Source organism: Ursus arctos, unplaced genomic scaffold (assembly GCF_023065955.2).
Source record: "Ursus arctos isolate Adak ecotype North America unplaced genomic scaffold, UrsArc2.0 scaffold_17, whole genome shotgun sequence".
Classification (NCBI taxonomy): Eukaryota; Metazoa; Chordata; class Mammalia; order Carnivora; family Ursidae; genus Ursus; species Ursus arctos.
The window spans coordinates 44,607,613-44,895,970 of record NW_026622841.1 but is presented as its reverse complement, the minus strand read 5'-3'; the positions used below and the strand labels follow the sequence as shown (position 1 = coordinate 44,895,970).

At 43.2% G+C, this 288,358-nt stretch overlaps 1 long non-coding RNA gene and 1 pseudogene across 3 annotated transcripts; one reads left to right on the top strand and one right to left on the bottom strand.

The window, feature by feature from the left end:
- Positions 1–64,893: 64,893 nt before the first annotated feature.
- On the top strand, positions 64,894–111,618 carry LOC130543934 (uncharacterized). 3 transcript variants are annotated; one of them, XR_008959714.1, is made up of 3 exons: positions 64,894–65,464; positions 66,652–66,720; positions 110,810–111,618. It is a non-coding gene; the product is annotated as an uncharacterized LOC130543934 (long non-coding RNA). The 3 variants fall into 3 exon arrangements; XR_008959713.1 differs by lacking the exon at positions 110,810–111,618 and adding an exon at positions 68,616–69,850; XR_008959715.1 differs by lacking the exon at positions 110,810–111,618 and adding an exon at positions 68,519–69,850.
- Positions 111,619–141,138: 29,520 nt separating this feature from the next.
- On the bottom strand, positions 141,139–268,360 carry LOC113253187 (ras-related C3 botulinum toxin substrate 1-like; annotated as a pseudogene).
- Positions 268,361–288,358: the final 19,998 nt, after the last annotated feature.

The following is a 288,358-nucleotide window of genomic DNA, read 5'->3' as shown; positions in this document are numbered from 1 at the left end:
TATTAAGACCCTTGAGAGAAGACTAACGCCTTTCAAAGCAGAGGAAATAAAGATGCTCATTTAGGACTATAACACGTCTCCCCTGAATATTTTTAAATGTTATTTTTGACACACTATTTTGGCATTTTGACACGCCGCTGTTACAAATCTGGTCACAGCACAGTACTTCCATTAGACAAAAACAACAGCATTCTTTTCTCTAGGCAAAAAAGAGTTTGAATTGAGATATGAGTTGACTTTTCCGAACACTTCTGTGAAGGGAAAGAGTTGAGGAGATAAGATTAAGATGATATTCGCGTGATGAGAGGAGGCTAGGTCCCTACCTTCTTCTCATCTCCACCAGCTGAGCAGCCGTGTGGGACAAGATCCCAGTCGCTGCACATCCTTGACCTTGTCCTCAGGCAGTTTGGAAAGCAGAATACTTCACACAGGTACTGTGCATTTGCCAGAAAATGGAGGGAGTTTGGCTTTTTGCCAGAGAAGAAACTTTGAGTGTGACATCTCAAGGTTGCCGTCCAGACAACTGGAATCTGAAGTCTTTGACAATCGTTTAGACAGACCTTGGGAAAACTTGGGATGCAGAGAAGCCATTTTTGCAGTGTCTGAGGGCTGCCTAAGCTCTGTTGACTGCTCTCACCTCACTCCTCAATTTCTTCTCTTCCTGCCTTTCTCTTTCCCTTCGATTTCTCCCCATCTGTACGGATAATAAAATAAGAGGCACCGAGTTACACACACAAGGCATCCCCAGCAGGTGTCTGGTCCTGGTGAAGTGGAATCACAGAGGCCCTTGAGCCCACTTATACCTCTCACATAGTTAGACCAGGAGAAGTGTTCTTCACTTCTTTGAGCTCCATTTTTCAATTTATAAAATGAGGCTAGTTATATTTACCTCATGGAGTCACGGTGAGGCTTCATGCACTCGTTACTATGTTTAGAATGAAGTAGGTGTTCCATCAATATTGGTTTTTCTCTTCTCTTTTTCATTTATTTGGGGGAAATGAGGTGTAAACATATGAAAAAGTGATTAGTGTTAATGGAATATTTGCAGACACAAAAACTTCCAATCTAGACCTTATTCATCAAGACAAGCTATAACCACGAGAGATTAAAAAAATATTTTCTGTGGTGATGCACGTGCTGCTTTACTCAGTAGTGGCAGAGCAATAGTCCTTCAGAAATGCATACAAGCTAGCTAAAGAGACAGTATGAATTAGGATAAGTTGACTGAATTAAATGCATAAGAATGGGCTCATGGAGGAGGAGCGTAGCGGGGTCGTGAAGTTAGACCACCTGGGCTCAAATCCTGGCTTTGCTTCCCACACCTTGGTGAGAGTGTAATAACCTCATTGTGTTTAGCCTGCCTTAGCCTTCTCCTCCGTGTATGGGCATGATCACAGGGGATGACAAGATGAGGATGAACTGAGGTCATAAAGAATACAAAGGACGCAGACAGGGCTGCATGGCATACGGACACTTAATGTTAGCTCTTACTAATAATCCAAAATGCAAGGGTGAGCAAGGTTGGCTGTTGGCATGTTTGTGAGGGAATAAGGACGAGGAAACAGACTCCAACACAATTCAGGGTGTTTTTCCATACAAATACTGACCGTTCCAAAAGGTGTTAGGGCATTTGGGAGGTTGCTGTTTGGAAGGGATTTGACCAATGGCTAACAACCCTGCTCTCCCCGCCTCGAGTTGTAGATCAGTGCCAGCTCTGTGCACGAAGCATTACTCATACTGTCTCTTCACACAGCAGTTAACCTTACTTGTCACTGCTTCCGGTGGGAGATCAAGAGCATTGAAATTATGGAGGTGGCACAATAAATCATGGTCACTTCTTGACATGGCCAGACAAAGCAGCTGGAAAGAGTCTCCCCACAATGTCAGCTCAAAGTTGAAATGCAAAGTTTTAACATATCAATTTTCTCTCTTTCTTTAATTGTCATCTCGATTTTTTCCTTCTTCTCCCAAGACTCAAATGAATGAATTGGAGATTGATCTTGGCAGCTTGGTGGGTTAATTCACCACGCATGGTTTTGCTTTCTTTCTTTTTTTCTCCAAATGTGAACATTATGACTTGAGAATGAAATAATTGAGCAAACCTAACAAGAGGTTGTGAAAGAACTGTTTTCACCCATGAAATCTCAAGTTTCAGTCTCTCACTTTCTAAAGACAAATTCCTTCAGGCTATAGCCCCAGGACTTAGCAGTGCCCCTGGGACCTAACAGGCACTTATCAAATATTTGTGAAATGAATGGATGGCTGTTCGAGCCTTCCAGCTTTCTCTGGCTTGCTTTTGTTTCTCCTGTTCTCTATTGAAATCTCCTCAACTGACCCCTGAAGTGTCTCCCAGGTATCAAGTATAAACACTTCCGGAAGAGTTGCCTTCTGGGTTTTTTTCCTACTGCACGTGGACCCCAAGATGGAGGACTTGAACTACACACTTGCCCTTACAAGGGCGCAGAACCCTGACCCATCTCTGTTCAGTTATGTTTTCTTGGCTCCTAATACTGGGCCATTGGATTTTATGAAAGCTATAAATCTTGCTCTAGAAAAGTGCACAGACACACAAAGCATACAAGGTTTGGCACATGAGTTTTGGGGAGCTTTTGGGAGCACATTCATGGGTCCAAGATAAAGACTTTTGTAATTGCCTTTTTAATTATGGATAGCTGCTGCTGTAGGGCTCTCCACTCCTGGAGGGCAGAGAACAGGTCTTTCTCAACAGCTCTTCATTTCTCTACGCACTGCAGTAGGGTTTCTCACCACCAACTCCTCAAAACTACTCTGCGGAAGGGCAGAGGGGCCCCAAAGGTCACCACTGCCAAACCTCATACCTGATCCTGGGTCATGTGACAGCTCAATATTGACTGATATTATTGGCCACTCTTCTTCTGGCTCTCTTCCCTTGGCTTTTGCAACACCATTCTTGGATTCTTCCTCCTTCATTTCTTTCCTGGTTTCTCCTTGCTCTACCCTGCATCCTTTTTCCAAGGAATCTCATCCCTGTTCATGGTTTCAACCCCTACTGCACACTGATGGCATCCAGATGCATGTCCCAGCCCAGAACTCTCTCCTGAACATTCTGCATCTCTTTCTCTGTTTCTGCCAGTGGAATGGTCAGCTGATATCTATGGAAACTTGTGTTCAACATATCCATTAAAGGAAGAACCCTTTTTCACTTCTGATGCTTTCTTCCAAGGGCAGTCATAGCCATTAGCATAACACTCTAGCCACTCTCTAGTCTCCATTTTAGAGAGGAAAAACCTCCATGATTGGTGAGGTGCTCTCTGAGAGCATGTGCTCCCGATCGTTCTTGACAAGCTTAGTGCCAAATGTCTGACATCTATCACAGGAGCCGAAGGGCACCCAGTCCTCCCAGAGTGGGGAAGGTGGATCTAATTCAGGGGCTCCATATTAGAAAATCCATTTGCCTGAAGGTGTGCCTATGTTCTATAGTAGAAACGTTATTTGGACTAGAAGGGGCAATTTGATCTTCTACTTACTTTATTCTTTTGTTTTATTTACTAATGGTTCAGAACTTCAAGAACTTTTTCTTGGAAAAGGCATATATATATTTGGCTAGAGTAAATGGGATAGAGTGGGAATTTCAAGTGCTAATATTACCCTAAACTCAATTAATCATGTTCTCATACTTTTTCTCTGCAATTTGCCTTTCCTTTGGTTTCTTTTGTTTTGCTTAATGCCAGACCTGTTGTTATTGTTGTTGTTGTTGTTGTTGTTGTTTTTCCTCTCTGTGGTCTTTTTAGAAATTAGCTACCTGCAAGAAAAATTTTCTGAAAACACCCTTAACCTATATTCATCAAAAAACTGGAAGAGTTCATTCAGATTGCCCATTCTATCTCAAGCACAAAGGGACATATGGATTCTTTTTAATGCTTATGGATGGAGGGAAAGACAGACTTCTCAGTCATGACTGAGATTGATTAAATGAGTGAAATTTTCCTAGGTATTGTCCGGCAGTCCAAAGGAAAGAAAACACGGTTGTCGCGAAGTTTATCATTTAAATAGAAGGATTGAGTAAACAAAAGATACATAAAATCACAAGTATTGCTAAAATATTAAGATAGAGAAGAGATCTATATATAGGAGATCAGGAAGGATTTCAAATTGAAAGGGGGAGCTGACATGATTGGATGGGGTGGGAAGGCTGACCATGTGTTAGCTCTTAGCCCCTATTAGCTACTATTATTAGCATTCATGGAGGAACTCACTGTGTTGTTGGAGTAGGTCAGGAGACCTGACTTACTCTTGCCTCTCAAGTCCAAATAAATTGCTTTGTACCCAAAGACCTCTTAGTTTGAACTCTGCATCGCTTCTGGTATTATTTTGGATACCTTGGTTAGCTTACTGTATACATATGGACCTGGTTTCTGTTTTGTTTAATTCTTTCTCAGGCTTTAGAGTGTACATCCTGACCTAATTCCAGCAGCTATGAACTCAGTCCATAAACAACAACAAATATCACATTCTGTATTTCCTTTAAATCAACAGAAATCCATCGCTGAGCCTTTATTCCACAGGACTGTCTGGAAATGCAATATTGGTCATTACCAAGGCTCTCTGCAGGCTCCCAGCCCTGAATTTTGCAAGGGATTTGGGACTTGGAGCCTAGGCATCAGCGAAGACCATCTGGTCATTGGCCACCAATCTGTTCCTCCACAGAAACCCTTGATGTCTTGATCTTCAGCTCAGGGGGCTCTGTTCCCTGAGTATGGTGCTGATAGCGGAGCAATTCTGAAGGAAGGTGAGGGATCTCTGGGTTTAAGTCTCTCCTTCCTAGTTATCCCGCAGACAGATTCCTTATACGTTTTATCACCTTAATGCCTGCCAGACTCACACACATCTCTCTATTCCCCAAAATATACTTCTCTGTGTTTGGGCTGAGTTGTGTCCCCCGCCTAATTCCTATGTTGAAGTCCTAACCTGCAGTACCAATGAATGTGACTGCATTTGGAGGTAAGTTCTTTAAAGAGGTAATCAAGTTAAAATAAGGTCATCAGGGTGGGCCCTAATCCGCTATGACTGGTGTCCTTAGAAGAAGAGAATAGGACACAGACACACACAGAAGGAAGACCATGTGAAGACAGAGGGAGGAGAAAGCAGCCATCCTATAAGCCAAGGAGAGGGGCCTCAGAGGAAACCAGCCCTGCCTGCGTACACCTTAAATTTGAAGTTGAAGCCTCCAGCACCGTGAGAAAGCAAAGTTCTGTTATTTAGGGCCACCTGTCTGTGGTACCTTTTTAATAGCAGCTCTAGCTGACTAATGCACTTTGCCCTTAAACATTTTTTTTTTAAATTTATTTTTTTATTTCAGAGAGTGGGGGGGGGCAGAGGGAGAGGGAGAGAGAAAGTCAAGCAGAATTCTGTGCTAAGTAGGGAACCTGATGTGGGGCTCGATCTCATGACCCTCAGATCACAACCTCCTCAGAAACCAAGAGTCGGACGCTTAACTGACTGCACCACCTGGGCGTTCCCCGCCCCAGAGTTTTTTTTTTTTTAATTAGCTTGGGCTTTTTCGAAAGGCAGAAGAGCCATTGGTTTTACGTAGCTTCTGCTTTGTCTCTTACATTTCTGTGGCAAGAAAATAGTAAGGACATTGCTCCTTGGAGGGGGTAGTAGTGCAGAGGAGGTGAGGAAAATGCACCGAGAACCCGGGTGCTCAGTAGATTACCTGCCACGGTCTGCTATCTGTTTCCCCATCTTCGTGATTTCATGCCTGCCTGCTTTTCTCTTTGTGACAAAACAGGTTCCCCTGCCTTCTCCTCTTCTTCTTCCCTTCTTTATGAGGCATCTGTTTGCCTCGTGTAAAGTTCTTGGTGTATTATTCTCCTGGAACTGAACCATATACGAAGAACTGGAAGATTCGGGGGCAATGACATACTAGATGCCAGAATGACTTCTGACCACACTTGTGTCCAAGGAGGCAAGTGGGGTTTTCGACGACTTGTCCTCGATAGGATTCGTCAAAGGCTATTCTGTAGAAACATCCTCAATACTTATTGAGGCTCTGGCCAAGCTGTTCACCAAGAGAGCCAATTCATTGCCCAGCCCAGTTTCCACATTCATATTAAAAGTCAACTGGAAAAGACAGGATCTCTAAGCAGTTTGTAGCTCACTTTATTTCCCTCCCTTTTCTACCACCCTATGATTTCGGTAGCTCTAATACACTGATGGGAAAAAATTGTTGTCTAAGGATATTAAAATGTATGACCACTGATAAACTGTGAGCAGTTCTTGGCTTTTTGTAAGACTGGGAATATTAAGATGTCATTAAATATTTTATCTCCCTTCCTTCATGCTATGACTTTAATGCTGTGTTCAAAGATCATTACTCAGTTACGCTGCCAAGGCTCCTCTCCTTTGAAGACATTCTGTACGAGAACATGTAACATTCATTATCATTCTCTGCTGCCTGCTTTTTCCCATAATTTTCTCTCCCCCACCCCCCACATGCCCCCACCTCCAAAGAGGTTTTCCTGAGGGCAAATTATCTTAGGTGACACATAGGAATTACAGAAAGTTATAAATACACACAATCCAGATTTTCCACAATTTTCCATGGAAATTTGCAGGGTGTATTTTAGAGCAAAATGTGTTTTTACAGCACTGCGGGTTCTGATTAATATGAAGGCTTATTGACTTTGGGGGCTGGCGTGCCAAGATTATAGACACATACAACTTGCAGAAAGTGGGACTGTCGGGTGGTTCTGTCTTCATCTGTATGAAGGGAGGGTTAGGGAACCAGCGGCAGAAAGGAGACAAGGGTGCATGGAATATACCCGTGAGAAAGAAGGAGTAAGGAGGAAAAGTATTGCAGAGCTGTGAGTCACTGGACGGTGTGTCCAAGTTTCCCTCCCTAACGACTGTTTTTAACAATGGGAACCAAGCATGTCCTACTTGGAAAGGGCCGAGGCATTGCCTTGAGAAAGGTTAGGAAGGTGAAAAAAAATGAATCCAGGTGCCATCGAAGCCCCGGTCTGATAGAGCCTCCCTGGGAGGTGTCCCCAGAGGGATAATCTCAGGACTTGACTCCAGGAGAGCTGCTCATGAACAGTTTGCTTTCAATCCCACAACTCATCGTCTTGCTGGCATTGATATGGTCACTAGGAAGCTTGCAGTCAAGCTCTGTGCCCACCCCCTGCAACCAGACGGGTCCCAAGCTGTGCATGTCTATATTCTGATCTTATCTCTGGTGTTTTCTAACTTCCTGTCCTCACTTACCTTTGCCCTGATTCCTTCATCCATTTTTCTTCTTTCGTGATGTGTGTGCTTTTGTAAGTTGCCTGAAATCCTTTGTGGATTGAAGGGAGGATGAACATAGGCAAAGAAAGAGAATGCATTATGGAGTTTCTGTTGCCCCAGACAGGACAGTTCTGTGTGACCGAATGTTGGAAGTTTGGCCATGACGAGGGACTACTCTTTCCCCAGTATGTTATGTTTTGTGCTTATTAGATACTTGTAGCTATTTTTGGACACTACAATTAGACCACCCGATCCAAGGTAGGGTCTGACACAATGATAACGGGGTAGAATATTTGCAATCGTGCCTGCAAAAATATAGGATGAATGGTCATAATATTTATAGATTAAATAATACATAGAGAGGAAAGGAGAGGGCAGGGAAGCAAGAGAAACTGCTTTGTTTTATTTGACCAGTTACAGACAAAATATTTAAAAATTCATAACATTAAACTGCTACTTAGAATCTTTTTTTTTTTTAAACCAAGACTAAAATGTCTTTTGGATTGAAGGGATTTAATAATTTATTAAAAAAATAAAGCTTATAATATTTTCCTTTTTTCTAGGTCAATAAACAGTGCATTTGAAGATGCATTCTGCGTCTATCCTTACACTATCAGATCTGAAATCTGAAATCCCTCGAGTCTGCTCATTCTCCTTTAAGGAATGACAAATGCAGGGTCCGCTAGATGCTATCAGTGTGATTTTAACTCTTACCAGGACAAAGAGGTGGGTTTGGGCTAGCTGTTGGTGACTTGGCATTTCAGCTGTCATTCTGAATTTTACGGAGTATTAGTGTTTCTGTTTTTATTTTTAACATAGAGCAGAGGTAGGGAAGCGCCTTTCACTGCTCTCCCCTGCACCAGGGAGACTCAGTGCCGTCAGCCTGCGTTCCAATGCTCTGTCTCACTGCCTCTCCTGAGGTTTCTGGAGCTAATGAAGTAAATCAAACTCTCTGAGCAAAATGATTTCAGTCTCTGGAGGTAAAGTATGCCATGTGGGACGATGCCCAGATAAGAAACCATAATCACATGTCTCCACGGCAGAAATATTTGCTCCAGGTCTGAGCTAGGGCGGATAGGAAAACCTTAATCCTGAAGTGTACGAAGCTTTGTGTGTGCTTGGTGGGAATGCAGTCCTCCGTCGTAAGTGACGTTTTAGGCAGCGTATTGGCAATACAAAACATTTGAATAAAAGCAGTGATGGCATTAGTCCCAATCCACCCCTGTCCTTGAATCTCTAAGGATGTGCGTGCCTGAAGTGCATGCTAAAATACACTTAATCTAATCACCCCCGGAGACTGAGAGGCGTGTCTCATATAAATGTCAAGTTGGGACATAATTTAGCTGATCTCTGGGGTTTATCGCTGTTGCCAGACTCCCTCTTTATTTGATCTGGTGAAGCAAATGAAATGTGTCTCTTTGGTTTTAAACCAGGTAGGATCAGGAGATTAGAATCTGTGCATTTCTTACTCAGATACAATAATCACGCAGCCAGCCGTGATCTGAGGAGGCCGGCTGCAAGGTCTACTGTGTGTGCGCGTAGGAACAACGGGCAGGAACCAAGGTCACACAATCTTGGCCTAGCTGTTATCTGCTCCTTGGTGCCTGTCTCCTTGACAACATTACTAGATGTATTAAAGGGAGGGAAGCAGAGGTTAGTTAAAAAACAAAAACAAAAGCGGACTTAAATAACAGAGGGGGAGACTGTGCTTGTGCGCAGCTGGCCGTGGTCAGTTTTCTCAGCCTTGTGAGAGCAGAACCTCCAATTTATTGCATTTGAGATGCTTAGATAGGGAGAACTCATCCAGAGACACAACGGCCTCTGGTTAAAAACAAAAACAAAAACAAAAACAAAACAAAAAACAAAAAACAAAAAACAAAGATAGCTATTGACCGCATGTCAGGAAAAACAGAGCTCAATTATGCCTGCCCATTGGGCTTAGAGAAGAACAGTCTGGAACACCAACTGGGGTGACTTTGCCCTGTAGTTGCTATTTGGCAACGTCTGAAGACAGTTTCGGTTGTCCTGCATGGGGGGATGGGTGTTACTGGCATCTAGAGAGTCAAGGTCAGGGACTCTGGTAAACATCCGGCGGTGTGAACTTGCAGCCCCCATCACATGAATTATCTGGCCTAAAATGTCAATAGTGCTGAGGTTGAGAAATTGGTCTCGTGGAACATGTATATCCTTTTCCTTACTTATAGCATTTGCCGAACTAAATGAATGAATGAGGAAGAAAAACAGAGGGACTCGCCTCATCTTTCTAAATAAATGCAAGTTCTATGCTAACCGGGATATTAGTATTCTAGGTGCACTGCAGAGACAAATTTTCAGCTGTGCGCTCTTTCCCTTACATCACTAAGCAGCAAAGCAAAAACATTATCCTGAAATTGCGGAGCATACGTATCTTTCTAATGGCAAAAAAGAAATAAAAAACAAAGCTTACAGAGGTCCCATTCACCATATGAAATAGGCACATCCAAAATGTCAATTCGCAGCATCCTTAATGCTGCGCCCCTTAAAATACGTTTCCGGGTTTAGTTACAAATAGCTGTCCCAATCATGTTGATATTCATGAGACCGTATTTCAACTTCCTCTATCCGTAGACTCAGAAGGGAACATTTTAGTGTGATGGGATATCGCAGAAAGCAGTTGATGCCTTGAAAATGGGTCACCTCATAAAGCGGTGTGTACATATTTTTATTCAGTACACCAAGTTTCAGTTGGCAGGTCCCTAACGTTGGTGCCTCTGCGGAGACGTGCGCATTTCTTCTTCCGGCCCTGCCTCCGTGGGAACTGCTGGCCTCAGGGACAATCTCTAGGTAGCGTGGCAGAATTAAAGTAACCACCAACACCTTCTAGTGATAGTTACAGGTTAAGCAGCCCCTTCCACATGTAACCCCCTTGTATAACTCACTTCCAACATGGAATGACTTTTTCCTTTTTCATTAATTTTGATCCTGCATTTTGGCTTTAAGATAAATTATTTAGGTTTAGCGATGACTGTCCCATGGCATAGACCAGATATGCATTTATGTGACTATTGGGGTTGTTTTTGATTGGACAGTGTTGATGCTTTCTAGCTATTCTGTCCCCTTAGGACTCTGGCACTTGCTGGCTTCTTGTAATCGTAAAAGCAAGTTGGTGTGATGTCAACCTGGAAATCTCTGAGGTGACCAGCATTCCTTAATACCTTATGCGTAACTGCACTGCCTTTAATGTAGGGCCCCCATTCTCATGACACCTGGGCAAATAAATGACTTAGAGCGGCACCATAGCATCGGGATTAAGAGTACTGGTTTTGGAATTGTGGCTCTAACACACAGTCATTGGGTGGATATTGAGCAAGCTACTTAATTTCTCTGGGCCTCAAGTCTCTTCATTTATAGAATGGAGATTGTAATACTGCATAGGTGGTCATGAGGATTAATAAGGGCCCAGTTAATATCGTTTTGGGACACGACAGACACAGAGGCTATTCATTGGAGATCTCGCCTCCATTACCTTCCTTCCTCACGTTGATGAGAAAACTTGGTCAGAGGTGAAAGGTAGCTACCTAGTCTTTCACAGTCTGGTCTTCCCTTCCTTAGGTCCATCGGGGAGTTGGCCAACTTACTCTTGTTCTACTCTTGATCTAGATGTCCTCAGCCCTTCCAGGCTTCGGAAGTGCCGGTCTTTCCTCCCACCTCATAGCCTGAGCGGTCTCTGGGTGAACTTAAATCGACCCCGGTCTTCTGCCCAGCCTTCTGGGTCCCCAGGTTTTGTCTCTATCCCCTTTGCTCCTCCCAGGGCCTTCCTGGGGCCTGATCATTTTTCTCCTCATGGTCAGGTGGTGGGCCTTGTTTCTTTCATGGCCCGGTCAGCTATCTGGTGATCTGGAAAGACCTGGTGGACACCAGATGCTCCCTTGAGCTCCACTCTGCACTTCGAAGGCCAGTTCTCTCTCCTGTTTCTCATCTTTTTGGGGGTAACTGGTCTAGGTTGGCCCATGTTTGGATGTAATTGGTAATTTGAAGGGGCTGCCCTCATCAGAAGTTTGGCTACCAGCTTTACCCTATCCTGCCACTCAGGCCTAAGCCTCCTTCTTCTTGATGATTGGAGAGATGGTGTGAGTCTTATTCCCTTCAGAAGATTTAGAGGAACTCTGCAACATTTGATAGCAATCTATCCGATTATGAGCTTTTTGGATAGGAGCAATGTTTCGTTCATCATTTTATCCTGCGAGCCAACCATGTGGAAGGTGTGAAATAGATGCTTTCTTAATGAGTATAGGGAGCTGTAGATAAACGAGTTCTTTCTGTGATTTTCGTACTTGTTGAGATGTTGCGTATTCTCTGGGGAGGCATTGGGTAGGGAAGGCGCTTAATGCGGTAGCAGGAGGGAGGCACGGAGTGGTCAGAACACCAAGGCACTTACATGCTATTTCAGGCAGTTAGAGTGTGCGGGGCAGGTGATGGGAAGCCACTGCAGAGAGGTTTTTTTTTTTTTTTTTTTAAAGATTTTATTTATTTATTTGACAGAGAGAGAGAGAGACAGCCAGCGAGAGAGGGAACACAAGCAGGGGGAGTGGAAGAGGAAGAAGCAGGCTCCCAGCGGAAGAGCCTGATGTGGGGCTTGATCCCTGAACGCTGGGATCACGCCCTGAGCCGAAGGCAGACGCTTAACGACTGTGCCACCCAGGCGCCCTGACTACAGAGATTTTTAGCTGAGGGATGATGTCTAGTTATTGGAAGGTATTGCTGTGTCTAATTCTTTTAAAAGCTGCCTTGAAATCCTCAAAAATACTCAGAAAATTAATTTAAATGGACTTTCATTTTGAAAGTTATGTTTTTGTATAGTGTCTTTTATGTATTACGTAATGAATTGAGTGAAATTAATTGTAGCAGAGACCAGCTGACATCCATAACTAGGATGCAGAAGGACTCCTTTCTTTTCTCCGATGGTACCTTTCTCTTTTCTCTAATACTTGGGCTTTGGGACCTTGAGAGGATTTACTTGTGCACACGGAGGCCTAAATAGGCTCTAGGATGCTGAGTTGCTCTTGGGAAGTTGTGCAATTATGTTCTATGTTAGAGGGCGAATGACACTTTGCTGAGCACGAAGATTGCGTTGTATTTCTAATCATTCATTTCAGCAATTCGTGAATCTCACAAATCTTTCCTTTAATCTAGACTGCAGCCCATCTGCACGGAAGACGTAGTAAAATCGTTAAATGAATTCACATGCACACTCTTTAATTTATTATTGGTTGTAATGTTGATATTACCGTATTTCACGTGGGGAAAAGCGTATAATAATTGCACTAACAATTTATATACACGTGCCTTTTCACGAATTAACAATTTTGTAGCAATGGCCAAGAATTATCTTCTTAATACAAATGTGTGTTTGTTGTTCCAGGATTTGATGCTCTTTTGTACTAATTACAGTATAAGGAAGAAATCACCTTGGATTTCTCTGTATTTTATTATAATTAGAATCTCAGACATACTACTGTTACCGAGAATATCATGTTTTATTACATTTTTTGGCGAGGTTATAGGATGATGAATTATTACGTGAATCGGAAATCATCACTTTTGGCCATTTTTTACAGGCTATGCAAAAGTGCCATCTGATGTAGTTGAAGACTCTTTTACCCCCCCACCCTCCCAAAGATGGATCCAGAGGAGAATAGTGTAAGATTACTTGACTATATTTTAAAATATTTTGCTTTGTTTGCTAACCCTGTATCCTTGTGATCAACAGATTTCGTTGTAAAAGCTCTTAAACAATAAACACATTTTTCTTTGTAACTGGCCCTTAAAATGTTATTAAAATTATCTATAGTGAATGCTAGTTTGTTGTTGCAAATATTTTATTGAAAATGAGATAAGCAATCTGAGCTACAGTTTGTGCAAAACCATCCAGAGCACATCTGCCCAAAGCCTCTTTAGATTGGCCTCTGGTAAGTCTGGCTGGCAGGACCCAAGGGAATAAAGCGGGAGCTATCTGGTCCTTGACCTTGGGTGCTGCTGCCTGCCACAGGTTCCTGTTCTAGTCTCCTGGGCCACGACTTAGTAGTGGGGCGGCCGCTGAGTGCCTCGGTTAGCAAATCAGATAACGAAACATGTAGGTTTCCAGTGTAAGCCACACAGACATGGGATTTATGAGCACGGCTTTACTGTTCTGGCTTTTTACACTCAGACCAGTAAGATCACTCTGCGTCTTTATCTCTCCTGCTGGTCTTCAGATGCAACCACGAGGGCAAGGTGCAGATCAAAACTGGGCTGAGCAGACCCACCTAATCCCTAACCGGCAGGTCCTTTAGGACACAATGCCTGGAAAACCCTCCATTCACTCATTCAGTTATTCACGGAGTAAAAGACGATCAGAGCGCCTGCTCTATGCCAGATATTGTGCTAAGTGCTGGGGCTACGACGGCAAATAAGCCAAAGGGCTTACCCTCAATGCAGTTCTCTGCCTGAGCCCGTCAATCTGGCCTCATTCTTTCAGCTTTCCTGTCTTTGTTCTGTGTGTGACTTATGGAATACCTTCTCTCCTTTCTTCCTCTGGTGTGCATTTACGGCTGTCCTCACACACTGTGCTTCCCGTGGCAACTCATTGCTGGCTCCAATTTGGCAGGTAGTTTATGACCTGCTCCATTTTATAGATGAGGCTGTAGAGAGCTCTTTTTTTTTTTTTTCCTACATTTGAGCAAAGCCTGTCTGCCGACATTAAAGCTGCAAGCCGGGAGACAGACGGAAGTATTTTCCTGCATTTGAGAACACAAAATTCAGGCCTTTCTTGAAGTTCTGAAGAGCCTCAAGTTGAGTTGCTCAAAAAAGAATTTTCCTGCTTTCATTATTTCTGGGTTGGGGGCACATCGCAAACCTCATCCAGGTATAACTTCATTGACCACTGGATGTCACTATTGCTCTGTATACAGTAAACACTGTGGCCAGCCGTTAGGATCTAGGATTTGGGAGGTTTTGTAGGTCTGTCTCTGCATTTTTAATACCGTTGCTTTGTCCAATTTGCATTACAGTCACCTCAGAGCTTCTTCGAGACAAGGTTGGATAATAAATAAGCAACTCAACAAAGAAAGAAACATCTTATCCAGGAGTAACCGATCTGATCTGGTTGACAGAGGTGATGGGGCAATTGCAAGTCGTCTTCAGCGTAACCCGTTGGAAAGCCACCATTTCCCCTTTGTCTGAACTCCTGGGTTGTTGGGAGTCTGTGCCACACTCAAACTCGGCACTATACTCATGGAACCGAAGAGTCACATCCTAGGGGCCGCCTCTTCCAACATTCTGCCTAATGCAGCATCCCTCCTAGGATGTGGGCGAATGGCCTCCCACCTTTGTCTGACCACCCCCCAGAGACCTTGCTCACAGATTCACCAGGCAGCTCCATCTACCGTCGGAGTGCTAGACTCGAGCTGGGAGGGGTAGAAAGATCTTTCTTCAACTCACAGTTTTGCTGTTCTTTCACGTACGCTGTCTGATGTTAGAGACTTGTTTGCAAAGGCTGCTGTGGAAGAAGTTTGGAAGAAGGGGCTTGGCCCAGCCTCCAGACTGTGGGGAAGATCAATGGTGGAAGGTTCTGCTCCTGGAGCAGGCTAAGCGGGGCGTGGGAGCGAGGCCGTGGGCCTTTTGGCCTCCCTCCGATCATACACGTAGTAGCCGCTCACCCCGGCTGCTTGCAGAAACCCTGCTCTTTAGGGAGATGTCCCTGGTAATCGTGGGAGGAGCCAGGCGAACTCAACAGTGGTTCCATTTAATTAATACACTTCTCTCCCCCTAGAGCCATGTAAAGGTGAAATCCATAATTGAATCCCGCTTTTGTACTGGCTTCTGGTACAGAACAGCAGGACCACTGCTACAGAGGGGTTTTGTCTGTAAAGCCAAGAGAAAGCACCACCTGTTTCTACCCCCTCACCCACAGCCATCTTTCAGCAGAGACTCCCCCTGCTCACTTCTGGCAGGAGCATGTCCCCGCCCACTTCTTTCAGATAGAAACTCAAGCTCACGGCCTCCACCGAGGGCACCGAAGATGGGAAAGATGAAGATCTCCCTGAATTTTTACGAGCCCCCAGGTCCTCAGAGACAAGACGTTTTTATCCATTACTAATGGGCACTCAGCTTTTTCTTTGGCTCATTTCCAGTTCAGAATTTTAGTGAAATGCCTAAAATCACATGGAAGATTTGGAATCCAACAGATAACAGACTTAACTCTTGGCTGGTCTCTTTCTAGCTGTGTAACCTCAGGCAAACTATGTAACTTGGTGGCACTTCGGTTTTCTCTTTTGAGAAGGAAGACAATGATAATCTCAGGATCAACCCTCCAGGCTTGTGCTATGGATGCTACGAGAATGCGTTTCGGGGTGCGTGGCACAGGGCCTGGATGTGACACAGGCTCCAGCAATGTTAGCCACTAGCATGGAGTTGGGTACGAGGACTCAAGAAAGGACAGAGAGAGCTTGAGGTTGACTTTGTGACTATAAATCTCAGAGAGGCCCCAAAGAGCAAGTAATCAGATCAGTGGCGTTCGCTCATGGAATAAGCATTCTGGAAAGCCTTTTCTTTGTCAGGCGTGATCCATGGAGGAGGGGATCCAGTCTCTGTGTTCAAAGAGCTGACTAAGAGTGCCGGAGACATACCAACCGATAATTATAATACACACGGTGGACGGTAGGTAGCAGATAAATGGCCAGAGGTGAGACAATACTGAGCGTGTAGACTCAAATTTCCACGGACGCAAATTTAATTAATAGATGCATCTAATTAATTTTTTTTCTTGGCTGGATTCTGCTACTGCAAAATCCAGGAATTTGGACTGTTGGCCAAAAGGCATCCCTCAGAGTCTACAGTGCCCTTGGAGGATATGGAGCTAGTGATGTAAGCAACATACCTGGAAGTTGCTTTGGAAGAAAAAAATGAGACTTTTATGTGCCTTCACCATATAAATGTTTATGTTCCGAGCAATAAAATTAAGATTGCCAGAAAGACACCACAAGCACATTCATATTTCCAGTTGACAATACCTTTCCCACCTGAATATACTTCCTGTCGTACTAGCTGGGCTTCTAAATAAATCACCTCAATGTTTAAACCAGTTTAAGCTTTAAATGTGTACATACTGCATAGATTTAAAAAAATATGCAGAATCAATTTCCTTTTACTCAACTAATTATCATGGTGGTGCTATTTAAATCGCACACTGGTAACATTGCCCCTCAGGCTACATCCTTCTTGACAAATGTTGAAGTAGAGCTATCATTTTTATCTCCCCATCTAAAATGTTAATTGAAACCAAGACTTCAGACTTTATTTACCAGCAGCATATTTTGCAACTGTTCATTTAACCAGCATTATTGAGTACCTGCAATGTACAAAATACATCAAACATGGAACTGTAAATGGAGTCCCTTTTTTTCCCTTAGCAAAGGCCAACATCATATTGTTTCAGTTAACCTGTTGGCATAACATGATGTCGACACCTTCTGTATAGAGGCAAGGACTGAAAGTGCATGTTCCTCAGAACAGCTGTGGAAGCTTCTATGCGTTGGTGGCAAAAAAACATTACAGTGACTCAGGTTCATGTATGGGGGGGGTCCTGTCCAAAAAAATAATATCAGAACTTCCAACAAGTTTATGCAATGAAGAAGAAATATTGTTATTATAGCTCACAGGACTTTCGTTTTTATTTTTATGTATTTATTTCTGACAAATAAAAATTATTTATATTTAAGATATACAATGTGATATTTTGATATATGTATACATTGTGAAATGATCACCACAATCAACTAATTAGCATATCATCACCTCTCATAGTCACTATTTGTGTATGTGTGCTGAGAATCCTTGAAATCTACTCTCTTAGCAAATTTCAAGTATAGAATACAGTATCAGTAGCTATAGTCCCCATTGCTATGCATAAGGTCTCAAGAACTTATTCATCTGATAACTGAAAATTTGTACCCTTTGATCAATATGTCTCCTTTCTTCCATCCCTCAGTCTCTGGTAACTACCATTCTATTCTCTGTTGCTGTAAGTTCAGCTTTTTAAAAAATCCACATATAAGTGAGATCCTGTGATATGTGTCTTTCTGTGTCTGGCTTATTTTACTTAGCATAGTGTCCTTCAGTTTCATCCATGTTGTTTCAAATTGCATGATTTCCTTCTTTCTTAAGGCTGAATAACATTCCATTGCTTATACCACATTTCTTTTTCCATTCATCTGTTGACAAACTCTTAGATTCTTTCCACATTCTGGCTACGGTGAGTAGTGCTGCAATGAACGTAGCAGTGGAGATATCTCTTCAAGACAGTAACTTTATTTCTTTTAGATAGGTACCCAAAAGTGGGATTGCTGGAACAAATGGTGATTCTATTTTTAATTTATTGAGGAACCTCCATCTGATCCACTCTGAAGAATGCTCCATGTGCACTGGGGAAGAATGTGTATTCTGCTGCTGTTGGATGGAATGTTGTCAATATGTGTGTTAGATCCATTTGGTCTAAAGTGTTGTTCAGGTTCCATATTTCTTTACTGATTTTCTGTTTGGATGATCTACCAAGTGGGCTATTGAAATTCCTTACTATTATTGTACTGGTGCTTCTCTCTTCATAGCTGTTAATATTTAACTTAAATATTTAGGTGCTCCAATGTTTGGTGCATATGTATTTACTATTGTTATTTCCTCTCAATGAATTTATTCTCTTATTCTTACATAATGATCTTATGTCTCTATAATGAGGTGTGACTGAAAGTCTATTTTGTAGGATATAAGCATAAAAGAAACTTTTGGTTTCTACTTCCATGGAATATCTTTTTCCATCCCTTTACTTTTAGCCTATGTGTGTTCTTTTTTAAAAAAGATTTTATTTATTTATTTGACAGAAAGAGAGAGAGAGCACAAGCAGGGGGAGTGGTAGGCAGAGAGAGGAGGAGAAGCAGGCTCCCCCTGAGCAAAAAGCCTGATGTAGGACTCGATCCCAGGATAGATCATGACCTGAGCTGAAGGTAGATGCTTAACCTACTGAGCCATCCAGGCACCTGCCTATGTATGTTCTTGAAGTTGAAGTGAATCTCTTGTAGGCTGCATATAGTTGGGTCTTTTTTTTTTTTTTTTTTTTAATCCATGAAGCCACTCTATATCGTCTGATTGGAGAATTTAGTCCATTTACATTTAAAGTTATTATTGGTCAGTTGACAGGACTTTTTGAAGAGGGTTTCATATTGTAAAAAACCCTTCTGTGAGCAGCTAGGTGTGTCTAATATATGAAGGGAGGGCAAAAGCTGAATTTGGATATAGTCACTATGGAGAGAGAGTTGAACTTTCCACATAACAAAGAGATTAAGAGTGGTGGTTTCTAAAACAAATCTGCGATGGAGGAGCCATAGAATCACAGAAGGACGGGGAAAGTGGGGAGAGGAAACAGGAAGATGGCATTGTGCTTTGTAATCCTGTGCCCTGAGGGGACAAAGGAAAATCCTGTATGAGGGGAAATCAGATACTTATGAAAATGAGCATGTCCAAGGCTTGATATAGTGTAAGGATTCTTTTCTTCAGCTCTCAACCTTAACACCAGCTTTTTGCATAGGTAGTTTTTTTGCTTGTTTGTTTTTTTAAACGAAGGCAGACTTTTAGCACTAGAACAACATTACCATAGGTCTAAGGTGACATAAGCAAGACCTGGGGAGAACCATAGACTGAGCTATTTAAGGAGAGGCTCTGGATGACATATAAGTAAGTTTAATAGTTTTACTGAATATCTGAGGTTGGCTTTGGGCATCATCTTCTATAGAATGCAGGTCTGTCCCTAACCGAGAGCTTAGGGACAATACATAGTCACCTATCTAATATTTGGATTACCCAAAAATGACAAAGTAACTCTTTCTTGATGGCTGACCCATTTAGCCACACTGGATGATAGCAACTATTTATCACAACAGTATGGAGAAATCACATGTTGGTGCAGGAATGACTGATGAAACACTCCTGTTTATTAAATGGCTTCTACTTCTATGGTAGCTTGGAGAAACAGAAGTCATTGGATAAAAATTCACACAATGGGAGAGAATTAATTTTATGCTAAAGTATCCATTATAAAATATTTCTTCAAATTTCTATTATGAATCTTACAAAAACCAAAACTTTAAAAAATTAATATAATTATATTAATTTAAAAAGTCTTATTAAACTTTTGTCTATAAAATATCTCATCAAGGTCCACATTTATGTCAAGGTTAAAGGTGGGAAGTGAAGCAAGGCTTTATTACTAAAAAAAAAAAAAAAAATCAAAGCACCTAAGTTGTTTTACTTAATTGAAAATGGTCTGTGGTATAGTCTGGTAACACTGAGATACCCAATGAGGCTGACCTGATACCTTACAAGTATTAGGTTAGGCCACTGCACGGAATTTTAAAATTCATTTTTGAATGGATAGAAGATTTAAAAGAAAATTCACATCATCATCGGTAATAATAACTAATAAGTGAAGGGTAGCAGAAAATGCCACCCCCAAATATGCCAGTTTCACCCACGGATTATTTTGAGCTGAAGGCAATTGAGAAGAAGTAGATAGAAAAGCACTCTGCCTTCTTCCTATTTGCTGAAAAGCAAGACAAATTTATAAAGGTGTCCTTCTTCTCCTCTCTACCAGGAAGGACAAAAGTTAATCACTGGATCTTTATCAGCCTGGACAACTCACCAGAGGAATCTACATAACAAACTTTCCTAACTGGCCCTTATCTGTTACTAGTTTCCTTATATATTTGCCTTCCCACCATTTGCTCCTCCTGGAAGCTCCAAGTTCTTTTCCTTCGTCTTGTCAGTTCCCTACAAAATTATTTTTCTTTGCTAAGATACTGTGTAAGTTCAAGTTTTAATCACCCCTTGAGTAACTCATCTCCTAATACTCCCGTGGGCATGTGAGACCCACATGTTAATAACCTTAGACTTGTTTTCCTCTTGTTAATCTGGCTTTGGTCAGTCGAATTTGCAGAGTTCCAGCTGATGAGCCTAAGATGGGATTTTTTCCCTGTCTTCTATAAGAACAACGTTTAGGCTCTGTTTCCTATGAAAGGAAGTATATGTGATAAAAGTTACGCATTTTCTCTAAGAGTCTTGAAAAAGAAGCTAAACTGTCCAAGTAATATTTTAAGAAATCTACATTCAGCTGTTGTTATTTCCCAAGAAGAGAAATGTTTTCTATATTGTTTAGATTTTTTAAAAAATTTCCTTACACACACACTATTAAAATCAAAACATCTGGAATGCCTAATTTTCAAAAGCACCTATTCTTATTTTCCTACCTCCTGTGATAACAGGTGTCATTCTTATGTAAACAGGTGCTCTATGTCGTCCAGGGCAGACAGTAGGTGGTGACCAGAGGGCAGAGTGGGAATGCCCTCTTCCCGATGATTTTCCTTTTAGGGTTACAACTGTCCTACCAATTTCAGAGGCCCCAAATTGTGAGGAAGGTACTTTGGACCCTCTTCCCTTTCCTTTCGTTCTCTGGGTTTGGGAAAGTGGGTTGCAGAATTTGAGAGTTTGAGAAGTTCTACAAGGGCAAAGTAGGGGAAATTTTTGCTCAGTCGTTCACGGTTTCTTTTTCCTTCTTCTTTTAAAAAAATTCCTCAGCTAAAAGGAATGTCACGACAGTTATTTTTGTATTATGCTTAAACGTTACTGTATTCTAGATTCACATTTAACACAGAATCATCGCAGCAGATTTGAACGTCTCTTTAAAACTTGCTTTGCATCGTTTGAATAACAGCTTGAGTATGAAGACACTCACACCATTAATTTGGACATAACCTTGGGAATTTGCCAAAGTGTAGCACTTGAAAAAAAAGTTAAACATATGCACAAGAAAATTCTACGTAAAACTGACACCTTGACAGCCATCTGAACGACTCAACGCAATTTATTAAATGCTTTCTGATACATTAGTTATTGCGGCACGTTTGAATATACAGGGTTCGTCCCTTTGGATAGCGTCACCTCTTAAAGTGGACACTAAACAAGTTCATGGAAGAGGAATTTTCGTGACTATTACTGAATCGAACTAAGCGTAAAATGTAAATTATATGCCTATAAATGTGTATATGTGCATATGATTTACATATATGTATATATTTACTTGGTAACAAATCTATGTAAAATATAGATGTATAAAACGTGTATATGTGTCTATCTTTCTCTAATGAACACAGGCTGAAAACTCCTTGGGAATACAGGAGGATCCACTCGGTACCTCACGCCAGATTTAAGGAGAGCTGACTCTAGATAAAGCCCTGAGGGTAGAGCATGGTTCTGTCCATTTCCATCTCCGTTTTCTGAATCTCCTGCCCCTATTTAGTGCTCCCGGTGTGACAGAGGCTCAGGTCCTGAGCTATTGCCATGCAGGAAAGAAAGGATTTAATCCAGGGAATTTTTTTAAAGTATAGTGTGGAGTCTATGTGGGGCTTGAACTCATGACCCTGAGATCAAGACCTGAGCTGAGATCAAGAGTCAGACACTTAATCCACTGAGCCACCCAGGTGTCCCAGATCCAGGGAATGTTTAACTTCAGGTGCCTAAACCCCAAGATTCACAGGAGGGCTTTTGGGAGGTTCTGTATGCAGCTTCCAGGCCTGGCCTTTAACCAGAACCTGGCCTTCAACCAGAAAGGTTCTGCCCTTCCTTCGGATCAATGCCTAAGAGCACAGCCACCTCGGAGGCTCTATGTGGAAGATGGCAGGGCCGTAACAATGGGAAGCGGCCTGGGTTCCCGAGTCACCCCTTAGAAGAGAGCCACCGAAGAGCTGGAGCCGCTATGTGGGACTTGACATGAATGAAAAATAAACCTCATCGTGTTTGAGCCCCTGGACTTTTGGACTGGTTTCTTTTAGCAGCTGAAGTTACGTTAATAAGTCTCAGGCCTCATGGCTTTCCTTGGATAACCACAGAAGCCCATCCATGAAGACAGGAACCTTGGAATCACACTCTAGAAGCGTAGGAGTTGTGGAATAGTTTGGCTGGGAGTAAGCTCGTATTATTCAGTTGGGTCTGGGGTGTGACAGATTCGATGATTGCATTTTGAAAGAGATCTGAAGAAAAGAAAATTTCTTTATTTCAAATTCTGTTTTAAAAGAGCATATCTGTTCAGCGGTGATGTTTTGGGTGTTTTGGAACCTGGGTGCAGGAGACATTCTTAGATTTCAGGAGACCGCTGCAGACACCACCGCCTGATGGTACCTGCCTATTTTCATGAGGATGAAAATTCACCTAGTGGAAAACGAGTGCGTTCTCCATGTTGCCTGAAGCAAATCGAGATAGTCTGACATATTGGGGCTATTGTATCGGAACAAAAGGGCCAGATAGCTTTGTGAGCAAGAGAATTGTAAACTTGCCCCGGCAGCCTTTGAGGGGGCCTTAGCTGGTGGATCTCATTATTTTTCATTAGCTAAGACTAAAGTGATTTTGGTTACAGTATTTTTAGGCCATCATTTTAGTTAGCCATACCATGAGTTCATACTTTCTTTTGAGGACTTAATAATTAATCGTGCAACCGAATCTCTTGAAAATTGCATCAGCAGAATGTTTTCATATTCTGCTGTAGATTAAGCAGTGCAGAGGCACCTTTGTTTTCTTCCCTCTCCTTAACACACACGTTGGGTTGGGAGACGCCAGGATTTAGATGACTCATTACCTCATTTCCTGCCTAGGCCTTTCCTGCCTATGGCCTCCTTCAGTTTTCATAACTTCTTTTGATGCCTGGGAGCCACTGGATATTTTCAGGCTGTTTTTAAATCAGGATTTGAGCCGGTACCTGGAGTCCAATTGTTTTAGGTATTGCTCTGATTAACACCTTCCTCCCAGGGCTTTTCATCCTGAAAAAAGCTGCGGCAGTTTGGAAAATCAGGGTCCTGATGTTAACTAGCCGTAGGAGAGACGAAATGGTGTTCCCAGGCAGCATTATCTCCAGAAAATACCGAAGCTACAAGAAAATTCAGTTGGAGGGGTTCAATGAGTTAATGAGGGGTTAAATGGGCAAAGATTTAAACAGGAGGGGGGTGGGCGTTTGTCAGGGGAAAGGACGGCCGCCGCCATTTTTCCAGGCTGGGAGTTGAGGAGTTAAGCTTTTAGGAGCGCAAAGAACAACAGTTAAAACCATTGAGAGCCCCACCAGCAGTTTTGACCTTTATCTCCAGGGTCCAAATCCAGACAAGGGTCTTAATTAGCTGCAGAGAAATCTAGAGCTTTGGCAACACACCAGCACACATTAAAAACGAAAAACAAAAAAAACAAAACCAACCAGTAAATAAAAGAGCCATTTTTTTTAAATCGCGAAAGCTAAACAGGAGCAACATTTATATAACCTTCTGGTGTTCCTGTTTCCCAATTTCTCACTTTACTATTTTTTTTTTTCTGGTCCGATTCTTTTCCATGACCTTCATCTTATTCCCTCTTGTTTTTCTTATCTGTTTATAGTCCCTCCAGTCCTTTAAATGCCTTTTTTTGCATTTTCTGTATGTTTATTATTTTTTATTATAAAAGGAATGCAGGCTTATTGTATAAACAATTTCCAACAATGCAAAATGCATAACGTTATAAAGAGCGCCCCATACATCCAGGATTTTTTCTATGCATTTTATATAGATGTGTGGGTTTATGTGTGAGTTCAATCACATACATACACAATGGAAAAAAATTTTTTAACAAAGAAAGGATTATATGTACAATTCTGCAAGTAGCATTTTCTATTTATTCATCTATCTCGTTTATCTCTATATTGGATTTGTGTAGGTCGTGGAATTTTCTATATGGATTTTTTTTATTTACAAAATTCCAGCATGATTTTTAAATCCCTGATCAGAATATTTTAAGCTGCATGCCCAATCAGATGCTTGTAGGGGCTGTGATTTACAAAATATGATTTTATTTATAAGTATAGCTTGCATATTATATTGGCTTATTTATTTGTACATTATTTTGGACATACAATCGATATTTCTTTCTGCTCTTACCATTATTATGAATGTAATCTTCTGTTCATTCAAATAATTGGGTTTTTTTCCCTCCTCTTTAAGTCTTTCTTGTGGCTAGCTTTGTGTTTTATCTTTCTCATTCCATTTCTCCCCTTCCACTAGTTTGGAAGTTGTCTGCACTATTTCCATTCTTTCAGTGTTTACGGTGGAAATTTTAAAATGCATATATAAATTAACATAGTCTACATTTATTCTCTTTGCTGTCTTGTCAGACACTCAAAACCTAGGATGACTAAGTGTGGTTATTCTCTTCGGACTTTACTATTACTGTTCGGTGCTTTTGGCTCTATCTTGATTGCTTTTTAAGCCACAAATTAGACATTTCATTGTTTTATGCAGTTGAAGATTTTCTTCCCGTCACCGTTCTTTCTTGCCTTCTTGCATTCCAGACCCTACTCCGGTATACTTTTCTTTCTTCCTGAAATATGTGCTGTAGGATTGCATTTTGTGAGAGTCGGTAGGAAATGCCTTAGTTGTGTTTTTCTTTTGGAAAATGCATTTATTTGCTTTATTCTTGATAGTCTTTAACATTCTGGATTGAGAGTTATTTGCTCTCAATTTGTTGAAATACTCCATTGTCTTCTGACTTTCAAGGTTGCCTGCCATGACTTTCATTGTGGGTAAACTCTCCTTTCTCCCTGATTACTTTTAAGATCTTTGCTTTGTTTTTGGTGTCCTTCTCTATGATGTGATTAGTGAATTTTTAAAGTTTTTATTTTAATTCCAATTATTAACATACAGTGTTATATTAGCTTCAGGTGTACAATATAGTGATTCAGCACTTCCATACATCACCCGGTGTTCGTGATGACAAGTGCACTCCTTAATCCCCATCACCAATTTCACCCATCTCCCCACTTCCCTCCCCTCTGGTAACCATCAGTTTGTTCTCTATAGTTAAGAGCCTGTTTCTAGGTTTGTCTCTCTCTTTCTTTTTCTCTTTGTTTTGTCTCTTAAATTTCACGTATGAGTGAAATCATATGGTATTTGTCTTTCAGTGACTGACTTATTTAGCTTAGCATAATACTCTCCAGCTCCACCCATGTTGTTGCAAATGGCAAGATTTCATTCTTTTAGTAGCTGAGTAATATTCCATTATGTGTGTGTGTGTATATATATATATATATATATATATATATATATAATGTGTGTGTGTATATATATATATTATGTGTGTGTATATATATATATATTATGTGTGTGTATATATATATATATATATTATGTGTGTGTGTATATATATATATATACACACACTAAAATATTCCATATACACACACACACACACACACCACTTCTTCTTTATCCATTCATTAATCTATGGACACTTGGGTTGCTTCCATAGCTTGGCTATTGTAAATAATGGTGCTATAAACATCAGGGTGCATATATCCCTTTGAATTAGTGTTCTTGTATTCTTCGGGTAAATACCCAGCACTGCAACTGCTGGCTTGTAGGGTAGGTCTATTTTTAACTTTTTGAGGAAACTCCATGCTGTTTTCCACAGTGGCTGCTCTAGTGTGCATTCCCAGCAACAGTGCAAGAGCGTTCCTTTTCCTCCACAACCTCGCCAACACTTATTTCTTGTGATTTTGATTTTAGCCTGTCTGACAAGTGTGATGCAATATCTTATTGTGGTTTTGATTTACATTTCCTGGATGCTGAGTGATGTTGAGCATTTTTTCTTGTGTCTGTTGGCCACCTGGATGTCTTCTTTGGAGAAATGCCTGTTCCTGCCTTCTGCCCATTTTTAAATTGGATTATTTGGGTTTTTGTTTTGTTTTGTTTGTTTTTGGGGTTTTTTTTTTTTTTGGTATTGATTTGAGTTTTAGAAGTTCTTTATATATTTTGGATACTAGCCCTTTATCTGAGATGTCATTTGCAAATATCTTCTCCCATCCATAGGTTTCCTTTTAATTTGTTGATTATTTCCTTTACTGAGAAGCTTTTTTTTTTTTTTTTTGATGTAATCCCAATAGTTTATTTTTGCTTTTATTTCCTTCGCCTCAGGGGACCTATCTTGAGAAAAGTTGCTACACAGATGTCAGAGAAGTTACTGCCTGTGCTCTCTGCAAGGATTTTTTATGATCAGGTCTCACATTTAGGTTTTTAATCCATTAAAAAAAAAGATTTTATTTATTTATTTGTCAGAGAGAGAGAGAGCGAGCAAGCACAAGCAGGGGGAGCAGCAGGCAGAAGGAGAAGCAGGTTTCCTGCTGAGCAAGGAACCTGATGTGGGACTTGATCCCAGGACCCTGGGATCATGACCTGAGCTGAAGGCAGATACTAAACCAACTGAGCCAGCCAGGCATGCCCCTTAATCCTTTTTAAATTTACTTTTGTGTTTGGTGTAAGACAGTGGTCCAGTTTCATTCTTTTGCACATGGCTGTCCAGTTTTCCCAACACCATTTATTAAAGACACTGCCTTTTCCCCATTGGATATTCTTTTCTGCTTTGTCAAAGTAATTGACCATATAGTTGTGGGTCTGTTTCTGGGTTTTCTATTCTGTTTCATTCATCTGTGTGTCTATTTTTTGTGCAAGTACCATATTATTTTGATGAGTACAGCTTTGTAATATAATTTCAAGTCCAGAATTGTGGTACCTCCAGTTTTGCGTTTCTTCGTCAAAGTTGCTTTGGCTACTTAGGGTCTTTTGTGGTTCCATACAAAATTTAGGATTGTTCCAGCTCTGTGAAAAATGCTGGTGGTATTTTGATTGGCATTGCATTGAATCTGTAGATTGCTTTGGGTAGTACAGCCATTTTAAACATATTTGTTCTTCCAATTCATGAGCATGGAATGTGTTTCCATTTCTTTGTGTCATCTTTAATTTCTTTCATCAGTGTTTTATAGTTTTCAGAGTACAGAACTTTCACCTCTTTGGTTAGGTTTATTCCTAGGTATCTTACTATTTTGGGTGCAATTGCAAATGAGATTGTTTTCTTAATTTCTCTTTCTGCTGCTTCATTATTGGTGTAGAGAAATGGTGATGAGTGAATTTTATTTGTATTTGTTTTTCTTGAGATTCACTGGGTTTCTTGAATCTGAAGGGTGGTAGATATTTCCCAGTTCTGGATGCTTGCTTCTCCCTCATTTTCTCTAATTTCTTTCCCTGAAACTCTGATTGGATTTTAAATCTCATTCTAAAATGTCCTCTGACCCTTCTCATATTTTCTTTGTTGTTGCTTCTCTCTGTGCCACATTCTTGGAAATTTATTCATCTCACTCTGCAAGTTTCCATATGCTTTCTTCATTGGTCCTATCCATCTATGGACCTTTTCCCACCTCTGTTTCAGTTTTACATTTTAGAAGCTCTATTTAGTTCTTTCCTGAGCCTATTGGGGAACTTTGATACTATCTTAATCCTCATCATAATTTTGAAAACATTACAAATAGTTCTCTAGACAATGTAAACATATTTAGTTTCTAGTTGCTATATTACTATTTCAAAATCTTCAGGTTTGTGGTTCCAATATCAGTGCTTTGCCATTTCTGCTGATTTCTGCTTATGGTAGTTGGTTTTCTCAATTTTCCAGTGATGGAGAACTCATGTTCTTTGTAATTTTATTTGTTCTTTAAGGTCTAAACTGTGTTTTGCCAGAGTGGATTTGTGGATTCCTCAACCAAGACCACTTCAAAGTAAATTTTTGCCTTGAGTTTTCGTGGGTTCCAGCAGTAATGAATTCTGGCCCAGAACATGTATGAAAATGGGCTTATGGTTAGTGATTACTGGAGGAGAATCTTCTTTTTTATGCTCTAACCAGAGACAAGGCTGAGACATACAAGTACCCCTATCATCTCCCTCTCAGAAACCTTTTTAAAAAATACACCCCCTGATGGTGTCACTTTTGGGGAGTCTCAACTTTTTTTTTTTTTTTAAAGATTTATTTACCCATTTTAGAGAGACAGAGAGACACAGAAAGAGAGAGAGCATGAGCAGGCAGAGGGGCAGAGGGCAAGGGAGAGAATCCTCAAGCAGACCCCCTGCTGAGCACAGAGCTGGACATGGGGCTCAACCCCAGGACCCTGAGATCACGACATGAGCTGAAACCAAGAGCTGGGCACTTAACCAACTGAGCCACCCAAGCACCCCGGGGGGAGACTTAACTTTAAGATACATCTCCTGTTTTACTTGGCCCCAGGTGTTTTTTTTTTTTTTTTTTTTTTTTCCTTTCTTGCCACCTATAGGTGGGTAAGACTTAAGAGCTAAGCATCCAGGAATGTGCATATATCCCCTAGGCAAATGGTGGTCTCAAACTTGGTTATCTTCTGAGTCTGAGATTTCTTTCTTTCTTTTTTTTTAATTTTCCAGTTTTATTGAAATCTAATTGATATATAGCACTGTATAAGTTTAAACTGTACAGTATAATGATTTGACTTACATGTATCGTGCAATAATTGCCACAATAACATCCACATACGCATTTTTGAATGAATAAATAAAGATTGAATAAATACAGAGGGGAGGGGGGTGGGGGAATGGGATAGGCCGGTGATGGGTAGTAAGGAGGGCACATATTGCATGGTGCACTGGGTGTTACACACAGCTAATGAATCATCGAGCCTTACATCGGAAACCGGGGATGTACTGTATGGTGACTAACATAATATAATAAAAAATCATTATTAAAAAAAAAAAAGATTGAATAAATACAGGTTTCCTTGGTTTCTGTCAAAGTCTAAAATACTCTCTGTAATCATATAGAATGTCTTTTTTTTCAAATTTACTTATAAATTCAATGCATTTTTTTAAGAAAATTTTTTTAGATTTAAATTCAATTAATTAATACACAATGTTTTATTAGTTTTGGAGGTAGAGGTCAGTGATGCATCAGTCTTATATAACACCCAGTGCTCCTTACATTACATGCCCTCCGTAATGTCCATCACCCAGTTAGCCCAGACCCTCAGCCCCTCCATCTCCAGCAACCCTCAGTTTGTTTCCCATGATTAAGAGTCTTTTATGGTTTGTCTCCCTCTCTGATTTTGTCTTGTTTTATTTTTCCCTCCCTTCCCCTATGATCCTCTGTTTTGTTTCTTAAATTCCACATATGAGTGAGATCATATGATAATCATCTTTCTCTGATTGAGGCTGAGATTTTTCATTCTCTCTGACGTTAAGGACTTTCCCTTCTTCCTCATCAGCATACCCATACATTTTAAAAATGTTTTTTTGCTACATCAAAATTAAATCTTCTGTGCATCAAAGGACACTATCGACAAAGTGAAAAGGCAACACACAGAATAGGAGTGATGTTTGCAAATCATGTATCTGATAATTTATAAAGAATATATAATACATATTATAAATATATATGTGTATATATATGCATGTCTACAATATATTTACAAAAACATATAAAGAACTTGTACAATTCAACAAGAAAACAAACAACCTGACCAAAAATGGGCAAAGAATTTAAATATTCTCTCAAGAAGATCTACAAATGGCCAGAAAGCACATGAAAAGATGCCCATTCCTAATCATCAGGGAAATGCAAATCAAATTATGATGAGATACCGCCTTGCATCCATTAGGATGGCTATTATTACAAAGCAACAACCGGCAAATAGAAAGTGTTGAGTTTGTGGAGAAGTCGGGAAATTTGCACTGTTGGTGAGAAGGTAAAATGGGTCAAATGCTATGGAAAACTCTGAAGCAATTCCTCAGAAAATTACAAATATATTACCATATGACCTAGGTGCTTCTGGGTAAGTACTCAAAAGAATTAAAAGCAGACATTTGTACGCCCATGTTTATAGTGGCATAATCACAACAGCCAAAAGGCAGAACAGCCAAATGTCTACCAATAGTGAACAGATAAACAAAATGTGGTGCGTACATAGAATGGAATATTATTGAGCCTTAAAGCGGAGGGAGATTTTGACATGTGCTACAACATGGATGAACTTTGAAGACATTATACTAACTAAACTAAGATAGTCGTAAGGATAAATCGTGTATGGTTCCACTTGTACGGGGTACCTAGAGTAGTCAAATTCATGAGACAGAAGTAGAATAGCAGTTACTAGGGGCTGGGGGAGAGTGGGACAGAGAGTTTAATGGTACAAAATTTTAGTCTGGGATGAAGAAAATGTTCTGGAGTTGGATGGTGGTGATGGTTCTACAACAGTGTGAATGGACTTAATTCCACTGAAATGTACCCTTGAGAATGGTTAATGGTGTTATGTGTTGTGTATTTTACTACAATTAAAAAATGCTTTTATAATTTATTTGGCATTTTTCAGGGTTCTATTCTGAGATGGCTAGTCTTCTATAAGGCTGGAATTAGAAATCCCCATAGGGGGGCGCCTGGGTGGCACAGCGGTTAAGCGTCTGCCTTCGGCTCAGGGCGTGATCCCGGCGTTATGGGATCGAGCCCCACATCAGGCTCCTCTGCTGGGAGCCTGCTTCTTCCTCTCCCACTCCCCCTGCTTGTGTTCCCTCTCTCGCTGGCTGTCTCTATCTCTGTCGAATAAATAAATAAAATCTTTAAAAAAAAAAAAAAAGAAATCCCCATAGGACTGACTTACTGAATGTTCATGATGTCTACGGGCACTCAACTTTAGCTACATACGGATACCCAGCCAGACTGCAGCACTATGGAAACCGAGCTGGCAGCCTAGGAATTTACTGTTGTGCCTGAGTGGTCCATGTGGTTCCTTTTGTTCTTTGACTAAACTAGATATTATGTTACATCACGTTATTTACACATTTCCTGATGATATGTGATAGTACCTTCTTCCTTTGAGGAGTAGACCCATAATTCTTCCCTGGAGGAGTAGATCCAAATTCCACATCTGTAAAACATGGATAAATGTCGGTGTCAGAATAATTTGACCTGAATTTTTATCGCCTTTTGAGTGTGAGTGTGAGTGTGTGTGTGTGTGGGTGGGTGTGGGTACTTCATTCTTTCCTTCCTTCCTTCATTCACTTACCCTTGTGTATGAAGCACAAGCTAGGCATTGAGGATAGGGGTACAAAAGACAAATTTTCCTGCCCAAATTCTAATAGGGGAAGAGACCGTATCCATCAGCAAATAAATAAACAAGGTCGTTCCAGGTAATCAGTTCACAAAGAATATGAAGGAGGGTAATGGGACAAAGTATGACAGCAGGAAGGGGACAGCATGGGTCAGAGTGGTCAGGAAAGGCATCTCTGGGGATATCTGAGCTGAGACCTGATGTCCGTGATGAGGAGACTGTTCAAAGAGCTGGGGGAAACCTCAAATCCAAGTAGGCAAGGAAGCTCAACGTGCTGAATATATCCTTAATGTATACAACTTCTTCAGCAATGTATTTATGAAATGAAAACACTTACATCATCGGCAGCTAATTTTCAACACTAAAATCAGTTAGCATTTTCCTCCACTTCTTCGGTCACTTCAGGCATCTGGGGAATACTTCTTCCACTATTTGCTCTAGCATGCGTGCATTTAATGGGGACAGCAAGGGCCGTAATGGACTTCATCGTGACGACCAAAAATAAACTTATCTTTGTGTATGGATAGGACACTATACTCTCCTTGTGTATTTTAGGTGTCTTGAGTCATTGTAGGACTGGAACTTAACAGTTTGGGCTTATTAGTCAAATTTACCATATGACTGCAGAATATCACCTCCTTTTTATGTGTTATAGATAAAAACCACAGGGATAATCGCAGAGATAGCATATAGAGATATCAGTTGATTTGCCAGTTCAGCTTTTATTTCATTGGGAACAAAAACCCTAAAGTACATTCACATTCTGTGTTTCTGATTTATAAACTACCCAATTAGTGCCCCATTTAATCTGCTCACCTGTTGTCACTCTGTTCTGAATTTCATGGCTCTGTTGCTTTAAACTCTCTCTTGCATACATTTTCAGAGTGAGGCTGATTACCGCAACCCCTTGGTTTTTGGGAACTTGGAACACTGCCACAGTGTCTGAATTGAGTAAAGAAAAGTAGGTCCTGTAATTATTTTATTTCCTCCCCAGCATGTGATTTGTTATTGATGATACATGCGTAGGGTGTTGTCCCCACTAGGCTGGCTGATCCCTCTACTATGGCGTGAATGTCACCATCACTGTGCTCCAAGCTATGGTTTGTTAAGCAACTCTGGCATAGGGAAATGAGCATGTACTTTTTAATGTGTCTGAAATAGCTCCACACTGACAGATGTTCCCACATGCTTGCTGATGTCATGACTGGGGCTCATATAAAACCCGGGAAATTAAAAGAAAGGAGAAAATGCTAGTCGAGGCTCCAGAAGGAGAGATTACAGAGGCAGACAACAGGAAATGTGGAAAAAAGAAAGCTTACCAATATATTAACTTTCAGGTCTGACCTTCTCCCAAACTCACCTCCAAATAGGGATGCATCGAAGTCTCCACGTATTAAATGAGAGAAAATTCAATATTAAAATAACTATTTTTTATGTGCTCATTTGCAAAGTAAAACAAACATACGAACAAACAAACAAGAAACCCAAATAAATTTAGGTGGTCTTTCCTCCACGCCATCAAAAAATGCATATCACACTGTTTACTTGGTAGACCAATTATTTTAAAAACTGGGTTTCAAGGAAAAAGTCACTATGGCAGAGACCTTACATGACAAGTTCCGTTCCACAGTGGATTAAAATGGTTGAGAGGAGATGCTAACACAACTTCAACGACAGCCGTGTGAACACACCACTGTAATAATTCATTTAGAATGATGACACCTGAGACCTAATTTAAAAGTCCTAGATGAATACCAGGCTCACATTCAACCCCGAGGGCTGCTGCACACATACCTAAGAAAGTCTAAGAACCATAGTGAGTCTAATTGAATTGGACTTAAACGGACCATTGAGATGGCCTCACTGAGCTCTGGGGAATTCATATTGTCTATACTGTATCAGAATCACAGCTTGAACTGAATAACTGGTTACACTCAATCATGTTACTGTAACTCATGCTTGAGGTAAAGGGGAAACCTTTTGCTATCAGCAAGACTGGATGGAAAACAATTTCAAATCACTTTAAACCCAGTTGGCAACTACTTTGCCAATTATGGAATCCAGTGGGAAAGGTGTATGCGAGGGCTCAGGACTAAATGATTTATGTCAGGCATCCGGGCCTCGGGAGGAATGCGGGAGAGTGTGCGGGGGAGGGGCACGTGGCTAATTATTTCTCCTAAGAATACTTGAGCGAGCTAATTTGCGCTTGCCGATGAGTCACACTGCAGGCTGGATAAAAGGCGAGGTAAGCACACAAAGTCCTAAGATCCCATTTAGAGATGGAGAGAGAGAGAACCGAAGGATTCAATGCACTGTCTCATCTCTTCACTCGGAAACATTTGGAGATATAAAATATAAGGAGTAAGCCTAGTTTTCCGTCCTAACGGGCAAGTCGGGATCAAAGCCTGTCATTTGTACTGTAGATATTGCATCGGCTGTTTCTAACGCCGAGTGAGGCACCGATGACACGCTGTAACTCATCAGATGAACAAGTGTGAAGCTGGGGCCCCTGGTAATGACCCTCTCTCCTTTTTTTTTTTTTTAAGTCCTAATTTATTTTTGATGACTTTGGTGTGGAGATGAGAATTCCTATACTCCACAATGCCTTCGAAAGGAGAAGGTCACCATTCTCTGGGATTCATGTAGGAATCTGTTCAGCTGAGAAATGATCCTGAAAGTTGTCCCAAGAGTGCGGAGTCCTCCCCGCCCCCAGCCACCAGCCCACCCCGAGCAAAAATAAAAAGTGATGACAGAATTCCACTTTAGTAACTTACGGGGGAGGCATACAGGCTTACTGAGCAGTCTTTTCAGATCCTTTCATTATCTAAAGGATTTGAAAGGTGTTTTTAGTAATCTGGAAGAGATTATTGATGCTATCATTATACTACAGCTGGCGCTGGGGCTGTTGGTTAAAAGCCTCACGTAAGGGTGTTGGTACAAGGCTGGCACTCTGTTGCTGTCTCTGCTTTCCTCTCCGTTAGCAGCTGCCTAGCTTCATTACAGCTAATATAGTGGATTAAACTTTTGGGCTAGCTGGCGGCTCTGAGTATCTCTCTAATGGTTTCCATTGTACGCATCTCTAGAAAACACTTCTGACCAATGAACCCCTAACAGCAAATGACATGGGCAAGCTTCATTGAAAATGACACCACTGGAGGGAAACTTGCACTCATTTGGGATGTTTCCTCACTGGGGAAAGAAGGCCATTTCAACAGTTACACCAAAAGGATATTGTCATGTAGCATTAACTTTTCTAAGGCACTGAACAAAGCAGTGGGGGTAGTGCTTGCGCCTACATGCTAACTATGCGCTCAGCTGTGTGACGTCCAAATAAGAATCCCAGCATGCTCATAAGAGACTGAGAAATAGCAGTCTTCCCAGAATGGAGAAGGTAGATGTCAGACGATCCAAATTAAATCATGATCCATGTCTGGAATCAATCTTGTTGAAGTGTCCAGGTTGCAACAAATAGGAGTTAAGTACTGGCAGAAAGGGGGAGGGTAGCAGGGGAAGGACCCTGGAACTGGTCCCTGGGGTGCCTGGGTTCTAATTCTTGGCTGCAACCTAAGATGTATGATGGTTTTGGATGAGTTTCTTCACTGGTCTGTGTCCCCCTCAGGGTCCGCTATAACACGAGGAAGGTAGACCAGATGGTTCAACCTAATGTAATAATTGTTCATGTAGTGTTCGGTTTGTGCCAAGATTTGTGCTGAGAAATGGGAGACTGTGGGAATGAATCAGGTACAGTTCGTGGCCTTTTGATTTTATAGGTTAGTAAGTTAGACTAACATTAAAAGAATAATTTTAAGGTGATACATTTTAGGTGGGAAATGTATGGTGCTATGCCAATATGTGACCAAGTTTGAGGGGTCAGGGAAGGCTTTAAGGAAAGGTGTTTAGGTTAAGATGGAAGATAAGGAAGGTTAGATTGAAACTGAAGGACGAGGAAGAGCTGACCAGGAAGAGATGGGGGTGAGATGGAATGGAGGGGCATCACAGACAGACAAACATTTATGGAGGCTCTGCAGCATCAAAGAAGTTGGGACTGGATTATGGAACATGAAGGAAAATGTAGGCCAGGTGGAGGGTTGCACATGGCATGGTTAGCATTTTGACCTTGGCTCCAGGGCAATGGGAAGCCATTGAAGGGTATTCTGTTGCAGAGTGGAGTTGATGGTTGAGGTTTCTTCCAGACCCATGATTCTGGGGCTTTCCACATGGTTGCTGGACCTTTCTAAGCTCCATCAGAGGGATTCAATATTCAGGTGCTATCCAGAGAAGAGGGTACAAAGAAGGGACCCCAGAAATTTACTTCCAATCTGCATCTTGTCGAGACTTGGTATGTGAGGATGGATTGTATATGCAGGTTGGATTCGGTGCTTTAAGCCTTGGCCTCCAGGGTGGAAATCAGCCTGGACCAGACTCCGGGTTACACTCTCCAGTCCTCTGTTGGATTCACCAGGGGGTTTTCAAAGAAATTTAAGAAGCTGTTATAGGTCCAAGATTCCTCACCAAGTAAGAGGGGGCAAAGACTCTCAGAACTTCAATGATTTCTTGACCACCTCCCTTAGGGCAGATTTCCTGAGCCTCACATTTGTAGTCGCTCTATCCACGCCTGGGGTGCAAAGGCATTTGGCAGCAGCTGGAGCTCATCTGGAGGGATCTAACATTTGGTGGTTATACAGCAATGATAATCATTTGTGGAGTGCTACTCGGGGAAGGCGTTTTACAACCTTTTTCCATTCGAACACCTCAACAAGCCTGTGAACTGAGGCGGAACAGGTAAGCTCCCTTTACAGATGAGGAAATGGAAATTTGGGGAAGGTAGGCACCTTGTTCACATCATGTAGCTAGTAAGTAGAAGTTCTAGGAAACAAACCTGACCTTGCAAAGTCTCAGATCCAGACTTTTACACCAATCCCACGTTGCCTTTTATGGAAGCTTCTGCTGTGTATCTGAGGGTAAGAGAAGGGTGAATTTTAATCTCTTAATATGCTTGCTACTCTTTCCTTTTTTTGAGTAGCTGTAAGTATAATTAACCCCAGTCCTTGGTGCTGTGGCCAATCTCTATAGTGGGACAGGTGAAATGTAGGTCTGTGGGTGGTCCTAGCCTGGCGAGTGACTATTTGCACTTACCTGTCCCCACACAGGCAGCATCACCCAGCTCAGGTTTGTTTCTGTCACATCTGCGCAAAGTGTTAATTGTCCTCTGCCCCTCAGGAGAGATGGGTCATGTGGATGCTTCAGGACTTGTCCTTGTCTTTCAGGAAGAACCTAAGTTGCATCTTCATTTAGATAAGGCAGCACCTGCATTTGGAATCTGTCCGTTCTCTGGTCTCCAAAGGTAAGAGCAGAGATGGCAGTGGCAAACGCTTCTCGTGCAGAAGATGCAGAGAGAAGAGTGACCTGAGCAGGAACCAGGACAGTGTCATTCTCCAGCTTTTGGGTGTTCTCTCCTAAGAAGGGATATAGGCCCTGCTTTAAATCTTCTAGAAATAAAAGAAAAGTGGGTAAAATGAGCTTTCAATATTCACTGTTTACAGAGAGTTCATGATACCCTTTTCCTTTCAAGCAAATAGATGAAGTTGGTTTGAAATGAAGGCAAATATTGTCCGGGGTGCTAAAGCTCCTTTCAGGTTTTCAGTTATTTGTGGTTATGGTGCTACTGTTTTCTTAACAGAACAGAGTCCAAGAATTAAATGCACGAGGGCTGTGCATTCAAAGACTACAAGGTGCATTGTTGTAATGAAGGAAGAGAGAGTTTCTTTAAAATGTGCAGTAAAGACTAGGTGTTGAATTTTTTGGCAGAATCAGTATGAGAACTTTTTTCATGATAAATTGTTTTAAAATATATATTTTTTTTATTTTTTTAAAAGATTTTATTTATTTATTCGACAGAGATAGAGACAGCCAGCAAGAGAGGGAACACAAGCAGGTGGAGTGGGAGAGGAAGAAGCAGGCTCACAGTGGAGGAGCCTGATGTGGGGCTCGATCCCATAACGCCGGGATCACGACCTGAGCCGAAGGCAGACGCTTAACCGCTGTGCCACCCAGGCGCCCCTAAAATATATATTTTTTTAATTTAGAAAAAGACACCCGGAGAATAATCCAGGGTTCAAAAAGCAATTTTGTGATATGCCAACATTGGGTTGACAGTCAAGTCTGACAGTGTTTCCCCTAAAATTTTCCACTGTACTGACATTACCTGAGAGGGATGAATATTCTGTGTTATGTGTTTAAAACAAGACAACGGGCCCAAAATGGAGTCACTTATGCTAAGCCCCAACTCACCAAACTGAGACTTAATTACAGTGTTGGCTCTTCCAGAAACGGAATCTTAAAGCAGCCAATCAGGAAATACCCGATGAGCACTAGTGAGGTAATCTGCCTGATAGACCCCTGTCATTCCCTAAAGGAAAGTAACTTTGAAACAATCAACATGTTTTTGTCTATATAGCTTCCTTGTTCCTGCTTCCTCTGCCTGTGAAGTCTTTCATTTTGTATAGCTCCTTGGAGAACCTTTCTACCTGCTAGACTGGATGCTGCCCAATTCATGAATCATTGAATAAAGCCAATGAGATCTTCCAAATTTATTCAGTTGAATTTTGTTTCTCAGCATATGTAATAGAAAGCCCGACTTTAGGCAAAGATAAGTTCAGTTCTGTTAGATCGGATAAGTGTTGGACAAATACACACTCTGGATTCTACATATAATTACTTTCTCTGGATTAAGGAATGAGACTTCCTCTATTTCCAGGCAGGAAAGGCCCATTTGAAGGGGTGCAAAGCCTGCTGGTCCTGGTATTTTTCCCAGAGGGGTCTGTTCCAGGCACCTTGTGGTGGTTTAGGCATGTATATATTTTCTGTTTAAAATTTGCTGAGGAATTAAATTGATCATTGTAATTCACTAATTCACTAGCAAAAGTTGGTTTGTTGGACAATTCAGGTGGCATGTGGTAAAGAAGAGAGTGGGAAATAGGACCGTGGATACAACGGTAACAAAGCCCTCTTAGGAGCCTGCCTCAGGCACCGTGGAGACTAGTGAGGGGACGGTCTGGGTCTGGGAATGGGAGCACGTGGGCTGGGGCGAGAGAGGAAGGAGCTCTGAGGTCAAAAGTGCCCCTACTCAAAAATGCCCACCTTTCTGGAAACAGGCCGCGGTAGGGGTGTTTGTAATGACTCTGCCACTCCCTCGCTGTGTGACCTCAGCCATGTCATGTCAGCTCTTGGGCCCCATTGTGCCCATTGGTGCGCTGAAAGCCTTGGCTAGGGTCTCTCCTGGACCTTTCCCCTCTTAGCCTCCAGGATTGGAAGTGGGTGCAGTGGGGTGTGTTTGTCTCCGGACTTGCACTGCCTCTGAATCTGGTGCTCTGGGAACTTTGCTGGCAGGAGTTTGACAGTCTTGCTTGTTGAAACCCAGTTTCACAATTTCCTCGCTTCACTTTGCAAAGAGCCAGGGCATTTTATTTGCTACCCACTGCTTAATTGTGGTAACTCTCAGCACAATTAAGGTCTTATTGAGGAAGAAAAGGCTTTGATCACCTTTAACAACTCTTGGAAATCCCTCTAAGTGCCTCTGCTAATTCTCACCTCTTTTAATAGTGTGGATATGTTCAGTCACCCCTGTCCCACCCTCTCACAGACCCTGCCTATGGTTCCCCAGGCAGAGATGTTCGCGGGCTTAATTATCTTAGAAGCTATTGTTAAAATAATATCTGTGATATCAATAGCATTGAGGGTCTAAGTGCAGCTTGTGGGGAGTGAACAGTGCTATGAGCACATAATTTGGAGCCTCATTCCCAGCCCGGAGCAGATGGACCTCCTTCCACCTCGTGTGGTGGGGACAGTGGAGCGAGAGCTCAGCTCTGTTTCTTGGCCTGGGGGATGGCAGGGAAAATGATGGTGTGGGGGGCTGGGATGGGAAAAAGAGGGGACTTGTCCTGAATCTTGATCTCAAGCCAGGGGAGATCCTCATAAGGGTGCAACAAGGACCCTGCTCTCATGCTCAGCCAGCCACGCTCACTCCTCTGTGTGTGTCTCCCATTGTGTCTCCCCTTTCTATTTCCCAAGAAGTGAGATTCTTTTTTTTTTTTTTTTAAGATTTTATTTATTTATTTGACAGAGAGAGACAGCCAGTGAGAGAGGGAACACAAGCAGGGGGAGTGGGAGAGGAAGAAGCAGCCTCCCAGAGGAGGAGCCTGATGCGGGGCTCGATCCCAGATCGCTGGGATCACGCCCTGAGCCGAAGGCAGACGCTTAACGACTGCGCCACCCAGGCGCCCCAAGAAGTGAGATTCTGATTGAGTGGGGTGTTGTAAAATACAGCACCTGAATAGAAAATCTGGAGCACAGTTAGGTCAGCAGTAGACCAGAGACAATTGCCATTGAAGAGGTAGTTTGCTACTCACGGTTTCCAAGGAGAGGGGCCACTCTGTGCCTCGGAGGGCCATACAGGGAGGCGCTAGGGTCAGTCGGGAGGCAGATGGAGAGGGAGGACCTGTGGGCAGGAGCCTTTGCCGTGGCTTCCATGGAAAGGCACGGGCAAAGAAGGGTGAGCAGCCCTAGGACTGGCTAGTTTGAATCATCTCGGCAAGCTCTGGAATTCAGGGGCTGTCCCTAGTTGTTTAGTAGCTGGCCCTGGAGTGATTAGGGTGGGTGGATAGTGGCCGGGAGTATGAGAGTCAATAAAGGAAGTGGTCACATCAAAACCTAGGGATGTGCTGTATGGTGACTAACATAATATAATAAAAAATTATTATTATTATTAAAAAAAAGGAAGTGGTTGGGGTGTAGGCTGTGGATCCATTGGTTCGTATTTGAAAAGCACACTCATGGATTGGTTGTCTGTTTTCTTTAGGAACTGACTAACCCTGGGAGGTGCAGTCCGTCCAGGGTCAGCAAGGCCCCAGATGTCAAAGCGTCATGATACAGAAAATACAGGACATGGGCAATGTATGGGGACATCATGGCCTGACACAAAGCACCAGGCCAGGGTCTCAGGAGACATCCATTCTTCCTTTCCTTGGTTCTGCTTCCAGTACGCATTTTGAATTGGTCCCTACTCGTTGCTCCATACAACACCTTGCTTAAAACCATCCGGTGGGATCCCATCACATTTAGAATGACCCAAACTCATTTCTGTGGTCCATCGGGTCATGCTTGCTCTGCCCACTACCCCCTCCCCCCCTCCCCCCAGCCCTACCGCCTCCCCCTTCACTCCAGCCTTACAACCTGCAACACCTCACCCTTCTCTTCCTGCTTTCATGGTGGTCCCTCATCCTTCAGTTTTCAGCTTAAACAGCGTCCCCTCAGAGAGACTGATCACTCCATCTAAATGACATCTGAACACCTCTCCAAACATGTTTCTCAGACACCTGCTGTCACTAACCGTAATTTTAATTGGCTGTTGCTCTTTATTTACTTTCTGGATAACCAATAGACCAGCACAGGGGTCCAAAGCATAGTTCTGGAAGCAGAGTGTCATGATTGAAGTCTGACTACACTGCTTTTCAGTTCGGTGACTAGTCTCTAAATCTCCTCAAGCTTCAGTGTTTCCATCAGTAAAATAGGTATAGTAAGAGTACTCACAGGGTACTCATAATAGGGGTATCCCTGAGGAAGTACCCATACTTGCGAGAATGACATGTAAAGTGTACAGTGCACAATGTATTATACAGATAGCTGTTGTCATCACCGACATCCAAGATCCATGGAGAAAGACAACATTTTATGTTGTTCATTGTTGCCTTCCTAGTTCTTCAGACTGCCTGGTTCATGAAGGACTTTCATAAATATTTGCTGAATGATTGATGGGTGGCCCTTTTCAGCAATGTTTAGGTCGGGTATGATCACTGCCCTGTTATCCCAGCAGGTTGAGCTTTTCCCTACAAGCAAGAGTGCTGAAAGGGCCCTCTTGTTGGCTGGCACATTGAGGCTGCCTCCCCCGTCCAGGATAGGCCCCCATTCCCGAGCGCGGGAGACTTGGCTTCCGGTGTTTGATGTGCCCTGAATATCTGTGCTCCCTTAGGAAGGTCACCTGATAACCTCTCTGGACTTCAGCTTTCAAATGTGCAAAAAGAAGAATTGGACCAGAGGATTTCTAAGGACACTTCCAGCATTGACCCGCCCCCCCCCCTTTTTAAACAGATTTTTGGGGATAGGTCACATACTATAAAATTCACCCATTTAAAATGTACAATTCAATGTTTTTTAGTATATTCATGGAGTTGTGAAATGATCACTGCAACCTAATTTTAAAATATTTTCATCACCCCAAATTAAACCACGTACCCATTAGCTGTCTTGTCCCATGTCCTGCCCCCTCCCCCCTTCTCCCAGCCCCCCTGGCAACCACTCATCTATCTTCTCTCTCTAGAGAGATTTCTCTGTAGATTTACCTATGCTGGACATTTCACATAAACGGAATTGTACAATATGGGACTTCAGGGACAGACTTCTTTCAAGGAGCATGTGTTTACGATTCATCCATGTCATAGCATGTATCATTAATTCATTCCTTTTTATTCTGAAGTAATATTCCATTGTATTATACCACAATTTATTTACCTGTTCATCGATCGATGGATATTCGGGTTGTTTCCACTTACTGACTATTATTAATAATGCTACTGTGAGCACGATTCATGTACAAGGTTTTGTGTGAGTGTGTATTTTAATTTCTCTTAGAAATGAACCTAAGGGTAGAATTGCTGGGTCTTATGGTAACTCTATGTGTAATGTTTTGAGGAATTGCTGAACTATTTCCAAGTGACAGCACCATTTTACATTCTTACAAACAAATTATGAGGGTTCGCTTCTCCACATCCTTGCCAACACTTGTTATCGTCTGTCTTTTTGATCACACCATCGCGGGGGATGGGAAGTGGTACCTTGTTGTGGTTGTGACTTGTCTTCCCCTGATGATTAATGATACTGAGCATCTTCTCATGTGCTTATAGGTCATTTGTATAACTTCTTTGGAGAAATATCTGTTCAGATTCTTTGCCTGTTATTTTCATTGGGTTAGTTATCTTTTTATTATTAAGTTGTAAGAACTCTTTGTGTCTTCTAGATATAATCCCTTATCAGCTATATGATCTGAAATGTTTTTCTCCCATTTTGTGGGTTATCATCTTGCTTTTTTGATGGCGTCATTTGTAGCACAAAAGGCTTTAATTTTGATGAAGTCTGACTTACCCATTTTTTCTTTTGATGCTTTTGTTTTGGCATGAAAATGTTTTTAAGTACCTCAATATTTTAATTTTTTTTGAAAGGGGAATATGTGCATATAATAAGAAAAACAATACATAAAAGAACAGGAGGAAAAGAGCATTTATCCATCGCTGACCTTACTCTCTCCCTCTTCCCCCAAGATGATAGCTGTGCATTCCTTAGGAACTACACATGTTCTGTCTATAAATATACATGTCTAACCCTTAAACACACACACACGCGGAAGCACCCTGTGTATATTGCTCAAAATGCTCTTTATTCTTTTTTTGCTTACAACATACCTTAAAAATATTTAATTCTATAGTCATACATTTTGGCCAACTATTCTAAGAAATGGACACATTGTATTGAGTTGGATAAAGGTACCAATATTTATTTAACCATTCCGTGGTGATGGGCACTGAGGTTGTTTTCATGTTTTGCTAGTACTACTAATGCACACCGAATATACTTTTACATAGGTTTTCATTCTCATGTGCCAAGAATATCTTCAGGGTGAACTTCTAGAGCTGAAATTGTGGTGAGAGAGAGTGCCAATGTGCACTCCACATGCATCACTGGTTTATTATTGAATTTCGATCTGATAGTACGGAAGGCTAAACATTTTTATTTCATTATAGTTGTATTTATTTATTTTTACAATTGAGTTATCTTTTCATACTTTTCTGTGAATGTTCTTTGCATACTTTCCCCCTTTTTCTTTTCTTTTTTTTTTAAAGATTTTATTTATTTATTTGACAGAGAGAGAGACAGCCAGTGAGAGAGGGAACACAAGCAGGGGGAGTGGGAGAGGAAGAAGCAGGCTCCCAGTGGATCAGGGAGCCCGATGTGGGGCTCGATCCCAGGACCTTGGGTTCATGCCCTGAGCCGAAGGCAGACGCTTAATGACTGAGCCACACAGGCACCCCCCTTTTTCTTTTTCTATTAAATTGTTATTTTTCTTATTAACTTATTCATTATGTAAGTTGATACATATATATATATATATGAAAGATTTATTTATTTATTTTAGAAAAAGATTGTGCACACACGCACAAATTGGGGGAGGGGCAGAGGGAGAGAATCTTCAAGCAGACTCCCTGCTGAGCAAGGAGCTCCACACTGGGTTTGATCCCATGACCCATGAGATCATGACCTGAGCTGAAACCAAGAGCCAGATGCTCAATTGACTGAGCCACCCAGGTGTCCCATCATTATGTAAGTTTGCATATTAAAGAGATTAATCCCTTGTCATTTGTGTTGAAACTGTGATTTCATTTTCTTTTTAAAAACCTTGTTAAATTATATGTGTGTGTTTGACTTTATTATTTTCTTCCTGTGCTAAATTTTGTTTCTTATGTAGTGAGAATTTTTATTCTTTTCTTTTATGCATGGAGCCTTTGTGCCTTGCTTAGAAAGACTTTCCTAGGGGCACCTGGGTTGCTCAGTTGGTTAAGTGGCTGACTCTTGATCTTGGCTCAGGTCTTGATCTCACAGTCGTGAGTTTGAACCCTACATTGGGCTCCAAGCTGGGCATGGGGCCTACTTAAAAAAAAGAAAAGGAAAGAAAGACCTTCCTACTTCAAGCTGATACAAGAATCCCCATGTTTTCTCCAGTATTCTCTTTTTTATTATGGCTTAATCTTCGACATCAACGTATTTCATTTCTCTGGGATTGACTTTCAAGTTAGGGGTCTATAGAGGCGCTACATCTACCCCCTCCCCCAGATAACTGTTGCAACAACATATTCCAAAATCATTGTTTGAAAACTTATTTCTCCATTGATTTGAAACGACTCCCTTATCATGTATTAAATTTCTTTATCCGTTTTGGTCCATTTCTGGATACCCTCTTTTGTTTCATTGCTCTGTCTGTCTCTTCATGGAGAAAACACCATGCTATTTTAATAGCTGTGGTTTTATAAGACATTTTAATATCTAGTGAGCCAGTTTCCTTAACTATTATTCTTTTTCAGGATTGTCATAACCATTCTTGTAAGTTTATTTATTTACCTAAAAGCAAAATTTTGAGATGTTGAAAATTTAAAATTTACCCCTATGTCTATATGTTTTACATTTTGTAGCAGTTACAAATATATTTTTTCTTATATTCATTAATTGGCTGAAGCCAATTGTATATTGATTTTGTTACCCCTCAATTTAAACCAACTTTAAAAAATATTTCTAATCTTTTTTTTCTATTTGATTCCTTTAGGTTTTCCAGGATCACCTACAAATAGTGATATTTTGCTTTTCCTTATCAATTGTCTATGTCTGTAATTTCTTTCTCTTATCTAATTTTTAGCTAATCCCTGTAGAACAATGTTAATTAGTGGTGATAATAAGCCTTGTCACTTTGCCTCTTCTTTAAAAGGATTTTTTTTTCCTCGTTGTGCATGATCCTGGTTTTTTTCTTTTTTTTTTTAAACGTTTTATTTATTTACTTGAGAGAGACAGAGAGAGCAAGCAAGAGAGAGAGAGAGCATGAGTGGGGGGGAGGGGCAAAGGGAGCGGGAGAAGCAGATTCCCTGCTGAGCAGGGAGCCTGCTGAGGGGCTTGATCCTGGTTTTTGGCTCAAGATAAAGTCATCCTCTATTACACCACACTATGCCACACTGGTCTGCCCTGATTTATCCGAGAACTGGGACAGGAGCCCAAATAGAAGCCCAGGTAACAAATCTGTAAATATTTTATGGTTATTAATCAAGCTAAAACCTGTTAAGTTAAGTAATTACTTATCATGAAAAACATCCTTTTTAAAGATCTGGAAGCCAGACTCAAATACAGAATGTCAGGACTCTTCAGAGTTTGTGCTGAAATGTAGCAGTCTGGGGAAATTCAGCACTTGCAGCTTGCTCTCCCTCCTAGCTTTGACCCAGATGGAGAGGCCTAATGTTCAGCTCATATGTTGGGTCGCCCCAGCCAAGCTTCTGAGCCCTGTTCATACCCTCTTGTAAACAGCCACTCCTTGGTCTTCATCAGGTCCGGGGTATGTACACCATGTGTGGGGACGGTCTGCCCATTGGAGGATGAACCTAGGAAAGAGACTATGCTACCCCAGATGTCCCCAGGCTTGGGGACATTTGGACAGGGAATTCTGTGGTCCTGGGTACCCTGAAAATAGTCCAGCAGTGGAAGGGTGGGGGTGGAATCTAGAGCATGGGGCTCAGGGCCAGGGCAGTCCTGAACACATTAAAAATCATATGTTAAAAATCACTTTAAGGAAGTGATCTTCTGGTCCTATGATTATTAGAAGTTTTTGCCAGTGATGGATGCTGAATGTTATCAAATGTATTTTCAGAATTCATGATATAATTGTATCATTTTCCTTTTTGTCCTATTGAAATGGTTCATTGTATTAATTATTTTCTATATTGAACTGTCCTTGCATTACTGGTATAAATCCCGTCTTTGGCTTTGGTGCATTTTTATTTTAATTTCCTAAGCTTTATCTAGAAGAAATTAAACGGCAATATAATGGAGCTCTCTCAAAGTATAAGAGGACAAAGTGTCATATTTGGGAGACAATAATTTCAGTTAATTATGATAAACTCAGAAATATGCCAATCCTCGTTACATAGTGCATAAGTTACTCACAATCAGCATCGCACTCATGATGCAGTGTCTATGAAAACAGGGTCTGCAGGTGATAGCAGAACAGGCTCAAACTCTGATCAAATCCGTCCTGTTCCCATTATAATGTAGTAAGACCACAGGCAATGATGCCAGTAAAGGTCAGGTGCTTTTTGTCCTCTAGCTGTAGTGCTCTACTGAAATCCTATGCTTTTCATGCTGGATGCTAGTTTATATGTATTAAGGTTGTTGGACTTCCAGGAAAGAGTAGTTCTGGATCTGTTTGTAGTTTATAAACTCTGCTACTACTGTTCATCAGAATATTTAAAAAACCATTTTAAGATGGTGGAATGTTTAAATATCATAACACACTTAGATATAATGGAAAAATCAATAATTCCAAACTGCTTGCTCTATTCTATACCCCAAACCATCATTCCATCCTCAGTGAAAAAAGTACTGCATTTATAGTTAATTGTAACAGTTTAGCTGTTGCTTATATTTATTTTATATAATAGGGTAAAAACATAGACGAGCTTGCTTTCATCATTGTTATGATGAATGTCTTTATCTTTACTGTCAACTGAAAAAATCAGTTACTCTAAGTTAGGGGTTTGGAGTTTGGTTTGGGGAGGAAAAAATTAACACAAAGTATGTGAACTTAGGCTGTGGAGACAAGTAGGTTTCTTTAGAGATTACACGTTGCTATCTTTGTAAATAACTTTTTTTTTCTTCTTTGGGAAAGTAATACATGTTCACGATTGGGTTTTAGGAAAATACAGAAAAGTATAAAGAACAAAATCAAAATTGCCCCCGATACTTCCAATGGAAACTATTTAACATATAGGCTTGTTTTAGGGGCAAGGGGAAAGACAGAAGACAGTAACTTGCCTTTATAAGGTCTCTGCAGGCATTGTGTCATTCAGGTTTATACATGTCATCCCATTTAATTTTCCCACCGACCTTATGTGAAAGGTGTCGTCATTTCTGCTGTCCCGAGTATGAAATTTGAGCTCAGAGATGTGCGTTAACTTGCTCGGGTTCAACCATCTCTTCAGTGCGGAGCTAGGTCTGCCCAATTTTCAAGTCTAAGACGCTTTCCACTAATCACAGTGATTTGTTCTCTAGTCTACTTTGTTCTCTAGTCTACTTGCTTAGCTTGGGTGCAAAATTATGAGATTTTCCTGCCCATACATGTGAAAGTAGTTACTCACCAATTTCACTTTGATGTGTTTACTCTGGTGAGTGAGTGTGGTCTGAGGAGGGAAATCCAAGGTCTCTGTACTGACAGTGCCTTGAAGGATGCTTCAAGAAAGTGCTCCTTGGTGGGGGTTGGTGCGGGGGAACCTGTACAGCCACCTTCTAAGGAAAAGGATGCAGAGTTATTTGACTCGATTCTGTTCTGCCTCAGTGCAGGGGTCAAATGTAACGATAGAGATGAAGGCAAAACCTGCCATTGTATGTTTTTTTAAAAAAATAATTCCAGATGGGAAGCTAACATGATGAATATCGTTTTCCGAAAATTAGTTCAAAAACTCATTTTCTTCTGCTTCCAAGTTGGCCTCAGGCAAAATAGCATTTTTATGTTTCAAGACACAGCGAAGTTAGGGGCGAGGCCATGTGGAGTAGTGGCAGTGGGCACACTGTAGGTCAAGGGGAGGTGGGTTTCTGGCACACGTGTTTCCAATCTGTATCCTCTCATGCTTGTCCCCTGGCGGGAAAAAGGCTACCTGGGGACTAGGAGCAGGAGGGGGGAAAGCCCAACATGAAAAAAATATACAAAAGTGTTGCCTTTCTTTGCAAATGCAGATGGTATTGCCTTTCTCACTTGGTTTCTTGAATGCTGTGCTGTTTTCCCTTGGTTTGCACAGGGAAGGGGAATTAGGGCAGGAGGACTAGCTGATGCTGGCCAAACTCTCTTGTGCAATGACAGCTTCCTAAAATGGCACGCATGCCTCTTGAGCCCCATCTTGGTTGGTTGCTGGGGAGGGTGGAGAGAGGGGTCTCTGTCCCTTCTTACAGCTGGAGATAAGCCCGGGTGGCCTGTCAGTCCTTAGCCTTCCCCTCTTCCCTGGATGGTGTGGCAGAATGCAGGCCTGCCTAAGGCTAGAGATGATGAAGGCAAAGGTTACTTCTGGTAACTTAGCTTTCATGTTTCTACTATTCCTTTCCCTTCTCTCAATGCTTCCATGTCCTTGTCACTCATTCTAATTGAAACTCCCGTTTGCTTCCCTTATGTCAGTCTTTCCTCAAGTGAGGTGTTTATGCTTCTGTGGTAGAGGTGTGACGTTTAGCTGGTATTTGAACTATTTTTTATTGGAATTGTTATATAATTTAACGTAGTTACCAAAAAGATTAAATAAAGTTCTGGTTTGTCATGGATACCATAGGATGTTGTTTTAAGTAGGGTAAACGCTAAGCTGCTATAACAAAGTCCAATGTGTGTTTATTCAACACCATTAAGCAACTAACTCACTTCTCACACTATGTACCTGGAGACACTGTCAGATCGCACAGGTGAAGGGCTCGGTCCTACAAGACCGCACATCACCGCCCTCAGACAGCAATTGCAAGTCCAGGTTGTCACCTGTGCTTCTGACCAGCTGGCCATAGAACTGAGGTTCGCATGCCCCCTTCGGTGGGTTCAACTGATTTGCTAGAATATGTCACAGAACTCGGGAAAATGTTCACCTACTACATTACCAGTTTGTTATAAAAAGATGACTCAGAATCAGCCTGATGGAAGAGATGTATAGGGCAACATATAGAGAGGGGCAGGGAGATTCCATGCTCCCCCCACCATTCTTCTTGAATCTACATGTGTTTATCAACCCCAAAGCTCTCTGAATCCTCTCCATTTGGATTTTTATGGAGGCTTCATTACCAAGCAAGACTAATTAAGTCATTGGACACGGTGATTGAGCTCAATCTCCAGGCCCCACCTCCATGGCATCTCTGACAGGTTCCATCCTCTAATCACCTGATGGGTTCCCCTGGCAACCAGTGGCCCCTCTACCCACTTAGGGGCTTTGCAAAAGTTGGCTCATTAGCATAACACAAGACACATTTATCACTTAAGAAATCACCAAGGTTTTACAATCTCTGTGCCAAGAACAGAGATGAAGACTGAATATATGCTCCTCATTGTAAGTCACAATATCACACAAAGGAATTCCCAAAATACAATATTTTAAATACAAGATAAGTTATTGTCAATGTAGCTGTCTTGAACTTGGGTCCATGAACCTACTTAGGGTCCTGGATTCTTCTCATTGTCATCTTCTATGGCACTGCTCTCCTCTGAGAGATCGAAGATGCTGCATGACCTTGATGCTTCTAGCTTGTTAGAAGGGGGAGAAAGGACTTCATGGCAAGGAAATTTATTCCTGTACATAAGTGGAAGTTGCATATATTACTTCCGCTCCCATTCTGTTGTCACATGGCTCTACCCTCTGTAAGCAGGAACTCAGTGGTGGAGAGGTGCCTATTGCCTTAAGGCAAAGGGCAGAATGGAAACCAGGGGATAGTTGGCAATCTGTGCTGAAGATCAAAAGTTTAAACATGAATTTAGAAAAAAAAACTAATAGGTAATGAATAGGACAAATTGTATACAGATGGAGCAAAAATTGGAAAGGAGGTAGGGGAATGACTGAGCCTTAAGAAATACTGCACATGAATGATGGATAAACCTTAAGGTCTTCCTTCTGTCCAGAGTGTTTGCTTTTAAACAAAAGATGAAGTGTACCAGAAAAAGTGTACCATTTGGATCAAACCACATGGTCCTCGTCTTCCCATCTTCCCTGGGCTATGTGTCCTTGTCTTGCTGCTAGTCTAATTTTGATTTCGGGCAGATCATAATTTCCTCTTATAGCATAATCTGTAAAAAAGGAGGCATTGGATGAGTGTTGAGGCCCCTTTCCTTATGTCAAGTGTCTCTGAATAACTCATTGTAGAGCTTCATCCCCAACAACTTATAAGGGAGGACAGTTTTGAATGGAATAGAGGCATGGCTAACCCAGGACCCCAGATGGTTGTCATCTAGGTGGGTTGTGCCTTTTCTCTTCTCCCCTCCCTTCCCTTCTCCCATCTGTCTCTATCTTTCTGCCTCGATCTCTCTGTCACTCTCTTTTTCTCTGTCTCTTTCTCTGTCTCTCTCTTTCTGTTTCTGTCTCTCTCTCTCTCTCTCTCTCTCTCTCTCTCTCTCACACACACACACACACACACACACACACACACACGTATTAGTGAGGGGGGCTTTGCTTTGGGGAATTTATGCCTGCTAACACACAAACCCAGCCCACTCCTCTTTGCCTACCTCTCATCTCCACTGTGATATCTAAGAGATATCCCCCCCTGGACAGTTCTTGTAACTGCTGATAAGTTATGGTCTCTATCCTTGTCTCAGAGATTTGTTCTCCTCTTGGCAAGTGTGTAACTGTTTGCCTTTTGCTGGTCAGCAACGAGAGGCTCGTGATAGTGTGGTTGGCTGAGGTATGCTTGCTGCGTGGCTTCCCCAGGGAAGGAGAATCCCCTATACTTGGCAGTGAACTTCTCTTGCTAGAAGATTTCTCTGGCTTTGGATTCTGTTTTCTTTTCTTAGGGATTCTTTTTCAGACATTGACTAGTGCTAAGTTGGGATTTTTGTAGAGCCTTTGAACACATAGAAAACAAAGTGTTAAACGCAATTCAAGAAACACAAGGAACGCATACAATGCCATACACTATTCTAGGTATACTGAGATAGACAAACATGACATGGTTCAGCCCTACAGTAGCTCACTCATCTTTCCATGGCAGTGTAGAGATTGCCTGCCTTGAAACAGCCAAATTGACCAGTAACATTTTCCAGTGTTTTGTGGGACTCTTGGTTTCCAGAAAAACTTGACAAGGTTCAGTGAGTTACTTTAAACAGGTTTATGAATTTGTGAATGTTCTTCTAAATTATAAGGATGGTAATGAAATAATTGCTTAACCTAATTCCTTTCTACTCTTCTGGCTCATAAAACTTCAATCAAGAATGATGGAGTATTAGAGTAGGAAACTGAGTATAAATGTTGTCGTCTGCAGTCATAATAACTCAACTCTTTGTTTATTATCCAGAGGAAAAAGGTAAGAACGTTTACAGTATCATTTTATTATTTTTCTAGTAATAACAATCATGATAGTAAATGTAACAGCCTTTTTTGTTGAGTTTGAGCATGGACTCTGGAGCCAGATTGTCTGAGTTTGAATCCGAACCCTTGAGTCACTAGTCATGTGACCTGAAGGAAGTCACGTAATCACTCTGTGCCTCAATTTTCTCATCTATAAAATGGGGATGATAATACTTACCTCTTAGCATTGTTGTGACAAAAATAATTTAATATTTCTAATACACTTAGAACAGTGCCTGACATGCACTGAATATTGTAGAAGTGTTCATTAAATAAACAAATAAATGAATCTAAAAATTCAGTTCCCCTTAATACTAATTATTGGCTTTAAGGTGGTATCAATTTCTTATTATTTGTTGTGTGTGTATTGTGTGTGTATATATATTTTTATTTAAAACTTTATCTCTTGATTAAGTTTGTGCCATTCAATTTTTATATATAAATCTCTTGTGACTTTAAAAGCTTTACAAAACTTCTGAACTATATGATTTTTAAAAATATCTTTCAGGTCAATAGTTTGATCATTCCCTGCATGTAGCAAAATTCTGTGGGATCTTATTTAGACATAAGTAGACAAAAATAGGTCTGAAGCATTTTGTCTGTAAATCTTAATAATGACTGTGAAGTAGGCTGTCCCTGTCCAATATTTCTCTCTCTCCATTTGACTGGTTGATTCACTGATTAATGCAACTAACGTTTCCGTGTAGAAAATACTGCACAGACTTCGTCAGAGAATTTATGAATGTAAAAAACATCTTACGGTCCCAACTCTGTTATCACCAGAGTACAAGGTAGAAAGTGACAAGAATTGCCAAGGCACAAATGAAAAGCAAGGGTATCTCAAAAGAAAGAGATTGTTTTCAAATGAAGAGCCTCATTGAAAAGATGGCGTCTGTGCCATCTTTAATGGGGAACAGGACTGGTCTGTGTAGGGGTGGGATAGGATGTGTCAGGAAGCGACTTGGCCAGGTCACCTCTGAACTTGTTGAAAGTGTGCCTTTGGAAGTTGGAAGTGCCTGGGAGACATCCAAGTAGAGGGGCCATGAGGAGCCAGGCACTTCTGAGAGAAAAGAGGGCAAACGGAAGTTGTGGGTGTCGCCTACTTAGAAGTAGGAGTTCAGGGAAGAGGGGTGATGAGAATGGAGAAGGGGACTGTCTTATGCTTTTCCACCTTGCAGTGTTTTCTTCCTCTTCTTTTATCTAGATCCTGGCATCCTTGTTCTCTTACTACTCTCAGATTCTTCCAGGGCTGAGGTCATAGATTTCTTAACTTATTTTAATGGATGTGTCAATGACAAAATGCTTTATCTTTGCATGTTGAAAAAGGATGCTAGGGGAAGACAGTGCTTTACCCAAAGTTTAGCAAATGAAAGTTAATGCAAGAATTTGAGGCCGGATAGTCCTTGGTTGGGGGAAAAGGTCTTGGGAACCAGGTGGGGGGAAGGTGCCTCCTTGTTGGAGCCTAGGACACACTTAGCAAGGAATGGACTGAATTCGTTTCTGTGAGTGACCCTGGGGTTAGGAATGTTAACTCCCTCCGCAGCTGGAAAGAAAATCCCAGTCTTGCTCTCTGGCTTGCACCCAGGAACATTTTCCTGCTGCACACAGGGTTAACCTTTGCCCCACTGAGCGGCTCCATACCACATCTTTAAGAATATTGTAGCTGAACAGCACTGCTGTTCCCCCACAGGGAAAATCTGCCTCATACACCCCTACAGAAATACCATTAGGGACCCCAAATCCTGGATGCTTTCCTATGTTGCTTCTTTGTATTTTCCAATGCTGCTTCTGCCTCTTTTCTCTTTTTCCCTCTGCATTTCCTCATTCATTCATTCATTCATTCATTCATCATTTTTCATTTTTCTGTGACTACAGTGTACAAAACGCTCTGGATCTGTCAAGACAAGCAGACCTTCAAGGTACCTCTTCTGCTTAAGGAGTTTATGGTTTATGAGGCACGGCGGTCATTAATGTTTCACCAAATGGTTCTGGTTCTTTCCTTTTCTACACACATGGTAAGAATGCTTAGTATCCAGATTATCCGCATGATCCTGCTGTGGATACAAGTGTGCCGGAAGTTTACGTAACGTGTCTGTGGCTGCTCTGTTCTCCTGGCACTGCTGCGCGCTGGTGCCCTCCTGCCACCCGGGGGTAAGGTGGGCGGGTTGCTGTGACAGGTGGAGTTTTCCGCGGAGGCATTGAATATTGAGAGAGCAGTACAGGCCCAGAGGTCAGGGTGGGAAATGTGCTCCATTTGTTTTGGAAACAGTTGATTAGATAAGCTGAAGTCAGATGGAAGGAAAGGCCAGGGGCCAGAGGTGGTGGGAGGCGAGGCTGGAGTGTGGAGCGCCTTGCCTGCCGGGGGGAGGAATTTGGAATGTCTTCAGTCTCGACTGATGTGTTCTAATAAATGTGTCATACCACATCCCGGTTTGTATTTATCTAATCTCTGGAGAATTTCTCTCCCCTTCTATTAAGGATAAACAAGACAAAATGGTCCAAAATGGCAGAACAAGGGGTTTAGGTGACATATTCACCCACCTACTAAGTACTGTGCACATTCTGCATGCAGGGCGGGGAGGGGGTGGTACTTGATTGATAGGGTCAGTAGAGACCTGGCCTCTTCGAGGGAGGTTTAGGGATATGGGGAAAATGGGGCTTAGTCAGCGAAAGAGCTCACAGGAGAGAATTTTGCATCTTCTTCTCTGGAAGGACTCCCATCTCTCCTGAGTTTAATAAAGAGGTTGTCTTATTTTAGAAAACAGAAAAGGAGCTGAGAGTGGGAAGGTAATTTTTTTTAAAGAGGAAGGTTAAAAGAAAAGGCTCTAATAGACCAAGAATATAATGAATGTATAGTCTATTGTCATTAGCAAGGGAGACGAAACTGGCAAGGGATTATTTTTTATAAAGCTTCTCCGGGAAGAAATAGTGTAGAGTAACTGAAAATCATGCAATTAGACAGAGCAGGAGTTCTGGCATCTTGCTTGAAGCTTGCTGAACTATAAGGCATGTGACTGAAGGTCAAGGAGGGTATGCAAGTAGATAAGGATTAATAAACACACTGGAGTGTCTTACTGAGATGGTAATATTTGGATTATAAAACACTTTTAAAAACTATTTGAGCCCATGATTAATTGAGGCTCACAAATTTCAAGCAGTGAAATGTGTTTTACTGCAATTGCTATTAAGAACTCCTATCAGCTATCAGATTCCTTGATTTCCCTAGTGAATTTTATCATCTAAATTAAACAGAGAATGGTATAAATTTTCCCTTTTTTGGGTTGCTGATTCAAACCAATATCATCTCAATATACTGCTACGCAGTAGTTATAGCTGACTCTACGGAACATTTTATTACATATCTGATTACTTCCAGTATTTTTATGAATTGGTCATAAGCCAATTTGAAAACTTACTGATCTAAAATAAGTTCAGTAATAACAGAATATACTGCCTATAAGAATTATTAATGAAATAAATCAGGATGCGTGGAAATTAGCATCTCTCCTTGTATAAATTATGCTGTCATGAGACTGTAAATCATCGCCTCTAACATATTTCCAACTCCACACATAATCTGGGGTACTGGCTTCATCACCAATTCACTCGTGTACCTGAATAAGGGAAACTGCCTCTGAACAGATTTCTTCCTTAAAAATTTTACAGAAAGAAAAAAAGAGACATGAAGATGAAGAGATTAATATCTGTACGTAATGGTAAAAATGCCTAAACATGGCAATATTTTTATTAAAATAACCGTGCTTGCTGAATACTCATAGATGCTATTTTGGGTGCCGTGGAAGTGTGCAAATGGGAATGGCGCAAACGTTTTTCGAGAAAAAAAAAACTCGTGCACACAAATCGCTCAGGCAGTTCACCACACAAAAAGTTGAGATGGAGAGAAAAACTGACCGAGAATATTTTCCTGCCCTATAACCACAGCTGCCTTCTTGTATTACAGAACAGAAACGGAGCAGAGGGGAAACCACACAAGGGTGCCTCACGATGTTCGTCATGCGATCGCAAGTCGGGAAACAGAGTAAAAGCTGCTCAGAGAAAGCAAGGCTGTGTGTGTGTTGACGCTCCGCTCTTTCTCGGCACTGCTGGATTCTTCTCCATTGGCAGGGATCTGTACCCTCCTCCGACGTGCAGGACAGAGGGACATCTATTTCTCCTAACCCTCTCAGTGATTTTTTTAAGGGTCCAGGGAGGAATTTGTGTTCTATATTCAAGAGTCCGTTGGATTAACTTTATGGAGTGTCTGTGAGAAACCACAGCACTGTGGAAGTGGATAATTAGGGGCTATGGCTTTTGGGGGGTAGCTGTTGCTTAATCCTCCCTTGGCCCCCTACTCTCAACCTCCATAAGGTTCGAGACCCTGTGTTGCCTTGTGGGGACCTCGGCCGGCTGCTGCTCCCACCTCCCTACCACTTAAGTGAATATACAACAAGCTGCACAATGGACGACCTGGGCTGTCCCTGTGCTCACACAGTCCGGCTGGCTTCTTCGCGGGAGTCCGTGGAGGGACTTTGCAGGCCACACAGACTCTTTCTGAAGTCTGGGCTTGTGTTGCTTGGCAGTGGTCTGTGTTGATGGCGACAGCCCCTTCTGACCGGTTCTTGAGATGTGATCCCTGTGTCGCGTGACAGCCTTGCTCTCTCAGTGTGGATGTCTCTCCCATCGGCTTCTCATGTCTGGGCATTGCTGTGCGTACTTTATCAAGGGATCTGAATCCACGCAGGCTGGTGGAAGCCGGCAACGCGCCAAAGTAATAATGTCACCCAGAGGTGGGGTAGGATGCGGTCAGTGATGGGAATGCTGAAAACAAGTCAAGAAACGTGTTCCCGGGTGGGCAGGGGGACGGGAAAGTGCCTGGGAGCAGCATGGAAACCAGGAATCTGACTTGAGGAGGATGGAAGTCTGTCAGGAGGTTACGAAGGGGGAAAGAATCTGTATACAAAATAAATTAAAAAATAGCACAAGACGGATTGGACGAAGGTCAGCAGAGAGCTTTTGTGTTTAGGGAACAGGTGTATAAAACAGTCATGAAAAGCTCGTTTACAGAGATATTGTCATGAAAGCTGAGGGAGCAGAACTTGGATGAAACAGAGGTTGGGGGAAGGGATTTTCCATGGTCGGAAATGACTGCTCTGTACCTGCCTATGGGCCCCATACAAGAAGAGACACCCCTTCAAAAGGTGACCTCTTACTCTTCTCTTATTGTACACGGTGCTTTCTCAATGACTGCTTAAAATTTATTTTTTTCCATGAGAATATAAATATTATTTAGAGAATACATATTAGCCTAAAAATGACCTTAATCAATGATAGTTTTACATAGTTATATGAAGTTTTTCATGTAAATAACAAAATTGGATATATATCAAAGGAAATATCAGGAAGTATCAGCCTCTCTGTGGACCAGATACTGTTGTAAGAAAGTGAAGGTAGTTGTTAACAAAAGATACAAGATTTCTGCTCTGGGTGCATCACAAGGTCTCAACAGATGAATTCTATGGAGAAAAATACAGCAGGTGAAGTGGGTAGCTGATGGTGGAGTGTGTCGTTTAGAAAGGGTGGTCAAAGAAGTTCCCTCTGAGAAGACATCTTTGAGCAGAGACCTGAATGAAGTGACTTCACAATTGCAAGTTTTGGATGATATTGTAAAAAGCCTTCATAAGACCACTTAAGGGGCACCTGGGTGGCTCAGTCGGTTAAGCATCCAACTCTCGATTTCAGCTCAGGTCATGATCTCAGGGTTGTGGGATTAAGCCCCTTATCCGGCTCCACGTTCAGCAGGGAGTCTGCTTGAGATTCTCTCTCTCCCTCTCCCTCTGCCCCTCCCCCCCAATAAATAAATAGATCTTAAAAAAAAAGACCACTTACAAAGTCATGCAGTCAGTGGTTAAGTTGTGGAGATCGCTAATGTGTACCAACAACATAAACGAGAAGTTCCACCAAATGTTATGCTTATTTTTATACTAAAGGGTCCTTGTGACTTAAAATATCCTGAGTCGGGGCGCCTGGGTGGCACAGCGGTTAAGCGTCTGCCTTCGGCTCAGGGCGTGATCCCGGCGTTCTGGGATTGAGCCCCACATCAGGCTCCTCCACTATGAGCCTGCTTCTTCCTCTCCCACTCCCCCTGCCTGTGTTCCCTCTCTCGCTGGCTGTCTCTATCTCTGTCAAATAAATAAATAAAATCTTTAAAAAAAAAATATCCTGAGTCAGCATGAAACATGAAATCAGAGGTACTCAGCCAGGTTAGACGACACAAAGAGCATTAGGGTAGAGATTACATTGATGTAGAGGAAGATGTGAGGAGCCTGATACAATTGTTTCATGGTATGTGTTCCAGAATGAATGCCCGTGTTCTTCCCAAATTCATATGCTGAAGTCCTGACCCCCAGTGTGCTGGAATCAGGAGGTGGGGCCTTTGGGGGGTGATCAGGTCACAGTGGTGGAGCCTCAGGATGGGATTAGTGCCCCGCAAAGAGAGAGATGAGAGCTTGCGCCTCTCTCTGCTCTCTCTCATGTGAGGACACAGCAGAAAGGTGGGCATCTGAAAACCAGGAATTGGGCTCTTGCCAGAGACCCGTTCTGCTGGTGCCTTGATGTTGGATTTCCCAACCTCAAGAACAATGAGAAATAGACACTGCTGTTTAAGCCTCCCGGGCAATGGTAATTTGTTACGCAGCCCAGGCTGCCTAAGGTAGTGTGTGGGAGTGGGAACAAGTCAAGTTCCCAAATTAAAATATTTTATATAGTGTGATCTTGAAGCTGTGTGGGAATGTAAATTTATAAACGATACACGAGGAATACACATTTTTTATGTCAACTACAGCCCTGAATCTCTACATTTAAGTTTGCCCAAGCCTTCTCTTTTAAATCTTTTTGTTGAGAAACTGAGAGGTCACCTTCTTTTGGGAGCTGGCTGATTTTGGGACCTAGCGGATGGGCCTGGCCTGTGGGTGCATCACGAATGCCAGGTGCTGCCCTTTCAAGCCTGCTGCACGGAGTTTAGCGAGAAGCAGGTGCTCAACGACCGTTTGTGGAATGCTGCCTGAAGATTCTATCCCCCAAAACAAGTTCCTTAGGCTGACTTGCAGATTAAACCATCTGCTAGTACAACACCTATCCCAGTTTTTGAACCGTTGAACTGAAAGCCTGAGGAGGGGCCAGAACATTCTCTGCTTTGTGTGAATGTGAATGAAGTGGAGGAGGACCATATTGTACAGAAAGACTTTGCTCGCTGGGGTGCCCAGCCTGGGTCAATGGTGGATGACGCCAATGAAACTCGAGTCTTCATAGACTTGACTTCCTGACAATGGTCTGATGGAGGCAGGTCAGGCCCACCCAGCATGCAGGGGTGTCAGTTTGCCAAAGTGCTTAAACTTCCACCTGTAGGGGTCATAGAGCCAATCTGGGGTCCAGTCTCTTTCAGCTCCCCCCCATGTGAGCTCTTTTAAAAGTCAGGGGTGATGGTCAAAGGGAGGGGACACCTGAACCCTGTTAACACATTGGTGTTGGTGGTTTACCAGGTTAGCTGACCTAGAGAAGACCTGCTGGAATTGGACAGGGAGCTAAGTTTGAATGGACCTGAATGGAACCAGAGTCTCCAGAGCTCTAGAAAGCTAAGGTCAGATGGAGGGCTCTGGAACTTTGGGGAAAGCAGAAGCATCTATTTGAGAAGCAGAATTCATTTTTTAAAAAATATTTTATTTATTTATTTGAGAGAGAGAGAGAGAGAGACAGAATGAGCAGGGAGAGGGGCAGAGGGAGAGAATCTCAAGCAGCCTCTGTGCTGAGCGTGCAGTCTGACACGGGGCTTGATCCCACCACCTTGAGATCACGACCGGAGCCGAAACTAAAAGTGGAACACCTAACTGACTGAGCCACCCAGGAGCCCCGGGAAGCAGGATTCTAAGCTGAACCCCAATTGCCATCACCCTGTATCATCTCCTCCCCTTGAGTGTGTTCAAGGAGCCCTTTCCATCTGGATCCAAAGGTCAAGAGACGGAAAAGTCAGGGAATGCCAGCATGAAAGGATTTCACGTGCTTGACAATGAGAGCGGCCGTGGGGTAGGGATCGCGCAGGAGCTGAGAGCACTGTCCTACTGAGAACCTGCAAGAAAATGGGCACCTCATTTCCTGCAACCATGGACCTGAATTCTGCGAACACCACACATGAGCTTGAAAGTGGATTTTTTCTTAGAGCTTTCAGATGAGCACTCCGCCTGGCAAACACCTTGCCTGCAGCCTTGGAAGACCCTGAGCCGAGCACCCAGCCACATCACGCTGTGCTTCTGACCTACAGAACTGTGAGCTAATAAGTGGGTGTTGCTTTAAGCCACCAAGCTGGCAGTACTTTGCTAAGCAGCAATAGAAAATGACTCTTTGTTGCTGTTGTCACAACTTTTCTGCATATTCCCACCGCTATTGTATTATTTTCTTCCTTTTCAGACAGGTCAGTCAGCAAGTAGCATTCAGATGAGGTCCTTGTATTCTGTGGCTGGGCAAACAGAGTCGTGGGGTGCCCCTTTTTTCCTGTCCCTTTCCTTCACAACAGCTATATACAGGATATGATATCATAAAATATGAAGCGGGCTTTTTTTTTCCCATTTGGTTTTTCCAGCACACCACCTTATTACAACAAAAGTGAAATAGCATCACTAAATAGCACATTTTGAAGCCCCCATTTTTGCCATTTTCTCAAAGTCTGGCTCTGTTTCCAAACATCACATGGCTCCTCATTCCACCTCCCCTGCTCTGGATTTAAAGCCAAGCATTTTCACCCTGAGAAAGCACCTCCCCCCCCAATAAGGACACATCTCCATTGTGTGGGTGCAAGGTCCCTGCTCTGCACAGGTGTGTGTTCTGCTTTCCATCCCCTTTATGGCCACTGGCACGCGCGGAATTATCCAGGCACTCTGTGCCCTGGGGGCCTCTCACCAGCCTCTTGAAGCCTCATGTTCTCCAGCAACAACAACAGAGAGGCAGTGGTTTGCTTTTCTTCTTAGTGGGAGAGATCCATGGGCCTGTTGGCATAAGGGTTATCACATCAATGCATTTGCTTAGGTTGGGGACCTGAAGCCTGGGGCCCAGGGGTTAAGCAACTGTTCCAGACCATCCTGGGGACTCAGCCCCCGAGTTCTATAGCAAGCTCTGCATGGACATTTGGTTCATGTTAATGATGATGACAGATCTGATACTAAGTCCCCCAAATTGTGGATCCTAGTGTGAAGGAACTGCAAAATCCATGTTTTGAGGTCGACACACAAGTTATCCATCAACAGGACCATCAAGGTCACTGGAAAAAAAAGCAATTTTAGGAATTAGTTGATGCACCAGCTCCTTTGGATCATGGCTCGGTCTTGGGCTCTCACACATACACGTTACTCTTTTAGGAAATGTAACAATGGGCCAGATGAAATCTTTCACTGTAATCACCATATCCACAACCCATGAAGGTGGCTGTTTTCTTTCTGTGGCTCTTCTTCCAGGCTACTGTCCTTCCCCTGATGGTTTCTTCATCCTACTGATAAAAAGAGTTATACCTGTATCTATCTAATGTTGTGATAGAATAATAAATGTATGTTTGGTCTTGACCTTGGTTCCTGGCACAGAATTCCTAAAAGTCAGAATTTTGTGAGTGGCGGGGATGCCAGGAGCATCTTTTGTTATGCATAATAAGCCCCCGTTAGACATACCTGCATTAATGCTAATGAGGTGGCTCTTGGTGGTCCCCTAGATAGCTTCAGGATGGGAGCTGGTTACCAGAGAAACCAAACATGTGATTAGAGGGTTGGAAACTTCAGCCCCACCCCTTCACCTCTAAGGAGAGGACGGGGGTGGAGATCGAGTTAATTGCCAATGACCAATGATTTAGTCAATCATGCTTATGTAACAGATCTTCCATGAAAACCCTAAATGATGGGGTTCAGAGAGTTTCCAGGTTGGTGAATGCATCCATGTGCTGGGAGGGTGGTGCACCCCAAACTCCAAGGGACAGAAGCTTCTGCCCTTGGGACCCTTCTGGACCTTGTCCTGTGTACCTCTTCCTCTGGCTGCCCATTTATATCCTTTATAATATAGTTTTATAACAAACCAGTAACAAGTAAAGTGTTTCTCTGAGTTCTGTGAGCTGTTACAGCAAACTATTGAATCAGAGAAGTGGTTTGTGGAAACCTTGATCTGTAGCCAAGTTGGGCAGAAGTGGGGGTACCTGGGGAGCCACTAGTTGAGATTGGCATCTGAAATGGGAGTCAGTCTTGAGGGACTGGGCCCTTAACCTGTGGGGTCTGTGCTAGCTCTGGGTTCTTAGTGTCAGAATTAAACTACGTCGTAAGACACCCAGTCCGTGTCTGCAGAGAATTAGAGAATTCCTTGGTGTGGAAAACTCACACATTTAGTGTCAGAAGTATTGTCAGTAGAAACAGATCCTATTACACACACACACACGCACACATTTACAAACACACACACACACACACACACTGCATATGTACAGATTGTACTTACCAGGAGTAATGACGGTCATGGACTCTCGATCATGTAGTGAAATCTCCCTCATAAGGTGCAAGTAGTAATGAGAAGAATGTGAAATTTGCTCAAGCAGGGAGGAAGCATAATTTTTGCGCAGGTGTCCGCCTGTCTGTTGAGCAGGGCTGTGCTCTGTTGGGTGGCTCCACTTCCGGTTATGGTCCAGCCGGGCTTGGCTCTTGGTTGACATTTGGGCTCAGATTTGCTTCCTGAGGATTCATTCTTGGCCCAGGCAGAGAGGCCAGAGCGATCGGATGGGATGCTCTTCTCAGGACAGTGGCAGAAGGACAAGAGAGAATATGCCGTCCTAAGGCACCACATTTCATTGGATAAAGCACATCACATGACTGAACCCCAAGTAGAGGAGTGGGGAAGTACCCTTCTGCCTTGGAGGAGAAAGGCAGGGAGTAAATACTTTTGAGCAGCCATCTGATCTACCCCAGGAGGTACGCTGAATAATGTGTGTGTATATATCCTGCTTCCAAGCACCGAGGCAGTCAGTGATAGCTCCAAAGAGCTGAAAGGCTTTAATGCTTGGCCATTTAATATATATGGACAAGCAAACAAACAGAATCTGGAATAGTGTTCAACTGCTTTAGCACTAGAGCTTGCCTTGTATTAATTTCTTCTGCTCTTCATTCTGGCCTCTCCACATTAATTCAGGTCACTCACGGTTAAAAAACGAGACAAGACAGTGTTTCAAAGAAAAATGTTCTCTATGAAATATTTAAACGTGGTTAAAACTACCAGCAAGATGGAGTTGAATGTTTTATGTGATAACTGGTCCTCAAGTCTTGGTTCCCTTCAGGTAGGAAGGAGAGAACAGAGGCGGTAAGCCCGCGTCCTCAGTCACCCAGAGGAATTTTAGGGTGGATTCTGTCCCGATGAGCAAAGCCAAACACTCATGCTGAGGTGTTGGATTTTCTCAGTTTGGTCAAGGAGAGCAATGGAAATTAGGGTTTCTACTACTTGTGACTCTCTGGTAAGGATTAAGGGAAGGGGGAGTATGGGGGTATATTTTAATACTTGAGGATTTACCATGGGCTGGAGACTGTGGGTCAGAGAGGTAAAGCAATTTATCTAAGTTCTCATGGTTAGAAAGAGGTGAGCCAGGATTCAAATTTGAATAGCCCATGCTCTTAGGAATGACACTGTACTTGTGTCTAATGATGTTCCTTTCCACACTTCAGCGACTGGAAACTCACTGCTTGGTAGGACAGGTTGTATAGATAGCTCGTGTTTGCAACAGTGATCTTGTGTTGACCTCTGGGCTCTTTGTAACTTGCACCAGTACTAATTAGCAATCTCTCATCTCTGACAGTTCTTTAAGTTTCCTCCTCAGTCTTCTCCAGGCTAGTTCCTTCAACTCCTTTCCAGATGACACGGCACTCACTTTGAGTAACCCTGGTTATCTTGTTTTCGGATGAACCCTAGCTTTTCTTAGAGAGCAAGGAACTAAAAACGAGAAGAATCCTCAGAAAGGGAGGCAAGCCCGTCTGCTTTATCTTGGTGCTGCCAAGATAAAGACAAGCGACTTTCTGGGTTGGATGCTACCTTGGAAGTGTAGACAGCCCCTTGTCCATTAAGCTGCATGGAAGTCTCCCGTGGGGCAGGCCTGCGCTGTGTCATTGAGCTGTTGAACCCTAGCCCTGGTTGGGATTCTCAACAGAGTTGAAGCCATAGAGTTTGCTATCACTTGCTTCTCGGTGGTTATCTTTCAGCCAGACAGGTATTACTCTGCTTAAAGAAGAGATGCAGCAAAGAGAGGAAAAGCTGAGGGAGGACCGGAAGTGATGGAATTCCTCACACCTTATTCCCTTGCCCCCTGGTGAGGCTGTGAGGAGAGATCATAACCAGTTAGTCCCTGGATATTTCAAGAATATGGAATATGCTATTTGCACTGCTAAACAATCATGACGTGGATTAAATGTACATCGCACTGGGTGTGGGTTCATGGATAGATATGGGAAATATAGAACACAAAGACGGTTGAAAAGAAGAAAAATAAGATACGTGGGGACAGGCAGTAAGGAAACGGACTTGCACGCTCACATACACAAATTATCTCTGCGGCTTGTTAGTACTATAAGACAATATCTTCTTTTGTTTTGGGAAGAGACTTTCCCATTTCTCTTGGTGTTTCAACCAAACCCGCACCTCACCTTGGCGCTTTGTAGGACACATTGTCCTGAGAGTGTGACTGCTTTGAACACACACCTCTCTGTATTTACGACACTACACCCACCTTGAGGAAGTGGCTTTGATCCCAAATGCACCTGTCAATCCCTTGGAAAAGGGGATTTTGACAAAGCCCTTTGTTATCCATCAAATTGTGTGCCCACCCCAATTCATATGTTGAAGTCCTAACACCCAGTATTTCAGAATGTGACCTTATTTGGAGATAGGTTCTTTAAAGGGTATGAAATGAAAATTAAGGTCATTAGGTTGGGCCTTAATTCGATATGACTGGTGTCCTTAATAAGAAGAGGAGAATAGGACACAGACACACACAGCAGGGAGAGGTTGTAAACAGACGCTAGGAGATGGCCATCTACGAGCCAAGGAGAGGGGCCTGGAGCAGAGTCTTGCCTCACCCCCATGGGGTGGGGGGTGGTCCTGCCGACACCTAGATTTCAGACTTCCAGGCTCCAGAACTGTGACACAATGAATTTCTGTTTTTAAGCTGCCCCTCTTATGATACTTTGTTACAGTAGCCCTAGCGAATGAATACACACCATTCAGAAATATAGGTAAGAGGGAGAAGGGGAAAAAGAGATTGGTTTGGGACAGTTGATTGTCTCCCAATTTGTGTGGGTGTGATCGTGGCTCAGCTTGGGAGAGGGGGAGGGCTAATTGAGGACACGTCCCCTGTGAGTCACTGCCCTGAGTATTCAGTTTATTTCAAATATACAAATACAACAGCAATCAAATCAGACTTTAAAAATAATTCTGAAATGAGTAATTTTCATTCCTTAATTTTTTTTTTCACTTGGAATATTGCAGTTCCACAAACGCATGGGTAGAGACGCCAAAGGAAAAGATGTTTCTTCTTGGTGAGAATTTGCATGTTTTTGCACACCCCCCCCCCCCCCCCCCCGTGTCCTTCTCTCCTGGGGATGTCTGGCTGAAGGGAGCCCTAGGCCCTCTGAAAGCAGCCACCGTGAATTCCTCCGGGTGGGGATTTGGTCGGGCTGTTTCCGTCCTGCTTTCTATTAAGATGAACTGCCAGTATGTGTTATGTCCAGACAACCACCTCGTGGAAACCCAGAAAAGCTGCAAAATAGAAACGAGGTAATCTCCTTGAAGTGGCTTGTCAGGGCTTCTGAGGTCAGCGGGGAGGAGCTGAACTCCGCGGTGCCCTCGAGATCTGAGTGGGGTCTCAGGAGTGCCGGGGCGCCTGCCCTTGCCTGCCTCCTTGCACACTTGGAAATCACAAAAAGCCTTTCTGTCCACCGCGGCTTGTGAATCGGCTTTCATCATTGGCGCCAAAGACCCGCCACTCTTAGGTAATAAAGGACACGGAGATCAATCCTGAGGGAGAAGACTCCAGTTCCAGAATGTCCCTTTGTCCAGAAACAGCTGTGTGGAATTCAAGACTATCCAAGGATGTAAAGATCACAGGATCTCTTTCTTTCATTGTCTACTTGTTCGTCTGGGCACCACACTGCGCTTCTGCCGTCAACGGCAGCCGCCCACCACGGCGAAGGTATGAGGCCTTAGGTTAAAGATTTATGCTTTTCTGCGGAGGCTTCGGGCCAGTTGTTAACCCTCTCCTTACCTTTCTTTCATTTAAAATTTTTTTATTAATGTGTTTTGGAGATACAGATACAAAAGAGCCTATAAATCATATATGGACAATTTAAAGAGCAGTAAAGCTACCGACACGCAGGCCTCCGTCCCTAAGTTCAGGAACAAATGCTTTCCTCCTTCAGGGATTCTGTAGTGCTGCTCGTGGAATCGTGTTTCTCTTTGGAATACTCTCTTTTGACATGGCTGTGTTATCCAGTCAAGCTCCGAGGCTCGGAGGATATTAGGGTATGAGAATAATTAGCTTGGACGTTGGGATATGTCCTCCCCCTGGCGTACCAAACGCTAGTGAACAAAGGCGTAACACCGCAGCAAATCCTTGTTAGCTGCGTGATGCGTGTGGCCCAATTAAAAAAAAAAAAATCTCTGTTTCAAAGTCAATAGGACCAGTACTATGTCGATTAAGATTCATCCATCCATCTAGCCACTCGTCCCTCCACCCACTCAATGTTTAATTTATTTTTACTTCATTAATCAAACTTGACTGTGTGCTTACTGTGTACCAGGTGCTCATTAATGGCCCAAAAGGAGCGGGATGAGGATGGGACATTGGGCCAGGAGCAGAGAGCTATCTTCCAGCCTGTTTCCTTCCCCCCAGTCAAGGATCTTTGAACTTCTTCTCGTGAGCATGAGAAATTATGACCTTGTTCTGGTGGGCAGACTGTAAACGTCCTCTTACAAGGTCAGCTATCTCACTTCTCGGCTCTAACCAATGATGGAAGGTTTGTCCCCTTAGATTCTCAGCTCTTCAACCTCCCCACCCCTCATATCCCCCAGTGTAGCATAACCTCACAAGGATGTTCAGCCATCGTGTGCCCCAGTGTACCCTGGTGCTCTCTCTGACGGTGGCACAAATATGCAGTGGGTGACAGGGAGCTCCACTTCCCCTGAGCCTGGTCAGGGAATTGTATGAACACATGCTACTCTGAGAAGTGACAATTCCAGGGAATGAGATGACCCACTACACATCTTCTGTCTCCTGGAAGCTGGGGGTGGGATCCGGTACAGCTTATGGGACAAGAAGAGTAGAAGTTGGTTGGCTACAATGAGCTCCATTTTTCCTAGTGTACTGGTTCTTCTTTGCAGGGAAAAAGGATGGGAACGACTGTATTGATATGTATGTGGTGTGTCAGGACATCTTCAGAAACCCCCCAGGTAGGTATTCTTCCCATTTTACAGAAGAGAACATTGAGGCTCTGAGAAGTTAAGTGCCATGTCCAAGGCTTCACAGCTCCGAAGTGATGAGGCTAATATCTGAACTCACTCTTCTTTCATAACAGCATTCACCCTCTTCCTGAGGGGTGGACAGCACCTGACAGCACTGTTCCAGAACGGGCTATGACAAGCCTGTTTGACACAATGCAGGGCTGCCTCACAGGTGTCTGCTGCCCTTGGAGTAGGTAACTCTCCACCGGTCAGGCACGAAGCTGGGTGCAGGGCTAATTCATGACAGATGACCGATTGCTCATTTTCCTATCGGTTTTTCTTTTTCCTATCCCCTGCTTCACTTTCCTTTCCCCTCTCAATATTTCCTTTCTGTTGAGGTGTCGATCGCCTTTGGCTCCACGGGGGGGTGGGGTGGGGTGTCTGTGAACCTGAGCTAGAGCCCCAGTTCTGTAACCACCTGTGAGATCTCAGGCAAGCCTCAGAGTCCTCCTCTGTAAAAACGCTATCAACTCGGTCTGCCACGCGTGAGAAGCAGAGATCCTGGCTGCGGAGCCCGGCACAGATAGAAACTGGCCACATGGGACTGACTTTTTCTTACTTTGATCCCCGTCTTGCATTGCTTCATGAGCTTTTCCCTCCCTCCCCATATTAGCACTCTGTCCAAGCCTTCATCCTCACGTCTCTCTCCTGATCTTGCACATTCTTCCTAAGGCATTTGTGACATTTGTGACAGTTCCACAAAATTGGAATGGGTATCTCCCTGTAGGCGCATCGTTGCATTTTAACAGGAATTTTCTAGAAATAATAACAGCCCAAAGAATAAACCTCTAATAATGTCATTTAAGGCAAAATGATGGTCCAGTGAAGAAGACATTTTTGGGCAGATGGACCTTTCCGATTCCTGAAATCTTGATGACGAGCCCTCTGATGCTGATCCAACACAGACGCTGGCCTGTCTGCTGTGCTGGCTCCACACGCGAGTGTGTTGATGAAAGTTGGAGAAGCATATTACCAAGGCACCATTTGAAACCCGGAGCCCATTTAATCTGCTTTTATCCCCTCTCCGTTCTTGTATCTGTTGCATAGTGTGCATGTATCGTACTGTACATGGCTATCATTGCGTTACAGAGAGCCTCAGACCTTAATACAGCTCATACCAGCCAATTAGGGGATTGCCAGATCGGGGGTTCATTCTTTGGTAAAGTGTCGTATACGTGACCGGTGGTGATATCTTGTAGTTAACTGCCCACTTTAACCCCATCTGAATGGTTATTAGGGTCAAATTGCAGTGCATGATCCTTTAGCAATTCCTGGGTTTGGGCACGTAATGGCAAATCTCCCGAAGTACGTATCTTGGTGTGAGACCAACCAGTTTTTAGACTCATAGACTTCAGAGAAATTTCTTCTAAATAGTGAGCAAACAGTGGTGCGTGCGTGTGTGTGTGTGTGTGTGTGTGAGAGATCATTCCTGAAAGGACACAAGTGTCTGGAATTGCTTTGGGAAATGAAACACACACACACACACACACACACACACACACAGACACGCATACTCACATATACGAAATGCCTGAGAGGTTACAATCTCTGATTTTTCATGATAGAGAGCCTTAAAACTGATGTGATTTTAGCGATTTCTAATCTAAATGCTTCACTTTATAGTGCAGAAACAGGTTCAAAGAGAAGGGAAGCCTGAGTTTGCCCAGCCAGTTATGAAAAGTAAGGGCTAGAGCCCAGGTGTCACGCCTTGTCCTGTGACCCACGAGTTCTTCCTTTGTCTCTTCAGCCCTTCCCTCCTTCCTTCCCTCCCCTCCAAGTTCAACTTCAGTTTTCTGGAACTGTTCTCCTACTAGCTACACACCTGGCTTCCTCACTGTCTTCAGGTCTCTGCTCAGAGGTCACCTTACCAGTCAAGCCTTCCCTGGGCACCCAGCACAGAGCACCACCCCGCCCCCACGGCACGTACTCCCACCTTACTTGACTATCGTCTGACTGCTCCAACTGGACTGGAAGTTTCAGGAGAGAAAGGACTTCGTGCGTTCACTGCAAAACCTACAGCCCCTGCAACAGCGCCTGCCACACAGTAAGCACGCAGTAAACACCTGTTGAGACAATGGAGGATCTCCTGCCAGTGGGAGGCAGAAGGAGCAGGAAATATCTGCCCTGCCCTCACAGGGCCTTCACTGGGTGGAGGAGGAACTTGACCTTAATAATCATTCCGCAAAAGCATTACAGGGGCCACAAGGGTGCCAAACAAAGGGTCTCGCCTTGGTCTGGGAGGCCTCTCCCGGACAATAGTGGGAAAAGACCACCCACACGCTATGTGCCATTGTTTCTGAAACTGGCTTCGAGAATGGATCCATCCCAGTAACGCTGGGTAGATGTTCTGTCGGACGATCTTGATTTGACCGCTGTGTGACTCTTAGTCTCTGAGTCGGCTGTGTCTGGTTCAGAGTTTAGCAACGGGATGACCTTCTAGATAAGACTGTGTGGAGATGCACGTCCCTGTGCCTTTCCGAAGCATGGGCATCTACGCTCAATGTGTTTTGAATGAATTTATTCTTAAGGGAAGGCCACGCGCGTATTGATATCTCCCTGGGGAAATTCAGGGTTGGGCGAGAAGACGAGTTAGCTACCAGAGCGGCCACATGATGTCGCTGTTGCTTAAAAAATTTAGATGAACGGAAGTCCATCTTTTGTGAGAACCAGTTTATGGAGTTTCAGAAGATGGAAAACTGTTCCAATGAGAGGCACACTTTTATACACTTAAAAGACATTTCTAAGTGTGACAATGTTCCATCTCTTCCCCAAGGCCCCTGTCTTATTTTTATTTATTATTATTGGTTTTACTTTACTCAGCAATATCAAATCTCACACCTAGAGGCTTCCTCAGAATTCATAGCACCCTTATGTCTAATGTCTTATATGTCCTCAAAGAGTTTTAAAGTGTAAATATTTCATTGAAACATAAAAACCAGAAGAAAATGCTAGAAATGGGGGAGTATGATTACCTCTGCTTTCTGTACCCGAGGTCATTTCTAAAAATGGTCACCTATATAAACATAGATGACATCTGTCTACATTTTCCAAATCAACATGGTTTATTTCAGATTTTTCCATTGTCTCTATATTTTAAAATTTTGTCTCTTATTTTTCTTTCATTTTTCTTCTTAGAGAATTTGTATCATTTCTTTTATCATTTTGATGATTTGTTTTATTCTTTTTTTTTTTTTTTTAAGATTTTATTTATTTATTTAACAGAGATAGAGACAGCCAGCGAGAGAGGGAACACAGCAGGGGGAGTGAGAGAGGAAGAAGCAGGCTCACAGTGGAGGAGCCTGATGTGGGGCTCGATCCCGTAACGCCGGGATCACGCCCTGAGCCGAAGGCAGACGCTTAACCGCTGTGCCACCCAGGCGCCCCTGTTTTATTCTTTTTTTAAAGTTCATTCATTCCTCAAACATTTACTGGGCACCTGTTATGAGTGAGAGTCTGTTCCAGGTATTGCAGAAGATAGAAGATAGATGAGTATATCACTTCCGTACATAAGGCCCTTACAATCTTGTAAGGTTGTAGGACCAGTTCACAAAAATAATAAACTGAAGGTTCATGCATGTCTTAGACCCAATGCCAAGCTCTTTACCTGTATCTCATTTAAACCCTCAGGACACTCCTTGTTAACCCCATATGAAGGCAGGGAAACTGAGGTTTAGAGAAGTTCAATAGTTTGCCTAAGGCTAAACAGCTATGTATACTGGAGCTGAGATTTGAAACCTGGTGCATTTGACCACAGAGCTTGAGCTATGCTTTACAGACTTTTAGCAGTATTAGGCAAAATTAGTTAATATTAAGAAAACCAGAGACTCAAAGTGCTATGGGAATTCCTATCTGGAGAGGTTCCATGGAAGATGTGGCATTTGAGATTGCCTTTGAAGGATGAATAAAATTTCCCCTGGGAGAGATGAGAAGGGATGGTCAGCCAATCAAAAGTTTAGTTCTTGCTCATGATGTATTTACAAAGTAGATTGGCAAGGGGTCTTGTTGCCACACGTTGACTCCGGGACCCAGGCTGAAGGGCCACTATCTATGGCTGCACCCTTTGGAACATGAGAAGGAAAAAAGAGAATGTTTCATGAGGGTTTTATTACATTTGCCTGGATGTGACCCACATCACTCTGCTCACATTTCATTGGCCAGAACTAGTCACATGGTCTTGGTTAACTGCAAGAGGGCTGGGAAATGTAGAAAACAGAGGGAATATTGATGAATATTCTGTTTCCTCCCTGTTATTGGGCTGCCTCCCTGGAAGTAGGGAAGACATGCATTGTTATCCAGATTTAATCAGTGAATAGACTTGGGCACAGAAATGAACTGACTCTTTCAAGATTTCATGGTCACCTTGGCCATAGCTACCAAGAGAGAGTAGAATAAGCCACTATTGACGTGATACATTATTTGAAGAGTCTCTTTCCCTCTCCACCCCCATGTCTTTCTTTCTTCTTGGGATAGGTTGAAAGAGGTAGAAATTCTACAATTTCAAATGGTTTTCTTTGGCTTGGATTTTTTGAAAATTAAAGTAGTCTTTAGAGAACTAGCCTATTAATCCTGAACCACAGGTTCATGTCTTCTTTAGAATGATGGGATTGGGTGGAGTTTTCTAGGACAAATAATTAAACAAATAAGCAAACAAGATTTAAAAATGACACTCATTCTCATCTCAAGCCTGGTATTTTCCAACCTCTTCCAGTGGAAGATCAATGTACAGGAGGGTATATTTCTCTCATCTACCAGGTATACCTCTGTACAAGCCTATCAGCAGTGCCATGGAAAACAGCCTAAAGACTGACCCATTGTTGTCTGTTGTGAACGGAGCATTTGCTCGTTTCAAGTGACATACTAGGTAACTCTCTTCCAAACAGCAAGGCGCTTACCCATGTGAAAAAAAAATGAAAGGAACAGCCAGATTTGGTTACTGTCGGAGCCACATGATTCACAGATATCCTTGATAATGACAGTTGCACAGCTGGATAATTAATCAAAGTATGAAGAGAATATAGAGCACTCCCATGCACACAGCCCCATCCAGTCTCTACGGGATCCGGCCATCATCTGTTTATTCTCCTTTGGAATGGCTTGAGATTATTCAATTATTCAATAGCTTCCCTTCTTGCTGTGATGGGATGTATGGTTTTTAATTGGCACCAGGGTCTTTCGGTGCCTATGAACTTTGCAAGTCACTCTTGTGATTCCAGTCCCCGGAAGCCTGAATGTTTATCTTTATCTAGAGTTGGGCCCAAACAATGTACCTTGAAGTACCAATCAGCTTTTTAAAAAAGCAGTTCTGCCAAGCAATTGGTAGCAAAATCATGACAAGGATCTGATTTCAGTCTTGCATTTTTTTCTTCCTACCCGTGTTGTTCTTGACATAGAATATAGGATTAAAAAAAATCCATATTTGACATGAATTTTCTCTGACTTTATGGTTAATTTTGTAAATCTCTCCTTTCCTTAGGAGAGATTTTTAAGGTTCTAAACCAACCAGTGTATAAATATTTGCCCATTATGGTGTTTCTTGGAAGTGATTTCTGGAAAAGCAATTCAATATTTCTAATACATAAATGCATTTTTTTTCCAACTTCGGAGAGAGATTGTTATAATTGTTTGTTCAGAGACATTTATTAAAAATAGATTACAACCTATTTTAGGGCCTTTGAACATTAAAGTTGCAGTGACATCTCATTAAGCGGGCTGCTTTTACTGTTCCTAGCACTCTAAATTTTTGCCCTCTTTAGTGGAATTTTTCTCCTTGAGATGCAAGTTCTTCCAATCTTCTGTATTAATTAACTCGAATTGTTCTTTCCCAGCTTGGTCCCCGCATAGTTCGGTCAGACCACATTTGTAACGCTTTCCTGCTAATACTTGGTGTTACTCCTCCGCCGGGGCGTTCGGAGAGCAGTAACTTATCACAGGTCCCACAAACTTGCTCGAATTTTCAAGGCCCTGTTTAACCCGACCTCAACAAATGACCCTGCCTTTTGTCTTGCTACCTGCTCGACAAACACCCTTCCAGTTTATCTTTTTTATCATCTTCTAAGGGCTTCGTCAGCAAAGTGAGGTTCCGAGAACCGCCGCCGCAGCGCCCCCTGGGAGCTCATTAACATACAGCCTCTCAGGAGAATCTGCATGTTAACGAGTTCCCAGGTGATTCCTGAGCACGTTCTTCTGCGAAGCCGGCTCCAGTACCTTCTGGCCACATCCTTGCCTCCCTGCCTTGGCTTACCCTGTTCTCTCCGCCCGAAATGCCCTGCCTTCCTCCTTCCACTCGGGCAAATTGTCATCTTTTTGGTACCGGTCAGTTGAACTTGCACTCTCCTCTTTCCACCTTGTCATGATACATTTGAAAATTGAGTCTTACTTTGGAGTTAGCTTTTGGGGACGGGTCATTAGGGAAGATCCGAGAGGCCGAAGTGTCCTTGAAAATATTTTAAGTTGCCCATCAAATATGGCGTCGATGTCTTAGCGCGTCTCCTGCTGTAACGAATTACCTATGGTAGAATGTCCCTCCCGAGTCACAACGTTTTGCTTTTTCTTTGGTCGAATGGCAGGTGTACCGAATGACTAGCGTTTAGGAATCACGTTGTAGAGAGTATGTCCGCCCCCTCCCTACCCTCCACCTGCCCTTCAAGTGCATACAGTTGAATTCGGGTAAGTTAAATACAGGTGAGAAGGAGCTCCCCGAACTCAGGTCTGGTATGTGTTCCAACTTGTGTTTTGATCGCCAGGTTGAGCTGGATCTGGTCAGAGCAAGCTTAAATTCTTGAGAGTGTTTAGAAAAATATGTTTTGGGTTCTTTTGACATAACTGTGAGTCATTTCCTTTGCCTTAAAGAAAGGCTCCTGAGTACTCCCTGCATTAAAAAAATAACAGAAGAAAAACAGTTTCTACTTTACCACCAGGCTTATCTACTCTGCATCTAATAGGAGAACAAAGTGAGAAGAAAGAGGAGGAGGAGGAGAAAATGTGAGAGGAGGAGGGAAAGAAAAAAATCCTCCACATAAAGTTGAAACGGTAGGAAAAGACCTTTTAGGTCCGTTAATATTGCCTAAATTATGGACTGCATTGTGTCCCCTCAAAAGTCATATGTTGAAGCCCTAACTCCCAACGTGACTATATTTAATGTGACTGTGTTTAGAGACGGGGCCTTTAAGGAGGTCCTTTAGGTTAAATGAGGTCATAAGAGTGGGGCCCTCATCGGTCAGGACATCACAGAGTGATCCCTCTCTCTCCCTCTCCCTCGCTCTTCCTCTCTCTGCTTGTGCACAGAGAAAAGGCCACATAGGGACACAGGGAGGTGTCAACAGCTGGTTGCAAGCCAGGGAGAGAGGTCTCATCAGAAACCAATCCTGCTGGCACCGTGGTCTGGACTTCCAGCCTCCAGAACCATGTGAGAATACCTTTGTGCCGTCGAAGCCCCCTATTCTGTAGTATTCTGTTATGGCAGGCTGAGCTGATGCCTCACCAGGTCCGCAGTCCTGAAGACAGAACGGATTGCCGTTTTATCCCGAGGTCTGGTACGCTGGCTGTTGTAAGTGTGTAACGGCGGCATTATAACTCATTGCTCAGCTACGGGTCTGTCCCTCTCAGCAGCTGCTTCCTGCTGATAACATTCGTGAGCTTGTTAATTCTTGTATCTGTCTAGATTCGAATTTGCAGTGGTCTCCAAATAGTTCCCGATGCGTTTAGAGCGTTTACATGGATTCATTACCTAAAGTCCTGAAAAAAGAAGGTACTGACCTGAAGTCCATAGTTTGCGAAGGTAACGATGTTATTGTAGTAAAAGTATGGTGGAAATCTTAAACAGTGATAGTTTTACTTCTTTAGCTAATAAAACATTCTTCCAGTAAATTAGAGCAGCGAAGGTGGAAAGTCTCCTCCTATACCGTAGCCTTCTCAATGAGGTGTTAAGTTCAAAGCTTACATCCTCTCTCTTCCCTTTAATGAAGAAAAAGAAGACTGTAGGAGGTACCATTCAAAGCGCTAAAACTGAAATACAAGGGAAGTGGAAAATGGGAGCACCGATGTGCTCCTCCTCCAATAAGGAATCACATGGCGCACTCAGGATTAATGATGAGAAGTGGCTGTCTTCAACTTGTCTTCAACTTGTCCTGAGCGTACATGTGGTGCTCGTACCTCTTGCTGACTGGTATTTTACGATATTCCAGATCTAATATCTATGGCTCTCAAAGGGCTGCAAAAATATTTTATTAATATTATTTTATGGTGGGGTTGGGATGCTGTGTGGGATTTATAGAGCTGGGGGTCTTGGATTCATTCTCTCTAAATTATGTTTTGTTTCTTTCTTGGTTTGAAAGGTGTCCAAGTAGCCATATTGCTAGGGAAAATCACTGAGAGCATATCAATGAATATATTTGTTAAGCATAACGTTTCACTACCCCTAGCTTCTTGCATTGGAAATTTTAAGACCCCCAGAATTTAGGTTTTTGTTTTTGTTTTTTTCCAAAAGTCTAAGTCTTATTGAGGCCACATGATGTAGCAAGTGAGCTTTCTGAAAGGTTTGGATTTTAATTCCATTTCTACTTGTAACTATCTATGTGTGATGGTTGATTTTAGGCATCAACTTGGATGGGCTATGGTGCCTGGATATGTGGTTGAAGATTATTCTGAATGTTTCAGTAAGGTCGTTTTGGGCTGAGATTAATGTTTAACTCAGTGGATTTTGAGTTGACAGATTGCCCACCATAATGCAGGTGGGCCTCATCCAATCAGTTGAAGGCCTAAATGGCACAAAAAACTAACCTCCCCAAAGCAAGAGAGAATTCTGCCAGCAGATGGTCTTCAGGCTTGAACTGCAGCATCGGCTCTCCTCTGGGGCGCCAGTCTGCCAGCCCACCTTGCAGACATCAAACTTGCCAGCCTCCATAATCACATGAGCCAATTCCTTAAAATCCATCTTTCTCTCTATATACACATCCTGTTGGTTCTGTTTCTCTAGAGAATCCTGACTAATGCACTATGTAATCCTGGTTTCATCCTTTCTCTTCTCCGAGGCTCAAGTGTGCAATCTGTAAAGAGCGGAAGCGGTACTGCGTACCCTCTAAGGTCTTCTAGAGAGAAAAATGGCATGATTAAAAAACCTGCTAATTTTGAAATGTAAAATTTTTATAAAGAGTAATGAAAGTACATTCCAGAGAGCTACTAGATAAAAATATGAAAACACCTCCTCATTTCTTGACATCTTGCTCAAGATTGAGAGGTGGTGTGGTGAGTGTCTGGGATGGTAAAGTGCACATCTCAACACAGCTCCCCAACACAAGATATCCTGCCCAGGTCCTGCTGCAGAGTTTTTCTTCCCAGCTCCAGTCCTACCCTTCCACCCACACTGCCCTGTAGGCATTCTCCTTCTTTCAAGGACACTGGCACCTTCCAGGTGTGGGCTCGTACCTCCCAGTTCCTGAGCTAGACACAACCAAGGCAGGTAGAGCAACAGTTGACTTGGACCCCAGCTGGTGTCCAGAGATGAGAGGCTGGACATGGCCAGCCATTCCATCACCACTGTCTGCCTGTTGTGTGATTATTTCTTTGATTCTTAATCATCTTTCCCTCCTGGCAGATTCATTGGACAATATAACACTAAGCAGAAAATAATAGTCACCCATTGTAGCACCTAGAGATAATCACTATTCACAGTTTGATATATTTTATTCCTTCTCTAATCCAGGTAATAATACAGTTTAGCCTTCCTTGCCCTCCCTCTTGAGGATCATCTTGTTCTCATGTACTTAGGGGAGAAGGAAGATTTCTTCATTTCCAGTCCTGGATCACTTAGGGTCACCACACGTGGGTGTGCAGGTTGTGCACTGCAGAATCTGCAAGGCAACTCGTCTCTTCACTGTCAATCCTTTAAGTCTCTAGTGACTCTACCATAGACTTCTGTGTTTAATGGATTTTCCCGACTTGCAGTTAAAGAAGGGAAGTTAGATTATATCCCTTCCCAGAACAGAGGATAAGTTACAACTAAAGATTAGACACCCTTGGGTGTCTAATTGGGTTTAAATATCCCTCTGACATAGCCTCTAGCCTGAATCACCGTTTTGGGGATATATGCCTACCAAGCTTTAGACTGCCTCCCAGGTTGCTTCATGGTGATTGGGGAAGATCCATGGGCTGGTCTTTGTGCGCTCCTCGGGAGCTCTGATGGCCTCTGCAAAGGTGACTGTTGTCTTTGCTGGCATGCTGTTAGAGTCAGCTAAGAGGAACGAGCTGGTGTGACTCAGGGGAACTCCTTTTGGCTTGGTCAGGGTCGGGGTCCTTCTGCTGGCTCAGCCCCACCTCAGCTCTGCTACGCCCACAGATCCTCTGAGTCTTGGCCGCAGGTCCTCCAGCAGCTGGCCTACTCATCCCACCCCCAGCCTCCAGTCTGGGTCACCTTGCAAGCTCCTCATGGCAGAGGCTGGCCATCGTTTTCGTCCTTCCCTTGCGAGCATGCAGGAACACCTGGAACGTTCCTTCTGTGTCATCTTGAAGCCCAGGAAGAATCCAGGCCCTATATCCTGACCCTGTTCTCTGTGGAATGCTGCTATTTCAGTACTTCTGTGGCCCGCTGGGTGGGCACTGGGGTGTCTAAGGACTAGGGTCTCTGGGTTTACAAATACAGATACTAGACAGCCAGTTAAATGAGAATTTCAGATAAACGATGTGTAATTTTTTAGTATTATTTAGTATGTAGTATTTGGGACACACTTCTACTAAAAATTATTTGTTGTTTCTTTGAAAACAAAACGTAACTGAGAATCCTGTATTTTATCTGGCAACCCTACCAGGAACCCAAGGGGACAGTGGGGCACAGCCTCCCTCTGCCTTTGGTTTCCTTTTTCATTTCCTTTGCATGGAATGAAGTCTCTGGGCAAACTCTATAGTCTGGTGAGTTCCTGCTCACTTTACCCCTCCAATGTGAGATACAGCATTTTAAAGTTATGCCTATTTATAAATTAGGGTTCTATTGAAAATGGAGTTTTATATCCATTTCTTTTTTGCTTGGCATCACAATTTTCTCCAAAACATGCTTTTAATGGCTCTTGAATTTCACATATGGTTTGATTTTTGACTGGGTTTATGATGTGTTAATTCAGAAATGTTTGTTGAGTAGCTCTTATGTGCTGAAGGATTGTTTTGGTGCTGGGGATACGATGGTCAACAAATCAGGAATGTGTCTATTCTTAAAGAACTTCCATGCCAGTCAGGAAGACAGATAGTAGATATCAGTAAGCTCAGCTCATCACGAGTGCTATGTGAACCACAAAACAGTAAGCGTGACTGTAAGGGGTGGGGTGGGAACAGTGCCCACCACCCTTGGCCTTAATTGATTGGTCCAGTGAAAGACACATGATCCAAGCTGGGCCGTTAAGAATCCTTCCTTGAGGCAATGGGAGAGGTCGAGGCAGTCTCTTGGAGAGCAGTAGTTTCAAGATGTAAGATTCAAGAGCCCGTGGCAGCCATGTTCACCACTGCATGAAGAAATAGCTGGTGAGAGAGAATAAAGTCATCATGTAGATAAAAGTGTAATGAGGGGCAGGAGTCTTGGAGGCGTGTGAGGGTCCCTGGGTTCAGATGGCCTTGTCAGTTTGGCTATTCAACAATTCCTGAAATCTAGGAGCCCATAAATTATGTTTTTGCTGAAGCTAGTTTGAATTGTGTTTCTATCATGAGAAACCCAGAATCATCCTAATAGTAAAGGGAAGCACAATAGAGAGAATCATTTATGGCGGCTACCCACACCCAGACCCATTGTAGGCTTCTCTACCGGGTCAGCTGTCTGTCTACCCCCACATGACTAAAGATAGCTTGTCTTCATCTCCCGACATGTTTCTATCCCTCCACACATCATTACTAATCCTAATGGATGTCCAGATTCAGAGAAATAAGTGTTTTCCTTCTTCCCTATATGAGGTTGGCCTCCTGGTTTCTATATATGTTTTGGTCTCAGCTTGACCTTTTCTTAAAATGATTGCCCCCCCCCCCAAATGTTCATTCCATTCAGATAGTCATGCGCCTAACCACAAAGATATCATCTGGCCCCATGGCATGAACAGGATAACCACATAATAATGTGGCATAAATTTGTCCAAAACCTGGATTATTCAATGAGAAATGATGCCATGCTGGGCCAAACCAAACTCAGCATCATTTCTTTTCAGTTTTCTCCTCAGGAGTTAAAAAAAAAAAAAAAAAAGAAAACCCATGATGTGCACGGGGCTGTGTGTATGTAGTTGGGGGACAATTTCATCTGGTGATACCTTATTATATTTGGAAATAGAGAACAGCTTTCTCAAAAAACCATCTTTCTAAATGATTCTTCCGCTCCTAGGCTGGACATGGGTGTCTGTAGCTAAACCTCCGCCTTACACAGTGCGAACTGTTCTGAGCTCACAAGGCTGCTGCACAGCCTTACCCTCCCCTGGACCTCGAGCCTATCGAGGCTTGAATCTGGGTCCAGCACCCTGATTCCAATGCTGCCTGACCTGAGTCCTAGAGCCGTTCTGAGCACCAAGGGATTTCTGAGTCCCAAGAACACTTGAGAGGCAGCAGGGGGAGGGATCCCAGATACGCCCCAATACCTGAGCTCTGCAGCCCAGGATGGATTATCCTCTTCCTGTTCTTTCACCTTCTGCAACTGGTTCCAGCATTCCTTCACCCCTACTCTAAGAATCAGTCCAGCTGCTACGGCATTCCTAACTAAGCCAAGACGTAGATCAGCAACCATGACATCCCAATCATCTCTGTTCTTGTCCAGTGAGGGTATGGGCTCCGCCAGGCCTGTGGGGCTCCCCCTTGTACACCTCCATCTGCCCCTCCCCCATCACTCCTGCTGCAGCCCCACATCACCTTTGCTGCCAGCGAGACTCAGAATTTAGACTTTCAGAGCAAGCCTGAGACCCTCAACTACACTAATCTCTGCTTTGTGAACTAGCTACAGGCCTCAGCTCCTGTCTGGTATTCCATTCTGTGTCTGCCTAGTGTCTTCCTAAGATTACGGCCCCGTCCTGAGTCCTACACCCCTTGACACAGGCCTCGATTCTCTACCCAAGTCCTTTCTAACTTCCTCCTTGGGCCTGGATCCTGTATTTTGCAATAGCTGACTGAGAATCCATAGGATGCAGAGAGTTCTTCACGGAGCATTCCACATTTCCACACTTGAAAATTTCATGTGCCAAATTTCCAAGCTCAGCATAAGCCCTCTTCTTTCACATGGTCAAGGTGTCAAATTAATTCAAAAAATACAATTAAAATAAGGCATCAAAAAATTTAAAGCATACACAGTGATAAATCCCCATCCTTGCAATAGGGCTAAGCCCTCTTGTTTATGGCTCTGATTTTTGGAGGTTATGTGTATAAATCACACCTAGAGTGAACTGCTTATACATTCCACATTTTCTCCTTCTTAGTGGAAAGAAAACTTGAGACTTTAGAAGATTGAGTTCAAAATCACTTTGGAGTTTTACCATTTTCTCCAGGTCTTTTGCAAGTGTCTTTTCTTATGCTCATTTGCTGGCAAGTTGTTAGTTGTCTTAAGTCTTTCCAAAGACTTCAGCTTAGTTTTCACAGAAACACCAATTCTCATTCTTTTCTCATTTACAGTCACGCAGTGCACACGTACATGGTGTAAACAAGGAACAAACGCAGGGACTCTTGCCAGGCGTTCAGCTACTGGAGTGTAGCCTCTTGGTGTCTGGGCTTCAGAATGCCATGGGCATCAATGAGAATGCTTTGCAAAGGAAAGTCATCCGCGGGGGGGTGGGGGAGCGGCAAGGGGGAGGACGGCTAAAAGAGCTTTAGCTATATCTGATGCTAGTCTGGATTTCCCATTGCTGTATTGCTGTTGTCGTGATTTCTAGATTTATTATGGTGATGACTCTGGGGACTCCACCATCCAACATCCTGCCTCTACAGGCCAGTTCATTTTCCAGGCTTTCTTGTCTCTGTTTCCAGCTTCCTCTTCTCTGGGTGGTGTTGCTGATCTGAGGCAGAGCTCTCTCTCTCTGGACAGGCTGCCACCTGGGGTAGCCAAAGGAAGGGGCCCAGTGCCCACGGCATCCTCTGTCTCCTGACATCTTCATTAAAGTCCACTATTCCTTGCATGAGATTTTTCGATTTGGTGCAAAGAGAGAAAGGGGCAGAGCCCACAACCAAGTTTAATACCATGTGAAGGGGATGGGTATGGACAGAAGACATCGGAGGTAGGTTGATCCATGAACTGAATTAACCTATAGAGATAGGGGCTTGGAACAGAGGTGACTAGTAATCCACAGGAACCCTGGGGTACACATTGGACTTTTTCTAAGTGTGAAATGGGAGTGAGGACATCTCATCTAGCTCTTAAGAGCTATGGAAACCCCAGTAATGTCTTGATTACCTATAGTAAACTAGATTTCTTTTCAAAACACACTCTTTTCTCCCCAAGATATTATCACTTTAATTCAGGTCTAGAGACTTCAGTCAGATAATAAATTGAATTATGGTCCATCTTACTCTTTACCCTTGAATTATTATGTCTCTTCTCTTTGGTTAACTGAAGAATAACAACCCATCCAGAATTAAACCACAATCAGCGGCAATTTAGTCAGAATCAAATTGTGTGGATGGGTTTCTTTTTCTTTATAAGTTCTTTAGCATCTACACAAGCCCCCACAAGTAAATGCTGCCTGGAAGCCCTCATGTTTGAAAAAGAGTTAGGTGGTCGGCAGACATGCGGTTCGTGACCAGCCTGTGCTCAGTTCTTCACAAAAATCCTTCCATTGTGGCTGAGGGGGTCTTGTGGCCCCGTGTAGGCCAGGTGACCTGGTGTCCCCAACCTGACGGGATGAGGAGTAGGTACCTGATTCACACGGACTCAATCAGATTCTTTCTCTCGTAATACTAACTGTGAAGCTCCAAAGTATTTCAGATAGTGGTGAGCACTGGAATGGATGGTCTCGAGGGTTCAGGGGCCTGGACAGCCATCAGACTGCACCCATGGGAGAAGAGAATCTGTCTGGGTGAGAGAGGAGCAGTGTAGAATTTTACAGAAAAATATATTTTCTTTTCAAAAAGGAGGCAATAAAATCAAGAATCAAGAATGTCAGCAAATCTGGTATAAATTAAAAACCTGCCCTTCTTAGGAAGCAAACGTGGATAAAGAAGTGGCTATAGAATATGTAATAATAAAAGATAAGGGGCACCTGGGTGCCTCAGTTGGTTGAGTGTCTGACTCTTGAATTCCACTTGGGTCATGATCTCAGGATTGTGGGATTGAGCTCCGGGTTGGACTTCATGCTGGACATGGAGTCTGTTTAAGATTCTCCCTCCCTCTCCTTCTGCCCCTCCCCCCTCTAATAAAAAAATGTAAAAATGATATTTGACTATTTCTGACATTAGGTATTGCATTAAAAAAACTTTAAACAATGTCTTGTATACAAACAATAGATTTATAAAGCTAATCTTAGAAAGGAGTATAATCTGGCACTACAAAGACCAAACCTCACCCATGCCTACCGCCTGTGGTTAAACTCCTCAGTATGGCCTCATGGTCTTCTATCATTGGACAAAATCTCCCCTCCAGCCTTACCACCCATTCCCTATTTCTGGGCATTCTGTGCTCTACTCACACAGGGATACTTGCCATTTATTGAACATGCCATGCATTTCGTCTTGGAAGATGGCTCTTGGCACAAGTGAAGTCCAAGGCTATGGTTAGATAGGTATCTAGAAAAGACACTCTGAATTGGTCCAAGTCAAAGTTAAAGCTGACCCCCTACCGGGTTCAATTGGGGGACAGAATTTGCCAAATCACCAGATCTAAGTTCCAAGAAATGATGCCAGGCTAAAACTGCAAGTGTGCCTCTTTGAAACTTAAGATACTTTTTTACAGCACATACATCTCATATCCTACGTATAATCTGCATAGTACATGGGTGATATGTTTAGAAAAGTACCTAAGAGCAATTACTTTCTTGCTGCTAACTTAATCTTTGCTTTGATGGGCCAAGACTGAACTATCTATGCTTCTCCTGTTTGTTGGTTGTCCAGGTCATTTTTGTCAGCTCTCTGGTCCTCTATACCAGCTTGACCTTCACTTCTGCTTAAAATGCTGATGTTTACTCACTCTGAACTTACCGGAGGGTTCTAAATAGCCTCTCTTCAAAGTAGCTCCTCCCACTCCTGATCTGCTGTGCAATGGCCAAGCTCTACAGATCTTCTCTTTCCTCTTCTATGTGAGTGGATCTCAACAGACATTTAAAAAAGGCGCAATCCCTTGGAAGATGTGTATCCAATTTCTAATTTACTCCTTAAGAGCCATACTCCCTGGGTGAATGTGACAAGCTGAGTTCTCAGCCCTGAACAAATCATAACAGAATTTTAAACAGACTCTCCTACACTGAGGATTAATAGAGGCTGCTTCCCATTTCTAGGTAGCCCTGTCTTTGTTGAACATTATGCTTGTAGTATTTTGGATATTAAAAGGAGTTTTGTTCCAGAAGTATATTAGAAAAATCTGCATAGTGTAATATTGATTTAAAAAGGAACGCACTTTTTTTTAAAAAAAGAGAAATGAAACTTAAAGAAAATGATTTACCCCAAACTCACTGAACCCATAGTTTGCTGTGTGCTGCCTCTGACGAGTCTCCTATTGTTTATTCCTGCGTTAGTTTGCTCACTTGTTTGTTCGTTCATTCCCTCAGTATCTACCAAATGCCATCTGGAAATGAGAGACACCTCTGGACCCACTGGTCAGAACAACAACAATAGCAATATAATAAGGGACAACATTTGTTGAGTTCTTACAACGTGTCACATGCCACACTAATTATTTTAGATGCATTATAGCAATTTATCCAAACAGCCCCATGTTACAGATGGGAAAGTGCCATTACCTCACAGAAATTAAGTAACGTGACTCACAGTAACACGGCTGGGATGTGGAAGAGCTGGTGTCTGACTCCAGAGCTATTATGTTCCGCCAGCGTACTCATGTGGATAGGGCCGGCTTGTGGCCTGAAACAGCCTTCCATCTTGGCCCCACTGGGCCTTCCCATTGGCCTCAGCAGCCCGTCACCTGTGAAAGTCTAGGGTAAGGGTATACATCCAAGTGTTGGTTTTTCCTCTCTTCCTGTCTGCTCTAGATCACAGAGGCTCTCAGACCCTAGGTCCCAGTCCTGATTATGTACTCAAAAGTAGTTGCTGATTTGACTTTGTCTTTGCAAAAATTTCTAGATGACTTTCATTCATTTTCTAAGCTCTCCCTGCTCTGCCTTTTTTTCATTCCATGAAATGATAGCAGCTCTTACACACTTGGCATTTGATGATGGAGACAATCAGGATCCTGAAAAAGCACAGGGCTTCTCACTGTGGAGATTATTTTCAGTTTCTATGAAAATTCTCACTTTCCTCAGCTCATTGAGTCTAGAGATAAAGATGAAGTCAGTGTGTCATGGTGACGGGTAAGTCACCCAACAGTGAGCGCATGGGCAATTTTCCATATTTTGGGCCAGATTTAGTCATTCTTTTTTCCCCTCCTCAAAGTTAATAAGGCATTTCTGCCTTTTCATTTCTTCCTTAAAAATCATATTTGGAGAAAAGGGTAATGAGTCATGAGCAGAGCGCTCATCAAAGAATGCTTAAGACCAGGCCTAGTTAGGGAAGGTGTGTTCATGTGGTGAGGGAGAATCTTTGAGAGGACATCATCTATTTCTAGTAAATCATGAAAGAAATACCAAGTGGCAGTTGAATAGATCGTATTCATTCATTTAGGAAAGCAGAGAAAAGCCTGAATCTAAATTTGGAATGGAAACAATTGAACACTTAGGATGGTGTGGTCTGTTTAGGCCGCTATAACAAAACGTCGTGGACTGCATGGCTTAGAAACAACCGAAATTTATATCTCACAATTCTGGAGCCCGGGAAGTCCAAGATCAAGGCCCTGGCAGACTCGGTGTCTGATGAGGGTCTGCTTCCTGGTTCATGGATGGCTGTCTTCTGACTGTAACTTCACATGGTAGCAGGGGTGAGGAAGCTCTCTGGGGTCTCTTTGATAAGGACACTAATCCCATTCATGAGGACACCACCCTCATGGCTTAATTACCTCCCAAAGGCCCCACATCCATATACTATCACGTTGGGTGTTAGGATTTAACTTAAGAATTTTGGGAGGACACGGACATTCCTATGCTTTAGCCAGTGCTTAGCAACAGTCGCATATCCAGGAAGCCAATTCTCTTCTTATTCTAGCCTAAAAGGCTCTCTTCACCTTTTTAACTCCTAGAGCCCTTGTTTTCATATGTCTAGGTCTCCCCTCAACCAATGGAAAGATCCTGAAGGCAGGACCTGCTTATGTGTCTTTGCATATCTAGCAGTGTTTGCTATAGAGTTTTGTACGTAATAGAAATTAAACAAAAATTGTGTCAGAATGGTAGAGTATGCTTTTGCTCACTGTAAATATTAAGCAAAACTTAATAAACATTATACATAAGAAAACAATCCTCCTATCAAAACTGTATCTATCCTTGAAAACCCACCTGAAAAACTACTTAGTCTATGAAGCCATGATGAATCCATCTTGGCAGCCCTAAATCATCTCTCTTCCGAATTTTTATACTATGTAAACAAAAGATACTCATAAAGCTCTATTCATTGCCATTCCTTCTTACAGAATTCATTCTAGAATGGGCAGCCCTATGTGGTCTTGCCTGTCTGGCCCCCGCTGACTTGATTATAGTTGGTACTTGACGCACGTTTTAGGCCACTCATATTCTTTTCCCTGGAATATATTGTTGAAAACAGACACCGAATCATTCAGATGGTGCTGAGTTATTGGCAGTACTAAGACCGTGTAGAGTGGTGTTCAGAGTGGGGGCCTTGAGAGCCCATACATGCTGCCAGTATTGGTTGGCAGAGGACTTAATATGTGCCTGGCACTGTATGAGGCAATAGGGAGCAAAATCAACCCACATGCCCACCCCCACAGATCTCCTAGTGGTAGGATTTCCTTTTAGACAGGTTCAGGCAGAATTACAGAAGAGGCAGAGGGAAGACAGTCGGCAGCAAAGGGAATCAAGCATATCGGCAAGAAATTCTGCAGCCCTGGCAAGAGACTCAGAGATTCCGACTCATATCATTTTCATGTTCACCCCCCCCCCATTACTATTGCTACTACTGTTACTGGTGGACCTTTAGTAAGTACTTACCATGTTCCTCACACTGGGCTAATCTCTAGACATGTAGTTAATCATCTCAGTAGCCTTATGATCTAGGCACTCGCACTATCTCCATTTTATAGGTGAAGGGATTGAAGCTCTGCGATGGGAGGTGAGTTACTTCAGAACACCAGCTAGTAAGTGACAGGAAGGGAAGCAGGCTGAGCTCTTCGCACATGTGTCCCATCATATTACTCTGCTTACAATATCCTTGTAATAAACCAGCTTTGTTGGGTGCCTGTTCTTCCCGTCAACAGATACCTTAGGTAGCTGGCTAATGAAGCTCAGACTGGAGGCGGCAGGAAGAAGTAGCTCTCTACCTCTCCGTTATTATAGAAAACTGCAGGCGTTTTAAATGGAATCAGGGCAAAATAAGCCCTCTCTTGAAAATGTTCGATCCAATAAAATGATTTTTGTTTTAAGCCACTAAAAAAAAAAAAAAAAAAAAGAAACTGTTCACAGGTAAACACCCCTGTCAGTGTTCTGGCTTGCACATTCATTTCTCGAGTTGTATGACTAAAATGAGAGGTTTCCACTTTGTGAGCCCCTGAGCTCAGGCCGATGGAGGAGGAGGGGGGTGGGGCTGGTACAGAGTTTATACAAAGAGTGCCCAAATACATATGCACACACCAAGGACTGTCTGTAAATTCAATAAATTATACGTCCTGTCCATGCGTGGGCCGTGTGTTCTAAATATATGTAGGGGTAGTTAGTATCAATAAAATAAAGACTCACGTAAAGTGGTTACTGAATTCATCCTAGTTTTTTGTCATATATTTTCTGTACCAACAGGCACCATAGGATTATATGAAAGTCCATCCTATTTGTGAAATTAAGATCCTTGTAATCAAAAGTTGAAAAAATCACTATTATAAATGATACCAAAAGAGTACTGAATGTTTATAATGGGAAAGGCAGCTACATGGCTGGCTGTCACTCACTCAAACTATGCACATGGAAGGCAGCTCTTATTGATGAGGGCTCTCCTTGCGGAAGATCCTGATACAGCCTCCCACCCCCATTAATAGTGACCAGGAAGCCACTACCAACGTTTTGCGGTTAGCTGTGAGGTGTTGCCATTTTTTGTTCAGAGAAAGAAGAACTCGCGTTTGGTGACTATCCCTTTATATTTCCTAGGGTCCAGAAAAAGCATTAAGGCTCAAGAAGCTAGTGTTATCTGATGTGTCCTGGTATTTGGCTACGTGTCAGCGTTCTTGAGTTACGAAACCTGGTGCCTTATTCATTTCGGCTTGTCATGTGGGTAAAAAAAAAAAAAAGGCCCTCAGCTGTGTCGATGGCATTAATAAGCTAACACTGTTGAGCTTCAGTAGAAAGCAGGTAGTTGAGGAATAAATGTTATGACATAATTGAAATAAGTCTTTGAACTCCCAAAGCAACAGAAATCTCCCCCCACCTTCCATTTTTGGATTATTATTCTCATCCCACTTAAAAATAGCATTGAGTCTGCGGCAAGATGGTGTGAAAGTTCTCTGGAGCTTTAATCACTAATGACCTCATCTTCAAGTGGTCAGTGATAATAAACAAGAAGAAGGGATTTCCAAGGGGGCAGAGCATTAATAAGGTAAGATTTTAAAATTAATTTTTCAAGTTAATTAAAATGTCCAAAAGCACAATAAAACTGCAGAAAATCTGGCAAGGGAATGGCAGCAGGCCTGATTAATGCAAGTCAACTGTCTTCTGAGGGTAATAGTAATAATGATAAGATTATGGATACGGAAGAACCTACTAAAGAGAAATGTGATGTATGCGGAATACAAACTGCGTCCCAGTTACTATTTTATGGTGCACAATGGATCTTATTAAGGAGGAATAGCTGCAAGAATTACCACCGAATTGCTCAATAAAAGTATTGTGTAATTAACAGTGTTGTAGCAGCAGCTGGAGCAAGGCCTCCCATTGATATTCCATATTCTCCATCTATTTCCAGTTTGCTAAGAGGGTGTGAGTTCTAACTAAGTCTATTTATTTATCCAATCACTCAGTAAACACTTATGGAGCAGGGCACTCTGCTAGGAGATAGGAGGGGTAGGATGATGAGTAAGGCACTGCTTTTGCCTTCAGGGGGCTTATGTTCAGATAGGGGAGTTAAGATACCAGTGTCATTAACTGTAATACAACGCAGATTGTCTTGAAACTTTCCAGGAGAGGTCAAAAGAGAGAGATATTCCTTTTAGTAAAAGGGATTTAATAAAGGCATCAGAGAATATACGACATTTGAGAAGGGCTTTGATTTCGGTGGTGGTGAAGATAATACTTTCCTACGTACAAGTTCTTAACTCTTAAAAAATGCTCTGTGGCATGTAATGCCACCAAGGCAAGTAGGAAACAATGGAGGCATATTTGGGGTGAAGAGCATAGTCAAAGTAAATACAGGGGGGGTACTCGTCAATGGTATGTTGAGAGACAGATGGCGTGTATAATTGAAGCCCCCAATGCCAGGCAAATATATCTTGTCCAAAGGCGACTTTGGACATTTTGGAGCTAGTCAGTTTGAGCTAACTCTGCTTATGAAGTTACTCTGGCTGCATGGGGGACTTGGGGGACAAGAAGTGGATTGCAAAAATCATTTCTGGGCACTGCAACAATAGAACATGGTAGAGATGCTGGAGGGCTAACTGTATGGGATGTGTTTTGTGAAAATGGAAAGGAGAGAACTGTTGTCAGTGACATGTGAAGACATAAAACTTGAATGAAGAAGAGAGGGTGGTCAAAGGTGACCACACATTTGAGTTTGGGTTATTAGGAGGAAGGCTGCACACAGGCCAACAAAATGATAGATGAAAGAGGGTTGGGAAAATAGTGATGATGTGTTGGTACAAAGACAATGCACCTGGAGAGGTACTTCTCAGTCATGAGCTTTGAGGCTGAACTTGACTTAATGCTTCTTAGCTCTTATGATAATATTGGGTTTAGGTGCTATCAGAATGTGCTTGTGAGATAAGACTCATGGGCATGGAATAAGATGTTCTTTAGGCATGCACAGATGGTGATTTAGACATCATATATTTGGCCATCAATGTATTTCAGGATCATTTAGAATGACAGCTGAGCTTTCTGTCTCTGTGGTGGAGGCAGTTGGGTTAAGCTAAGTCCCGAGGTCCTGAAACGATTCTGGGCCCAAGATCAAGGGATGTAACCGATCTGTAGTTTGGATTTTATTAGATTATCTTCAGGCCTCCTTTTAATTTTCTTTTAGTACCAAAAAATGTATCCTAGCCTTCCTTTTTCATTGGGTTTCTGTTATTTCTGGCTGTCTTTTCCTCATCCAGCTGCCTTTGCTTCTGGCATCAGAGCTGATGGGCCCAGAAAGTGTTGAAGAGTGGATGCCAGCTGACTTGCCCAGAGTACAGTGAAGCAGAACCACTACAATGGGGATGAAGAACTGCTGAGAAATTTGAGCTGGGTTAGCTTATAGTCTGAAAGCTCAAATTCCATCCTGGGCTCATAAACTTTGTTCATTTTCAACTCCCCTGCCTCCTTAGCCTCTTGTAACAGTTTTACCTGGAAAATATAAAGTTGCTGACTTTGTTACCTCTCAGATCTGTCCCTACGTCTGTAGCTTGGAGTCCCAGTCCCATTGTCCCCTGCTTCTTTAACAAGGACTAGTACAACCTTCTACCTGGCTTTCTGAGCTCTCTTCTCTTGCAAGCTATCCTGGGTATTGCACTGTACATTATTTTCATTTCGAAGAGTCTCCAAAGTCTATCTGGCTCCCAGTTGCTCCTAGAACCAGATTGAAAGTGCTAATCCTGGACTGGGGGGCTCTCCAGTGGTCATTGACCTCCTCAGGTGTCCTCCTGTCCTCATCACTGGCTGCAGCCCTATTCACTTTTGTTCTTGTGGGCAAATAGCCTTACTGCTCTCCACACGTGACTCACTTATGGCCACATTAGAGAAGAGCAGGCACCACTGTTCCTGCCCGAAATGCCATTTCTCTCCCTTTCTCCCATATATGCCTCAGATTTCTTTTCTTTTGGAGGTCTTTCTTGTTAGGATCAGGCGAGCTACTTCTTAGCCACTCTTGCTAAGGCGCCATGAATGGAGGTTCCCACAGACTTTCTTCTTAGTAGGCTGTAAGACAAATCTCATCCCTTTTATTACATTTGATTGGGAAGATATGCTCTTTCCTGTACCTCTGACGGCTTTTTCCTCATGTGTTTTTAACTCTACTCTTCTGCTGTATGAGGTAATGACTACACAGTTAAGCTTAGGCTCCTTAGCCTCCGTGCTTCAACATACAGATCCTAGAAACATAGCCTACAGGACACCACAGTACCTTCCAAAGGGTACTTGGATTAAAAAAAAAAAAAAAAAGGTTCAATTTTCACATGAGCGTGGGAAATCCTGGATTAAGTAGAGATAAATGGGTTTCTTTCTGGAGGAATACCTAGAGATTTTACAAATGTCTCCTCCAAGAAGGGATGTTTTATGATCCACCAGAATTAGGAATAGCTCTCCTAGACTATGGACTATGAGAAACAAACTGAGGGCTACAGAGGGGAGGGGGGTGGGGGAATGGGATAGACCGGTGATGGGTAGTAAGGAGGGCACATATTGCATGGTGCACTGGGTGTTATACACAACTAATGAATCATCGAGCCTTACATCGAAAACCGGGGATGTACTGTATGGTGACTAACATAATATAATAAAAAATCATTATTAATAAAAAAAAAAAAAGAAAAAAAAAAAAAAAAAAAAAAGGAATAGCTCTCCTCTCTGGGTCAGCCCTCCTTTGATTCTTTTTTATTGCAATGAGATGTAAATTTTAGGACATCAAGAGATAGCGACTGATCAAAAGAGGTTTGATTGTCTTTTTATTTCCCACACCCTGCAGTGCTAAATCCCACCTGGGTCTTTCTTATTCTCTGCCTGCAGGTGGAAGCCTTCAGGTTTCCAAAGTGTTCAGGGCCTAGAAGTGGCTGGGGTCACTGTGTCCTTGGGGGAGGATGGCAGAGGAAGTGCCTCCTTCCCAAAGCCAAGTCCCTGCCAGCACAAAAGGGCAGTTATTCTAAAAAGGGAAATATGCTCTTAATCCTTCTTACTGCTTTCCTCGGGACAGAAATGGTGGCCCAAACGGCAAAACTCAACCTTCTTACCACGTTTAGGACACTTAGAGGCAGGTCCCTTCTTCCTTATTCTTAGTAAAACATTTCAAAATGCAAACCTAATTTCTAAACAATGAAGGATTTTCACAGGGAAATCATAAATTTCTCATGTTTTGATTCCCTGTCGATCTATAAGCTCTGTGTTCCAGCATACCCCACCCCTATCTTGCTCAGTGCCCCAGGAGGCTCACCCCTACAAATACCTCCTCTTGTACCCCCTTCTCCTCTTGCTTCACTTCCCATTTGGAGGAGACAGATGGGGGCACTTGTCTCCTGTCCTTGCTCTTTGTGTTGTGTTTCTGGAAGAGGCTGGTCCCTCCCCAACCCCACCTTCCATGAGCAGCCCCGCCCCATGGCTCCAGCCCCCACTAACCTCCAGGGACACACTCCCCCCCTTCCCTTTACTGAACCTTCCCTTCCCTCCGCCTATAGCTCCTCAAATAGTCCCTGCCTGTTTTTAAAGCCTCTTGAACCATCTGAGTTGGGTTTTATTTCTTGGTAGACCCTGGCTGGTCCACTATATTTTCGGGAAAGATACAGAGGTCCTTGCTGTCCTTCATGTGAAAATATCAAAGAGTAGTCACAGTTTACTCTCGCTGCCTACTTCCCATGAGAGACAGGGAATGCTGCCAGATCCAAGGACCGCAGGAGGTCTCCCATAGCCTCCAGGAGGCAGGCTCTGCATATGCTGTGTTTGCCCAACCTTATGTGGCTCCAGAATCCCTTCTTGGTGGGGGGGGCAACTCAGGGGACTAGTATTCCACAGAAACCATTTTGCAAAGCCCCAGGCCAGAGTGTATTTCATGGAGGTGGGGAGGTGGTAGAGCACATTCAGTGGCTTGCTGACAGCAGGAATTTAGGAAGCTAGTAGAGACCAAGTGGGGGCCACCTGTTTATTTTAGAGAAGCTCCCAAGTATGTCTCAGTACAAGCTGCTCTGGACCTCTGTTTTCTTCAACAATGTCTAAGCAAATCTTTGCTTGACTTGAGGGAGGGTATACTATAGTTTTTTACATACATGCCAGTAAAGGAAGAGGACCAGGGAAGGAGGGCAAAGGTCCTGGCCAGCTTCTTGCCTCCTCCTCGGAGGTGCAGATGCCCAAGTGAGAAGGGCCAGTGAGGAGCTGTAGGGCCACAGCTCTGACCCGCTGCTCCCCTGCAGTCCCCGGGAATAACCCTTCCCACACAGAGGCAAGGGGCCATGTTCTCCTTTCTGTTCAGGAGACGGGTCCCAGAGATAGGTAAGGACATGTCAGTGCCCACCCTAATTCTGCTAAGTATGGGGTATGGTAGGTATGCTGTGGTGAGAAATGACTTGGGAAGGAGAGGCTTATGATCATTGAATTTGCTTGGTCTTCAGAAATAGAAAAGATAGGAACTCAGATTATTCTTTTGGTAACCCCAAGGTCAGTGTGTAATGGTCTGAGACTGCGTGGTCTCTTCAGGCTATCCGGGATGAAAGCCACGGTACATGTGGTGGGGTTGTGGTGGTTTGGGGTGAACGGGGGGATACCCTAAAGTCCTGAGAACCCACCAGAAGCCCTGTGATCTATGGCCGGCTCTCTCTCTCCCTTGCAACCCGCCTCCCCCAACTTTTTGTAGAGCTGGCTACCTGGTAATTCTCCTGGGTCCCCTGTGAAGCCCATTTTTGTGGCTTGGTGTCTGCTCAGACAGCAGACTGAACATCACTGGTTCAGTCTGTGATGCTCCCACGCACTCCTGATGCCGCGCCATTCTGTCCTTGTCTCCTCTGCAGTCATACAGTGGAGGAACTTGTTTTATCGTGATTCCTCCTGCAAACACAGGACTCTTCATTCAACAAAGATGAATGGGTAACTGGGAATTGAATGGTAGTGTCATACGGGGCTCTTCCGGAAAATTCCCCAGACAGGCAGCCCTCACTATCCTCCAGGACCTGATGGGCATCCTCCTAACAGGGACTGCTGTGTTCTACGTGCATGGTGCCCCCAGAGGTGCACAGCATGGCAGCCTTGCCACTGGCACTCTGCATGAGGGCCAACGGTCCCCTCTCTCATGACGAGGCCTGGTTCATCTTCACCTTGTGGGATGGGGATGGCAGGATTAGAGGCCTCATCAGGCTACCGTCTCTTAACTCCTCAGCTCTGGAAGGGATTTGGTAACCCCAAAACACAGAAAATGTCCTGCTGCATCTCCAGTTCTGTTCTTTACTCCAGTCCTTTGTCTTCTTGCCAAACACCCGGAAAGGAGGAACTTGGAGAGCAGGGCCTCTCCCTTCTAGAAATATGCCTAATTATTTCTCAGAACCCTACTTAGGCTGAACCTCTGCTTTGAAGCTGTCCCTGATCTCTGTCCAGAGTGAACAAGTTGTCCTGGTGTGGCCAGGATTTCCCTTTTTTTTTTTTTTTTTTTTTTTAACACTGAAAGTCCCGTCTTGCAGAAACCCACCCCAGGTCCTGGGTGAGCCGGGATGGTTTGGGACTCTCCCCTACTACCCTCTCCTTCCTGAGCCTGCATATCTGTTATCGCACACTGCACACCACGGGCTCAGAGTCTTCTCTGTGAGTCTACAGGCTCACAGAGAGAGGGCTTCTGTCTGATTCAGCTGTCTCCCCTCATGCCTGGTCCTGGTAGGTGCCCCATAGATATTTGCTGAGCACGAATCCCTGCTCAGGGCTTAGACGCTGGATGAACAGCTCACTCCCAGCTGCAGTCTCAGGAATGACTAGGCGGAAATTTCTGCCTGAGAGTCAACACTGTGGACCCCTGAATGCCCCACATCTCTGGTGGGCCTTGCTTTATTTCTGACAAGGAAAACCACGAAGCCCAAACTTTGCAATGATGTTAAGGGCCTTATAGTCTGGAACCCCTATTTGTAGCAGATAAACTTTTCTTATTTAAAAACTGTTGACTTTTTTCTTTTTTTTTTTTTTTTTTTTTTTTTTTTTTTTTAGTTTATTAAGTGATGAATTTATTTTTTTTTTTTTTTTTTTTAATTAATAATGATTTTTTATTATATTATGTTAGTCACCATACAGTACATCCCCGGTTTTCGATGTAAGGCTCGATGATTCATTAGTTGTGTATAACACCCAGTGCACCATGCAATATGTGCCCTCCTTACTACCCATCACCGGTCTATCCCATTCCCCCACCCCCCTCCCCTCTGTAGCCCTCAGTTTGTTTCTCATAGTCCATAGTCTTTCATGTTTCATTCCCCCTTCTGATTACCCCCCCTTCCTTTATCCCTTTCTTCCCCTACTGATCATTCTAGTTCTTATGTTCCATAGATGAGAGAAATCATATGATAGTTGTCTTTCTCTGCTTGACTTATTTCACTAAGCATTATCTCCTCCAGTGCCGTCCATGTTGTAGCAAATGTTGAGAACTCATTCTTTCTGATTGCTGAGTAATATTCCATTGTATATATGGACCACAACTTCTTAATCCAGTCATCTGTTGCAGGGCATCTCGGCTCCTTCCACGATTTAGCTATTGTGGACATTGCTGCTATGAACATTGGGGTGCATATGGCCCTTCTCTTCACTACGTCTGTATCTTTGGGGTAAACACCCAGTAGCGCAATGGCTGGATCATAGGGTAGCTCAATTTTTAACTTTTTAAGGGACCTCCACACGGTTTTCCAGAGTGGCTGTACCAACTTGCATTCCCACCAACAATGTAGGAGGGATCCCCTTTCTCCACATCCTCTCCAACAATTGTTGTTTCTTGCCTTGTCTATTTTTGCCATTCTAACTGGCGTAAGGTGGTATCTCAGTGTGGTTTTGATTTGAATTTCCTTGATGGCTAATGATTTTGAACATTTTTTCATGTGTCTGTTAGCCATTTGTATGTCTTCATTGGAAAAGTGTCTGTTCATATCTTCTGCCCATTTTTTGATTTGTTTATTTGTTTCTCGTGTATTGAGTTTGAGAAGTTCTTTGTAGATCTTGGATACCAGTCCTTTATCTGTAGTGTCATTTGCAAATATATTCTCCCATTCCGTGGGCTGCCTCTTAGTTTTTCTGACTGTTTCCTTGGATGTGCAGAAACTTTTAATCTTGATGAAGTCCCATAAATTCATTTTATCTTTTGTTTCTCTTGCCTTTGGGGATGTGTCATGAAAAAGGTTGCTTTGGCTGATGTCGTAGAGGATGCTGCCTATGTTCTCCTCTAGAATTTTGATGGATTCCTGTCTCACATCGAGGTCTTTCATCCATTTGGAGTTTATTTTTGTGTATGGTGTGAGATAGTGGTCAAGTTTCATTCTTTTGCATGTAGCTGTCCAATTTTCCCAGCACCATTTATTGAAGAGACTGTCTTTTTCCCACCAGATGTTTTTTCCTGCTTTATCAAATATTAGTTGCCCAAAGAGCTGAGGGTCCATTTCTGGGCTCTCTATTCTGTTCCATTGGTCTATGTGTCTGTTTTTGTGCCAGTACCATGCTGTCTTTGTGATCACAGCTTTGTAGTACAGCTCGAAGTCCGGCATTGTGATACCCCCAGCTTTGTTTTTCCTTTTCAACAGTTCCTTGGAGATTCGGGGTCTTTTCTGGTTCCATACAAATTTAAGGACTATTTGTTCCAGTTCTTTGAAAAACGTTCTCGGTATTTTGATCGGGATAGCATTGAAAGTGTAGATTGCTCTGGGTAGCATGGACATTTTAACTATGTTAATTCTTCCGATCCATGAGCATGGAATATCTTTCCATCTTTTTATGTCTTCCTCAATGTCTTTTAAGAGTGATTTATAGTTTCTAGAATAAAGGTCCTTTACGTCTCTGGTTAAGTTAATTCCAAGGTAACGTATGGTTTTTGGTGCTATTGTAAATGGGATGGATTCCCTGATTTCTCTTTCTTCGTTCTCGTTATTCGTGTACAGAAATGCAACTGATTTCTGAGCATTGATTTTGTATCCCGCCACGTTACTGAATTGCTCTATAACTTCTAATAGTTTGGGAGTGGCTTCTTTTGGGTTTTCCATATAGAGTATCATGTCGTCTGCGAAGAGAGACATTTTGACTTCTTCTTTGCCGATTTGAATACCTTTGATCCCTTTTTGTTGTCTGATTGCTGTTGCAAGGACTTCTAGTACTATGTTGAATAATAGTGGCGAGAGTGGGCATCCTTGTCGTGTTCCTGATCTTAAGGGAAAGGCTTCCAGCTTTTCCCCATTGAGAATAATATTTGCAGTAGGCTTTTCATAGATGGCTTTTATGAGATTGAGAAATGTACCTTCTATTCCTACACTCTGAAGGGTTTTAATCAGGAAAGGATGCTGTATTTTGTCAAATGCTTTTTCGGCATCGATTGAGAGGATCATATGGTTCTTGAGTCTTTTCTTGTTGATATGATGTATCACGCTGATTGATTTGCGAATATTGAACCACGCTTGCATCCCAGGTATGAATCCCACTTGATCGTGGTGGATAATCCTTTTAATGAACTGTTGGATTCTATTAGCAAGTATCTTGTTGAGGATTTTGGCGTCCATATTCATTAGGGAAATCGGTCTGTAATTCTCCTTTTTGAGGGGGTCTTTGCCTGGTTTGGGGATCAAGGTAATATTGGCCTCATAGAATGAGTTTGGTAGCTTTCCTTCTGTTTCTATTTTTTGAAATAGCTTTAGGAGAATAGGTATTATTTCCTCTTTGAATGTTTGGTAGAATTCCCCAGGAAAACCATCCGGGCCTGGAGTTTTGTTATTTGGAAGGTTGTTTATCACTGACTCAATTTCTTCATAATTAATTGGCCTGTTTAAGAAATCAATTTCTTCCTTTTTCAATCTTGGTAGTTTATAGGTTTCCAGGAAGGATTCCATCTCTTCCAGATTGCTTAGTTTATTGGCATATAGCTGTTGATAAAAATTTCTAATAATCCTTCCAATTTCAGTGGTGTTCGTCGTGACCTCTCCTTTTTCATTCATAATTTTAATAATCTGGGTCCTTTCTCTTTTCTTTTGGATAAGTCTTGCCAGTGGTCTGTCAATTTTATTGATTCTCTCCAAGAACCAGCTTCTAGTCCTGTTGATCTGCTCTACTGTACTTCTGGTTTCTGCTTGATTGATTTCAGCTCTAATTTTGGTCAACTGCTTCCTCGTGCGTGGATTAGGCCTGTCCCTCTGTTGCTGTTCCAGCTTCTTGAGGTGAGAATATAAAAACTGCATTTTAGATTTTTCTATTCTTTTGAGTGAGGCTTGGATGGCTATGTATTTCCCCCTTAGGACTGCCTTTGCAGTATCCCATAGGTTTTGGACTGTTGTATTTTCATTCTCATTGGTCTCCATAAATTGTTTAATTTGATTTTTGATTTCCTGGTTTATCGAGTCATTCCTGAGCAGGATGGTTCTTAGTCTCCAAGTGTTTGAGTTTCTTCCAAATTTTTCCTTGTGGTTGAGTTCCAATTTCAGAGCGTTGTGGTCTGAGAATATGCAGGGGATAATTTCAATCTTTTGGTATCGGCTGAGACCTGTTTTGTGTCCCAGAACATGGTCTATTCTTGAAAATGTTCCATGGGCATTAGAATAGAATGAGTATTCTTTGGTTCTGGGGTGTAGTGTTCTATATATATCTAAGAGGTCCAGCTCGTCGAGTGTGGCATTCAAAGCCTTTGATTCTTTGCTTAGTTTTTGCCAGGGTGTTCTGTCTATTTCTGAGAGTGGAGTGTTGAGGTCCCCTACTATTAATGTATTTTTATCTATATGTCTCTTTATTCTGGTTAAGAGTTGGCTTGTGTATCTTGCTGCTCCCCTGTTGGGGGCATATATATTTATAATTGTCATATCCACTTGTTGAATACTTCCTTTAAGAATAATATAGTGCCCTTCTGCATCTCTAACTATAGTCTGTAGTTTAAAATCCAATTTATCTGATATGAGAATTGCTACCCCAGCTTTCTTTTGAGGTCCATTTGCGTGAAAGATGGTACTCCATCCCCTTACTCTCAGTCTGAATGCATCTTTGGGTTCGAAATGAGTCTCTTGAAGACAGCAAATGGATGGGTCATTTCTTTTTATCCAATCTGCAACCCTGTGGCGTTTGAAACCAGAATTCAAACCATTAATGTTCAGGCTGAGTACTGAGAGATATGCTTTTAATTCTGCCATGTTGTCAGTAAAGTCTTTGTTTGTATTGGCTGTGACTTTCTGTTTTGTATCACTCTTGGGGCCTTTTTACTTTTATAGAACCCCCCGTAATACCTCCTGTAGGGCTGGTTTCGTGGTTACGAAATTGGCTAGTGACTGTCGATTCTGAAATGTCTTTATTTCTCCATCAATTCTGAATGACAGCCTTGCTGGATAAAGGATCCTTGGCTGCATGTTTTTCTCTGAAAGAGCTTTAAAAATGCTCCCCCAACCCTTTCTCTCATTCCAGGTCTGTGTAGACAGGTCTGATGTAATTCTGATGCCTTTGCCTTGGTACGTGAGAAATTTCTTTGCCCTGGCCGCTTTCAATACTGTTTCTTTGGATCTCATATTTGCGAATTGCACTATGACGTGACGTGGTGTAGGTCTGTCATGGTTGAGCTTGGGAGGGGTCCTCTCTGCCTCTTGGACACGAATTTTTGTTTCCCTTGCTAGATTAGGGAAGTTTTCAGCTACAATTTGTTCAAATATCTCTTCTAGACCTCTGTTTTTCTCCACCCCCTCAGGGATGCCGATGATTCTAACATTGGATCGTTTCGTTGAGTCAGTAATCTCCCGTAGCCAACATTCGTGGGCGTGGATTTTTTTAAGACCATCTTCTAATTTTATTTTTTCCTCTATTAACCCATCCTCCAATTCACTAACCCTTTCCTCCGCTTCCGTGACCCTGGCCGTCAGAGCCTCTAGTTTTGCCTGCATTTGGCTCATAGAATTTTTAATTTCTGTCAAATTCGCTCTCATTTCCGCCCTTAGGGATTGTATATTCTCAGTAATATTTTCCTGAATACTTTTTTCAAGTCTACTCATTATCTTGACCATTGTTACTCTGAATTCCATTTCTGATAATTTGGTTACATCCATATCCGTTACTTCTGTGGCAGAGGCCCCTGACTCACTGTCTTTTCTTTGCTGGGGGGGGCTTCTCCTTCTTGTCATTCTGATGAAGAGAGGTTGCGGGGTTTCCAGAGCCCAAAATTATTGACTGGGTCCCAGGCCGTGCCTCTTGTTTTATAGGGATCTTAGAGATGTGGGCTTCTTCTTTAAAGATTTTATTTATTTACTTATCTGAGAGAGGGAGACAGACAGTCAGCAAGAACGAAACAGAAGCAGGGGAGTGAGAGAGGAAGAAGCAGGCTCCCAGCGGAGGAGCCCGATGAGGGACTCCTTTCCGGAACGCCGGGATCACGCCCTAAGCCGAAGACAGGCGCTCAATGACGGCGCCACCCAGGCGCCTCCGGTTGTGGGCTTCTTGATTTTTCAGCCTGCCTTCTGTGTTCTGGGGGAGGGGCCTGCCGCGCCGATACTCAGGCAACCCTGTTTGGTTAGAGTCTCCGTGTCCCCTGCGAGGGAGGATGGGGATGGGCACTCTCTGAGCCGATATTTCCAGGCTTTTGTTCTCTGGCGGCTTTCCCTGGCGGCCGGCTATGCCTCTTCTGAGGGTCAGAGCAGCAGAGGCTGCATTGTCGCAGAACAGAGGGATTGCGGCCCGTTCTCCACTGATGTTCCGGCCACTTTAACTCTGTTACTGTTGGTGCTGCTCAACCCTGCGGCGTCCCGGGATGTGCGCACCAACTCGGCGACCCTGCCCTCACTCCCAGGGCCGGCGCGTCTCTGTCCTTTGTGTTTCTAATGCCGCCAGCCACCGGCCGCCCCGCGCGCTCCCGGGTCTCCCGGTCTCAGTCTATGCCCGGTGAGCACACCTCGATTCCGGAGTTTCGTGAGAAGCCTGGTGGCGCGCGCACCCGGTTCAGGGTCTCAGTTTGCTGTTTCTCGGGTGCCGACCGCGAGTCCGCCCGCTCCCCCGTGCAGGTGGCCCGCCAGCCGCCAGCCGCCAGCCGCCCCGCGCGCGCTCCGGGAGTTCCCGGTCTCAGTCTGGATCCCGTGAGCACACCGGGATTCCGGTGTTCCGGGAGATGCCTGGTGGCGCGCGCGCGTTCACGGCTCACCGGTCTCAGTCCGCTCTCTCGCGGGTGCCCTCTGTGTGTCCCCCGCTCCCCCGTGCAGGTGGCTGCCGCTTCCCGGAGCCCAAACGCGGCGGCTCCCTCCCCCTTCCGTTTATCTTCCGATATCCGTGCACGGTTTACAGCTCCCCTCTTCGTACCTCAATACTCAGCGCTGGAGATGTTCATTTGTAGAGATCCAGATGCATCATCCTGCGTCTCAGGCTGATTCCGTGGTTATTTAGGCTGGTCTGGTACCTATCCAGCTCGACTCAGGGGACCGGCTGAAAAAGGGGTCCCCTACTCCTCCGCCATCTTAACTCCTCCCTCTGTTGACTTTTTTCTAAATAGTTTATTGTAGGTAACTGGAAAACAAGAAGAACATACAATGGCCCACAAGTCCATCCTTGGAGAGAAGCGCTGTTATGTAGTATATCTCCTTTGTAAGACAAAAATTAAATCATGATTTTTGTAGCCTATTTCCTTATCTTCTAATACAAAGTGAACATTTTCCCATTATTGGGAAGCATTCAGGCTGCCATAACAAGATACCATAGACTAGGTAGCTTAAACGACAAACATTTATTTCTCATGGGTCTGGAGGCTGGAAAGTTCAGGATCAAGGTGAGGGTCCTCTTGCTGGTCCCTAGTCCGCTGTTCTCCCACTGTGTCCTCACCTGACAGAATGGGCAAGGGAGCATTCTGGGCTCCTTTTCAACAGGGCATTAATCCCATCCCATGAGGCTCTACCCTCATGACCTAACCACCTTCCAACCCTCCCCCCCCCCACCTCCTAATACCATCATGTGGGGGATGGGGTTTTAACATATGTATTTTGGAGGAACATGAGCATTCAGTCTATAGCACTTGTCAATAGCATTCTTCAATCATGTAATTAAAAACAGATTTTAAGAACTTTTGTAAAAAAACAAAAGAGAAACCATCAGTTTTTATTTGTATATTTTTAGGATGAATAATTTCATCATAAAACATGTACAATTAACATATGCTAATTTAAAACAACCAAGGCTATTTGGAAAGAGGGAGAAGAGATCCCACTGCCCAGGGAAAGTCATGCTAACATTTTGATGCCTGTCTTTTCAGACATTTTCCTGTGCACAGACACACGTGCCCATGAACACACAAACGTGTGCCCAGGAAGGCTGAATGTCTCTTTATATGCTTTCTAGGCATTTGAAATGTTCATTTCTGAAGGATTTGTTCATGCAATTTGCACTTTTTTCTGGTTGGGTTCCAATTTTTCATATGGACTTATATGATCATTTTAACATATTTAAGGATCTTAAATATTTTATTTAAAAATTTTAGCAATATCTCCTCCAGAATTTAATTTCTTTGAGCCATTTTATTCTCTTCGGAACTTTACATTTTAATGGAGTCTAATATACCAATATTATCTTTTTAGTTTCTTCCTTTGGCTTAAGGTAAGAAAGGCCTTGGCCACCTCTAAACGAGAAAATGAATCTATGGCTGAGTACAAATTCCCTCTTTGTATTTTAGTTTTTAATCCATCTGGAATTCATCTGGCATGAGGAATTATGCAGTAAGGATCCAAATTTACTTTTTTGCCCCCAGAAGGTTAACTAATTGTTCCAACATTTTTTCCCTTTAATAAGAAATGCCGGCTGTAGCATATATATGTCGCGTTCCCTTTATTGTTATTCTCCAAAATATTCTACAATGGCAGTTTTGGTTTTTTCCCTTAACCGGTGCCACTGAGAATGGCCAAGTCTCTGAGGAGTGGGCTTCATTTATTGTTTCCTTCTACGATACTCATCCATTTATATCTGGTCTCACTTTGTTGTGGTCAGTGAGTATGATCTGAACCGGTTGGAATTTATTAAGGGTTTCTCTGTAATGTAATATGGTTCTATTTTGGTACATTTCCTGTCTTGTAAATGTTGGCAAGAAGATACAATCTCGATATAGTATCCACCTCTCGCTCTCCTCTCGCATCTGTAATTTCTGTCATTGTTAAGTGTGTCTTTAAGCTTTTTCAGTAAGGGGGTTTTGAGTTTTGGAACTTGGTTTGTTGGGGAAGGAGACCCTTTGACCTGCAGATGAAGTAATTGCTTGGTTTGCCGGAGAGCTCCTGTTTTTCCAGTTTTATTGAGATACAATTGACATACGACACTGTAGGAGTTTAAGGTGTGCAGCAGAATGACTTAGCACGTGTACGTATGGTGAAATGATCACTGTAAGACATTTAGCAAACATCCATCACCTCAGATAGTTATGATTTTTTTCTTGTAATAAGAACTTTTAGAATCTGTTCTCTTAGCCACTTTCAAATGTACCATATAGGTATGTTGACTATCGTCATCACTATTATTGTATTAGAGAGTTTTGCACAAGGTTGTGGGAGCGAATTTTCAGATAATTATAAGATGCTACTTCACCTTTTCAAAAAAAGAATTATTCTTTTCCTTTCAACCATGCTAAGCTATTTTATTTTAGATCTATCTCTTAGGTTCATAATGCAGTTGAGTTTAGTGTTTTGATTCAGTATGAGAGGTATTTTCCCCCATTGATGGGTTTAGCCTCTGTGTATGGTTGTTCTGTGGGGTGTGTTTATTCTGACTTAATTTGCCTCAGTGGTGGATGGCATTCCTTGTTCTTAGTCATTCATCCAGCCCTGTACTTAGCCATGCCTCCTAGTGCACTTCCTGTACTCTCCTTCCTGCTTCTTTGACTTTGGGCTTTGCTATGGGCTTGCTCTGACCAATGTGGTGTGGATGGAAGTCATGGCAGCCAGTTTTGAGCAGGGATTTTAAGAAGCACCTTGAGTTTGGCTTGTTCCTTGAGCTCTGTCCCCTTGTGTAAGAAGCCCCAGAGAGTGGCTGCCTCCTCATCTTGGGACACAGAACGAAGAGACAGAGGGAGCCCAACAGAATCCAACTGTGCCCAGGAGCACAGCCAACGTGGGAACATGCAGGCAAGAAATACATTCGTATTGTGATAACCCATTGAGATTTTGGGTTGTTCATTACTGCATTTCCTCTCCCTTTCCCTATCCATTCCTGAAAACTATTTTCTTCCTTCTCTTCTATCCCTTCATCATCAAAGAAGCATTAGGAGACTAGAATGAAGTAGACCTTCCAAGCGGGGATCGGGGCCCGTGTGCAAGGTGCGGACAGGGGCTGTGTGGGGCTATGATATTAGCCATATGGAAGGACATTGAGCAGCATATTCAGGATAACGAGAAGCAGATATCTTACTATTGGAAAAGGAGAGCATATATATGGAAATGGTGGCAGCTAGAATTAGGGCTGCCAGATTTAGCAAATAAAAATACAGGGTGCCATTTGGGACATTTTTATTCTAAAATTTTATTTATTTATCTGAAATTCAAATTGAACTAAGCATCCTCAATTTTATCTGGCAACCATTGCTAGAATAAACCCTGTAGTGTTGGACTGTAGTGTAGAGGAAACAATGTGAATGCATGGTCTTTAATATAGAGAGATAGATGTGGAAATAAATATAGATGTACATATGGTATGCATGTGTGTGTGATGTAGTCTTACATATATTTTCTAACTCTGTCCACTCAAAGGGCTTGGGGACAATGACACCGTAGTGGCCATGAGCACACTTAGTGTCCAGATCTTGGTTTCCAAATACTCCCAGGAATCCTGGCTCCTTTACCAGGGCTTCTGGGAGAAGTGGCTTATTCCAGGGCCGGGCCAGGAAAAGGACAAGGTGGAAAAGGACAGAACACTTTATTGTGCCAGACTGTAGGGAAGTGCTCAGTGAATATTGGGGAACACAGAAGCCAGCTTGACGTAACTCCCACTGGCCAACTCGAGGATGTTGAAGCATCAAAATAAATAAAATAGCAACTGATTATAAACCATTGAATAAAATAGAAATTCTTCAGTTCACACTGACTAAATAAATAGATGAACATATACATTGGGAGAAGAGAAAGTTCTTTATGGTCGAAAGAATGATGGTAATAGAGAAATCACTCTATGGCAGTTTTCATCTTAATAATGCACACCGGAAATATCAATGGATGCTAAAATTAGTGTGTGATAATGTACCGAGGAAGAAACGTTTACGTAATTCCAGAGTCTCTCCCATAAGAATACTTATCAGTTACAAAAGGGAAAAAGTATCTTTGCAAGGAGATACCAGGCAGATACCACCTTAATGAAGTCATCAAAGCTAACGCGACTAGTAAGAGCACAAATGGTATTGCGTGCCACTCAGCAGGGTGCAGTAAAAAGAACACGTTACCTGTACAATTCCAGGCAACATGCAAAATCTGGCTCTAATCATGAAACATGGGACACATCCAAATTGAGAGACATTCTACAAAATGACTGGCCTATAATCTTCGAAAAATGTCAAATTCATGAAAGTTAAGAACCCATAGGGATTGTTCCAGATTAAAAGGAACCAGAGACTCAGCATGACTGGGTAGAACGCGTGGTCCTGGGTTTGATCCTTTGCTATAAAGAGCATTATTGGGACGACTGTGAAGCTTTAGTGGATGTCTGGGAGAAGAGTACGTAGGAATTCCCTATGCTATTCTTTCAACTTTTCTGTAACTTGGAAACTCATTCAAAGTAAATTTTTGAAAAAGGTGACTAATTAAATATCTGTTTAATTTTAGCTTTTCTACTTTTTTAGCTTCCTTTAGTTTTGACCTTAGCAACTTCAAAGGTGTATATACTCTAAGTTGTTGCTTCTTTTCATAAATAATATATTAAACTTCTATTTCTTAATCTATTACATCTTCCTTTAAAGCTCTTTCTTCCTTTTAAACAACATGGATTGTTTACTTTTTGTATACATATAAAATAGGTATATATACATATATGTTTATAAGTAGAATATGTATATTATATATGTATATGTAAGTATATATATGCATATTACATCTGTATATGTATATACATATAGGCATATAAATACACATATATGCATATTATACATACATACATATTATAGTACATATTATGTATACAAACTATGTATAGGTATTATATATGTATAACTTTGTACATGTCAGGTCTACCTCTTTCCCTTGCATATTCTACACTCCACTACTTATTGCCATTCATGTTTCTCAAGGGAAGTTTGGGAGTTCTCTAATTTCTTTCCTATGCCAATAACTTATTGCTTCTGTCTGAATGCTTATTGGATACTTTCTTCATATTTGAAATTCAACAATTTGCCAGATTTGGTTTGCTGTGAGTTTATTATTATTATTTTAGCTGGAGTAGAGTGAGCCTTCTGAGCTCTCCATACAAATCTTTTATCTCACAAAGATTTTCTTCCATTGTGAATTTTAATATTGTTGCTTTTGCTGTTGTTGTTATTTCCACCAGGTATAGAAGTTATTTATATATTAGATCTCCATTATTGGTCTGCCACATAAACCATATTCCATCCAAGTGCTTTAATCTTTTTAATTCTTTTCCCATCCATTCTGGGTGATTTTCACAAACATATGCTCTATGCTGTCATCATCATTCTATAGATTTAATTCTGCTTCTAATAGCATCTTAGAATTCTACACCATCATTGGTCTCAGACATATTCACGTAACTCTTCTAATTGCCTTTCCATCTGAGTTTATCTTGTTCTGTCATCTTTCATCTCATTTCTTTGATTACCTTGGGAATGCAAAGTTGTTGCATTCTAAAAACTTCTTTGATTTTCCAGATTAAATAAACATCTAAACTGTTCTTTATTCATTACATACTAGTTTCCAGTCCCTCTTTTTCATTGTTGTTGGGAGAATTATTGCTTGGGTACCATGTTGGTTTTTCTGAATGGGCCATTTCTCTCTTGAACGGCTATTTGTTCTAAACAGTGTATCCGTAGAGCTTCCCTGTGCTCTTTACTTCGTAATTGTTTGGATCCTCCCTGTCCACCCTGCTCTGGAGGCTGGAAGGTCAGTGTTTACATATTCTGTTTAGCCACTGAGCTGCCCGAGGAGGGCACAGATGGAATTGGGGTGTGAGAAGCTGCAGCCAGAAAACTCTTTCTAATAATTAAATCTTCTTTTTACCCTCAGTACATTTTAAAGTTTTCTGAATAGTTGGTGTCTACGTGGGACATGAAAACCATTTGAGTATTTAAACCCAGGAGACTGAACACTGGGAGTTAGTCACACAGGTGGTGAAAGAGCTCAGATGGTAAACAGGATAGTGAGGCAACCTGGGAGGCAACAGAGGGAGTACCCCCCCCACCACCACCAAAAAGCTGGAGGGGCAGAGGCAGGACGCAGCGGTCCTGGAGGCTGAGGTCAGCTGCAGAGCTAGCTGCTTGAAGACGGTGTTCAGCGGGAGCTGGAGCAATGGAGAAGCACCATCACTACTGAGCTGTCTCCTGAGGCCCAGAAGGAGGGGGTGAATGACCCCAAGTTCTTTCTTCTCCTATCCTTTTAATCTCCCGCAGTGCCTCCCATTGGCCAAATCCTGCCAGAAAGTGCTGACACAGGGGCCTGGATGATGTAGCCAAGAGCTATCAGCCACTTTATAGCAAAGACCAGAGTAGGGGAAGTAAAGACTTGAGGGCAGCAGGTCAGGACTGACACAGGTTTTGTGCCATAGGATTCTGTTTGCATATATATATATATATATATACACACATATATATATATATAATCTGTTTGTATATATATATAATCTGTTTGCATATATAATATATATATATATATATATTTGCTAAGTTATACCCCAAACTAAATAGCTACACACCCACACGTGCACACACACACACACACACACACACACACACACACATATAGTGTGAGATCTGCTTTCCTATAATATTTTGTAGTATATTTGGGAATGTTACTTTTATACTCTTATTTTTTGGGAATAGTCACAGTTTGGGTTCTTGAGTAGTCCTAAAACATGTCAGTTTTTTAGTTGACTCCTTTGGATCATAAGTAGGACCAATTTTTGTCTCTGTGATTCCTGTGGCCAATCCTGTGAACTTTCCTGCTCCTGGGGAGTCTTGGATCAGCACAGCCTCAGAAGGAAGTGTATATTCGGTACCCCTAATTATGTCTAGATCCTAGAGCAACCTGTTCAGTGCCCTCCAGGTCAAGGGGTTCCATGCTGCCTCCATTCTGGTGGCCGCATGGGTTTGATACTTGCAGCTCTTTCATGGGAAGACCTGTCCTGCCTGCTTCCAATCCAGGAGTTCTTCTCTAGGAAAGCAGCCCAAGCTTCTCCTGGAGCCTCTGATTCTGTAGCAGTTCTGGGTTCTACCCTGGTGTTTTCCTCTGCTCACGTTGGTTCCCAGTACATAGCCTAATACAATTTCTAGAACAGGTCTGCCAGTATATGTCACATATACTGCCACTACTCTTTACTTCCGACTCAAGGTTGACATTGTTAGGTTTAATGAACTAAACCGATTAATTAATTAATTAAGTTGATTAATTAGGATTAACTGAGTATATTCATTTTTCTGTGAATAGGACCTCAGAACACTTCCTGAAAATCTCCTGTAAGGCTCTGCCAGTGGCAGGTGGAAGGACAACATGTTTTCCATCCTGGACTTTGTAGCAAAGTCCAAAATCCAGATCAAGCTTTAGCAGGCAATGGTTTGTTACAAGGCAGTAAACCCAAGGTGTCCCGTCAAGTGTGAGCCATTGACTGATTCTCCTTTTGCTATTTTTTTCCTTCAGAGGAAATCTTATCAGGAAACATGAAACAAAAACAATAACATAACAAGAAATAAAGATTAAAAACCAGAACATTTCCAGATAGAGAGTGGGATTCAGAATTCCACTGGAAACTTTTTTAGAAACAGACTCTGAGATGGAGAGTTGCATGCCCTCCCAAGGTTTTTGAGAAATGCATCTGCAAAGGAGTGAGAATGGCAGAAGCAGGCAGAAGGAGAGGCTGGTCCTCTGGGCCATTACATCTAAGGCCTCAGCTGATTCTCCAGGGAGCTCCCTGGGGAATTTGGGTGGGACAGAACTCTTCAGAATTGTCCTAGATTGAAGCAAGGGCTAAGACTTTATATCCCTCCATCAGCTAGTCACTGACTGGGTTGATCCCAGCGGAGCGGAGGGCAACCTTGGACAAGGCAGGATATCACATCCCAAACGTAGCGCATGATATTTTTTTTCCTGCCTCATACACTCTGCTGGATCAACTGGCCATGTAACACTGCCGATTGCACCTGCATAATAAGAACTTAAAAAGGTCTAAGGTATAATAATTTGTGTTTTAGTTTGGAAGGGCTATTCTCCAACATTCCCCAGTCTGCCTGCCCCTTAAAATCTCATCATTGAGATAGTGGTTTCCTGAATCTTCTTAGAGCTTATCTTCATTTGGAGCTCATGTCTCTTACCCAGATATTCCAAAACACTTTCCACTTTGTACGAATCCAGTTGATTAACATGACATCATTAATATTGCGGACCAATGATGTTCTATGAAATTTCCAGAATGTCGTAGTCCCTTCGGACCCTATTATGACAGAGGCCCTGAGGTGTTAATGAGAGTCAACAAGGCCCTGGGGGAAGATGATAACTGTATACTATCATCCATCCCATGGGAATAAACTGCTTCTGATCTTTCTTTCCCACAGGGATGGAAAAAAAAAAAGTTAGCCAGTTTAATAGCTATGGATACACTGAAGATCGTGTAAAAGATACCACATGTGGCACAGTGGCTGCTATTGAGACTTGTACTTAGTTAAGTCTGTGGTTACCTGTGTGCCGAGGCAGCCCCGTACTGGCCTGTGAGCACGGACTGTTACATTTTCAGGAGCCTTGTGAGCTGGTTGTTATGCATTATACCACGGAACTTGGCAAAGGCTACAAGCCTCCCCCAGCGCTGGAGAGCCAGTTGCTGAGCATGGACCAGCACACCACTGGTGGTAGTCCACTGTTGTCTGCCATGATTAATACAGTTTTTGTAGGGGCTAGACTGGTGAATTAATGGGGATATCATGGGGATCACCATTCCTGAATTCTTTAAAATTACAATGGTGGCACCAATTTTTGCCATTCCCCTTGGGCTATGGTATTTTTTCATATTTGCTACAGTGGGGGACAGTGGGGACATTTCGGAGGTTTCCACTTGGCTCTCCCCACTGCAATAGGTTTTATCCCACAGATCAAGAATCTGCTGTAAGAGTTCTGCTCATTCTAGTTATATATTTGGGTATGGGGAAATGATCCCTGGATGGGTCTATGGACCCAGTGCCCCCAACAGTGAGCTGCACCGGACTCATAACTGGATCCCATATTCCTCAATTATAACAGAAGGTACAAGGGTGCTTTGAATCCCTGGGAATCAAAGTCAACCCAGACTCTGGATCCAACAGTCATTGTAAGATCCCGTTTTCCTCCTGGGTGGTTATGTGAGTAAATGGCTAGAGATCACTTTGGAGAACAGCTGGGAGAATTACTACTGAATATACTTGCTGTGATGTTCCAATGTTTTGTCATGAGGATCTGACTTCTCTTTTGGCTGTTCTAGAAACAAAAACAGGCTCAGGTACAGAAGCCTGGTAAGCAATCATGACCTTTTGTTCAGGCAACTGCCTGCAGACTTTGGATCACTCATTCTTGATTTCCTTTAGTTGGATAATTTGTGCCATACCCTTGCTGGCTGCCCGTAGGAGCACCATGTTCTGCTTACCATATCCCCCGCTCTCTGCGGTTCGCTGGCTGCTGCTCTGACCTTGCTTTCATGGTGATAATTGCTTTGGATGGTGAAGTGCTACCACCAGTCCTCTATCATTTCAAGATTCCCATTGTTTTCAATGAGCTCAGTTCTGTAATTGTGTTTCCTACTCTCAGCCTTGGCTATGGAGGATAGCCACCACTGAGCTCCTGAGCAATGCTGCTGCCCCTCTCACGAGAACATTCCTTCTCTCTTTGGTAAAAGGGTGTCCTCTGGGGCCTCTTATGGCACTTTGTTGGCTGATGGGGAGGTTGTAGGCTAACCCAATATACCCCCTTTAGCATACCTACTTCTCTGAGCCTTGAGATGCCTTTCTGGACCATTTGACATATCAGTTTGGGTATTTCTAATTCACTGGGCCATTCACATGGGTCATCACATTCTCTAAGCTTGTAAGGGCCATCCTAGCATCCTAGCAGGGGTATTTGCCTAGACCTGTATATCATGGGAAAATGGTCCATGCCGATACACTCAACTTTATTCAACTTTATGTTCCGTGCCCCCACCTCCCAGTGCCCATTCCCAGGCTTATCTTTCCCACTTCTGCTGGCACATCTTGGCCAGGTCTTGCAGCTCCTTTGATGCAGAGTCCCTATTCTCCCTTAGCTGGCCCCACACATCCCAGTTAGGGGGTGCTGAGCTTAACCTCATTATCAATCTGGTTCTCAGGAGGGGTGGTGAGGACAAACATTGTGTTTTAAGGCACAGCGTCAATCAGGGTCCAGCCAGGAGATGGAAACCACACAAGTAATTTAAACAGAGAAAATTTAATCTAAGGAATTATTAATTAGTAAAAGATATTTAACTACAAAAAGGAATAAAAGAGGACTCTGAGGAATATAGAAATAGCATATGTGGAAAGCGGCTATACTTGCTGGGCCCAGGAAGCATGAATAAGGAAGCACTGAGGACTTAGGAGAAACGTGTTCTGTGTTCTCTTCCCACAGGGCTGAGACCCGGACCTCTGTGGAGAGGGCATGGCTGCCCCAGCTGGCTGAAGACCCTTGTGAGGCGGCATTGCTGGAGCTGGTCTGCAGGAACAGCCCTCTGGGTGGAGGAGGAGATGGCCGGCATGTGCAGGGGGGAGGCTGGAGGTCATCCGTGATGGCTGGTGAGGGAGTACCACATGGCTTCCTGCATGCCGATCCGCTGGCAGCCAGGCTGAAGAAAAATGGCACAAAGGAACCAGAAAGAGAAGTGCCTTCCGGTGGCCATGGCAGTGTCACTCTGGAGCCCTCTATTGACAGAGATACTGCCCCATCGGAGAAGGGAGAAGTGGTTCCAACATCGAGCTCCAGGTTCACAAAGTATGCCTGCTATCCTTTGAAAGCCTTGCTTACAAAGTTGGCCCTTGGTTGACATCTGGGGTCTTGGCTCCTGGAAGGCTTCCCTCCATTCCTAGAACCAATAGGAGTGGCTCGCTGTGTGTAGACTATTTGTACACATGGTTTATGCTGAACACCTGCTTTCCTTTTGGGAATCTGGAATTTGGGTACGTGCCAGGCAGAGGCAGCTTATATGACCAGCCCCCCAGAAAAACTCTGGGTATTGAGTCTCTGATGAGCTTCCTGGGTCGGTAACATTTCACACGTGTTGTCACAACATTTTGCTGGGAGAATCAAGTGCATCCTGTGTGACCCCTCTGGGAGAGGACCCTGGCAAGCATGCACCTGGTTTCCTCAGGATTTTCTCTCACATGCCTTTTCCCTTGCTGATTGCGCTTTGCGTCGTTTTGCTGCAGTAAACAGTAACTGAGTACAATGATATGCTGAGTCTCTGAGTCCTCCTCAAGAATCTTCAAACTTGGGGGTGGCCTTGGGGACTCCTGACATACTAGCAGAGACCTCTGATTTGAAGCCTCTGAGGGATCTTCCAGCATGTGTGGGGGGGTGCCATTTCTAATGAAGGGGTGTGGTGGGCCTTGTCTGTAGGCCCGGGGGTGACAGGGGTCTGGCAGCTAAAAATTCTCAACTGCATTACTCAGAGATCCCCATTCCACGTCCCAGGGTCTGACACTTTCCCTGTGAGGCCCTGATCTCAGCAGAGGAAACCTTCCAGGAGGAGATCTTCACTTTCTCTGAAACTCTGTCCCTCTGGTGATTAAGTTCTGATCATTCTATCTGCCTGTCCACTGGCCGTAAGAGGTCGGCATTTTCTTAAATGTTGCCTAGAAGGCCTGCAGGTTTCCGCAAGTTTACTTGAATTGTTGAATTGTCCTCCTGAACTTGTCATAATTTCCTTCAGTGAATCAAAAGCCCTAAGCCACGACTACTCGATCCCTTGTACTTAGTATACTCCTCCTACTCCTCAAGGGCCAGAGATGCTGTCGTAACCCATGCATCCACTTCCCCCAGGGAAAGTGGGGGCAATTGCCACCCTGCAGCCCGCCAGGGTCTCTCTCTCCCCACCCACCTGCCAGTTATGTAGGGTCTTCATCTCATCCCCTTGGTCAATCCAGCTGTCCCATCTCCAACGTTCCTCCTCCTTAGTGTTGTGATGACTGTGATTTCATTATACACGTAGAGTAAGACTTTCGGAGCTTCCCGTGGGATTGCATGTAGAGGATCTGCTTTATTTTGGAATCTGTCCTGCAGGGGGCAGTGGAGTTGCTGTGACCTTCAATCTCAGTGAGGAAATGGAGCCTTAGAAGAGTGACTAGCCTAAAGTCAGGATTCTACTAAGAGGCAGCGTTGGAAAGCAAACCCGTATTTTTCTGACTCAAAGTCCGCTCTTTTATCACATCGTACTGCCTGGCCAAAGAACGGGATGTTTTAGTTCCTGTAGTAGAGGAGGAAGTTGTTTGGTTTGCATTTTCTTATTCAACTTCTTATGATCACCTTAGTATTGATATGGCTTGTGGCAGTCTCTATCAGATGGTTCTGACCCGAAAGAATCAAGGGCATATGAGAACGGTGCTTGTCAACTTTCATGTGCAAACAAATCACTTAGGGATCTTAAGGGTTAAACTCCCCATTCTGATCCGAGGAATCTGGATTTCTGATGAGCCCCCTGGTTGTTGCTGATATTCCTGGTTTTCCACCTCCCGGAGCAGCTACTTTCTTTATAGTTCTTGGGGGATTCAAGGAGGAAAAACTTAGGAATATAGATGTATCTTCATTTTCAATTTGGTAAATCAGAAAACATTTCTTCATGTTAATTCGACCCATTAATACTCTTGCCAGAAAAAAAAAAGGTAACAAAAAATAAGGCTGCTAATAAAACTAATAAAGTTAATCTAATAAAGTTCAATTATTGGAATTTAACTTGCATAAGATAAAAATAGTGATTTCTAACAGCTTCATTCAGGCATTTGATTGGCAAAGCTCATAAGCAGTGAGTCAGAGAGGTCCCTGTCAGTGTGCCAGGATGCCTCTCCAGTTTTGCAAGGACAAGGCAAAGGACATAGCTACATTTTGACTGACCCCTGGAAACCAGAGTAAATGATTTGGGGGATCATAGCTGTACAGGGTGATGTTTGCAAAACCCAGCTCAGATTATAAAAAGTTTCTAAGTAGACTTGAAAGAAGTCTCAGGCTATCTGTGATAAACCTTAGAGGTCTCTCAAAATGATTCCCTGCTGAATGCCCATCCCCAGCCAAGCTCTGTGGCATGCAGCCAGGGACTTCTGTCCTGCCTCCTCCCAAGTGCCCGGTCATGGGGCTCCTGCTCCACTGTCCCTAGGCTTTCCTTGGGCTGCCGGGTCAGGACGGGAGCAGGCCATGGACACCCAGGTCAGTCTCAAGGTCAAAAACTGGGGTCAAGGTCACGAAAACCTAAAGTGGTGACAATCTTGGAAATGGATATTGATTTCTTAATCCCAGGACATCTGGCAGCCTTAGCTCAGGCTCCACAAAGCTTCCCTATGACTTTTTCAGGAAAGACAAGGAAAAACCCAGCAGTGAATTCAATTCAACCCCCTCCCCCCCTTCTCATTCTTTGTACCAAACCAAACCACACAGCCAGCCTGTTGTAGAGTCCTTTTCTGGACTGCCTTGGTACTCGAATGACAAAGTATTCCCTCTTGAAGTTTTGGGAGTATCACCACCCTTTTCCTTTTTTTTCATTTAAATGGCATCAAGAAAGTGTGGGCTAGAGGCATTTTCCCTTTTCAGCGTGGACTTTTCCCTTCAAGAAGCAATGCTTCAAGGCTGACAATTCAATGTATTTATTTATTTGTCTACCCATCCATCCATTTATTTATTTATTTGTTGTATAAGGTAATAGCTTATGGTACTTACCCAGAGCCAGCTGTTTGCAGGATGCCGAGAGCAGGTGGTCTGGGAGGCCTCTGATGAATTGCAAAAGACACTCACCAGCTGCCGACACTGTGTGTAATGAGCAAACCTGCAAAAATCTTTATTTTCAATTGGATTGTACCTTTAAGTAAGCAAGGGAGACAGCCCGTATAACTACAGACCATGACCAACAACCCACATAAACAGTGTGCAAACACAAGTGATTAATGTACCAGTATTTCAAAACATCTAAAGCTAATGAGTCAGATTTACTAGGGTGCACAAAAGAGGGGGAAAGGGGGTGGGGAGGAGAGAACAACTTAATGGACTTTAATGGCCTTGAGCTGCAGCTGAAGAATTCTTCGGCTTTCCGTCCACTGTGCCATCGAGCTGGTAAAAAATACCCTGCTGGCCCATGAAGGCCATTTTCTTCCTGCCCATTCAAGGGGGGCATTCTGGCTTTAGGATAGAATTAGGGGAGCAAGCCGGTGACCACTGGGCTCTCCAGTGATCTCTGATGATATGCGGGGATAATGGGTTACAAAGACAGACATTAATAAGGTAAGATAAGAGGGGGAGGTTTATTAATTTTTCAAGTAAGTTAGGATGCCCCAGGGCATGGTAAAAGTGTAAAGAATCTGGTGAGCGATGAGGGGCTTGGCTGATTAATGCAAGTCAGCTGTCCTCTGAGGGCCATAGCAATAATGATGAGATTATGGAAGAGCCTACCGAAGACAAATGAGATGCATGTGGAATAAAAACGAAGTGTCCTAGTTACTCTTTTGGAGTGCATGGTGGGTCTTTATGAAGGCAGAACGGAGGTACGGATGACAGCCTGCGGAGGGGCCAGGGCCGGGAGTGGGCTTGTTCTGCTCAAGGGCTTGCAACCTCGGGCCTTTCAGGAATTCTGGGGCAGCCCGGGAGAAGGGTTGAACCCTTTCCACGCAGGCAGACGGCGCTGTCCCCGGGGCTATGTCTATATTTATTGCCCCGCACGGCGCTATACTTCCCTGCTACCATTTCCTCCAGGATGGGCCAGGAGCTGGGCTCCCTCCATCGTTCAGACTGTCCCCAGTCTACTTTTGCTGTGCCGCTGCTGACCGATGAACTGGGAGCTGGAGAAAAGGAAATTGGAATTATTTTTCTTGTCCCGTTCGACATTGTTCCCTGGGTTTTATACTTTCTCTCTCTCTCTGCATTTCTTGTCTGGCTTGCATACTTCTCTTTGCTTGGATGCCGCCCTGGGCTGCCTCTCAGTCTGCATGCTTCAATTCAGGCCAAGGGAGGCCAGGCAGCATCCCCAATCTGCCTCCTGCTCCAATGTGCAGACGATTAACGGTGGTCACCCTTGAACTTCAAAGCACAGAGTTATTCAAGGAGGTTGCTAAAAAGGCAACTTCGGGTCCTAACCTCCAGATAGTTGGGGTTAGGTCCCCGGAGTCTGCCTTTCCCCCAAGCACTTCACAAGGGAATCTGAGGCAAGCCGTAGTCTGAGAGATGCTGAAAGGTCTGAGAGTAACGAAGAGCTGCTTCTGACAGACTCTTCTCAAAAGTGCCCAGAATTTCACTGTGGATGATCTCCTCCCTTACTAGTTCACCAGGACTTGAGCAGTTCAGGGTAAAATGCAAGTCTTCTCCCCCCCCCCTCCCCACAGAGGAGTAACCCCTTACCTTACACCACGGCTAAGCCCACCTCAGTGTGAGTCTATTTATCAGGTTAGAGCAGGACAGGCAGAGTCATAGGATCGAGTCTGAAAGGGAGAGACTAGGGAGCAGAGAATAACCTGGACAAGCAGGGATTGCTGGGGGTGCCGAGAGGAGGAGGGCATGAGGAGGCAGGGGACGAAGCCAGGGGTTCTCACTTTTTTTTTTTTTTTTTGATAGCAAAGCATTTCTTTTCAGATGAAATGGAAATGGGAGTCTGAATACAGAAAGGCAATTAAATGCTGATTTATTAATACACATTTGTTTTGTTTCGAATTTCAGTAAATTACAAAAATGAAAGCATTTGAACGAACACAAGCATTAGAAATTGGGGAATTATAGACAACAGTTCCAGTGTCAGATCAGCTTTTGGAATCAGATAAATACTTGCAAATTATAAGCTTGATGACAGCTGGCGTTGCAATTTTAGGAGCACTTAATCAAACCGATCTGGATTCTTACACGTGGATTAGCAGGACATTTCTATTTTCAAGTTGGATCACTGAGGATGCTTAGTGCGTACTCAAATCCCTCTCCTAGAAAAGCCACTCAAACCACAGCCCAGGACATTAAATCAAGAACTAGAACACCTCTGACACAGGACACGCTGGCTTCGCTATAGCATCGGTGCGATTGCCCTGCAAGAGGAGGGTGCCCCAAGCTGATGCAGGGGCTCTGGCTTGACATTTAACTGGGCCCTTCCCTCCTGTGCTCTAAGTCATGCCTGGGCTTGAACTGATAAAAATACCAGTGTGGCCCTACCATGTTCGTGTCAGTGACACAGTTGCTAGAAGCAACAGGAACATCTCTCTTGCAAATCTGCACAGTTTACTTGGTTGGCACAAACCCACAGTGTGTTGAAGTCTGTAGGTTTTTAAACTTACATTGAATATACGTAAAGATGTAATACAATACACGTTTACATTTAGTACATTTATGTACATACATGTATGTGCATTTAAATGTAATGCACATTTAACTTACATTAAAGTGTGTAACTTTTTGAGGGGGAGGAAGAAAGAGAGAGTATGAGATAGATGTCACACATTTAAAATACATATTTAAATAATGGGATATAAATAAAATATGTGTAGAACCCTTGGAACCTCTCTAAGGAGCAGAGGCCTGGGCCAAGACTTTGCTTGTGACAGACTCTGTCACCAAGGCGGTGGGTAAGGGGTGGACAGCAGGGAGTGGACATTAGGAAACGTCTTACAGCGTCTTTGACAAGCACTGGATTTTTCTTTCATCCTGTTATTTGTTTATGAAGCTATAATTAGGAAAAATAGCGGGAAGAAAATGAAGGAAAGTGTAGAGAGAAAAACAAAGAGGGGGAAGGAGGATGGGTTGTGATGAGTTAGAAATGTGTGGATGAGGAAGCCAGTCCTACCATGCATATAGATGAAAAAAGGGGGGAGGGGCTCAGAACCTTCTGGAAGGATGTGAGAAAAGAAAAAAAGGATATAAGATGGAGAGGAGGAAGAGAAACCAGAAAGGACTTTGGAAGGGTCCAAATTATAAGGAAACGTGGAAGGACCTTTATTGAAACAATCCCTGAATTTCGTGCTCGTGCTGTGAGCTTGCTTTTATTGCTCTGGCAAGAAAGGAGGTGCTCAAAGGACTCTGTCTTGGAAATCCACTGCGGCTCCCCAGTGGCTTGGCTCTTCACACAGCTTTAAGCCCTGCCCTTCGCTCCCTAGCCGCGTTTCTCTCTGCCTGCTCCCTGTGGTCTCTCATCTCTTCTCGGCTCTCTCCCACTTAGCCCACCAAGGCCTGTCTATCCAAGTAGAACAGACTTTCATTTTCCTCAGGTTCACACTGTGCATACTGACTAACCCGCTTCCAGCCACTCCAGTGGCCCCTCTCCAGCTCCCAGCACCTCTTATCTCTATGGTAACGGAAGACACGACGATCGTCCGGATTTTGCCTCAGAGAGTTGGTCTGTACAAGCAGGCTTTCCTGGGGTAGCTTGTCCTTTTGCAGTTAACCAAGATGCCGGGGGAGAAGAGCTGCCCCAACAGGATGGCAGACGACGGCCTCCAGATGTGGGCACTTGGCAAGTCTGAGCCGAATGTCTCCATAAAAATATGATGTAATTAACAGGCCTCGGCAGCTGGAACAATTCAGCACCTCACATTGATTTTCCATGTCTCCTATTTACTTTCCGTTTTTGAACTGTCTGCCATGACAGGAAATCAAAGAATTATAATGGCGTGCGTGAGGGCCATGATGCTGGGTCAGCATTTCCTTGAGAAGTCCTCAGACTAATCAGTTTATTATCACTCAATCATCCCTCTTCACTCCTAAATTAAAGCTGTCCCCCTAAAGGCTAAGAAATAGCAATTTATTTTGGGATATTAAAAAAATCAATGTACTATTTTAAAATTTGAGTGGAGTATTAAAAAAAAAAAAACTAGGACCCAAGTACTGTTAGTTGAATCTGTTTTCTCCTTGAGGCTTAATCTGAGGTTGGCAAAGATGTGGGTGTGGAGAGACAGAAGTCCTACATTCGCTCTTCCCAAGTTTCACAGGCTTGGAGAAGTTACCTGGTGGAACCACACAGAGGAATCTTGTTCCAAATTTTTTTCAATCACTGAAATGAAGGAAAACAAGTCTCTCCATTTGGGCTTATTTGCTAACCTTCATATGATGCAGCATTGACTTTCTCCTGGTCTGTCACTGCATTTCCAACTCTTGTCATGTGACAGTCAGAATCTTGGGTTCTTTTCACTTTGGATCCCTTAAAACTTTGGAGAAAATGGGCCAAAAGCTGAGATTGCGACAGAGAAACTGGTCTCCATCTGAAGTCGGCTAGTCCAGATTCCTTTTCAAGACACGCCTCAGGCTCCTTTCGTGTTTTTCTTTAGACTCACTTGCCTTGGCACGTTTCATGTGTTGGTCATAGTGTAAGGATGCACTTTGCTTCGTCTTTTTATTGACTCAAGTAATATAAACCCTTCATAAATAATTTAGAAAATAGAAGAAGAAAATTGCCCATAATTCTCCCACTTAAGCACAATAGTTATTATTGGTTTGGGACAATTACTTTGGGTCATTTTCAAATACCAAGTTTTGATATGATTTTAAGCATAACATACAAACAACTTTGTATTTTGCTTTTCCACTTAATGTCTGTCAGAAGCATTTCAGTATTATTACTTCAGTAATTGCTGCCTGAGCAGCTGGAACTTTTCAGTCCCTCCAATGGATTTTTCCATGTCTCCTGTAGAAATAGAGACATCATATTTATTTAACTATTTCCATATTTGGGGGCAATAGATCAAACCCGCTTTTCACTATAATAAATCCCATGATAAGCGTCTTCATAAGACTTTTCCCATATATAAGATAATTTCTTAGGATAAATTCCCAGAAATTACAGGGTCAAAGTGCACAAATATTTTATGCCTCGATATTTCCTGTTCCTCTTCAAAACTGTTATGTCAGTTTGTAATATCGTCTACAATGTTGGCGGAATCATGCCTTAAAAGGGTCTTTTTTCCTGCTTAATAGGCAGTACCGAGAGCACTTTATGTGTGCAGGTTGATGATGCTGACGAATATCCCAGAGATAAACATTTTGGACTTTCAAGGTGTTCCCCTGCCAATTGTGTTTAACATACAAAAGTGACTTCATTATAGCCATTCCTTCTACGTGTGCCATAAAGTATGAAATTCTTTGCCTGGCTGTAATGTTCTATCTCATCAGACCTCGTAAAAATGCATTAGCGTCACACCCCCTCAGTTTGGCTGTGAATTTTGAAGACGATATGGATTTCTCTTCCACATTGCATAGAATTTGGTGGGTATCCCCTTGCTGGGAATAACACCTTCGGAAAATAGGAAAATACCGAGGAGAAAGAAAGTACATTTTCTAGGAAAAGAATAAGAACCCGGAGAGATGGAGTGAGAATTGTACCACAGAGTCCCCGCAGCAGATGTTTTGGGTGTTGAAACTCCCACCAGAACAGCTGCAGAAATGTAGAATCACATCTGGGTGTGTGACGCGGCTGCATCATTACCTACCGGCAGCAAAACAGCCAGATGCTTCCAGTTCATTTTAAGGACCGGGCTTCAGGTCTGAACCTGTGAATGTCTCGGCTTCCCAACTGACGACTTATCAATTGCCCAGGCAGTTCATGAAAATGTGGCCTCACGGGCACCTTAAGGGCAGATCTCGGTTACGGCAGGTAGAGGCGGAGTGCAGCCGCTGTGTGCCCAGACCCTGGGCTCTGGGTCTGCTGTGTGGCTTGAGAATGAAGCCATCAAATCCCTTCCCCACAACGGCAGCGGCGTGGCTTGTCACCGATGTGTGAGGCTGCGGAGGGCTCCTACTGTTTTATTTCTCCCCGAGTTCCTCAAATCCTTTGTGTGTGTGTGTGTCTGTCTCTCTGTCTCTCTCTCTGTGTCCCTCTCTCTGTCTCTCTCCCCTCCTCCCCCAATCTCCCAGTTAGAAGTTTCTTTCCCAGATAGCTAACAAACAAAACAAAACAAAACAAAACAAAACACCCCAAAAAACAACTGGAGGATCATTCTAGTAGCAAATGGTTCTCAAGACTCCTGGATGAATACTGGGGCTTTTGAGTACCTGGCTCTTTTCTCCTGTCATGTCTCTCCTCTTATACTGACAGTTACTGTGCAAGTCGAGGGAGAGTGGCTCCTGGTGACAGGGCTCCAGCCCACAAACGACCGATCAGAGCTCTCAGCAGCCTCCCCTCTTCCCTGATTGAGTACTAAGTGTGCAGGGCAGCTCACAGGCCCCAGGGGGAAAATCGTTCAATATATAAACCTCAACCCCAGGAGAAAAAGGCTACTCACTGTATAAATCTCAACTCTTACAGTGGTCAAGGGACAGCTTTCTTGCAGAAACAGCCTGTCCACCCCACGCCATGGAGTGAGGGGAAGCTGATAGGACGTGTTCGCTGAAACCTGGGGGCTCCTGGGTTAGATTCAATGTTAATAAGCACCCCGAGAAACAAATAATGGTTTAAGACTTGGAATTTCTAAAAAGTGTCTTCCAGTCTTTGAAGTCCCTTGCATCCATAAAGATGCTTCATCTAACTTCACCACCACGCTTTTATAGTTATCCTCTTGTAGAAACTCACATTTATTATTAGAAATATGTTAATTATGCCAAAGGGGCAAAACTTTCATATGGGGCTTGTAAATGGGGGAGGCCTAGCAGTTCGTCTTGTCAGCCCACCCGAGGGTTGGACACGTCTCCGGCCGTCCTTTCAGTCTGCGCAGCGCGCTGCCAGCAGGGAGAGCCGCAAACTAGAGCAGAGCCACAGAAGTGGATAAGCGCCGCCAAAGAGGTGTCTGGGGAGAGAAACGAAAGGAAAGAAAAATCAAATAAGTGCAGAGTTGGACCTAGGCTTTAAAAAAAAAAAAGTAATAATAATATTAAAGAGTATTTACTGCGTGCTTACTACGAGCCAGACAATGCTCACGGTTTACAGTGTTAACAGTTATTAAGTAAGTCATTGAATCCTCGCCAAAACCTTAGGAGGTGGGTACTAATATTCCCCAATCTTGCACAGGAGGGAATGGAAACCCAAGGAGGTGAAATCACCAAGTTTGACAGTGCGGTTCAACTCCGGATCCCGCGCAGGTCACCTCGCACTCCACCTGTCTCGGACCGCGCACTACTGCGCCTGCGCGTCATGGGATGCGGCGAACCCCACAGCTCCGGGCTTCCGGCAGCCGAGGTTGTCAAAGGTGGGTGATGTTGAACAAAAATGATCTTCGAGTTGAAGAAAAGTTGGGGTGTTGTTCACATCTCCTGTAACCCACGGCGGGCATCTCTTACTGAAACGCTTCTTATTCAGGAATAATAAGAGAAAGGAGGGTTTATTGAGGTGTACCGACAGCCGTAGGAAGGACAGAGAAGTCTAAGACGTATGTCCTGCCTTTAAGGGATTTATAACCTGGTGAGAAGATTAGCAGAGATAGAGGAAAGATTAAGAAACATCCGAGATCACGAAAAAAAGAGCTAAGGAGGTTTATACACAATGCGGAACACTAAAGGGGACGAGTTTCCTGAAACTAGTGGGCAGAGTCAACCTCTCAGCCATTCCAGTTTGGGGAAAGTGTACAGGGAGAGGGAGGAAGGAACGGAATTGTATTTGGAAGGTGCAAAAAACTCCAAATATAGAGCAAAGGAGAAGCATTCTGGAGGTTTGGAATTCGGAGAAAAGGGTGAAGATGAGACACGTTATGTTTGGAAAGCAGCCATCTTGGGTAGAGTGGAAGGCAGAAAACCCAGCAAAGTAAGCCTGGAATCAGATTGTAGAAAGTCTTGGTTATCTGAGACCGGGAAAGTGGAAATGGCTATACTGCTTGTACTGGGGCACCACTTTTAACGAGTGGGCTTGCATGGACTCAGCCAAGAATATGTGGCACAAAAGGATTAGAGCCAGAGTTGAAGGGCAACTTAAAATGTCTTAAAATGTGATTTGTTTTTCACAACCTAGAAGGTTTAGCAACGGCATGGAGTATTGTCTTACATACTGATCCTGGGTTGAAAAAATCTCTTTAGCTACCGTCCAACTCAAATAGAACAACAAGGAGGAATGCTTCGAAGGATGCCATGTGACAGCCTTCACCAGGGAAATACGTATTCCAGAACTGACCACTAGAATTTCATAACTAGCTCTTCACTACGGATTTATTAAAATCAGAAGAAAAGACATGAAAAGAGGAAGATCGATTGGGTCTGATTCAAGGTACGTGTTGAAAATTTAGCAGCAGACCCTCTGGAGCATGAAGAGGCAACCTTTTGAGTAGAACCTGAAATGTTGTAAAATAGGGGAACCAAACTAGGTGACCATGTCAGAAGATTCCTGTCCACGAGGCAGGTGCAGCGACTCCAGCAGAGTCTAATTCAGACACAGCTAAGTTTTCAAAGCCGAAGTGGGCCATACAGTGTATTTAGCCCATTTTCTCATCTCAAGAAAGGTCTTGCTGCCCAGCAGGTGAAGTGAGCTGCCTGAGATCTCTCACACTGATGAGGGGATGGCTGTGAAGGGCAATACCAAGCCTGGGTGTCTGCTTTGCAGACACTTCTGCTACTACTTGGAGACTAAAGAATTTCTTCTTGGGGGCTTGCAGTCTGTGATCTCTCCAAGAGGCAAATCTCAAGAATACGGCACCAATATCATATTGTAACTGTTGACAGTCTGAAGGGTTATCGGATACAGGTATGCTCGGGTAGGTAATTACAAGGACTAAATATAATTGAAAAGAGTTGAGGTACAGTTTTTTATAAAGATTTTTATTTATTTATTTTGGGAGAGAGTGAGAGAGAGAGAGCGTGCACGAACAGGTGTAGGGGCAGAGGGAGGGGGAGAAGCAGACTCCCTGCCAAGCAGGGAGCCCAACTCTGACTTGGGGCTCAGGACCCTGAGATCATGACCTGAGCTGTAATCAAGAGTTGGACGCTCAACTGACTGAGCCACCCAGGGGCCCTTCAGGTTCTTTTAGTTGCAGACTCTCCAGAAGTCAGTACATTTTCCTGAGTTCCAATGTTATTTTTCTCTCAGTCCAAGCCAGAATCTTTCCTATATAATCTAAAAAGCAGTTTATTTCTACCTGGTTGCCCAAAGACGCTCTTCCATTTCTGGCCAAAGGGCACCCGTGCTGGCTCAGCCTGGGTCTCCTCTCATAGTTTCTAGCTTCAACGGAAGCTGTCCCAGTTATTTATGCAAACTGTCTTACCTCCCTATTTATTCTCCTCTCCTCTATCTTATTCCTGTATATTCATCTACTTAGTATTATTTTTTGTATTTGTTAAAGTATTCTCTATGAATGTAATTTTAAAAAATCAATGGAACCAAAAGTCATAGAATCCAACCCAGCAACACCCATCTCGAATTCTCCCCAGCCCCTTTTCTCTCTATATCCATTGGCAACCACTCCTAGGTCTTTTAGGTCTTTTCCTATGTATACTCATATTTGTAAACAATTTGCTAATATTGTTAATTCTGGGTTTACCTCTTTTAGACATTACCAATTACTTCATATGATGGTAGTACAGCTTTTCTCTAATTCCCCCCTGCTTCCTTTCCTCTCAACATACTTATAGCACGTTTGTTTGGTTTCTGTTTGTTTGGTTTACCTTATTGTGGCTATGTAAATATTGTTTACTACTGAGCAAATAGGTACTACACAGTATCCCCCTTACCCATGGGGGATATGCTTCAAGACCCCTAGTGGATTCCTGGAACTGCAGATAGTACCCTACCCTATGGATGCTATGTTTTTTCTTGTACATATATACCTATGATAAAGCTTAATTTATAAATTAGGCACAGGAAGAGATGAACAACAATAACTAATAATAAAATAGAATAATTATAACAATATACTGTAATAAAAATTATATGAATGTGGTTTCTCTCTCCCTCTCTCTCAAAATATCTTATTGTATTGTACTCACCCTTCTTCTTCTCGTAATGATGTGAGATGATAAAATGCCTCCGTGAAGAGGTGAGATGAGGGGAATGACATAGACATTCTGACATAGTGTGAGGCTGCTATTGACCTGACCACATGTCAGAAGGAGGATGGTCTGCTCTAGAGTGCGGTTGGCCATGAGGAACTGAAACTGTGCAAAGTGAAACCACGGATAAAGGGGTTATTTATCCAGAGGTTTTATATTATAGTGTGAGATGCTCAAAAAGGTATTCTCCGTTCTAATTTTGAAATTCCACAGAAAAAGCATATTCTATAAACATGTATCAATTTTCCAACCTAGAACATCCAACAGGACTGATGGATGGGGAGTGGAGTCTAATGGTTTGCTGGATTTACCTTTAGTTTATTGTATATCTTCCCCGCCCCCCCAGAAATTAATAATTGTCTTTTCCTCCATTTGTTTAGTAATCTATGAACCTATGACTAATTTTTTTCAAGTTCTCTGACAGTGGTATAAAATGCTTCTCATGCAGTTTCCCACAAGTTGTGTTTATCAAGTAATCTAGAATTCTCCCGCTTGCCCCTACCCCAGCTTGGAGACTCTTCTTCTAAAGTTCCCCAAACCCCGGCACTCTGCACTGGTTGCTTTTCAGGTCCGTTGCACCCCTGCCTTAGGATTTCTTTTCTGTATTTTCCTACGATTGATTTTCTCCTCTCTCCTTTTTTGTATTCCAAATTGTTTTTCCTTGATAACTAAGGAAGAATTGTGGTGAAGCACTAATTCCAGTTAACACCAGTTAAGCACTGACATCTTGGGAAAGGGTGTGTGGGAGGTGTATTTTTTTAGTCTTTGTTCTTCTGAGAATGTTTTTATTCCGCCCTCATGCTTTATTAAGAGCTTGGCTTGCTGTAGACATAGACTAAGTTTGTTTCTACCTCAGAATATCAAAGGCATTACTATATTGTCATTTGGCTGCAGTGTAGCTTGTTAGAGGCACAATGGCATTTTTATTTCCTGTCCTTTGTGATAGGCTTTCTCTCTGCAAATTTAAGATCTTCCTGTACCTTGTATTCTGAAATTTCATGGTATTTGTCTTGGTGGATTTTTCTTTTTGTTGCTCAATACACTGTGTCGGACACTCTCTTGAAACACGTCTTCCAGGGGCGCCTGGGTTGTTCAGTCGGTTAAGCGTCTGCCTTCGGCTCAGGTCATGATCCCAGGGTGCTGGGATGAAGCCTGGAATTGGGCTCCCTGCTTAGTAGAAAGCCTGCTTCTCCCTCTCCCTCTGCCTGCTGTTCTCCCTGCTATGTTCTCTCTCTCTGTCAAATAAATAAATAAAATTTTTGGGAAAAAAAAAAAAGAAACATATCTTCCAGTTCTAAGAAATTAAAACAATTGTTTCATCGTTTTCACTCATTTATTTTTTCACTCTTCTCTTTCTGGAATTCCAGATGTTGGCTACATTAGATTAGTCCTCTAATTTTCCTTTCTCCCCCAGTCCTTTTTTTTTTTTTTTTTTTTTTTTTTACTTTTGAAGTGAGTTATTCAACCTTATCTTCCAAGTGTCCTACTGAATATTTTCTGTTTTGGTTATTATATCTATAATTCCCCAAACTCTTCTTTTGCACCCTGACTATTCTTTTTTGTTGTTGTTGTATCCTATCTTGTTTTGCAAAGGCAATAATTTCTCAAAACTCTCTGATGATGATTGTAGGTTGTTTCTTTTTCTTTTGGTTTTCCTTTTGTTCCCTCTACCACCTCTATGTCTTCTTAGCCTCTTTAAAAAATGTTTACTTGTTTAGTTTTCTTTTTGCATTTTGGAGAACTTCTTCAAGTGTCTGGTGACCTTTGTATGTTCATTTATGGTTAAGAACTGTTGCATGAAGAAGCCAATAGGAAACTGCGTGCAGGGGGCTGGCTTGTCTCTTGGTAAGTACTGTTAGGAGGTGAGCTGGCTTCGTTGATGAAGAACAGTTCAGATGGAGTCTCTGTGGAGATTTTCTCCAGGGCGAGTGAGTTTCTTTGGAGAATTTTCCTTTATGCTTCTGCTTGGGAGGTATATACCCAGACACTCATGTTCCATGAGCAGAGGCAGGAAGGTGCTTGGAAAACACTTTTACCTAAGTGCCTTGTCTTCCATCTAGCACTTGGCTCCCCCTCTCCTACGCGTGTTGTTGCCTGGGTGTGGAGCTTCTGGGGTTCAAGGTCTCCAAAGACTACATTCTTGCCTACCTGAAAGGGATGGAGCAGGGATGGGTTCTTAGGGCCAGTGAGCAGGGCTGGTGCTTGGTGGGGGAAGAGACATGGACATACTGCACATGCAGACTTTCATCAGCACCTCTTTTCCGGGCCCATGCTGCCCCCCCCAAATATGGAGGAACCTGCAGCGTCCATGTGCCCAACCTCTCCAGGTTCGGTGGGTGCACCTGCTCCTTGCTAGCTTATAGCTTCTTCCACTCTGCAGAGCTAATTGCCATTTTTCCATTACGTTGTATCCTCCCCCCCGCCAAAGTGTGTTGGCAGTTCTCATTCACTGCTGGTCCCGCTCGGGTTCTCATTGCCCTTTTTAATTTTTTCACTGGCATTCTGTCCAGGTTTGGGATGGGAGAAGAGATGAATGTATGTACTCTACTTACCGTGTTTGACCAAAATTCCCTTCTGTTTACCTGGATTTTAGATCACACATAACAGGTTTTAGGCACAGAGGGCACCAGAGATTGTGGTTCATGTCTGGTTTATAGTAAACAAAAACTTCTCTGTGTCTCAGAGGGCCCCCACGGGGAGCAGCCCTGCCAGGTGGCGGCCTGCCTGGCAGTTGGGTCTGCTGGCCTCTGGAATCCTTCACTGTGCCTGGCTTGAATGTGGCCAGGGCCAGAGACACCTCAGGGAATCGTCTCCCTGTGAGCAGCTGCTGCAACATCAGGCTACGAGCATGGGAGACAGACTTCTAGGATGGCTTTTGTGTAATTAATTAAGGTCTGGAGCAGTAATTTTCCTATTATTCATAATGTTCATACTCCAAACTGCCCATCATATTTATTAAAGGGAGAGATGAACAAAGAAACAAACCTGGGGTTATGTTTCATGGAAAGCTTGTCAAACAGGAGAGCATTACATATGCTTTTTCTTCTTATCTGCCTCCCTTGACTTGAGAGCAGGCTGTTACCAGTGCAGCAGAAGACGGGTACTTATTTCTATATACCACACTGCACAGGTGTCCTGTAGAGACCTGGACAGGAGCGCTGCTCATTGTAAGAATGCAACGAACATAAAGAACAGCAAAAGGCAGTCAAGATTTAGCAATCAAGAAAGTGCCATACAGAAAATAGTGTAAGGACAAAACAGTCATAATAACAATCTAGCCCACCCAAAACACCTCAGAGATAAAAACCACTCTTTTTCCTTTTGTTTGTTTTGTTTTAAACCAGGGTAGGAAACTTTGCTTTGAGTAGCTGAATTTCAAAGATTCTTAAGAGACTTATTAGGCATTGATTTGTGCCTGCAATTCCTTTTTCTTCTTTTATCTCCACAATATTCATTAAATGTCACTGTTATGTTATGAAAAATATAATGCATCAACAGGGAATTAAAAACAGGGCTTAGATGCACATCTATTTCTTTCTAGGCAAAGCTTGGTAGGCCTTTGGAAGCTACCTGAAACATATGAATGTTCCTCGTATGGGCAGAATTACATGCCCCTCCAGTTTCATATGTCGAAGCTGTAACTTCTAGTACTGTAGAAGGTACTAGAATATTCTAGTACATATACATCTAGTACATATATATATATAGAATCTAGTACAAATATACTGTATTTGGAGATGGGACCTAGACAAGAGGTAGTTAAGGTTAAATAAGGCCATATGGGCAGGACCTGATCCAATCTGACTGGTGTCCTTACAAGAAGAGGGAATTTGGACACCAAAGACACAAGGGATGCATGCACACAGTGGGAAGGCAGCCATCTGCAAGCCAAGGAGAGACGCCTCAGGGAAATGAAACCTGCTGACACCTTGACCTTGGGCTTCTGGCCTCCAGAACGGTGAGAAAATAAATACCTGTTGTTTAAGCCGCCTCATCGGTGATACTGTGTTAGTGTAGCTCTAGCAACCTAACGCAGTTCCTAGATCTTTCTGCCCTATTTGATTTAAAATCGGAATATAATAAAGGGCATAGAAAAACTAAGATCAGACTCTTCTAAAAGTTAACTTTTATTGCTAACCAACAGCTGACAAGTCGGGTATCAGATCACAGTTGCTAAATGGATCACGCATGAAACCGCTTTGGCTCTCTCACCTGTGAGCTGAAGATCTTAAGGTGTTGAGTTGGCCTTGGCTTTGGCTTCAGGGTGGGAACTTGGAGCCTCAGACTCTCCCTGGAGTTGCCCTCAGGGCTGGTCCTCAAGTGGAAAATGCCACATCTCTGGGCCTGGCAGAGGAGGGAGGGGAATGGCTGGAAACTCCCAGCATGGTGGAGAATAAACCTGAAGGTCCTAAAGGAGAAGGGAAGAGGAGATTGAGGGTGTTTCCTGGTGGTGGGTGTTCCTGATGGAAGTGGATCCAGGTGCCCATTCTCTTGTCTCACACACCAGTCAGCATGGAGAGAAGCGCCACTGGGGCTGTTGGAACGCTTCCATGGGCAGCTTGAGAAATGGCCCCTCACCGAGAAGATCTTTAATTGGCAGAGTCTTCTGGTGGCACCTGGGCAATATGATTTCTATAATTCAGGCTGAGGGAGAAAGGAAAAAAGCATGGTATTCATTTAAGTAGGTACTGGAAGTGCTCGTATTGGGCGGTAACTGGACTGAGGAAAGAGCTTGGCACTGGCCTGGTGGCAGCCTCCAGCCGTGTGGCTGCATGCTGTCACGAGTCATCAGAAGCCAGCAAAGAATGCCAGGACGTCATGTTTAGGCTGTATTCACCATCAGAGTGTGTTACCCTCCCTGTTACCCCAGTCCTCATGTTGACCAAGACCCTAGATCCAAACAGAGAACAGCAAAGAAGAAGAAAATTGAGGGAGGTAGGGAAGAGAGAGGCAGAGATGCAGATTCAGGGGGACACAGCAAGAGATTCAGAGACAACACACAAAGACAAAGAACAAGCAGAGAGAAGTAGGCGGTCATGGGGAAAGCAAGCTGTCGGCGCTAATACCTCAGATCCCATGAGATTCACCCGGATCCCACGTCCGATCTGTTCTCTTCTCTGCCTCTGATTTGGTTGAAACCCCACTGGAATGTCAGGGCTTAAGGAAGCCCATGGGTGTTTGCACTTGTGATGTGGTTCCTAATGGACACCCTGTGAATTCGTGGAAGTAGAACAAAAAGAATGTGGGAACCAAGTTACTATGTTTAGGTTTTATTAAATAGATGGTTATGCCTGAGATTCATTCATGTGAGGTGGACGTCTTGTTCAGGCAGGAGAATCAAATGAAGAACTGAACTCTAGGGGAGGCCAACAAGACTCGGGGCAAGGGATGTTCGTTCTTCCTCGATGAGTCTTTATTGCAAGAGTGCTGCTTTTTCTCTGGTGCTTGTTAAATACTGTATTTATGCTGTGTATTTGTATACAGTGGGATTAAGGGACCAGACTGAATTACTGATGATGGTTGCTTGAAGGGGTGTTTGACTAGGAGATTTACAGAGCGTTCTTAATAATCTTTTTTATTTATTTATAGAATGTTATCATTCTAAACGTACAGTGCTGCCATCCCTTAGGAAAAATGCTTTCTATTTGAGGACCACCAGCTCTGCATGTTGATTTGAAAAGAGATAAAAGAGCATCTGGCCACCATAGTACAGGCTGCACATTCCCTCCCTCTTCATTATGCAGAGAGCTGATGCAATTTTTGCTTCTTTCCTATTTATACAAATAAAGAGAACGATTTGGGAAATATGTCATGCTGGCATTAAACACCACCAGTCTTGCTGGGTTGAAATGTACACGTTCCATTAACAACAATTATATTGTATAATTAAGGTTTTGGTCCCCAAAGTCTGACTCGGAAGCTTCCTCAAATACTGATGGGTTTATCGAAGACATGTTAAAATAAATATACCCCTCCCATCACCCCCCTTGTGCTTCCCACCCCTGCACCCCCCCCAAAGTACCACCAGTACCTGTGCCAATGACTTGGTTTGCAATGAATGTGGTGTTCAAGTGCCCTCTAGTGTAGCTGTGGCTGAGATTAGTAGGAAAATAGAAAAGAAAGCTTTGAAAAGGCAGATGCCTATAAACAGAGCCATCATTCTGTACATTTTATGGGACTCCCATGGACAGGGTCCACATGAAAGAAACTGGGCACAGATACACTAACTATTTGGAATGGCCCCTCCAGAATGGGGCTCTCTGTGTAATCTTATTATGCTGGTCTTTACCATTCTTTTTGTGGGCTCTCAGTTTAGGTTTAGATGGAAATTTCCTGAGGCTTATGCAATCCTGGCACACACATGTGTAACCAGCCAAGGGGAAGGGCTAATGAAGTTCAAGCCCTTGCGCCTGGGAGCACCTCTTGACCCTGTGGCCTCAGCACGTTTCACTCTCCCAGCAGCTGGAGAGAGCTCTGACCTCCGTCTCACCAATGAATGTTGCTGGTGGGCCCAGTAATGGATTTCTAAGGGCGATTAACACAGTGACAGGGCTTATAAATGATAAATTATGACAACACTCCCTGCTATCGGGTTTTTTTCCTTTGATAACCATGTGGCTATCAATAATGGTCACACCAGCCAAATCCTACATTTCCACCTCTGATCAAGACTAAAGAAAAACCCTAGAGCAGATTCACATCTTACCCAGGAGAAGAATTGTTGATCCAAGGGTCCCAGTGACACAAGTCAGGTATAGGGGAGGGAGACACACCTGAATCAGGGACACCAGTTTGGGTAGATACAAATCTGAGTAGTCGGGCTTTTCTTCTCTAGTTCTCTTTGGTGGTAATCTGTGAGCACAGGAACGATGTGCAGAGCAAGAAAGTCTTCTTCCTAACTTTGTGAGTATGCCCATTCTGAGAAAAAGCTGTGGCCGGAAAAGGTCGGGCTGAGTGCTGTTCCATTGTTCCTGGATGGGTGGTATGTGTGTGCTGTTAAAAACAAGACTCTTGGCCCCAAATGGAGTCACTTAATGCTAAGCTCCATGACACCAAACCAAGATTTAACTTAATTACCATTTCTCTTCCCCCAAGAATGGAATCTCAAAACTATCAATCAGGAACTGATTGATCAGCACTAGTGAAGTAATCTGCCTGATACACTCCAGACATCCCCCAAAGAAAAATAACCCTGCAATAACCAATCTCTCTCTCGCTCGCTCTCTCTCTCTTTTTTTTTTTTTTTTTGGCGAGTATAACTTCCTTGTTCCTGTTCTCTTCTGCCTAAAAAAAGTCCTTCATTTTGTAAAGCACCTTGGAGCTCTTTTCTATCTGCTAGATTGGATGCTACTTGATTCATGAATTGTTCAGTAAAGTCACTGAGATCTTTAAAATTTACTTAGTTGAAGATTTTTTGTAGCAGTGCATATATGTGTTTCCTTGCTGACAGGTCAAAATCAGGTAGATTTTCTTCCAGAATTTTACGATTGTAGAGGTGCAATCCCTAGGCAGGCCCGCAAATAATGTATGATTTTTATATCTCATTATTCTTCAGAATCTCTAGGAGAAAAATGGCTCAGGATAGAAAATGGAAGTATATTGAAAATTTTGGTAGACTTCCTAGAAATCTGGAAGCATGAGCAAGTTGTAGAGGTGATGACATTAAGGGGGTTGAATAGGTATAAATGGACAAATTCATACTAAAATTAAGGTGCGTAGGGCAAGATGAACTATTTTGGAAGACCCCTGTGGCAGAAACTATTGATTACTTATCTCACATGGACCACCCCATTTCTTCCTTCTTAGTAGAGCACTGCATTTGTTTAGCAACTGGGTTTACAGGAGCTCCAAAGACCCCTCTCCAGCGCCAGAGGCAAATGTTGATTACTACAAGACAATTGTGGGTAGCGTACAAGAGGCCTCCGGGAAATGTCTCCCTTGAAATACATAAAGAGAAGCATGAGAGGAACGCCTTCTTCTTTGCTGAATGTCATGCCTGCATATACCATCTGGAATTGCTACAGCCAACTTGCAAGTATAAAGGAGGGCTTTGTTAACCTGCTGAGGACAGCAGAATGGAAAGAAGCAGAGCACCCAGCTCCTGGGGACTGACCGCCTTCAGACTCTTGCTACATAAGGTAACACATTGTTCTTGTGGTGTTTAAGCCACTTTTCATTGGATTTTCTGTTACTTGCAACTGAAGGCATCTCTACTGATACAACCACTATTTGGAACAGTGCATAATACGAGTGTTGGCTTTGACTAATCAACGCAATCAGAAAACAGTTCCAATAATGCAATTAAATTAAATGAGGAGGGTGGATGACATAGTCTTTAAGCTCCCAGTTGGTCCTGACGTGCCATGCTCTAATCCTTGGATCTTTCTGTCATGGAAGCAATTAGTGATGACAAACAAATAAAAGTTTATGAGAACTTTTGGCCAAAGTATTGATCAAATCTTGGACATTGTGAGTGAAATATTCTTTGTTTGCAAGTCAGACATTTGTGAAACTCAGACATCGGAATTCCTACTTTACAAAGAGGGGAGTGAGATATATTGAGAAGTCTGCTTAAGCAAACCAATCATTATAATCGACAAGAGAACCATAAATTGTTTCCAATGATGGATTTTGAATTATCACATCCTGTTTAAGAATATTCATCTAAATGTCATCTTGAGCCAAGCTACGAGTGTATACCATCTGCCATAAAGGTGGAATCACGTGTGAATTCTATGACTAATGATCCTAAATAAGTAAGTAGTAATTTCTGGACAGACTTAGGCTATACTTTGTAATGTAGGTATGTACTTTATAATATACTTATCAGACAATGTCTTCTTTAATTTATTTTAACATTGACAGCCTTGGTAAGGGAGAACAAATGATGATGTCTGAATACATATGAGTAGAGTTTACTATTGTAAAGAGACGAAATTTAAGAAAGGTTTATCAGTTATATACTAAGTTATAGGCATATTGGTCACAAATGACAAGCAGTTCACAGAAAATGACTATAATTTATAGGGGAAACTTATTCCCAGGTTTTCCAAGTTAATATTAATTTCAAATATTCGCTCCCACTATAAGAACAATGGGCATTGATTTTTAGCTTGGGAAATGCAGTCTGTCAGAGGAGACAATGTGCATGAACTCTACCCTGCAGCAGGTACTCAAGTCGTGAGTGTGGGGTCAGGGAGAAGGAAGAGGTAGATGGAGAGGAACTGAGCAGGGCCCTGGGTCTACAACTCAGAGGGACCTTCTCCCTGGGCTTCCCCATCCCAGCAGTGGTCACCTGTTCCCTAGGGGCACTAGAAATGCTCTCCACTATTTTCACCTCAGTAATACTACCCCTTACCTTCTCCTTCTGGGAAAAGTTAGCAAAGCAAGTTTGGCCTTCCCACTGGTTCCTCCCCACCTGGAACTTGGGCTCTGCCAGCCTTTTATATTGTTCTGTGTTCTGATACAATGCAACCTGAAACCTATTAGATAATAAAATGAATTACAAGTCATAGCCAACCCAAGGATCTGACTGCCACACCAAGAGACGAAACTTTTATGTCTATGATGTGCTCTGATTTAGGAAGTTTCATTGATTAAGCACCTAAGAAGATGTCATTTTGAAGCCCCACTTATGATTTAGTAACATTGTTTTTTTCAAGATTTTTATTTATTTATTTGACAGAGAGAGAGACAGCCAGTGAGAGAGGGAACACAGGCAGGGGGAGTGGGAGAGGAAGAAGCAGGCTCCCAGTGGAGGAGCCTGATGTGGGGCTCGATCCCAGGACCTGGGATCATGCCCTGAGCCGAAGGCAGACGCTTAATGACTGAGCCACCCAGGCGCCCCTAGTAACAACATTATTGAAGACTTAGTGTCCTTTGAGGATGAATCTTACATTGAGAATCTTTCACGTGAGAAGCATTTCTAGGTGTTAAGTTGGAAGCCTTTCCAGGCGAGTCTGCCCAGTTCATTACAAGCAGCAACAGAAACCAAGCTGATCTTATACCCCTTCTGCAATTTCCTCTTCAGTTTAAGGCAGCTCCATGGAATTGTGATTCTTTGTATGATTATTTCCCTGGTACTGATAAAGTTCAGGCATTGTCTAGTTGTCCTGTTCTTATTTTGTTGGTGACACTGAATTGTTTTAGGAAAACACAGTACTTTAAGTGAATCCCTAAAGTTGTCTGTGGGGCTGTTTTTCTCTCCAGGACCCTCAGGACTGGAGAGTTGAAAAAGACACTATTGGCACTTGAATGATATTGCTGGAGCAGGGATGACAACCATCACGTGTTTAGTATTGACAAGATCAATCCCAGCCATTAAAGGCAGAGAATTACTCTGGACTGAAGGATGAAAACACTTCCAAGACACCAGGAAGACTCTCGGTTAGTCTGGTGCCAGAGGAGATGGATGGAGAGTGGCCACGACTCGTGGAACACTGGTTGAATCCGTCACAGTCTTGTGGAGATGGATGGGCAGAAATGTGATCTTTCTAGCATTCTAGATGCTTCTCAGAGGAGGGATGTTTCTTGGTTGATGTCCAGGGGCATGTCCCATGTCTAACTCATAAGAAGGGGATTTAAAAAAAGTAAAGGGGGGGGTGCCTGGGTGGCTCAGTCGATAAGCGTCTGGCTTCAGCTCAGGGCGTGATCCTGGCGTTCTGGGATCGAGCCCCACGTCAGGCTCCTCCACTGGGAGTCTGCTTCTTCCTCTCCCACTCCCCCTGCTTGTGTTCCCTCTCTCGCTGGCTGTCTCTCTCTGTCTAATGAATAAATTAAAATAAAAATCTTTAATAAAAAAAGTAAAGGGAGGAACACCAGACTTTGGCCACTAAACCAGACATGACTGCTTATTTGGAAGTCATGCCTAATACTCCCCGATGTTATGTGATATTTGACTTGAATTTGGCCCCGTTACTGTCAAGTTTCCCAGGGTATTGATAATACTGGGGAAAAACACCTCAAAGGCAAACTCCTATGCAGGTAAACAACGAGTATAAGCTCACAGAAATCAAGGAACACAATTATATTTTGCAAGCCCCTATGACTAATAATTCTAGTTTCTGCCGCTCAACCAATTGAACAAAACAACGGATATACTTGCTTGACTGTGACTTTCAGCGACACCCCCAGCAGCTCAATTGTCAGATGTAGGCTGCAGCTGCTCCAGGTCAAAGATGTACCATCCTGAGCTGCCAAAGGCATCTTAACTCTAGTCACTTTTGTTTTTAAGGTTCTTAGCTTTTTTTTTTTTTTCTGGGGCAAAACCCAACAAGTATCTTTCACTTGGTAGTGAAGTGGTGAGGGTTGACACATGCTGGCAGGTTCAAGGACAATCAGCAAAATAGTGGGAGACCTAAGGGCAAGTGTCTTTTCTAGACCGAAGCTTCACGCTGCTCAACCTGTTATCAGTTTTGGTTGTTCACGAGGCAAGTACTGCGAGGTGAGGGATGCTTGAAAGCACATTATTGTGAAGACTGATCTCACGAAGGCAGAATGATTACAAATGCTTGTAACCCTTCATCTCTATATATGCTTTTAATTATTTGTCTATTCCAGATAACATGTCAAGCATTTCTTTGTATTGCTTAGTGTGTCTAAAGAAAATGTTAATGCTCTAAGGATTTAGAGGAAAAAAAAAAAGGATTTAGAGGAAACTTATAATCGAATTTTGTTCCCTTATAATGAGGTTAAAATTGAACGATGGTCTGAGGTCATTGTCCACTTATTCTTTCTTTCACTGAATACTTATGGAGCCCCTTCTATGTTCCAAGTATTGTGCTGGGTACTTTTGATAAAAACAGAAGGGCAATGCACAAAGCATGGTCCATCTTCAAGGATCTCAGTCTAGAAGGGAGGCAGATCTGCATCAAATAATCACAACTGAGTGTGGCACATGGACAATGGAGAAAGACACAGATGGTGGGCAAGGCCCAGGGTGAGGACCCTGAATCCCAGCCCAGTGCTGTTGCTGCTAGCGCGGCATCCCTTGCCCCATGTGGGGCAGGACTTACTAGTTCTTGAGAAAAAGAGCACTTTAGTGATCCAAGAAGCTCTTTACCAAAAAATTTCACCAAAGCAGAGTTATTTATGCTCTTCTCATATACTGTTACTTTCAAGCATTTAACAATCATTAATCTGCCTACCAAAATTAAGAAATAACTTTATACCAATAAGTGCTTTTAGCTTTACAATGGGCTGATGTTCACATGTTCATTTTCTCATTGAACTCCAATAATCCTATGAGGTGGTTAGAATGGGCTTAATTACTACTACCTGTTTTCAGACGAGAGCTCTGAGACACAGAAAAGTTAAGGACTTTCCCCGGGTCATAGAGCTAATTAATTGGCAGATCAAAAGATGTGTATCTAGATCTGGACCGTGAGTTTTCTTAGTCCATATTACAATGCAAGGTGCTTCTTAGTCTCATTTCACAGGTGAGTTTAATAGGTATCCTGGGCTGGTTGTCCCCCCTCCCCACCCTTTGAAGACTTATCCTTTGGATCCTGCAGTACATCACTTTGCACATTTCTTGTATATTTCTGATTATCCTCTCCCTGTTTCCAAGGAACATTCCTTCCTTTTCTTGCTAGGTAAGTGCTGATATTTTCCTGGGGTCTGTCCATGCCCCATTCTCTCCCTCCATACTCTGTAGGTAATTACACATATTTTCATGGCATCACTACCACATAAGGTGACAATTTTCAAACCTACATCTTCAAACTCTGACTTCTCCCCCAAGCATCAGGACTATATACCAATGGCCTGCTGGACATCTTTCCTGATGTCTACAAGTATCAGACTTTCCCACTGAGCTATTCTCCTTTCTATTTGGCATTGGAAGCTTCACTATTATTCTTAACCCACTTGGCATCAGCACCATTGACCTAGTCAGCCAAGCTTGGAACCTGTGAACTTCTTTCCTCCTGCTCCCTTGTCACATTTAACTGGATCACCACATCTTGATTTGATCCCCCAAAATATTTTTTGATATCTGTTCCCTCTTTCTCATTCATGCTGCCACTGCCCTGTGTATTTAAATGGGTTTTCCACTGTGTCTGTAGGTTTCTTGGGAGCACATTGAGGAAAAGGGCGAGTGATACATTTACTTATGCATTCCCACACTAATTCACTCCACAAAAATTTATTGAGACATATAGATCTCCCTGTTACTGGGAAAAAATTGTGTTGATCCTTTTGAGAAAATTAAAATTGACCCGGAAACTCTAGCCTTTTCTCATACTATCTGGGTTAATTAACTATGTGTTCTGTAGCTCTCAAGCCTTAGCAGTTTCAGATTGGGCATTTAGCTGTTAATGTAGCCAGAAAGCAAAGATTAAATGACAACTCTTATCCATCATTCCCAAGTAACCTCTCTCAAAGCCACCACTTAAGATTCTGCTGAACAAATACTTCAGGCTTTGATTCAGAAGATGTTTTGGCCACTTATAAATCACTGATTTTTCCAACAGCAATTGTAAAAATTCTAAACTGGTAGGGTTTTAGTGAAAATGTTAGTACATCTATGGTAATTCTGACAGTAACATTTTTCTTCTTTGTGAACTTATTTATGTAAAAATGCTTATAATTTATAAAATGAAGTTTTATTTAATAATATATTTATGAATATCTTCAGTATCATATTCATGGAATAGTCTTTACTGAAATGAATAAAGATAAGGAGAGTTGGAACTGTCTTGGAAACAAGCAAGCAAAGAAATCCCTGCAAAAGAATAGATTTCCTGTAATTAGCCAACTCCTTTGATGCATTTAAAATGTGATTCATTTTCCAAAATACTGAAGTACAGACATGTTTCAGAAATATATACTAAGTGTCACATAAGGCATACCTATTATATGTTATAATGATAAGGAACTTATTCATCCTAATGAACGGTCTGATTGTGTATGCTCCCATTCTAGTAGGCCTAGAACTTTGACATTTGGTTTATTCAAAGTTAATTAGGCCGCAGAAAGAAGAGGTGTGGTAGATCAAAAATGAATACTAATTTCTTGCCTTTCATCCCATCGGAAGATGGAGACTATTTCTTTTCTGGAATCCAGGAATCTGTCAGGAATCTGACTAGTTTTGACCGATAGAATGTGGCAGGAGTGACCAACTCTGTACTTTCGAGGGGGCCCAACAGTTCTGTGGCTTCTACTTTCACTGCTTGAGACACACTTTCTTGGAAGCCAGCATGGATGTGAGAGGCGTGATTACCGAGACCAGCATGCTGCGAGGAAGCCCAAGCTAGTCATGCGGCCACCAGGAGGCGCTGCAGTGTCAAATATGTTTATGGAGGCTTCCAGAACTAGCCCATTTGGGCCGCCCACTGAATGCCACGGAACAACTAAACCCAGCCAAGGCTGCATGGAGCAGAAGAACCACTCAGCTTACCTTTGTCTGAATTCTTAATCGGTAGAATTGTAAGCAAGAAAAAATAGCTATGTTTAAGTCCCTATGTTTTGGGACATCTTGTTACACAGCAATCCATTATGAAAAGGATTGACTCATACCACCCACCATCTTCCCTGAAGGAAAGCTTACTTAGGAAACCAAATTGCCTGATGAATAAGAGAGTCGGGGCAGAGAAAATGCTTTCAGGGATAGCTAGGCCTACATTTCCTGGGCATTTTTCATTTGATTTGGGTGTCATTTCCCTTTGACTATCTGAGAAACCATTGCCCTCAATTTTTCTCCTTACGGACATCATTTTCCCATTGTTGTAAGATGCTCTTGTGAGGTCTTCTGATAACTCTGAGTAATCAAATTACATCAAATTACAGCCGGTTTGTGTCAGGCAGTGGGCCTCCAGTGGACACTCAACAGGGCCATTCATCAAAAATGTAATGAGACTGTATTGTGTGAGGCCCTGAGCTGGGCACTGGGGCACATGCACAAATATGCAAATATGATACAGTCCCTGTCTTCACCAAGCTTAAAATCTTTAAGGGGCAGCAAAGTCACATTCAAATAATTATAATACAATTCAGACCTCGATGCTTGCCCGAAAATACAGGAGTCCTTATTTCTGGCTTCGTGGAAGATTTCAAAGGGAGAGTGACATTTGATCTGGGCCTGGGACAGTGAGTAGGAACGTGGCAGGAGGGAGACTTTATCAACGTCATTCCGGCCAGAGGAAGCAGTGTGAGAGAGTTTCTGATGAGTTTGGGGATCTTCCAGTTGTCTGGTGAGGCTGGAGCGTAGCAAGAGTTAGGACGGATGAGATCAGAAAGGTAGCTTGGGGTCTGATTGTGCAGGCCCTTGGACACTCACTCCCTAGGAAATGAGTTTGACATCTGTCCTTGTAAAAATTGGTGAGCTGTGGAAGGTTGAGAGGGAGAGTGGTCACATCTCTGTCCACACACCTTTGGTCGTGGTCTTCTTTCTCCTCCCATCCCACATTCTGGAACCCTTCATTCACAGACTGATGATAGACACCATGGGGAAGAAAAAGTATGAGTAACTGAAAGCATGACCTTACAGGTAGTCTGCTCGGTCGCCTGAGAAGCTTGTCACTCTGCTGCTTAAAAACAGGAAAAGATTCTCAATTGCTTTTGTGTGATTGTTTTAAGAACAAAAAGACTAGGGGCACCTGGGTGGCTCAGTCAGTTAAGCAGCCGACTTACGATTTTGGCTCAGGTCATGATCTCAGGGTCGTGAGATCGAGCCCAGGCTTTGGACTGCACGCTCAGTGGGGAGTCTGCTTGAGATTCTGTCTTTCCCACTGCTCCCCCCCCCCTCATGTGAGCACTTGCACGCATGTGTGTACTCTCTCTCTCTCAAATAAATAAATACGTCTTTAAAGAAGAACCCAAAATACTGCTCAAATCTTAGAAAGTGTAGCATGTGCAGGAAACAAGAAAATGTAACTTTGGGGAGGTGTTTTTGCTGATCCCAGAGATCAAAGCGGGGATAATTCCCAAAGCACCCAGAAAGGTCTTTGTTGGGTGGGGGGAAGTAGCAGTTTCTCTCAATCCGTACTGTATGCCAGGGATAATTACATAGTCTCCCAATCACAAATTAAGTATTGCTTCTTGGCAAGTGTCCCCTTTTCCCTGAGTTGTTCTTGAGAGAATGCTGAGGTCTCGGTAAGCTGCACTTCTTTAGATTTTTGCAGTATGAATATTGACAAACGGGTTGCTACCTTATGCTGCTTTGTGTGAGAGGTGCTAAGAACCAGAAAATGAGATTGAGAATCTGGGCTCCATCGCTGACCTGTTGAACTTCACAACCGCTGGGCGGGGACGGGGCAAAGCAAGGAACGAGTGCTGCTGTCCTCGGTCTTGAGGGGCAAACGGTGCAGGAGGGGAGAAAGCAATGGCGGATGTGGAGGGGCGGAGGAAAAGATCCTTACCTGCCACTTCTTGAAGAGCTAAGTGTGTCAGTCTTTCCTTTTGTATTATTTATTTTGGGATTTCCATCTGAGAATTAGTCTAGCTCTGTGAAATGATTTGGAAAGCTTTTTTTTTTTTTTTTTTTTTTAATGCCATGGACTATTTTGTCTAAACTTAGGAATTACCCGTTTCTTGACTGTGTGTGCACAGCTGGTGGGAACACATTAGGGGTCTGATAGGCTTCTTGGAGATAATTTGTTGACAACATCCCTCCTTCCCCCCTTGTTTCATCCCTGGTTATTCGTCTATTTCGTTTTCTGCTTTTTCCCAAGGGAATTCTGAGTTTGTATTTTCTTGAAAATGAGCTATTTCAACAAGACTTCGTAGTATTCTATTATCAATTATTTCTTCTGTATCTGTTATATCTGTCTCACTCTTGATTTCATCTGTCTTAATACCTTTTATTTTTTTTAAATGAATTAACTACAGGATTGTGAATTTTATTTATTCCGCCCTTCCTGAAACAGCAAGCACTTTCTCTTCCTCTTCTTGACAGGCAGTGGGCAGGGAGCTATTCTGTCTCCATCAAACACTGTCTTGAGGCTCCTCTGTGCGAGAGCTGAGCATTCCAGGTACGCTATTTTATAGCACTGATCTCCTTGGCTGTGGCTAAATCTTTGGCTATGAGATGGGAGTCAACGTCTCCTGCATTTTCTCAATCATATCTTTACCATTCCTAAGATCATGGTTAGTTTCCACAGTATGATGTGCTGGGGAGATGGGATCATGCTTCAGGATACCACTTTGCACACATATTTGCAAGTGATGTGGGACTCACAGGGGGAAAGCAAATAAAGAATACATCTGTTTTCAGATAGGCTAGGGGGTGTAAGTCATAATCTTCTTGTCCAGCTTCTTGCCTCGTAAGTCCACCTTGTAACATTAGCAGAAAGTTGTCAAAGACATTGGGGATATATTCTCAAGGAAGTGCATCGGTGTGTAACTGACCAGTAGACAGGCTTTACCTATGTTCTGTCTTCCGTCACCACATCTGATGGCCTGCTTCTGGGCTACCTCTGGGTGGTTTGTGGCTTTGACTGAGAACAGGGGCAAGAAGTGGCAGGTTTGGGGGTGCTGGGGTCTCTGTTCATACTACCTTGGCCTCATCAGACTAGATGCTGAAGCCTAACAACAGACACCAACCAAAGCTGGAAGAAACCCCCATGTTTGCATCTCATTGGGATCCGTAAGAGTCAGAATGTCTCCTCTCCCTAGCCTACAAGATGCAATCTTACAGTATAGACTTTGAGAACGATGGAAATGGTGGAAGATTGCTTGGTCTACGGTCACTTATTCAGTGTAATGCAAATTACTCCAAGTAGTAAACCAAGGCTTGCATCTAGAGTGGCTTTCATAAAATGGCTGTGGGTATGTGTGCACTCAAGGGTCATCTAGGGCCTCCATTTACGAACAGCAATTTGTGTATGAGGTCCTTTGGAATGCCTTTCTAGAAGAAGGATTCAGTACAAGGTAATAGAAGGACCTAGGATTATAGTCCTAGGACAAGGATTTGAATCCCACTTCTATCACAGATAAGTACAATAAATAAAATATTTTTAATCTTCCTGAGGCTTAGTTTCAACATATTTAGAATGGAAATAATAATGCCTATCTACCAGGATTGTTGCAAAGGTATAAGTCAATGGGATTAAAAGGAACAAAAGAGGTAAGATGCCTTGCAAACTGTAAAGTAACTTAAAAATGAAAGTTAGGTATGCAACAAGCATTTGTTGAGGACTGTTGTGCGCATAAACTATATTCAGGCTCCATAGCAATTTACTAGGTATGTCTTTAAATGTCTTCTCCCATTTTAGCCTACCAGTTGGAAAATTTTCGTGGGAAAGCTTTTCTCTGAAATAATTCTGTTTTATATAGTAATATTTCTTTATCACAGGGATTTTAGAAAACATCAAGGAGCAAGAAGATTTTTCAACGCCCGTTCCTTGCTTTTATTAATAAAAAGAGAACTGTGCCAAGGGGGTATGCCTCAGTGAGAAATAACGAGAGAAAATTGTTCACAGGGCTTACTTGGTTAAGTGCAATTAAACTAGCCTGTAATTTTTGTATTAAACTACTGGTAATTGGGAACCAATATTTGGAGCTACTCATTAAATAAATTACCTAGATTAAGGAGTTTTTCCAAGATTACAAACACAGGGGGGAAGGATGTCTTTAAAATCCATGGTCTCTTAAAATAAAGACTAACGCAAAGTTGCTGAACGGGTAGCCCTAGATGCTGGCTGCAGGTGCTTGGACACTGTTGATAGGTCCCCGTAGCACATCAGAGGAGGGAATAACAGTAGAGCTTGGAGCCAGGATGCTCCTGCCGCTCCCGCCTCTTTTAAATGTGTGTGAGCTTTGGCTAGCATGGAAATTCCCCGACCCCCGTTTCTGTATCTGTAACGGGGAGCAATAACATCTAGGTGGCCTATTGCCTAAGGATGTGGTGGTGGTCTGATTCCAGATGATAATTACAGGGCAAGGTGATTCAAAGAAGCCAGGGGAGTTCCTCTCAAACATCAATGTGCGTAGAGTCTCCTGGAGACTATTCAAATGCAGATTCTGGTTCAGGAGGCTCCACCCTGTGGTCCTGGTTCTGCATTTCTGACAAGCTCCCAAGCGATGTTACCGCTGCTGACCTGCATATAGACCACATTTCGGGTGGTAAGGGTTCCACAATAAAGAACATTTTAGCTGATTTAATTGCAATGTCCAGGAACAAATATTGGCCTCAGCTGGGGCTTGTTCCAGCTGTCCAGTAAAGTTATGAAAGTACTAGTTTCCTTTTGCTTTTTCCTCCATGCTGTAATGTCCCGTTCACCTTGAGGCTGACTCTTCAGCCCCAGCGCTCCTGGGGCTTTGGTTCATACATCTTTGGTTGTGGCCAGCAGAAAACTGCTTTCCCAATATTGCCAGCTAAAGTCCTAAGATTCGTTTTGATTATACAGATGAAATAAACTGATTGGCTTAGCCCAGGCCGAAGGTCCCCCTCATGGAGCTGATGGTGGAATGAAATTCCCCGGAACCACATGGAAACCAGGGCTATGAAAAGAGGAGAAAGGGGGTGCTGGGGAGACAACCAAGGAGAGTCTTTTGTAGAGACAAATGAGATAAAGGTTTTTAAATCAAGTTTATTTTAACAAATGTCATATCCTATATCAATATGAAATATGAGAAACAGATCATTTGTACACTTCCCTGTCTGATTTTGGAAACTTCTCTGAGTCAGGAAATACCATTTTTGTTAATGTCAAATATGGTTGGAAGGTCATAAAACCATTTTAGACATTCCCAAGCCATATTTTTATTTATTAGTTTTAATACATGTAATGTGGCCTTTGTAGGAATCACCAAGAAAGACTGAAGTGAATATCTCTATGAAATGGTTGGAAAATCCATAGCACAGAAAAACCCTTTTAGGATGGTTTGTAGTTTGGGTTTTAGGTAGTCATAAATTTAACTCTACTGTCCAGCTAGACTTGGAACGGTATAAGGGAAAGAGGGACTAAATAATTGTAGCAAATGAGAATACCAGGAGAGCGGAGTATAAGGTGAAATTGAAGATGGGGCTGCCCTCTGTGGGACAGCAGGAATGGTTTGTTAATTAAAACAAAACACATAAAATTTATGAAAGCTGTCCACAGTTAGCAGTGGTGAACTCCTTGCTAATCTTGTCATTGCTATGCCCTAAGCATTCACAATAGCGTTCTGTCCTTTATTCTCACAAAGATCACATGCTTGCCACCCAACCAGTCAGTCTTAGCAATGGAGACAAAAACTGGGTGCTATTTGTGTTGGGTCCAAGCATTTACCATGGAAAATGTGCTAAGACTTAAGCAAAGTTCTCGTCAGGAAATTTCTCTCCATAGACTTGCCCCAGTGCCATAATGTCAGTGATGTCATTATCCTGTCAAAAAAACTCAAGATTAATTCTAGGAAAGCAAGAATTCTAATCAGATTCCTTCTACCCAGTGCTCAGAGCATTGCAATTTACTAGAATTTTGTGTACAAACAACTTAAGTAGACCCAAGGGTTTGCGGTATAGGGCAATGTCTGTGTATGTGACGGGGTTGGGCATATGGCTAGGGGTAGATGTGGCACAAACTGGATGACGCTATGGATCTGGGTGTTGGCCCCGGCAAAGTCTGGGTATCTTTTAGATAGTATGTAATTAAAAATTTAACTTTACCCAAAGAGTGAAAAGGTTTATCAAGATTGAGGGTAATCTTGGGAATCCTGAACTTGCAGTTGGTGTCAGAAATGGGGGTGGTCTTGTAGGCTGTACCCCTTAACTGCAATTGGCATCAGAAGTGGGATTCCTCAAATGATCCTGACGCACTGAAACATGTGGTTTGGAACGAGAGAGGATGAGGGGCCAGGGTCGATGACTCTTTGATTTCAGAATGGCTACCTAGTCACCCCATGGTATGGAACTGCAGTTGTGCTGGGGTCAGTTACTAGAGGTAAAAGTTACCAGTGAATTTGGAGATGAATCCAAACCTCAAGGAGTCAGCTCACTGGATACATTGGGAAATGTGAAATGATAAGAAATAAGCTAAATATATAATCCCTTGGCTATCATTAACCATATTAGCTAAAATGAAAGTAAAGAGTGTTGAAGCAGGTCTTGGCTATGAACCATGCTCAGGTTTCAGCCAGTCTCAGCTATGGTAGCCACAGGGCTGCTACCGAAGGGACAATTATTCTGGGAGAGCAGATAGCACTTCTAGGATCGCTGGTCACCAAGCAGGTAGTCCAGGTGGGGGAAGGCGAGGGCAAAACCAAGGAACCAGTGAAACCAGGTGGTAGAGTGTGAAGGAATTGTCTCATGTTGTGCATTGGTATCATCGGTTTGCTGAAGAGCTTAAAATAAGTTGAGAGTGACTAGCTTAAGGGCATTATCTTTGGTTTTGAATGCTGAAGAATAAAAGAGCATGTTTGGGTTAACACAGGACCCAGCTGACTATTGAACAATCATAGATGGCTCTACATGATCAGACACAGAGCATGTTTTTCCCCAAAGGACAGGAAACTCAGTGGACTGGATAAGAGCCACTGTGTAGTAAGTTTATCCTGAGAAGGGGGACTGTCCAACTCTCCCCATAAATGCCCAGTGGAACATCCCTGGTAATACAGCTGATATGCTTTGAATACAAGCCATGCTGGGATAATCAGGATATTCATACCCAGGGCATAGGAAATACTGTGATTAAAGGAGCCCCTTTTGCATGGACATCCCATGTTATATTACTGCTATAATATGGAGCAACAGTCTGAGAAGTCTTGTCAGATTTGTTATCTCAGTTTCTCCTATGGGTTTTTACAGAATTAAAAAAATTAGAATGATTCATAAGAAAATGGGGAAAGACAATTTCCACCCAATAGGTTGGAAATCTTTCAATGGTTTTTGAGAAACAGGATGAATAAAGTAAACATTGATGGGTTGAAATAAAGGTCTTAATAATGCAACACTATTGGAGGTAAGGTAGACCAATGGGAGCTCCTCTTGTTTCCCAACATCAAAGGCCTTAAACAAATCTTCTCTATTGAGCGCATTGTGGAGAAATTTGAAGTTCTGGAAGGCAAGGGTGACAATGAGAAACCTGACTTGGACTTGCTGGGGGCAATCAAATGTAACACTGGTGACTTGAGAGAGGCTCAGAGCAGAAGAATAATAATACCTCTTAGCTCAATTGTACCAGATGCCCAGAGGGGTAAAGCCATGTTTGCCAAGGCCCCTCTGCTTTTGGAACCTCACAAGGTTGGATAGAAGCTTGCAAACCTGAGTGGCATTGCTCTGGGAGAGCTTTTGGTCATACAATAGGATGAACTAGACTGAAGGCTAATGACTGAGTAGAACTTTATTAACGTATCAGAATCAGACTCCTATTTCTCATGTTATATCTGCCACAAAAGATATCATTTGGGAAGGAATTTTTGGGAACTGCTCCCTACTGGGTCATGGGACCATGTGGTATACAACTTTCAGTTGCCTGACCACTATGTAACCATAAACCTGGATGACCGAATGTTCAGAAAGCTTCTTGGGTATACTGGACAAAACACAGCAGTGGCATGCCTGATATGCCATAACGTGCTATACACAAATACTTATCATCCTTGGTTTTGTGGGTGGGAAGTTATTAAACACAATACGAAAGGGGCACCTGGGTGGCTCAGTTGGTTAAGTGTCCACCTTCAGCTCAGGTCATGATCTCGGGGTCCTGGGATTGAGTCCCGTATCGGGCTTCCTGCTCAGCGGGGACTCTGCTTCTCCTCCCTTTGTCCCTCCCCCTGCTCGTGCTCTCTCTCTCTCAAATAAATATATAAAATCTTAAAAAAAAAAAAACCCCACATAATTCAAAAAACCCAATGGGTCCTGAGAGGATTAGAGCAGGAGGCATCACATGGCAGGTCCGATTTCCCTTGGGAACAGCACCATCTTGAGATGAGGAAGGCTATGGGAGGCCTTACGGCATACTCAAACTAAAATACGTCCAGTTGTGACTACCATTCATCTAACTGTAGAACGGAGGACGAATGTTTTTGGGTACAAAACATGTATTCTAACTGCACTCAGGCTATTAGTATACAATGGCAACAACATGCATGGTGGATGAAGCACCACGTGTGTCTTCCCCATAGAAGGGAGGCAGGGCTTGCTCTATAACAGCACATAATGGAAGATGGTTTTAGTACAAGCCTATGAACTGAGACAGGTTGAATGGCTTTGTCCCCAACTGACTTTGACCTGGAAATAACCAGTCATGGCCAATTATAATGGTGCCTGTCCATAGTAGTTTCTGGTATATCGGCAAGGGTTGTGTTGGAAGGCATACCAAATACCTCTGTAATTCTTACTGATTTTGTTCTGCAATGAAACAGAATTGTACCGTGACCATGCTGCGATATAGTTAACATTGGCATTGTTGGTAAGATTTGACTTCCATATGTAAATAAGTCTTATGATTATACTCATATTAATAATCAAATATACTGTTTGGTTCAGTTAAATCCTCCTCAGGATATAATACCAATAGAAAATGACCGGTCTGAAGAAGAACTGGATTGACCAATCACTGGATAATTGCCATGCTAAATAGTTCTGCACGAGTTTATCATAAGGTACAAATAGCAATAGATGAAATAATCAAATTAGCACAAAATGTTTAAGTGATTGTAATGGCTGTATAAGGATGCATTAATTTCTTTAAATCTGTTCCCATCCCACAAATGTTAGGCATATTCATACTGATACTGTTGCTGCCTCCATCATATAAATGCTATCCTAACGGTAGATGCTTGGACAAATATGATCATTTCTCTATAAGAGATCCTTGTCCAGAGGCCAGGGGGTGGCTCGTGTAATAAGGAATTCAAACTTACTCAAGGTGAGGTCTGACCTTTGCTGGAGGTACTTTCTAGAAGTATCTGCTTATCTGGGGGCTTTGGGCCACAAGAGATAACTAACAATGTGATTTATGATAAAGGCTTTGGACTGCGCGATATCTGCTCTGCCTCTGGAAGGGTTCCAGAGGGGTTGGAGACCACGATCAACCATGTATGCAGTCAGCAATGTCTCCACAATAAAAACTCTGGACACCAAGCTTAGGAGAGCTTCCCTGACTAGCAATATTCCATGCCTATTGTCACGTATTACAGTTGGGAAAGTTAAAATCGTCCATGTCTCCATGGTGAGAAGACAACTGAAAGCTCCATGTTTGGAATCTTCTGGGACTCTGTTCTTGGCAGATTTCAGTCTGTATCCTTAATTCTTTCACTTTATTAAACCATAAACATGATTATTACAGCTTTCAGTGAGTTTCTTTAGTGATTTATGGACACTAACGCCAGTCTAGGGACCCCTGTACCCTGCAGTGGTGTCAGAAGTGAGGGTGGTCTTCTGGACTGGACCCCCTAACTTCACAGATGGATTTTTTGATTTTATTCAGACCATTTTTTCCTATACTCAACACCATCCACGTCTTCAAATATGTCTCTGCTAGAAACATTATCTTTTAAATGGTTCCTTGGACGCCATTACAAGTACGGCATAATCTGTAGTAAAGCACCATTAAGATGTTAATACAGATGTATGTGTGAATTAAAAAGTAACTCTAAATGCACAGTAACCAATTTACTTCACATTAATAATTCAGCTATTTTTATTAGTTTCTAAACAAAAAGAAAAGAGGACCCAGTCCACAGAGCAATTGTAATAGTGTGCACAATTTTTATTAAACCAAAATAAAACCTTTTGAAGTTCTTGGCTTATGAAAGTCACTCGAATTCATTTCTTTTTTCCTATCAAATTTTTCCTTTGCCAATGTGTTCCCTCTGACTGAAGTTGGAGACTGACATGCCCTTCCATTCTCCTTTTGGGGCCAAAGGAGAAGACATCAATATTAGTCCTCTTAATAGAAAATCAAACCCCCTTTAACGAGAGTATTATTTATTCTAGTCCATCTGTTTCAAATAAACAAGTAAAGTGATTGGAGATGAACCACAACGAAAGAAGATGGCAAGGCATGCTACACGAAGACCCTTAAATTGCACATCTTGAAGATTTTCAGGCTTCAGAATACCGGGTGTCTGTAATTCACAAAGCACTTTACAAAGCAATATTCTTGGCCACCATTTTGTAACTGGCAACAAAACAAAACAAAACAAACACAACGACGACTGCGTCCCCCTCCCCAAGCAAAAAAATCAAGGAGACCAGGGCAGGGCAATAATAACATGACTGAGAGTCACAGAGGAAATATGAGGAATTCCAGATTCGGAGCCAGTGCCCGCGGGGAACATTTTTCTGCTTTGCCCTTTTTGCATGCCTCGATATTGGATTTCAGTTATCCAATTTCAGTTTCACAAAATTTCAGTTGTGGTTACTTAACTTCCAGGCGGAGCGCATAGTCAGCTTTTGCTGCACGTCAGGGACACGTTCCTGCAGGGTTGGTTCACTCTCTCTCTCTCTCGCCTCTTCTTTCACTGATCCATTGCACAATGTCACATGCACTGCTTCGAGAAAACCTTGTTTTATGACAGTCTGCACGTAGAGAGGATGAAATCACCTGATGATCGTTCATGTGCAGAAGGATTTCTCATTTAAGAAGAATTCACTAAGGTCTTTAGTTAGCTTTTCCAGGTCACCACAAACGATGAAACTAATTCAAAGACATTTTACAGACAAGTTTGAGAAACATTTCTATCTCAAAAAGCAATGTTTTCCAATGTGTTGACCCCCAATTTTCACCTATGTGGGAGTCCGATACAATAATTACAAATACGAAATAAAAATATAATCAATATGAAAAAAGTGTATAATAAAATAATCGACAAATATGCAAAATTAAAATGTGTGTATCTTTGGTGTTTAGAACTCTTAAGGGAACATGAAACACATAGAGAATTTCAAACTCTATGCCCTTCAAAAAATCCTTCCAAAAATGAAAGTCAAAATATCATCTTTACATGAATGGGGCCGGTGATGTTTTTTTTTCTGGAAGGAAATCCCCTTTGCAAATAACTGTGGTGCTGAGGGCTACAGCTTAGGTATTGGCATCTGGCAAACACTTGCTCCTGCGCGCTGTGTGAATGACTCCGTTCCCTCACCGCACTCCTGAACAAATGCTATGTGCGTGTCTGTTGGTCTGTCAGCGGCACGAACACATATAACTTACCAGAGGCGCCTCAATTCTTTTCACATTAGCTCACGATCATCAAGAATTCCTCCATGCCAATGAGATACTGGGATATCCCAAATGTACTCGATTATCACCTGTTTAGTCGCATGATCCAGAATTTACATGGGTTCATGGTTTTTTTAGATAATCACAAATTAACAAAATAAAATTTTACAGAGCAATCAGGGAAAGTGAAGATTATGTCCCTTGGTCCCCAAGAGCCACAGATCTGGCTTGAGAACCACCCTTTTAAAGGTGCACACGCATGTGCATTTTGTTTTAACAATCCTTGATCTAGTAATAATTCCCATCATGAGGTAATTTAAATATTTCACTGGGTTGTTATAAGAATCAATGGAAGAGTCTATGTGAAAATATTTTGCAAGTGATTAAGCGTAAGTATGTAGTTAATTTTTTCTACCTCTTTCATTCTCTTCTTCCTCAAAGACATACGTAAGACACACGCTGAGTCGTATTGATATATTTCCCTTTTAAAATTTTGTTGCTTTGGTCTTTTTTATTAGTGTATTGATCAGCTGTCATCCATTACTTCAGAGGCAAGTTTCATCTGACCGTTCACCACATTGACAGAGAGACACTGATGGACTCTTCCTGATGTCTTGGATGTTTGGCGGTGTTGGAAATAACAATGATTCAAGAAAGGGAACTTCTTGAAAACTTCCTTTTTGGAGGTATAGAGTTTTAATTCATTCCACTGGATCTGACACTTGTGCTACCTGTAAAGAAACGCATGGAGAAGTACATGGTACTCAGGATATGTGTGTGGGGGACAGAAATATTTCATAATAATCTCTGCTAATTTTACTGAAAGGAGAAGGGGAAAGGGAACCAAGTGTCAGAGTGTAAGTGTCTGCACAAGACACTGAATACATACTACCTGTATTATTGACATGATTTCTCCATTGTGCAGAGAAGAAACTGGCATTCAGAAAAGCTCAGCAATGTGCCTAAAAGCATAGAAGAAATTGGGGCAAGATTTGATCCCAGGTTATGTCTTCCAAGTCCATGTGATTTTCCTGATACCCGGCAGAGTAAGGATGCAAACGACACAGACCAGGGTCTTGGGCAGAGGAAACAGGGCTTCCCTGGCTTCTGGCCTCAAACCCAGTTTTCCAAAGTCAGCATTTACTTCTGCCAACTCCCCTACCTTCCCGAGTTATATCTCCTCTCGGTCCATCGTCAACACTGTCTTAAGTGGCAGTTTCTTCCCAGCAAACTGATTTGTCTTGAAGACATGCTCTGAGACTGATTTTCTGTCTGTGTTGAGAGACTTGACCTGGAGTTGGAAACTCCTGGGTCCTTGAAATTGAGCACAGGTGTGAGATACTGTTTGTCTGGCTTCCATCAACCAGCTTGGGTGACCCAGACAGCACAGCAACCACCATACAAATGATAACATTTCCTGAGTGATTACAATATACCAGGTACTGTTCCAATTGCCTTATATGTATTAGTTTATTTAATTCTCACAAAAATCCTTTGTAGTACCTATTAATGCCATTTTACAGATGAGAAAACGGAGGCACAGTGAGACCCAGCGAATTGCCTAAGATTACACAGCTGTAATAAAGCCACGGGAGATTATGATCCATTGTTATCACATCCCTGATACTCTGTGTTACTTTTCCGAGCAAACCTACATGAATCGCTATGAGCACAGATTTTTACGTATGTGCTATGTTTATCTGATCTCTTGTCTCAGGTTGCAAGGTGCTTGGTCCAGGACTCAAGTGTTCCACTTTCCATGTAGCCCTCATAGTACAGGGTAGTTCTGAACAAACAGAATGTGTTTAGTGAATAAAGTTGACTTTTCCTACATGAAACAGAAACATCCAGGTGCTTACTTGTGAACGCAGAGAGAAGCAGCCCATTCCAAGTGGCATATGAATGTGTCAGAGTATATCAAAAGGGAAACTAGACTTTCAACTAACATTCAATACTGTCATGGGCTAACTTGTGTCCCTCCAAAATTCATTTGTTGAAGTCCTACCCCCCTGTACCATGGAATATGGCTATACTTAGAGGTAGGGTCTTTAAAGAGGCAATTAAATGAGGTCATGAGGGTGGGACCTAATCTGGCAGGAGTGGGGTATTTATAAGAAGAGCAGACTAGGACACAGACACACCCAGAGGAAAGACCATGTGCAGATATAGGGAGAAGATAAGCCATCTATAAGCCAAAGAGAGGAGCTCTCAGAAGAAACCACCCCTGCTGACATGTTGAGAAATAAATTTCTGCTGTTAACACCACTCATTCTGTAGTACTCTGTTATGGCGGCCCAAGCAAACAGATACAGATCCTATCTGGGCTGAAAGATAATAGGGCCTGGATGAACTTCTTAGGCCCCAAGTCCTCAGAGAAGCAAAATCTTTTCCAAATTTCCCAAAAATTCTCCCCATAGTTTCTGCCAGTTTTTTCCTGGCTGATGGATGCTCAGTCTCTTGTTTACTTTCACCGAGTGAAGCAGATACTATCAACCAACGCGTTATGGCTTTGCTTTCTTTTCTCTTATCCTCTCCTTGTTCTTGGTCTTAAACAGTTTAATGTGTTGAGATATTAATTTATACCCCACTTTTAGTGCTGGAGGATGCTTGATGGAATTATTAGCATATCTTCTGCCTCCATCCCAAGAAGGAAGTCAATTTTTCTTCAATATTTTTAGCCCCTAGCCTTAGGGAGTTGTTAAAGGTTTTCTGTCAGGGTCACCAAGATAAGTTATATATTAAAGTTGTGTGATCTTGGGGACTTCCTTAATCTCTCTGAGCCTCAGGTTTTCTTATCTGGAAAATGGGGATAATTATGGTGCTATCTCATTGGCTTGTTGGGAGGATAAAATAAGGTAATATCTGGAAAGGTCTATGAGATATAGCATCTATCTCTATCTCTATCTCTATCTCTATCTCTATCTCTATCTATCTCCCACTTCTTGGTATTGCTTTTGGGGTCCATACTGACTAATGCATAACTTGTTTGGAAGGTCTGCAATTAGGGGAAAGTTATGGTGAACATTTGGTTGGATGAAGTGTGCTCATTAGAGTGGGGCCAGCTACCTGGAGATTAAGAGATGTGTTTTTTTGATGGGGCGGGGGGTGTCCAAGAGTTTTGGAGAACTGTGCTCTGTTCATAAGCCATGCCATTCCTTGCAGCAGGAAAGACCATAGCCATTAAGTGAGGAGGTCCTGTATGGAGTAGTCATGGAGGGGATTGAGGACCCCCACCCAAGTGCCAGCACCTGCTGCATGGCCATATCTGGATGCTCAAAGGAAGAAGGGGAAGACGGGAAACTAAACACTAAAGGTCTGGTTCCGTCCTCAATTCTCTGTATCCATTTCTACTCCTGATTGCACTGACGGTCCTGTAACGACCACTCTTAAGCATCTTGCCTTCCCTGGGCCACTGGGCCTCAGAGGTTTGATCTGATCTAGAGAAATAAAAATAGGTGACAGTTTTTGCACCTGAGAATTGCATCCCAAATTCATACAGCGTACAAGTATTTATTGATATTATTTTCTTTGTTTATAAAAATTTCAAAAACTCAGTTTGTAAAATTTGAAAAGTAGAGAAAAGCACAAAGAAAAATAAATTAATATTGCCTGTGAACTTACCACTTGGGACTAAACACTCTTATACAGTATTTTTTCTGAGCTTGTACTATGTATATAATACATATATAGTTACAGAAGTGACACTATACTATGAATAGTTTTTATCCTACTTTTCATTTAACACTGTTCTAGGCATTTTCTCATGTAATATAAAATGCTCCATAAAGACCATTTAAATGCTGCATGAACCCTGTTTTTCAGAAGTGCTTCAGATGATTTAACTTATTCTCTATTCCTGGAAAGTTAGATTATTTTTAGTTTTTGGCTTTATTAAATATTGTTGTAATGATTATTTGTGTTCCTGACGCAATTCCTGAGAAAGTTTACCTAGACACTGTTCACTCTCTCTTACTTCTAGTGCAATATTTCATTTTATTCTTAAAAAGCTTATCTTGTATTTTCTTAAATCCATTGAAATCCAAAAATATTTCTTCAGAGAACCTTATTTTCTTCATAACATTTCCTCCTCGCCAATCATCCCCAAATACCCTCATTTTGAGATGGTCGAGGGCTGTCCCAATGGCACATTAGCAAGATTAGGAAAGATTTATAAGGTTATGTTCATGTCGTTTCCACATTCGGCCATACCAAACTCTTGCTGTCATCAGAGGGGCAACTGTTTTACTCAAAACCGCCTTCAGCAAAATTGGAAACGAGTAGGAAGCTGGCGCCCTCGAAGTCATAGCAAGATGGAACTCCATCATAATGTGCCAGCTGGTTGTTGCTTTCCATTCTTTTCTGGAGCTGTGTCCGTGTGTGTGTGTGTGTGTGTGTGTGCATGCGTGCACCCGTATGTGTTCTACGTGCTTGTGTGTTTGTGGGCACTGGTAGAAAGAAGTTCCTTAGAGGTGTTATAGTGATCCAGAGTCCCACACTATCTCGGCAGTACCAGACAATCCGCGATGCTGGATGTCTGGAAGCATGGTGGGTCCTCACTCCAGAACCAGCATGGACACGCCCTACCCCAGAATTCTATCCTCGCCTCCTGTCCCATTCTAAGTGCTAAAATTGTGATTTCCCTGAGAGTTGCAAATTTAATTTGCAAGGAAATAGAATATACAACTTCGCGGTGTTATGGCTAAAACAAAGGAAAGCCCCCCTGGTTGGTCTGTGATAGAAATATTGGCTCGTCAAGGATGACTGTACATGGAAGATGCGTTCGTCCATCCTTGTCAGGTTCAGCCCACTTTGGACCAGGTCCTGCTTCCCATAGTCAGAGCCAATGGTGCATTTTCCTTGCTTCTGATGAAGAGTAACAAGGACTTTTGGTTTTAGGGATCAGATGGAGAGTGATTCTCTTTGAAGCTTTCACAAAGCCTACAAGAATTTCACACCATTTTGAGTGCTGCAGGTGAAGAATTTAACAGCTGGTGGGAGTGCAAATTAGAGCCAATTATAATTTGATTGACCTGCCTTGACAATAAAACTGTCTTCCCTAATTTAAAATGCCTAGCAGGATCTTCTCTGCCCTGGTAAGGTGGTGATTTCAAACGAAGAGCAGCTCAAACTAGGAAATTTTTAACAATGCTGTGACAGTAATAAAGATTTATTTATATAGCACCTTTTTTTTTCTCTTGGACTGAAATGACTGCGTTCAAACTGAGGAATAGCACATTATGTAGAGGGATGAAAAGGACTGGCTTGGCAGAAATGACTCAAGAGTGGCGGCAGCAGAAGTAGAAAACGCACGTCAGTTTTGGAAAGCAGTGAGGAAAGGGGGGAGCATCTCAGCTCCAAAGCGCAACGCCAGTTGTCATAATATTTGTAGAGAAACCAAATGTAGAATTGAAGAGCACATTTTTTGGAACTGTTTAAAAATGGCGTATGAGAAAGCCCTTTTTCTTCCTGTGTTTGATTTTAAAGCTAATTTATTCCATCACCTTATTTAAATAGGTCATAGAAAGCTTCAAACTCTGCTTTCGACTCAGCTTGGTCCTTCCCTACTTTTATTCACGTTAGCAAGGGTTTATTTAACTATTTAAACTTAATAAGGAAAGGAGTTGGTTGCTCTGCACGTCTGCTTTGCCTTGAAATGATTCTCTGCCATTTTCATCGAACTATAATTTAGATGCCGGTGATATGCATGACCCACGCTTCTGGAAGGCAGTGCTCCGAGGAGCCAACCCACGTTACCACCTGGCAGAAACTGAACAGATCTCCTCTCCAATCCCTCCTCTGCCACCTCAGACTCCCTTGATCTTGGGCCCATTATCCTCTTGGTCTCAGGTTTTTCATCTGCAAAATGGAAACAATAAACTTGCTTTCATGGGGTACTGGATGATTATTGAGATATGACGAAGATTTTCTCCTTGGCCAACCTCTAGCCAGGCTCCTGGGAGCACTCCTCCCAAGTAGGCCTCAACCTTGCCTTATAAAGGCTTGAACAAACAGTAACATAGTTTCTAACACCTCAAGGCCATATCCCTAGGATGACGCCTGAAAGTGCCTGCCCGAGAAAACTCCAGGCTGCCCAGAGAATTTACTGTGTGTTCCAGCTGACACCTGAAAATAAAGCCGCTATGTCCCAGCCTCTGTGGGAGGGTAGGAGCTTAATTTTGATGAGGACCAGTTAATAAGCCCACATGGGTTCGGACCAAACCCCTCTTGAGCTTTTGTAATTTTCACTTACCTGCCTCTATAGAGCCCCCACTCACCCCTCTCCCCTTTCCTTCATTCTTCCTTTAGAATACCTGACCATCTCTGCCTAAATCAGTTCAGTTGAGTTGACTTTGGTTCACCCTGGACCCTTTTCCCTATTGCAATAGTATATTACTGATTAAAATCTGTCCTTACCACATTAACTAGTGTTCAGCTTTGTTACTCTTTGACAGACACCATATACAAAATGTTTTGGCATAATATCCGGCACAAGTGGCTCTTAGGAGGTGGGGAGATCCTGCTTCTATCTCTGTCAGGACCTGCTACTCTTCCCACCACGGAGGCTGCCCAGCCAGCTTGCTTGTGTTGTCTTACTCCCAGTTAACCTTTGCAACGATGGGGTGTGGGGGGGGGGGATGGGGAGTGGGGGGGGGAAGGTGAGGGGTAAGAAGTGCTATTCTTGCCTCCCTGATATTGTCTTAGAATGACTTTCACTGAGCCACAGTGTCATTCCTGTTGATGAATTTCTATAATACTAATACGATTTGAACCCATTGTATGTTAAGTGTGCTTTTGTCATTGGCTCTGAAGTTTAATCTTTTTATCATGCAGTGTAGATAAAAGTAAGCAAGAAGGGTTAGGAAAAGTGTGACAAAGACCATGAGCTTTATGTCCTAGAAAAGGTACGGATCCTTTCAGTTTTTGGATATACTGTATCAGTATGGATACAACCTGAGTTTTATTGCTTTCAATTGGATGACAAGTAAAATTACCAAAGGGAACAGAAGCTGACTTCCAAACAGTCAGCTTAACAGACAAACTTGTGGTTCATCCTATCATAAGCTGTATACTGCATGTAATCAAGCTTCATCTTTATGGCTACGAACCATCAGGAAGCTTCTATTTAAGGTGGTCGAATAAAGTGCATGACCTTTGTGACTGTGTTATTTCTCCTCTTTTCGGATTAGTTCTGGATGGGGATTAGGGTTTCTGGAAGTCCAGTCTTTCTAAAATGAGAGCTTTCCTCTATTGTTATTAATGTGGCTTCCAGGGTCACTTCCTAAAAATAAATTAGAACTTATTAAGATCTATGAAGTGACGGTTGCATGCATCCTTGTATATATCCGTGAAAGTGAAATTTCTTGTGGGTAACACATCTGGTTTAAAAAATTACCTATAGGAGTATTAAGTGGCAAGCAAGGATCCCAGTAACCGGGTCCTGGAGCGCAGCCAACCCCCAAGCAATGAAAAGATGATTTCTGCAGGGCAGGCTTGACGGGGCTGGATCTGTGCGGATGATGGAGGGGAACGGGGTGTTCTGGCAGCTGCTGTCTGCTGAACTGAGACGGGGCATTCACAAGGTGGGCAGACAGATGCCGTAATGACCCACTAAAGAATAACCACATGCAATACAACATAGCTGTGAAACGTGGGGAAACAATGGTAGCAGATGGACAAAAACCTGGCTCACAGCAAGCAGGGAGAGGCAGCTCATTTATAGCAAAAAGCCCTGCGTGGCTCAGGGAGGGACAGGATTCCAGACCCGCACCAAGCCTGTAAATAGCAACAGGCCCTCTAAGCAGCATACAGACCTTTTCAAATGTTTATTGACTGCTTTGGTGTAGCGCACAGAGCTCTGTGATAAAGCAGGGATGAAGACAGGCTTACTGACTTCAAGGAGTTTAGAGTCTAATGGATAGGCGGTGGGTTTCTGTTAGATGATAGCCTTTGGGAATTATTTTGTGGTTACTAACAACGCTGGCATTCAACATGCTTCAAAATCTGGTTATTCCTTTCCCAAATCCTGGATGGCGTGACTTCAAAACCAAAGGAACTGGAGGTTTAGAGGAGGAAAAGCCTGCACGCAAGACTTGATGGGTCACATCTCCAGTGAGTTTGCACCAGGATCGTGCAATAGCTAAGACTGTTGAATGCGACTATCGTGCCTCAATTTATTGTCACCTTCCTATGAATACACGGCAGGAAGGATGACCGACACTTATCTGAATTTTAGCTTTATCCAAAACAAGGTATCTGTGGGAGGAGGGGCACTGTAGTTTCCAAGCGCAAAAGGCAACCCCATTCTCTCGGGTTCACACACATGAATACACATGGCTGCACAGGTGTTCTGGATTGTGTCTTGTAGTCTTTGGTTCTTGCGTAAACATTCTTCATTGCCATCACAGTCATCATCATCGGGCTGGCAAACAAAGACTTAACTAAAAAATCCCTTCCTGGCAGTTGCGTACTTTTAATAACCCAGACATGAGCTTCTTTTGATTGTTTATAATGGGTATTAAAGAAGAAAGGGGGAATGGAAGTGCAATGTGAGGTATGCTTAAGTATGGAGTCATCTTGGATTCTAGCTGGAAAATAGTTTGTAAGGGGTTACACTGTGGAACGGTTGCCCCTCCCCCCCTGTGTTTTTTCTACGCTAGAATTGGCTGACCTGGATTGAATGGTCTGGCTGTAGCCTACAGATGGTGGGGCCGAGATGATTGCCTATCAATCAATGATTAAAATAGCTGCACTTCAGCATGTTCTAGTTTGGCAGATTTAGTCGTGACTGTATCACCTTATCATCACCAGCTTGATCATCCTCAGAAAACCAAAAAATAATGATGGAGATTCTAGAAGGCATGTACAGATAGCTTTCTAGCCATGTCCCAAAACACAAACAGTCTACCTTCCTGCTAATGCCTAACCATAGATGTTAAGTCTATGTAAAAGAAGAGATCAACTTGTGATCCAGAATAGCTTCTGATTATGAAAAATGTAAAAACAAAATGATAGGATGTGGCTAATATCTTTATTAAACACAGAGTAGAGCAGAGACAAGCAAAATGATTCATGATTTCACCTTATCCTACGGGAATAAGTTTGACAATATCAAGTGTTGAATAAGAACATCGGGAAATCTCCACACTTGGTAGTAGGAATGTACTGCCATTGTGGAGAACAATTTGGAAATGTCGAAAGAATGCTGAAGATATGCCTACCTTATAATTAAAAAAATCCACACCTTGACATTTTTCTTAGAATAACACTTGCATATCCAAGGAGATGTGTGTAAGTATTTTTATAGTAGCATTATGTGTAATCCCCAAAATTGGACATAACCTCAAGTGGTAAGTTCTTATAAATGAGTACTACAAACAGTGAAAGTAAAGAAATGATAGCTACATGGTACCTATACTGAATGCATCTTATAAGCATAATACTCCTTTTAAAAAGTAAATTGCAGAATGTTTTATGCATTATGATATAATTTATGGAAGTTATAAAAACATGCAAATCGATACTTAGAATTGTTCAAGCATAAGTATAAATATAGTAAAAGTATAAAGAAATACAGGATATTGATGTTTATTTTAACATTCTTTATACCCTTTTGTGTGTTTTTAACACTATGTGATGAATGAATAGACAAATCAGCAATACCAGAAGCAAAGTAGAAAGAATATCATAAGATCCCACTGAAGAGGTAGAAGAAAATTACTGAAGGAAAAGAATTTTGCCCTCTCTTTTCCCTGTTTTCCTCCTATTTCCTTTAGAACATTAATTCAAAGAGAGAGACAATCCCCATTCCAGTTTTATCCATCACAGTTTTGTGCTCCTGAAGTGGCTTGAGGACATGCGTTATGGAGGCAAATCCTCTCAGAACCTCTCCTCTCTGAGGGACATAAGTAGGTCAACATGTCCTAAGCATAGAATTTCTGAGACAGAGGTATATTCCATTGGAACCAGAAATTGGCCAAACTGTAGAAGGTCTTAAACACCAGTGTCAAGAGGTAAGACTATGTCATAAACATTAGATAGCCACTAATGTATGTACTATGAGGGGAAACAAGGTGAGAAAAGGATAGATAGATGATAGATAGATGATAGATAGATAGAGACAAAGTACACATGCTTATGGATAATTTTATGTTTATATGTAAGTGTATTTTCTATCTCTATGTCTGTCTGTCTATCTATCTATCTATCTATCTATCTATCTATCTATCTATCTATCTAATCATCTATATCATTTATCTACCCACTTCCCTATCTACCTACCTAGCTCTCTATCTAGCTCTCTATGTCTATGACTGTAATTACAACTACGTCTACATCCTCTCTAGAATCCTCTGACTAATCCAGGATTGGGGTGGGGTGGGAGGCAGAGTGTTGAAGAGGAATTGTAACAATATTAGCTAGTTTCATTTCTTTTATTATAATATGAGAATGGGAAATGGAAACGTTAAGATGAAATGCCTATATTTAAATGTCATAACTTTAATCCTAATGGTAACTAGTAGATTCTGCCAAGAGCTTTAAAGATGAGAGCAGCACACACTGGTTAATGAGAATGACTATTATTGATGACAATAATATTAACTTGCTAGTACACAATTGGGAAGGGAGATTTACAAAGGAAGGTTTTCTTGTGCAAAAACCAAAGATTGATATTTTTGGCTGTAGCATGTGAATTCAGAAATTAGCCCCTTTTTTCACATCTCTTTTAGAGATGTGACATAAGCGTCTTGGAAGAGTTCTTTTCATCTTTAGAAAAAGGCATAGAATCATGTTTATTTAAAAAATTAGTTTTTAGTGCTAGTGTTGTAACATAAAACCATGGTAGGTGCTCAATGGTGGAAATAGCACAATTATCCTAAAAATAGCAATTCTATTTAATCACTCATTTTTTCATTCCTTTACCTGTTCTTCTACCAGCCACTTAGAGAGCACCTACCTGTTTTAGGCATTATGCCAAGCACACGAAAGAAAGAAACACACAGTAGACATGAATCGCTCTTTGGGGAGTCCCAGTCTATAGGAGAGAACAGAAAGCCAACAACTGAAATATGATATGTAGATTAAGGAGCAAGCTGTATAGGAAAGAAACATTACATGAATCTAGAGCAGGGTTTCCTAATCTTGACACTGTGGACTTCTGGGCCAGATCACTCTTTGTTGGCGGGGGAGAGGGTGGGAACTGTTCTGTGCATCATAGGATGCTTAGTGGCACCACTGGCCTCTGCCCCCTGGTGGCTAGTAGCACTCTCCCAAGGTCATGAACATTAATAATGTCTCTGGACGTTCCCAACCATCTCCTGAGGGACAAAATGGCCTGTGGTTGAGAACCACTGGTCTACAGAATCCTACATATTTTTAAGAGTGAGAAAGATTTCTGTAGGTTTATTTTAAAATGATCATTATTTGTTGTTTCACTCATTTTTTCCCCATTCAGCCAACATACATTTATTAAAGTAGGGCTGGAAACTAGCATGGAGAAGGTATAATGAAGATTTCTTTTTTTATTAGAAGATAAAGGAGATCAGGGATTCTGTATGAGACTCACGTATCTGAATAATTTGTATATTCTTATGATGGAGAAATGGGATCATCGAGAAAGAATATTGCCTAGATTATAAACTGTATGAGACAGAATCAAATCTGTGTTTTAAAAGCCTGTATTGAGGAATGATATACATACTATGAAATTCACCTATTTTAAGCGTCTAGTTACATGAGTTTATAAAGTTGTGCAGCTATCACACCAACCCAGTTCTAAAACATTTCCATCAGCCCCGAATTTCCCTTCTGGATGTTTGCAGTCAATAATCACTTCCACTCTCTAGTCTCATGAAACCATTGCTCTTCTTTCTGTTGGTATAGCTTTGTCTTTTCTTGACATTTCATGTAATGGGATGGTATAATATAATATACAGTCTTTTCTGTCTGGCTTCTCTTAATTAGTACAATATTTTTGAGGTTTACCCATGTTGTTGCATGTTACCAGTAGGTGGTCCCTTTTGATTGCTAGACAATATCATGTTTTATGCATACCCATATTTGGTTAATCCATTAACCAGTTGATGGCTGTTTGGTCATCCTATTTATTCCTCTTGCTATTTATTATGAATAACACTAGTGTGAATAATCTTCAGGTGGACATCTTTTCTTTTTTTTTTGACAGACGCCTTGGGGTCAAATTCTTGAGTCATACGGGAAGTTCACGTTTAATTTTTTTTTTTTTTTAAAGATTTTATTTATTTGACAGAGACACAGTGAGAGAGGGAACACAAGCAGGGGCAGTGGGAGAGGGAGACATGCTTAACTTTTTAGTAAACTGCTAAACCTCTTTTCAAAGGGACCGTCCCATTTATATTCTCACCAATGATGTATGCAGTTTCCAGTTTCTCCCCTTCTCCGCCAACGCAGTACCGTCGGTCTGTCTGATGTTAGCCATTTCAGTGATTTCGCAGAGGTAACTCATTGTGTTTTTAATTTGCATTTTATTAATGACTAATGATTGTGAGCATTTTTTATGTGCATATTTGCCATTTGTATATCTTTGGAGGGAGACGAATCTTTTCAAATCTCTTGTGATTTAAATTTTTTATCTTATTATTGAATTGGGAGGGTAGTATATATCTTCTGAATAGAAGTTGTTCACGAGAGGGGCGCCTGGGTGGCTCAGTTGGTTAAGCATCTGACTGTTAATTTTGGCTCAGGTCATGATCTCAACGTAGTGGGATCGAGCTCCAGGCTGAGCCTCATGAAGGGCTCAGTGCTCAGCGGAGAGTGTACTTGAGATTCTCTCTCTCCCTCGAAAATAAAGACATACATCTTAAAAAAAAAAGTTTATGATATACACGCTTTACAAATAGTGTCTCCCAGTCTGGCCCCTATTAATTTTTTAATGATGTCTTTCAAAAATATTTATATGTGGTGAAGTCCAATGATCAATTTTTCCTTTTCAAAATGGTGTTTTTTGGTCATATCTAAAAAATATGTATATTAAATTAAATATTAAAAAATTTAAAAATATGCTTAACCTAAGTCACACAATGATTTTTTTCTAGGAATTTATAGTTTTAGCTTGGTCTTACTTTGGGGGGGGAGTTAACCTCCATTTTGAGTTAATTTTGTGTGTGATGAGAGATAAGGGTCCGGTTGAGTTTCTGAAATATATAAATATCCAATTGATATCGCTCCAATGTCAATAAAATATGTGAATATCCAGTGTAATTTTTAGAAAAGACTAGTCTTGTGCTATTGAATTTATTTGGCCCTTATGTTGGAAATCAATTGCCATATATGTTTTGGTCTATTTTGGAACTCTTGGTTCTCTTCTGTTTATCTGTATATCTATCCTTACACCTATAACCACATTTTCTTGATTACTGTAGCTCTGCAGTAAGTTTTGAAATCATGTAAATCCTAACATGTTTTTTCTTCCTTTGTTTTTCAAAATTGTTTTCGATATTTTTGGTCTTATGTTATTTCCATATAAATTTATATCAATTTGTCAATTTGTACAAGAACACTTGCTGGGATTTTGATAGAAATTGTGTTGAATCTGAAGATGAATTTGGGGATAAGGCTATCTTAACAAATGAGTTTTTCAATACATGAATGTGATGTATTTCTCCACATAGTTGGGACTCCTTTAAGTTTTGCATTTCCTTTGTTAACTTTATTCCTATTTTATTATTGTTTTTTTTTTTTAAAGATTTTATTTATTTATTTGACAGAGATAGAGACAGCCAGCGAGAGAGGGAACACAAGCAGGGGGAGTGGGAGAGGAAGAAGCAGGCTCCCAGCGGAGGAGCCTGATGTGGGGCTTGATCCCATAACGCCGGGATCACGCCCTGAGCCGAAGGCAGACGCTTAACCGCTGTGCCACCCAGGCGCCCCTATTTTATTATTGTTGATGTATTTGTGAATGGGATTGTTTGTTAAATTTATTTTTTAATTCATTGGTGCTAATATATAAAAACGCCCTATATTGATTTTTGTACATTGATCTGAACCTGTGACATCGCTACACTTGATTATTAATTCTGGTAGCTTTTTTGAAGATTCTTTAGGATTTTCTACATACAAGATCATGTCTGTGGATAGAGACCGTTTTGCTTCTTCCTCTGCAATTTATATGCCTTTTATTTATTTCGGACATCCTTGCCTTGCCCCTGATCTTAGGGTCACAGCATTCAGGTTTTTTACCATTCAGTACGATATTAGTTGTAAGTTTTTTGTAGTTGCTCTTTATCTGGTTGAGGAAGTTCCCTTTTGTTTCTAATTGTGTAAGAATTTTTATCAACATGTGCTGTGTCTTATCAAAAAATTTTTCTACATCTGTTGAGATTATTTTCTATTTATTCTCGAATCCATTTTAGTAATTTGTGTCTTTCTGGGAATCTTTAATTTATCACAATCTCATGTTAATACTGATTTAATTTGAATAAAACATAACAACTTCGTACGAGTACAGCTTCCTATCCCTGTCCCTTCTTAGTGCTACTGTCATATATGTTACAAACCTACATTATAATATAGGTATAATTGTATTATAATAAAGGTATAATTACAGTATTATAATTATCACCTTTAACAACCTCATGTTTTATAAGGTTACAAGAAGAAAAGAGAATAAAAATATACACAGTCTTCAATTTTTTATATTTTCCTACATATTTACTGTTTCCAATGCTCTTCATTGATACCCATGGGTTCCAGTTACCATCTGGTGTCATTTCCTTTTAGCCTGAAGGCCTTAAACCTTATAATTTAATGTAGCATAGGTCTGCTATCAAATAACCTTCTCAGATTTTGTTTATCTGAAAGTGTCTTTATTTCACCTTATTTTTGAAGAATAATTTTCTTGAATATAGGGTGCCTTGTTACATTTTTCTTTCAGCACTTTGAACTGGTAATTCCACTGCCTTCTGGCTTCCATTGTTTCTGATGCAAAGTTAGCCATTTACTGTATTATTATTGCTTTGCACCTGATGAATCATTTTCTCTTGCCACTTTCAAGATTTTCTCTTTATTTTGGCTCTCAGCAATTTAACAACAATGTATCTATATGTGGTCCTATTTATGCCTATTTTATTTGATATCTTGAACTTCTTGGCTCTAGTAGGTTCAAGTTTTTTTTGGTCAGGTTTTAGGAGATTACAGTTTCTTCAAATATTTGTGTCCCTTTCCCTCTCTCTCTTCCTCTAATGGGACTCCCAGTTATACTCATGTTGGAATTCATGACATTACCTGACAAGTCTGAGGATCTGTTAATTTTTCTTCAATTTTTTTCCTTCTTTGTTTTTCAGTTTCAATAATTTCTATTGGTCCATCTTTAAGTTTTCTCTTCTTTTGCCATCTCAGATCTGCTGTTGGTCCTATCTAGTAAAATTTTCATTTTGGTTAGAGTCTTCTAGAATTTTCATTTGGTTTTTCTTATATAATTTTTGTTTTTTTGTAGGGATTCCTTATTAGTTGACCGTTGGCATATTTTTCAACTATTTCAGTGTAGTTGTCTTTGATTCTTTGAACATATTTATAATGGTGATGTGAAGTCCTGTCTGCTAATTCCAGCATCTGGATTCACTCAGAGTCAGTTTCTAATCACTGGTTTCCCCCATTCCCACCCCTGGACTATAGGTCACACTTTCTTGTTTTTTTACATGTCTGATAATTCTTAGTTGAACGTTGGACACTTTACTCCAGATACTGTAGTAACTCTAGATTCAGTTTTATTTTCTGGAGTGTAGTTCTATAGATTAATTAACTAATAACTTGCCTGAACTTACACGGTGGAATTTGTTTTTCTCATACTGTGTAACTGCTGGTGGCTCTGCCTCCTAGTTTTCCTTATTCTGATGGTCTACCCTGGCTCACTAGGGGACGTCACTCCTCCATCCGTATAGTTCAGTGACCAATGATCAGGACTCGAGTTTTGTTTAAACCCTTTGAATCCATTAAGCTTCCACCTGTGCCGACGGAGTTGTGTGTGATTGTGGGTCGCGTTCAAAGTCGCAGCCAGTTCCCAAGCCTCCCTTGGTTTTCACGTTCTCACGGATCCTAGGACTCCCCCCCAACACACCTGCCCCATCACATGCGTAGTTTTGCAGTCAGCCAGGGATGTGAGGAGGAGAGCCCGTAGTTCTTTCTGATGCTCTGAGTTCTGGCATCTCCCCACTACATTTCTGGCTGGTTGGCTGCTCACCTTAAAGTGGGAAACACAACGTTGGTCCAGAAAAACTGCAGGATGTTATAGTCTATCCCAAATTAATTCTGCCTTTTTAGCTGTGACTGTCATAGGTGTTTGCCTGTCCCCCTCTCCACCTCTGCTCCAGGGCAAGTCAGCCTTCTCTGGCAGCAAAGTTGTTTTTTTTTTTTTTATTGCAGCTAGCCTGGGCTGGTGTGGCTATGATTCTTGCCAACTGAGCTGGGGGAGAGGAGTATGGGAACAGCCCCAGGCAAGAGGTCACAGACTCCCACCATTCCTACCCACAACTCTATTAGTTTTTATGTTTCAGGTAAATGTTTCTAAATTTATCTTCTGTCTTTGGTAGGTTTCTACATGCTGAAATTATTTTTTTAGGACAATTTTGTCCAGTTTTATGCTTGTTTTCTGTGAAAAGGAATCACCTGGTCTCTTTGTGTAGCTATTATTAGATCAGATCTGTTTTTATAACAGATTTGTTAGAGAGTAGCATTCAATAAATATGTGTGGAACATGGTTTATTGAAAGGCAGGCTCTGTGCTGAAGAGCCTTCAGAGAGTGATAAACTCTGCATCTCAGGATGTCAGGTTATTTTGGGAGGTCCATACGTGTTTGTTGAATGAAAAAAGGATCTAAAGCACGGGCCAAGTTTTTCTTCGCTTTCATAAGAGAGAGAAATTGGAGAGTGTTAACCTAAAAATTCCCCTGAAGCTTTATTTTGATAATAAATGTATTGATTTATTTGAGCCATTGTATTAGATTCTACTAAGATAATAAAAATCCCTTTCTCATCTACATCTTAGGAAGCCTTTTTTCAGAGCTTCAAAACCACTTGTGTTTTGTCTAAATAATATTTTTTAAAAAAGCAAGCAGAGAGACTGCAGTGTAGTTTCCCTATCATGGCATCCACCCCTTTCCAGTTCAGACTTTTGCACAAGGTTGTTAAAGGTCAGGTGATGTTCAGAGAACATGTCATAGGATGGTGCTGTGTTTAATTATCAAGTGTTTCCACTTGGGGATTTAAAAATTCTAGCTCGGAAGAAAGCCATCTTGAGCCAGGTATTTCTGAACTATTTGGGGCTTATCCTCTCTTTAGAATGTTCATTTAATCTGAAACTATCCATTAGAGAGCTCAGATTGACAGCCTGGATCAATCGGCAAACGTATTGTATTTGGCCCAAACAGTGCTTTGACAGTATCCCTTGTCACCATTTAAAAATCAGGGATTTTAGGCAGCAATACAGATTTCCTAATTTGAAAATCTCACAACCCAGCTTTATTCCCTCAAGGCCACGCTGAGCTCCAGACCCTTCAGGGGACACAGAAGCTCCTGGCCTAGCCCAGCCCAGTTCCCTTTTCATATGACCTCCCTACCCTTGCTGACATTTGATTTCACGACTCCTGGGACTGCACTTTCAAAGGCCAGACTGCTGCCAGGGGACACGCTGGTAACCAGTAGAGAATTAAGCTGCATGCATTTATCATACAGGAACTCGGGTCAAGTAGAAGGCATGTGAGCCCAGGCTAGAGAAGAATTTTATAGCCAAGATAGATACATGACACAGATGACAATTGAAGTGACGTAAATGTCGTTCATTTGTTCATTCACTCACTGATTCGCAGAGTATTTATGGGCTGAGTGGGTCTGGTCCACTATTGTCTCCATCCAAGACCAGAGGTTCCTGATGTATAATCAGCATACTGTGTTCCACAGGCAATAAATAAGTGCTCCACACGTATTCTGCAAATAAATGAACAAGTGAATGAGTTGTATTCATTTTATTTCATTGCCCTGGAAAATGAGATAACCGATTCCCTCACTCTCTCCCCTTCTAGCAACCCTCAAAGTTCAATTTTAATTGGTTTAAAATTGGTGTCTAGTGGTATTAATAATGACTTTCGTACCTTGTTAATGAAAGCAAAAAGGAGCCCCCCCCCCCGAACTATTAGACATTTTACCCGTGATTGAGAATGAGCGGTCTGCTTCTCAGAAGGCAGAAAACCCCAAATTGGTGGGATCAGGTAGCTTATGATTAGAGAGAAGACTGGGCAGCCTTCCAGTTTCTACATGAAACTGGGGAGAGTCGTATCAGAAACCAGAGTGGGCTCTTCCTTTGAGAAGCAGGTTAATCCTTTTGTAACCAAAAGAAGAGAGCAGAGAAAATACAAACCAGTCTAAAACTGACTAACCCAAGTTCAGGTTTACAAGCCAAATTCATAAGATCTGTAAATATCAAGGAACACAGAGATTTTAAGAACAGATTCTTTCGGGGCGCCTGGGTGGCACAGTGGTTGTGCGTCTGCCTTCAGCTCAGGGCGTGATCCCGGCGTTATGGGATCGAGCCCCACATCAGGCTCCTCCACTGGGAGCCTGCTTCTTCCTCTCCCACTCCCCCTGCTTGTGTTCCCTCTCTCGCTGGCTGTCTCTATCTCTGTCGAATAAATAAATAAAATCTTAAAAAAAAAAAAAGAACAGATTCTTTCTTCCACTCACAGGTTAAATATATTGTGGTCAGAAGCTGGTATTATAAGCCCATGCTCTGATAACTCTACTCCAGGAGGCAAGGCTCCAGAGAGCGAGAGAGAGAGAGAGAGAGAGAGAGAGAGAGGATTGGGAGCACTTCAGAGAAAAGATCCAAGAGAAAAGTCTGGGACTGCGCCACCCAGCTCCCTGGCCCTGAGAGGGTCTATGGCAGATGTTTGGAATGAGGCAGCTTGATGGCCCCCGAGGGGCATCCTTATAAAATCAGCTCTGGTAAGTGATATTCTTGATACTTGACGTGTTGCCAGAAGTTAGAATATTGCTTTTCTCTTAAATCTACACATGCTGCTTAGAAGCCCCTGGGTTTCTATGTAGAGCTATAGATAGCCCAGCAATAATTTTCAGACGTCATGTAACATGTATTGTCAATCCAGGCATATATAGATATTTGGATTTAGGGAGACAGTGGAGTATCGTAAAGAAAAAGAAAGCATAGCATCAGGAATCAGGAGGCCCAGGTGCAATGGTATTTTCGATTTGGTGTGACTTTAGCAAAAGTGCTTAGCTTTGCTGAGGCACTGCCTTCTCTTCAAGGCAAGAACCACCCCTCCCCCTCCATTGCTGCTATCTCCATAAATCCCAGAGGGAAGTGATACTCAGCCTATTTCAGAGCTGCAAGGCTCACAACCTCCAGGTCAGGATTTTAGACTCCAGTCCATGTAAGAGATCCTGGTCTTTTGAACAGAACTAGAAATGTCCTCAAATCGAGAATAGGGTTATAGAATTAAAAAAATAAATAAATAAATGGAGAGCCATCTGTAATTCGCAGTAAGAAAAGACCTGTAAAATGAATCAGAATGCATGAGTCCAAAATGAATAAGAATGCCGATTGCTGACTATGAATATCTGAATAGTGCTACTTTCTAATTGCTTCACTTGCAACAAAGAGAAATAAAATTGTGAGAGTGTGAAGTGTATAAAGGATTCTACCGCTCTCTCGGGGCTCCGAGACCCACAGATCGGAGAAAGTAAGTGAGTGCCTTTCTGACCATTGAATTCCTCACTCTTATTGCAAGTTAGAAAGCTCTAAGGAGGACTTTAATGAAACGTCTTTGCACTTCTGGAAGGAGAACTGAAACAGCTGGGGTGACAGCGCCACCTAGTGTCCGTGGAAAAAAACCTATCTGGCGATCGGTTAGCGGTAATTGGCCCCAGTACCTTCTATGAAGTAGGGCAAAGAAAATAAATCCATCAAAGCTGACTAACAGAGAGAAATGCCAGCTGAAAGCATTTTTGATTCTTGATGCCTTCAAAAGCCAAGAAACTTAATCCTTGCCTTATGTTTCTTTCTTTGTGCCCAAAAGGCAGCCAAGCTCGTCACTAAACCAAAGGAGGTGAAGCAGGTCAGTAAGTTTATAAAGTAGTTGGTAACTGGTTTTCATTTTTTTCTCTGCAGCCTGGCAGCAGGAGATAGGCAGCTTGTTATAACTTAGAGGGGGCTCCTGGAAAGCCTGCTTGCTGGGTGTATTTCTGTAGGCGTGGGCTCGCTGGGAATATTATTACCTCATGGAGTCACAGCTTTAATGGCATTTCTTCCACGTCATTCAGCACAGCACTAAGTTAGTGACTCCGGCTTGAGCACGTTACAGACACACATTGTTCCCGATAGCATCACATCTTCCCAGTCCCATGTGGGTCCCAACCACAGCGCCTGCTTCGGCACACATGGTGCCCATGCTCTATTCTTCCACTTGCAGGCTTTCTGGCTCGGATGTGCCCGACCTCATCGGTCTGCCCCTCCCTCTCCTCTCTGCCTTTCCCTTCTTCTTTCCCTCGCTTTTATTCTCCTCCCTCTGCTCTGTATTCGTAACTATCATTTTGGAGCACCCACCGTGTTCCAGGCACCGTGACAGGTGCTTCATACGTAATTTGTCATTTGGGACATGACTGTGTGTATTTTGTGGGTTAGGAGGCCGTGGCTCTCAGGGAAGCACAACCAGGGGAGTGGGGTGGCTACTCTCTCCCTCGCTGCTTTCAGTCTTCGGATGTTTCTACCGTGGGGAGGGGGCTTCGCTAGCAGTGACACTCCTGACCGCTCTCTCTCGCTCCTCCCAGAAGAGGAGGGGAGGGCTTTAATATGACCGCGGCTGGTGTGGAGGCAGAATAGGGCTTGTCTAACCCCAAACCCACTATTTCCCCCCCACCCCCAGGAGCCAGGCTGCCTGTGGGGAGCATGAATTCCGGTCCGTTTCTCCCTCTGTACATTTCCCAGGGCTGAGCCTGTCCCTGTGCTGCCCACCGACTGGGTGAGCAGGTCTCTTCAGTCGGGTTCAGCAGGAGGAAAGCCCACTCACCCATGGATATAACCCACAACCGCTGCTCTCGACAGTCAGTGATGTAGGTGATGCTGTCGTTTCCCTTCTCTCTTGGTTCAGAACTTTGGAGGGTTCTCTACTGGACCTAACCTTTAGGAAAGTATTTCATTGCTATTTAAATACAGAGCAGATGGGATCGGAGTTATTTGAAGTCCAACTTCAGACGATTCAAACCCAAATAAGGGTTGTTTTTTTGTTTTTGCTTTTAAAGTTCAGAACCAATTTGCTCTGGTGTAGAGAACGTTCTGGACTGGTGATCAGAAGATACAGGCTTTATTTTGGGCTTGAAGTCTTCCAGCTTTGCAACTTTGAGCGAGCAGCTGCTCTCAGGTTTGGCTTCTCCATCTGGCTTCTGTGAGTTCAAGGTCAAGGCACCACGATATGCAGGTACTGTGAAGAGCTGATGCCCATCTTTGTGCAGAGAAGAAGCCTTGCATCCACTTGAAATGAGCCACTGTTTCCCTCTCCCCTTGTGAAATCCTGTGTTGCTTTCCAGAGCATTCTGAGAACATTTCACAGCATTCATGGCAGCATTTGCCTAACTACCCCCTTTGCCCCTGCCACACTTGGGAGCTAGGCTTCGACCCTTTTTATTTGTTGTATGCGGCATGGGCGAGGGATAGCTGATATGTTAGATTTTTGCTTTTGAGCCCCAAATTGGGACTCATGCATTGACACATTATTTTCTTCTTTGTTTTGTTCATTTGTTCTACCATTACTCACTTTGAATCACGTTTAGTTATGCATTTATTACTGTGGCTTTACTGAGAAGAATGACCCCGTGTGGACTGTGGAGTAACTGTTGGTCGCCTAGAGGAAAGGGTAAGAGGGTCTCAGGAGCATTGCCTCTGCCCTGAAAAGACAAGGAGAGGACACGGAAAAGGAATGGAATCTGACTTTTCCCAGTGTTATCCCTGGAGCCTTGCTCTTGACCGAGAACCTCACCTTAGTTTTAAGACATTTTAGCCCCAATTTAGGTTGTCATTTCCCTTGAAATAATTGCTTGCTCCTTCTGGCCTTGATACACTGAACATGCCAGACACCATCTATGCTGAGATACTCATTCATTCCAAGTTCACCCCTTTCTGCCATGGAAGGGCCAGGATGGGCTTTGCTGTGGGTTACAAGTTAGAGAAGAGTTGGCAGAGAACAGGATTGATGATGCATGTTGCTATTAATGCTAACTCCAGACCCTTGATAAATGAGTCTCCTTTGTTTCTTGTCTCCTTTCCTTGGTGAACTCATCCCTTCTACATGCTGCTAATTCCAAAATTGGTATCTCCAGCCAGAACCTCTCCTCCACGTTGCAGACTCGTGTCTGTCTGTCTGTCTAGCTAGCTCTCTTGATGGCATCTATGTCAATTATCTGTATATAAATCGCACAGCCCCCTCATCAGCAGGAGGAAGGCCTTGGATGCCCAGCAGGGGCCCCGGGGCGAGGGCAGCACCTCCCAGACTGAGCTCCTGCTACATCCTCCTCCTACATCCGAGATGCTCTCAGCCCTTTCCTTGGCCTTCCCTGTCTCAGTAGGTGGCATCTTTCCAGTTGCTGGGACCAAACCCAAGAGTCATCTTGGACTCCTCTCTTGTTTGTATCCTTTGTCTGATCTGTCAGCCAATCCTGTCTTCTCTACCTTCAAATCCTAGCCAGCTTTTGACCACGTCCTTCCACTTGCACTGCTACTGCCCTGGTCCCTGCTGCCCTCATCTCTTGCCCCGACTTTGGCAACAGCCCCTCCTGGGTCTTCTTGCCTTCTTCTTGCCCCGTTCAATCTGTTCTCAGCACAGAGGCCCGCATGGTCTTGTTAACATATGTCAGTCCATGGCACTCCGCTCAAAACCTTCCACGGCCTCTTGGCTGTGCCCCTGTCCTCCCTGCTCTCATGCATGACCTTCTTGTTCTGTTCCTGTCACATTGGTAATTTTGCTTTTCCTTGAACACGTGAGGCAGCTCTTCACCTCAGAATGTGTGCACTTACCATGTCCCCTGTGGGGCACTCTCCTAGTTCAGGTGGCTTCACTGCCCACCTCTTACCAGAGCTCTTTGCCAACGGCGAGAGCCCCCCTGGCTCTTCTAAAATTGCCCCCTTCCCCACCAACACCAGCCTCACCGTCGTCTCTGCCTCGTGTCCTTGTGCTCCCGTGGTTTAATATCCTGTGTATGCTGCTTGCTTAGACTGTCTCCTCCATGCGCGTGTAAGTTCCGTTAGGGCGGGGATTTCATTGATTGTGTTCCCAGCAGCATCCCCAGCAATGAGAGCCGAGGGGTCCATACGTATTTGTTGAATCAATGAATGAGATGAGATGATCTCGCGTGAGTATCGGGGACCTTGAACAGACGACCAACCATTAAAACACAGGGCGTGGTGCGCTTGGGTGATAGGCGCGCACTCCAAATGGGGCTATGTTCTGATGACAGAAATGTTATTATCAGAGATTTATTTTTCTGTTTTGAGTCATTCTTTACCCTCATTTGATTGAACAGATATTTACTGGGTCACTACCGTGTCACTGTGTGAGGGCTGAGGGCACAAATACGGTCCATGTTCTCAGTAGAGTAGGACAAACGTGAGATATTCACGCATAAGTAGATCATTTCGATACGGGGTGGTAAGTCAGTGCCGAAGCATGCCATTTGGGGTCAACAAGTTAGGTGTCCTGAGTCATTTTCACTTGGGATTTTTTTTTTTTACCAGTTTCTGTAGAAGTGTATAATTTGGTGGAAAGGGATGGAAGGGAGAAATTATATGCATTTACTCATAAAATGCTTCCTAAATAAGAACCTTCAGAAAAAGTTAATTGAGGACAATCATTGCTAAATCATATTTTGATGGCCTCCTCTCCTCTACCGAGAACTAATTTACCGTTTACTTTAGATAAATCTTATGAACTCTCGGTGCCTAGTAATTTCTCTCCGCAAAGAGAGGTTAATAAGGTCTTTGTTCCATCAAAAGAATCGCGCACAGTAGGACTGGACAGGCCCCAGTCTTCACCTGGATCTACGCACATAACCAGCAGCCCATCCTAACAACACCTGCTCTCTGACGGCACCACTCTGAAGTGTGGTTGGCCATTTGTCAGCTCCGTGCTCCCCGAAAGCCTGGAATTGTGTTTCAGTTGTTGGCTGGGGACATCGAGCTGAGGGACACTTCCTAAGCAAAACCAGAGTATTTCTGTAACCTGGGACTTTTAAAAAAACAAGGACGGTGGTTTGCTGAGAACTACACATCCTCCATGGAATTGACTCTACTTTGCTGAGGATTTACCTTGAGCTCAAAGGCTTACCTGGCCTTCAAGGGCCAGGGGTAACTTTTCTGGGGAGTGTGTGCTGGTATCTCTCCCCCATCCAGTCTGGATCAAGAGAGCCTCCTATGTGTGCCTATTGCACCCTGCTTTTTCTGCATTTCAGCCTACCCAGAGTTAGGCCAGCCTTCGCAGCTTGAGTAGAGGCCTCCAGAATGCCAAGTCTGTCCAAGATTGCTGACTCCAGCTGCAATGGGGAGGGGGGTTCCCAGAGGCACCCTCACTTTAGACCAGCTGGGTACAAATTTGGGCTGGGCATCCCCAAAGACTCTCTCGGGTTTAATAATTCACTAGAAAGACATGCAAAACTCACTGAAAGCACTATACTTAAGCAGTCAAAAAAAGAGATGCATAGAGAGAAGTCTGGGAAGGTTCTGTGGTCCTCAGGAATGTGTTATCCTCCTGGCGTATCCACGTGTGACAATATACCGAGTATTGCCCCCCAAGCTTCAGTGTCAGAGTTTTCACTGAAGTTCATGACATAGGCATGCCTGATCGATCAGTGGCACGTGGCTGAACTCAGTCTCCAGCCCTCACCTGTCCCCAGAGGTCAAGCTCATATCAGGTGGCTCAAGCCCCAAGCCTCTAATCGTTGTAGTTGGTCTTGCTGGCCCGGCGATCCTCATCCTGAGTCATCTGTCTGCCTGAACCATCAGGTGTAGTTGGCGGGGCTCAACAGGAATAACGAAGACATTCCAATCACTGGGAAATCCCAAGGGCTACCTCGCAGGAACCTCGGGTTTAATAATTCCTCGGGTTTAATAATTCACTAGAAAGACTTGTAAAACTCACTGGAAGCACTATACTTAAGCAGCCAGAATAAGAGATGCATAGAGAGGGAGAGTTCTGTTGTCCTCAGGGATGTATTATCTTCCTGGCGTATCCACGTGTGACAATACACCGAGTATTGCCAGCCAGGGAAGCCACCAGGAACCAGGGATGAAGGCCAGCCAGATTCTTCGTTACACACAGTCCACAGGACCGTCTTTGTGGCTGCACGCTTACCGTCTCCCTCATTAACTTCTTGAGGGCAGGGAATACGCTGCCTTGTTCATCGCTGTCTTTGCGATAAACGCAAAGTAGGTGCTCAAAAAATATTTACAGTGTGAATGAACAACAGACTACAATTATTAGGCAGAGTTTATTCGGCTTTAATTCTAAACCATCAGCATTAAGGAGTTGTAAAAATCCTGAGGCACACTTAGCTAAGGCAGTTGTCTTGGTCTAGGTTCTTCTTGTGCGTTGCTTGGTTCCCTTCAGCCTACTGATTTTCTCCGATAGCTCATGCCACTCCATTCCTTACAACGTCCAAGCCACTTCAGAGTCGTGGCTGTCATATACTGAGATTGGTATACTTAATGCGGTGTGGAAATTCAGAGTCTCCATTTATTATCTTGATTCGTTCTAGCTCCTAGCTACTGCACAGATCCTTGTAAATGCAGAAGTAATACCAAGTTTCTTTTCTTAAATGTATTCTCTGTTGGAAACTGCCCGCTTTGCTTGCTCTAATCCTTTCTGCTGCTATGGTACCGCTAACGTAGGCTGCCACGTGACAGAGAGGTTTTTGACTGCCCTGACTTTCATCTATTCAAAGCTGCTTCCAGGTTATTCCATTATGAAGCAATCACTTTTTTTAAAAGGCGAATGTCCTTCCCTCTCTTTATGACTTCAAATACCTTTATTCTGTGATTACTTTTTATGTTGCATTATTAAATATCTCCCTGACTATCCAAAATACTCCTTCCCACTGGCTATGTTAGTCTAAGATTTTATTTCTAACCTTTTCCTGCCAGCCACTGTGTGGGATGTATGCTGACAGTAACAGAGAAGAGGTCAGGGGAAGTGGGCCTGGAGAAGACATGAACAGCAAACCCTCCCTCTGAGGGTGGCAGGAATGGGTGCTTCTCCTGCTCCAACAGTAGCTTCTGGTGTGTTCCCGATGAGACTTTTGTCATGCCAATGTTGACGTGACGTTAGCTTGCCAGCTGCGGAGAGCACAGTCTTCTCTGGACTGTGGCTTGCTCATGAATCTGGGAGACATTTGAGGAGTGGAAGGCGAGTAGGGGTAGGTTTGGGGGTAGAGGGAAGGTGTTTCACGAGCATTGGTCTCATTTCAAGAGAATACAAAGCATCCCTACAAAGAGTTAAGACGGTTTAAAAATTGCTTAAATATTCCATATCCTTTCCAGAAATCTGAGAAAATAAAAGTAAGCCAAAGACGTTCTTACCCTTACAAAACACTACAAAATAGACGACAAGGACATTGGTTTTATCGAAGGTCAGAGATGTTCAAAGTCCACCTCTTGAAGGACCTGTGATGTGAGAGACCATGCTGGTCCTTTTCTTCTTTTCACTTCTCTTTCTCTTCCCTTCCTCCTTTGATACGGAACAATAGGAAGACTGAGACAATGGGACGGGCGGCTTTTATAGCCGGCGTGCTGTTGGCTGCCGGAGCGCCACCTGATGGGATTACAATTCCAGCAGAGGTGAGGCGAAGGGGAGCCCAGGTCCCATCCACAACCAACCCCTGACAGAAAGGCTCCCTCGCTGTTGTGTGTGTGGAGTAACAGTGACATCCTGTGGCCAGTCTGGTTGATCTAAGTGGCTCCTTTAGAGATAAAGAAGGACCACTTTGTCTGCCCTGAAAGGGGAGCCCTCGTTGGCTCCTTCTTCAGACAACACACAAAAGAGGGAAGGGCAGGGCTCCCACCGCAGGCTTTCTGGCGGCTCCATCTCGCAGCTGTCTCTGATTTAGGTGGGGGCCATTCCTGGGACAGAAATTATGTCTGTTTTTATGCTTGATCAATTTAAATGTTACCATTTGAGTGTTGAGTGAACCATAATAATAACCATGAGAACAGTGTGAGAAAATAGTGACAGGAGAGAGAAGCACTTTGCTTCTTTGTAAGACATCCCAGAGGATTAATGCAGAATAATGTTACTTAAAAATGCCTAAATTGCTTGACATTTAGCTGCATTTTTTTTTTTTTTTGAAGTTTTGGAAGCAGTAACTTTATTTTGACCTTACATAAGAGAGAAGAGGGCTGGGGAAGAAAACAATTCTGATCTTAAGTTCTTGTAGCATTCTTACGAAATCAGGCTATGTGGCCAAGTGCGTGGCTGTGCTCATAGGGGCCTGGGAGTTGGGTGGTTCCAAGTCCTGCATGGGTAACCTCTCGTAGTGTTAAAGACAGGTGGGCCCCCGCTGGCACCTGGCCTTGGGTGCGAGCAAACAGCAAGTGTGACACTCGAGGCTCTGGAGATGCGTGTGAGCGCCTCCATGGGGATGCCCACCATCTTGTGGTTTCCGTCAGACAGATGCTGCTACCCTGAGATACCTCCTGACCTTGTCCCCAGGGTCCCTGCTCAGGGAATAAGGCAAAGGGAGCATGGAAGTTAAGAGAGGAAGTTATGCTCTGGAGTTACATGGACCTGGGTTCCAATCCCAGCTCGCCACTCACTAGCTCTGTGACCTTGGGCAAACTCCTTAACCGTTTGGGGTCACGTTTCTCCCAACCTTGGGAAGGGGTTAGTAATACACATCTCCTGCCTGGACCAGGGGAAGAATACGTGGGCAAGTCAGGGGGAGCGTCCATGCACGTGGCCTGGGACCCAGCCCCCACACGGGGGAGCTGCCACAGTTTTGCTTCATCCACAGGCGTGGGCCCTGGGTTGAAGGCGACTTGGTAGGAGGACTCCCTGTCGCCCTTCTCTGAGCTTGGCGGGGGATCCCTGTCCTCGTCTCCTGCAGCAGGTTGGGTTGAGGGCAGAAAAAAGTAAGAAGTGTGTTGGTGTGTGTGTGTATGAAGGGAAGTTGGGTGGGTGGGTATGTTTTATGTGTGTGGTATATGTGTATGTGTGTGTGTATATGGTATGGTCTGTGTGTGTGTGTGTTAGGTTTTTGTGTGTGGTGCGTATGTGGTATGTATGTATGTGGTGGTGTGTGTGTATGTGGTGGTGTACGTCTGCATATGGTGGTGTGTGTATGGTATGTGTGTGTATGTGGTGGTGTATGTGTATGGTGGTGTGTATGTGGTGTGTGTAATCACGTGATTGTGTGTATATGGTGTGTGTGTATGTGGTGTGTATGTGCTGTATGTATGTGTGTGGTCTGTGTGTATGTGGTTGTGTGTACGTGTGTTTCGTATGTGTGTATATGTGATGGTATGTGTATGTGGTGGTTTGTGTATATATGTGGGATTTGTGTGTATGTGATGGTGTGTGTGTGGTGTGTGTGTGCATGTAGGATGTGTGTGTATGTTATGGTGTATATATATGGTGGTATGTGTGTGTATGGTGTGTCAGTGGTAGTGGTATGTGCGTATGTGTGTGGTGTGTGTGTGGTATGTGTGTATATGTGGTGATGGTGTGTGTGTGTGTATGTGGGCGTGTGTGTATGTGGTGGTGGTGTGTGTGTATGTGGTGTGTGTGTGGTGTGTGTGTGTGTATGTGGTGGTGTGTCTGTGTATGTGGGTGTGTGTGTGTGTGTATGTGGGTGTGTGTGTGTGTGTATGCGGTGATGGTGTGTGTGTGTATGTGGTGATGGTGTGTCTGTGTATGTGGTGTGTATGTGGTGGTGGTGTGTGTGTATATGTTGTGTGTGTGTATGTGGCATGTGTGTGTGTGGTGTGTGTGTGTATGTGGTGGTGTGTGTATGTGGCGCGTGTGTGTGTGTGGTGTGTGTATGTATGTGGTGGTGTGTGTGTGTGTGTGGTGTGTGTATGTATGTGGTGTGTGTATGTATGTGGTGGTGTGTGTGTATGTGGTGTCTGTGTGTGTATGTGGCGTGTGTGTGTATGTGGTATGTGTATGTATGTGGTGGTGTGTGTGTATGTGGCGTGTGTGTGTGTATGTGGTGTGTGTATGTATGTGGTGGTGTGTGTGTGGTGGTGGTGGGGTGTGTGTGTGGTGTGTGGTATGTGTGTGCGCCTGGACACGCACACACACGCCTTCACTGCCTGTCGTCCTCCGTTCAGCGCGGGCATTGGCCACAGTAGAGCGAGAAGTGAGGGCTGCCCGAGGTGGTGGCCACGCTCAGGAAGCGGACAGAAGAAACAAAAGGGAAGGGACAAGGGTTAGGTAAGCCAAGAAAATGCCAATAAAGGAAGGCAATGGAGAGGATTAGTAAAGAATAAGACTTTCAGCGCTGAGTATTCTCCTAGGCCATTTTAAAGTTCTCCGAAATCATGATAACTTAATTCCTGTGTCAATAACAGTTTCACTGACTTTCTGTCTAGTGGCAGAAAAAAGGGCAAGGCGAAGTTTCCTCCCGAAGGGCAAAAATCTCGTGTTTTAGGCCAGAGGTGACTTCACCGAGAACATGAAGGGATGGCTTGCAGCTATTTGAATCTCTGTCTCGCGAGCAGCCCATTGTGCAGACAAAGTGATAATTTTTTCGATCTTTCCATTTTCTGTCTATTTCTTACCTTTCTCCCCTCTCCCCCCCCTTTCTGCCTCTGTCTTTCTTAGCGTCTCCCAATTTTGGGGGTGACTCTTGGCCTACACAGATGGCATTTTCTGACTTTGTCTCAAAAACTTTTTCGCTTTCCAATTTTCTCACAAAATTCTTTATGCGTCTGGGCAGCCACCCTGTTTTACTCGTTTCTACTTGTGCTAAGTGACAGATGGATTTCCCACATCCTGGCTGTGAAAGAAAAGCAATTTGTTTGAAGATAGGTTCACTTAGGTGTCGATAATAATAAAGGGAAAATAATGTCACAGTGTCTATTGGAGACAGAGTATGAAATCACCGCCCTTGTACTCACTGGGGGAAAAACAAAGTTGAAACCCTTAGAGGGTATTTGAAAGCATCTTGGCTCGAAGATTTGACTGTAGTGACGAAAAGGCAGAGAAATAAAGCAAACCACGTTTTTACTCGCTTGGACGGAGGTTTATTTATCCCGATCGTGTGAAGTCTGGGCCAGCAGTGCCGACGAGGTTGACAGCCCCTCTGTGTTTCTCCACGCTTGGGCAGGGACGATATTAAGATGGGCCAGTTTGCCCATGTGACACACGTAGGACAGGGATCTCTTTTGGGAAACAAACGCTTGAAGGTTCTGATTATGCAAATAACAGAGCTAATTACACTTCAAATTTATTTGTGAAAACACATTAAACCCAGTTTTATACACTATATTTACACTTTTGAGTATGTGGCCCAGAAGCGTGAATGCAGTTCCAGAAAGTGCTTCATGTAATCAGTTGATGCCCATATGGAAAGCTCCGGGGCAGCCCACAGATGATGCTAGCACAATCCAGTTGGCACCTTTCCCCATGTCCTCCCTCCCATGCTCTCCTCCCTCTCCTCATTACCTCACTACTTTCCCCCCAGTTTCATGGGAACAAAGCAAGCTGCCGAGACGTGCTGGTGGCTGGACGGTCCTTGGGACTTTGCCATTCCCTTCTCGTTGCCTCTCTTCCTCCCCAAACATGGAGCTAACATTAGAAGGTATCAAAGTGTTTCCCTCTCATATGAGGCTGAATTACAGGGTGCTAATTTATCCCCTGAATATCAGTAGGGATGTTTTTGGTCCCAAGGGACAGAAATCCCAATTTCTAGTGGCTTAAACATTAAATGAATTTGCACAGTCTGTAAGTAGGGTGCCTTTCAGGGTGTCTCCAAGGGTCCAGTAGTATAAATCAGGACTCATGTCTTTCCTTCTTTCTGCTCCACCCACCAAATTATCCACTTCGTTTTGAGACCAGCGCCACTCATGGTCGTGAAAGGCCTCCCAATACCATTGGAGTGGCCACATACCTCTCTGTCTATAGAGAAAGAGACAAGAGTGCCCATGGGCATATGCTCAAGGTTTTTCTTCTCTCTCTCGGTCTTTGATTTTGGGGGTGTGTCTGTCAAAACCATGGAACTAAATCCCAGGCATCTGATCAGATAAACGTAAGTTCTATACCCGTCCTGAGGTAATCACTGAATTGCTATGCCTAGCGGATGTCAGGTGCTAACTGTTTTATGCCAGCACGACCACCCCTGGAGCTGCGGGGGCATGGGAAAGGTAGAGAAGTTGCTCAAATGACAAACACTCACATTGGAGGGCAGCTCCTCTATGCCTTCTTGTTCTGCTTGTATAGACTCTGTTTGTCTCCAGCATCACGTGTACGAATCCATTTGTCTGGAATGTACTGAGTACTAGGACTGGTATACATTGTCTTTATAAACTCCGCCACCTGTATTACTGATGATTGGAATTGCGTCCATCGACTCTCCATGTCCCATTGAGGGCAGTTCTGTGCCTGACACTTCTGATGTCCTTCTGCGGTCAGAGCCTCAGAAACTTTGTAGAGGCACAAATATGGTGCTTCCCTTGGTTTCTTAGCTATGGGACTTCTTCCTGGAGCAGAACTGGCACCCTTTGAAGTGAGACTGTTTAGGGTGTGGTAGGTAGAGAAAGCCATATATGCGGGTGTTGGTAGCTTGAACTAAATGAATTTCTTCTTTCCTGGAGTATCTGCCAGGGATCTGGAACATGGCAGAGCAAAGCTTCTTTAGACAGTGTCCTTCCGCAGGCTGAACTGGGTATTTCATCACGTTTCTTCCTCCTTCCCCGGCTGTTATTTATGTGTTTATTTGCATCAGAGAAGGGAAGGAAATCAATCCATTGGCACATCTACACTCAAACAGCCTTGGTTATAAAAATTGCAAGTGGACCAGAGACTGCATCTCCTTCCTGCTAGGAAGAACAGTCAGGAAGAATTCTAGGACCAACGCAAAAATAAAATACAAATTCTCGTTATCTGATTACGTATACTAGGTTACTCAGGAAGCAAGCCCTAAGGGTCAGGTTAATTCCTGCTACCGCGGGGGGGTGGTGGTAGCGGGTGGGTTAGGAGTGCTGGAAAGGAGATGTGGTCATCAGGGGCTGGCAATGTTAAATGCTGGGTGGTCAAATGGAGAGGTGAACCCTAGGCCTTGCCTGCTGCTAGGAGATACTCCAGTAGCGTTTCCTGGCAGTGAGGGAAAGGGTTCAAATTGGATACCACTGAGTCCTGACCATCGTTTTCTACTTTCTCTACTAATAAAAACTGAGAAGAGGAGCCGGACATCAGCACGTGTTTGTCTGGCTGGAGAGCAAGGAGAGATCTTGGTTAGAGACTAGGGGCCACCACGCTTTGCAGTCATGTAATGAGCTTGCGTCATCTCCGTGACAACCTCTGGGAGTCGCAGGGTTCTTGTGCCAGGGCAGGCAGGTTATGGGGGTGAAGGGTTCTAGGGGCCCGGAGGGCGCCATTCCTCTCACATCTCACAGACGAAGACTCACTCACTCATCCTCCTCGTGGAGCAGGCAAACTCAGGTTTGGGTCTCTCTGTTCTTGGAATTTCGATTTGTTCTCTTACAAATGCTTGCATTCCTTTCTCAGCTGAGTTACCCCTTTTGAGATTTCTCTTGCCAAAAAAACCTCTTTTTGCCTTATACACTCTTTCTGGAGCTGTATTCATATAGTTAACCCCTCGTGCTCGCTTGAAGTGGTTCTGTTTCTTTGAGTTTTTCAGTTGAACTCTGGAAGGCAATCTTCTTTCTGAGATCTTCGTAGGGGGCATTTTACTTTTGACTTTCCTCTCTGTCCTTGACCGCTGTCTTTTCCTTCTCTGGCTTCTATCGCACATCAATTCTTCCTGTTCCCTTTAAATCTTCTCCATCAGCTCAACCTCCACGACCCACTTCACTGGGTCAACCCACTGAATGCCCACCAGCCAGGCACAGGAGCCGAGCTCTAGCCGTGCCAGAGAGCCCTCTGGTAATGAAACTTGCCGGGAGGACCCTCTCAGGTGAAGGCGAAGCAGAGGCTCCCCACTCTGCTCCATGTGTTTCTTCCTTTCTGTCCCACGGTTTGGTGTCCTTTCTTCTGGACTCCTGCCCCTTCAGCACATTCTCTGGTCTTCCTCCCAGCTATCTCTGCACTGCAACTTTGCCCCTCACTGGCTGACAGTAGTGTGCTTTAGAGGAAAGGACAAACCTTTCCCCTCAGTAGGGTCTCTGTAGCAACATCATGACCCCACTAGTTACATTGCAGGTCAAGGGGACCCGAATATGCCACCCCACGTTATGCGGCTATGGCCTAAGGATTATTTGGAGCTAAAGGTACTTAAAAACCAGCATCTATGAGAAAAACTCTTCACGTCCCCTGCCTCCCTAAAAATAAAGTATAAACTTGCCTGTTTGTGAAGGAAGCTTGCATGTATAAAGGGAATTTCCATTTATAAAGATATCTCAGAAGGCTGCTCCTTCTAGACCACTCTTAACACCCAGAGACTCACATCTTCATAAGGGACAACCTTTATCTATGGCCCATCTCCTTCCCTCCTCTGCTTATGACCCGCCTACCCAGACCAGAGGCCCCACCCCCTTGTCCTGTGTTTAACCTAGGATGGTACATACATCTCAATCATCTCAATCAGCTGCCTCCTTGAGTCTCACCTAATTAAACTACTGTTTTCCTCTTGTGAATCAGTCTTTTATCAGGTTGGTTCTCAGGTCCCAGCTGTTGAAAGCAGGAGGGCAGAAAGAAAAAGGTTTTCCTTCCTGTAGTGGCCCTAGTGATTCATTCCGAGGTGGCAACCTTGAGATGTCCTCTTTACCTGTGTATTATAAACTAGTTCATCTCAGGTCTCCTTTCAAGAACATTCTTTCATGTGTATGTGACTAAGGCTCCCATCCTGGACAGGGGTCCATGTTTACATTAAGACGTGAGGTGTGACTGCCACCTCCTGCTGTGTTCTACACTTTCTACCTTGGATGAGGGGCACGTGGAACATTCTAGGCTCTGCTCCCATCACAGGTGCCAGCCCCTGAGGGCCCGTGGCTCCCCTCAGCCTATCCCTTACTTTCTTCTCCATTGTCAGAAAGGTGGCTACAAGGCTGGGGCTTTCCACCAAGCTTTCCCTTTCTCTTCGAGTTAGTCGATCTCTTTTTCTCCCCACTTGGTGAAAGAAGCGTTAGGAACGTGTTAGGAGAAGATGTGAAATGTGGTAATTCTGCTAAGGTTGGAGAAGTCCTGACTGAGCTGCAGCAAGAAAACAGCTTGTTAAACACCAGCCGGGCAGAAGTTTTCATCTCATTGGAAGGCTACTTATTCAATGCTCGAGCAGCTCTCGCAACAGCAGGAACCCGGGAGTGTCTCCGGTACAAAAGGCAAGCATGGTAGATGTTAAACTGGCATACTCATTTATTGGAATCCATGTTGGGTACTTTTCTCATTTCTCTCCTGGGAAGACCTCGCTGGGGGTAGCTTTCAGTTCGATACACTCATATTTCAGACCCTTAGGCCTCTCGCATAGAGGGAAGATAGGCCAGACTTGAAAATGAAGCTGATATTCCTGTCCTAGCACTAACAAAAGATGGTCTCCCAAAACAGAGAGGGAGGGAGGGACGGAGAGAGAGCGAGAGCAAGGGAGAGAAGGCGCGTGAGAGTGAGTTTTTTGTTTTTGTTTTCATTCTCAGTGAGAAAAACGTCCCATGCATTTGGTTCGCATTTCAAAGGGCGGAGCACAGCCGCAGTTTGCATCTATCAGGCACGGGAAGGGGGTGGCAGCCCACAAATGAATACGGACCAGGTCCACCGCCTCTACTTTCTGCCCTTCTGCTGCTGCATATGCTATTGATTGATAGACCTCAGGGAGGAGATTCTTCTGACTCAGACACTAAGCAAGTTCCTAAAGAAAATACCAGCTTTAAATGGGAAGAGAGGAAGTAGCAGAGGCAGCAAAAAATCGCTAATCTTTCATTTAAAAGAGCTACTGAACATCTGGAGAGCAGGCGGCCCCTTTAACCCCTGGAGTGCAGGAACAAATGAGCACCAAAGGGCAGCCCATGCTAATGTGCTGTCATTAATTTGAATACAATGGAGGGCCCGTAATAAACACCTAGGGAGCCAGCTGGGGATTCCTTTCTACCTCGCTCCGCTCCTGGGGGCCCTGGGGGCACAGCTTCAAGGGAGAGGAAATTCTTTGGAGGTTGAAGAACAGGGAAGATATCTTTAAAGAACAACACTTGGTTTAAAAAGGAAAATGTATAATGACCAAAGTGGAAAAAAAAAAAAGAACAAATAAGTCGTGGGACAAATGTTTTAAACTATCCATGGGGGTGTTCCTGAATTAATATTTATGTCTGTTCCTCACCCAGCATTTATAGAATTTTAAACCAAAAGTCAGGTGTTGGGGAAGAATAGAAGGAATCACGTGCAGCAGGAATGATCATATTTTCTGGGGGGAGGAGCGTGAGGTCGGGAATTTAGTTGACACTGGGCAAATTTTTCTATCGTGTTTCTATGGGGCGTTCCACCTGAGGCGTCTTTAACTCCAGTAAGAAAATAGAAATGGAGATGATCATACTTGTTCTCTTTCCTATTCTCAGGGGTCTTGTGGGATAATGTCCACATGCAAGGAGTGGCTTTGTGCAGAAGCCTGAACGAACAATCAGTGTAGGAATTAAGGTTGTCCTATAGCAGTCGTAGCAGTGTCTCAATTTCAGAAATAGGGAAGTATTTCTTTCTACCATTTTTTTTTTTTTTAGAGGCAGGTGGGGGATAAAAAGGAGAGAGAGAATCTTAAGCAGCCTCCCTGCCCAGCCCTGAGCCTCACAATCCTGATATCATCACCTGAGCCAAAATCAAGAGTCGGATGCTTAACAGACTCAGCCACCCAGGTGCCCCAGAAAATATTTCTAAGCATCCGCTTTCCTTCAATTCAGAAAGATTTCCCCACATCTGCCTAAGGACCGCATGCCAGCAGCCAGGGGCTGGATCCCCCCATAGATTGGGCTGGTTGGCTCAGGCAGGGTTTTGAAATCTTTCAAGGTGGTTGCCAACATTGACAAGAACATCCAGATTTTTTATTTTTCTTAAAAAAATGGAAAAATCTGGCAATGATGGTGCCTTTAATCCAACACAGTCTAAGTCAAGAGGAGAGGAGATTGGGTGGAAACCCTAGACTTGACATCCTGTCTCTGGTTGCTATGCTCGTCCTGGTTTGTTTACAGGCATTTGTGTTTGCACTGCTTGTCTAGAGGAGGCTTGGGAAGGTGTTTTTCAGGATGTGCGTGTAACAATCAATCAGTCATCAATCAAACCAATAGATTTTAAGGAATTGGTTCTCATGACTACAGAGGCTGAGAATTCCAGACCTAGGAGAGCTGATAGCGTAAGTCCAAGTCCAAATTCAAGTCTAAAGACAGGAGAAGGCTAATGTCCCAGCTTGGAGACAGGCAGAGAGATAGAATTCTTTTGCACTCAGATTTTTATTCTGTTCAGGCCTTCCATGGAGTCTATGAAGGCTGCTCACATTGGAAATCATCCTACTGATTTGAATATTAGTCTCATCCAGAAATATCCCGACATAAATAACATTTAACCAAATACCTGGGCACCTCATGGGCTGACACATAAAATGAACAATCACACATACCTAATAACCTTTTAGCTTGGATGAGTAGAGAGCAGATCTCTTTTCTGTTTATAATTTATCTAAAACCCTGACAAGACCATTTGGTCAGGAAGGCCTCTCAACCAGACAGGTATCTAGCGTGAAGTGATACAGCTGGAGAGAAAAAGGGTCAAGCTGGGCAGGTCCCAGAAAGAACAAACAAACAAACCAAACACCTGCTGACCCAATGCACTTGTATGTTTCTTTCTCAAAGTTCTCTGTGTTCCTTCAGTTCTGATGTCATCAAGGGCTAGTAAACAGGTCTGAAAGTCTAGGTACACCTGTGAAATCAGGATGTCCACTCGGTGACGACTGTCATGCTTCACTTGCCAGGACTCTGGACAATTAACTGGGCATGAGAGTCTGCCCAGGATCTGGGAGTGGATCCCAGGAGTAGCCCCACGGAGAACCTTTCCAGGGCAATTCCAGTGAAAGCAACAGGCTGTCCTTTTGGGACACAGGTCATTATCCATACTGGCTAAGGCTCCCTGGGTGTTGGAGGTATTTAAGACTGGATGAGAAGAAGCCAAGCAGAGCATCCGGCCCTTAAAAAGAGTGAGAGCCATAGTCAGAATATTGGTCCGATATCTTAAAAAACGGTGAAACCATTTTCACTCAAAGACAAATTGAGGGGCACAGGTAGTAACCCCAGTCCCTATTCACTGTGGATAAGCTGGGACTGGGAATGGCAGCTAGAGTAATTGTTTTTCATCAAAAGTCTCAAAAATGAAGTAGCCGTGTACAAATTCTGTGTATCCCGTGACACGTAAGAAGAATAATATATGTTACTTCGTTCTCTTTTTTGACTATTGTTCAAATATAACTGGAGACAGTTTCTTTTTCCTTCTTTTATAAAAATCATTGAAAATGAATGCCCAGTTGGTGGCTGATTTCCATCAGCACCAGATCTTGAAATCCTTGCCCCGTTTGCTTTTTGCAGGTGTTCATGCCTGCTCAGCCCCCTCCTGGGCTGTGGGCATTCCTTGCAGGGCTAAGAACTAGTACAGCCGTTCCACAGTCTCTCAATGAGAACTCCCTCTCCGGGGCCCTCGCCTACCCCGTGCCCTTCAGACGGGGAGGCCAACCTGTCCGAGTGGGCGTGAGTGGTCATGATTTAAGCAGTGCCAAGTGCTCAGCTCTCCACCGGGAGCTGAGTTCTCTGCCTCGTAGCATTCCTGGCCATCTGGGCTGGGAGACGGAGACCACCATGGCACCAGAATAACCTTGGCCAGTTCTTCTGCAACTTCTGCTTTAGGAATTGCCATGCCCAGCACCGCGGCATGTGACGCCAGGCGCACGGACACCTTGTGACCTGGAAAGGCACCGTCCTATTCTCTCACCTGGGGTGCCGTGCTCTTCCAGCCCTTCCCCGCTCTTCCAGCCCTGCCCCCACACTCACTTAACATTCTGCCTTGCAAGCCCATGGAAAGAGTGCTTCCTTACCAGCATGCAAGGCAGCCCGGACCACAGGCACATGCTCGCATGCACACACACACACACCCACACACACACATAGACACACACACACACACACACACACACACACCGAACATACACACGAATGCCTATCTTCCTCATGGGAGAGAAAGGTCTCCCCACAATGGCACATGAGGCAATAACTCATAGCATCCTACAGGGAGCAAGGGGCAGTCAGGCTGGGGAGAGAGCTTGATGCAGTCTTGGGGGAAGGAATGTTCTGGGGTTTATTTTGCTGAGCCTGGGAGTCTTACTGCGCATGTTTTCAGTTACTATTACTCTCTTTGTCTTCATGAGCAAGTTTTCCTCTTTCAGTCTCTTTGCCGGGTTCGGTAACCACACACACCTCGCTATTACCCCCAAAGAGTCCAATCACCCCTTAACATATTATCTTTGTTTGTCTCACATTGGATTCGATGACCTTTCATGATCTTTCAAGTTGAGTACATCCTTAAGACTACTAAATGATTTTTTAAAAAGTGTGTGTATGTGTGTGTGTGTGAGAGAGAGAGAGAGAGGGAGAGAGATTGGCAGCAGGGGGGCTTATGTTTCCTCTCTCCTGCCAGCACCCTGGTCCAAGCTACTGAACTTGTCACTGGGATGTGCCACGGCCTTCTGCCTTGTCTTTCTGCTTTGGCTTTGTCTTCTTCAATCTATTCTCTTCATAGAAGCCAACGTGATTTTTCAAAAATGCAAACTGTGTCTTTCCCTTCAATTAACTGAACAAATATTTATTGACCACCTGCTATGTGCCAAGCACCGTGCCAGGTGCTAGGAATATCATGGTGAATGAGACAAAGACCCTACTCTCTGTCCTTACGAAACTTACATTTTAATGGCTCCCACCATTCTTAGGGTAAAGTCACAAGCTTTAAAATGATTGATTACAAAGTGATGCCTCATCTGACTTCTGCCGAAATCCTTAGCTTCTTGCACCTCTCTTTCCAGCCCACGCTGCCTTCCACCACACTGGGCTGTGTCAAGATCCTCTCTCTTCAGGGTCTCCATGCAGCCGGTTGAATTTTCCCACCCTGTCATTTGCCTTACTTTGAGGCTACATGTCTTTCACATCTCAGCTCACTGTCCTTTGCTCAGGGATTTCTTCTCTGGTCCTTCCAACCTATCCGAAGTTTCCCTTTGACATTCTTTCTCTTAGCACCTTTCCCTTTTCTTTTCTAACACTTATCACACATATATTTCATGATCCCCATACTATACGACCCATGTCTGTCTTCCCCACTAGCCTGCAGGCCTCTGGCTCGTAGGAACCTGGTCTGCTTTGTATTTTATTAGATCATCTTTCAAGAAGTGTTCAACAAACATTTGGAAAATGAATGAATAAGAAACGTGAAAAGTACAGACAAATTAAAAAGGACTGTACATATATAATAGAAACATTCAGATTTTCACAGACTTCCTCAATTTTTAATCTTTCTTTTTCTTTTTTAAAAGGGGAATGTTTATCTAAAATCATATTTCCTGACTGTCAAGAATGAGAGGAGTCTGAAATTTTACCTAGTTGCATGCTAACAAGTTCACTTGTCATAGTTTGGTGGATTCTGGCAAAAGCCATGAGACTTCTGGGTCAGAGACAATGGACTTTATTACTCACAGAACAGCAAACAGTGTAAGCATCTCTTCCCCTTCTCTCCATGTCCCATAAGGATGATGGGGATGGGTCCAGAGGGAAAAGTTACAGGAGAGGATTCCTGAGCATAGGGAACTTGAATCTTTTATAATGGATAGTAAATGTACTTGTCCTTCCTCCAGAGGAAGATACTATCTTTATCTTTTAAGACTATAAGCAAGTCTGCCTTTTGTTCTGTGGGGAGACACCGTCTCTATCTCCCAAGGCTGTTTGCTTCACAAACGCCCTGGAAAATAGTCTGGGCGGAAGGCATTTAGTGCATTGCTCACAAGAGGTGCAGAAACATGAGAGATCTATGGAGAATTTTCTCTTACAATATCTGTCCCTCATTTTTTTTTTTTAAGATTTTATTTATTTATTTGACAGAGATAGAGACAGGCAGCGAGAGAGGGAACACAAGCAGGGGGAGTGGGAGAGGGAGAAGCAGGCTCATAGCGGAGGAGCCTGATGGGGGGCTCGATCCCATAACGCCGGGACCACGCCCTGAGCCGAAGGCAGACGCTTAACCGCTGTGCCACCCAGGTGCCCCTGTCCCTCATTTTTATACCATCTTAGCTCCTGGTGAACTTTCTATGAGTCTGGCAACCCTTCGGCTGTTCTGAATAATGTGACAGAGGCTGGGGCCAGCTCCAATCAATTTGTCCCATGCAGTAATAAGTCCACTATCAACGGGACTGTTTCAAGGAGCAGGATCGGGGCAGCCTGCAGTATTGACCTCAACCAGGGCCCTTGAGTGTTGCATCCAACCTGCTGAGCAAATCCCATAAACCTACAGCATTTGACTTGGAAAGTCAGGCGACTCTCTCCTTAAGTTTCTGAATTGAACTTTCCTCTTGGCCTGAAGAATTAATCCAGGCAGGGGGGCTATATTGGTAATTGACAGGCTCTGCCCTGGCCCACAAGGAGAAGGTCAAGGGCAACTCTCTTATCAGTAACAATCCTGGCCAGCAAGTTGAGGTTGACTTCAAGGCCTTCAAGATCCAAAGTAGCATCACTAATCTCTTCAGCTAAAGTCAGAGACACATTTTGGACCTGCCTTTTCTTCTGGAGGGAGAGCCTGCCCTTCTTCCAAGGCTGTTTGCTTCACAAACACTCTGGGAGGAAGGCATTTAGAATATTACTCACAAGAGGTGCAGAAACATTACAGACCCATGGAGAGTTTTCCCCCTTTTCTAATTTGGTGACTCCTATTGTAGAGAAAGCTGTCCATGGGGTGCGCTTAAATAACAAGGCAGTTATCCCTCCTGGAAGTTCTCCCAAATAACCAGGGGTAGCCTCATTTTGGAGAGAGCTCCACAGTCATCTGAAGACTATGTGATATGCTGGGATATTTCCTTAAACATCAGACTTGAAGTCTCCTATGACTACCTCTGAGGTACGATGTAGTGCCTGGCTTCCACACAGGAAGTACTGCCCCAGGAGTGTCCATGGTCCCCCTGCCTAGAAAGCATTATTTACATTGGATGCCTCCTGTCCCTCTCAGGTGACCTGTATCAGTTGGAGGCCACAGGCTGGCAATACTTCCAACTTGGCCTCCCAACTGACTGGTAAACCCTAAAGTTCGCAGTTGAGTTTAAATGAGTCTGCCCCTTGTTTCTGGCCTGAGCACAATTAGCCCAGCCTATGCTGGCTGTCCATACTGTCAGAGGGGAACATTCGAATGCCCCATGGAGTGACTGACAGCTACCGATTGGAAATAGTGGTGAGGAAAACACCCAGAAGTGTCGACAGGGTTTGCCTGGGAGGGATAGGTACTAGGGCCACACCCTGCTATTTTGCTAGACTTGTTAGAGCCATTGGTGGACGACAGCAGACCTAGATGTCAGTTAAATTTAAGGTGCTTGCATGAGTTGGGAAAGGTGGCACCAAGGTGTTTTCCTTCATTAAAAGGGGTCCAGAGAAGTTTGTGAAGGACAAATATTATTAGTGTCCATCATTCCCCCATCTCTCCTGGATTCTGTGATATTCTGTTCTCAAGAGCCAACATACTTATAGTCCTTCCATGGCCACAGAAGTGGTGTGTCCCATTCTAGGAGCTATAATGTCCCCTTTTTCTTGAGCATCCCCTGTTCACACCCAGATGTTTCATTCAGAGGCGTCAAGTACGAGAGGCATAAAGACATTTTAATAAAACTTAAAGACTTATGATGTCCCCCATTTGGTGAGTGTGGACCACTCTAGGGGGGACTCAGTGAATAGTACTCAACAGTGGTCATCATTCTTCTGCTCTGTGACCATGTCAGTCCAACGGGAGAATCTTGGTGGCTAAACCAGAATAAGTTTGAGTCCCTCAGCTCCCTTTTGGTTGTGTTACCATCCAGAGGGTGGACCAATTGGACTGTCTGGGCTTTCTGCTAGAAGAAAGAAAAGAGCTTCGTGCCTAAGAATGGTCAGGTAGAATCCAGAATTCAAAATAGGTTTATATATTGTCCCCCCTCCCCAAATTTTCTATCTAATTATTACCCAGGAAGTAGCCAAGAGAAAATGATTCCTTTTTGGGGACAGCCACATTCAGTGACCAAATTGCCTTATGAAAGTATATGGACTAGGAGGAGGTGATGGAGACCTTTCCAAGTCTCAGCAGTTCCACATACTTGTGGATGATAAAGAACATGGAAGGTCTATTGAATATCTTGACCATTAGCCAATAATTGGGTAGCTTTTATGATAAAAGTTTCATCATTATCAGACTGAAATTGGCCAAGAAAGCCAAAACCATGACACATTAGCTTTAAGGGCTACAGTGTGGCCTTCCTCACTGGGAAAGAAATGTTTCAATTTTGGCAGGAGTCACAGGTCTGCTGTCCAGAGGTAGCTTATGCATCAGAAACAGAGTCCTTTCCTTTGTGCCCAGTCCATGATGGTAGACGTGCTGTTATATTCAATGTGTCGGCCCTTTCAATTTGTGGAAGATGATGGATCCAGGCAACAACAGTGGCAATCTGGACATCACTGACCCAATCAGAAGCTTGATTCCAGGCGGTCTCATCAGAGCACAGGCTCTTACTGTGGGCATCTACAGGAGTGACCCAGATGGTTTGATTAGCAGCCATGATATGTTTCCACATTTCATGGCCCCTAAGAGGAGTATCTTTAATCTGCCAGTCTGTAGTTTTCCAAATGGCAGACCAAATAGTTAAGCCATTGGCAATAGCCCAAGAGACAGGAGAAATATAATATGGTTCATTAAAGGGACTGTTGGCCAGAGATATGAGGATGACTCTGAGTTCTGCCCACTGAGAGGAGCAACCATATCCGAGCTCTGTGTAGCTGGCAGGGTGGTCGAAAAGTCCCAGCAGGCCCAGTGGACACTATCAAGGAAGCCTCTGAGAACCAAGGACCCCCGTAAGGCAATGGCTTTTCTTCAGGTGGTGCAATGAGGCATAAAATTTCCCAAGGGGTGGTTACCACTTTCTCATGTGAAGCCAAGATACTTCTCGGGCCCAGGCAACCTCTGTTCTTTTTTGATAAGTGGGATATGTTGGACTCTTTGCACCTTGTTAGTTGTTGAGTTCTAGTTGACCTATGCCAAAAGAAGAATATCGGAGAGTCACAAGGCCTCCATGGGTCAGGTACTCAGTGTTGAGAAGAGCTGTGTAGCAAGCTAATAGCTGCTTTCCCTAAAGGATGTACCTGTTATTCATACAAGGGAGGTGACAAGTCCATAATCCCAAGGGGCACCTCTGAGCGGAAGCTACCTCCCTTTGCCAGTAGGCAAAATCATCAGTCGCAGAGGCTCAAGGTCACTTTAGCTTCTCTTGCTTACTGTGAACCTTCCTCAAATCCCATCCATTGAAATTGGGTCCTCCCTTCTCTCATGGGACCAGATATGACAGTGACATGAGTACCTGTATCCAGCAGGGCCATACAGTTAGGTGCCTTCTCCTTCCTGAAGTTCCTTGGTGTACTCAGATGGGTGCATATGGCCTGAAGTCCCAGCATACATCATCTATTTCCTTTAAAGCAACTGTGGTCAGGACAGAGAGAGACAGAGGGATGGGGGTCATGTAGGATCAATAAACAAGACTTTGCATTCACTTTCACTTTCTAGTAGCTACTTCTTCCCAAATCAACCAACACATTTCTAATGCTGTCAGTCTACCTAAAGCTCTATATACTCATTGTTGACACCACTCATTTTAGCTTTTGGGGCTTCTTGCTCCACAGTCTAGCCATATTGCCTTTTGACTGGGGCTGCAGGCTGGGGCTTTACTGTAGTGGTTAACATTCCTTTTTCTTCCCTCCCTTCAAAAACCAAGGCACCATTTGGGTACTTGTTCAACCCTACCTCTTTCTGCTCACCCTCCAGAGGTTCAGTACGATTTATTATTCCCCATTTGCCCGCCGCTTCGGAGATAACATTCTACTAGATCTCAGGGGGTTTTCTCACATTCTCAAACGTGCATGTCCCTTTTTCCTCTTCTAGAAAGCAAAGCCCATTCTCATCACCAGTACTGCCAAGAACTGAGGGGAGTCTGAGATTTTACCATACTTGCAAGCTAACAACTTAGCTGGTATGACCTGAAAGTATTCCCCCTCCAAATTCATATGTTGAAATCCTACCCCCAAAGATGATGGCATTAGGAAGGGTGGGGCCTTTTGGGAAGTACTTAGGTCACGAGGGTGAAGCCAGCATGAATGGAATTAGTGCCTTACTAAAAGAGGCTTCAGAGAGATCCCTCACCCCTTCCACCAGGTGAGGACTCCGTGGGAAGGACCAGTTATGGACCCGAAAGAGGGCCTCCACCAGAAAGTGACCATGCTGGCATCTTGATCTTAAACTTTCCAGCCTCCAGAACACGAGAAATCAGTTCCTGTTGTTTATAAGTCACCTGGTCTGTGGTAATTTATGGCAGCCAGAATGGACCAAGACATGAGACTGTCAGAGTTTCAGGGGTAGAAACAGAGACGTGAGGCTCCTGGGTCAGAGACAGCATGGCACAGCATGCCTGCAGCGCGGACATCAGCATGTTTGCTTTCAGTTCCCCTGTTCCCTAAGTCCCACGAGGGACACGACAATAGCCCCAGATGGCTGCAGTCGGTGTATTACAGGAGAGGATTCCAGAGCACGTCTACCCTTTGCTCCAGAGGGAAAGACCATCTCCATCTTCCAAGGCTATTTGCTTTATAGATGCCCTTCCGTAGATAGTTCAGAACAAAGGGCAGTTAGTGTCCCACTTGTAAGATGAGCTGAAATACAAGAGACCCATGGTGAATTGTGTTCCAATAACCGCTAATCCTGGGCAACAGAAAGAGCATATCGAATGAATGAATGAGTGAACAATCCAGATCTGGGTTCAAATCTCAACTCTATTCTCCACATTGTTGTGACTTTAGGAATGACTGAATTTCAGTTTCTTCATCTATAACATGACATAATGACAACAACTCTTGTTTGAGTGTGTGCTCTATGCCAAGTCTATTCTGAGTGCTTTTAACATTTGGTTTATCTAATCCTTACAATAACTTCCCATTTCATAAACGAGGAAAGGGGTGATGGATATGTTACCTTATCTGCCCAGTGTCACAGAGCCAGTAACACTGAAACCAGGCTTTGGATCCGTGCAATCCACTCCAGTATCAGTGGTTTCCAGTACTGTTCTCTGCTTCAGACCCGCTCACAATGGCTGCCTCCCCAGGGTGTTGTGAAGACTGAAAGAATTAAGCACTTAATCAAGGACAGTTTTCTTTCTTTCTCTTCCTACAGTCGCTTAATTATTTAAAAAGAAATCCAACTTCTTGGAATCTTCTTTTTAAAAAATGATGATTATCATTTTAACAAGTAAAAGTGGAAAAATATGTTTCCCCAACAACGAAAGGGGTGAAAGGCTGACCACAGGGTGTAGTGTGGTGACAGGGATTAAACCCAGCCTTCTCCAGGTCGAGGAGGAAAACCACCCACCATGGGGCCTGGACACCCAGGTGTCTGTGAAAGGCTGTGTAGAGCTGCAGACTCTGGTCCTGAAATAGCTCTTCCTTCATCGACTCCGGATGAACCAACCCATAGAGGGCACAGCATGAAAGAATTGCCAACGAGGCCTCTAATTTAGAGCAGCCTAGAACCAGCCGGTGTCTTTGTGCTCTGGTCTGGGTGTTGGAGCTGTGGTCATCTGAGCTGCTTGCTGTCATCACCGTGTATGACAGACCTGGGGTGGGGCTCCATTGCATCTTCCAAAGAGAAGAAAAATCTTGTGGTTTTAGAAGAGACATGGCCGAAGCTGTAACTTTAAAAAGCCTATACATTTAGTGAATGTATAACAAGTACATTTGAAACATATTTAATGGAGATATATTTATGTGCCATTAATTCTCTTGGAGGCTAACTTATGCATCCCTGCATAATGTCGGCATTCAATAGATGCTGAAGTCACACCGCTTAGAATCGTTTCAAAGAGACACTTGGGCAAAATGAATAAAATGACATTTGATGGATTTTATGATCCAATTACTCATTCCCAAGGTATGTATTTTCTTTATAATTATATGCTTTTTAGACAAATATGAAGGATTTTTGGTGTAGATTTAGTAATCTTGAAATTCTCATTGTATTTGCTTGGCAATGGCCCCTACTGGGACAAAGGTACTTTCTTCTGTTTAAGTGCTGTTAGCTGGGCTGGGTGAAAAGTAGGCAAAGAAGAGGGTAAGGCACACTCTTCCTATATTGATCTCAACCTCCATGCCCTCAGAAACCTTAACCCCCCAAAAGAGATAAGAAGTCATAGTTACTACGACCTAAGAGAGCACGGATCAGTCAAAGCCTGAGGAATCATGTTGAAGTCATGCTCAAATGGCACTTTGTACCTCTCACTCTTACAGCTTCTCTTTCTGCCTTATTTCTTTACCGCATGTGTTCCCTTACGGGCAGTGGATTCCTTCAGGGCCATGACTATAACTAAGTCATCTTTGCATCTAGCATCTGGGATAGACAAGGCTTACAACAAATGTTTTCACTTTTAGGTCTGGCCACCTTTTCTCCTTTGCCGTAATATTACTTCTGCCGAAAGTATACATGACTAGTTAACATTCTGATGCCCCTGGGTTTTTGCTCATGCTGTTCTGTTTATCTGCAATGCTTTATTCCCCATATGAATTTTACTAACTCCTACTTTTATTTCAAAACTCAGCTCAAGAAGCTCCTCTTCCTGGGGCACCTGAGTGGCTCAATCAGTTAAGCGTCCATCTCTTGGTTTTGACTTGGGTCGTGATCTCGGGGTCGTGGGATTGGCCTGTATTGGGCTCCACACTCAGTGTGGAGTCTGCTTAGGATTCTCTCCCTCCCTCTCCATCTGCCCCCCCCACTCTCTCTCTCTCAAATAAATAAATAAATCTTAAAAAAAAAAAAAAAAAAGAGAGAGAAGCTCCTCTTCCTGGTAGGCTTCTGCAATGTCTCGCCTTGTTCGATTTCTGGCTTTCTGTCTGTGTGGCCCCAGCGTCTGTAGAGATGTCTATCAGAGCTGTTAGCATCTGTTCTGTAATTGCTGACTGGCCTTGTGGACAGGCCACACGCTATTTGGTTTTGTTCCTCCAGCACGTAGAATAGCTCAGAGCTCATTGGAGATCCTCGGGCCAATGTTTGCTGAATTCACAAATGAATAGATGGATGAGCAGCAAATAATGGACCCAAAAACAAACAATGTGTTTTTTTAGTATAGTGGACACACAATGTTACATTAGCTTCAGGTGTCCCGCGTAGTGGTTCAACGTCTCTGTATGTTCTGCTGTGCTCACCGCAAGTATAGCTCCCATCTGTCACCTTGTAACACTATTGCAATGTCATTGACTGTATTCCTTATGCTGTAACTTTTATTCCCATGATGTATTCATTCCACAACGAGAAGCCTGTATCTCCCAATCTCCTTCACCCATTTTGCCCATACTGCTTGCCCCTCGCCTCTGGCACCCATCAATTAAAACACGCAATGTGAATGCTTAGAAATTTTAGAGTGGTTCTTATATATCAACTCTAAAAGATTAGGCTTTGATGACATTATTCTAGAAGACATTATTAGAAACATTATCTATTTGATGGCCATAACTCATTTTTACTTGGTATGAACAGTGCCTCTAAGTGTGGGGACTAGCAGATGCTGTAAGCCCCCTCCCCCCATTACTGCATCCCTATCACTTCACTCCTCCTGGCTTTGCTTGCCTTTCATCTGACAGCTCCTGCATTTCCTTGCCTGAGGGCTTTCTCTGCTTTCCAAAGCCTACTTTGCCACTTGCTCTATAAGCTGGAAATGCTGGGGAATGAATGCTTCCAGGAGTAGCTGTCAATCAATGACCAATGGTATAAATATCCCAGCTCCCACACCCCTCACATGGGATAACTCTGAGATTTGTTCTGTATTGGCTCGCAGAGATTCGCAGTGGGACTGAGTCCTAGCTACCCACACTGGTGACCTACGTTGCCTTCATTCTCTTCTCTCTTCTGCTTTCCTGCTCCCCAAACAGTGTTTACGGGGATCATTACCCTGAAAAGTCACATTTGCCATTAGAGTAACTTCAGCCTTTTTCTGAATGAATAGTTGGGATGTCGCATTCTTCATCCATGAGTTTGTGTCTGCAGCAAAATTTTAACGAATGTCATTTGATGATCAGAGTCCTTTATTCATCAAGTTAAGAAATCTTTTCCTAAAAATGTGTTTTCTGAGAGCTAATCACTTTTGATTAACTCTAGAGAATATATCTCTCATTAGTACAGAGGTCCTGCAGTAAGGTACTGCCCCCAAACTTAGCAATAAGGGAATATGAAAATCCTTTGTGAGTGAAACCAGAAAAATTCAATACACAGTGGATCTGAGAAGAGTGATACAAAATCGCTTCGTACAGAGGGAAAGAATTCTAGGCTAGCCAAGATGAACTGTTATAAGATTTTCGTTGAACACTTTTAAAGGTCGCAAGGGTCGGAGAGGGTGTGTGGGGTTGTATTAGCTTCCTATTGCTGCTGCGACAAATTTCCACAATGGAGTGGCTTAGAACAAGGCAAATGTTCTGTCTTATAGTTATGGAGATCTTAAATCTGAAACGGGTCTCATGAGCTTAACATCAAGATGTTGGCAGGATTGTATTCCGTTAGGAGGGCTTAGGGGAGAATCTGTTTTCTTGCCTTTTGCAGTTTTTAGAGGCCACCCACATTTCTTGGATACTGGCTCACTTCCATCTTCAAAGCCAGCAATGGCCAGTTATTCTTTCTCAAGATGCCATCAGTCTGATTCTGATTCTTTAGCCCTATTTAAGGACCATGGTGATTACATTGGACCACTCAAATGATCTAGAATAATTTATTTCCTTATTTTAAGGTCAGCTAATTAGCAACTTAATTCCATCTGCAACCTAATTCCCCTTTGCCATGTAACATAATTTATTCATTGGTTCCGGGGATTAGAATGTGGGCATCTTTAGGGAGCCATTTTTCTGCTTACCGAAGGACTATTGGGACAGCCATGGACAAAGTTAAAAAGAGCATCACAGAGGCAAGTGTTGCCTGTGGCCTGACCCAGAGGTGAGGATGTTTGGGTGAAGCAGACCCCCCAAAATGGGGTTTTCCTTGCTCAGTGTATACCAATTTGGAAGATGGTGCTGCAAACCACCTCGTCTAAGAAAGATTTCTTAAAAAAAAAAAAAAAATCACCCAGTTCCTCTCATTCTCTTTCCATTTGCATCTGTTTGCATTCTGACAACTTGGTTCCCCACCTATTTTGGTTACAACACAAGAAGGTACAGGAAGCTCACAAACATCTGATTTATCAATTGACATTATGTTATGTTTCTCTTATGTAATAAATAAATCTCTCTGTGAGTTTGGTTAATGTGCTTTTACATTGTATTTGAATATCTTATCTGATCTACCTAGTTCTCCATCCTTCTACCTGGACTCTACAAGCTTTATTAACGTGAGTGTGCCCCTGAGCCATTTATCCATTGTCTAGGCCTTAACAACATTTCTGACAACCAAATCCTGGACATTGGCGAATTCTACTCTGTGGTGAATTGTCCAGGGACTAGCTAGCCTTCACGTTTCCAGCTTCCTACATTGCAATTGGTATGCATTAAAAAAAAAAAAAAAATCTACACAGTACCTATCTAATGAATGGAAAGAAAAGAAACAAAAACCATAAAATTAAATAAAATAAAAAATCTGCAGAGGGAATACCCATCTGCCTTTTTTTTTTTTAATTGATTTGAGGTTAGACAACATTACTGAGTAATTTTTTTTCAAGTTGAATTTTTGGTAATGTTGATAAATATGTCACAAGTTGTTAAAATGCGTTTCCAGGTAATGACTAAACCAGCAATCCATAGGTGAGGCAAATCTCAAATTAAGATACTAAGTTCTCTTCCAGACCTGGATGCTTCACCTGGACTCTCTGGCCAACTCCGAAAATATAGAAGAATCTCCTGTGTCTTGTGTGTATGTGAGATGCATATTAGTTACCGCTTGTAGCTGTAGTCAGTTTTTTGCATCGTTGAATATTATTAAATTTTAATAACATACCCTGATTTATATATATCTGTTCTAATAAAGAATTTGGGTAGTTTCCAGTTTGGGGCTATTAGAAATAGTGTTGCTGGAACATATTTTTACACATCTTGGTGAATATACACATACCTTTCTGTTGGGTTACTTAGGAGTGGAATTGCCAGGTCATAGAATATGCTTATTCTTTTTTTTTTTTTAAGTTTTTATTTATTTATTTGACAGAGGGGGGGGAGAGAGAGAGAGAGAGAGAGGATGCACAAGCAGGGGGAGTGGCAGGCAGAGGGAGAGGGAGAAGCAGGCTCCCCACCGAGCAGGGAGCTTGACATGGGGCTTGATCCCAGGACCCTGGGATCAGGACCTAAGCGGAAGGCAGACGCCTAACCGACTGAGTCACCCAGGCACCCCAGAATATGTTTATTCTTATCCTTAGTAGATACTGCTAGTTCCCCAAATTCGGCATAGCAATTTGCACTGCTATCAGTAGTGAATGGGAGTTTCACTTCCTCTACACCCTTGCCAGTTCACGGTACTGTTGGTCTCTTTGTTTCTGTTCTTTCTTTTTTTTTTTTTGGTCATTCTGGTGGCTGTGTTATGGTGTCTTATTATGATTTTTAATTTGCAGTTCCTGATACCTAGTGAAGTTGAGTACTTCTTATATGGTCACTGCCAACAATTTGGATACTCTCTTTTGTGAAGTACCTGTTCAAATCCTTTGCCCATTTAAAAAATTGTGAGGGTCTGTCTTTTTCTTTGTCATTTATATGAATCCTTTGGCAGATATATGTATTATAAATGAATAGCTAATGATAATGTCTTTTAATAAGTAAATGTTTTCATGTGCATGCAGTCCAGTGCAGCAATTATCTCCTGTACGGTTAGTGTTCTTCTGTGTGTCCAGATTATGGAAACTTTGTTCACCCCCAGACTGGGAAGTTATTCTCTTGTGTTATTTTCTAGAAGCTTTGTTGTTTTTCCTTTTGCAGTTTAGGTCTATCATCCATCTGGAATTAATTTTTGTGTTTGGTTTGAGGCATGGATCAAGGTCCATTTTATTCCCGTATGGATATTCAATCACCCCGGCACCATTTATTGAAAAGACAATCCCTTCCCCACTGAACTGCAGAGGGCCTTTGTCATTAATCATGTGACTGTGTAAATGCGGATCTGTTTCTAGACTTTCTGTTCTGTTCCTTTCATCTCTTTGTCAATCTTTGCTCCAGTCCTACTCTGTTTTAATCACTGTAGCTTTCTAATAAAACCTGATACCCGTTAAGTCCTTCAACATTGTTCTTCAAAATCGTCTTCACTACTCTTAATCTTTTGCATTCTATATAAATTTAATTTCCATAAAAATTCCTGGAATTTTTATTGTAATTGCATTGAAACTATAAATCAAATATCAAGTATAATTAAATATAAATTTGGGGGGGAAATCCACATTTTTACAGTGTTATTCTCCAGTTCATGAACATGTACGTACTTCCATTTATTTATTATCCTTGAATCTCTATTAGTAACATTTCGTAGTATATATAGTTTTGTACATCTTTTGTCAGATTTGTTACAGTATTTGATATTTCTATGTTAACTTAAGTGGTATTTTAATAATGCAGTTTTGTTATTAGCATATAGAAATATATTTAAAACAAACTTGCTAAATTCACTTAATAATTCTAATAGTATTTCTTAATATCCGGAATTGGTGTTAAACTTCTGAACTTATCAAAATGAACATGAACTTTTTATCCTTTATTTTTATAATATAAACTCTGCTGATTGCTTTTAAAATGTTAAGCCAATCTTGAATTTTAGGAATAAATCCAACTGGGTCACGATTCATCATCCTTTTAATTATTGGTAGATTATATTTTCCAAGTTTATATTTAGGTGTTTTGTGTCTATGTTTATGAGAGACATTGCCTTTAATTTTTCTTTCTTGCATGGTGCTTGTTAAATGGCAGTAACGTTATAATGGCCTCATATAATGACTTGGGAAGGATTACCTCTATTTTTATTCTCTGCAAGAGTTTGTGTAAGGTCGGTGTTATTCTTTCAATTTTTGGAAGAAATCACTGGTGAAAGCATCTTGTCCTGACTTTATTTCGTGGGAAGGTTTCTTGTTGTTGTTTTGTTGTGTTTTTGTTTTGACTGTGTCAGTCAGGGCCCAGACAGAAGACAGATACCACGCAGAATCTGAGTAGAAGTTTTATATAAGAATTATTAACTATTTGCAGTGTTTTAGCTATTACAAGGGAATAAAAGAGAACTCTCTAAAGTTACTGTAGGGCTGAAGCAGAATACCCAAGTCAGAAACAAACTTGGAAGTGGGGTGCCCCCTCTCAGTTTGGGACTCAAATATTGTGGATTGAGGCATAACCGTAGCCTACTGATACCGGAGAAATTTTCTGGGTTCCCCTGGCAAAGACCACTGGTGGATGAGTGCCTCTAGGTGTCTACATGTTGCTGGCCACATGCACAAAAGAACAAATGGGGACGAGCACACTGGAACCAGGAGGAAAGGGCGCTGCCTCCTCCAAACGCCCGGAACCCTCTACTGGCAAAGCTTAACATTGTTGCCTGCCTGCAGAGGAGAAATATTCCAAAATCACAAAGTAATTATGGGCAGATTTGGAGCTGGGAGATAGGGGTACAATTAGATTCAGTTTTGTAGGCAAATATAGGACTATTTAGATTTTCTCATTCTTCTTTCAGTTTTGATAAGTTGTGTTTTTCATGGAATTTGTCCATTTCATCTCAATTTTCGAATTTAAAGTCAACTTTGTTTATAGTAACCTCTTACTATTGTCTTAAATGTATATAGGATCTATAGTGATAGACCATTAATTTTTTTAATATTGGCAATGTGATTTTTATTTTCTTTTTTCTGGATTAGTCTTGCTAAACATTTATTAATTTTATTAATATTTTTGAAGATGTATTTTGTTGCCTCAGTGATTTTCTCTAATGTATGTTTGTTTTCTATTTCAGTGTTTTCTGCATTCATCTTTATCTCCCACGTACCTTCTGCTTTCTTTTGGCTTGATTTGCAGTTCTCTTACTAACTTCTTGATATAGACGTTTGCATTATATATTTTAAGCATTTTTTCCCTTTCCAGTTTATGCATTTAGGGCTACACATTTCATGTGAGCACTCTTTTCCTTTCATCAAGCAAGTTTCATGTTATGTTTTTATCATTGAATTAAAAATATTTGCTAATTTCTATTGTGATATGTGTGTGTATTTTATATGTGTATAAAATTTTATAATTTTATAATGTATATAATTATATATATATACACATATATATGCATACATAGATATAAAATTTGTCCATGGATTATTTAGAACTGTTTTCTTGATTTGCAAGCATTTGTAGATTTCTAGTTTAAATTCATTGAGGTCAGAGAATATATACTGTATAATTTAAATTACTTTGAAATTTGTTGGAAATTTGCTTTATGGCCATGCATATGGCCTATTGTGGTTGCTAAGTGCACCTAAAAATGATGTGTATGCTGAAGTTGTTGGACGCAGTGCTTTATTATGGCAAATAGGTTAAGTTTATTAATTATGTTATTCTAATCACCTGTAATATATTTAATAATTTTCTTGGTCTGCCTATTCTATTAATTGCTAGAAAGATTATAAACTTACAAGTATATGGATTTATCTATTTCTCCACTTCAGTCAGCTTTTGCTTTAAATATTTTGAGGCCATATAAATTGCTGCATACAATTTTAGAATTCTTGTATATTCTTTAGATTGACACTTTTATCATTATGGAATCTCTCTTTATCTATAGTAATACTTCTTCTTTTTTTTTTTTTTTAAAGATTTTATTTATTTATGTGACAGAGAGACAGCCAGCGAGAGAGGGAACACAGCAGGGGGAGTGGGAGAGGAAGAAGCAGGCTCACAGCAGAGGAGCCCGATGTGGGACTCGATCCCGGCGTGCTGGGATCACGCCCTGAGCCGAAGGCAGACGCTTTAACGACTGCGCTACCCAGGCGCCCCTATAGTAATACTTCTTGCCTTAGAGTTTATTTTGTCTGATATTATGATAGCTGCAGCAGACATGTCTTGGCTAGGTAGTACATGGTATATATTTGCCAGCCCTTTACTTTCAACTTGTAAGGTATGCATCTGTCTCTTACATGCATGTACAATGACATCTTATTTGCTTTATCCAGTGTAATCATATTTGTTTTTAATTAGAGTGTTTGTTCTCTTTCTAGTCAGTGTACTTACAGACATTTAAACGTATCACCTTATTATTTGCTTTCTGGTTTTTCTTAGCCTGTTTCCCTCCACCTCCCCCCCACCATGGCCTTCTTTTGCTTCAATCACATAAACTGTCAAAATTACTTCACTTCCACCATTCACATGAAATTATACAATCTTATTTATTTTTTATTTATAACTCCAATATTCATTCTAGACTGATGACCGTCTAACTTGAGTCAGTAAGTTTAACTTTATGGACAAGGTCTTATAATACCTTAATTCCATTTATCCATTACTTACTTTTGTGGTATTGTTATTATGTATTTTGACTTTACAGATATTTTAAATTATAAAAGACATTATTACTATTGTTACAAAGAGACAATATTCATTTGGAATTACTGAATACTTAGACTTTCTGGTTCTCTTTGTTCCTTCTTGCAGTAACATGTTTCCATCTGGGATCACTCTCTTTCTGCCTTAGTTTTTTAAAATTTATGTTTATTTTTTAAAAGTTTGCCCCTGCTTGTTACAGTGTCATTGTGTTTGTTTGAAAATGCCACTATTTAGCCTTAATTTTTTGAAAACGATTTTTCTTGTGTATGTGATTCTAGGTTGGCAATAATTTTCTTTAAGCATTTTAAAACCATTATTCTATTGTCTTTTTGCATCATAGTTTGTGTTGAAAAGTCCATCATAATTCTATTGCTGCTGCCCTAAAAAATCATGTATGTATTTTCTATGTTTATCAGATACTCTTTTTTTTTTTTTTTTACCTTCGGTTTTAAGCAGTTTCATGGATATAGTTTTATCTGTATTTATCCTGATGGAAATTTGTAGTGTTTCTTCAATGTGTTGTTATTCTTTTTGTTTGTTTTGGAAAGCCAAACAAAAAGAAAGAAGTGTATCTCTTTTGTTCCATTATCTCTCTCCTTTCCTTTTCAGATTCCAATTACACTGATAAAAGTCCTTTTTGGCATAACCCATTTGTCTTGTAAGCTCTTTTCCTGTGTTTTTAATTCTTTGTTTCTCTGAAAAAATATAAATTCTAATATTTTCTTCTGATCTATCTTCTAGTTCACTTATCCTCTCCGCTGCTATGTCTAATCTGTTACTACTCCCATTTATTGAATTTTTTTAATTTCAGTGTTGTAATACTGGGCTCTATATTTTCTGATTGGTTTTTAAAAAAAAAAATAGATTCCTAGTACTCTAATAAAAATCTCCATCTTTTTTTCCTATTTTGATTATGTTATTTATAGTTATTTAAAACTCCAGGTCCAACAATTCAAATATTTACTTTTGAACTTGTTTCTAAAGCCTGATTTTTTTTCTTCTTCCTCTTGGTTTTTGGTCCTATGATCCTATATTGTGGCTTACTTTGTAAATTTGATCTAATGCCAAGAATTATGTATGAAAAATTATAGGTACTGTAGATAACATCTTCCTTTAGAGAGGACTTAATTTTCTTTTGACAGGTAAATAGACCACAGGGAGATCATCTTGATCCCCTGGACTTGGGTCCAGACTCATTGTGAGGGCTCATGAGTTCTGTTCTATCTCAGCTTTCTTTATTTCTGGAGCCTACCTCTTCAAGGATCTCAAGGATAAGTCTGGTATGATTATTAGAGATTCCCTTTCTTGGCAGGCTATGTATGAACTTCAATTTTTGCCTTCCAAGGACCAGGAGACTACTGAAATATCTGCTTAGATTTTTAGCATCGTAGCAGCTGTTTCCTGCTTGGTTTTCTTGGCAATTTGCCTCACACATGTGCAGCTTAGGAGTTGAAAAATACCTCAAGGAAAAATTGCACATATACTATCCACTTTACATTTCTGCAGTTTGATTTTCTCTCAGAAAATGACTTCTCAAGTTCTAGCAGCCTTGGCAGCCCTGTACACCAATTTTCAACTCCCCCATCAGTGAGACTGTTATAAACTCTTAGCTGGCGCTCTTTGTTCAGCACCTATATTCCATAAAGAAAATTGGCAAATGCCTGGAGAGGCGCAAGTAGCAACTGGTGTAATGCTCGTCTCTGTATTTTCCTTCTATCCAACATTTTGATCTTTCATGGCTGAAGTATACTTGGAAGGTACACTGGGACTTCCACAGCCCAAAGAGCAAGAAGCCGTCTGCTATGGACTGAATGCTTATGTCCTCCCAAAATTCATGTGTAGAAAGTTCCCATCAGACACTGGATTTGCTGGTACCTTGACTTCCTAGCCTCCAGAACTATGAGAAATACATTTCTGTTTTTTAAACCACTCCATCTACAATAATGTTATAGCAGCCTAAAATGACTGAGACACCGTCTTAGGGCAGTACTAGTTCAAGTAAGGGAATGGCTTTCTTATCCTTTCTTTCCTGCCCGTACTCCAACATGTTCTGGATTATTAACAGCAAATAGATAATATGAGTGACGGTGAAGAAAAATAAGAAGAGAAGGACCCAATCCTCTCTCTCACTAAGAGGTTGGCCTGCAGTATGCTCATTTCAAGAGCAAATAGTAATGTCATGGAATTACCTACACTTTTCAGTAATTCATTAGTGTTTCCCAGCCCAGTTTCAATGGATAAACACCTGTATCACTGATGCTTAGATTCCAGTCAGTTCTACATGGCAGCTGTATGGGAACTCTCAGAATGCAGTTTAGAAGGCAGAAAGGATCTGAAAGCAGAAAGCCCAATCCCTGCTGAAGAGGAGCCCTGAAGAGCAGAAATGAACCCAATATGCTCTTTTTTTTTCCCCTGAAATTCTGGACTCCTCCATTCTGGGCTTATTAATTCCACCCCATTTCTAAGCATTAAATAAATATAGCTCTGAAAAAAGGTGTTTGTGTTCCAGTGACAAATATAATCCATGTAGTTGTTAAACGGGAAATTCCAGAATCCTCCTGTGGCCTTGCCTCCTATTTTGCAGGAAGAAGATTCTCCCCAAAGACTGAGTTGACTAGAGCCTCATGTCCCTAGAGAGCCTCATTGGAAGTTGGTCTTTGGAAGTTCTAACATAAACATACTCCCACCCACCTGGCTCACATACAGACCATGAACAACTTGGCTCTTCTTCCCAGCAGAGCAGTTTTCTGTATGAGTCACTTACTTCTGTCTCTTTATTTTGGACTTTCTGCCTCAGGGGACCTTGAAGATCTATCCAATACTGTACTGAGAATGCTTTCAGTACTTGGCGAACAATGAACAATAGAAAACCTACTAAAAAGGCTGACTGCTCTCCTCCGTGTGCATGGGAGTCTGGGCTGGGTACTCAATTCAGTGGAAAACCACCAGAGATGCGAAACACACAAGGGAATATGCCAGGAGATGTAGCTTTCACTTTCTGAGCAAGAGAGATGAATTGATTTGGGTCTGGAAAACACGATGTCCCAAAGCTGGGAAGTGTTGGAAAACCCTTTCATGAGAGCAGTCTTCATCTCTAAACCCAGTCTGAGTTTCCAGAGCTTTTGCAGGAGATCCAGCCTGTTTTTAAAGAGTGGGCACACTGTAGACAGCCATCGCCTGTGAAGAGAAAATTCAGGGAAAAGATAGAGAGGGCTCAGGGGGGTCAGAATGGACATATCCTTCCTATAAACATCTTTGACTTGGTACTAGTGTCTTCAGCGGGGGTTCCAAAGGTTTGCCCTGATGTATTTGCAGAATCAAAAATTATTTGGTTCTCTGCCTGTTTTCAGATCTTGGAGAAAGCACATGGGGCCAGAAATATGTCCCTGCACAAGCCAAGCATAGTAAATGAGTTTTTATGCTTGTGGAGTATTTTTAATATTGTGAGATGAGAAAGCCCTCTCCTTTTCTATCTTAATTTTCTATGTGAATCATTATTAGCATCTTGGGGCCCCTGGAAATATCCAGGGTCCCGATTGGTGCTTCCTTGAACATGGACTCACTAACATTTGTCTGTCTAAAGTGAAAGGTATCTCTAATGATCCCAGCTGACATTTATTCAGTGCCTTTCACTCAGCGATCCCAAAGAGCTCCACAGGCTGATTTACGGGCTGTCCACAGAGTGGAAGTGAATGGTAATGACCACAGTGATGAAGATGGTGATGGATCGCCCAGGCTCTGGTATTTGATATGTCATGTTGTTTCTGGGGCCTTTCCAATTTCCTGAGCTTCCCAGTGATTAGAAGCATAAGGGTAAGAGAGTGCCCCGTCCATTTCACCCTGCATTTCTCAGTGGAGACGACTCTGATTGGGGCCTTGGGAGGTCTTAATTCTCTGCCTCCCTCACACAAATTTTAATAACCAGCAGAGAGCAGACATTATGAAATGCTACAGCGAGGTCACTTTGCATATCTCTTCTTACCAGACATGGAGACATACCCTCATCTTCCTTCTTGTAGTGGCTTCACCACCTGAAACTCTCTTGGGGTTTTCTGCTCCAGGAGGAAAAGGGAGGGAGCAGAAGCTAGGGTAAATCTCTGCCGGTTAGGAGGCTTATGGTAACATAATTGGACACAGGGATTTCCAAATTTTTTTAAACCATGGAAACCCTCACTCCCTATTCTTTTCAAACAAAATCCTGTGGGGAATTAACATGTGAAGCAGATAAAAATGAGCTGTACTGCTCCATTCCCTCACAGCCCCTCACCCCAACACGTTGGCCCCTGAGACCAAGATTAAAAGCCACTGGTTTCCTGAAGTGGGGGACTGTGATCCGTACACAGGAGATGTAATTTCTTTCTAGATTTCCCCACTGACTTTTGAGTAAACTATTGAACATCTATGCCGCTCCCTTTGTTTCGTCTCTAGAATAGAGCCTAAGTACTCTTCACTGAACATTACAATTCAGGCTTTAAAACTTAGGATGCGAACGTATTTGAACTATAATAATAATGAGGATAATAAGGTTTGGGCATAATTCTAAATGCCTTTTTTGATAACCTGATTTAATCCTTATAATCTCCCTCTGGGGCAGGTTCTATGATTATCCCCACTTTCAGTTGGAGAAACTGAAGCACAGAGAGGTTATGCAAATTTCTGAAAGCTACTCAGCTTATAAGTGGTATAGGCATAGATCAACCCCAGATAGCCTGACTCCAAAGCCCCTTGATCTTAACCCATGACACTTGGATTTTAAACTAGTTTGCACTTTAGAATTGCTTGAGGACTTTTTAAAAATTCAGAATCCCAGACTACATCCCAGATCAATTAGATTACAGACTCTGGGGATGGGCCATCACTGACAGTATTTTAAAAATTCTTCTATTTCTCTTTATGAGTTGAATTGTGTCTTCCAAAACAGATATATTGAGGCCCTACCCCCTGCTACCTTAGAATGTGATCTTATTTGGAAATAGGGTCATTTTGGTATCTAGTCACTTCAGTTAAAGTGAGGTCATACTGTAGTAAGGTGTGCTCTTATTCCAGTATGACTGGTGTCCTTCTAAGAAGATGGTCTGGGGGTGCATGGGTGACTCAGTCAGCTAAATGTCAGACTCTTGGTTTTGGCTGGGTCATGAGATCAAACCCTGCCGGGCTCAGTGCTCAGTGCGGAGTCTCCTTGGAGTTCTTTCCTTTTTCCTCTCCTTCCCTCTCTGCTCCTTTACCCCCCTTCCCCTCACATGTGCACGCTTTCTCTCTCTCTCTCTTTAAAATAAATAAATAAATAAATAAATAAATAAATAAATAAGTAAATAAAATCTTAAAAAAAAGACGAGAAGATGGGCCGCTGAAGACAGAGACACACAGAGAGAATGTCATGAACTTGAAGCCATGTACTTACAAGCCAAAGAATGCCAAAGATTTGCAGCAAACCATCAAAAGGCGGAATAGGCAAACAACGATTCCCTCCTACAGGTTTCAGAGGGAATGTGGCCTTGCCAATACCTGAATTTCAGACTTCTAGGCTGCAGCATCGTGAGACCATACATTTCTGTTGCTTGAAGCCACAGAGTTTATAGGTATGTGTTAGGGCAGCCCCAGGAAACTAATATAGCTCCCCAACTGACTTGGGTGTACAGACAGGGTTGTACTGTCTGTACTGTACTGTACAGACACTGCTATATATTAATCTCTTTTCTTAAGAACTGGCTGTGTGAATGGGGGGAAATCAATCTCTATAAGGTACCCTCATTTTGATTAGGGCTGGTGGAGGTCATTGCCATCTTTTGCTTCCACCAGCTGTGCCATCCTCTAAAGTGTGGGTCAGGGTTGATCACGTATCTGACGTGGTTGGCATGAGGGAGGATTTCAAGAGTCATTCTCAGTGCTCCTGTTCATGGAAGAAACTGTAGTCGGGGGGGTGCTCCTGGCCATTGAGTGAGATGTTCCCAGACAAGAGTGGAGGATGGACAGAAGCTGAATGTGTGCTTCCCCTAAAGACAGTATAGTACAAAACCTGTGACATCATCACAGGGGAGAAAGGGCCATTAGTAAGGTGACCTGAAATCTGGACGGATAAGCTCAGGTGAGATGAACACTAGGAGAGATCGCTGGAGGCATCTGGGAAAAGGATATGTGTGAACACCTCACAGAGAAGTGTTCCGAGAAGTGGCGACGGGTTTTGATCGATCACTGTAAGCATAGGCTGTTCAGGCACCTTGAGCAAAGGTGTAGAAGTGGGAATGGTAGAAGGGGGGAGCGCTGGCAAGTTGTGAGTAGACTCCATGCTTACGGCAAGCTGCAGAAGAGAGCTTGGGTGAAAGGAAAGGAGTCCCGAAAGGCAGGTTAAGACAATTTTCTAGTGGAATTAGAATACCACACCGAGAAGTTCCTCAGACTTCATTTTGTAAGCAAGGTGGAGTCAACAGAAGATTTTGAACAGGGAAGGGACAGCATCATTAACATAAATGATCTTGACAACATTTCACAGGGTCCTTACTCTGTGACCAAAGCTGAGGTGTCTCACTTAATTTTTCCAATGGCCTTACAAGATAGGTATTCTTATTATCCTAACTTAATAGATTTAAAAAACTGAAACTAAAAGAATTTCGGTAACTGCCCAAGTCATATAGCTGTTAAGTGAAGAAAAGTGGATTTGAACCCTGGCCATCTGATTCTGGAGTCTGTGGCTTACCTGACTTATCACTGAGAATTCCCAGCATGGGTGTTGAAGAAAACTAGCCCCACTGGCAGGATGAGACAGCTGGACAGCGGATGGCAGCAGGGAGAGAATGCGGACAGAAAGGGCAGCTAGGAAAAGACTTCAGAGTCATATGAAATATCTCAAAACGAGGCCAAAAAAGATTTAATGACCGGTTATGCTGGGGAGATATCACCCCAGTCAAGGACAATTGATTAACTGGGAGAAAGATGTTACCTTTATAAGCTAAAGGAAGCAAGAAGAGGAGTGGATTGGGTGGTAGAAGAGAGTGAAATTCGTGTAGACACTTCAAAATAAAGTACTTACAGAATGTCTATGTCATAGATATTCATGAAGTACGTGGAAACGTGATTCAGAGGCAGTTACTCTGAAGGAGAGATGGATCACTGCATCTAGACTTCAGAGACTAAATACTGTGGAGACAGTATAAGTGTGGCGTTGATGCCCATAGGCATTAGGGCTCAACTGGGTTGAAATTCCTAACCAACTGGTTATTAGCTATGTGTCCTCGGATGAACAACAGTTTCTTCATCTGCAAAAGGGGGATAATAATAGGACGTATTTCATGGTATCTTGCAGAGGGTTAAACGAGATAAGACAGGTGAAGAGCTTGGCAGAAGGCAAAGGTTGATGAAATATGTCTTTGCTTTGCTTCTCGTAACCCAGAAAGCCTCCGCCTGATATCACATGTCAGTCTTCACCTCTTTTCCCCCCAAGACCTTTCGAACTCAGCAGCTTCCTTTTTTCTTAAAGACCAATATCTCTATAAGCCCAGGAATATTTTGTAGTTTTTCCTCTTTTCTTTCTCCTGGACTTGGTGTGGAACGTGATTTTCTCCTGGTGTGGCCACCTTACTTCATGAAGTTCTGTGCGTTAGACAGAGGAAGGGACCAGGCAGCCCGCATTGCATAGCCCTGCTTGTTATCTTTGGTGGTACAGTTTGCTTATTGTCCCCACAGTTACCTCTGAGCATCTGTAGGCAATGATTCAGGGATTTTCTTTGTATGCTCTGTGCACAGTGCCTGGTATTTTATGGGGGCTCCACGCATAAATCCAAGAAACAGTTATTCTTCTTGGGCAGAGTTGAACAGAATCAGGTAACAATAACAAAAATATAAGATTGGTTTCCTAGTCCTTTGGTTCTAGAGAGACGTGTCTGTAACAGAGGAGAAAAGTGTGGAGGAAGTGACTCATTATGCCCATTTCAACTTCTTAGGGCTCAGAAAAAGAAACTTTATCTCTGGAGAAAATGAAGGATATCGTGTGTGGATGAAGGTCCTCTGTTGCTGGTGATTTGGGGGACTGTGGCTAGAAACCGCGTGAGAGGATGATTACGTGGGTCATTTCAATAGCCTCATACCAGATGTCCTTCCCATGGTTGGTCTTTCTTTCAGTCCAAGGAAGATCTCATTCTCTTCTACCACCCAACCCAATCCTCTCCCTGCATTCTTAAAAAAACCCCACTTGTATCAAGTCCCCCTTTAGTCAGAAATATCTTTAATGACTTCCCTTTGCTCAAAGAAGGGAGTCTCAAGGCTTTGTGGTAGCAATCAAAGTCTTCTACCCTCAGCCCCATCCCACCTCTCCAACCTCCCCTTTCTCATGCCACTCTCATCGCTGTGAGTCAGAGCCTCTTGCTTTCCCTCACTCCCACCGCCACGTATGGCCTCTGTCTTTTCGCTATAGACCAGTATGACCCAGAGCCAGGCTCTATGTGCTGAGCAGTCAACAGTCCTTACTTCTCTAGTGTACTTTGCCCCTGGAACAGTGTTACCCACCTGCCCTCCCAGCCCCCTTACTTTTCTAGGACCTACAACTCACCTGCCTCTATGCTACCTGCAGCCTCAAGTTAAAACTTAGATTATTTACAAAAGATCAGTAAGCAAACTAATTAAATACATGTAATTGAAAAGAGAATGTGGTCTGCAATGTTAAACAGAGCAAGGACTGTGGCTTTTGCATAGCATCTGACTCAGAACAGAATAGACTCTGAGAGCACCAGCCTTTTCAGAGCCTTACCTGGCAAGGTAAAAAGGGATTTGGAGAGGAGAAGGTGTCCAGAATATCCAAACGACCCGAGGAAGTAAGTAGGCCTCCTTAAACATTTACCTTGCTACCAGGGAGGCACTCGGGGTAACCTGACCTAGTAATTATCTGTGGTCTAATTGCCTACCTATTGGACTTACTCCATCTACAGCCAATGGGAATTTACCAGATTTCCCTGATCCTGATTGAGTTGACTCATATAAACTATAGTGAGTTTCTTCTTGGGGTCAATTCTCCATGGAATTAATCAAACTTTGGGCTTGTCTACTGTAATCAGCTCGATAGCCGCTTTCTGCTCATGGATGGCTTTTTGCCTTCATTAAATCTGAAGGCTTCAGCTTTTGTTAGTGCATACCACCTCAATCAATACAAGCAAGTACAGCTGTCTCCAAAACGAGGATGTCAAGCCAAGGCCCGGATAACCAATGGTTACTAAATACTTAATGATTTGTGTTGTGTGTCAACAGTTCCCCCATCGCATTTCAGTGTAGAGCTCTTGAACTTACCTTTAAAAATAATTTTTTTCCTAAGACTTATCATTTACTTTCCGTACGTTATTTCCTTATTTATTATTTTATATCACACGAGCAAAGTGCTTCAGAAAACACAAAGTGGGACCCAGAAGTTAGAAGAGCTGAGAACCACCCGCTCTCATTGGCACCTTCTATCCCCAAGGGGGATGGAATTTCCTTAGTGTGGTGGTTATTGGTGCTATTTACCAAATGTTCCACTCTGCCCATTCCAGGTACAGGATAGGATTGTAGTTCCTGGCTCCTGTGTGGTGGATGGGGTCATGTGACCAGTTCTGGCCGAAGAGTTGAAAGCACAAGTAACTGTTACTCCTTTGCTGGAACATTAATGTCAGTGTGAGGCCCTTCAGGGTTCAATATGCCCTCTGCTACCAGGACCAACAATTCTCTAGATTTGGTGGCTCTGCCAGCCTGAGTCCTAGTGGTGATACCAAAGTACACAGAGTCAAGTCCCACACTGCCTACTACGAGCCTGTAACGTAAGCGAGAAATCCACCTTTCTTGTTTTTAGCTGCTGATATGTTCACGTTTTTGTTATGTAGTAGCGTTACTTAGCTTAAGTGAGACAGGCAGCTTGCAAGATAATTAAAAAACTTGTGAGATTCGTAAGGAAGATATTATTATCAGCTTTCAAATACCATCGCTAATCTGATGACTCTCGAATTTATATTCCCAGCCCATGGTTCTTTCCTGAGCTCGCACAAACATACCTTTTTTATTTTTTAAGATTTTATTTATTTTTTTGAGAGAGAGTGAGAAAGCGAGCAGGGGGGAGGGGTAGAGGGAGAAGCAGACTCCCCGCTGAGCAGAGAGCCTGAGGTGGGACTTGATTCCAAGACCCTGGAATCAGGATCTGCGTCTAAGGCTGACATTTAACCGGCTGAGCCAGCCAGGAGACCTTACACATACATATCTAATGACCCTACCTGACATATCCCCTTGGATGTCTCAAAAGATGCCTCAAAACTGTGTGCAACTGAACTCACAAATGTTTGCCAAACCTGGACGTCTCCAGTCTTGTATTAGCATTTAGCACTAGCATGTTCTCAGTTACTAAAGTCACTGCCCTTATAAGCTTCTCCCTTTATTTTATAGGAAGCGTGATGGGACGTAATCTTCCCGTCAGGAGGCCCAGATGACTCTGCAGAGCACAGCTCTGTCTCTGCCCACTTGTCTCCATATTTGTGGCCAATATTCTAGTGAAGGCCACCGACACCTAGCATCTGAATTACTGCAATGGCCCCATACACGATATCCCTCCTTCTCTATTGTGTCTTTTTTTAATTGAAGTATAGTTGAAGTACATTACATTAGTTTGAGGCGTACAACAGAGCGATCCGACACGATGTTGTGCTCACCAAAGTGCAGCTGCCATCTGTCATCATACAATGCTATTACAATTCCTCCGTCTGCATTTCCTGTGCTGTATCTTTTGTGTACTTTCATCTGATTCTGCACAGAGTAGGTGGATCTTTAAAAGAAAGATACAAAGGGGCGCCTGGGTGGCACAGCGGTTAAGCGTCTGCCTTCGGCTCAGGGTGTGATCCCAGCGTTATGGGATCGAGCCCCATGTCAGGCTCTTCTGCTATGAGCCTGCTTCTTCCTCTCCCACTCCCCTGCTTGTGTTCCCTCTCTCTCTGGCTGTCTCTATCTCTGTCAAATGAATAAATAAAATCTTAAAAAAAAAATAAAAGAAAGATACAAGATCATGTGAATCCCCTTCAATGACTTCCCATTAAACTTAGACTAGATATCCAAATTCCTTACCATGGTTTACAAAGTCCTATGTGTTCTGGCTTCTCTTATTTCTGCCTTATTTCTTACATCTATGGTGCACACATACACTGACCATCTCTCAGTTGATCCAGAACAAACCAAATTGTTCAGGCGCCAAGGCCTTTGCCTTTGCTATTCCCTTTGCCTCGAATACTGTTCTGTTAGCTCTATAAATTGTATATTCCTCCCCATTGCTTAGGTCTTCTCTTAATTCTTTAAAGAGTTCTCAGGATCTCCTATCAAGAATAGGTATCTTTGTTATCTTCCAATAATCCCTATATATTTCTTTTCCTTTTTCTTTTTATTCAAGTACAGTTGACACACAGTGTTACGTTAGTTTCAGGGGTACGACTTCGTGATTGGACAAGTTTATACCCCATGCTCTGTTCCCCGCAGGTGTAGTTGCCATCAGTCCAGTTACATCGGGATTACGATATCATCCCTATATATTTCTTTAACAGCACTTATCACAACTTCAAATGTTTAGTTTGGTTTTTTTTACATGTGTAGTGTTCTCCCCACTAGAATGAAAGCTTCAAGAAGACAAGAATCTTGTCAGTCTCGCTCATCACTACAATCCCAGTACCCTGTGTAATGCTCTCGAAATATATTTAGATGAATGAGTGGATTATCCTTATGTCACAAATGAGGACAAGACCCGGAAAGCATGTGACTTGCCCAGAGTACATGGATAGCGAGTGGCAGGGACCGAGTCTCTGACCACACCTTCTGACCCTGCAGTTGGTGCTTTGGTTCTGTGTAACATACACTTTCCTGTTGCCATGCCACTGCATAAGCAGCAAAAGGTAATTTTCTTGGAGTCCGTTCTCTACCAGAATCACAAGAACTCTTTGCTTTCTCTTACCACTAAGACAGAGTGGCTTTGCAACACCGGCAGCCCAGCCGGTTTACTCATTTTTCATACTATAAAATGTTATTAAACTGCACCACACAGATAAGTACTAGAAAAATTGCCAGGTTATTTTCCTAACATAAAATTAGCCAATTTGCCTGTGTACGGGTTTGTAAAGAATGCAAAGCATCCCATTCAAGTGATTAACCTCTTAGTTAATAAAAGCAACAATTTCATGTGTATAAATAATATCATAAAAGGAACATTCATATCAAAGTTATGTAGCCCTCCCCTTCCTCTGCTCTTCTCCTTAATTGGTAAATAATTCATCAAACTCTGAAATGAATTGTGCCCCCGCCCACATTTCTTCATCCAATTATCATGAAATAGGAAAGCAGGCTCCTTCTCCCTTTGGAAGGCAGGAGATAATGAAATCGTTCAGGGCTTCCCCGAGCCTGTGCTAGGCTAGATAGACGATCCAGCTGGCACGGGCCTCATCGGGCAACAGAGCGACGCTTCCTTGGGTTCTGAAGAATTGGGCTTGTCCTTTGAGTTTGCCCTCTTTCCCCAAAGGTCACGTATTTGTCTTTCCGCTAGAGCGTCCGTAAGTATCACCTGTTGTGAGTGTGACGGGCAATGGGAGGAATGGGCTGTGCGGAGCGGCCAGCTGCCTGAAGATTTTACTATGACTTTTGCGTCAAATGAGTCACGCGGATCCATTTTTACAATGCTGATGAGCCACAATTCCTGGACACGGAGATGTCCTTTTATGTTGTAAATTATGTAAGATTATTGCCGAAAGTTTCTTGTGGGAGCTATAATTTTTTCCCCTTTGGACTTCTTCATGTGTGGAAAAAACCCTACGTTAGATATAAATTAATACACTCTTGGGCTGATGACCTTTGGTTTTTTGCCTTTTACCTTTCAATTGAGGTAGAATAATGCCCAACATAGTGTAATTTGCCTTTGCAAAGCTCTTCTATGTATGTCACTATAATTCCCAAGGAGGGTCTTGCTAATATATCCCATTAAAAAACTCTTTTTCTCAGATCGTTTGGGTTCCTCTCATGAGTTCTGTTTAGAACGTGATCATTGCCTTACTCAACAGCTTCAGCTTGGTTGTAGACGGATCACAGAGGTTGTGTACCGAACTTACAATAGCGGTGTTTATACCTGGGCTTTCTTTATTTTCCTCCAACGCATTAGAGTTTTATGGAAAAAGATAAAACAGTTACTGCCTCCTTTGCCACAGCTGTTTGAATAGCCTCTTCAGCTCGAAGTTTATGGCTGCCGAAAAATCATCTTAATTTGCAAATTGTACTAGCCGTGTTTTTTGGGTCTTACTACCATCGTCAAGCAAACAGAGAAATAGAAATGTCAGCAGCAGCATTTATGACTGACTTGGTGGGGAAACTTTTCCTTCTGAGTCAGGACGGAGCATATTACCCAAGGGAGCTGGTAAAGTGTGAATGAGACTCAGCCCTGAGCTCCCGTTCTTCGCCATCGTGTCTATGGTCAATTGAGACCGTTCGCTTTCCTTTTTCACCATTGGAAGTTGTGGCATGTGCTTTCTGTTTAAAAATGATCGCTGGAAGGCTAGACCGTTGAAATCCTTCCTAAAAATTTCCCCTTCCTTTTTTCAAATAAATGAGCTATTCTTCATTATTGCTTGAGAAATGCTGTTGTGAAACTCTGGTTATTTCTGCCACTGTGGCTGCTCTACAGAGACAAAGAAATTTCTGTAGACATGAACAATAGGAAAAGAACCATACTGCAATTGGATTGACTGGACTTGCTAAAGCAAATATGTCTTAATCTTAATTAACGAGCTTTTGACATCTGGGTGCGCGGATTGCTGGCTCTGTCACATGAGTACTTTATAATCACTGTCCTCTGGGTGACTCTCTTAGAATTTTCCTCTGTAGAGTAAATTCTTTCTATCAAACGCTGTCCCACAATATCCCAATCCACAGCAGGGAAACTTTGATCAAGGTCAAGACAAATGGACTTGGAGGGGTTTCTAGCTGACGAGGTCAGCCATTCTCTGTGACTGACTGGAGAACCCGCTTTTCTTTATCTGGGAGGGTCATACACTTCAGTGCAAGGTGCACATTTGGAAGTGGTCTGCCCATGGCATACTGAGCAGGAGGGAATGCCTGTCTAGGCATCTGACCAGCAGAAACAGTTTTATCTTCTCAGGTCCGTCCTTGGATCATTACTTAGGCTCCCAAACCTGGTAGCAGTGTTTACCCCACGACTGGAGAAGAAACAGGCTTCCTCAAACTGGGCTTTTCCTAAATGAGATCATGAAACAGACAACACGGGCAATATCTATTTTGGCATCCCCCTCTGTGACCCCCAATCACCTTCTCCTGCCAGTTCTCCATTTCTCTGGGTTCCTTTCCTTCCTTTTTTTTTTTTTTAAAGATTTTATTTATTTATTCGACAGAGATAGAGACAGCCAGCGAGAGAGGGAACACAAGCAGGGGGAGTGGGAGAGGAAGAAGCAGGCTTATAGCGGAGGAGCCTGACGTGGGGCTCGATCCCAGAACGCCGGGATCACGCCCTGAGCCGAAGGCAGACGCTTAACCGCTGTGCCACCCAGGCGCCCCTCCTTTCCTTCCTTTTGCCTCAAAATCTAGTTATCCGTCATCCTAGACCTTAGAAGTCCTGGTTTCTGTCACCTTGATAATGGAAGGGGGACAGGGAGCTAATATTGATTGAATAATAATATATGGTGATTAGTCCCCGTTTAAGAAGGCATACATGGTCTTGTATTGGAGTCACAGTTATGCATGCGAGTTATCCCCATTTTACAGATGAGAACCCTGAGGTTCCTATAGACTAAGTGACTTGCCTACAGCACACAGCAAGTAAAAAGTAGAGCCAGAATTGGAATTTCGGTGTGTCTGACTTCAGGGGCCGGGCTCAACTAACTCTAATCACCACAAACTTACCTAATTTCTTAAACTCAGTTAAAATTCTCTTTTTCACATACCCCTTTGGAGTCAAGTTTTCAGGTCAAGATAGATTTATAGGGAAGATTTTTTTTTCATCAGACCAACTTCAGACTCGGGAAGGGGGTCTCTCCAACCTGCCACATGGTAGACTGCCTCTTCTGTCTTGAATCATAGATCCTGTTTTGACTAGGACCATATCATGACCAAGAAAATGGGGTTGCTTTGATATTCCCAGAATCCTGGATTCATTAGATGACATTTGTGTGTTCACTGTTCTCTGCCTGTCCTGCTTTCTGTGATTCTGATGCTCTGTGTGGTTTAACATATTTAACTTCCTCGAGCTGTCCCCATTTATCAGCCCTGGAATTAGCAGGACTTTCCTATTCTGACACAGCCAGGGTCCTCCCCTGTGGTCTCACCTGGTGCATTGGTTTCACTATGTGAGTGTGGTTTGTTTGCCATCATGTTTCCATTGTCTCGCTGGTATAGTCTTCTAAAACTCAGCCCAGTCTTTCTTCTAGTTTATCATTCTTCTTTGGTCCATCCCTTTTGTGCTATTGGTTACCTCTTCCTTCCTGTATTTCTCCAACATTGATGTGTGCTAACTTTTATCTCTTATGCTTGATTATTGAAGTGGGACTTTCCTTGTGGCCTCAGAACTAGACTCTGAAGCTGAGGATAAATCAGCGTTAACTCTCTCCATCTTCTCAAGGGTTCTGTATTCATTTCGTAGGGCTGCCGTAAGAAAATACCACAGACTGTATGCCTTAAACAACAGAAATATGTTTTCTCAGTCTGGAGGCTTGAAGTCTGAGACTCAAGGTGTTGGAGAGGTTGGTTTCTTTTGAGGTCTCTCTACTTGGCTTGTAGATGGGTATCTTCTCACTGTGTCTTACCTTTGTACATATCTGTGTTCGAATCCACTCTTCTAATGAAGAAACCAGTAACATTGGATTAAAGCCCACCCTGATTATCTCATTTAATCTTAATTACCTCTTCAAAGACCCTATCTCCAAATACAGTCACATGCTAAGGTACTGGAGGTTAGAACTTCAACATACCAATTTTGGGGGGCATGAATTCAGCTTGTAGCAGGATCTAACAACTGCGTCCTTCATAAAAGGTGGTCATGCATACTTTGCTACCTTCACAATCACCCCATCCCACAGATCTATATGAAAAAAATCACTGGGTAGATGAGTGAGGGGATATGGAAGTGGTCACTGGGGGACAGCATTTGTGGCAAAAGGTTTTCTCTTCCCTTCCCAGGGGTAGGAGGAGGATGGCATGCTTTCTTTCTCTACTTCTGAGCCATATGAGGGAAGTGCCAGGAGAATCACTTGCAAGGATTAGATGTGCCTGTAACAAAAGGAAACTGTCATCCCAGTCACTGGCTGGATACTGGCGGAATCTGACCTGGTGCTTCCCAGTGAAGGAGAGTCAAGCATGATGAGAAACTTCTTGAAAGAGTCTGCTATTTCTCCCAAACTGTGTTGGCACCCCTGACCCTAATGACCAATGCTCATTTTGATATCTCTTTAATCCTCAAAAATAAGAACCTTGCTGGAATAAATTGCAGGAAAAGACTGTACTAAGGATATGGGGGCGTTCTCCAAGTGCAAATTCCCTGAAGACTTTAAAGGGCATAGAAAATCCTCATTGGTTTAAAGACCCCAAGTGAAGATCCAGTGGGATCAAAAAGGAAACATGAATCATACAGTAATCAGGCAACTAACTTAGCCCCTCCTGTTTGCCCAGAGAGGGGTTTTAGGGCACTGAGCAGTGACAGGGGCCAAAAAAGAAGTGACTGTTCCCTTTCTGAACGGGTCCTCAGTACATTGTGGCCTGTTCTAAGAAAATCATGGACACCATCTACACATCAGGGAGCGTTACACAGAAGATGAAACCAGACCAAGCCAGAGGAAGACCACCTCGGAAGTCAGCTAGCTGTATAAGACGATACCTGCCATCTTTCTATTCTTGCTCCCTGCTTTAGCGCACCGAAAGGGCTAGATATGCAGAAGGAAGAGGATTTTGAGTTGTCCCAGAGAAAACTTTAACTCCAACTCTAATGTTGGGGAAGAAGAGAATTGAGAAGATTATGTCTCTCTCCTCTTGGGCTGAAGCCTAGATAGCTGCCCCTAAGTAAATGGAAAGGTTTATTAAAATGGAGAAGAGATTACGATGTTGAAACACAATGGGATGAGTATTTAATAATTGAAAATGCCTGGAAAGCTATGGGTTTTGCCGGGATCCTGGGGACTGGAAATGGAGATTTGACAAGGTGAAGGCAGCCATTGGAAAACAAAAAACCTGGGACATGTTAAAACAGATCAGATTATTCTACCATAAATTGTATTTGATTCCCATTGAAAAGCCACAGTGAGTGTTACTGTTTAGCAAGGTTATCTCCCTCGGTCATCTCAAGTCACTGATTAGATTTTAGGTACAATGAGGTCAAAATGGAAAATTGGGATGCCACACATTTTCCTGTGCTTCAGAGTAAATTTATCTGATTCAAAGCAATCACAACTTTCGTTGTAAGAGATTAGGTTGAAAAACTAGGGATGAGATTGAAATCAAGGATATTTAAAAACAAATTGCCTCATTTTAATTTCCGTTCTCTCAAACGATGTGGTGGAGTGGAAGGTGTTAGGGTTCAGAAGATCTGGGTTTTCCTGTTGGCTCCATCCATAATGATCTATATTGAAGCAATCACATCATTGGAACTTACGGTATCTTGATTTTCTTAAGTTGTTACCCTAAATCAGTAAGCGTTTATCAAGTCTGTCATGAGGCTAATGGGCTTTAGAATTAGACTGTGTAGGTCAGAGTCCACACAATACCGCTTAGCAACTTGATCCTGCTCAGGTTACTTATCCTTTGGAGACACTGCCTTCTTATCTTTAAATGGGGATGTAGCAATGAAGCTGGGCCACAAGGAATCAGTGGAATATCTTCTGTAAAATGGAGCATTTGAGGTATGCGATCCGCTCTTCATTTCAAGAAGTCTATTATAAAACCACAGGGAAGAGAATGGATTTAAACAGAATCTTATGTCTTCAGATTATAAAAAAGAAAGAATGTCCTGGTTAGATACCAGATGTGATACTTCGAAGGCTTTCTGGATTTATCCTCCTAATTAAAAAAACAAACTAGTGAATTGTCTGATTGGAATGGATTTGCTATGATTCTGCTAAAAGTTAAAGAGATGGAGTAAATCAGTGGCTATTGAACGTTTTTAAGTCCAGGAATGGGCATCGTTAGATTCAAGTGAGCAGGTTTTATGGTGTTATTCATATCTCTGTCTTTACTGATTTCTTGTCTCCTTTTTTTGGATCAATGACTGAGTGCTAAAATCTCCAGCAATAATTATTGATTTGTTTATTTCTTTGTTATTTCTGACAATTTTTGTGTCAAGTATTTTGGAGCTGTTATTAGGTGCATACACGTTTAGGCTTTGTGTGTGTGTGTGTGTGTGTGTGTGTGTGTGTTTGTGTGTGATGAACTGATCCTGTTATTATTACGAAATGTTCTTTATCTCTATTTTGTCTTGAAGTGTACTTTGATAACTGTACAGCCTTTCCAGCTTTCTTATGATTAGTGTTTGCATACTTTATGCTTCCTTTTTTTTTTTTTTTTACCTTTAACAAATATGTGTCTTTGTCTTTAAAAAATTCATCTCTTTTTACGTGGTTGGGTCTTTCTTTTCATCTAGTCTGATAATCTCTGCCTTCTGATAGCAGTGGTTAGTCCATTTTGACATAATGTGATTATTGATGTGGTTAGGGTTAAATTTACCATCTTGCTATTTGTTTCCTATTTGTCCCATTCGTTCTTTGCTATTTTTTCTCTCCTTTTCTGCATTCTTTGGGATTAATAATTTTCTCAAATTATGTTTTATCTCCACTATTGGTTTATTAGCTTTATATTTTGGTTTATTTTTTAAGATTTTATTTATTTATGGGGGGAGGAGCATGAGCAGGGGGAGGGGTAGAGGGAGAGGGAGGAGCAGACTCCCCGCTGAGCAGGGAGCCCGATGCGGGGCTCAGTCCCAGGACCCTGGGATCATGACGTGAGCTGGAGGCAGACGCTTAACCAACTGAGCCACCCAGGTGCCCTTTTCGTTTATATTTTAAGTGGTCGTTCTGCATTATAATATGTATCCCTAACTTATCAGAGCCTACCTCGAATTCCTGTTTTACTATTTCACATTTAAGAACTTTACAATCCTTTTGCCCTTACTAGCGTATACTTTCTCTTACGTGTGTTATAAATTCTAAAATACATTGTTAATATTTTTGCTTTTAAAAAATCAACTGTATACTAAAGAAATAAAAATCAGGAAGAAATCCTTTGCTTATCCAAGTATTTATTGTTGCTAGCACTTTTCATTTTTTCATGTAAGACTGAGCTCTGGTATCATTTCCCTTCAGTCTGAAGAACTTCTCTACCATTTTTTGTAGTGGAGGTCTTTTCTTGATGAATTCTGTCTGCTTATGTTTATCGAGAAATGTCTTTGAAGGCTACTTTAGCTGGATGTAGGACTCTAGATTAATAGCTACTTTCCTCTTCGCATTTTAAAGGTGTCACTTCTTTGCCTTCTGCCTTGCATTATTTCTAAAGAGAAATCACTTTTCATTCTTAACATTGTTACCTTGAATGTAATGTGTCTTCTATTCCTTGGACTACTTTTAAGCTTTTCTCATTATATTTGGTATTCAGTAATATACTATACTATGCCTATGTAGGGTTTTCTTCATATTTATCCTGCTTGGAATCTATTAAGACTTATTGCATCTGTAGGTTCCAACAAATTTGGAATATATTTGGTTAGTATTTCTTGGAATATGTGTTTTCTGTTCCAGTGTTTCCCCCGTATGCCCCAGTCTCTCTCTCATTTTATTCTGGCACTCTACACATATGTTAGCCTATTTGACATTGTTTATTAGGTCATTGAGATTCTGTTTATTTTTTTTCCTATCATTTTCTTCCAGTATTTCAGTTCGGATAGTTTCTATTTGCCTGTCTTAAGTATGCTGAGTATCTCTTCTTCAGTGTCTAATGCCTTCTCAGGCTCACCCACTGAAGTTTTAAATTTCAGATACTGTGCTAATTCTAGAATTTCCACTTTGTTCTTTTAAAATAGTTCCCATTTCTATCCTGAGAATCCCTATTTATTCATATGTTCATCTTTTTCACTAGATTATTATATATATTTGTAATAGTTGTGTTAAAGTAATCCTCTGTTAATTTCAATAAATATCTGTGTTATCTCTGGGTCTGTTTGTATTGGTTGTTCTTCTTTTGGGTATTGGTCACATTTTCTTGTGCTTTTGATGTCTAATAATTTTTTATTGTGTTAGACATTGTGACTATGATATTATTAAAAATATGTATTTTTTTGCTTTTCTATAAGGAAAGCTTAGTTTTGTACTCCCAGGCAGCTTGATCCTGTTGAGGCTTGGCTTTGGGCCCTGTTAGAGATGTCTAGAGTAATCCTGCTATCTAGGTATGGCCTTTTGGAGTCTTAACTGAATGCGTGGGGTTTTCAGAGTTCTTTCTCCTCTGGCTGGTCATAACTTCAACATCTCCCATTCCTGTGACCTTCAAAATGTCCATTCTGTCCACTACTCACCAGTAGCTTTTCTCTCCTAGGTGTCACAGAATCTTATGCCATCAATATGCACATTAACGCTTGACCAAAGACATAAGGGAAACTCTCTATGGAGGGGTCCTCTGTGCTGCTGCCTCCTCCCTGGTGTGCACCCCACAGATTCCAGCTGTCTCTGCAACCGCAGACTCCAACTGAACTTAGAAATAAAAGATACCCTAAATAAGCGGCACCATAACAATGAAAACAAAATGAATTATATTTCTACAGTTATAAAAATTCAAGTATTATTTCTGTCTCTTTAATAATAGTTTTTTTTCTGACATCTGCAAGATGTCAATGTTCTTTTTGGGAAAATCATTAATTTGGAGATGAATTCTAAAAATAATTACAATATGAAATTTTAGTCTATATTAGTCACTGTGTCTATTGCTTTACACGGATTATCTCACTTACTGGTCAAGACGCTCCTCCCAATAAGACCTGTGACTGGGCCCCATTTCCCCCTGCTAATTTAAAAAGTGCCCCAAGGCAGAAAGCTGAGGTGAATGTGGAGCTCACCTTTTTGTTTCTCCCATTCTCTGTATGTTGTAAAATGCCTGAATTGTCTAGTTTTATAGTTGATTACAATGGGTAGGTAAGTGTGATACTTGTTACTTATGCTTTGCTGAAATCCTAAGGAGCTTTTTAAATAGATTCCAGCACTCTAGCAAAACTTAGTGATTCCAAATCTCCAAGGTGATGCTAGAAGCATCCATCTTCATTCTGGTGTGCATTGAGGGTTTGGACCCACTGATGCACATGTCCTCCAGTCACATCAGGCCCTGATGTGACTTGAGAACATTCTGACAAGCCTCATTTAAGAGTCTCAACTGATATATCTCTACCACTTCCCTGTGGAAGAGTAATCATAAATTAGCCAGGCCTCTCCATCAGGAAGGATTTCTCCATTTCCAGACAGATTTCAATCCTTAGATTTCCTTACTTCTAATAATTTGTCCACCTGAATTAGAGTAAACAGTTCCTTGTATTCTTAGTGTTCACACCTTCAAAATTTAGTAGACACATCATATCCCCTGCCAGTCATCACTTAACCAGGCTATACATATTTAATTATTTTAATGTATCCCCATAAATCAGCTTCTTGAACTCCCCAGTCACATGGGTTGGAATATCTTGTCCTCTCTCTGCATAAAAATGAAGAAGACTGGAACAGGACATCTTGCTTTTAGCCTTGTTTTCCTGAGGAGTAGGACCTACTTCCCATCTTCTCCAGTTAGTCATCTGATCTGGAATGTTCGTTTCGTAAACTTGCAGACTTTTTTTTTTTTCTTACTCTTTGGTTCTATTTTAATTATACTGTAAATAATTGTCACGTTCTTCAGCTTTCTTCTTTCACTGAATAAAAGTATTTAAGGTTTTATTTTTAATTTAAAAATTTAAAATACTTGCACAGTCCTCAAGTGGAATGAATCCATTAAAAATCCTGTGTGTGTAATTAAACAATCTTAGTGTCCCTAGATTTCTCTGTCATTTCTGGCACTTGGCATGCCTTCCTTGGAGGTTTTCAATTGTGGACTGTAATACTTTTAGAATAATGAGAATTCAGATTCCACAAATCACCCAAAGCCAAACATCAGTTTCTTTGGCCAATAAAGCATGCCCAGCTAGCTGATGGCTTTCAGAGGGGCTGACAAAGGGCCTTGCATGATGCACGAGTGTGGTACTGTTTAAGGCCATCACGATGTGCTGTAATTATTGTGGCAGGCTCCTTCCTGTCTAGAATATCTCCCCGAACAGTCGGTAGTGCGTCTTGGGGTTGACAGGTGGCTAGATTCCCCTCTGTGCTGGTGAGGATGTTAGATGTTGCCCGGAGAATTTAAAGCAACATAGGCAGCGCCTTAGCACTGGAATTGTTCTGATTTTCCCTTCAGCTCTGCGCAATATGCATTTCTTAGGCACAAGCAAGAGGAAAGCCTCTTTTTACCCTTTTTCCTGAACTCCTCTCTTCACCAAGGCACATTCTCCAATTTGCTGGCTGCCCCTGGGAGCCATCCTTACAGTGTCCCCTGACAGCCCTGTGCCCATGTTTTATGCAAAGATGTGAGCAGCTGGCCACCAAGCCCCTGAGAGTCTGGGGCTTTTGTGTTCCAAAGCCTCTTCTCTGCCTTCTTTTCCCTCCCCTCCTGGCTTCTAGGCTGTGTGATCTTTTCTCCACCACTCCCTTGTGTCGGCATTTGCTGGCTGCGCTCTGAGCTTTTTCCATGCCAGGCATCCGTGCCGAGGAATAGTGAACTTTCCTAAAAAGTGGTTGATAAACACTGGGAGTGGTGACAGAGAATGTCTGGTACTTAGTAGGCCCCCCTGGCTGAGCCTTTGTTCTAACCTTCTGAACAAGTCCCACATTACCAGGCAGAAAGCATAAAGAGGCTCTATAGCGTATCGGATCGAAAACAGGGAAGGGAGCAGAGTCTGTTATGAGGCTTAAATCAGATAATGCATGCAGAATTCTGAAAGAGTGAGAGCTCCGTAGATGAACTTGGACCCTGGAATGAGACTGCTTCGGTTTAAAGCTCAGTTCTACCACTTACTATGTCTGTGACCTTGGGCAAGGTCACCTGTCCTCTCTGTACCTCAGTAGTTGCATCAGCAAAATAGAAACATGAATTGTTCCTTCACCAGTGTTGTGATAAAGATTCAAGGAATCAATACATATAAAGAACTTAAAGTGCCTAGCAAGTACTAAGTGCATAAGTGTTCAATAAAGGGTAATTAAAATAGCAATATTGTTATTATCATAATTATGAGGGACCTCACCAATTCATCAGTGCCTCTATAGAACTCAATTTCTTCAGTGGATCTAGAAGAGGTCATCAACTTGTAGACACAGAGAACAGACCGGAAGCTCCAGTGCGAGTTCTAGGCTCACTGGGTTGTAGTTTGTGGTGGGAGGGGCCTTTGTTGTGTCTGGTCAGGCTGTGTGGCATCGATGCCCGTGTACCCAATGAGAACAATGGTGTAGAGTTGCAGACACAGGTATGGAGGTGTCCACTCTGCTCTGATAACAGGGAAATTAAATTTAGAATCTAGGCTTGCTGGTGAGTGTAATCCTAAGGCAAAGAAAAAAAATATCTTTGATACCTCTGCCCAAAGTCATGCTAATATGAAGAAAGTTACTTTCTTGTTCTGAGCAAGTTCAGGAAAGAGAAAAGGGCCGCTCTATCAGCCAGAAATCCAGTCTTTAAAAACAAAGGAAGGGTACAACTACCATTCATTTGGTAGGAAATCGGCCTTATAGAAGTGTTGGACAATATCAGGAAGACCTCCAAAATTGCAAGGGGGCATTGGGAGGAGATAGGCACAGAGAAGTGTTTCTAGAAGTCTCTCTGGACTTCTGGACATTTTATTCCACACCTTGCCCAGGGGGCCTGGAGCTGACTTTTCATTGGAGCAGCCTTTTGCCTTGTGCCCACTCTGGGAACTGGACTCCTTATCCACTGACATTCATTGCAAGAGCTGCTCTCATTAACTAGGCGGGCAAACATACTTAAGGCATGAGTCCTGCATCTGGCCAGAGTGGATCACAGTCAAAGTTAGGGTTCCTCTTTAGGAGGTAGCATGACGCTCATCAGAATGAACTCTGCCTCCAATAGAAGGTTGTGTGGCTCCGTTCAAGGACTGGCTGAGGTCTGAGCTGCCTCTGATTTCATCTGCCCCTTAGAGAGAAGATAGAGACGCACTACTGTCTCCTATTTATCATTCTCAATGGGAACTGTGTGGGCAGCTTCCATTACGCCAGGCCAAATTTAGACGAATGAAAAGGTCGACTAAGTAATTATTGATTTTATATGTGTGCATAAATTAGAGCATGGAGTCCTTTAGTCACTGCTAAAAATAAGCCACCTATGGATTGGGTTTGGGAGACGAGGGCCTGTGTAACGAGGAGAAAGCAATAACTCTGGAGGAAATCTGTACATTGGATAACTATTTCCTTATGGTTGTCATGATGGTTCAAGACTTACATAAAAAATCAGCCAGTGGAGCATTTTGGATATCTGGGAGAGGAATGGACAAGGCAAACCACAGCCATGCTTTCTCTTTAATCATAAAACTGATATTGGCCATAATCCTTTTAGCAACAAGCTTTTCTCAAGCAGCGGTGACTTATGAACGCTATTCTGAGGAGAACTAGTCAATATATTAGTTTTCTTTTAATTATGCAGCTGCAGCAGCAAGTCATGCATGAGTTTTATGGAGCTTTGTGAATTTGCCATCGGTTCTGGGAAGCAGAGAATTTATTTGTATACCGTGGAGCAATTTGCTCTGGTTAGAAGGGAAACCATATCCTTCTATCTTAAAAATGAAGAGCTGGTATTTGAATGGGAAATTCCAAGAATCTAATGATCAAATCAGCCAAGGCTGTTAATTAAAATTGATGAGTATTAAGCATTTATGTAGCACTCTAGAATGTTGTGGGGCTGGAAAATTACCAATTGCCTGAAGTTTGCAACTATTGACATGCTTACAAGGGAGAAAAATATGGTAATAAGAGAAGAAAGTATGTTGTTATCAAACATCTTATACTTGGGGTGAATATTGCCCTTATGCCTTTTAGAGGTAGGTTCAGCTAAATGATACGACTATCTTACTTCGGCTTAGATTTGAGTGGTTTGAAGTCAATTTATGCATTATGTGTGCATCTTAAATTTTAGGTCACAGTAATTCTCTCTCTCCTTGGTTAGTAGTTCCTGTAATGCTGAGAAGCAAAATGTCTTGTTCAAGCGTAACTTGGTATTACTTAGAAGCAGCCCCGAGGAAGCAGATTGTTCCATTCGGCTTGATCTAATGGGCCACAACAGCTCCCAAATTGAAGAAATGAGGATTGGCATGTCAAGGAAGAGGAGTAGTTGAGAGGGAAGGTGGTGGCCTGTGACGAGGATTTACTGACCTCTGGAACGATGTGACCCTTGCATATAAGTTCAGTTCCGCCCCAGGCCCTGGCTCCAGGCCCAATCTTGATCTCGGCCTGGGAGGGTTTTTGTGGTCTGACTTTGGGGATCAGCTCTGTGTCAGTCATGCTACCCACTCGGCTGTGACCTTGAACTCCAATTTGCATAAAGGCGCTTCTCTCGGTCTCCCCTTTGTGTCCTAATCATGGCGGCTGGGTCCTTGTCTTGCTGCTTGTGGCTGTCAATCCTCTTTGTTCTTTTAGAACTGATGTCTTCCATTGCCATCCTCTACCCAAAGTCAAGAGGCGTAGAACCTTCTCTATAACTTAACTCCTGGAGGAGTGGATATTGCCTGTTTCTATTCTTCATGTCATCCTTCAAATGGATGTGGGGACACCCTCACTCCTTTGAGTTGTCCACCTTTCCCTCCCCCTGCTTCATTGCTGACTAATAGCCTTAGACAAACAGGTGTTGATTGTTGGGCACTTTCCAAGCTACATATCCAACATCTAGTGGGGTCCCTGGACCATAGTAGCTGTTCAATAAATCTTTGGTGAATAAATGACTTCATTTTATCTGCTACCCAGGACTTTTTCCAGTGTTTGCTGGCAAAGTCCATTTGCCCAGAAACTACCTATCTCAGCTCACCCCAGCTTGCGGAGGCTGCCTTGCCCTCCCTTGAGCTCACACGCAACACCAAAATATCACGCATCTGGGGGAGGTTGGTGTCATTGGCAAGATGGGCCTTCAATGGCTCGTTCTTCTCTGCAGGCTCTTAAAAATGTCAGCCTGCTCTAGTCGTATTTTCTCTCTTCTTTGTCTCCTGGTTCTCGCTCAGAAACCTTGGGAAAGAGTTAATTTGATGAAATTAATGTACCTCAAAGTGCCAAAGACTAGCAACTCAGGGCAGTTAGCCAGTTTAGGCCTGAGTCGCAGTCAGTGGAGCCAAGAGGAAGTTCTACCATAGGCATAGCAGGGATGTTTTTAGAAACTGGAGATGTTCTGCTTGGAGAAGAATCATCTTAAGAGGGTCACAGCAGCTGTTTTCAAATATATATACACGCCTGATGTGTAAAAGACAGAATACATCTATATTGTACAAGGAAGAATGGGTGATGACTTGTCCTGGGGGGAGAGAGAGAGTTCTGGGAAGGTGAACGCTGGCTCTCTTCCAGACACGGAGGCAGGCCAAGCCAGGGTGGTGGGGGAGCCCATCGTAGTTGGTGGCATGTGATCATTACACGGTGGACCCCTGGTTCTTGACCCTCCCACCACGAGTAGGAGTATATAACCAGGCTGAATTTCACCCAGAGCGCTTCCCCAGTTGTCCTCATCCCACTGCAATTGCCCTTTTCTGGTGTCTAAGTGGTGTCTCAGTGTTTCCTTCCGCGGCAGTTGCAACGTCATGACGCTTGTGGCTGCTTGCCTTGTCTTTATAGTGAGCCCATTCCTCTTGCCAAAAGTTGCTTTAGAAACAAGCATAGGTGGCATGATCCTGGCCCATGCATTCGAGGGGATGTCTTTTAGGGTAAGAGTAGTGGTTCTTGGAAGAGTTTCTCCTCTTCTAAGAAAGGAAACAGAGCCTGTATTGTTCCGCTGGAAGTCATTGTATCGGGATATCAAGTCTGGAACTCCAGCAACAACCTTTCCCTGGCCTGAGGCTGAAGTCAGAGCCCAAATATCGGGTTCTTCATGACAAGATTGACCAACCGAAGCAATTGATTCCAGAGCTGTTCTGCTTCTGAAACTTCTTCTTTTGATACATTTCCTTATTTTTTTTAAAGGCAATTTATTACAGATTCTGATACTTGCAGCCAAAACCATCCTTTCTGAGACAGAGTGTTTTCTGTCGCTTCTTTGAAAATGAAGAAAGAAAGACAATCTGTGGGAAGAGTCAAGTTCAACTTTTGGATGACATTAGTTCTTACTATACTGTGGCTGGTCAGATTTATGTGTCATTTTCTTTGCTCTTCCCTCTAGGGAAACCAGGATAATATTTCAATTTTCATCTTGAAAGTTAGTTTACCAGCATTGTGATATGTCTCCAGTAGTTTCCTTTCAATCAGTATTAGATTAAAATAAAATTGAGTCGGGGCGCCTGGGTGGCTCTGTTGGATAAGCGACTGCTTTCAGTTCAGGTCATGATCCCGGGGTCCTGGGATCGAGTCCCGCATCGGGCTCCCTGCTCAGTGGGGAGTCTGCTTTTCCCTCTGACCCTCCCCTTTCTTGTGCTCTCTCTCTTTTCCATTCTCTCTCTCTCTCAAATAAATACAATCTTAAAAAATAAAATAAAATAAAATGAAATAAAATAAAAAAATAAAATTGAGTCAATTCAAACACCAAATGCAAGCAGCCCATCATGAAGACACAGGCCATAGAGGGCAAAGGCCAGTTGATTTTTCTGTGCCACAAAGAGGGAGACTCAGATAGAGGGTTACATCCTGCGCCATCCTCTGCCCTCGAGATTCTGGTCAGAGAGAGACACTGTTGAACATTCTGAGTCACCTAGCCAAATGTGAAAGGGTCTGCTAAGTTTTGGCTTCTAAGAATCCAGAATGTCAATAAGATGACAGTGACTTTGAAAGTCCCTTGCCAATTGTAATTGTAGGATGTATGGAAGGCATCATTTGCAGAGTTTTGGAAAAGACAAATTCTAGATTTGGTCCTAGGATAGCAAAAGCGGCCCTGATTGAAGCAAGAGCTCTAGAATCATTTCTATTCTGACGGATGACTCAGGTAAGGACTTATGCCCCCCTCCCCCTTGACAAAAAAATCAGATGCTTTATCTGAATTAACAAAGGGCTACCGGGAGGGTAGGCGGCTCAGCTCCTGCATCAGGAATGGGTTGAAGTTATTGGCTGCTGGTACGTCTTTATACACAGTTCACAGTCCCTTTGCATCATGTCACATCTGATACGGTATAATGTGATGTGACTAATGTAATCAGATGTGAAGTGCACTACAGCAACATGTCAAGTTGAAAAGAGAAATAGGCTTCTCTCTAAATCATGGTTGGCTTATTTCTCTCAGCCGGAGGGCTCCGTTTTCAGAGTGAAGAGTTTTCTATGTTGACCTTCTGGCCAAGGGCGTATGTCAGGAGGGCTAGTCTTTCCCGGAGGTGATGACCCTGGATACACGAGCTGAAGCCTCATACGTTGGCTCCCACCTGCCTTTCAAATCAACGTGCCTCTCCTCTTTCCCACAACAGGGCATTCAGTCCGGAGGTGCGTGCCGCAAAGCGCCGATGGCTCGGAAAACTGAAGTTTCACAGGGGTTTAGGGCAAGCATGCGTGGAAGATAAGCAGGCCCTAAAGAAGGGATTGCAAGGAACCAAAGTGGCTGAACAAAGTCAGCGTCGTTCAAGTGTGTGTACAATTTTCCAGAATGATAGCTAATGTGGGTGTAAAGTTTTGATCCATCAACTTTCTTTATAAGCTTCCTGTGCAAAGCAGGGTGGGTGATCTTCCTGACCCCGTCTCATTAACAAGTATGAGTTCTGGGAAAGGGCTCTCTGTGGCTTGCCCTAGTGGAGACGTCCAGTCTCTTCCTCTTCTGCCCCAGGTGGGCTGTCGTGTGCGGGCTCGCTCTCTCCAACCCCCACGCCCCCTTCCCTCCACTTCTCCTCTCTCACACTTTTGACTTTCTCAGATGAATGTACGTGTTTAAGGGTGAAGAGGGCTCTGAGGCCACGGCTGAGAGCATCTAACACATACAACGTCTTGATCGGTGGTCTGCGGAAGCTGATGGGGAAACAGACACAAACGGAACTGCCCGGTCCGAAGCAGGCACGGGGTGGTGCCCTCAGATCGCCGGGTCCTACTGGAAATAGAACCGACTCTCCAGTCCCTCCAGTCCCTCCAGTCCAGTCCTGTCGGCCCTGTGCTGTGGAGACGTAAGCTCTCTTTTCCCTTCCTGGTTCAGGCGGGTCCTGCTCTCACGATGGGCTCAGGAGGCGGCAGGATGGAGCCCGTTCCTTCTGCGGCCCCATCCGCACCCTCAGCCCCCTCCTTCCACTTGTCTCCTCCCCATCCTAGGGCATGACGGCCTCGAGGAAGGTGCAGTGAACAGAGGGCTACGGCTTTCCATCAAATTGTGAAACCCGTCGGGCGCCTGGGGGGGCTCAGTCCGCGAAGCGTCCAGCCATTGTTTCTGGCTCAGGTCCTGATCTCGGGGGTGAGATCGGGCTCTGCGGTCAAGGCCAAGTCTTTGAGATTCTCTCCCTCTCGCTCTGCCCCTTGTGCCCCCCTCCCCCTGCTCCCTCTCTCTTTAAAATAAATAAATGAAGAAAATCTTTAAAAAAAAATTGTGGAACGAGTGAAGTCTGTCAATCACTTCCATCGACCTCCCATTTTGCCTCATAGCTTCTCTCATGCCTCCCTCCTCCCAGCATCCGGGCCCCCCTGAGGCCGCCTGCAGTCACCCTACTCCGCGTGCAGCCCTTTCCCATCTCAGCCCGCCCCTGACCTTACCGCGGCTTCCTCTCCCTCCATTAATTCTACCTCTCCCGTGTACCATTTTATTGGCCGCTGCCCTTTGCTCAGTGATAGCTGGCTAATATGAGAAACTAATCTGTTTTAATGTTTTAATGTGTTACCACTCGCTAGCCACTGCTAGCAACTTAATGAGATTTTGAGTTTTACTTGTCTCATCATAGGTCCTCTATTCAATTATAAACTCGGCGAGGGGGAAGCGCCATGGCTGTGTCTTCTCTAACTCCCATAGCATCTGAGCAGCCCCGGACGGCGGGTCCTCTGTCCTGCTGGAGTTGAAGGGATTAGAGCAAGGGTGGGCAGGTGGCTAGACCTGAGCGCACAGACACTGAACACAGACCACGACAAAGCTGATTTTCAGGCAATGTCGGTAAAATAGGTTTGGCACAAGAAAGTGGCCAACCCCCCGCCTGCCGAAAAAAAAAAAAAAAAAAGACTTCCTAAAAAGGAGTTTAAAAATAACCAGAGAGGGTAAATTAACTCACTCAAACCTTTAATAAAGTTTGCCTTAATGAAAACAGTGGCAAAAACAAAACCAGTATTATAAATCGACTACTGAGGCCAAAAGCTGGTCTTGAAATCAAAGGTTTCTGTAGGGCCTCCCACTCTCTTCTGGGAAGAAGTTTGCCTTTAAAAGTCCAAAGCAAATGCATACAAGATACACGTGCTATTAAAGCCCTCGGGTGCTGCGGAAACATGGGAGCTGCAGGCTTGGCCAGGGAAATTTCTTGCAAACTGAAATACAAGAAAATGAAGGGTCTAGAGTGGTAGTGTCCGGTAGATCTTTCCATGACAGAATTTTTATACTCTGCCCTGTTCAAGACAGGAGCCATTAGCCACTTGTGGCTGCTGAGCGCTTGAAATGTGGCCACAACAACTGAGGACTTGCATTTTTACTTGCGTTTCATTTTACTTTGCAGAGTAATAAAACTTCATATTTATAGTTATGTCTTATTCAACGAACCATGTTACTTGCCGTGTCGTGTGCGGATTAGAAATCCTGGCGTCCAGTTAGAATGGCAAAAATTGACAAGGCAAGAAACAACAATTGTTGGAGAGGATGTGGAGAAAGGGGATCCCTCCTACATTGTTGGTGGGAATGCAAGTTGGTACAGCCACTCTGGAAAACAGTGTGGAGGTCCCTTAAAAAGTTAAAATTGAGCTACCCTATGATCCAGCAATTGCACTACTGGGTATTTACCCCAAAGATACAGACGTAGTGAAGAGAAGGGCCATATGCACCCCAATGTTCATAGCTGCACTGTCCACAATAGCTAAATCGTGGAAGGAGCCGAGATGCCCTTCAACAGACGAATAGATTGAGAAGATGCGGTCCATATATACAATGGAATATTACTCACCCATCGAAAAGAATGATTTCTCAACATTTGCTGCAACATGGACGGCACTGGAGGAGATAATGCTAAGCGAAATAAGTCAAGCAGAGAAGGACAATTATCATATGGTTTCACTCATTTATGGAACATAAGAAGTAGGAAGATCGGTAGGAGAAGAAAGGGAAGAAGAAAGGGGGGGGTAAACAGAAGGGGGAATGAACCATGAGAGACTATGGACTTTGGGAAACAAACTGAGGGCTTCAGAGGGGAGGGGGGTGGGGGATTGGGATAGGCCGGTGATGGGTATTAAGGAGGGCACATATTGCATGGTGCACTGGGTGTTATACGCAAGTAATGAATCATGGAACTTTAAAAAAAAAAAAAAAGAAATCCTGGCATCACTTGGAAGCTTATTGGAAATGCAGAGTCTTAGACCTCACCCAAGATCCCTACTGGGGCTGCAGCAGCAAAAGATTTCCAGGTGGATCTCATATATGTAAAATTTTGAGATGTCCCTGGATCAACAGTTCTCACCCCTGTTAGAAGAGGAAAAGAATCACCTGGATACTTTTTAAGCCATTCCGATGCTTGGACTTGACTAGGCACCAGTTACATCCGAAACTCTGGCGGGAGGCACGGCCATCAGAACCCTCATTGCCATCCCCCACTCTGAGGAAGAAATCCTCCCTAGAACTTGAGTCAGTAATTTATAAAGGTTTCAGTAAATATGTAACAAAGAAACGAGAAGGAATCCAATGGCACTCAAGAGCCATGGTATGCCTGTTGCTCTCAAACGAAGAAGAGTGAACATGGCCCCTACGGCAGTCAGAACCACACGTTCTGAAGGCATGAGAAGTAGTTTGCCTCTTAATGCTGGGAGACCTGGTCTTGGTTTGGCCCAGGTGTATGTGATGTTAGTGCCTGGGCGGCTGAGAAATATCGCTAGTTGCAGGAACTCAGAATGGCTCCGTCAGGAAGAAGGTGACCTCCAATTCTTACCCATTTCTGAGAAAGCAGGAAGGGGATTTAAAGAGGTTATAGACAGATCGCTAACTTCAGGGCCCTTGAAGTAATTCACATGTCCACAGGAGAAATGAATTTCCACACAAACCATGGGCTAGGACATGTGATTCAAGGTGAGTTATGAACTCCTCAGACCCTGAAGACGATTATTAAATACATAACAACTCCAGGCAGAGAGGAGGAGAGCCCTCTTTTTTGGTGGTCTCAAGATCCCAGTGGGAAGGACCTTCAAGGGCTGTGCCGTTTTTCTAAGAGGACCTGGATTTCGAAGGCTTCCCTCTTCTTTCCAGCTATCCCAGTCCAAGCTCAGTGAGCTTCAGAATACTATTCAAAGAAGGTTCTGGGCTCTTCTCTTGATGGGCTATCTTCGGGAAGAGGGGGAGGAACTATGGTGGTTAAAAATGATTCTCTTTTTTCTTTTTTTTAAAGATGTCATTTATTTATTTGACACACAGAGAGAGCACAAGCAGGGGGAGCAGCAGGCAAAGGGAGAGGGAGAAGCGGGCTCCCTGCTGAGCAAGGACCCCAATGTGGGGCTTGATCCCAGGACCCTGAGATCATGATCTGAGCCGAAGGCAGACGCTTAACTGACCGAGCCACCCAGGTGCCCCAAAAGTGATTCTCTTTTTAATTTTCCCTTTCCTGTTAAAAAAGCATTTCTTTATTATTTGTGCCGTGATTCTTTACCTTTTGTGTTATAGCCAAATTTTAAAAAGTGGGTGTGTAAATAAGCTTTATCAGGGACCAGGGATAGGCAGGCAGAGGTAAGAAGAGGGCCATAAAATAAATAGGTTGTTTATTTTAAGATAAAGCAGGTAAAAGGGGCATTCGTCCTTTAGGGAATATATTCAATAACACATTTTTTATTGAATATTTTAGGGTCCCGACACTGTTCTAGGGGCTCACACACAGTGGTGAACAAAATAGACATTCTTCTGACCTCATGTTACTTGTAGACTAGGCAGGGGACACACAGCTGTTAAATAAACATACACGTAAATACATTCATATTATAACAAACGTCTATAAATTGTGACAAGGCCTATAAAGGGGAATTGCTGAAAAGAGAATAAAGGGGGTCTGGTCAATTTAGATTTTGGCCAGAAGGATTAGAAAATAGGACAATGAGTCTTAATGAATGAAAATTTTCACATGGGCTTGGACTCATCAGAAATGACGGCAAGCTTAACTATAAGCAGCAATCAATTAAAGATGAAGACAAAAAGTCCATTTATGCATGAGTCAAGGAAGGATTGAGAAGGAAACGCAATGTCAGGCTACGTGGCCCTACCCTAATATGGGCAGAATGTAATGATGATCTTGGTCAGACTACAGAAAGGTAGGGAGCTGAGAAAAGTGTCTTGAGTCAAGGTGTAAACGAACTTATTGTCAACAGTGAACTATGTCAACTATCACAGGAGCAGATGCAAACAGCTGGAGCATGGAGGCAAGCCTGCCCCAGGCAGGGAGAAGGTAAGGTCTCGTACCTTTTTTCCTCCTAGGAACAATGCAATGACTTGCTTCCCTGGCCTTGGCCAGTCCGAAGCTGGGAGTCACAAAGGCTAGAATACAGCAGGGTCCCCAGGGCAACACCCTTCTCCAAGCCCTGAAAGATTCTGCCTGAGAACAAAACCACAGAGTTATAAAATATGGAGATGCAGGGACCACAGAGTGTGTTTATTCCAACTCCTCACTCAATCTCGTGATAGACCACACAGATGCCTTCATTGGTCACCAGACATCGCCACACCGGCTGGGCTCCTACAAGAGGTCTCAAAGTCTCTGGTCCTTAAAGTCTGACCCTCAGCCTTGACCCATTTATCTCTGACTTACTCTGTTAACTTGAAGCCAACTCACAGCTATGTGCGAAGGCTCGTTCCACACATAGGTTTAGGATAACATTAGGGCCTCCTGTCATCAGTGACTGTATACCCTCTGTAGCCTTCCAAAGGCTTATTTCCTCTACACAATCCTCTGCTTTGGATGAATGAATCTATTTATAGTTCAGTGAGTACCTCACGGACATTCTTGGTTCTTTACTTTTGGTCAAAGACCTTTTTGGTGTCTCTCAGTTCCTACCAATTCTTTAAGACGTAGTTTGGATTCCAGCTCCCACAAGAAGTCTTCCTGACATTTCTAGTCATCTACACTTTTTTTTTTAAAGATTTTTATTTATTTATTAGACAGAGATAGAGACAGCCAGCGAGAGAGGGAACACAAGCAGGGGGAGTGGGAGAGGAAGAAGCAGGCTCATAGCGGAGGAGACTGACGTGGGGCTCGATCCGAGGACCCTGGGATCACGCCCTGAGCCGAAGGCAGACGCCCAACCGCTGTGCCACCCAGGCGCCCCGAGTCATCTACACTTTTTGATACATGTGTAATATACCATTCTAAGCACCACAAGGTTAATCAGAAACTAGCATAATCCGCATGTTGAATAAAGAAGGCTCATGGAGAATAATCAGAAACTCATTTACTTCTGTCTCTCACAGACCTTGTCAATTTGTTTACTTTCTCCATTAATTTATTAATTCATTCATCAAGTAAATATTTACTGAATACCTACTGTGTGTTAGGTGCTATTCTAGGTCCTGGGGATATAGTAGTGAACGAAATAGACAAAAGTTCTTATATTTGCGGAGCTTACAATCTAGTGGATGAGAAAAGCAATAAAACAAAATATCTAAGTGCAGCGTTTAGTAAGTCAGGGGAAAAATAAAGCAGGGAAGAGGGACATAAAGTGTCAGCACTTTTAGGCGGTGTAGCCAGATAAGGCCTCACTGATAGGATGCCTTTTGATTAAAGACCCAAAAGAGATGAGGACGCTAGTTAACAGACACCTGGTGGAGAGGCATCCCAGGTGGAAGGAACGAGTGCAAAGTCTATTACGAGGTGGAAGAGGCAATGCCTGGAATTGGTAATGTTTCAAGTTGGCCTTTTCTCTCAGAGCACATTCATAGGGTGTACTTAAGAATTATCCCCAGTTTCTCTGATGTGGGGAACACATATTTTCTAAATTGCTTATGGTTCTTTCCTTAAGCCCTAGGAATCCCATGGTTAACCTCTGATTGATGTCACTACAACTTTGCAGGCAGTCTGTGATGATCTCATGTTAGTGGAGTCCTAACCTGAGTTTCCAGACTTTAGATTTTCCAGACATCAGTTAGACATCAGCCCGATGGGTCCTTGAACTCTTTGCACGGACATATTAAGCTGCTGGAGGTCCTATTAAAACTCCTTTTCCTAGGTTTGAGGTTAAAACCAGATACCTTCTATACCTTCCTTTTGGTGGAAAGACAAGGAAATTTGGGGTTCTTTTAATCACTCAAATTTTTCTTGGCCTCTTGAATGTCTTTTCTTAACTGAAGATACACTGAGCAAAGGATCGTGCTGTGGTTTTGTAATTTCTAAGTCGTGCTTGGTGGTCTCAAACGCCATTTTATAATATGACATACATTTGGCAGTGAGGAGCTCAGCTGAAACTGAGATTAAGTAGTGCCAGTTAATGTCACAAAAATATGTCTGGGTGCCCGCAAATGTGGGGTGATGACTAGTACCCAGCCAACTATGGCATATACACAGCTTCTTCGATTTCCTGCTGCAATTTCCTCTACCACTCATTTGGCACTTAACACATTTATTTATTTTTAATTAATATTTTATTATAAAGCCATACTTCAATAAATTATCCATATAAGTATTTAAAATATCACGCATGCCATTGAATCAATGTACATCCTCTAGCAATATATGAAAATTCATTATTTTTATGCAAACTTTTGTTATTTAACCTCTTTATTCATACCTTCTTCATCTCTAGCTGGTGTTCTAGTCCCCAAGCTCACCAATTGCATCCTTTGTGAATATCCAGTAATTCTAGAACATAGTAGGTCTTCATAACTGGTCATGAGGATGACGTGCTTTCTGGGTATATAAAACTTACAACTAAGAAGATGTAGGATTTAAAATCACAGATCAATGCAATCGCCCCACTGAATCCTCTTATATGTAAAGATAGGTATACAAAGTGTATAAAAAGTCTGTTATTTCTCTATGCCATTTTGACCCTAGAGTTGCTTGCTTCTTATGTAATTTCCTGCAATTTGCTGGCACTGGTATGTCAGTCCTGGTTTGTAGTTGTAGAAAAGTCAAACCTTGAGACTGATTTGAGAATGTATTTTTTATTTTTATGTATTTTCTCATACCTCTTCATTAAAACATTTTGTTGTTTCTGGTTTTAAGATCTGACAGGTAAAGAGCCGGGAAGTTGCCACTTGCATCCCAACAGCAAGAAAAAAGCTGGACCACACTGAAAACCAATGCCATTTCTTGTGCTCAACAGAGAGCTGAGGTTGCAAGAAAGCCCCCACCCTGAAAGCTGGAGAGACACACAGCTCCAGGAAGATACAGCTGAGACCTGTTGAACTTGCCCCTGAAGTTCCTGGAGCCTTGAACTGTCAAAAACATTAAAATAGCAATTTCGATGAATTACAGGAGGCTGAGTATAGACTAGCCTGAGAGTGAAAAATTCCTGGGGACTTCAGTCTTGGTGGACTGCACACTTTTGTAAATTTTACCTCCGAGGACCTCAGCAGGTTTTCATGGCGAAGATCTGAGAAAGATTCCCTCATGGCTTTGGCATGGGGAGAGGAAGAATAATCACTGTGACATACACCAAGAGATTTCTCCATGACAGAGGTCTATACTTCAGAGGGAAAGACTTTACCAGCGCCTTCTCCCAGTCAAGGAAGGGCATTCCTCCCCCTCCAGCACCCTACAGACTTCCTGTTTCACTGAAGGGGGTGAGAGTGAGGAATAGAGTCAAGAGATGTCAGGGTTTCAAGGAAATATATTGGGGATGCTGCATCCAGGAGAGGGAGAAAAGATCAGATGAAAAAAAGCTGGAAAGATATTAGTGAAGATCACAGCCCAAAGACCCAACCACAAGCATTTAGATTTGGTTTTAAGATTATAGAACGTTCCCTCTTTCTGCTCCTTGCCACCGTACCAACAGGACTCCAGTACACTAGCAGTGGCCTGTAGCTGAAAAAGCTGTGGGACACAGACTCTCTGAGAAGGAGTACTTCCGGAAACCCAAAGTCTGGAAGAAAGACCAAAACAAGGACACTATAGGAATTTGAATCTCTGGCACTTATGGCTCCTGAAAACACTAAGCACAGTCTAACTCCCAGCCAGATTAAGATAGATCCTCACACTGAAGGCTTATCAACCTCAGTTCCGATTACCTAATACGACATGTTCTGCTTTCAACAAAAAATGACAGGGCACGTCAAAAACCAAGGGAGAGCACAGCCCGAAGAGAGAGAGCGGTCATCAGAACTGGATTGAGATACGACACAGATGCTGAAATCATTGGGCAGGGAATTTAAATAGCTGTGATTAATATGTGAAGGGCACTATTGGAAAAAGTAAACAATATAAAAGAAAGGATGGGTAGTATAAGGAAAGAGATGAAAATGCTGAGACTGAAGCACAAAAAGAAATTCTAGAAATCAGAAGTATTGTAAGAGAAATAAAGAATGCATTCATCAGGAGCCGCAACACAGCCCAGGGAAGAGTCAGTGAGCAGGGAGATAATGAAATGCAAATGGAACAAGGAATGGGGGGTGGGGGAAGCCCCAAACGGACCATCGACAAACTGTGAGACAAGTTCCAAAGGTATAAGATACGAAGTAGAAGAATGAGGGAATAGAGTAGAAGAAAAATATGCAGTGATAATGGCTGAGAACTTTCCAAAATTAATGATAGACACTAAACCACAGATCCAGGAGGTTCAGAGAACAACAATCGTATTTAAAAAAACAAAAACAAAAACAAAAAAACTACACCTAGGCGTATCATTCAAATTTCAAAAAATCAAAGACAGAAAATCTTGAAAGAAGTGAGAGGGAAAAAACATCTTATGTATAGAGGAAGAAGGATAACAAATACAGTGGACTTCTCATCAGAAACCAGGATGCAAGAAGAGTGTGGAATAGAATATTTAAGGTGTTAAAAGCAACAGACTACCAACCTAGAACTCTGCATCCAACAAAATTGTCCTTCAGTCTGAAGGAGAAATAAAGACCTTCTCGGACAAATACAAACTGAAGGAATTTATCACCAGTAGGTCTGCCTTGCAAGAAATGTTAAAAAGAAGTTCTTTAGCAGAAGGAAAATGATATAGGTCAGAAACATGAATCTATATAAAGAAGAGAAGAACATCAGAGAAGGACTAAATGAAGCACCTGTCCCCACGTGAATAGAACCACATCTGTCTCCTCTTGGCATAACAAGTTCACATCTACATCTGTGAATAATGAGTGTATTTTGTAAGGAAACAGTCTATTCTTGCAGTCTTGTAGTTGAATAAAAAAATTACATAATGAATTTTGTTTCTTGTAGGCTTCTAAATAGTGAATTAAAAGTTTGGAACTGGTAAAAAATATTAAATTTGCAATTTAGGAAAGCTCTGAATCTTACCTCTCTCTGTGTAGGCACGCTGCATACGTAAATACATGTTTATTCTAGTGACATAAGATGTGGAAGAAGTAAAGGGGAACTAAAGGCAGATACAACTTAGAAGAGAAAATGCTTTAGTAAACTCTTCAATAAAAGACAAAACAAAACAAAACAAGATTTTCTTAAATAATATTGTCATGCATTATAGTTAAAAACTTCATATAGCAAGCTTTTAAACAGAACAAAGTCTTGGGTAAAAACTTGGTGTCCTTTTAACATGTTTTTTGAGCTCCTTCTCTGTGCTAGGTGATGGGACTACCAAGATGATTAGGCCATGATGAAGACGAGAAGCCAATTATATGTAGATGCCAGCTGGTATCTCATACAATTTTAGTTACAGCTTTCTCCACTCCTTGCTGAATACTCTACAGCACATTAAATTAAAGGCTTCTTGAGACAGGGCCAAACCATTTATCTAGATAGTTCTATTCTTGGCACAATGCCTAATACATAATAGGTGCACAAGAAATGTTTGTAAAATGGGAGTTTCCAGGGTTGGCAAACTATTCCCTGCTGGACAAATCTGGCTTACCAGCCCCAGCCAGCATGTGTCCTGTTTTTGGAGGGCTCTCGAGCTGAGGATAGTTTGTAGATTTTTAAGGGACCGTAAAACATACACACATACACGACTATGTGACCGAGACCATATGTGGCTGCAAAGCCTAAAATATTTTCTATCTTACGTTTTATAGAAAATATTTCCTGACCCTTACTTCATTAGGACGCTCCTTCTAGGTCCTCCTAAAATTTGTCTTGGAGAAAGATTTCTTCTTGTATCATGATATAGTCCTTTGGCACTAAGGCTTGCTAAAGATTTTCTTAGCTTTCAGTTTTTGCCCAGACCCCGTAATAAATGGTTGGCACACCCAGCTTCAGCTATAGGCCACTTACTAGGACCCACTTAACTTGCTTGCTTAACTTACACTTGAATAGGCAAAAAGGCTGTGTCATTGTCTTTGGCTTCCTAACAGCCCCTTCACCAAACAGTTGGAGGAAAACGGTAAGAACCAGCCAGAGAGGACACCAAAGTCCATGAGGGTCCTCCTCGTGTGGATTTCCTTGACTACTTCCTCATCTTACCATTTTTGACGTATATTTTGTGGCTCCCTTTATAGAGGTGCGTACCCCTGTTCCTTCCCATCAAGTGGTCAACCTGAATGTTCCCATCAGCAATGACTGTCGCTCACTGGCCATGGGTACAAACAACCCCAAGAAGAGAGGTGCTTGCAGAGTGGGTCAGGAGAAGCCCATAGCTCCTGCAATACTGTAAACTTGAAATAGAAATTCAAATGAGGTTTGTGACAAATAAAAACACACAAAACACATGCGATTACAGTATGCAACGCTACGCGCGTGTGTGTGTGTGTGTGTGTGTGTGTGTGTACCAAACTCTATCAGTGAATTTCCAGGGCAGAGAAGATTTCTTCTCTATCCCCCACCCCTGATCTCACCACATGCTCAATAAATATTGATTACGTGAGGAGGAGGGAAGGACGTCTGCAAGAGCTACAGTTCTTGTAAAATGTGACACCATTAAGCGCGAAATCTGATTAATTCCGTGTAAGTTCATCTAGGGCTCTGCAAAGGAGAATCTGCTTGTCAGTCCAAAACACAATCAATTAGTAAAGAAAGCCAGTCATTTTGCATCCTCAGACCAGAATTCTGTACCAAAGACCCCGAATATGTAAGTGATGAATGTTTAGACTTGAACTTTTCACTACAGCCAACGGGTGGGGGGAGGGGGGATCCTTTGCGCAGTTGGGTGTATTACTGCTTTTTCATGTGTCCCCAGAGCATTGCCCATTCAGGGGATATGTAAGTAACCACTAACTCTTCAGAACCTGCTATTTAGCTCCTTTCATTGTTTGTTTTCCTCTGAAGCAGGGGTCAAACTTGCTACGTGTGCCCTGTACCACCTATATGGGAAAAGACCAAGATCAACAGAGCCTTGGTCTTGATCTCGCCGACACTTCGTCAAAGCAGCGGGGATGCCAGACCTTCCCTTTCTCGCAGGCACTTTGGAACGTGGGCCGGGTTTCTGTGAATCAGAGCGCATGACCAGCTCTGTGTTTCACTTGGAGCTCTTATTTTTAAGGCCATCTATTAACTTTTTGCTCGGCCTCTCCCCGAATGCTCTCCTACTCCGCTGAACAATGTCTTACTGAAGATAAAAGATGTAGATGTGGTGTGAAAAAAGGAGGAAACTTGGTTTGCACCCCCCTTTGTCCCCCACAATGGCCTTATTTATGGGTTTCAGATGGTGACAGGGATGTTTATATGAACCCTACCCAAACTGCTTGAACCTCTGGGGTCTGCAAAGATCAGGCTGCAAATTTCAGGAGAACAGAACTTTTTTTTCAGGGGCTGGGGAGTGGGGGTAGGGGTGGTGGTGACTAAGATTTCCTGTACTTCCTGTTTTAGAGCTCCTGGAAATGAGACAAAAACTGTATTTCAGGATTTCAGTACCTGGCCCCAGCTGGGATCAGCACATACAGATGTGCTTAAAGAAGGGACACGTGTGCACATACGCTCGCACACAGGCAAACACCTAGAAAGGGGCATCATCTGTACTCACAGATTTTATCTAAAACATGCACACCGTATTTTCCATTTCAAAAAAAAAATTGGGGTTGAATTTCAAAGCATTTCACAAAGGCTGTTCAAAGTTTCAAAACCAAAGAGAACAACAATCTGATTTGGGGGAAAATGTTTAGCTCCTTATTATTTTCTGTAGAGCAGCCTGATGGAGTGAGAGAAAAGAGGGACAGCCACCAAGAAAGGAAAACCTAACGTGCAAATGTAACTCATTAAGGCCGGGAGCCGCGGCTGCAGGATTTTTACAACACTTTTTGTCTCTTCCACCTCCTCTTGCCACATCCCGAAGTCAATTGTTTGCAAGCGGATTGAGAGCATCCCCACTGCACCGTGGCAGGCCCCCTCCCGTAGGCCCAGATGAGGACAACCGCGTTCTCGCTGGGGGGCACTGCTCCCCTAAATTCAATACCTGCAGGTAGTTCGGGGAGCGGCCCAGGAAGAAGGTTTACAAAGAATCAGGGCAGAGGCGGATGCAAAACCGCAAATTAAGTGACACGTCGGATTCACCTTCGAGTCATCTGGCTGTCAAAGACACTGTCACGATGTGACTTGGATACCACGCAGGTTACGGCCCGGCCACGCAGAGCAGCACGCCGGACACGTACGTCCTCCTAAGGACTGGCCTTTGTGCACACGATGAGCCAGCAGGTCATTAATGTGCGGCGCGAGCAGGAGGGGCCCATGGAACACGGAGCAGGCGTGCTTGAAAGGGAGAGTCAGAATTTCCAGTAACCCCTTTCAGTTGGCAGAGCTCTGATTGGAACCATGTGACAATTTTAGGCGATGTACCATAGGCAGCCAATTTATTACATATGGCAATATGATTAATGGTATCAAATGCCTTTTTTTGGTAACATCCAAGAACACTCTACCAGCCAACTGCTTGGAGTCCAAGGCAGTGAAAATCTGTTCCATGAATTTAAAGTCAGGCAGATGAGGTTAAATGAGAGAGGGCCAGGCGCCAAGGCAATGATTACAAAGTAAGTTGTTTCAAAAAGAGCAGAATGTTTTAAATCTGGTCTTGAACAAATCCTATTCAGGCCCCACCTACCCCAACCAATTTTTTAAATTTCCCTCCCCCCTCCCTTGTTTCTTGATGTGAAAGCCCTAACAGCTAGAGTCTGCAAGACATTTCTGAGGCCAGGCTGTCTTCCACGTGCCCAGAACCTCTTCCAGGGCTGGGCGAATCTGCAGAGACCACCGACTGGATCTGTCCTTGGGCTCCTGCGGCGGGCTGGGTGTGGAGGGAAGCAGCGAAGATCAGCAGAAGGCCGGCCAGGGGGAAAAGGCCTCTCCCAGGGGGACAGGAGGAAGGGCCTGGCCTCCTCACACTCCCTTTAGTGACTGGGGGCCCTTTCTGCTCTCTCTCCTCTCTGGGAGTAAGGTTTCCCTGGACTTGAACATCGTTGTGAATCACTGGGAAGAGCTGTCCTGCGAAAGACAAAAGTGGCCCAGGGAGTGAACTGCGAGGACGGTTGCTTATCTTGGAATTTGAGGAATGAGGATAAAGAGTGAGGACTTTCAAAAGGCAGAGTCTCCAGATGGGACTTGTTCCCCCAAATGTCTCCTGACAACGCATAATAGGCACTTACTACATATTTGTTAAGGAAAGGAGTGTAACATCACCCTTCTCTTTGAGGTTTGCTGGTGGACCTAAGCCTGTTTTGTCCGAGTTGTGAGTCACTGACTTCACAGAGGATTTTACAAAAAGACCGACACATTTTGACTGAGGCCCGACCAGACACTGGGCACCCTGATAGGTGGGATCAGCCGTAAGCTATACAATTTATGTTTATGGGCTATAAATTGGTAGTTTGTGGCTGTTTCTGATGGAGAAAATTGATCCCTAACGTGGTTTGTGGGTTAATTTTTTTTTTCCTTTTTTTGTGAGAGCTGAATCTGGCTGGTTATTTAGGGATTAAATCTGTTACTCAGGGCTCAGTTTTCAATCTTTCGATCCGGTATTTTAGACCTAGTCAGACGGTCCTAGATTCTGTCTCCGGCAAAGCCCCACCCCCCAACAAAACTGAAAAAGAAAAGCGTGAGCAAATAATGAAAATATGTGGAGGTCAGGTGACTCTGAGCCAGGCAGAAGAGTAAAGATGGGTTCAAGCTGAGGCAAAACGGGCTTGAGAGTGAAATTGAGCCGTAGCATAGGACAACTAGGCAGTTGCATTGCGATGTCACTCTTGGGGAGTGAGTTGTAGCCTGAAATCGAGATGATTTTCCTCAGCGTGCTTGCTCTGTTGGAATTTTTCAACCCATTTCAACATACAGTGTGAGGGCTGAATGAGAGATAGGAGTCGACTACATTCTAGTAAATTCCTCCATGAACACCACTGTCTACTCGTTGAAAATGATATAAAAACCAAGATGTAAGATCCACTCAACCCTCCTCCCCATATTTAAAATGAATCCCAGGCAATTAGTTCTCCCCTCTGATACATGATTACTTCTCCCAAGCCAATCGTGTTCACTTTTAAATAATTTACTTTCACTGCATCTCCTCTGAAGGCCCAAATGGAGAGCAGTCTACAGAACTGCTAGAACTAGCAAATCAGTCTGTGTCAGTTATGCTGGGGAGAGAGTTGTTTCTCTTTGTAGTTCTTTACTGCCATGTTGAATTACACAACAGTATACATTGTGTTAGTTTCCTATTGCTGCTGTAACAAGTTACTGCACACTTGTTGGTTCAAAACAACCCAAGTTTATTACCTTGTAATTACAGTGCTAGAGGTCAAAAGTTCAAAATGGGTTTCACTTGGCTAAAACTGAGGTGTTGACAGGGCCACCTTCCCTTTGGAGGCTCTAGGGGTGGGGGGGAATTCATTCCCTTGCTTCTTCCTGCCTCCAGAGGCTCCCCACATCCTTTGGGGGGGTGGTCCCTTCCTGCATTTTCAAAGCCGGCAGCATAGCATCTTCAGACCTCGCTCTGCTTCTGCCATCACATCTCTTTCTCTGACTTTGACCCTCTGGTTTCCCTTTTAGAAGGACCCTTGTGATTCCACGGGGCCCACCCAGATAACTCAGGAGAATCTCTCAGTCTCAGAATCTTCCGTTTAATCACATCTGCAAAGTTCTTTCACCATGTAAGGTAACCTATTCACAGCTTCTGGGCATTAGGACGAGGACATCTTTGGGGGGCCCTTATGCTGCCTACTACAACCACCATGATGCAGGAAAGAAAAGAAGAGAAACAAAATAACCAGAAAAGCATACAACAAGGTTATGGGGAGACACAAAAAGGCAATCAGCAAATCTCTGCTCAGCGTCTCTGCAGGTGGGGAGGACTGTATTCATAATCTAACTGAGAGCAGGGTCCTGTGGAAGAAGGAGCATGGTACTGTCTACTCCATGCCAAGATGGCGCTCATCACATTCTCCCCTGGACCGATGACAAATGGAAGCCTGGAGAAGTTAAGTCACTTGCCCAGCGTGGCACAGCTCTAAGTGACCGAACGAACCAAGATTTGGATCCGTGTCTCTGTGACGCGACCATCCCCATATGTAACTGCAGCATTTTCGGCCTCTTATGTCTAACAAAGGGAAGGTAAAAGCCAACGTGAGAGTGAAGGGGAAGGTTGTGAGACCACTGACGTGTTTTCCTGCTTCTTTAATCAGCCCTGTAGAAGGACACGGTCTCTAGCCCTGCCTGGGATTCTTGTGTTTATCATTAATGACTCATCACTGTTCACACTTGCTTTGCTTTCTACTGCTCTTCACTAACTGGGCCTAAATGACCTCTCTATGTGTCTTATTTCCCTGCGCCCCTGGGACAGGAGAGAAATGTAGCTTCCCAGTGACTCAGGGCTATGCCATCACTGACTCTTGTTATTGTCATTGTTATTTTACTAAGTCTGAAGCCAAACCAACAGGATTTCCCAGTTAATAAAAGCCTAGCCCTGAACTAATTTATGTATTCAGCATATTGTTTGGGGCCCCTAACAATGCTAATACAGTTCTAACACTAAAAATTGCAATTAGAAGACTTTCCAAAATACGCAGAGAGAACTAAATTTCAAACAATAGTCCTGCTACAGACTGAAACTGCCAGGGGGGAAAAATGCTTTTAGGTAACATATAGATGGAGGGAAGAATGACTTTTATGTCTTTCTTACCTAGTTTTCATGCACATTGTTCTGCAAGCCAGAGAAATTCTAATCTTTCAAGGCTTCTAAATCCAAGAGATGGGACCATGCGGTAATGTGACCCATTCCGCTAGCCACAATTCGCCTCCATAAAGCAGTCACAGCTCATACGGTGTAATAGAATTGACAGATGTCAGGCCCTGGCGAGGGAAAGTAATTGTTGCCAAACTTCCTTGAAAGGATCTTTTGCTACAAGTGTTGGGGACAAGTAATTCAAGATGTAAAATCCGCGGATAGCCCCAAAGCGGGACCCGCTGCCTCGGGCCCCACAGCACTTTCTGGGAATAGAAGAAAGCAGTAATTTTGCCTAATTATTAAGACAAATACTCACTTAATTATCTTACCAGTAATAATAACACAATCTCTAAAACAAAGGACTCAAAATTAGAGCATATTTAGATCAAAATCACGGCTTAAGGCAAAAATGCAAGTTCTCATGACTGCAGCTTGCAAATCTTCCTCAGTGGAACCTAAAATATTACAGGTACGTATAGAAACCATGAACTTTCGCATCTTGAGCCGCGACTGGCCAATTTATAAATACCACTCTTTTGTGCACATAAACCCCACAAAAGATCCATAACCTCAGAATGTAGTTTTATCATTAAAAACATTGCAATTGCCCCCATGTTTATCATCAGTATTGCGGAACCTTTGGGATAAAAAGATTTACATTTTCCATAGCCTTTTCTCTTTTGTCTGTCCCGAATCCCACCAGAGTCAAGAGAAGATAGCTTCCAGTCTTTTTGATTGATCCAAAGACTTCCCTTTTCTGCTGGAGCGGTGATTCAGTGATTCTCTGCTTTGCTACCAAAATGGAACACACAGTTTTAACTGTCTTTGAAACTTCGTTTTGGAAAAGCTGAGTCAGGGAAGTAGAATGTGGCTCATTTCATTTTCATGCTTGCTATCACTCTCACTATACGCCAACTGCAGTCACTTTTGTAAATGTCAATCCACTAAACAGAAAGAGAAACAGCCAATGGATACAAAGCAGAGATTTGGGCAGGTGAAATTAATAGGACAACGTTTCTTCTAAGAGGAGTTCCCTATACCATACTCTCCTCATACTAATGGCCCTGAGACTGAAGTATGTGCCCCAATGACCCGGAATTGTCATGAAAATGTAGGTTTCCCTGGAGTAGGACCTGAGAATTTGCTTTTCTAGCCAGTTCTCTAATATGATGCCGATGATGCTAGTCTGAGGACCCCACTTGCCAATCACCGCTCTATGTCGTCACCACGAACGTAGAGTGCTTATGTTAAGAATGCTTTGAGGTTTAATGATAGAATGGAGAGAAACCACGTGCAGTAAAAATAAGAAAATTTCAAGTACGTATTATGTGTTAAGAACCCTTCCCCGTGCTTTATAGATGTTACCTCATCCAGTTGGCAACGACTCTTGAAGGTAAATGTATTTATTACCTCCGTTGTACAGATGGAGAAAGTGAGGCTTAGTGATGTTCAATGACTTATCTGAGATTCCAGCTGGAGGTGGCAGGACAGGGAGGTGGACCCCAATTCTCAGACTCCAAGCTGGCATCCTTAACCGCTTCACAATACCACCATCCAGGGGCTGGTTGGAAAATGTGATGGTGTGTGTGTTCAGTAGAAACAGAACTCCCGTCCCAAATAAGACTCCTCCTTTCCTTCACGGCGCGGGGCTTGAAACGGTGCAGAAAGGCAGGGGCTGAAAGGGTGTGTTGTGGCTGGTGCCGGCTTCCCAGAGTCGGCTCACTCCCGAGAAACATTTCCATAACAAAGGCAAGTTCTCCTCTCTGAGAAGAGCAGGCAGGGAGTTGCAAGTGTTCGCCTCTGATGTGATCCACATTTAATGCTTATCTGGGTGAGAGGGAATTTGATTAGAGCAAATACAAAGCACAATCCAGAGAACAAAACCCCTAATTCAAAGGTGGTTTTCCTAAGGATGTAAAATACTTCAAGCCTGTTAAAAGGACTGAGGAGAATTCCACCGAGGAGCGGCTTATATTGTGTCTGATTTCTCAGATTGGGGCACTGCCAAGGGGGTTTGCTCGGCTGTTTGGGAGCCTGGGGAGTGGGCAGTGCTGGGCCGCTCACAGGACGGGCGGGCACCATCCCGCTGAAACGGGACAGGGGCTCCGCCGTGGGGCAACGGAGGCCGTGGGTCCTGCAGACCCTGCTCCCACTCCCTCTGGCTCACCGAGGAAGCTTCTCTCCGTATCTGGTGGCTTCCCAGCCTAGAAGCATCCAAGCACTGCAGTGCCCTGATATGTTTGTTTTCCTTTAGGCTAATTTTATCAAGGTGTGCGGTCATTATTAGACAGATCACAAAAGTAAGAGCTCATTAATATGTATCAGTTCCAAACCCTATGATTTCATCTGTTAATTTGATCTTGTTTTTCCTTGTTTATGGCAATTAAATCAGACCTTGATAAATCTGAAAATGGAAAAAAAAAGGAGCCACCAGCAAGCACAGCTATTATGATCACTCATTAGAAAGCCAAGCAGACTCTCTGATAAATCGTGCCAGGGTTTTTAAGGAATAGATGATTACCTGCTTAAACAGCATGGAGGCTACCAGTAAAATGGAGCAAAATGATTAAAGAAAAAAAAGAACACCCCCATTACATCCAAGTGTAACAGATGGACAGTTGTACTTTGGGGAATGTTCACAGAGCCTGTTTCCTCCCCTTCAAACTAGGGAGGGCAGAAGCCACAGGCCCTCCTGGGCACAGAGGAGAGACAGCTTCTTCCCTCCCGCCCTCCCTTGCCCTCCCTCGCCCTCCCTCACCCTCCCCTGCATCCTCCTGGCGGCCTGCTCAGCTGCTGCTCGGGCCTCCCTCTAAGCCTTGCAGCGGGGAAGAGCAGCAGAAGCGCTGAGTACCAGGGGGTGAAGAGGTGTGGGGGGGAGGTGTGCAGAGCTGGGGCACGGTAAGTGCCGAGATGGATACGATCCTTCCTGACACCTTGAGGCTGCGCGACACGGGCGCGGGGCTAACAGTGGCGGGCCCTCCTCGTTTGGCCCCTCCTCTCTGGGCCCCTCAGCGTCTGAAGGATCCATCGTCCCCTGTTCGGGGAGCCACCACCTTGCAGATCTTCCTGGGACGCAGAGCAGCCGGCTGAAGGGGAAAGTGCCGAACACTAGCTTTCCCACTTTCCCCTGTGTCTAGAACGTGCACTCTGCCCGTTCTAGAGTTAGGGGGGCCTTGAAGACCCTCTCTTTGGTTCCAGGGTGTTGGGCCGTGGTGGTCACGGCCAGCAGCCTGGAGTCTTGGAGGGACTGGCCGCAGTGTCTGGGCCTGAGGGTGGCAGCAGCGGTGCCCCCCGGAAGTGTTCTGTGGCAGGATTTTGGACCTCATCCCCCAAATCTGGTTCTTCAGGTGTTTTAGTGTTTCTGTCAACTTCCCAGGGTCTGGAAAACACAACTCTGTGTTTAACTGGGCCAGAGTTGATTTCTGTTATTTGCCCTTAGGAATCGTGACCCTCAGGAGGACAGTGAGCAGCTCTGCCCAAGGCGGGAGCGGACCGGGGTTGGGCATCGGTGGGGCAGGGCCTGGGATCCCCATCTCACGTGGTCTCGGGGTCAGCCCGTGTTTGAAAGGTCTCAGCGGAGCTTTTCCGGGGAAAGCTCCTTCTCTGTGACGTTTTCTCTAAAATCTCTCTCTCTCTTCTCTCCCCCATTCTCTCTCCCCCTCTCTCCATACAATCCTGCTATTTCTTTGAGCTCCTCTGCAGCAGTCTGGCCCGTTTGCCTCTGAGGTCTCTGCAGGGATCTGTGTTCAGCCAACTTGGCATCTCGCTGGCTTCCGGTCCCCTCACACCTTAGTCTGGCTTGTCCCAGTGCCTGCAGGTCTGTGTGCTTGAAAGGCATCCAGCTCCTCGCAGTTCCTTTGTCTTTCAGCCTTTCTTCCCGGTTCCCGGCCTTCCTACCAAACTCAGGAGCCGGTTAAAAATGGGTCTCCTGAACTTCTTTGTCTTTATTTGCTGACTTTCCTCCTTCCCGTAAATTCTGGCATCTGACCTTTGTTGTGGTTGATTCTACAGCCTCCCCTCCCCCCCACTCTTTTTAGATTCTTGACCGGTTTCTCTGTCATTTGGCTTTTTTTTTTGCCTCCGGCGGTCGACAATTTTCCCTGTCACCCTCCAAAACCTGATTTGAAAACGTTGGCTTGCCGGTTTGTCCTTGCAAGAGGTATTTGCACGGCTGAGACCCCATCACGCCGCCACGCTGACCCAGAGGTGCTTCGCGAAGTTACCAAAGGAAATTGTCATCTACGTTCTGATCTACTAATTACCTGTGTTTTGCTGGCGTTCACTCCCCTCGCTATTGCTTATTATTGCAGGTTATCCAGTGCTTCACAAAGTCCCTTCAAATTATTCCTGGGAGTTCTCAGGGGGCTTCGCTCGTGTGGTCATGAATAACTACTGTCAGCTACCAGGTGGTGTCCATCAATTTTTTTTCTCATCTGCTCTGGCCCCCTTCGTTGATATCGGCTGCTGAGACTTCTGCCGCCTGCCAAGGAGTGTGGACCTGCCTTGTCAATGACTCGAGCAGCAGGTGAGTTGCCCTGACGGGGCCCCGGTGCCGGGGGCTCTGCCATGGCTGCTGGGCACGGCCCCCGCAGGCTGTCGCAACGGCCCGGCAGTGCTGTGTCCTCTCCCCGCTTCAGAAGGGCATGCTGCCTCCCTCTCTTTTTTTGTACAATGCTTTCCCATCCTGGGGTCTACGGGGGCCCTGATGGGAGTTTTTGGTAGAAAATAAAAATTTCACTTTTTATTTCCGACTCTCCTTTCCGCTAAGTACTCACCTCTCTCTTACAATAATAGATTTTCTGTCTAGGGGTGGGGCGGGGGAAGAAGAACTTGTCTGTCTGAGCCCTTCTTTCATCAAGGGCTTTTCAGCAGGCTGGGGACCTGGTCTCTCAGGCAAATCATCTTCCCACGGGCTGTCCTGCTGGCCAGTCTGGCGTGCTGGGCCTGCCCGAGTGGAGCTGGACCCCTTCAATTCAAGCAGGACCCCCTCCCACATTGATTTGGTGGTCTATTGGTTAGACTTTGGTCATGAAATTGCTAGAATGTTTTTTTTCCAGTTGGGGAAACTCTAGTAGCCAACTGGTAAGGCTAAGGCTTTACACCCCGAAGGTGTATGTTTTCTACATTAGAAACCCTGGAGAGATGAGACCACCCCAACTCTTCTCTCTTCCTCCTCTGGAGAGATGACACCGCTCCAACTCCTCCTTCTTCCCCTTCCTATCCTCTCTGAACAACAAGGGTCATTCCAGGCTAGAAGTTACCCAGTACCCTATTCCACCACGTCCTTCTAAACCCCTGGTCTTGGGTAGGCCCTCTTAACTTTCTCATCCCATTTTTGCGATTCTTCTTGTAGGTTTTGTCACATCTGTCACACAAAAAAGTTACTGTGTGATTCATTATTTAATGCCCGAGTCTTTCCCAGGAGAGCAGGTCGGGGAGGACTGTGCTTGCCTGTTTCCTACCGTATTTTCAGGATCTAAAGCTTTGCCTGGCATTTGACATCTAATAGGAACTCAATAAATATTTACTGAACAACTACATGAATATTTGAGATTCCATAATTGTAATTGCTATGCTGAACTGAAATCTCTTGTTTTGGGGAAAAGAGAGTGAACTCGATTCTTTTCCTTTAGGTGGTTCCTTGGGGGTAGAGAGAAGATATGAGTCTACGGGGATAGTTTCTCCATTACATAAAGTCATCTCAGGCCTCCTATACCTGTCTCTACCCAGGATTATCACCCCCCAAAGAGTTGTAGTGGTTGGTGAGAATAATAACTGGGAGAATATAATCAGGGCTATTCCCAAGCAAAATTATGAAGTAAGGAGTGTTTATTTTTGAGACGGAAAGCCTCCCCGCAATATTAAGCAAGCTCCTAGTATCGTCTCCAAAAATTCAAAGTCCACAGACCCCACAGCTCTGGAAAATGGTTTTGTAGAAGCTATCATTACCAGTTATTGACACATCACAGCTGGAGTTATCTTCTATCTATAGGAGCACACGGAAACATGTGCTCGTGAACACTGTTACAATACTGCAGATTTCTGAACCGCGTTTCTCCAAATCCCCGAAGACTTGCTTTAAACCCCTCCTGCTCCCTCCCCAGAATGGGAATGCCCACACCTTCCTTTGGCCCGGGGGTGGGGGACACTTATTGTTCACGAAATACCCACGTACTCCCCCACATGACCCCCCAGCGACCGCGGTCAGGTAGAGCCAGAAACATGGCTTTTAGTGGCCAATGGACTATAAGAAGAAACAGTATATGTCGCCTCCTGGCCAGAGTGTTTTAGACCTTCCTTTAGACTATCTCTCAGTTGTGGAAGCCTCCTGTGGAGGAGTCAGAGTGCCCATCAGCCTTCGACCTGATCAGAGCTGCCTGCTAACCCATGATGGACAGAGAGCGCAGGTGAGAAATGGATCTTTGTTTTAGCGTGAATCGATCAGGGTCTGTCAGGATTTCTACTCAGGTTGTTGACTGAATACGTTTAATGTAGACACTACTGACTGATGTGAACAGGTGGAGAGAACCAACTAGGGGTTGAGACATCAGAGGTTAGAGATGGCTGGAAGCCCTTACCACCCCCAGGTGTGAAGGGACAGGAAGAGAAACGGTATCATCGGAGCCCCACGGAGAGCGTGAGCCATGGAGAGAAGCCACAGGGAAAACATATAGCCCCGGCCAAGGATGTACTGTCAAAGGAGAAGGGGACAGAGGAGAAATACTCAGACCATTCTCTGTCCCTCCTTCCCTTTCTCACCAGTATCCCGAGTGTGCCTCCCATAGCAACCTGAGCAGGAACCAGAGGTTATGTGAGCCTGGGTGATACAGTTTGTAAGGGTCAGCCTGTAGGAGTGCAGTAAAGGAGGGAGAATAGAATGGGGCTGATGGGAGCTAGTGGAGAGTGTCTAACACAAGGAGCATCAACCAGCCCAGCCTAAATAAGCCCAGCCTCTCGAGGCTGTATTCCTGGGCCCTTAGAGCCTAAATACGCCCAGCCTCTCTAGGCTGTATTCGTGGGCCCTTAGAGCCTAAATATGCCCAGCCTCTCGAGGCTGTATTCCTGGGCCCTTGGAGCCTAAATAAGCCCAGCCTCTCGAGGCTGTATTCCTGGGCCCTTGGAGCCTAAATAAGCCCAGCCTCTCTAGGCTGTATTCCTGGGCCCTTGGAGCATCTACGTGCTGTAACACCCTGGTTGAGCTGGCTGTTACTTCTCCAACTGTGGACTGTTGCCTGCTTTCACGCAGGTGCACAGTGGTGCATTCTCTTTATACTTCTGTATCCTGTGTTGCACTTGGAATGTAATCTTATCACATATCACTGAGACATATGCCAAATTACAATGTTGAAGTGCACGGTAAACTCTTCTATGAGATGCTGTATTAACATCAGGTATTGTTTCCATTTGCAAAATTTAAAGATCCAAATAATAACGGACGGTACCAGCGGCATATGTACTTTAAGTGACCTTACTAATTTGCCACATATTTTGGCCTTACAGGAAGCGGGTGATAGGAGCTATTAATTATGGCAAATGTTTGCATTCCCTGCCTGTGATCGGTACATTGGGACAATTGGGAAGTGTAGCCCAAGGACTTGGAAATAAAATCACTCTCTGAGAATTAGAAAGAACTTCAATACATAGTAGATTAAAGCAGAAATGAACAAAATCATCTGACAGAGACAGTGTGACACAGGCCCTCCTGAAGTTCTTACATTGCTATGTCCCTAAGATATCAGTTGGGTTCATTTGTGTTTTTGAGATTTGAAATTGCCGCAAATTTCCTCTCCTGTGTTCCATGGCAATTGCAAAGCTTTCCTCAAGATTCCCATAAATCCCTAGGAGCCTGGGCTCTCACCGTCACTCTGGCTCTGAGTTTTTGCCCTTCCTTGAATCTTGCCCCTGCTGGAGTCTCCAGTCTTGGGCTTCTCCGGTCCCTCTGCTCCCATGAGTCCAAGAACAACTGCACGAAACCTTTGTGAGTGTCAGACTTTACTGAAGGAGAGGTTTATGTCAGAGACATGAGAACACTTAGAATTGGATTGTAGACTTTCATGTTCCTAAAGATTCTATGACCACTGTGTCACTGGCAATTTCTCTCTGCTCACATTTTCCAAGGGCTCTACCCCTTGCCCTGGTCCCCTTCTGTCTGTTCTTTTCTATCTCTTCCTTTATTTTTTCTTTTGCTTTCCTCTATTCTTAATTTTTGTTTCGTTGTATTTATTTTTTAACTTCGCTTCTTAAAATTACAAGATGCAGGAATACAATCAGTTTAAAAATACAGAGGTATATAGATTTAAGACACGACACTCCTCTTTCCAGTGTTAGCTATTACTAATATTTTTGTGTTGTTGACTTATTAGCAAAAAGTGGTATCACCTTGTTGCTTTAATGTGCATTTTCCTGACTACAAATGAGGATAATTATTCTTATATTATTTACTATCCCTTTGAGTTTCTTCTGTGAATCATGACTTTATATCTTTTGTACTCGAGGCCAACCACGTCTGGATCCACTGGTGAATCTGACTTCCAGAACTTACAGGTAAATACTGAATCCCGGAGGTGATCAGGGGAAAGTGCCGTCACCCCGTGGGATGGAGCCTGGAGTCCCACTAGCATTCTCCAGGGATGTCCCTCCAGCTCCTACCTGCCACCTCACGTCCTTCTGTTAAAGGCCCTCAATTTTTGGTTGCTCCAAACATAGACTAAATTCTCACAACGTATCAATCTCAGGGAGGATTACAGCCAACGTAAACGTCAACAATATGAAGGAAGTCACCCAAAGCTCTAGAACCAATGCAGATTTTAGGTTGAATTAGTCCTTGGTTGGTTACCTGCATTGGCTCCTTGCCCGGGAAGACCACACACACAGCTGGGTTTGCCTAGAACATCCCTCATTGCAGCATACTGCTCTGGAACGCCATCAGATAGTGTCTCCTGTCATCCTCAAGAGTGTAAGGTACAGATGACGAATTACAAGATCATCCTATCTTCGTGTGGTCTTCAGCAAGTTATTTGGTTTAGGAACCCGTTACCTCACAAATGATTGATAGACACTCATATGCTGTGGCAGTATTTTTAAAAATGACTAGTCTACTAGTTTTATAAAAGTTGACCGTATGGTAGTCTACAACTAAGTTTCTATGGAACACAGGCTCAGAGAACTACAGAATTTTTGAGCTGACGTTAAAGGTCATTTAATGCAGTTCCTTTGTTTGTTTGCTTTGTTTTTTGTCATCATTGAGCCTTTGAAAAACTCACAAGAACTGCGTGCTTTCTTCTGGGAAGATGTGCACCCGTACACACACGTAAGATTTTGTCCATCATTTCAGGGTATCCACAAACCCTCTGGAGCTCGTCAGGGGACGCAGAATAAGAACTCTTGGTCTAACGCATATGATAGGCGTGAAAATTGCAGTTCAGAGAGGTGAAATGCTATGTCAAAAAGCGGAACAGGTTAGAAGGAAAAATATACTCAGGATCCCTTGGTTTGTAGTCAGTGCCTTTTTTTTTTTAATGGTTTCCCCTGTATTGCCATGACTTATGTTAGTGAGAACATAAAGCCTCAAAGAGATTTCTGAGTGCGATGTTAGTAGAAATTTGGAATATTCTACTTTTTGAAAGCAAAGCATGAGTTGGCTCTGTTCTCAATGACTGTTTCTCAGACTGTTTATAGACTTTTCATTAATATTTATGCTGCAATCCCCACTGGTCAACCTTTTTGCTGAACGGACACTACAGAAACTCATTACGGAACTTACCTGCTGCCATTTTTATGGACATCCCCTGTTCCAGCCACCGGAAGTGCTTCCTGTTCCCTTGTGCAATGTGTCCTTTGGTCTTATGTTTGTTCACCTTAATTTCCCTTGCCTAAATATTCCTACTCATCCTTTAAGATGTTTTCAATGGTAAATTCACTTTCTCATTATAATCTTCCTAACATCCATAGCAGAGACTATAGCTCTTTCCTTCTATCTTTGTACTTGGAGAAATTTCTATGGTGACACAGGACATATTGCATCGATTGCTTTATTTATCCTTTCTTCTACCTCATAACCCAGCAACTAAATTAGAAGAGCCAGGACAGTATGTGATTCAGGTTTGCATGCTAGCAACTAGGCTGGTGTTTAGAATATAGAATGTCTTCCAAAAATCTGTTGAATGAGATGAACAAAAAATCCTTATGATAAGTCCCAATTTATCAAATGAAATCTAAGTGAAGAATAGGACTTGCTTCCATTGCTTTGGTAGGGCTTACTGTTTATCGTGTTAGCTTTCTTCCTTTCTGCAGGTCAAAGAAGCATCTATAGACCTGACAGTCCTTTTTCTTTCTCCTTAGGACTGAGTCAGAAAAAAACTCACTCGTTAGCTTGACCTGCAATGCTTACAGTCACAATTTGGGAGGGAGTTAAAAATATTGGTGGATAAATTGCTGTATAATCCAGAGGGGAAGCACATGAGCTCCTTGCCAGATTTCTATGGCCTGGGGCACCACAAAAGATCTTTTTTTTTTTTTTTTCTTTTCCCAGGTATCTGTGTCAGAAAGAGTTTGCCAAGGAGCCAAAATCTTCATCTGTTTATGGCTTTACAGCTGATGAAAAATGCAGGATCATTAGAAACTAATTACTGGTTTCATGGCAATATTTATCACAAAAGCTAATTTGATGTTCCAGAAGTCACTTTGGGGGCTAGCTGAGCCCATTACTAAGAAGTATTAAAAGTTTTTTTTTTTTCTTTTCAAAGTTATACAACTACTTCACTAGCAAACTGAAACCAACTGGGGAACAAATAGACAAGGATGGCCTGACATCTCAATGGCTTCCATCTGGCCTATATAATTTCTCAAATAGTTTGTTTCAAAAGCATTCCTTTCCACTTAGAGGAAGATGTTTCAAAGGTTCATATATGGAAAATTCAATTGACTATGCCTTTTTGTGCACCCTGAAGAACTGACTATTTTTAAATGTGGTTAAAGAGCTTACGCACACAAAAGACATACTGATACATTCAAACAGGATCACAAGTCCTTAATTTCAAGATCTCTGAACTATTTGCTGACTCCTCTGTTTTCCCACGATTGCTTTTGCCTTCTTTGCGTGTATTGTTGCCTTCTAAATGTAAAGCTATTTGCATTTGTACTTTGCTCACTTATTCATTCAATGAACAGATGTTGGTGATACAAAGAACTGTATTTAAGGGATTATATTTAGTTTTGGAGAGAAGATACACGAGAATAATAATAAATTAAAATGCATGCAAACAAAATAGACTTAATCATAAAGAAGTTACAAGAGACAAAGAAGGGTATTGTATATTAATAGAAGTTTCAATACAGCAAGAAGATAGAACAGTTATAAATATGTGTATACCTATCTGTAGACTATATAGAAGCAAAACCTGACAGCATTAAAAGGAGAAACAGTCCCACAATAATAGCTGGAGACTTTACTACCCTACTCAGAATAGTGGATAGAACACTCAGATGATAAATAAGGAAATAGGGAACTTACACTAAACCAACTAGAGCCAAGAGACATCTACAGAACATTCTACCTAACAACAGCACACACATTCTTCTCAAATGTGCATGGGACATTTTCCATATAAGACCATATGTTAGGTCACAAATTAAGTCTCAATAGATTAAAAAACGTGGATATCATATGAAGTAACTTCTCCAACCACCATGAGATAATTTAGAATCAATAACAGAAATAAGACGGAAAAATTCACAAAGTTGTAGAAATTAGACAATGAACTCTTAAAAAAAACCAGTGGGTCAAAGAAGAAATCACAAATGAAATTAGAAAATACTTACCGAAGAATGAAAATGAAAATGCAATATAACACAACTGACAAGATGTGGCAAAAGCAGTGGTAAGGGGGAAATTTATAGCTGTAAGTGCTTACATTAAAAGCAAGAAAGGTCTCAAATGAACAACTGAATTTTACAATTTAAGGAACTAGAAAGAGGAGCTCCTGGGTGGCTCAGTCGTTAAGCATCTGCCTTTGGCGCAGGGCGTGATCCCAGGGTCCTGGGATCGAGCCCCGCATTGGGCTCCTCCGCTGGGAGCCTGCTTCTTCCTCTCCCACTCCCCCTGCTTGTGTTCCCTCTCTCGCTGGCTGTCTCTCTCTCTGTCAAATGAATAAATAAAATCTTAAAAAAAAAAAGAAATCAAAATGATAGCACAATTATTAAAAAAAAAAAAGGAACTAGAAAGAGAAGAAGAAATTAAATCCAAAGCTAGCAGAAGAAAGAAAAAGATAAAGATTAGAGAAAAAGTACATTAAATTGAGAATGGAAAAACAATAGAGAAATATCAGTGAAACCATAAGTTGGTTCTTTGAAAAGATTAATAATATTGACAAATCTTTAGCCAGATGGGTTAAGAAAAAGAGAGAGAGAAGACACAAATTCCTAAAATCAGAAATGAACGCAGGGCATTACTATGGATTCTATAGGAACAAAAAAGATTATAGGAGAACACTATGGACAACGATAAGCAACAAACAATAAACTCCATGAAATGCACAAATTCCTAGAAACACAAACCTACCAAGATGGAATCATGAAAAAGAGAAAATCTGAATAGACCTGTAACTACAAAGCAGATTGAATCAGGAATTCAAAATCTCAGAACAAATAGAATTGCTGGACTTGAGGACTTCACTGGTGAATTCTACCAAACATTCAAAGAAGAACTAATACCAATCATTCTCAATATTTTCCAAAAAATGAAGAGAAGGGAACACTTCCTAACTCATTCTATGAGGCCAGCATTACCCCAATACCAAAGCCAGACAAAGTGACTGCAGGGAAAGAAACCCACAGGCTAATATCCCTTATGAACAGGGATGCAAAAATCCTCAACAAAAATACTAGCAAACCGAATTCAGCAGAATATTAAAAGGATTCTAAACCATGACCAAGTACAATTTATTCCTGGAATGCAAGGATGATTTAACAAACAAAAAACAATCAATATAATACACCACATTAATAGAACAAAGGGAAAAAAATCATCTCAATTGATGCAGAAAAAGAATTTGACAAAATTGAACACTTTTCTATGATAAAAACAAAGAATAAAAGGAAACTACCTCAATATAATAAAAGCCATGTATGAAAAACCCACAGTAAACCTCATACTGAGTAGTGAAAATCTGAGAGCTTTTCCTAAGATCAGGAATAAGGCAAGGATGTCTGCTTTGTCACTTTTATTCAACAGAGCTCTGGAAGTTTTAGAGCAATTTGGCAAGAAGGAGAAATAAAACACATCTAAATCAGAAAGAAGAAGTAAAATTACCTCTGTTTGCAGATGATATGATCTTATATGTAGCAATTCCTAAAGATTCCACAAAAAAAGTTATAATGAACAAATAAATCAAGCAAAGTAACAGGATACAAAGGCAATACACAAAAATCCGTTATCTTTCTTTTTTTAAAGATTTTTGTTTATTTTTTTATCTGAGAGAGAAAGAGCACACATGAGCACTAGTGGGAGGAGGGGCAAAGGGGGAGGGAGAGTGGGTGAGAAAAACTCAAGCAGAGTCCCTGCTGAGCATGGAGCCCAGTGCCAGGCTCGATCTCCTGACCCTGAGACCATGACCTGAATCAAAATCAAGAGTTGGGCGCTTAACCAACTGAGCCATCCAGGCAGCCCATAAAATCAATCATACTTCTATACACTAACCATGAACAATCTGAAAAGGAAACTATGAAAACAATTTCATTTATAATAGCATCGAAAGGAATAGGACACTTAGGGATCCATCAAGGGGGTAAAAGATTGGTACCATGAAAACGACAGAACTTTGCTGAAAGAAATTAAAAAGAGATAAGTAAATATAAACATATCACATGTTTATGGATTAGAAACAGTATTATTAAAATGTCGATACTACCCCAAGCAGGGTACAGAGTCAGTGTTATCTCTATCAATGCCTCAATGATTTTTTTTTCCAGAAATAGGAAAAAAAAAAATCCCAAAATTCATTTGGAATCTCAAAGGACCCTGAATAGCCAAAACAATCCTGGAAAAGAATAACAAAGCTGGAGGACTCACACTTTTAGATTTTAAAACTTACTGCCAAGCTACAACAATCAAGTATGGTACTGGCATGAACAGATACAGAGACCAATGGAATAGAATAGAGAATCTAACAATAAATCCTTGTGTATATGGTCAAATGATTTTTGACAAGGGTGCTAAGACTATTCAGTGGGTAAAGGACAGCTTTTTCAACAAATCATGCCGGGAAAACTGGATCTCCACATGCAAAAGAATGGAGTTGGACCTTATACAACACCATATACCAAAATTAACTCAAAATGCATCAAAGATCTAAATGTAAGACCTAAAACAATAGAACTTTTAGAAGCAAACATAAGGCAAAAGCATCACAACATTGGGTTTGGTAACGATGCTTTGAATATGACACCAAAGGCACCACAGAATGGGAGAAAATATTTGCAAATCACACGTCTACTAAGTGCTTAATATACAGACTATATAGAAAGGTCCTAAAACTCAAAACAGCAAAGAAATCAACTTGATTTAAAAATGGGTGAAAGATTTGGATGGACATTTCTCCAAAGAAGATATAGGAATGGGCAACATACAAATGAAAAGATGCCGTACATTACTCATCATCAGGGAAATGCAAAGTAGACAAGTAGACAAGTAGACAAAGTAGAATGGTGGTTGCCAGGGGCTTGGGGGAAGGGGAATGGGGAGTTAGTGTTTAATGGCGACAGAGTTTCAGTTTTGTAAGATGAAAAGAGTTCTGGAGATGGGTGGTGGTGATGGTTGTACATTATGAGAACATTTGATACCATCGAACTGTACACTTAAAAATGGTTAAGATGGTAAATTTTACATTATATGTATTTTACTCCAATACAAAAAAGAAAAAAAAAAGACAATGCAGAAGACGTGTCTGAAGTCCTAGAAATTGAGTGACGGTGAGGACAGGGTAATGCAAGGGAAAGAACACCCGACTTGGAGGTAGAAAGCCGGGTTTGGGACTTGATTCCTTCTCTCCCACTGAGCCTCAATGCCTTCATCTGTCAAATGGGACAATGAAACTACTCTGATGACCTCAGGCTGTTGTGAAGACTCAAAGGAAGATGAGAGAATTTTTTTAAAGTAGAAAACTGGCTTCATTATCATAATCTTCTCCTTCTTGATCTAATCTTATCATCTCTTAAGCTCATGATAGGGTCCAGAAGGGGTCAGGGAAGGCATCCTCAAAGAGCTGGGAGTGATCAAGGTCTGGAAGGAACATCAGGGCAAGTGGAAAGGGGTAAAATGAAGGCCCAGAGGCAAGATCATGCCTTATAGATTTCATAAGGAAGAAAACACCCACTCTACATCTCCAAGTTGTGCTGGAAGAAAAATCTGTGGCTGCTAGTTGTAATTATTTGCCTTCTCCTTGGTTTTGACGTTAATGCAACTTTAGAGGGTCTTTTACTTCTTACCTTTGCCGGCAGATTTTCTCTTTACGGATCTATGAATGCTATTAACGAACTTGGCAAAGTCAGGTCCATAGAGAGAGTGTTGCAAATATATTTTCCGAAGGGAAGGAAACTACCTAGAGATGCCAAGATTTTCTCATGACTTAGGGTGCTCCTGGCTCTCTCTCTGTCTTTAAATTTTGTTTCTGTATTGTTGCATCTCTCGATGCAAGAGACAGGCTACAGAGAATAGGACTAGATGAGGTCCCAATTCTGAATCTGCCACCGCCTACCTGTGTGTTGTTGGGCAGACCATTCTACCTCTCTGGACCTGCTCTTAATAAATGGGTGTGAGGTTAGGGGAGACTTCTAGGCTCCCTTCTAGCTCCCAAATGACATAAATTGTTGTTAAGAATCATTATTTGGGTTAAAAGTCATCCTAAGAGAGTTTAACAAAAATATCGAAGTTGCTATACCTTTCCTCTGACATTAAGGGGCTTTAGATGTTCACAGGTAAAACCTTGGTGGGCAGGACCCATGGCTGACCATCTTAAACCTCCCTCTGTGCCCAGCAAGGCACCCTGTACTTGCAAACGCTACATCTATTGATGGTTGGATGAAAGACCAACTTTCCTTCCAAAAGGAGCTGTGTTTTCTACAAAGGGAAACGTTTGTCTCACACTTTGGAGAGGCTGGTCATTGTGAAAGGTTCTTTCTCACCTTAGAAGCAGCTTTAAATACAATGCGTAGTGCTTGTAACCCAGCCTGGGACATTCAATTCCTTGACAGCAGGGGCCACACTTTGTTCATTTTTGTACCCCACCCCCACCCCCCGCCCCAGTGCCTAGCATAAGGCTTTGCAAATGGTCAGTTCTCAATTCAGATCGATTCCATTGCATTCAGTTGACTCTAGAGGAGCCACTTGCTTTCATCCAATCACTCTCTCCACTTATTCAGTCAATCTTGCAGATGTGCAAAAGAATTTCTAAACTTCTCTTTCACTTGTCAAAGTACATTGGCGGCATTTAGATTTTCAGTAACAGTTAATCTTGTATAGATACCCTGTCCTTTTTAAAACCACTCCTCTTTCTATTACTCCCCTGATTGTAGGGAAAAGAGAAAGAAAAAAAAATCCTATCGCTAAACCATCCCGAGAGCCACTGCAAGTTTGGATTGCCATGAAAATGAGCTAGAACGGAACACAAAGGGGGAGGGAGGGGACTGCTGTTGGATTTGCTGTCTTATTCTTGTTAACTGTGGGGACCGAACCTTCTGCACTGATTTGTACGAAGACCCACTCACACGGAATGGGGAGGATGGTCCTCTAGATGACACCCCAGGAGAGACCCCATGACAAGAGCATCTCTCCCATGACCTCCAATAGTGTATTGACTTCACGCACCTGTAAGCAGTGGGTTGGGGGAAATGCCATTGACAGAGAGGAACAGAGAACCAATATCTGTCAAAAAGAACACGTTCTACCATCCCTGCTTCTGCACCCCACCCCTGTTCCTTCCCACAAACCCATGTCTGTGAAGGGCGGCACCGTGTGCCCAGTTAGCAGTACCAGCAGCCAGAAGCCCTCTCCCACCCCTCCTTCTCCTCAAAGCCCATATACAGCCACTGCTCAGATCCAGGAGACTCCACCTCTGGAATATTTCTCCAATCTCTCCCTTCTTTCCTGAAGCTTCTACAGTCTGGCTCCAGCCTACAGCTTTCCAGCCTTGCCTCCCACCCCTTGTCCCTGCCCTACAGACAGTTTGCACCTGGGCTTTTTCATGAATTCTGCCTCTGTGCCTAGTCCCTCTTTCCCTCAAGGCCCTCTCTCCCCTGCCTCCTTGTCTTGAGGAGTTCCTCCTATTGTCTTCTTCAGACTCACCTCTGTGGGAAGCTTCTCCAGCTCCTCTCAGCTGCAGACTCTTGGAACTTCCATGCTCCCTCCGCACCTCAAGTGCCACCGTCATGGTGCGAATCACCTTGCAACGCAGTTTTTGGTAAAGGGCTTTCCATTCCCCGCCCTAAAGGGGAGCTCCTAGAGGTGGGGTCTAGCCTCCATATCTCTTTCCCCAAAGGCTCAACAGGAGACTTGTGCGTGGAAGCCAATCCCTTAATCAATCCACGCTTGGTGAAAACGTGGTTTGGGGAGGCGTGGGAGACGGGCATGGGAACAAACAGAAATTCAAGTGGAGAACTCTGGGTAGGGCAGAGGAAGTGCCATTTCTTCCTCAGTGAACTGTAGATACACTTTTTAAATTTAATTTGGAAATGTAGACGTCACGGTGGCCTGTGGTTGGTCCGGCAAGTAAAAAGACAGGTGAACGTGGAAGCTTCCAGAGGAGCGTGGCGCTCCAGACCCCGTCCCAGAGCGCCTAGAGCGTAGCAAGAGGAGAAGCAAAAACTTCCTTCATATTTCCCTTGCAAATGCTTGTTTTTCTTTCTTTTTCCATAATCCGTTCCCATTTGGAGGACACTCGTTCATCTGCAGAGCAAGCCCCCTTTCCAGGCCATTAGTGCCAGGACCATGTGAAATAGCAGCCAGCCTGGGCCATTAGTGCCGCGGTCATTTAAAACACCAGTCCGCTCAGGTTATTAGCGAGCCAGGGCAATTTGAGGGAACAACCTGTCCAGGCAATTAATGCCAAGGTAATTTAAAGGGCCACACCATCACAGGCCTGTCAATTAGCAAGGTGTCTTCCATATTACAAATGGGGTATGCGGCTCCTTGGGCCCATTTGGGGCCTTCTCTGGAGGCAGGGAAAGTCCGACGATCGCACAGCCCCGACGCACTGACCAGGTGGTTGGTACTCGTGACTTCAGGCAGGTTTCTGGACTACCGACCTAGGGGTGGGTGCTGAACCACAAATCTTCGAGATGCCGAGATGCCGGCTGGTGTGCCCTGTGGCCGTCGGTACAAAGTGAACATCTTTCCCCGCAGCATCAGAGCACATATTGTAATGCAGATTGCACTCGCCAGATACTCTGGGGGAGCCCAGCACGAGCCACAGCTCCTGCAGTGGCCCCAGAGAGCGCCAGTGTGTGCCAGCTGCCTGGGTATCACATCGGCCAGCCACACTCTTGGCACGCCGGAGGGGGTTGGGTGCCATCTCCCATTTTCTGCAAAATCCAGCCTAGAAGCACAGATGAGCTCTGTGTTCTGGGGTGTTCCCGAAGAGATTAGCACTGTTGTCCGTCACAGGCATCATGATGGAATCTGGGGAAGTTCGGGGAAGGTGCGGGGGAGGGCCAGCTGGCTCAAGCGGACCCCTTCTGCCTGCTGCCTTGGAGGGAAGATTTCAGGTGGCTTATCGGAGCTGGCTCTCTGACACGCGGCCCTTCCAGGTCGGCGGTGGAATGCGGGGTCAGGAACCATAAACTGCAGTGTGAGATGAGGGCTGTCAGCTCGGCGGAAGGCAGAAAGCATCCATCATTTTTATGAGGTGCCCTGACCTTGTGGGATAGCCAAAACAACTTTGCAGACCCTAAAACGTTCTTTACTTACTATCATTCTAACAATTATTCGGCATGTACCAAGCTCTTTTGCTGAAATACATCCTGGATAGTCTTTTATTAGTTACCACAATTAATCATTTCCATTCGGCAGTGGAGTTTAATCTTAATTAATTTGAAAACCTTTGTTAAACACATGTTCCAGCAACGCACTAGGAACTCTGCTTTGGAGTTAAATAGGAAAGGCCTCTGTCTCCAGGAGTTTACAATCTTATTAGATTTCTCTGTCAAATCCTTCATGGCTCTCATCGTAAGGACAGATAAGTTTCACAGATTTCAGAAGAAAGGTGTCCAAAAAAGACAGCAGAGTTCAGGAAAGAATGGCATGAATTTAAGTCAGGGGATGAGAATAGGGAAGAGAGGAGTGACTGCAGACGGACTCAGTGGTGGATTGCAACGTGATATGAAACAAATCGAATTTCTCCAAGATCTATTGAGAGCCTAGATCCAGCTCCTCTGATCCTTGGCTACAGCTCTTCCAGAATGTTCTGTGTCAGGGAGGAAACAAGCTGAATTCCCAGACACAGGGAACATCTAATGGGGAAAATGAAATATACCAGAAATAACTTCAGTTTTACCTGATATTTTCTATGTATGAGAGAGATTTGCTAAGTAGTCACATGTCAATGGATCCCGTGGACTGTGTGCCATAAACAATAAGGATCTTGTTCAACCAGGTCATTATGAAGACAAATGAGCCCATTACAAACTTAGTTTTCTCATTGTTCTACCTACTCCTTCCTATTTGCTAAAATCCTTCAAGGTCAAGATCAAATGCCTTTCCCTCCTGAAAGCTTCTGAAATCCTTTTCTGGGAACCCACATTATTTTGTCTTTTTATTATGACAGTTATTTCTTTCTATCTTGTGTTTCATCCTAGATTTTCAGGAAACAGACAGATTAAGATGTTTATTGCTGTCTTATAAATCACAGAATCTGACAAAAATTCCAATGTCTGGCAGCATCTACACTTCTCAGCCTGCCTCTTTCAGCCAGAAACATGACAAAACTTTGTCAAAAGAACCCCCTCCCTGCTTTTTCTTTTTTTGCTTCTCATAAAACCATTTCATTTAGATTCCAAACAAACTGAAGTGGAAAGAAGAGGTGACCCCAAGTTAATCTATCCACTCATGAACCGGAAACCACAAGTCTCTGGCTCCAGCCAGCAGGAGCTTTGGACAAGACCAGTGTCCGGATCCCTCAGGCTGCCATGACCCCCCACATGGGCGCCCAGCACAAATGGGGTCCTGCTGGCCCTGGGGTGAAGGGGGACAGATTCAGGATCCTGAGAGACATGGACAAGTGAATGGCCCCTCCTATTTGGGCTTTCTATTTAGAATCTATAATTTATATTTGTAGGTATTTCCAAATGTTTCCACTTACAATTATAGCTTTCAAGAGGTGATAGGATTTCTCATCTTTTATTTCCTCCCTGTGTGCCCAGTACTCTGCTCTACACGCATTTCTTCCTCAGGAAATTTCTGTAATGTTGACCTGGATCTGGGTTATTTCTGTAACTTGTACATTAAATGCATGAAACTCAACAGGGTACACGCAGGAAACAGCTTGCTTTTCTCCCAACCTCACCTCCCGATATCTTTGGGCAAATATCCCTTCCACTGCTTCTTTGCATGTTTTCTGAGAGATCCTGTGTCTTCAAAGCCACTTTCATGGTTTGGAAAAGTCCCCTTTGCATGGCTAAGATTCACTTTCAGTTATTAAATAGTCCAGTTCTCTTATGTTGAAAATTTTGATTTCACATCCAGTTAAAAACTTTTCCCCTCACTTTGGCTCAGGCCTAACCCGTGTTTGGGGGACCTGTAATGGGTCTTTGGGGGACCTGTAATGGGTCTTTGGGAATTTAGCCTCAGTTCTGAGACAACAGAAGTCCCATCCTACATCTTACTATACGATGACCCAGGTGGCAAAGGGAGGAACATCTCAGGGACATAATACACTGTTCTTGGATCTATTTGCTTCATGTGGGCAAAAACCAAGATGAAGGTTCAGTTTCCAGTGTTTCCAACTGTGAAATTCTTCAGGGGTTTATAATGTGCTGATGACTACAGCAACCTTTAATACTAATCACCCAGGCACCAAATCCAAATATTTTTCCAGCACCGAGTAGAAGTATTCTTTGCAGGGAAGAGGCTAATAAAACTTTTGCGTTGCATTCTGAATTTAGAATTAGCATCTGACAATCCCCTTGGAATGATAACTCTTGCATTGTTACACACTAAATAGCTACACTTGTCTTGTTAATAAAATCATAGTAATTGAGTAGCATTTTCATTAAGACAGGAGGGTGGTTCATTTTGTAGATAGATGAAAAAACAACCTGAGATTCTACGGAAACTCTATTTTTCCATTCACGTTGTGCAGAACCCATATTAGTGGGAAATTGTTTTGAATACACACATCAGCAAGTCACATACCATCGCTCCTTCTGAGGTCAGCGCTCCATAAGTCCCTGCCGTGGGGGTTATCAGGTATTCGTCAGTTTCTCGGCTGCCTCATTAGCTGGCAAAGTGGCTGCATGCATCCATGTTAGAGACCCACTTAATATTCCCCAAGTACATAGGTAAGACTGCCCCGATCTAACAGGATCCTGGGGTAGAGGTGGACCCAGACAGAACTTCATGGAAGATGTTCTCTCAACCTCACTGCGTAATTTAAGACGCCCCGCATGTGTACACCATGCACATTGAATCGTGATCTAATAAAAACTGACGTAGAAACCAGAATCCAGGTTTGGTGTAGATTCTTGATCTGTGAGCGTTGGCAGGATGAACTAACTGGTCTACGAGCATGATGGTCGGGAGGAGATGACAGCCATCGGGGTGCTACCGAGGACCACCTTCTGACATGTGCTTCAACTCCGTGTGTATTCTCTAGCCGCTTGTGTTTACGAACAAAACTGAGGTCTTACAGCTGTGGAGCAGGGTATGAATGAAGACAGTGGGGCATCTTGGCAAGTGTCCACATTGAAAAAGTGCTCTCTGGCCCTAAAGTATGGAGAAGGGTCAGGGGTAAGAAGTAACTTGGTATCCAAATAAGAGCCCACAGCACAGAGCCTCAACTTACAATCCTATCAGGCAAATATAAAAGTAAACTAGGTTGTAGGCCAGTTAATATTTCCAAAAAGACTAAACTACAGTTCTAGGACTCTACCCCATGCTTCTTTGAGCCATAGAAGTCATCAGGGCATTTGGCAGGTTTAGGTGAGCCAGGTACTCAGCACCGCTCGAAAGCCATAAGGGAGAGGTCACACATACCGAAGTCATAGTCCCTACCCTCCAGAACTTTCAAATCTCCATTTTAACTATTTCCTTGGCAAATATTTACTTGGTATCATAAGAGGTGCTGAAGGGATAAAGAAAGAGAAATCATATTCCAAAGCTACAAAATTCCAGTTATGGAATAAATACGTCCTGGGGAGGATGTAATGTACAGTGTGGTGACTAGAGTTCACAATACTGGATCATATATTTGGAAGTTGCTATGAGAGTAGATTTTAAAAGTTCTCATCACAAGAAAAAAAACTATGTAACTATGTGAATGTTAAATAAACTTATGATGCTGATCATTTCGCGGCGTATACAAATATTGAATTGTCATGTTGTGTCCCTGGAGCTAATGTAATGTTACATGTCAATTACACCTCAATTTAAAAAAGGAGGATATGTGGTCTAGATCCTGCTTTCATAGTGCGGTGGAAAGAACTTTGGCGTCGGACAGGTCTGGATTTGAATTGTGTCATTGCACTTACCATCTACGTGGATTTTGGTAAATGAGCCACCCTCTCGGGTCTTAGGAGCTTCAGCTGTACTCAAGAAGCAGACTCACCTTTCGAATTCGGTGAGAATTAGCTGAGTCCTTGCACACCAAGGAGCTAGCTTGGTGCCCGGCATGTAGAAGGTGTATTGTAGCTCAGATTCTCCAGGAAACAGACTCGAAGATTCTGCCCTTGGCACGCAGAGGTGTGCTGGGAGTGCTCTCAGAGGAAGTCCTGCTGGGGAGGCAGGCTTGCTTGAGGGAGGAGCTGACCTGTGACAAAGGGCCCTTCCCATCCCACGGGAAGCTCCGGAGCTGGATGGCCCTGTGGAGACATCCTGAGTCCAGGGTGCCAGGCCTTTGTCCGTTGTTGCCTGGCACTGACTTCCTGTCTCCAGGGAGGAGGCGTAAGCGTGGGCGAGGCAGCTTCCGTCTGCTGAGGGCAAGTCCTGGGGAGGGACACAGCTGCAGGTTGTTGGCAGGCAGTACCCCCAGCAGGTGGGGGGACGGGTAAGCCGTCTGCCTGAAGGTGGGATTTTGGCGGAGCACCCCAGCCTCCACTCGAGATGCTTCATAAACGTGAGCTCCCTTCACTCTTCTGTATAGTTCAAGATGTCTCTAGCTCAGTGGAGGTGATGAGGCATGAGTATGAACACTGCAAAGTCCCAAGGACATGTGCCTTAGAAGAAGCACAGACACATGGTGTGGGAGTTCAGAGAAATGAGACAGGGCTTTTGGTTGAGATCACACGCAGAAGGCTGGAGAGAGAGGTTCTGGAAGCATAAAAAAACCACAAACAAACAAAAACACAGCCTAAGAAAGTCCTTCTTCCTGTGCAGCTCAGACGAGTAGTGCTGAGTGATTTCAGAGGAAAAGGGGCTCTGGAAAGGTGGGAGAAGTTAGGGAAAGTTTTGTGGCCGTGTGTCTGTGGACCAACTCATGAGAATCCTTGGTCATGCTCACGAGCAAGGAAGATCCCAGGATCCCGGACGACTGGCTGCATCTGGATTGGAAATAAACATTTTTAAGCTCTCGAGACAATACTGATGCACCCTGAAAGTTTGGGGGGTCCTGGTGTGCAGCCTCTTGTTTGTTCCGGACAAACACGCTTTCTAACAGAGCTCTCGGGAAACGAAAGTAGACAGTTGACTATATAGAAAGTTGACTATGTGAAGTCTAAGCTCACATCGCAAATCCACGGCAGAATCAGGATTGAAATATGCATCCAAGATCCTCCAGCCAGGTGGGAAAGATTACTTTCTTCTTATCATTTTCTTAAGCTGACAGCACGTTTCCAGGTCAGACTCATCCACAGACTGTATTTTACCTAGAACACCTCGTGGCACCGGAGTTTCAGATGGTAAAATACACAGGCAGTGAAGAGGGAACTGTGTGACAAAGAGACCTTCCCCTTCTTGGGAAGGCATTTGTGTCTATGTTTGGCACGAGCACATTCACTCCACGGGAGAGGTTGTGGTCATCTCCGTACACCCCCACAACCAGAATGATTTCTAGCGCACTGCGGTACTCCATAAAGCAAACATTTCGCTCGTTGGAGTTAGTCCCTGCAGCTCTCTTTGCAGAATCAGTGTCTGGAGAACTGTGGCCGGGTGCCCCGTCTCTTTGCTCCCCTCAACCCTGTGGGTGGGCCCGAGTAACAGCAACAATACTTCTGAGACACAGTGTGGCCCGTGTGAGGACTCTGACGTTCCCAGCACAGTCTCCAAGGGAACACTCACCTACAGAAGAAATTTCTGCTTCCTACATATCGGATCTTGGGATCTTCCTAAGCCTAAACTTGGGCTGAAGGCTTTGTGGCTGCTCCCCAGAATGGGAGTTCTGTATTATTGGATCCCTCCCTCACCCCTATTTTCTTCTTGATTTTGGCCCCCTTTCTTCCCTTATATTCCCCTACGCATCTAACTCTCTCCTTCTTTCTCTTTTTCCCAAGGCAGGCTTAGAAGAGTCACGTGAGCACTGCCCTTATGGTCTGGAGGCTTGAGTGTCCCTCTGTCTCCTCCTTGCTGTACATTCACGGGGAAGCTGATCAGCTTTTCTAAGCCTCACTTTCTTCCTCTGCTGAATGGGATCATCCATGTTGGTATCCAATTATACTTTCATTATCTACAGAGTTATTGTGAGAGTAAGTAAGATATTTGTGAAACTGTGCAGATAGGAAGCATGCCAGGAAGCATTAAGTATCATTGTCACTTTCTATCTTTATTCTGCCACGTGCTTTTCTCAGAAAGTGCACTTAATGATAGTAGAAAAATACACAAAGGAAGGACAGAAATGAGAACATTCACTCCAGAAAATGCTTTGGATCTCAGTGATAGACTCAACTCCTTTGGCAGGCTGAGTCCAAGTAGGACTCCTTCCAAACTTTGACCAAGGAATGCACACTTATTGATGCAGCATTAAAAAAAACATTTATTTATACTCACAGCCTAATGTGTCCCATATCTGTAAAATATGAACTTAGTGTGGTTCATCGTATGTCCTGGGAGGTGCAGAAAGGATGGAAGGAAGAGGGGGGAAGAGAATGGAAGGAAACTGAGAGAGGAAAAAGGAATAGAGGATCATGGATTGTTGATGTGGGAGCAAAAGAGGAAACGAGAGACAAAAGGGATGGGAGGAATGCCGCAGGCTCTGTGAGAAGCAGCAGCGGAATTACCAGCCAGTGATTGAGAGTGCGGGTCCTTGGGGCTCATAAGAAAGCTGACTTAGTCAGTGTTGGGCATGGGCTTTTGGGCCTATGAAGTATGTTGGGGGTCATAGAGTAAAAAGCTCCAGTCCCTTAGGTCCACACTTGAAATACCCGGAGGTCTTGTTTTGTTTGAGGTGATGAGAACTGGGCTGAGGGACAGGTCAGGGTTCTCTCTCTATAGACAGCTCAGGAATTATCTGGGCTCTTAGGCCACCGGTGGTCCTCCCTCTCCGCCATGCATTCCTGGAAGTTCACCAAGGTGGCTCAAACCAGGGACCTGGAGCACTTACGAAATAAGACAGCCTAAGCCAGGGAAAGAAGGTAAGAGCCCAACTTCACAGATCTGCCGAATGGAAGGAGTGTGTAAGGCTGCTGTTTAGCTGAACAACTCATCATCATAGGAGTTCAAGTCTCAACTCTACCATTACAAGTTGCCAGACCTTGGGTGATCCGCTTCTCTCACGATCTGGGTTTCTCCATCTCTAAAGTGAATCTCAAGCCTGCGGTTCCCTACAGTTCTCTGGTATCATCTGGGGAGTTGCCTACTGGTGGTGCCAATACTCATGGAGTACGAGATGACTGTTCCCTCTAGCTTGTCCCATCAGTGATAAGAATGATGGCTCTATGGATGTCTCAAGGAGAAATGCTTTTGATGGAAACATCAAAATGTCTTTAGATGTTAGGACATTATCGATGGTTCATTTGTACTATCCCAGGAGTCTGATTAAAAGAATTTATTAGGTGAAGCTGCATAATATGTAGGATTGCCCATTTAAGAAGTGTGTGTAATATATTTGTTTCTCTCTGCGTGTCTGTCATCTATCTATCTATCATCAAGTTACGCACCCATCTTTATAATCCTGCTCTTATTTGCATCATTGTTGTATTAATGTCTGTCTCCCCTACCACGTGGTACCCTTCAATAGTACAGGAACCGTAATCTGTCTCATTCACTCGGTCAACTCTGTTGGGAGCGTAGTGTCCAGCATAGCACATGCTTATAAAATTTTGTTGAATGAATGAGTGATCCATGTACACCCTATTCCCTATTCCTGGTCACTCTTCATTTCTGATGTCCTTTTCCTTGTCTGGCCTACCTGTACTGCAATGGCTTTTACATTTTAAATTTTTTGTTGAGATGCAATTCACGTACCATAACATTCAGCCATTTAGAATGCACAATTCAACGGCTTTTTGTGTATTCACACAGTTGTGCCAACATCACCACCATCTACTTCTGAAACATTTCCATCACCCTTTAAAGAAACCCTGTAACCATCGGCAGTCACTAACCGTTCCCCCTCTCCCTTGCCCCTGGCTATCCCTAAGCTACTTCCTGTCTGTATGAATTTGCCTGTTTGGGACATTTCAAACCGGTGGAATCATACAGGATGTGGTCTTTTGTGTCTGGCTTCTCTTACTTCAGGTGTTTTCAACGTTCAACTCTGTTGTAGCACGTATCCATACTCCATTCCCTTTATCGCTGAATAGTGTTCCATTGTACGAATGTCCATATTTCAGTTATCTGTTCATCAGTGGATGGACATCTGGGTTGTTTCCTTTTTTGGCTCTTGTGTATAATGCACCTATAACCTTCCTCTGCAAGTTTTTGTGTGGACATATGTTTTCAATTCTCTTGAGTACATCCTAAGAGTGGAATCGCTGTATCATTGCTTCATTTAATTTTGTAGGTGTCACTCTGCTTCTTTATTTGTGTTCACTCTTTCTTCTTTCTGTTTTCCCTTGGTGAGAACATTTTGCCTTCATTTTGCTATAGAGATGAGAACCTCAGTCATCACCTGATTGTGACTTGCTGTGTGTGTGGGTAGCTGACTATAAACTGAGAACATGAGCTCACTTAATTATGGAAGTTCTCTTCCACAGGCAGCCACCTATTTCAATCAGGGCTGTACTAGGGTATTGGGAACAACATAAACAAGGCTAGTCATTTCACTCTCTGCCACTTACTAATACCTCATTTGTTCCCAGAAGGTCCCCAAAGAACCATCTTAAAGATGGGTCAGAGCACCAAGGCTCCTTGATGGCACATTAAGTGAAAAGCCCATGGACCAGCCCGATTCCACAGGATAAGGACAGAGATGTTTGGTTTTGCATTGCAAAGAGGTGATCTGGAATCCTGGAACTTCTTGCCCATCAGACCAATAACTGAGGAAATAAGGGGTGGGTTTGAACGAGTGTGCTGACCATCGGAATACTTCTTGGCTGTCAGCAAGTCCAGTGTAGTGCTGGGGAATGATAACGCTTGAGGCCCAGCTAAAAGGTTCCAATCAATGAGAGGAAACTCGTCTATGCAATGGAAAACCTTTCACTGTGTCTGACAGAAGCAGGAGTGCAAAGTCATAAAGAAAAGAACAAAAATTTGCTTGCCAATTCCCCGAAAGATCCCTTTTAAGCATTGACATTTCTAGAGCTGGGGGGCAGGGTGGGTAACTCAGATGTCATCAGATAGATTATTAATGTTTCAAGGATTGCAGAACCATAAAAGCTAAATCTGGAGAGTAGCTATTAAGCTTTCCTAAGGCCTCAGCTGCCCATACCCGCGTCTTCCTCTTTCCTTTCCATGTGTTTAGGTAGGTCGTCGGGTCTGGCTTAAAAACATACCTATGACGGAGCTGCTTCCTTTGCTAGAGGTGTCTCTGGTGAGATTTGACAGGAAGTTGGCCAAAGGATTTTCCTAAATCAGGAAATGAGAGGCGGAAGTGAGAATGTTCTGGGAGGAAGCTCGACAGCAAGGCGGTACCTGCTGGGGGAGAAGGAGCTGGAATCTGCAGCTTCAAGATGCCGTTAAAGTCAGGCAGAGAACTATAATTTATTGGAAGCTGGTCCTAACATCGGTCATAATTGGAGTGGGTGGCTACCCAAGGAGTTTGATTAGAGATGTGCCTGGAGGTCCTCCCAGCCTCTCTAGCTTGTGCCTGACTCTCTGAAACCTCCACTCGCAATTCTTTCCTTTGGGTGAATATAGGATCCCCTATTAAAATGGGAACCCTCCTGAGAAAAAGAACCCATTACCCCTGATAATCATTTACCTTGATATATTTTTAAGCAACAGATCCTTTCCAAATAGCAGCTCTCGAGGACAGACTTGGATGGGACTAGGGAGAGCCGGGTAGGAAGGTGGAGAGGAGCAGCCCGCCTTGCGGCAGAAGTACGTTCTGTGGGAAGCTTACGTCTTTGGGCAGCAGAAGCTACTGGTGGGGCAGGAAGACAAAACAATGTGAAGGGCAAGTCCAGGTTCACCTTTGGCATCACATCGACTCTAGGCCGTTCTCAGCCCCCGCACAGCGTGGCCACTGCTGCCAGCTGGTACGAGATGCGTCCTGAAGTGTGTACAGGGCTGAGCGTCCATGCGTCCCTCTCTCCTGACCCAGCGGCCCTCGGCCTGTGGCAGAACCGTGCGGAGACATCAAAACAGCCCCGCACCTTCATCTCATTTGGAACCCTGAGCTAATTTCCAATTGTCTTCACATCACTGGTGGTCAGGCCGGCCTCTGGGTCTGCAGATGGTCAGAGGCTATGGGCAGAGTCTTTGTCCCAGTGTGTGGTGGGCGGAAGGATGGCCTCGGGAAGTTCTCTGTGGTGTCCTCATCCCCAGAACCTGTGCATAGTCACTTTACACAGCAAAGGGGACTCTGCAGGTGTAATTCAGGTAAGGGTCTTGAGGTGGGGAGATTCTCCTGGATGGTCTCAGTAGGCCAGTGTCATCATAAGGGTCCTGAAGAGCAGAGATTTTTTTCCCAGCTGTGGTCAGAAAGAGACATGATATGCAAGAGTGACTCCGAGAAAGGTGAGGCTGCTGGCTTTGAAGATGGAGGAAGGGGTCCACGAGCCAAGGAATGTAGAAAAAGGAGCAAAAGGATTCTCCCCTGGAGCTTTCTAGAAAGGAACATGGCCCTGCTGACACCTTGATTTCAGCCCAGTGGAGATTCATGTTGAATTTCCAATCCACTGAACTATGAGGTGGTATATCTGAGTTATTTCCAGTCACTAAGCAGGTGGTAGTTTGTAACAGCAGCATAGAAAACAAAATACCGTTACAAAGCACTAGATGAGTTCATCCCTCCCGTCCTCCTCCGTCACTTCCAAAAGAAAGACCCTCTTGCCCTCTCCTCCCTCTTAGCCATTCATTCCCACTTGGCTGTCTACTCCCTCACCCAACTCACCCACCCAAACATTTCTACTCTGTGCCTTGAAACCCCTTTCATGAATAATAATAGATGCCATGGATTGAACACTCATTTTAACATTATTTTATTTACCTTCCGTAGATGATAAAGCCCTTGGATCTTACCTATGTAAAAACTGAGGCTGAAGGAGGTAAAGCAACTTGCCTGGGGCCACCCAGCAGGGGGTGGTGGAGATGGGGTTCAAATCCACATCCACAGCCTGTGTTCTTGGCCTCTATGCCAATGCTTCCCAAAGGGGGTATCATAGAACAATCATGAAGGGTATGAATATGCAACAGGAGGAAAGTGGCTTCCGTGGCCTGCTGTCCAATTCTGGCTCTCCATTTCCTCACTGCTGTCGGCACAGGCCCAAACCACCCTTAGGGTCCCATTTTGCAGATTCTTCTCCACCCCAAAACTGCCGTCTTCTTGGGGCTTTTATGTCCGGGCAGGGGATGCATCCGGTGCTCTTGACTCACATTCCTCTCCTCTGGCACCTTCATCCACCACCCACATCACTAACTGACCCAAGACCGACCCATTTCTAATATGCCAACATGCCAGCTCCACTCTCTCACCCCCAAACTGCCAAACACAGAGACTCCAAGGGGGTGGGCAGGCCCCTGTGAAAGGAGAGTCTGATGGTGGAGGTGGTTGCGACCCATTGCTCAAAAGTAACCTGGACTCTTGGGGGATCCCCTCAACCTCCCTGCCTTCTACTGCTTTCTTTCTCCCGTATTTTTGCACTGTGGCACCTGCAAATACCCCCAAATCTGGGTAAGTGAAACACCTGTCTCCACCATCGTTTTAGGAATCTTGGCATAGCAAGTAACAGAAAGCTTCTTTGGTCAAGCTAAGAAGATTTTAAAAGAAATCCTCGTGGCAAGAAGTGGCTCCCACCGATTACTTCTGAATTTACAATTCGAGAGAAGGCAAACTGAGATGGGAACTTTCAGATCCAGTTTTAAATCCCTGAGGGAGGGGATTCTCATATCCCAAGACTGGATCAGGTTCCTGTCCCAGGAACGATCAAGAGTCGCCTGTAAAGATGGGGCCACATGGCAGGAACCGGCTACTCCCTAAGTAACTCATGTCCCTCTACGAGCAGAAGGGACGAGGTAGAGGCAGTTCCCCGGAAATTGTAGGACGAGAGGGAGCACGGCCAAGACAACAGCAGGGTTGCTGCGTATCCTTGAGGAAACGTACCCAAAGATGACAAGTGGTACCACTGCAGATTTTGTGTAGAGCCAGCTGGGTCTGTGAAAGGGTTCCACGACCCTTTCCTTCATGTGCAGTCAGCTAATTTCTTGGTCATCGAAGCTGATTCCAAACCTTTGCATAATCTTTCCCCCTCTCTTACTCTACAGATAAAGTAGAAACCACCAGACACAAACTCCTCTACTCCCAGTTTCTACCAGGTGAGAAAGTGACGGATACCCACACCTTCAGTCTCCTGGGCTTTCTCCTGTCCCTTCCCGCTCTGGCCACCAGTCCTTTGTCGTATGTCTTCATCTGCTCGTCCAGCAGCTTCTTCCTCCCCCACCTGTAACTAGAGCCACGATCTGTGGCCAGCCTCTCCTGCAAATCTCCCTAGGACCCCAGCTTCTTCACGCTCATCTCACAGACTTCTGCCTTTAGATTTTCATTTCCCGTTTCATCCTCCATACACTCAGTCTGGCTTCTGCCAGCTCCCACCCCTCCCCACACCAGTGCCCAGCAAACTTTGCAGCGAAGGTCACCCACGACCTCCTAATTGCCCAACTCAATGGGTGACTTCCAGCCTTTGTCTTAATGTGCCTCGCTGTTGCCTTTGACACGATCTTCCAAATATGTCTCAAATCATTGCTTTTTCTCTCTGTCCCTGTGGCCATGCCAGGCCCTCTTCAATCTTCCCTGAACTCTTGTAATAGTGCCCTTATGTTTTACCCAACTCTTCCTACTGCTATTAAAGTTATTTTTCTAGAACAAAATCTGATCAAGCCAGCGTCCCATGAAAAACCCTTCCATTGCTCTCCATAGCCCACCCTATGGGTTCAAAATCCTTCGTGGGGCACGTAAGGCTTTTCATGCCATGGACTCCACCAACCTTTCGGTCACATCGCCCACCCCACCATCTGCCTGCTGTGTCTGCACACACCTGGCTGCTGGCAGCTCCCTAAACTATCTACACTCCGTACAGACTATGCCCTCCGCCACCGTGCCCTGGCACGGTTCTCTATTTTTAATTCTCTGCTCAAAGACCCCCTCTTCAGTGAAGCCTTTCCTGACTGCCCCAGGCAGAGCTCATTGTTCTCCTTTTCCTGATTCCCATGCCCCTGTCTGTTCCTCCATTGTAGGGCTTCTCGCATTGCATATTTATGATTTCTTGACACGTCAGCTTTTCCCACAAGATCACAAGCTCCTCAAGGGCAAAGGAGGGAGTTTAATCATTCTCAGTCAATAACTAGGTAATAAATGAATAAATAAATGGGAAGGGGGTATCCATGGAGACTGGGTTGGAAAGCTAGTGGCGTGAGGCAACAGGCGTTGACCTGGGAGACTGGGCCACAGAAATGTAGACAATCTCTACCTCCCGCACTTGATATCCTCTATTCATATTCAACCTGTTTGCTTCTCCTGATTCAGGTCAACAGCGCCTCCTTCATATTTGCATCTGCTTCATTTGACAGCTCATATGCACGCATTACTCAGCTCCTTCTGGCTTCTACCTCTTTACTTTTCTCCTTAAAATCCAATTTCAGAAAGCAAGTGGAGGAGTTCAGCCACTGAAAGATCTTCATTGATTTATTTTGCCTTCCTTATTTATTAATGAAACCACTTTCTCCTTGATATTTCTTTCTTTTCTTTTCTTTTTTTTTTTTCCCCTCTGATGTATTCGTAAAAGCCCTGCTCCTTCCTTTTAACCGCTACGCATTAGCTTACCCCAGGCTCTGGGTTTCCTTCTCTTACCTTTTCCTGTCTATCCACTCTGACTCTAGGTGAGGAGTTTTGTGTCTCTTTCTGGAAGTCCCTGTGTCCAGCAAGATTTTCCAGTGATCTTAAGTCTTCCCATTGCTCCCTGAAGAAGTCACCCTATGGACTTCGTCCTCTTTGCAGCTCACTCTTTCTTACGGTCTCGGCTCTTGACGAGCACAGTGGCAAAGAGCGTGATCTTGGAGCCAGACTGCTGGGGTTCAGATCTCAGCTCTACCAATGACTAAGTGTAGGACCTTGCTCACATTCCTTAATTTTTAAAAAGATTTTATTGATTGATTGATTTAGAAAGAGCGTGAGAGCAGAGGGAGGGGCAGAGGGGAAGAGAGAATCTCAAGCCGACTCCACACTGAGTGCAGAGCCCAAAGCCAGGCTGGATCCTATAACCCCGAGATCATGACCTGAACTGAAACCAAGAGTCAGATGTTCAACCCACTGAATCACCCAGGCGCCCTTCAAATTCCTTAAGTTCTTTGCACCTTAGTTTTCTCTTCTGCAAAAATGGGCTTCATAAGAATACCTACTTCCTGAGGTGGTTGTGAGGATTAAGTTTATGGAAGGCTATAACATATACAGAAGAGTGCCCAGTACAGAGTGTGCATGCCCCTCTCCCCCAACTCTCTCTACTGTTCCACTCCCCCCCCCCCCACCTGGATCACTTTCCTGTTGCTGTGGGGACTGTGTTCTGTGGTTGGTTAGCGTGAAACATTCAGGGTCGACTCCTTTGAGCAGAACATTTTTCTAGGCCCTCTATGTATAAGGAGCAGAAGATGGACACGGGGGTAAAGAAAAGCCAGAGCCTGTTTCCAGACCTTGGGGACAATAAGGAAAGAGAACCGGAAGTGACCTTTAATGATGTGCTCAGAGGGCTACGCAGTGTGGGGGGTGCTGATACACCTTTTTTTCCTCGTGGCCATTGTGTAAGGTGGAAATCACGATCTCTGGATTTTATAGAGGAAGGCGTTGAGGTACAGCAAGGGGAACTTGTTCAGTGTCACCCCGCGCAGAGGCGGGGCTGGAAACCGGCCGGGCTGGCCCTGGAGCCCGTGCCCTGCGTCACGTGGCCGCACTCTGTTCCAAAGGAAAGAGGCATAGTATTCTGCGAGGGGATGTGAGGTGGTTGCAGGAAGGACCCGGGGCCAGGCATGTGGCTGTGCCAGTGAGGGTGTGAGGAGAGAGGAGGCCCTGGAGAGAGAAGCGTGTCAGGGCTCCAGTGCCAGCGACGCGGCAGGGCACGCTCAGCTCGGGGCCGTGACATTGACCAGCAGCCCTGAATGCCTGTAGGCTGATTTCATGAATGGAGGGCGTGGCCAGGGCAGAGCACTGACGGCTCTCAGGGAGCTCCTCGGAGCGGGCTGTGGGAGGGGAAAGCTGGCAGGAGGTCCTGGGGCCAGTAGGTCCTCCGGGTCAAGCCTGTGCAGGGCACCACGGAGGTGGGGACATCAGGAGGGGATAGAGTTGGATGGGAAACAGGGTCAGGGGGCCTGCTGGGGGCTGCCTGCTGTGACTGGCTGCTTGGGGAGGGTTTGGCTCATTAGGAAGAGTTCAGCGAGGCCATATCATCCACTTCCTCCCTCGATGATGGTGGGCCTGGGGTAGCTTCGCTCATCCTCATGTGTGCCCCATGAGGTCTGGAGTGAACGCTGAGGGGCGGGTGGCTGACCTGGGGCTAAGCAACACACGGGGAGCACATCTGACCTGCCCAGGATTCAGGGTGACCCATTGGAGGTGCCCAGGCAGCGCAGGTGAGGCCTTGTGGTTAACAAGGGAGCCCTTCTGGAATCCATACTCCTTGCTATGACCTGAAGACTGTTCTGAACTTTGACCTGAAACACAGTCCTCCCCATAAGCCTCCTCTCTGTTCCTCAGGTGAGGAAGTTCATTTTCTCCTTAGGCCTTTGCACTTGCTGCTCTGTCTGCTTAAAACTGTTTTCTCTGACTCTTAGAAGGGCTGGCTCCTTTGTCTAAATCAGTTCGTCGCCCCTTACCTCGTCCTCTCGTGGGTTCTCCTCACTGGCCCATCAGCTACAGGGACCCGCCCAGTACCATCATTACCATATCGCTTGGTTTCATTTTCAGTTATTCGAAGAATCTGGTTGGTTTGTTCCCTTGCTGAATGTGTCTCCCCTGGGAGTCTAAGCTCTAGCGGAACAGAAGCCTGGTCTGATTTGTCCATTTGTCCAGTAGGGCCCTACTTCTTAAGGAAGTGTCTAGCACACAGTAGGTGCTCAATAAATATCTTGGAACAAATGAATGGATCCGAGCATCACTCGTAATGTACTCCACTTGGCTTTACATGAACACTCAGGCTCTGTTGCCAGTAAATTTCACTGATTTCTGGTTCAGCATACTAGCGCTCAGTGTTATAACACAAAACAATGGAATTTAGTTGAATGCGATGCCAGGAATAGAGTTGGATTTTTGTAAGATCACGAAAGGGAGAGTAAAGCACGTGATCTTAAAATACTACAATATGATTTACTGTAAAATGAAAAAAAGCAGGTTACCAAGCAGCATTTTTATAAATGTTATGTTTTCTTATTTCTCCATTTAATAAAGAGAAAAGCCACCTTGATGCTCGTTTGGGGTTCAGCACTTAAAAAGTTCAAAACTGAGAACCAGTGAGGAAATTCAATCCTGCCTATTCATTTGGAAATGTTCCTTTGGAGAATTTCCTGTTCGTGTTTTTACCGGTTAGAACACACTTTAGTTCTTTCCTAAACAGCTTTCCTTTCTCTCCCTTTTTCCTGATTTTAAGGAAACACAATCAGCCCAGACAGTGTTTCTCAGATGTCTTGGTGGAGAGGTATCACCAGGAAGGCCTGTTCATCCCTGGTTTTAACCTTGAAGCTGCCTCAAAGCACTTCCCTCCCTTATCTTTCCTGCTCTGACTTGCCATTCTTTTCCTAATCCCCTTTCTTCTCTTGCTTCCAGAACATCTTTATTTCAAAGTCCTGCCTATGCTTGAAATTTAGCATACCAAAACAGCCCAGTATCTAAGGACCAGAACCAATAGCTCCTCTCCAATTCCCAAAGGGCCTTCAGACGTTCTGCTTACTCTGTTAGTCCCTGAGAAGGAGGACCTTGGGGTGACTCTGCACTCCCTTTCCTATAGGAGCGTCTTATGAACAGTGTCCAAGGTCTTCAGTCTTTTGTGGCACTGGAGGAGCCCCTAAGGACCTCCTGGTTTTGCATGGGTCTTGGGCAGGAGGGCAGTGTCTCTAGCGGGTCTATGGATATTCCTGCTGTCGCGTTCAGTGCCCCTTGGTTTCTGCCTCTCCTGTTCACAGAGCACAGTCAGCCTCTGCTTTTAGGCTGGCTGATGAAAATGCCTCTTTTTTTCCATGCCCTTCTGCTCCAGCACTGCTCTCCTCAGTGGGAGGGTCCGGTCTTGGCCTTCCAAAGTAGCAGCTCGTTAATGGAGATGCCCTAAGATTTCTCAGCAGGCCCCTCCCTGTCTCAGATACATGTGTCAGTGACCCCTGGGCCTGTGGTTCCCCCTCCCCCAGCTCTCACTTTTCCAGGAGCACTCAAAGCCAGATATACGCTTGAAGCTTATAACTCCTGAAATACTTTGCTTTTAAAACAACTCCTTTAAACAGAACGAGACTTGCACAAATTCCTTTAAAATACGCCACACTTTACTAACAATTACGAGGACACGATTAAGCGGTTTCTTTCATCCAAAAATATCCATCAAAAAGAACGATTTCTCAACATTTGCTGCAGCATGGACAGGACTGGAGGAGATAATGCTAAGTGAAATAAGTCAAGCAGAGAAAGACAATTATCATAGGGTTCACTCATCTATGGAACATAAGAACTAGGAAGATCGGTAGGAGAAGGAAGGGAAGAATGAAGGGGGGGTAAACAGAAGGGGGAATGAATCATGAGAGACTATGGACTCTGAGAAACAAACTGAGGGCTTCAGAGGGGAGGGGGTCGGGGATTGGGATAGGCCAGTGATGGGTAGTAAGGAGGGCACGTATTGCATGGTGCACTGGGTGTTATACGCAAGTAATGAATCATGGAACTTTACATCAAATGGTGACTAACATAACATAATAAAAATTTATTATTAATAAATAATAATAAATTATTATTAAAAAAATACAACACAAACAATACTATTTTAAAAACCTGACAATGAATTATAAAGGGGTGAGTATACTGTGTGTTTGTGGTAATGTTTTAAAATAAACTTTAAATCATTTGAAAAACAAACAAACAAAATATGTATTGAAAATCTAGAATATACAGGCACTGAGCTAGTCCCTGGGCAGTCCAGATGGACCTGAAGCCCACAGTGTGAGGAAGGCGGGCATTGATGAAACAATCCCCTGAGGATATATGCTTACTACGGTGACAAGTGCTAAGAGAGGAAAGAATAGGGTGCCATGAGCGAAAATAACTCACATGAGTGACCCTATTTAGGGTGCAGAACCAAGAACTCACTGAGGAAGTGATTTTAACCTGCAGCTTGGAAAATGAGTAGGAGCTAGAGAAGCCAAAGGGTGGGGCTGTGGGGATAAGGCACAAGGTTAGGAAATTAATGCAAAGGACGGGAAGAGGAATGAGCTTGTTTCTGTGCTGGAGCTTAATGAATGCCAGGGCTGCTGAAGAGAAGGAATCAGTCAGTGAGAATGGCGGACATAAGGTGAGGTTGGAGAGATGGTCAAGGGGACTTTGTAGGCCATGTTCAGAATGTACATTTTAGTGTAAAAAAAAACAAAACCAAAAACAAATGAAAGCTGTAGGTGAATTTAAGCAAGGAAGTTAGTATTTACAATCTGGAGAATGGACTGGAAGGAGCAG